This window comes from Hirundo rustica, chromosome 10 (assembly GCF_015227805.2).
Source record: "Hirundo rustica isolate bHirRus1 chromosome 10, bHirRus1.pri.v3, whole genome shotgun sequence".
In the NCBI taxonomy this organism is placed as follows: domain Eukaryota; kingdom Metazoa; phylum Chordata; class Aves; order Passeriformes; family Hirundinidae; genus Hirundo; species Hirundo rustica.
The window spans coordinates 22,321,705-22,597,268 of NC_053459.1; the positions used below are offsets into that span (position 1 = coordinate 22,321,705).

The 275,564-nt window shown below is 44.4% G+C and overlaps 2 protein-coding genes across 4 annotated transcripts; one reads left to right on the plus strand and one right to left on the minus strand.

Moving 5' to 3' along the window:
- Positions 1-19,010: 19,010 nt before the first annotated feature.
- On the minus strand, positions 19,011-206,663 carry LOC120757001 (multiple epidermal growth factor-like domains protein 6). The gene is made up of 37 exons (XM_058421901.1): positions 206,547-206,663; positions 194,486-194,620; positions 193,715-193,824; positions 192,176-192,280; positions 106,410-106,532; positions 88,049-88,171; positions 81,887-82,012; positions 74,845-74,967; positions 72,226-72,363; positions 69,885-70,007; positions 68,916-69,038; positions 67,835-67,978; positions 65,477-65,608; positions 62,834-62,962; positions 62,526-62,654; positions 61,278-61,412; positions 60,171-60,305; positions 59,608-59,733; positions 59,156-59,287; positions 58,185-58,313; positions 55,964-56,074; positions 52,901-53,029; positions 48,501-48,629; positions 42,920-43,048; positions 40,730-40,858; positions 40,128-40,253; positions 39,025-39,153; positions 38,089-38,217; positions 36,873-37,004; positions 31,809-31,937; positions 30,807-30,932; positions 30,251-30,379; positions 27,982-28,110; positions 27,563-27,691; positions 26,739-26,864; positions 24,149-24,277; positions 19,011-23,753 (listed from the first exon to the last, which is right to left on the minus strand). The coding sequence occupies exons 1-37, from the start codon at positions 206,621-206,623 to the stop codon at positions 23,674-23,676; spliced, it is 4,617 nt and encodes a 1,538-aa protein (XP_058277884.1). The 5' UTR covers positions 206,624-206,663; the 3' UTR covers positions 19,011-23,673.
- A 32,219-nt stretch (positions 206,664-238,882) lies between these two features.
- Positions 238,883-266,837, plus strand: GOLIM4 (golgi integral membrane protein 4). 3 transcript variants are annotated; one of them, XM_040074252.2, is made up of 16 exons: positions 238,883-239,395; positions 251,172-251,246; positions 252,438-252,487; positions 253,200-253,253; positions 253,745-253,895; positions 255,070-255,152; positions 255,811-255,894; positions 258,986-259,153; positions 260,002-260,331; positions 261,526-261,752; positions 262,169-262,248; positions 262,840-262,952; positions 264,015-264,107; positions 264,595-264,663; positions 266,103-266,183; positions 266,512-266,837. In XM_040074252.2, exons 1-16 carry the CDS (start codon positions 239,209-239,211, stop codon positions 266,665-266,667), a joined length of 2,001 nt encoding a protein of 666 aa, XP_039930186.1. In that variant the 5' UTR covers positions 238,883-239,208; the 3' UTR covers positions 266,668-266,837. The 3 variants fall into 3 exon arrangements, with proteins under 3 accessions (XP_039930186.1, XP_039930185.1, XP_039930187.1); XM_040074251.2 differs by having other exon boundaries at positions 238,888-239,395; positions 264,015-264,182; XM_040074253.2 differs by lacking the exon at positions 255,811-255,894 and having other exon boundaries at positions 238,889-239,395; positions 264,015-264,182.
- Positions 266,838-275,564: the final 8,727 nt, after the last annotated feature.

The window sequence follows — 275,564 nt, forward strand, 5'->3', positions numbered from 1 at the left end:
GTTTTGCTCCTTTTCCTGGAAGAAAAAGCAGTGCTTCCATAAAACTCCAGTGCTCTCAGTTATGATGTAGAGACTGAACACACACGTGGGACAGAGAGGAGGTGGAAGGTTGCCTTTCTGAAATAAACCCCCCTGACTGGGTGTCATGCTTGATTCCACAGAAGGAGAACACAAATGCTGCTGGATCCAGTGTCCAAATGCATTCCTGGCTGTCCAGCCGCCAGAAGATGGTGGAGAGGGAGGTTATAACAGCTTCAGGATTTGGCTGGTCCCATGGGACGTTTTTAGGACATCTAAAACAAATTTAAAACAAACAGTGAGCACGAAGCACTAACACGGTGAGAGCCTGAAGAGGCTCCTTGGAAACAACAACTCTTTGGAATCGTTTACAAATGCTGCCCCATCTGTAAACACAAGAAACCTCCTTAATGTAAACAGCATCCCTCGCTCTGGAAGTGTGAGGAGAAATGAACAGGAAGCGGGGCAGCAGAAGGAGGAATAAATCAGCGACAGACGTTTATGAAATAAGACATCTTGGTCCTTGTGCTTAAACGCACACACCAAAATCTCTTATTAAGCCCACATGGATCCAGCGAGCTCTTTGGAAAAGACAGCCTGAAGAGACGAGGAACACGAAAGGAGCATCCAGAAACAGGCAGGACACGAGGTTTTCTATAAACCTGAACATAGACGGGGATCTCGCATAGCTGCAGCTAAACTGCCTCGTGCTGCTCTTGTTCTTGTTCTTGTTCTAAGCCTGGGTCTAGATCTCACTTTGAAATAAAAATTTTTAAAGAATCCCCAGTGCCTGGTAGTATCCCATAGTTATTATTTGTGTTATAGGAAGACCAACAGATCCAAAAATAAGACGACAGCCAATATGGTCATCTCTGTACCAATGCAGTGTAATTCTTCCTATCTTGGAGAACTTACAGAAATAAGCAGAAATGGACAGAAATTCGATGGACAGGTAATTAGCACTGCAAGAGAATAAACTCCTGGTTCCTTGATATCTCCCATATTATCCTGTCCATGTACCCATTCATCCTAGGCCTTCTGGCTCCTCCTCACGACCACTTGCAGATTGGTTTTTTTTTTTCATCAAGAGCTGCTGTGGTACTGATGAATAGAAGTATTTCCTGGGACAGAGAAGAATGACTGCAGACAGAAGATGCCCTGGGGTGAGACCAGATTTCCCATTAAAAAGCTTTATGTGTCTTCAGTTCTGACATGACACCAGGAGCCACCAATTTAATGTGACACAGCAGATAACACAAATCTATAGTTATCTCTAATATGTAACAGTGCCTAGAACATAATTACCTGAATCACATTCACCCTCACTCCGAGGCTGGACATTCACAATCCATCACTTCACCGACCTCCACCAAGAGTTTGAAAAAAGGCACCTTTGAAGAAAGGTTGAATTTTATAAGAACACTCTATTAGACTGCGGATTAAGACAGGAAATTAGTACCTAGGGTAAAGTCCTTTTGGTACTATTACATCGGAAAGGGGCTCCCAGATTTATATCTCCATAAATATTATCTGCTGACCAGGTGCCAGCTGTGGGCAGGGCTGCACTGTGCAGGGTGTAAATCAGGACGGGACACGGCGCATCCTCTGCATCTGATGACTCCAGGGGATGGGATGGGATGGGATGGGATGGGATGGGATGGGATGGGATGGGATGGGATGGGCTGACCTCCCTGGGGATATGGATGGAGGTGTGGACTGCAAGACAAGATCCCTCATTCTGGGCTCCAGGGAATTCAGGGCAGAAATACGAGCCCAGAAATGAACATCAGAAGGTGGGGCACATGCATACACACCTAAACAGATTTTGTGTCCCATTTAGATCCACAGTGCACATGAATTAAGGGATATCCCAGTCATCTGCAGGCATTCCTTTAAGCAGAATCAGCAGCCACTTGCCTGGCTTGGGGCAGTATTTATGTAGAGGACTCCAAGCATACCTCAGCAATTATAAATTAATTATAAATTATTAATTATAAATTATAAGTTACAAATTATAAATTATAAATTATAAATTATATAAAGCAGGCTGTCCTCAGGAAGGTGGACTTTCTCCTGACTTTCTCAGACATTATCAGTCCTTACAATGAGCTCCTGACTCACATTGCATTGGTCCTGCTTTTCCATCTCTTTCTGTGCCATGAAGTCATTCCCTTGGGATGAACAAGGGATGCTGGGCATCTCCTCCTTCTCCAAACCCCTTTGAGTCCAGCCTCATCATCCCATGTCTTTTTGGGACACAAAGTGATGTCAGTGGTTCCATCACTGCTTTTTGCTATGATTTTGGGTGGCCCTGACCCATCTGGAAGGGAAGAGCTGACAATAAAACAAATTTCCCCACATACAAACCAGAGCTGAGGTCCTGCCATGAGGAAATCCCGGCACAGCTGGAGCTTTGGTCACCAAGCCACCTTCAAGGATTCTGTTTGTGAAGTGCCAGACTCAGCACTGCCCTGCCAATTGCAGGAGATATTTGGCAGAATGAGCAGAAATTGCTTTACACTTCTGAAAAGGTCTGTGCTGGTTAAGCTCAAGAGTATTTTTAACAAAAGATGGCACAGCAGAAATATTTCAGACAGGAATTCTGTATCACTGATTATGGAGTTATTTTTCAAGTCTGAGTGTGAGCAGGATTTACGGCAAGATTGTGCCTTCAACTATTGCTACCACAACTGCTGGTCCTACCCAGTCATTAAAGACTGGGTTTTTGGAAGCACTAAGAGCCTTTCATAGCAAATAAATGTAAGTATCCTCAATTTACGACTGGAGAAACAAAGACAGAAAGCAAAGACTTTAGATCTTCCTGAGATCCCAGTCTGTGAAATGTCCATGCTGGAAAACCACAGTGCTCAGGAAAAAAGTGATACAGGATCTAAGAAAACTTCAACTGTTTTATAGAAACATTTACACACATCAAAACATTTCATCCCGGGCCACTGCCACTTCAGGTAGCTGCTAATTAAAATCTGCTGTGCTGTGGCTACTGTCTCTAAAACTCTGGCCAGCATATGTTTTATTTCTCTTCTTTTTTATGTTTCCATGTTGTTTGTTTAGTTTCTGAGCTTGTCTGATGATATTTTCAAAATTCATTTTTATATTTGAAGATTACGTTTAATAAGCTTGTACAATATATAAAAAAATTATAATTTATTATTCAAAAAGTTTCCTGACGAGATGTCTACAAGAAACATGACCCAAACCACACTGCCTTGTAATAATACCTCTTAAAAATTCCTGACCTCCCACTAAACGCTCCTGCAGACTTCCCTGCTTCAATCCTTGCTGAATATCTCATATATGTCCCCTGAAACGTTACACAGGAGGAAATGAAACGGGAAAGTCATCAGCTCAGACTGACAAACGAGGGCAATTATCTACCAGCATGCTATTTTCTTCTAGCATTGACAAAAAACTTTTTTTTTTTTTTTTTTTTTTTTTTTTTTTTTTTTTTTTTTGGCAGTAAAGGGCTGGAGGCTCATGAAAACACTTTTGCATCCCCTGTGACACTCGGGGGATCTTCCCTTTCCTTAGAAAGGGGCCACTGAGAATATGGTGCACTGGAAAAGGAGAGAGGGCATGGGCTGTGCTCGGAGAGCAAAGAGAGCACAGGTGAGAGGAACACAGGTGTGAGAGGTGCAGGTGTGAGAAATACAGGTGTGAGAGGTCCAGGTGTGAGAGGTGCAGGTGTGAGAGGTCCAGGTGTGAGAGGTCCAGGTGTGAGAAGTAAAAGCAAAACCAGGGAGAGCACTCTGCGGTGGTTCGGAGCTCACATAACCATGCCCAGGCTCAGCCCAGGGCTGATGTTGCCTCTGCCTGCCCCAGAATCCCTTCTCAGGACCTCCTTCACTCCCCAGCCCTGCTCCTGCATGCCCTGTTCCCTGGAATAAAGGTGTTCCCATCCAGCCTGAGGGCAGTGTGACCTCTCCCAGGGGTTTCCATGTGCCCACTGACCTGGCTCTCTCCTTTCCCTGCATCATTCTGCAGGGCTGGACACCTTTCTGCCATCACCACTGTCCCTGCGTCCCCACAACTGCAGGTGACAACCAGGCTGGGCATGGGGTTGGTGTTTTATTGACACAGCTGTTTGACAATTTGTGATTTGCATTATTACAGGATTTGTATATGCTAAAAATAACTTGCTTTTCTAGCTGGAGAATTTTTTTTTTTCCCCTGATTTTGTCTTTTTGGGTGTTTTTTTTTATTCCTTGTGATAAGGTTTGGGAACACCACTATAAAGAGCTTTGTGTGAGCTTGGTCCACATGCCAACAGCTACTTACCATCACTAATAGGTAAAACTACTTGGGGATTTTAACGAGACCTTGTCTAGACTGGTATTTAGTGACAACACAATTAAATCATATTGCAGAAGGAAAAAAAGAAAAAGAGATTAAATTATTTTAATTACCTTTTGAAGCCACTTCTCCCCTGCAGAGGTCAGACCTCGGTTTAAATTGGTGCATGTCAGCTGTTGGTCCATGGATGTAGCAGCAGTGTTTGTCTATAACACAGGCTAAAGCCTGGCCTCTAGCACAGCTATATTTGCAATAAATCCGTTCTTTTTTTCTTCCCTCGCTACGAACTTTGTCAAAGGAGTGCCCCGGCGTGGGGCTGTAGCTCAGGATTCATGTGAAATGTCCAGCATGCAGATATTGGTTATAAATTCCCCTGGGATGCATGGATGGGTTTTCCATGGCTGTTCCCCATGGGCATCTCCTCACCCTTTTGTGCCACCCTGCCCTGTAGACCCTCAGTGTGGAGTGAAGACCAACCATTTCCAGAGTGGGCAAGGGCTATATTTATTCATTTATCCATATTTATTTCTCCCGCATTATCCCATTTATTGTTTCTCCACCATGCTTGGGTGGATGGCATTGCTTTGCTCCTTGGGCTTTTCCAGCCCTCCCTCCACAACAGATGCATCTCCAGCGCCTGATAATCTTTCCCTAGACAATTAAACCTTCATTTGTTGCTTCCTTGCAACTCCAGATTTTAGAACTATACACTTTTTTTTTTTTTTTTCTGTTAGGTTAGGATTGCTTCCAACTTCCAATCCCCAATTTAGATTACACGCTCAGAAACTAACTCCAAACATTTACTGTGTTTGAAGGTCACAGTGCTATTGATTGATTTCCAGTTATAATGTATGTTGTCCTAACATGAGTTAAAAACATTCTGGGCTAAATCCAAAAATGCTGGGATCAAAGCATCTGGGCTTGTTGCTTTCATGTTTGGCACATAAAGGGGCTGGCAGTCACCAATGTGGTCTTGGCTGGGCTATAGTTGTTTTCATTCTCTGATGTGAAACAGTTGGGAATCACAGACCCTCCAACAGTTATAGTGGACTAAATAAAAATTGGCTTAAAAACCTGCCAAGCATTTGAAAGTGCCAGTCTCCAGAGTTTTTCACAACTTATTGGCTATGGCATGTTTTTCTTTTAATTTCTCTTGGGTTTTTTTTTCTTCCTCTCTCTCTCTCTCTCTTTTTTTTTTTTTTTTTTTTTTTAAGAAAGAATTTTCTGCAAAATTAGACTTTCAGTTGGGTATTTGAAATAGGTAAAGTTTTCATCTCATCAGACTCAATTTATCATCTTTGATCTGACTTCACTCATTCTTTTGGCTGCTCCATCTCATTTTATAATTAAAAAAAAAAACACCAACATTTTTGCTATCGAACTTATCACATAAGAAAATAAACAAGGGCCAATTTCTTGGCTAGCTCATCCTAAAGATATCCCAGCACTGCATCTGCATGTCAGCTTTTCACTTTCAAATTCACTTTAAACAGATTATTCCTAAAGTTTTTTCATTAGTCTCCCTGAAAGTCTTCTATTTATATTTGCTGTTTATAAAATCGCGTCCAGAGGCCGTTGTGCAACGTGCTGCACAGAGTCAAAAGCCATCAAGTCCTTGAGACAAACAATGGAAAACGCTTTATAGATGGGAGCTGTTGTACAGATGGAGGATGGGGGCAGGAGGGACATGGAGGTTGGAGAGAGGAAGAATTATGGATGCTGGCCATGGTTGCGAAAGAAGCCAGTGGCAGAGCCAGCCACTTAACCCACATCCCCATCCAGTCGCTTCCCTACTAATTAATTTTCCTCTCTCCTCCTTTTAGAAGGCACATTATAATTATTGCCCCCTTCTCTCGTGTTTCTAAAAAAAAAAAAAAAAAAAAAAAGCGCTGGCGATCGAAAACTCAAATTCTTCACGAACGTCATGCATTTTTTTCAGTCACTTTGGCTAATTTCTAGGAACTCTGTGCTGGCCTTGGGAGTGAGGCTTTGGATCAGGCACGGGGGCTGCCCCTGGCGAGGGCAGCACCAGGAAGGTCACAGCTGCCAAAGTTAAGGAGCTGCTCCTGTTATTTCCAGCCAGACAACGGCACCTCGCTGCACGCGGGGTTGAGGTTTATGCTCAGACAAGTTTTAGTGCAGTCTATCGGTCAGAGGGAGCAATGCTGCTCCTTCTGCTTCCCACTCTTGACAGGTAATCCACAGGAAAAGGGGATTTATGGTGGCCCCATCAGTGGTTCAGCCCTGCACTGCACCTCGGCGTCCAAGATTGATGCCGTCAATGTTCTCTGCCCATCCCTCCGTGGCTTCGGCAAACTTCTCCCAAGGGACCACGAGCTGCAAATCCCCTTTCTGCTGCCCAAACTGAGCTGAGATTCCTTGGATTCAGGCAAGCGATATCAGAGCAAAAAATGGGAGGAGGAAAAGGAATATGTGATCCTTAACCTCTGCATGAGAAGCAGGGCCCTCTCTGACTGATTTTTAAACAGACCATTTTCAACATCTCCATGAGGCTTCCAATCAGTTTTGGGACAGTAAAACTTGGATTGAAGAGAGGCTAAAACCAGCTAAAACTAATGTTTTAGAGACAGTCAGGACATGAGGGATGAAGTGTTAAAGCAAAGAGATGATTTCAGTTCTGACACCTTTGGCAAGGCTAAATATCTCTTTAGGACTCGTAGTAATGAAAAAATGAATGTTCCACTAAGAAAACCAACACTCAGCATAAAACACACATTCACCATTAATATGTAGTCTAGAGCCATCTAAAAGTAAGATTACCTTATAGTAAAATGAATATAAATTTGGCTTGCTAAAGGATTTTGAGGACATTTTTGTGTTCAGGTGAAACATTATCAATTGCTGCTGTGTGTGGCTGTATTTATACAGTTTGCTTTTCATATTGCCATTAGAAAAACCCGTGCACATTCTTTCCATGTAAAATAATTTTGTAAAATAACTTAGTCCAACAGTTACACCTAGTCTGAGTATCAAAGTTTTTTTTTATTATTTTTAATGTTTTGATTATAAGTGAGTAAATGAGCATATGTGCAATTATATTTTGGGTGCAATAGCTTCAGCCGCCACATTTTGGCATTTTATTTTATTAGCTAAAAGCTCACATATGGTTTCCATGTTTCCAATCTGGCTTTAAGGATGCAATGGCTGAATTAAGCAATGTTTCTCCTCACTCCAATTCCCTTAGATATACTTAAAAAGTCCATTCAGATTATAAAAAAAGTAAATTAAGGTTTATAATATTCAGAAGGTGGCCCGTGGTAGTGAATAATACAGTGCTATCTTGTAAGTCCCCTTGCACCCTGCAGAAACTGTTAAAGGCCAAGTTTCATAGCTTAAAATATTAAATCACCCTCTGATCCTGTGGGGCAGAGTCATGCCTGAATCCCAGCATATTCCTTTTACCAACTATAAAGCCATAATATCAGCGGGAGATCGCCCAGATAATGGGGTCACCCCACGCGGCCACTGGGATCTGCAGGTCCTCCAGCACTTCCCCACGTTGGACCTTGGGGATTTGAGGAGGATTTTGAGAGTTCAACAGAGTCTGACAAAGTCTAGAGAAATGACCTGGAGGAAGGAGCTGGGGGTCACCTGATGTGTAGCTGCGAGAGCGGTGAACAGGAATTGCTGGGTCCCATCCACTGTTGAGCAGTGGAGGGGACAGAGGGCTGGGAGAGGGGCACAGCCCCAGGGGGGCAATGGAAGCACACGAACAGCTCTGTATCCCACAGGGTTTGTGGCAGAGGTGGTGTGGCTCGGACATCAGGCAGCGCATTCCCAACCACAGACGTTGTGAATCCCTAAACGCAAAGAGGGAAGTCAGCGAGTCCCTTGGGAAGAGGTTTGCAATAACTGCAGGCACACACACGCCAGGGATGGTCTTGGCCTCAGCGCAGCAGCTTGACTGAGTGACCTCCCAGGTCCCAGCCAACCCCGCGTCTCTGTGAGCTCATCAAAACACATCCAGCACTTCTGGGAGCATGGGAATGTGGGACTCCCTGCTGAAGTGGTGCAAAAGTAAATCAGATCCAGAATATCCCTCTTTTTATCGCAGAATCCTGGAATGGTTTGAACTGCAGAGGGGCCTTTAAAGCTCATCTCATTCCAACCCCCTGCCATGGGACAGGGACACCTTCCACTATCCCAGATTTCTCCAAGCTCCGTCCAACCTGGCCTTGGACATTCCCAGGGATGGGGCTGCCACAGCTTTTCTGGGCACCCTGTGCCAGTGCCTCACCAGCCATCCTAATACAGACTTACTTCTCCAGATCTTCAAGTTTCCATCTAAATCCATCCAAATCCATCCAAATCCAGCAAAACATGCAAGTTTGAACATAACCCATATCCACAGGTACACTTAAGCATGGGATTAAACAGTTTTCTGAATGAGGTCCCTATGTTACTAAGGATTGGCTGTTAGTCTTGGCTCTTTTTTTCAGCTAAAATTGAGATGGGAAAAGGTTTCCACACTGGGATGAAGCCAAGGGCTTTTTCTGGCCTTTTCTCACTCCTTTTTTTCTACCTTTTTCTCTCCAACAGAACAAGATAGATGCCTGACAACCTTTTCTCTCTTGCTAATATCCTGGAATTTGGGCCTTTGGGAGTGGGAAATCCAAGACTAAATCACTGCTCAGACACGTTCAGCTGAAGATTGTAATCCCAGTTCTCACATACGTGAGCTCTCCTGACCACTGGGATGTTTAAACCAGCAGAGTTCTTATGATTTGGGTAAATCACAGAGTAAGGAGGGGAGACAGGATGGTCTAAATTAATCTGATTTTTCACAGGGTTTTGGTGTCCACAAATAATTTCCTAAAGATTTGTTTTAATTGAAGCGTCCTAAACAACTCTAAACATTTGACTGATATTTTAGAGGGTGATCATTATTTTTTTCAGTTCTTTGGAGACATCAAACTACCTCAACTTTGCCTGAAGTCATGGAGTAGGAGGTGACCTCAGCTTTTCTGAAAATCAGCTGTACGTACACCATGTTTGCGAACAGAATTGCTGTCTGCGACCAATTTTAAAAACGTAGACCTTGGATGTCTTCCCTTTTTAGTACCAGTGAAATGAACTCATCAAAACATCAAGAGCTCAGAGAACAAGTGAATATAGTGTTGGAATTCCCACGTAGTGCCTGGACTGGTCCACATGGACACACCATTTGCAAGATCAAGAGATGCTTCAGCCCTTCTGCCGACACTTGAAAAAAAACATTGTAAGTTTAAGGAGGAAAGCAAATTAATGGAAACATCCGCTTAAGAGGACCGTTTCCAATCACTGGTACTCCATTCATTACAGGCCTGAGTGGTTCCAGAGACAACAGAAAACTATGCATTGTTGCGATGCCAAGAACAAGAGACGCAATATGGATGTTGTGTTGCTTCTCACTCATGGCAATCTGAATGTTTTCATGCCCTTCCAATCTCGCCCGGCGTGCCCATCAGCCAGAAAATTACTGCCTCTGTCTCCAGTGTGACCAAATGGGAGGCAGGGCTGGCATTTCGGGGCCCTTCCAGCCAGACACAGTTGGGTTGGGGCACTGGAGCTGTGTTGCTTGCACAGCCCCAGCAGCAATGTAAGACAGACACTGGGCAGGAGTTCTGCCTGATGTATCGTCAAGCTAAAAAAACCTTTAATGGGAGGCAAAGTTTTTTATGGGAGGTAAAAGCACAGCAGTCATTTAATTAACAATACCTCAAAGTCTTCAGAGAACCACATGGCTGAAGTTTTACCAGGGCCACTGTGATAACTTGTTAAAATTTGGTCAATGCAATTTAATCTTTGCTCCGCCAGCCATTTCCCCAGCGTCTCTGTGGGGTGGCAGTGCCATTGTGGCACGGATTTTCCAGTATGGTGAGGGCTTGAAAATGTCACCCTATGTTACAGATATCTCAAGAGAACATGGAAAAAACTTCATCTCGAGGCCTGGCAAGGCACACACAATAACACTGGGCTTCTTCAGAAAATGAAGCAGCAGCCTTTCAGCAGAGCTTGCTTCCAACCAACATCTAGCAGAGGGAGGATGCACCATTTCTGATTAGCACCTAAAAAATCTGGACTCAAAATACTCGCCAGGGAAGGCAGAAATAGCCCACGATGTCCAATATTATCTGAATGAGATCAACAGGCCATAACCAGGAGCAGGACACAAGGTGCCACAGCCCATGGCAGTCTACTGGAATCACCAGATTCTGTTGAGTTTGATGAAGTCAGAATGGGTTAAGAAATGGGTATGTGTGGTGAAATTGTGCAACTTATATTGTTTTGGCACTACATATATTCTAAACTAACAATCTTGGCCAAGTTAGATTTTTTTTTTTTTTAATCTTTCCTTTTAGACCTCTTGTAATTCAATCTTACTCCAAATTTATGGAACGAATACATACCCACTTTATGCCAATCAGAGAGGATTAGTCTTTGCAATGGCTGCTTCTTCCGTGCTATTTTGCATCTTGGTGCATTTTTCTAGATGTCTTAAATGCGAAAATAAACAAACATCCATACATCTGGGAGCAGACTTCCAAGCGGAGCCCAGCGCCAGCTTTTTTCCCCTGTTCCAAGTGCTCAGCACCCACGATGGGGCCAGCTAAACCAGGGCCAGGTTTCCATAGGAACACGGCGATCTGGAGGCTCCCATCAGTGACAAATATGCGCAGATTCATCGTTTAACTCATCCTCCCACCCAGGAACGATAAAACGACACAGTGCTGCGGCAGCAACTACATCAGCTATCGATAACAACAGCAGCGACCCTGTGACGGACACGTAAACAGCTGGGAGGAATGTTGGCTGTGCAGGGAGATTGCTCAAGTCCCCAGTGCAGACCTGAGTGTTTGCTTATGTTCCTGCTTGGCAAGATACGGCCCCGCGGAGATACTGGTCAGTGCTTGGGTAAGAGAATCATTTCTGACATGCCACTGATTCCTCGGAGCGCGAGGAAACCGCGCGGAAGGGAGATACAGCGTTGGTAACTGCTCTTCCTTGCTGGTTTACTGGGCCTGCCCCTGATTTATGAGGTGCAACCCTGGACAGGATGTTGCCAGTCGAGGCTGTGCATTGCGTGTCAGCTGCAGGATTTAGGGATGACCCGTGTCCCGCAGGGAAACGGCTCCACACTGGACAGGGGATGGTCCGAGCAGGTGTTTTCCATCTCCAGCCTCCGTGGCGAGTTATTCAGTCTGACAACTGCCAAGTGCACATTTAGTTGGATGGGAGAGTTGGGTGAGCAAAGCAGGGAAGCCTTGCCCTTATTCATACAAACAGCCTGATGAATTTCTTTCTGCTATAGTCCCTCCTTATTTTGCGTTTCCTTTCCTCAAGCATTTGAGGGAACCAAATTCACAGGAAAGCAGTTCCACAGTCTCATGCAAAAGAGTCACTGGAAATTGTTTCTGCACACAAAAACACTCGGGCATGTAATCAGGAGACAGTAACCTCATGTGCCGGAGAAGCCACATGATGCTGAGTGTCTGATTTATATCTGACTACGCACAGAATCAGAGAATCATTTAAGCTGGAAAACCCTCTAAGACCATTGAGTCCAACCACTAACCCAGCAATGCCAAGTCCACCACAAGCCACACCCCTAAGCGCCACGTTTACACGTTATTGGAACAATTCCAGGTGTGGTGATTCCACCATGCCCTGCACAGCCTGTTCCACCCTTCCAGAGAAGACATTTTCACTAATATCCAAACAAAACCTCTCCTGGGCACAGCTTGAAGCCATCTCACTTGCTATATCCCACCGGAAGAAAAGACCTGGGTTGAACATCCTGTCAGGGAGTTGTAGAAAGTGATAAAGTCCCCTTGATCCTCCTTTTCTCCATACTAAACAACCCTTGCAGGTCGATTCAGCTTTCAAAAACAGGGGTGGTGAATAGCCACACACACATACAAAAAACACCCCCCAAAAACCAAACCAAACCAAACCAAACCAAAACAACAACAACAAAAACCCACAAAAAAATTGCTGAGAAATTATTCAGAAAAAAAAATTTAGAGAGTAACAATTGCATAGATCATCTTCCTTTCAATAAGTCATATAGCATGTTGGGAACAACTTTCGATGTGTGTGACTGCTTTGCGTTCCATGTCTTTTTCATAAGAGTTTTTTCCCAACATTATTTAAAAAAAAAAAAAGAAAACAAAACCAAACATCCAAACCCCCACAGTTATTTGCTCACTGTTTGTAACACTCTGCAACTTTAAAAATTCTTCCTCCCCAGTGCAAACATACTTCCTCAGAGAGGCAGCAGCAGAGCCCCGCTAAGATGCTTAAGAGGAGGTCAAGAGAAAAGCCATTTACCAGGGGAATCTCTCTGAGCCCTTAACACATTTTTATTGCTACCTATGCACACAGTGTTCTCTCAGAGGCTAGATGAATAAATATGCCTCTTTTGAGCAAACATTTATAATGCTATTTGAACACGGGGGAAAAACAGTTTCGGCTTAAAAATGATACTCACACCATGTTTACATTTTTTTTTCCCAAGCTGCAGTTAAAATGAAACTATCCAGACAGACATTCAGCATGAGGCTCAGGAAAGCATGTTTCTTTTGGCCCCTTTCACTGAAGAATTTCACCTAAAAATGAAATACAAAAGACTGAGGTTTGGGGGGCGGGGGGAGGAGAAATACAAAAGAAAGATTTGTTTGTAGATGAATTACTTGGTGGAAATTCATCCAAGAACATCAGTGTAATTGCTCATTAATAAGAGAGTTGGATGATACTTAAAAATGTTTCTCTTCCTTTGAACTTCCTGCAGCCAAACAGAGTCCCCGAGCTGGTGATGTACTTGTGCATGGACTTCACTTGGAATGAGGGGATGCCTCTGTCCTCCTCCTCCACCCCCCAAAATCCAGCAGAAAAGGCCCTGATTTGCTTTGGGGCACTCTGGGCTCAAGCCCTTGGTGGCAGATCTGCCCCTGGGCAAGGAACTTTCCCATTTTCACCTCTTCGCCAGCAAATTTTAAATTCCTGAGGTCAGGGAGCAGCTCTCATTTCATCAGATGATGGAGGTGGAGCTGGACCTCTGGACACTCTCCCAGCAGCATTCCTGATGCCAGTCTTAAGAGGATTCCTCACACAGTAAAAGTTAAGGAGCTCTGAAGGGCTTTCCTGGCCGGGACTGGAGGAGAGTGATTAGCCCCCGCAAGGATCCCCGTTCTCCGAGCTGTGAGAAACTTCAAATCCCACTGACTTCACTGGCACTTCAGGGCACTCAGCACCTTCCAAGATTAATTCCTCAAGCAGGGAGAGGTCTAGAAACATATATATTAAAGCACTTTACGTCTTCAGCTGCAGTAGGCCTCTTTCTGGTGAGCTTGACAAAGGACAGATTATATATTATGCCATGCCATAAACTTCAGCAATCTAAGAATTCTGAAAATACCCCGTTCTATTACTCTCCTCGCTTTGACATGAAATATTAAACACCGCTTACCAAAGTGATGTTATTGAACACAGATGTCCGCTATCACATTCAAATTGTTCAAGTCAATCTAGGTTTATATATTTTCTTTACTTAAGCGTTTGTATAAACCCAAGTGTGCCCCGACAGTAATGATTTCACAATATACTATATTCAATTAAGGAGACAAATATGCATTTACATTTTTACTGAACTTGTTTCGCACACGCGCGCTCGCAAGCTCCAGCTCCAACGTATTTTTGACATTTGGTGGAAAATAAAGGAATAGAAAGGGTGCCACCTACTGAGTCGCTCAAACATTTTTGGAGGCAAAAAAAAAAAAAAATAATGCAAATTACCAATATGCTCCTTCCAGTTAAAAATAAACAAACCTTCAAGCTATATTTGTAAGCCTGTGGGAAGATAGTCATAGGGAGTGTTCTGGTTATCAAATCACCCAGTGACTGGAGCTCTTACCAGGGTTTAGGAGACTCCAGTCCAGCTCCCCCTTGACTCCCAGCAGGTTTGAATCCACCTCTTCCTCTGGAAAACCCAAGCAAAATGAATCAGTCTGTGTCGTGGTGGTCCATGAATATCTTTTGCAAGAAATGGACGTCACAACCCATGAGAATGCAGCAGGGTTTCCCCCAAGGGGAACTGCTCCGTGAGTCCCCCGTCAGTGATCAGCCCATTGGGAACGGGGAAGGTCTGCTGTCAAGTAGCTCATAAACTCTATCAGGCAGATGAAATTTAGGCAGATATTTAAATTCACAAGCTGAGAATGTGTATCAAGGCTCAAGAATGAAGACAGGCTCTCAGTACCACTTCAAAAGCCAACGTCCCTCTCTGACATCCATCAAGGCACAGCCCTGTCTCTAAGATCCCACAGAGTGAGGCAGAAATATTGAGTGTGTTGTGCCAGCGCTGCAGTTTCCTCACCTGGGGAGGATAAACTACCAATAAAGCTTCAATGTTGTCTTGATATCAGGCAATTTGTGGGGTTTTGTCAGTTGTGAAGCATGGTCAGCTTTGACATTCACAAGGGGAAGCCAAGCAAGAGCTCAGCAAATGCACCTTGAGGCAGGAGGATCACACCTCTTGTAAATCAAGAGGTTTTATCTGGTTAGAAGTCACTGACAAAGCAGCACCTTCGTGGGGATGGGGAATTACAAACAATCCCTCCTGACTGGCCACCAACGCTGCTCTCCTTCATTCCCCAGAGCAGCCCCTGCGCAGAAAAGCCGGGATGTGCCTGCCATGAGTAATTTGTGGCTTAGCTTCCTTCCACAAAAGATGAAAATCATGTTGATTTTCTTTGGAAAAGTTATAGCTATGACTGACAGAGCCCCAGCTTTTTATTCTTCTTGATTGCACACAGAGCCCTCACCAGACCTGCAGATGTGTGGCTCTGTCTTGGTCTTGGCACACGCAGACAGACCAGAGGTTTCCACAGTTATTTTGTAATTTAATATCTGCCAGTTCCCTGTGTTGGGGACTGGTGCAGCAATTAAATACTTGGGAAAATAATTGTGAAACATTAACAGGTCCTTATTGTTAACAGGTATTTCTGGCAGAGATTCCTCCAGGGCAACTTGGACAAGGCACAAGGTGGAGCTGGCAATGGCATTTTTTCCCAGAGAGACCTGCAAACCCTCTTGCGTGGGGCTTTGTTTTGCTGGCAGCAGAGGCAGGATGAAATCCAGTTTTCAACATCCCCCTTCATGCCCACTCAAAGTAAAACATTAATTTATTGGTCATGATGCTTTTCACACCTCCCCTGCCTCGGCACGTGATGCTGCAGCGCAGGGGCTGAAGCACCATTTACGTACTCGAGATAACAGAGGCTGCAGATCCATCCCTTCTCCAGCTCCTGAAGGCTCCAGGGGCCTTCTGCTTGCATGAGCCCTCACTGAGACATGCATTAAAATGGATTTCTGCTGCAGAAATCATTCTGTCCCTTGGATTTTTCTTGAAAGAGGTAGCCCCGGCTCTCTAGAGGACCCTTGTGTGGTGGTTGGGGTTCTTTAGGTATTTTTTTAAAAGGCAAAAAAGCCAAGTTTGCCTTTATATATATATATATATATATATATATATATATATATATATATATATTTAAGCTAGAAATTGAAAAATAAGAAAAAATCCACTGCAAATTCAAGTACTAAAGCACCAAATCACACATCTTGTTATCCCTTGCAGAGAGCACATTAGCAGAGCCAGGACACTGAACAACCAGATCAATCTTCAAAGCTTCCCAAGGGAAGGAAATCCCCAGCTAACACCCCACAGCAAAAGAGTTTGCAACAAGAAACCAAACCCACCCAAGCCCCTACCAAAGCTCTTTTCAAAGACATAAAGATTTCCAGGTGCTTGACATCCACGTTAACTTTTTAAGTAATAAAACTTGAGGCGAGGATTCCCGTTGGATCAGAAGAGAGACTTTGCTACAACAATAGCTGCGCTGGCAAACTGACTCCTTTCAACACATTCTTGAGTTTGTATTTTAAGTGGTTTTGCCACATTGGCAGCCAAAAATAACTATTTTCTGATCAAATTCACTAGTTCTTGTAAAATATTTTAACACGCTAACTATGACCGTGAGCAGCCCTAATAATCCTTCAAGCTGCCTGTTCAAACCTCTTACTTTGGAGAGGGTGAAGGGCTCCACAAAAGGCTCGAGCAGAGTGATGCCATCCGTGGCTGCTGCTCCTGCAGCATTCCCACCCCTCATTACCCAGGGATACAGTCCATATTTAATGCTATGCTATTTGCTGCTTTGTATTTCATATAAACCCTTATTGTAAAGTAATAATTAAGAGCAGCCTCCCCCTGTGCCTGGCAATGCAAGTCCAAGATCCACAACAGCTACCACAGCTGAAATGTCAGGGAAAAGGGAAAAAAAAGCAAATGGACAGGCAGGAATTACCCCACAGTCTCTACTTGCACCGATCTTGCTCTTTGATGATGTACAGCAAGAAATCTTAATGCGGCTCTGAGAAGACAAATAAATCATTTGAAAACCGGATTTCTGGTTGAAAAAAGCCTCCACCAGCTGCAAAAATTGGAGAATTTTCATTAAGTCACTTTTTAAGTAATTTATGGCACTTTAAGACTTACCAAGTAACAAAGAAATGACATTTCTGGCTGGTTTTAACAGGAACAGGGCAGGATCAGTGGGACATGGAGCATTTCCACCCCAAACGTGGCTCCACTTACCCAGCCAGGACAAGCCCAGTTCACAGTGCTGCTCCCACTTGGGAAGCCTCCATGGCCACCTCCAAAGCAGGGGACAGAGCTGAGATGAGCCCTGGACTGCTGGATGAACCAAGGACTTGTAGGCAGAAAGAAAACACAAAGTGCAGAACCTGCCCCAAATGGCAAAGCTCCCACCTTTGTACTGCTTTTGGTGAGAGGTCAGTGAGGTCACCTGGGCAGGTGGATCTCAGTTACTGTGGACCAACATGGTGGTCTTGGACAACAGGCCTTAATTGATGAATTAATTAGCATTAGGCTCTTGGAATCACTAGAGGGAGAAGCGAGCACGTGCCTTAAACCAGGATGCTACATCTGGACGGGAAAAAACACCCAGCAGACGATGGCATGAAGCATTTTAAGCATTAACTATAACATCTACACCACATGCAGCTTCTCAAGATGTTTTGCTGTCATCAGCTTAGTAAGAGATAAAGATTTATTGGGCTATTACTGAAAAGGAAGCTAGATACTGCCAAATGGCACGGACAGTTAGATGACTACTTGCTGACATCTTTATTCATATATAAAACAACACAACCGAGTCGTGTTTTTTTTTTTAACTACCATGCTTGAAGGAATCAACAAAGTAGTGCCTTATCATACAGCACTTTTAAGCCATTTTTAAACCATTCAGGGGGCTTGGATGGTTGTTTTTATTGCCTGCATGCAGAATATTCTATGAGCACCCTGTGAACTTCTAGTGCTGGCTAAAAGAAGAGATAAGCAGCGCTGGCTGCAGATTGGGGTAAGGATTTCTGAAGATTCTGAGGGACCATCCCATGGAACAGTGCTCCCTGGACACAGTCACAAGGTCCCTCTGGTCTCACATATGTCAGATATCAGGAAAAAAATCTCTACTGTGAGGGTGGTGAGGCACTGGCAAGGGGTGCCCAGAGCAGCTGTGGCTGCCCCACATCTAGTTGGAAATAGATGTCTTTAAGGTCCCTTCCAACCCAAACCATTCCATGATTTAAGAACATTTCAAGTGCTGCAGTGGTGTGGCTTTATAAAGGTTTAAAACACAGATCAATGCTAACTCCGCAGAGGCTGAGAATATTCTGGTTTAATATTCCACGTCTAGTTTTTGATCCGCTTTTAACAGCAATCTGAGAGGTTAATAGCAATAACATCAACAGCTTCTCCATACAGTTTAAAAATATGGCTTCTAATAAAGAAATTACTGGATAAGCTGCAAGGATTATAGAATTATTTCTAGAACATATGTCAAAAAGATGACAAACCAAATGAACTTAATTATTCTGTTCCTTGTTGAAAACTGCAGGAAGAGTGAAGTAAATCACGCAAGACAGAACCCTGCAGTATTACACAGCTCGACTCAAAACATTTGCCCTGAAGTTTCCAAAGGAATCCAAGCCTGCTCTCCCAGAAAGCAGCAAGCCAGAGCTGTCCACTTTTCTCTGACAGCTTGATCTACCGCTCCCCCTTTGTTACACATTTTGAATTCAATTTAACCTGCTACTTCCAATTAACCAGCACACCCTCACTGCATTATTTGGCATTAAGCAGGCACACATGTTCCTTCAGCTCCTGCCAATGTGAGAAGACAATACCCTGAAGGTGAGCCAGGCAATTTGTTGGCAGAACTGGACTCTGGGAAGTGCCCAAGCAGGCTGATGGGAGGCTGCAGGTGTGTGGCTTCAAATGCCTTCAAAGTGCCCAAGTCTTCCCAAAATGTTACACTTCATAACCATCCTCTTCCAGCAAGATTTATGCTGTGTTTTGAATATTTCTAATACTCTGGAGTCTGTGGGCCAGAAAGCTCTATTTGTCAGGCTCAGCCACTGGCCAGGTTGCCTGGTCAGGGATCATACACAAACCCACTTGGGTACAGGCCATTATTTATTCTACACAAACTACTAAAAGCAGGTGTGATTTCAACGTATTTACTCTGAATGTGAATCAGTTCAGTAAAATAAAGTCTCATCCACAACGTATCCACAACATAAGCCTGTTGCTTCAAGACTAGCAATAAGAGAAAAACAAGACCAAGTTTTAATGACGTTTATATATAAAAAAAATCAGCATCCTTTCACTACAACACGTCTACAACAGAAGGTACAGTACAAATCTGAGATACATCCCACACATGCCTTGAAGAGGGGTTACAAATTCACAGAGACATAATATTGCTATGCAAGTGCTTATTAAAAGCAATAAAAAGAACAGAAAAAACAATTTATGCTCTACAAGGCAGAGATTTGGTGTTTACTGCTGGAAATTGCTTTACACAGTGTCAGAATTTAAAGCTGTGACCTTGCAAAAGAATTACTGGGCAGTTGCAGCCCATGCATGGAGCTGCTCAGTCAGCCACAGGTCAACCTGAAGGAAAAGTCCAAAAAATGGGGACTAAGAAGGCTTCTAGCCTAAATATTAAAATATTAACACAAGGATGGGAGGATGGAGGCTTCTTGGTGCACCAGCATTTTCAAAGATTGTTCCTGAGCTTTACTTTGCTCTGATAAGAGGATAAATTCTAACAGAGTCATTGTTTGATCTGCACAGTGAAGCCACGATGGCTCCCAAATGTGTCTTTGCCTCTTCTGGGAAGGACATGAAGGTATTATTTCCATGTTTGTCCCGTTGGCAACTCCTGACACTATGCTGGTTATTACTTACACAAACAGAAACCTGCAGCCAATCAAAATAATATGGTTGGCAAGGAATCTGGGCAAACTTTAATAGCTATGGTTCTTCAACATAAAAAGGATAAAAGTAGAATAATAATTTTTGGCAGGGGAAGCGGGGAATTTTTTAAATTCTGATTGTTTTCCTATGAGGATAGTGTTAGTGAGGTCTAACTTAAAACATGTTGTTCTGGTTTCATGAATTCGCAGCGAGCGAGGTTCTGCTGGGCCCACTGAGTTACACTCAGCTCCTTCCCACTCAAACTGAAGTTATCTGGAGCACACAAGGTAAGAGAGGGGGGATTTGGCACAGGGCTGAAATAACTCCAGTGTCCTTCTGAAAGGAGTTATCTGCACGCGCAAGTGTGCTGCAAGGAATACACAGAGCGCTCTCTTCAAGGAAGTGTAATTAACTTCAGCCTCCTGGGAAGTGGGCAGCCAGCAAGGGCCTTCACCAACAGGACGATGGACATCAATTTAACTATTAAACCCATTTTCACTGAATTTTTCACTTTCATTTTCAACAAGCCCCAGTGCTGTGGTCAGGCCTGTATTGGCCTGACTCTTTCACTGGAGCCTGATGAAGCAAATAAGCAGAGTCGTGTTAATTTAGTAGCAACTACACTCACTTGTCACAAAATTAATGTCTGGAAAAGCTGATTTAGTCAGCTTCCCATTAAAAAATTCCATCCTGTCTAATAAAGACTACTCTGTAGGCAAGGAATTAGGTAAATGTGTTAAACACTAGTAAGGAGCAGAAACAAAACATTAATATCACAAACAAGTAAACTTCCTTATTTCATAGTAAATAATGTAAAGTGTGGCTCTTCTAGAAAACAAAACCCTGTAAACATTTTCCCTGTCTTATGAAAAAAAATAAGAACCAAGGTAGGACATTCCAACTACTCTAATCAAAATTCCCCTTATAACATTTTTGAAATCTTTGATTTTTACCTGTATAAATTTGTTTTGGAAAAAAAAGTCACGCAGAACCACAAATCAGAACGGTCTGTTTGATGGCACTGAAGTGAACTTCTTTTCCCAAGGTAATAACATAAAGAAGCCAGGAAGCATTTAGAATAAAAAAGTCTATTGCATATGGAGTGGTTTGTATGAATTGGCATTTTTTGATTAAAAAAAGAAAAAAAAAATTTGCTGAAATATTTCCCAAAGCAGATCTACTTGGGCCTCTTAATTCATTGGCACAGGCTCAGTATCAGTCACTTAAAATATGTGTTTCATCATGTACCTAAAATCGTGACATCCTTTAAAAACACTTAATACAAAAATCTTTTATTTCCTTATACTACATATTTACAATTCTAATATCAAGGTACTGTGGAAAATGTAAACAAGTATACACAGGTGTAAATAATATGGCTTGAGAAAGGTTTCCCCTTTGATTAGCTGCTCAAATCACACGTCAGTCTACAAAAAGAAGAGAAAACCAGTACATTTGATACATTCTGCTGTCTGACAGCAGTGTAAAAGGTTTTATGCTGCTGAGTAACCACACCAGTCTCTGGGTAGCTGGAATGAACTGGAATTCTGATGCACTGGAGCATGGCCAGTGGAGTGTCACTGAGGGAATGGGGCATCTTCAGAAGAGAAGAACAAGGCTGCAGCCAACTCCCCCATGGGGGATGTCCGGGAGAGGAAGCCAAAGGCTCCTCAGAGATCCTCACTGAAAGGGTGAGAAGCAGTGGACCACAGATGAAACTTAAGGAATTCTGATTAGAAACCAGAAAAAAAAAAAAGACCATGAAATTTTCACTAGGACAAGCTCAAAGAGGAGGTGGGATCGCCATCCTTGAAGCTGTTCAAAACTAGGTGGGATGAATCTCTGAAATTTTATTTGAATGATGAATCTCAGACCCATTTGACTCTGAAGCTGACCAGGCTTTAAAGGGAAGCTCAGACCTTCAGAGGTTTTCTACAGCTTTACTCACTTGAAGATTCTACAAAAAATCTTGAGTACAGTGTGACACTTGCACTACTGTTGTAGTATGCTCTGCAGTAAATACAGAGCTAAGATCAAAATATGTTAACTGCTCAAGTTGAATTGTTCTTCTCCTGCAGTTGCTAAGATTATATCTCATTGTCTCACAGGAGTTTGATCTTACAGCTTCCTGTTCAATGAAATTGTCCCAAATTCACAGTATTGTAGGATCGGACCCAGGGCATCACACCTCCAAAAGAACATTTGAAATGTCACTGCCTTGCTGAGTCACACGCTTCTGGGACCATATTTTTGCCACATTTACATTGAATGAACTTTCCAGTGACATTCATTGAGCTCTACAGAAGAAATTGAAAGGGATCAGCATCAGGCCCAGTGATTTTCCGGCTGAAAGCACAGTTAGTTAATTAATTTTGACACATTCACAAATACCTTTACTTTCAGTACCTACGGAGTGATGAACAACAACAATAAGACTTCCATGAAGCTTGGAAAACACCTCCTAAAACTGTATTGCCTCCTACAGATCACAATTTGAAATAAACTCCCAGGGAAGCAAGTGCCACTTGCTTTGGCCTGGACAGTCATTGACTGCAGATGTGTTTAAGACCTGGGGTGAACCATGGGGGAAAATTCTTCCCTCACCTTCCCATCCAACCTCCTGGATCCTGCTTCACCAACTCATCACTTACCCAGCCACAACAACAAACTTCTTCAAAAATCCCACATTACCATCAACTGTTGTCATTTTGTCTCTTGCAAAACAAAAACCTGCTCTTGCAGAGCTACATTTTATTCTGGTGGTGAATGGAGTGTCAGCACAAGACCTGGAAATGTCCGTACTCTGGTCCACTCGGGTCCTGATGCCCCTCCTGAAGTGCACTTTTGATACAATCAGAATCAAGTGGTTACTACCACAAAAATCAAGATTTTGTAACTCCTAACCTAGAGAGAGGTATAAAGAGGCACTCTGAAATATTTTAGCCTGGTTAACTCAAAATATTAAAATACAGAACATAAATTTCTTTATAATGATGTATTTCTGTATCAAAGGAAAACAAGTCTACACAGACAAAATAGCACCAAAATGTCTTTGTTCTATGAAGTGGCCACCAGCAGCTGTTGAATGCGATCAGGAAAGATGATTTAAAAAAATAAAAAAACCCAAACAACAGGCTCAATAAAAGCACAAACCCCAAAAATATTATCTTTAGGCACCTCTCCTTGCCTCTTATCTGCTTTCTCCATTCAAGACAAAATCTTTTTCTGCATTAGCAGATACTGTTTGAAGAGAAGTGCTGCACAGTGCGGCTTGACAAACCACTGAGAGATTCATCTGCTAAGATGTGAGAACACAGAGTGCCAGGACAGTCTGGCAGATGACACCACGCTCTTTGGAAATGATACATTCAGACAGAGACCTTCCAATCAGTCAAACCACACCAGAAATGCACAAGATGCTCTTAAATAAATTAACAATGTATTGAGGACTCTTGTCGGACTGTGGTGGATTCTTCATCAGCTGCAAGTTCAAAATTAAACTGCATGCTTCCCTAGAACACACAATGTTACTCAAAGAGGAATTAACTTGATGAATCCCTCTAGTTTCTGTGCAATGTGATTTTGCAGTGAATCTGTAGAGAAATAATCTGTGGAACACTCTTCAAACTTGGTGCTGGTTGTCAAGTGGGTTTAGAGAGTCCCTGATACGGAGTGTGGCTCATTCCATGGCGATGTGTTACACGCTGCTTATCCTGATACTCTTTGGAGCTGGTCTGATTAAAAACACGTCCGGGCTTTCAAGCAATGAATTATATTAATACCAGAAAGAATGTCCAGAGTAGATTAATGGAGGGGCAAGAGGCTAGGAATGAGCACATGAAACAGATTCAACTTTTAAAAGGATCCAGCTACTAAATGGCCTCTGTAGTCTTCCATAAGAAGTGTGAATACTTCAGTACAATTCAAGCTGAATTGAATAACTGTTTTCATATCCAAATTCAAATACCGTCTGTGCATATAAAACAGTTCATTTATTAGTCCAAATGTTACTGTTGTAGAGCTCTTGGAAAAATACTCCCTGTTTCTTGAGCTTGCTCTTCGTAAAAAGGAAGCTTTGGAGGGCCACCTAGAGAATTAAGTAGAAACATGGTTTCAGGTCCATATAATCTAATACTGAAATATTATATAGATTATACAATTTACACTTAAATAATTCAATACATGGTAGCCTTGAAAAGAAGGTAGAGGAGGGAGTTACAGCAGCCTCCTCACAGAGGTAGAGAGCAGCAAAACTGTAAAACAGCTCCAAATCAGAAGGTTCCCAAAGGTTTCCCTAAACTAGAGGAGGAATTGTGATTAGACTACAACTGAGAGAAAACTTTCCCTCCGTTCTCAATTTCACTAAGCAGAGAAATTATCCAACCAATCCAATGGGTTGAAGCTCCCCTCCAAACCAACCACCAGCACGGGCCACACGTGTTTTATCCCACCAGGAAAGGCTGCACTCCCCAGCCTGGTTACCTTCTCTGCAGGTTGGCCCCATCCAGGAGCTCGGGCAGGCGCAGTTCCCGTTGTGGGGGTTGCAGCGGGATCTGCCGGCGCACTGGCACCGCAGGGAGCAGCCGGGGCCGTACCTGTCTGGTCTGCACCCTGCAAGGACAGGAGGGGTTGGGAGAGGGTGAGCGCTCCTGGGAGTCTCCCCTTTCTGCAGGATCAGGAAGCTGCTCAGACACCTACATCTGCTCACATTAACACATGACATTTGGGAAAGCGCGGCAGTCGTCAAGTTTTGTCTGGCACATGCTCTGCCCGAGCTGCAGCCCAGCTGTCCTGAAGAGGTTCCCAGAATGGAAATCAGTACTGCTGTAAAAACAGGGGTTGACGGCCCAACAGAGAACATCTTGGGATCTGCTCAGGAAAGCTGCTGTCAGCATCCTGGATCCTCCTGCCCCTGCCTCTCCTGCATGGCTGGGCTGTCAGCGCGTGCTGGCCAAGAACCTTCCCTTGCAGAATGTGACACTAAGTATTAATCCATTTTATAGATACTCGTGTCGTGCTCTGATTGCACAATTCTGCTGCCTCCTGGCAAATTAAACTCACAAAAAACCCCCCAAAAAATCTCACTTTCAAATGCAAATACATTTCATACCTAGGCTGGTAAATCCTCATTGCAGTTTTTTATGCATCAGAGGACAGGCAAGAAAGGAAAGTGAGCAGCAGGGTCACAGGGCAGGGTGTGTAACATGCAGCAAACAATGGCCCTCTCTTCCTCACCTTGCTGAAAAACCCTCTAGCCAGGGAATTTGCCTTCTCCCACGAGCTCCCTCGGGTAAATAAAGTCCTGCTGAGCCCTGCATCAGCTGCAGCCCCAGCACGTGGGAGAACTCGCCCCATGCGCTCCGAGCTTGGCCTTTTCAATTAGGAAATGTTATGAGAAAAGGTCTCCCCAAACACCTCTGGACCTGATTTTAATTTATGTAATACCACATTTTCATGTTAATAACAATGTGTATTTAAGACATCTGTTTGAAAGTCTGCAATGTTAATTTACTACAGAAAAAAGAAAGCCCATAAAAGTCTGTTATATTCTCTCTCTCTTTTTTTTTTTTTTAATTAACATTTTGCCTGTTTAATGGGTGCTTTACCAGAGTTCAAATTAAAATCAGGCCTTTTATCTTTATGGCTGCTGCACAGTCACAGCTGCTCACAGTTATATCACAGATGAACTGAGCCTAATTGAAAATAAAAATGCAAATAAAACCTACCCCATAACAGCTTTTCATGGATGGGGGCTACCCTAGCTGATTTAAGAAAAATAAAAATGACTTGCAGAGTTTGCAAGGAGGAGAACCTCGATTCCCATTTGTGGTGCTGAGCTTCCCCCTTGCGTTCCACTTGTGCCTAAAATTTTACTGGAAAAGCCCATGGACACCCAGGGCTGTGGGCAGTGAGGGTGGCTCACGTTCCAGTGGAACACTGCTGCAGACTGGGAGCTTCATTTCCTGACCACAGGACACTGCACAGAGGGAATCAAATGCTTTTCCATTTTAGTTTGCAAGTTGCACTAATGCTTAAGCTCACAGCAATTTGTATTAATAAAACCTGCTTAAATCTATTTCTTCCCCATCCCAGAACAAAAGGAGAAATAATGCTTCCCCTCTGTTCCACGGGCTCAGGAGGATTTCGGTTCCTGGTGAAGCTCCACAGGAGCACATGAATGTTCACTCCTTTTATCTTGTTTGCCACAGCATTGGGATCACAAATGTTTACTGACACTCAGCTAGACCAGTGCAATTCCTTTTACTCCAGTGATCACCCTAAAACTGCTCCATCACAATCACAGAATCCTAGAATAGCCTGGGTTAGAAGGGACCTTTAAAGTCATCTTGTTCCAACCACAGGCATGGGACATTTTTGACCAGACCAGGTTGCTCCAAGCCTGTCCAACCTGGCCCTGAACTATGATCAGTCACAGGAAATCTGCCACTGCTGCCTCTCAACCCTGCACCCAACCCCATCAGGGTAGAGCAGTGGGGCTGGTTCTCCCTACAGGAAAAATATCTCACCTATTTTTATATTCTTGTTACAGAAGAATTCTGCTCCTGTGGGCCAACACAGAAGCCCAGGTGCCTGTGCTGCAAAGGAGGGAATTACATTGGGGTTAAAAGTTCCTGGGCTGCTCCTGCTTTCAGGGGAAGCAAATCCAGAGCTGGACATACTTTTGCATTGGTCTGAAAAGGGTCACAAATGTCAGTGTGACAAAACACACAGTAATGGGAGCCCCTGGTGCCCAACTGCACCCTCTGGAGTCTTCCCCACTGCATTTGCAAAACTCCTTGGTCTATTCTTCCCCAGCCTGTGTTCTCCAAAACTCAAGGCAAATGACATTTTACAGCTGACCCATGAATAGTTTTCCTATCAGTATATCAATTTAAATATTGATTAAATCAAGAGGTACAAGCTGGCTGATAAAGGTGTCGATAACCCCAAAGAGCAATTTTCTGCAAACAATGTGCTCCTGAGCACCAGCAAATGTCCTTTTGCAGTTATTCTGAAACCAATAGAGTGGTTTAACTATACACATTCCAGCCCTCAAAAATATTGCCCTTACCAACGTCACACTTGTCTCCAGTCTTCCCAGGTGGGCAAAGGCACTTCCCAGTCTCTGGATCACAAGGAGCATCTCCACAGTCACACCGATGCTGGCACCTCTCACCAAACCAGCCCCTGTCACAGCCTGACAGCAAGAGAACCTTTCAGATGCACATTTCAGCAGCAAAATGTACATTAAACCCAGAGTTTTCCCAGGATGTCTCAGAGGAAAGCTCATAAACTCTCTGCTGAAGTCAGTGTAAATGCCAAGCTTAATGAGGAATCAAATATAGTGCAATGGGCACAATATTTATATCAGCTCTCCTTCTGTTGGGGTTGTCTAATCTAACTTCTCAAAGGCATCTGCAAATCTGTCCCAGAAAAGTAGCTGGCACTTATTTTTATTTTTAATTAGAACTCTCTAGAAGACCTCTCCATAACACTCAACAGGTCTGACATGCACCTATTTAATAATCTTATTTGGAGTTTTAGAAGCAAATTTAGAATGAGTAAAAGGGATTTATTTTTAATAAATGGCATGTGGAACTCATTGTTGCAAGACACCATGGAGACCAGGACTTTCACTGGATTAATCAGAACCAGATTAGTTAATTTATAAGGGAATGGGAACATCCAGCTGTATAACAAGAAATCTGTCCCAAATTCAGTGTTTTAGGATATTCATTAAGCTCAAAATATGGAAAAAGTGGCTCCCAACAAATATTTCAGTAATGATATGAGGATTTTGAGTTCAGCTTTTTGTTGTTGCTGTTGTTGGGAGGGTTTTGTTTGTTTGTTTTTGGGTTTGTTTGTTTTTCTTTCCCATCAGAGGTATACCAGTACCTTTTTCACAGTGGACACCGTGATAACCCAAAGGACAAAGGCACTCTCCTGTCACTGCATCACAGCTCACTCCGTTTTTACAGGCACAGGTCTGAAGACAGCCCAGCCCATAAAATCCAAGGGGGCACCCTGAAAAATTAAAATGAAGAAGCTTCATGGAGAAAATCATACACACCATTAAAAACCTCTGTATTCTCTGTGACATTCCCTGCCAGCCAACAAAAAAATTATATTTATCCTTAATTTTATTAGTGCCATGGGCTTTTAAACTGGTACCACCCAGCATCAGAAACTTGCAAGATCTGGAGGGAGGTGGGTGATCTGCAACATCCCCAGAATTTTAACTGAACCAGTGAGGTGTTTCTTGACTACTCTGAAGCCCCAAACCCGTGACAGCTGCCCCGAGTGACTGCACTTACTGTGCTCACAGGAATGGCCGTAGAAACCCTCGGGGCACCTGCAGCACCCAGTGAACCTGTCACAGGTGCCATTGTGCTGGCACAGGCAGTCCAAGGAGCAGCCAGCCCCATACTTCCCTGGGAGGCACTCTGCTGGCAGGACACAGACAGAAAAAGAGAGAAACAAACAATCACTGCCCTCACCCAGGTAAGCTCGTACGTGAGAGATTGTACTGCCGAGACACGATGCCCCGAGAATGATTTGCAGACCCAAGAATATTTGTTATGAAGACATGGGATTTCTGCACAACTATGATGCATTTACATACTTTGGAGAGAAATCTTTTATGTTATATAGATGTTTGAACAGCAATTTCCTCATAGTTTTAGCAATCTGCCTTTTTCAATTTGTCTCTTCACAGACTCGATGCTGGACCCGCACCATGAGTTGTAAAGTCTTGCAGTGTAAGGCATAAATTAGATTTTCTTTTTTCTTTCTTTATCCACAGCAATATTTTCTTTTAGGCACTAAAAAAGTGTGAAAGAAAACATGAAGCTTTTCCTCCTCTGTGTTATCACTGGAGTTCACACTATCTGAATTCCTAATAAAACCAGGAGGATCTTTTTCACACATAGCAACAGTCTGTCCATGTATAATGAGCTATCTGCTTTTACAGAACTAAACACGTCTCAAATTACTGAAAGCCAAGTCATGCAGAAGGGACTGTGCCAATATAATTAACCTCAGCATCATCTCTGAATAAGTTAACTTCCCACTGCTGGGATAATTTGAATCTGGGCAGATGAACTTAAACGAGCGTGGCCGTCCAAATAATCAGATGGGGAACTCTGCAAATGCCAGACAGGATCTTCCAGGAACATCATATCTAATCTCTATTAAAAGGATGCCTGATTAGCTGTCTTTGATTTCCAGTCACAACAGACTCAAACCCACACTGCTGTGGAGATCAAGACTCAATTTTCCAATAATTTCACTCCCTCCGTCAAAAGATAAATAGTGAGGCTCTCTCTAGTGATACAACACACAGTCCCTTACACAATGTCTGACCCCCATGCTCCTCTCCAGAGATGTTTTACCTATGAGATACACCCACAACCCTCTACTCCACGTGGGGACACCTGCACCACCCTGCTGAGGCTTGGCAGCCCCAACGCAGCCTGTGGGTGACTCCAGAGATCTCCAGGAACAGACAGATGGAGATGAACACGGGTGGCCTCTGCTGGGTCACCCAGATATTGGTTCGCTGCAAATGTTTTAGAGAACATTCACTGCCCACTGAATCCTCACAGGATTCACACTGTGAGTAGGTGCATCTTTGCACCCTGCTCCTCCTCTGCACACAGCTGCACACAGGCCTCTGGTGGGGCCCAGAGTCTCCTCAGTTGCAGAGTGGAACAACTGAATCTCAGAAGTGTCATTTCTATATGACACTTTTACATGGGGACACAACCCCGTAACAAACAGTTCTTGGTATAGATACAGATAGAGTTTGAGGTGAATATTCCACAGGAGTAAGGGACAGAAGTACTATAAATGAGAACCTGGGAGGGTGTTGGGGAGCTTGAACCACGGTAGTTATGATTTAATGATGACATTTGTCTTGGATGTGTACTCAGAACTATTTACTTATATTTTACACCAGTAAACTTGTGGTTTCCTGAACATTTAAGGCCATAACTATACAGGTGTCTCTTAGTTACAGAGAAAAACAGAGACACAGAAATGCAGAATGGTTTTTGGAAGATGGACAGGACAGTTGTGGGAAGACTGAGCTGACAGGAGAGATTCTGGGGTAGGATATGAGCTTATTCTGTCAGTGTGCTTTGTCTTGCACAAGGGATAGCTGTCAGGGAGAAGTAAGGAGAGAGCAGGACAATCTCAACTGCTTTGGACAGATGTTGTCAGAACATCTGGGCAGTCAATACATGGGAAGTTCAACTCCAGTCCAGAGTCAAATGAAAGAGAAGAACATAACCAGTGAGGAGGAAGACATAGGCTTCTGAGGATCACATGGAAGAAGACAAACATTCCTATGAACAAAAGAACACAAAAGTTGGACAGGAGATGAAATAACAGCGTGAAGAAGAAATAAGGAGTGTGCAAGGGAATTCACGAGCAGGATTCGGGAGGAAACTGTCTTTGAAAAAAGACCTGCATCTCCAGCTAGGGGCAGTTCTGAAACTGTTTGTCCTTGTCTGTGGGTGTCTGAGGACACTGCAAACGCCAGACTGAGTGTACAAACCCACTTCCACTGAAGCAGGAAATCACCTTTCTCACAGGATCTTCCAGTCCAGCCGAGGCCGCAGGTGCAGTTGCCATCCACGTGGTCACAGATGCCACCGTTCTGACAGGTACATGCCAGGAGGCAGTTGGGGCCATATTGTCCCTGGGGACACACTACAGAGAATTAACAAAGTTTGAAAAAAACCCAAAACTTAGCACCCCAAGGAAAGGACAAAGGTGACAGGGAATAAATACAAACACATGCTACCTGCATGTATCCCAAGTGATTAGTGTCTCCCTAGGGTGGTGGGACACTACTCCACGATTATTATCAGTTTCACCCAAACACTCTGTCCTGACACATCCCCTCAGCTTTCTGGAGAGCCCAGTGCCCTGGCAATGAGGGTGGCAGGAAGGTGTGGGCAGGATTAGGCTGGGTGATGGAGCGGGGAGGGACAGAGGCTGAGCACCCCAATCTGCAGCGTCATCAGGAAAAAGCCCCGAGGAACGTGGCTGTGAACAATGTTTGGCACTGAGTTTATTTGCTGGCTATTTTAAGCGTGTCACCCGCTGGCAGGGTGACCTGGTGCTGCTTTGTTACCTTGCAGACAGGCAGGTCCCGTGTGGCCGGGGGCACAGGTGCACTCGCCAGTCCGTGGGTCACACTGGCCTTTGCCACAGGCACAGAACTGGGCACAGTCCTTCCCATACCGGCTCCCAGGGCAAGCTGAAGGGAACACAGGATTTGTTAAACACCCACAGGATCCAATGGCAGTTTTCATTTTTAACGGAGCCACCATCTTAGGGGAAGAGTTGGCTTTGTTTTTATTCCACCTAATGCACTTCAAAGCATCAACTACGAAGCCAAAACCCACCCAAAGACACGACTGCTTTACCTCCTGAGACTACTTGTGATTATAAATATAACCCATGATTTCACATGGAGTATTTACTGTCTTCCCTATCAGAAGAGTGAATGCACAACTGAAATATCAGCTGCTCATCCTTCCAGCTTAAAACATCTTTCCTTCCTTAATACTGATGCTGCCCAACACCGAAGAGCAAAGCTATGGGCAACCAAACATTCAAACTTTGCCTTTCTGTGAGTAAGCTGAAGAGAACTTCACAGAGAGCAGAGCTTTGGAAGCAGCACAGAAATTCAGCCACACCATTCAGCTCTGAAACAGAGAAGTAACAGTAGGGTTGCCATGGAGTCTTCACCAGTTTTGCCATGACAAAACTTGATCTTTTTCCCATTTATTGAAACTAATGGCACCATAGTGTGAAGCAAAATATTGAGATAATTTCTCAACCTTGAAATTTTGGACAGGAAGAAGGAACTTGAGCAATTCATGCTGAGCTGGCTCTAGAAATAAATTTGGACAAGCAGGTTGTAATCCTGGGGTAAGTGTCCTTGCTTCTATGCACGCAGGAGCGAGGGAAAATATTTTGCAAGAGATTTTTTTACAAAGCTGGAATCCTGATTTACAATTCAAGGAAGAGGTAGCTGGGATCTGTCTGTTTTTTTCTTTCTGACGAGCTCTTATGCAAATGCTTCTTTTTGCTGTGTTTTGACAGAAGCAGAACATGAATGTTGGCTTACTTTTGCTGCAGTTGGCTCCGATGAAACCGGGAGCGCAATCACACGTTCCTGACGCAGGGTCACAGTGGCCTCCGTTCATGCACTTACAGGGATTTTGGCAGTTTGAACCGTAAGTACCTTCTGGACATCCTGTTTTAAAAGAAAAAATACCCAGCAACTTGGTTAGGTTGCTACTGGGCCTGTTGCATTTCATGTCTTAAGCACTTTGTTGCTTTCAATCAAAAGTTTGATTTTAATTTTCTAATGTTAATCACTTCCAGAGGGCCAGCAGTGGGCACTGAGGAGCAGATGGCTGCTTTGGACAATGTGCCCTTGGGACAGCACTGACTGTAACGTGAAATCCTGGAGAGCTGGACTGAGTGCTGCTGCTCCTGGCTCTGTACTCTCCCATTCCCCTTATGTGACAGTAGCATGTAAAGCAAGCCCCATCCTACAGAGTTTTTCCTCTTGGGATTTCTGTTCCAAATGAATGTCTTCCCTCTTTCCCTCCTACAGAGATGGGGTCACTCTCCCTCTTCCTTTGGGCAGCAGCCACCTGGTTTGCCCAAGCCAGTGAGAAGCTGTGAGCCATTTCTGCCTCTTTTAGCAGCTGTTTTACGGATATGGGGTAGGTCACTCTTCTAAAAATGTTTAAGTTGGAGAAAGTTTGTTTCCTCTATAATCTACTCCTTCCCTGCAAACTGGAGCTGGCATTGTTGGTGGCTGCTCTGAGAGGCTGTAGATTCCCCAGCCCTGGAATTGTTCAAGGCCAGGCTGGACAGGGCTTGGAGCAACCTGGGACAGTGGAAGGTGTCCCTGCACATGGCAGGGGCTGGAACTGGATAGGATTTAAGTTCCCTTCCAACTCTGTGGATGGAAGACCATGAAAATGTGCACGACAGCAACACAGAATTTGAAAAGACACCTTCTCAGAAGAGAGATACGGGAGAAACGTTATTTAAATGCAAAGCCAGAAAATTCCTTGAGGAAAAAAAGCAGCTATATTTTGTGAGAAACACAAGGATCATTACACCTGGATGGATTGCTGAGCCAGAGTTACATGGCAACCAACTGTCTGTGGAGAGGTTTTCCAGGTGGTAGTGAGGATTTCTAGTTCCTCTTTGGACAGCTAACACTCAAGAAGAATCAAACAAAAGACCAGGAAGATGCAAATGCATTAGCCATGCTTAGTGCCATGCTTCAGGATCATCTTTAGAAGGATGGAGGCTGGAACTGAGGGGAAGAGCTGGGCAGAGCTGCTGGGCACGGGCACCAGTGAATCTCCAGTGTGCCACCTCTGAACTCTGGAGATGCAGGTTATTCTCCTAATTTTCCAGTGTACTGGAAGCAGTAGCTGGTGCTTGAGCAGCATGATCACCATCCAACAGTTCCACTTGCGCTACTGCCTCTAAATGTCATTTCTTTGCTCACCCCTTCCTTCTCTTCCCTGGCAGAAGGAAAGCCTGTGGCTACTTTAGGCACCTGGTTGAAAATATATTTGCTCACGTCTCCAAGCAACAGATCCCTTGCAAACTGTGCATAAATAAGTTCATGTATTTTGTCTTTCCTAAAGGCACGAAAGCATGGCCTGAATGGCTGGAGAGATCTCTGGCTTTTCTGAACTATTCAATAGCGAGGGAGAGCTTACGGGGAAGCTTTGAAGGGGTGCCTTTTAAAATAAAACTGAACGTTGGCTTCTGCTCAAACTAGGATAGCAGATCATCAGGACTAAACAGATACACGCTTTTATAACGTGCAGATACTCTCCCCAGCCCTTCTCAAACACACATTCCTCTCAATAAATGCTCTGTCATCAGTGCTTCCATCTGCCAGGATGCAAAATCTGTTTCAGGTGCAAGCCTTGGCATCAAGGAGTGAGCCCTGCAACACCCCCTTCATTCCCACCAAGACCTGAAGTTAAGGACTCATCCAGATCCAATGATTTAATTACTCTGTGTGAGTTTCTCTTTTCCTCCTTCCTTTCCTTTTGGATTTTCTCCTTCTTTTTTTTTTTTTTTTTTTTTTTTTTTTTTTTTTTAATTCTGTCTCCCAGACTCCATAAGATGCTGCTTCTCCCTGGCAAAGCTTTCAGAGCTATTCCTTAGCTCAAGGCTAGCAGTAGTTGCTCCATTACCGAGCGGGATGCAGTAATTCCCTCCTTACCAAATCCTTTCTCCTTGCAGTATTTCCTGTATTTTGGCTGGAGAAGGAGCAGCACAAGCAGGGCACGTTCAGCTGCTGCAATGTGCACATGGTCAGTAACAAGGCCACCTCATCTGTTAGTACTTTGCAGAAGAATTTTGATGCAGATAACGAGGGCAATTTGCACCACGTCCCACCACTTCAGTAGGCTCTGCCTTTGCAGAGAGGGCTATTCTTGCACCACCAGTTATCTCATGAAGACATTTTCTAATTTAACAGATTCCTGCGCTTCTGACTTATGTTTTTTCTGCGCACAAAAGAGTGGCAGACAGATTTCCACCTCATTTCCTGATTTTTCCCTCTGCTTTGAGTGGGTTTGTCGTGACCAAGAGCTCCTAAATCTTTCCACAGCAATTGCACACGCTGAGGCTTTTCTGACCGACGCTATTAATCGCACTGTCGAATAATCTCTTCTGACACATCCCGTCACCTACAGCTTGAGGGTGAAGCTGCTGAGATCTTTCTGGCTCTGGGTGCTCCCAGCCCAGTCAATGTCACAGAAACATATCATGCTTCTTTTTTTTTTTTTTTTTTTTTTTAAAATCATTTCAGCACCACTTATTGCTTTTTACTCCTTTTAACAAGTAGATCTGCCCATCCACCAAGTTACGGACAAGTGATGGGAACCTTATTGCTAGTTTGTCTGTTTCCTCTGGACCCTGCCAAGAGACTTTTTCAGCTCCTCACTCCAAAATTTGAGAACATGAAAGCCCCATTGCTCTTGGCTCCTGGAAATTTGATTTCCCAGCCAACTACACCTTTTATAGATACTTTCTTGAACCTTTTTTCACTGTACTATAAATACGGCAACAGTTGCCAGAAACTGTTTCCAGCAGCATCCAACCACATGTTGACTGGACCTGAGCCCATTTGGGAGCGGCTCCCTGTGCTGGTTTTAATATTCTAGCAAGAGCTTCTTCACCCTGGAGCAGCCCCAGCTTTCCTTGCAGTGAGGACAGCAGGAACTGGGAGTATTCCCACCAAAGTCACGCGAGCCATCCTGGGTTTTCAGTCAGTCACTTCAGAATCAGGCCCACAATCTCTCCCTCCACCGACCTAAGCTTTAAATAATTCTCAATTAACTGTTCTCCTTCTATTTTTTGTGTCTGTCTACGAGTGGCACAGGGGACAACAGGAACAAATCCAAGACAGAGCAGTATTTTTCTGTGAACTTCCATAATTTCATTATTTCTCCAACAAATATCTAATGAACCTGTGTTTAAGAATTTGCTGTGTGTTTTTGGTATCTCAGAGTACAAAACACCATGAAATCTCAGATCTCATACTCTTTAGGTTTAATCCCAGCTGCACAGAAATCCATGGTAAAAATCCCTCCTGAATGCAGCATAACGCAGATTTTATTTTGCAATTAATCTTTTTATATCTTTTCTATCACAACTTCAGTGTAATTGTTAATGCTTTAAATTTTAAAATTCTGAAATAAAACCTCAAGTATCTAAGTGAGTTTGACGACATTTACTGTAATGAGAGATTTAGTGCTACACACACAGGTAATGACTACTGAGAAATTGCTACATAAAGGTAATAGGCTGACCATGATTAAGTCTTTTAAAATGATCCTGTTAAATAGTTGATCTCCACTACTGCTCTACTATAACATTTATTATAATCTAATGTATAATGGATCCAGATGGCTCCAGTCCCAGAACTGAAGGCCAGATTTCGATCTCACTTACAGCAAAAACTGATGCACAGAGGACAGAATCAATCCTTTGTATTTTATTTATAATTTATATTTTAAAGAATAACTTGTGATGACGTGATGCCAATACAAAGGCCCATCTCTAAAGTGAGTCTCCTATTTCTGCTCAAGGAATAAAACAGTGGTTTAACCCTTACTAGAGCTGTATATGTGACAGCTGGCTTTTGTAATCAAGAAAGCAATTAAGCCAGACAGAGCTGTACTGGATTCCCAAGAAAGGGAAATCAGCACTCGCCAAAGAGAGAAAAACAGAGCAAGAAAGACAACAGCTTTTTTTTTTTTTTCCCCTCCTCTTTTTCTTTTTTCCTCCTCTAAATGAGACTATTACAAGCCATGGAATAAAACCAAAATTAAAGTTGTAAATAAAAAGGTAATTAACTGTCTCCTTTATTGGCTGCTTTGGTCTATGTTTTTTATCAATTGCCACATTCCACCAGAAACAACTTTACAGATGTCCTAAAATACCGGCATGAGCCATGTGGATCTGGGAATATTTTTTTATGATGGAGCATTGGGCCAGTTGGCATTTTGTCCTCTACTCTAGTCACCATTTTTCAATCCAGAGTAACAGTTGGTTTAATTTGATTGTTCCTCAGAAGGCTCTGCAACTGAAAGGACTTTATGAATCACTTGGATTTATTGCCAATTTCAGCTTGTTGTTTTCTCATAACCATTTGTCCTTACTTGAGCACGCAGAGATTTCGGGAAGTATTTTGGACTTGGTATCTGGAAATGACAGAGCTGTGCAATATCCAGGTGTAGCTGAGAGATGCAATGCAGAGAATGATCTTTATGCTCTTAGGCGTGGCATGAGATTGGAAAAAATTTAGCTGGTAAACCTGGTGGTTTTAAAAATTAATTTGAAGGATTGAATTAATTACATTTTTGAACAAGAATTGTCAATGATTTTTTTTTTAGAAAATGTTTTTAAAAATTAATTCCTTACAATAACACAACTACTTTTTTAGTGTAAATTAACCCAGCCTACGCTTACTTCTTGTACTGTAACTTATTTGTAATAGTGTAACTTTTATATTCTAATTAACCTCGACTTCTCTTAGTCACCGCTGTCCTGACACAGATGAACCCAGTGCACCAGCAGATGCTCCTGCAATGTTCAGTTCCCTGTCAGAAAGGCAGCAAGCCCCAAAAATACTCACGGAGGTGGCAGTGGGCCCCGTGGTAGCCCGGGCTGCAGGAGCAGTGGCCGGTGACAGGGTGACATTCCTGATTCTCAGCAGAGCACTGGCACACTCCGTGACAGTCCTGCCCATACGTGCCCGGTGGACAAGCTTTGGGAAGAAGAAATGCAAACCAATAAATTAAATTTGTCTTGGTAAACATAGCACTCCAACAAAGAGAGGGCTGAAATTTATTAAATAAAATCCCTGCCTACGGAATGACGCTCTCCTCCGGGACTTTGGATTTATTACATTTACTTGGGGGTTACTTGACTGCTTGATTTTGTTTTGTTCAGTCAATTTGTGCCCAACTGTCAAGGGCCAGATACAATTTTCTTGTCACTAGAAAAAAAATCATAGGGAAATGTCAGGTAAAATTGACTAAAATAACAGTATAATTCCTAAGGGACCAGGCGTGTGGATAAAGACATTCTACCTTTTGCAGAGAGTTTAAACTTGCAAAGCGGCTGCGACATCAACATCTCCACAGGTTTCACTCTGCCTGCTGACAGCCACATTGCCTACAGGCTTTGGACCTTCCACCTTTAATTCTTACATCTCATTTCCATTAAGCTGCCCGGGATGTGGGTCAGCATTTAGAGTCCTGTGGGGGAGGATATGGGACACTGAAGTCAGTCCTTTCAATTCGAATTTATTGCTGGCTCTCCTTTGGCTAAAACAGGGCTCAGGCAAAGTTTTGCAGGGAAGAACGAAATCAGGGTGTCGCAGCTGCGGTCAGAGCAGGAGCCTGCTTCCAAAGACAGCTCTGGGTGACAAAGAACTAAGGAAAGCCAGAAAATGTCCTTTCCATGAGCTCCGAGAGCAGGAACAGATAGCCTCGCACAGGGACAAGGCCAACAAAAGCTGAGCTGCTGCTTTACTGACAGCACAGCACTGGCCGTGGGCAGGGCTGAGCTTCACTGGCACATCCTCAGCCTGTTTGGGTCCAGTTCAGCCCCTGGCTGCTCCTTGCCAGTCCAACAGCTGCAAACACCGAGAGGGCAAACCCCAGCAGCCCAAACTGCGCTGGCACAGAGCTCAGAGCTGGCCAAACCACTTGGGCGAGGGACAGGCAGCCCTGGGCCATCTTCCCTCCTCCTTCTTCAGGCATCCACATCACCACGTTTTGACTCAAGAAACCAATCTACGAATCAACCCACAAGGGAAGCATTTGCGCCGCGCGTAGCAAACTCACTCTTGTCGCAGCCGTGGCCGGTGAATCCCGGGGGACATCCGCAGGCGCCCGTCAGGTGGTGGCAGGGCCTTCCCGCGGGACAGCGGCACCGCCGGGCACATCCCGCGCCGTAGCGGCCCGGCAGGCAGGCTGCAGGGGGGACACCGACGCTGTCAGGGCCAGCGGGACGGGACAAAGCCGCCCCCGGCACGCACCCATCCCTGCCGGCACCTCGGTGCCACGGCGCGGGCCGCAGCCGGTCCCGGAGAGCGGCCTGCGTCCCTGAGCGCGCTGCTGTGAGATCGCCAGCGACACAGCAAAGGGCCGGGATCTCCTTGGGGTATCCCAAAACTGTATCCGGCTTTATTGCAGGAACAAGAACAGGGTGCAAAGGGGTCTGGGGGTAGGACAGCGTCAAATGGGTGCAGGGACAAGGACTGATCGGAGGGTTCGGGGTTAAATAGGGGGCAAAGGGGTGGAGCTGAGGGTCAAGGGCCAATGGGGATAAAGGACAGTGGTGCAGGGGCGTGGCTAAAGGTTGGGAGAACCAATAGGGCAACAGGGGCGGGGCACCATGGCAAAAGCGAGCCAATGGGGATCAAGGGAAGGGAGAACATTCTGGAGTAAATACATATATGGTGAATGGGGCTGAACAGGGGTGACATAAACGGACAAACCAACGAAATAACAGAATCTACACGCCATTAACATGGGGCTGCCAAGGCCCATGGGAGAAGGGGCCTCTCTCACCCTAGCCTAGAGGCGTGCCTCTCCCCATTTGCCTCTGCCCCTCCAGGGCTGAGGCACGACCACCCTGGTGGCAGGGCCCCGGGCGTCCACACCTCCAGCCCAACCTGAGTGAGGGCATGAAAATATCTGTCAGTGGCTAAACCTCCTCTGGGTTTGGGGAGAAGGTGCACCCCAACCCGAGCTGCCTCCACTGATTCATCCACTCACGTTTGTCACAGTGCCTCCCTCGCCAGCCCCTCTCGCAGTGACAGGCTCCAGTCTGGGGGTGGCAGGACGAGCCGTGGGCGCAGTCACACCGCTCCTCGCAGCGCTTGCCGAAAAATCCCGGGGGGCAGGCTGGGGGCAAGCAGAGAGAGCAAGGTTCCACCTGCTGCCTGGGGAGCAGCTTCCACCAGCCACCAGCCGGCATCCTCCTGGCCTCAGCTCCTGCTCAGGAGCATATTTAACAGACTGCATGGCCAGAAAATATCAGTGAAGATGCTAAAGATATTAGAAGTATTTAATGCTGCTGCTGCCGAGTCTGCACAGGAAAGTTTGCAATGCCGAGTGACAGCCTGGAGGTGCAAATCCAGATGGGATCCACAGAGAGGGTGATGCTGTTTGCTTTGACACAGCTACGCACACAGGGACAGCTGTTTGAGCAGGGGGACCTGTGCCCAGGAACTGCTTCCACCTCCCGGGTCCCTGCAAAGTGACTAAAAAGAAAGGGAGGTGGGCACTGAGAAGGCTTTACAGGTTGTGCTTGTGACTGAGGCTTTGTGAGTCCTCAGCACCTCAGGAGACCTCAGAAAGCTGCTTGCGGCTTGCTGAAAGCACAGCACCTTAGAGGCTGAGCTGAAAGCATGTTTGAAGTCACCTGTGTATGAGATTTAACCCCTGCTTCAGGGATTCAGATGGCTCTAAGCATGCCAAACAGCTGTGTCAGATCTGGGTCATGTGCCACATCTGAACTCTCTGAACCATCACAGTCTGTTGAGCTCCCCTCAGTGACCCACAGAACCTTAGCAGCAGATGGCTGATCTGGAAAATTCTCCTTAAAACTCCCTCCCTCTCATGTGTTCTTCTTTGCGTGTCTAAGGTAGAGAAATACCTTCATTTTCTCAGCAGGCAGGGAACAGAGGTAGGAGGAGATAAAATGATTTGGACAAGGGCACGGTTGGGCAGAGACCTGCCTGTGGGTCTGAGATGGGGTGAGAGGGCACAAATCCTGACTGGCCTGAAGAATACTGGAAATTTAAGACAGAAAATAGAAAGCTGGCAGAAATGGCTGACGGTTAAAAGGAAGGATCTGCAGAAGGAGCTGCCCTTACCAACATCACAGCGGTCCCCGGTCCAGCCAGCATGGCAGAGGCACTTCCCTGAGGGCTGGTCACAAACCCCGTGGTGGCAGCTGCAGTTCTGCTCACAGCCCTCTCCAAACTGCCCGTCCCCACACTCTGAAACGGGATGGGCGAGGCTGATGGGGGGCCAGGCTGGAGCAACCCCAGCAGGAACTCCCTCATGCCTCTGCAACATGATGAGCCACCTAAACTGGGCCTAAAAACCTTCAGTGAAGGAAATTTGGAAGCCTCCTTTGGCAAAATTCTCTAGAAACACACCATTTTTCTCTTTAAGGATTTCTTTCTTCCTCCTTAAAGGGAGCTCATTTTCTATCCTCCCTTTCCCAAAGGACAAAGTCTAGCTTATGCCTCTCCTCTGCCCAGGAAGCTTCCAGCACCATGGATAAGTTCAAGAACCAGTATCATGTCTCCCCTCAGCCTTCTCATTTCTGACTAAACAACCCCATTTTTTTTTTTAACTTCTCCCCACCCGGTGTTTCCCATCCTTCTGTCCCAGTTGTCTCGAACCAGACCCCAGCACAACTGAACTTCCTTTCAGAGAACCAAGGTGCTGGAGGGGTGGTGGGACTCACCCAGCTCGCAGGCTGTCCCCGTCCAGCCCTGGGGACACTGGCACTCGCCGCTCACGGGGTCACAGGTGGCCTGGCCGTGGCAGAGGCAGCGCTGCAGGCAGTTTGCTCCGTACCACCCGGGGGGACAGGCTGTGAAGGGAGGCAGGGGAAAACCTTCCATCAGGAAGTGCAGGAGCAGGACACAGGTTCAGCACCACCTCTCCCACCTCACAGCCTGTCAGATTGTGCCTTTTTCTGACCCAGCCATGGGGCAACTGAGAGGCGTTTTATAGACTTTTATTCCATCTTCAGTCTCATGTGAAGGGTGAGACAGTACAGATGTTACAATTCACACCATCACAATCAGAAGCCAAACTATTTCCTAATTACAACACATTATAAATGTTTTTTTTGGCCTATCAGCTTTTGTCACACAATGCTGCTGATGCCTTAAAGCCAATCATCTAAAATTACCCCTTGTGGGTCATACTACAATGCACCTTTCACAGTTCTATTTCTCCAAAGTATCGAGGCCATCCTTTGAAACCTGTTTCTAGTTCCATTTCTCTCTGAACCATGTCTGTCCCATTCCATGGCCTGTCTAAGTCGGCACTCTTTTATCTCAGAGTTTGCATACAAATGCATACTATGTGAGCCTTCTGTCAGGCTTTGAGAATTCTAACAAATCCATTTCCCACAAGAGCCCCTCTGGCCCTGGAAGATGCTGTGGGAGATACAACCAAGCAGAAATGAGGATACAACTGATAAGGAATTACTCTGACCATTGTAAAACTGGTCATGGAACAAAGTAGGTGATGAAGTGAATTAGTGACCCAACAAATAAACACGAGACTTTCTATTTGTATCTATAAAACTTTTTTCTTTTTTTTTTCTTTTTTTTTTCTTTTTTTTTTTTTTTTCCCTTCCAGCTTTTTCAACACAGGGGAGTGTAGTTCTTTATTTCCTATGTTCTCAGATTTTTTTTTTGTACAGTCCTCTTAAAATCACAGCTCCTTCTCTAACTGATCCCGCTGCCCAGAGCTGGCAGATGACATTTCACCATTTACTTAATTTTAATTAGGCAAGTCTATTAATTCCTATCACAACCAATTTCTATGGATAGAACCGAATTTTTGGGCAAAAAACCCACACACCTTTGCCATGTGCCAGAGGATGGCTCCCCAAGCCTCACACAATTATTCTACCTCCTCACTTCAAAGAGAAAAGAAATCCCCAAACACGTATTTAAAGCGAAAATGTTTGAGACATCTTTTGTACCTTTCATTTTGGTTTTGTATTTGTGGCCCTTGGACAAGAGGAAAACTTAGGTCATGCCTAACATGTCATCAAGAAGAGTTCGGTGCCTTCCCAATTTTTAAATCCTTCATGGAAAGGCCTCTTCATGTCCAGTTTTAAAAGGGGAACGTGCTAAATTTAAATATCACTCTACCGCTGCCAGCTTTCATCCCCTTTCCCCAACAATCCTCTCAGATCCTGAAGGGCAGAGTCTGAGTGGAGGTGCTGACTCCAAATCCCTGCTCACCCAGGAGCACTCACAGCAGCATTCCCAGCTCCATGGTACTGCTGCAACCTCAGGGACCTCGTGGGGAAGGCACAGAACAAGGAGCTTCTGCAACAGGGATGGACTGACTTTTCCTAATCCGTGCCTGGGATGCATGGATTGGGATGTGCAATGCAATCCCCAGCGCAGCCTTTCTTTGCCAGCCTCTTCTTAAGGCTCTGTGGAGCTGGGCTTGTGTTTGAGCCTCGTGTATGGGTCTGATTGCCAAGGCTGGAAGGCTCAATGCCTTTCACATGTTCTGGATTTAGGCTCTGTCTGGAACAGCACAAGGTAATGCTGAGGATCAGTCTGGTGCATGGGGCAGTAAAGCAGCCCTTAGAAAAGAAACAGAGCTTCATTTCAGCATCATAGCTGGGAGTTTTATGGACCTTTTCTCCCTTCATCAGCCTTCAAAATCAGCTCTTTCCAGTTTATGGCTGATTCACCCCTCTGCCCTGTGTACACTAGAATCCTACAACACAGCGTCAGGGATTAATTTAATGGACCAATTCACGTCACTGCAGATCCAAACCCACTGACAACACAGGGCAACGAGCTGAGAGCTAAAATACCAGTGAGCTTTCCCCAAACACAGGTTTTATTCTTCCCTCCTATAATCCATAGGCAGGGGTTTGAATTTCCAACTGTACCTTCTTGGCAGGTGGCTCCTTTCCAGCCCGGGCTACAAAGGCACGTCCCGGTTACGTGGTGACAGAGAGCTCCGTTGTGACAGTGACAAGTGTTCCTGCAGCCCGGCCCGTAGCTGTTCCCCTGGCAGGCTGCAACGACAGAATTCCATAAAACCCCATCAGGAAGCATCCAAGGAAGCACAGAGCAAGCACGAGACACCATGCAGTGCCAGGGGAATCACAGTGGAGCTGTATTCCAAGGACACTTTTCACATCATAAGGGTGCCTCAATCCATACAGAATGTCTTTGGAAAAGGTCTTCAAGACCATCAGTCTAGCCTTTGGCCAAATACCATCATGATCCTTAAACCAAATCACAAAGTGCTGTGTCTACTTGTGTTTTGAACACTTCAAGGAATGGTGGCTTCACCATCCCTAGAAATATATATACACATATATAACTCCATATATTAACCATATCTGACTCTAGAAACAAAAATAGAATCACTGAGGTTTGAAAAGACCTTTAAGATCATCAAGTTCAACTGTTAACTCAGCACTGCTAAGTCTAAAATAGCAGCCAATGCATAAACTGCAAAAGGTATTTGGAAAAAAAATATATTCTGCAAATTAAGATCACATAAACTGAAACTGCTCTGCAACAACTCGCAGTTTAGAGATAATGTGTCTTATGAAAGCCTAACATAATAATGTGGGTTAAAAAATATGTACCACAGCCCGTTCTGAGGAGGTTTCTATGGAGGGCCGGATCACTGGGGTGATGGATCAGCTGTCATCCCCTGCTCTGCAGAACGTCTTTGTGCTAAACTAATGGTCCAGCAGAACCGCCAGCCTGACAGCCCCGGTATTTATTTGCATCCTGGTAAGAGAACTGACAACTTCATTGTTTTCAGTGTTCATTTTTCACAGCTGGGTGCCTCTGCTCACCCAGACTCTCATTCTTTGGCCCGAGAGGGGTGATGTTTTCAATGAGTTTGGTTAAGCAGCCGGCTCCCAGGTGAAAACTTAAGGCAGTCACCTCGCGAGCAAACGCTCCGCTTTCAGTGCCGCTGCCCGTGAAAAATGGCAGTGATAAAATTCCTGCAGTCTCCACTGCACTGGAGATTTGGATAGCTCTGAATGGTGGAAAACAAACAGTTCTGCTACCCTGTTTTCTTCAGATAGCATCCAAAACGATACAAAGTGGGCTGATGGAGCTGGGTCACGTCCTCGAACAGTTTTTGTTCTGCATTGCAGGGATTCCTGTCAGAGCCCCTCATCCCTGCAGCACTTCTGGCATGCACTGGAGAGGCAAAAATAGCCAGGGTCCCTGACCCAGGGGAGCGTCCTGCACTCGCTGAATGTGACATCTTCCACATTTCTCAGCCAAACAGTGCATTTTCACCAAACTTCTCTGCCTTTCAGGGTGTCATGATGAACATGATGCAGCGCTGTGGAGGAGCAGCTCCCTGGGGACAGAAGGGAGGTGTGAAACCACCTTGATCTTAGAGGTGAACTTGGTTGACAGTCTCTGACCCATTCTCAGCCCACTGCTCCTCAACTGAGGCCTTCCAGCTTCCCAGCCTGGTTCTCAGACACCATTCCTCCCAGGACTTCTTTTCCACACTGCTCGTTCTTGTCATCGCTTGGACCCCGTCCACATTGAAACCACAAGAAAGAGCAGGAGCTCAGTCCCATCACAGCTAAAAGTTTGTTCTGCAAATGAAGCTTGGTTGCCAAGTGAAAAGTTCAGCACATCTACAGAGCTCTGGCTCGGTTTTTGGGAGCAGAACTAAATATTTCCACAATACAGACCAGAACTATAGCACAAGCAAGCCAAAGGAAAAACCAGCTCATCACCAGATCCCCTGACCGGTTACCAGTGGTTTGCGTGAGGTTTTTGGGGTATGTGTGCAAAGCTCTTGTTACATGTACCAAAAAGACAATAGAGTGTTTCAGAAGACAACAGTGTCTCAGTGAAAATTCTGGTAAGAAAGCAGAAATTTCTGGAGAAGAAAATTTTAACTATTTTACTGAGTGGACACAAACGGTTTTCTGCTTCATGGTGGAACAATTCTGATTTTCAAAGTACTTTTCTGAAGATGAAGGTAAAAAGTGACATCCTGAAGCTATTTTGTGGAGTTCCACAACAGAATGTACAAATATCCCTGGGCCTTTTCTTTCTTCACGATGAGAGAAAAAGGATAACATAATCCAAAGGTTTAAATTACTGGATTTCTTCCTGGTTCAAAACTTTCCTCTTGGTGTCTTTCCTCTGCAAGAGGAGGATTTATTTGTTTGCAGTCTTTAAAGTCCCTTTTTGCGTGCAGAGTAAGGAACACATGAAACTGGAGACTTTTCTTCCAGACTAGAAGAAAACAGCCATCAAAAGTGCCCAGGAGAACAGGAAAATGATGGGCTCTAATGTTCTATAGGGTGTCCAGTAGCTTTGTTTTCAAGTGACTTCTGTGGATTATTCTCCATAAAATGAAGCTTTAGCTTTAAAAGAACAAGGAATTTGCAAATTCAAGTGCTCGCACACCATGAAATGTCAAACCCCCGTTATCAGTGCCTCTGGCTGAGTAAATTTTTCTGTAGTCATTTATTTTTCAAACCAGTGTAGTCTCTTTTTTACCACAAGGAGCCACTTCAGTGAAGATTCTGCTGAGCTCCAACAGCTCCAGAAAGAGGCACGTTTAGTACTGATAGAATTAAGGCAAAATTCAGATGCCGAACTGTGTACATCTGCTTCAGACCATATGCAACACGAGATTTTTGGAGGGTTTGGTTGTTTTTTTTTTAGGTTTGCAAACTTTGGATCAATTTGCAGTAAATCAGAATGGTTTGGGTTGGAAGGGGCTCTAAAGATCATGAATTTCCAACCCCCACCATGAACAGGGATGTCACTACTACATCAGGTTGTGCCTTCCTGATCCTTCCAACCTGGCCTTGAACAGTTCCAGAGTACCCAGAAAGGAAAGTTAGATCTCTATCACAAAGAAATGCCAAATGTCAGGTCCTCACTCCTGTATCACTGAGGTATCACAGCACTCAGTGAAACAGTCCATTAAGAGGGAAAAAAAAAAAAAATATATATATATATATATATATATATTAAAAAAAAAGAGAGAGAGAAAGAATAGGCAACATACTTTTCCTAAGCCTCTTCCTTGGAAACCTAAAACACCTCAGGTGGACACTCAAAAAAATCCCCAAATAAAATCCCTGAGCACAAACTGAAGCTGAGGCAGAGCTTGCTTGGCAGATTTCACCCCAGATTAGCATAATTCATTTTCAAACAACTGAAACCCACGGTCTGGTAATGGAAAGCATTAGGCAGCTTCAACAAAAGGCATCACTGTCCGTATTGCCTGTAATTAGATAGCAGAGTATAAAACTCACTGCATGGCTGGCTTAGGATCAATTCAAATCCCATGATGCCAAAATTATTCCTCAATATCCTCCAGCACATTGCCTGCAATCTGATTACTTCCACACGAGTGCTGTCCTTCCAGCTGCTGGAGCTGGCGGGTCCCAGGAACAGGCAAGGTGAATATTAAACACCCTGGGAGGATGGGGAGTGCTGAGCTGTCTCCCACCTTGCTCTGAGAGCAGCAACGTGGATGAGGCCCAGTGGTAAAATCAAAATGAAGATCCCTCACATAGCCAAGAGAAAAGGAGGAGACACCCTGCACTGTTAAATGACCTCGCACTCACAGAGGCCTCGGAGGCTTTGGCACCTTCACCAGCAGGAGAAATAAATCAACCCAGCACAAAGCTCTGAGGGCTCTGGCACAAGATAATAAACAGGGTTTCTTCCCTAATGTGAGTAGGGCAGGGCACCAGAGGCCGTGGAGAAGGAGATGCATTTCTTAATTGAATTTTTTAATGAAATATGTAGCAAAGCTTCCCATCCCTAATGCTAAGGATTGGGGAAGGGGCAAAGTGACACACTGCCAGCACTGTGCCTTGACAGGAAAAACAGGCTGTGACCAAGAAGCAAATATTGTACCTGATCAGCAGCACCCCTTCTGATCTGTGGGATAGGTAAAAGTGACTCTGGTCTGCTTTTGTGCTGTGCTCACTCCATTAATCTACACCCAAAAGCTGGGTTATCACCAGCATTTCAGGTGGTGGGAGGTGCAGAGCCAAGTGCTCCTGTGGGAGGGCATGAGGAGTCAAAAAACCTGCCTAAAATTGGGAGGATTCAGCAGAACAGACCCAGCTGTACACAAAAGAGAGGGGATTTTGCAGGAGAAGCCTTCTCAGAAGATGGGCTGTGTTGAGTGGTGGGGGAAAATGAGGGGAAAATATTATGAAGAGCAAGCACTGCCCCCAAACAGGGCTGAAGATAAAACAGCGTATGGCTGGAGAACAACACTGCCTCAATACAAGCCACATTTCTCTCAATTTTCTGAACTAAACCACTTTTCTATTGCAGAAAGCCACGATCTGTGGATTAAAGAAGTGTCCCCTAACAGAGCTGGCTCGTTGTGAAGCTGCCCTGGAGCCCAGCTCTACACCCCACTCCTGCAGACAGCACTCATATTTTCAAAAGGAAGCTTAGACCATGACATCATCCTGAAGGAAAATAAAAAAGTCGAGAAGCAAAAGACCTGAAAATGTTAAAAATACCTCACTTATTTGCTAAACTTTGCAAACAGGCTTGGTGATCTCCATATGTAATTCCAGGCAGCTAAAGCAAATATCTTGATTTCCCACAAAATGCAGTAAAAAAATTCTCAGAATAGCCTATTTTATATATGTATACACAATATGTATTTTGTATATGTATACAAGCACTTTGTTAGCTTAAAAATTGTGGGATAATCCATACTTGTGAACATCTAGGAAGCTAACTTTTATTTTAAAACAAATAAATTTTCTAATTATTACTTTAAAAGCCTATTTTGTCACGCTCAAGAAACAAAATAAAGCTCTGATTTTTCCACTTTATGCATTTGTAATCTGACACTTTATAATTGATAACTAGATGAGAGACACCAGAAACAGATACACAACATTTAATCTCTTAATGTCACACAAAAATAAAAAAGCAGGGTGTTGTCATATGGCAGGAGACAGCTCTGCTATTTAAAACCTGATGCTTATCATGCTTGATGAGCTAAAAAATAATAGAAGATTTGATGATTTTACAGAGCCACCAAAAATTGTTCCCTTTTTCGGCATCTTTGGGAAGGAACGTGACTTATGTGAAGGTGTGGCCTGTCAGGGCATTCTCCCGGTTCCCAGAGAGGTTTGGGAGCAGGGGTCTGGGGGTTTAAGAGCAGGGATTTGGGAGCAGGGGTTTGGGGATTTGGAAGAAGGGGTTTGGGAGCAGGGATTTGGGAGCAGAGGTTTGGGGGTTTGGGAGCAGGGGTTTGGGGGTTTGGGAGCAGGGGTTTGGGAGCAGGGCATTTGGGGATTTGGAAGCAGGGGTTTGGGGGTTTGGGGATTTGGGAGCAGAGGTTTGGGAGTTTGGGAGAAGGGGTTTGGGGGATTGGGAGCAGGGGTCTGGGAGTTTAGGAGCAGGGGTTTGGGAGTTTGGAAGAAGGGGTTTAGGGGTTTAGGAGCAGGGGTTTGGGAGCAGGGCTGTACGTACGCTGCTCGCAGCTCTCCCCCAGCCAGCCCGGGAGGCAGCGACACGAGCCCAGCACATGGTCACAGCCAGCAGCATTCTTGCACTTGCACACCTGGTGGCAGTCAATCCCAAAGAATCCATCTGGACAAGCTGGAAATGCAAAACATTCCTTTTCAGCACAGCATTCCTTCCTGCTTCTTTTTTTAACCTGCATGAACTTCATCTCGTCTTTTCACTGATGCTTAAGGACCAAAGTTGCATCAAGGGTTAAGCCTGCCCAGTTCTGCTATGTGCATCTCGGAAAAATGTGACCCTTTTACACAATCAACAGGTTTCTGCACAGGAAAACAGGGCTGAGAATATTGAAAAGCCACAAAACAAGTGAGAGAATGGAGCTGGGTTCACATAAGCTGTTCCTTGTGCCTCTGTAGTGGACAGAGGAAATAATTCAACATAATACAAGACTCCAGGGGCATCCCTGCTGACCTCCCTCCTTTTGGAAATGCAAAACCTCTGCTCCCATTTATTGTCCTGACACTTTTCTGAAGGTTCTTTAACAGTGAAGCGAAGCCACAGTGGTGCAGTTCAGTGCTGAAATGAAAAACTGGCAAATGAATGGTAGAGAAAACCAAGACAAATTAAACGTAGCAAAACAACCCCAGGGTTCCGAAGGAGCTCTGCACCTACATCTGGAACTGAACCTGGACTAAGGAAGAGCAGCCCTATGGATTCAATTTATATCTGCACCAGTGCTGACAGCAGTGAAAATAAAGATCAGTGCTTGTCAGTGGCCACATCATACCCCAAATGCTGCACTGCAGGAACACTAAGGCTGTTATGCAGAGTTTAGAAATACATTCTCTATGTAGCCTTAATTTAACCTCTGTGTGTGTGTTTAGACTTTATAAGTGCATATATTATGTCACACAGTTCAGTATATTGTGTTACACTGAATAATAACCAATCCATAGATACATAACTGTACAGCATTCTTTTCATAGAACCCCCAAATCAACCTTAGGAGTGATGGTGCTCATGAAATAAGCAGTAGTTCAGTAAAACTTATCTCTTTGTCCTCCTTGTTCAATACCAACTTATATTTAAAATCCAATCCTCACACTTACCATGAAATCAGAATGACTGGATTCCCAAGAGAATCCCTCAATGGTTATCATCATCTACACTGACCAACAACCTCACACACTAATTCACAGCTCTCTGCCAGGTCAGAGTAGCACTGGTGTCATCAAAGAATGGTTTAGGTCCTTGCCTGTTTAGCTGGAATTGCATTATATGCCCAGCCCTGCAGCAGTGGGCGAACACAGAAACATCTTTTCTGGAGAAGATGATACTTAGGTTGTCTGCGCTCAAACGGGTCACAAAGGACTCACAGAACCCCCTTTGCTGGAGCCCTGCCCTTGCAGAGCCCAGGACTGCAGAGGCATTGACTGCTGCTTCAGTTCAGGAACAGCCAGCACTCCCTGTGTCCCTCTGGCACTGCCTGCACAAGCACATAACATTCCCCACTCAGACAGGGAAACCGGCTGGTGGCACTGCTAGCAGCACCCACCAAAAATGATTCATTTTCCTTTGGTAATGCGAGACCTTGGGAAGAAACAGACATTATTTCATCAGTGTTCTGCTTGTATCACTTGCTGCTTTCAACAAAATTCAAAGGAAGCCTTTCCTAGATTGCTCTCTCAGACTGAAATAATTTCTTTGTAGAATATTTTGTTTTCAGCCTGATCTGTAATCGTTACCTACTCTGCAACTGAAACAGTTTTGCTGCTTTTGAAACTCCTTTGAAAGCGTCACAAGATTCACAAGGTTCATTTTCACAAAGCACTGAGCAGGGCTGAAAGATGGAGCAGGCACGTACCACCTTCAGAAATGTCTAATTTTCTTTCAGAGAGTGTCTTGATAGCTTTATTCTTCCCCATCATTATTATATGTGACCACGGCACAACTGCAGAGGCAGCAGTACCACTGAGTGGTACCAGATGAAAAGCAGCTGATCAAAGGTGACTCAGGGCACAGCAGAACTGAGATGCTGATGGACAGACCAAAGTGCTTTGAAGGGTGTGAGGTCTTTTGTCAGCATCCTGTGGCTCGGAGCACAGAAGTTCAGTCAGCTCCTTAATAATTCACAGCAAGGTCTCATGAAACAGCAGCCCTGGAGCAAAAGTGTCTCCTGCTATGGGTGAGCTTGGAAACTGTCCCGTGCTGGGGGTGATGGTGATGATGATGATGATGGTGTGGCTTTGGCTGTTATCTGTAGTACTAACATAATAGACTGAGACTCAGCAAGGACTAAGAATACATTAACAATTCTAATAAATATTAATAAGAGATTATTAAATTTGTGGCAAATAAGCTTGGAAATGGTCACTGAAGTGGTGCCTTGCAACATGGGCTAGTACCCAAAACTATGAAGCCTTCATTCATACTGAGGGCAGCAAATTAATGAAAAGAAACAGCAGCTTCCCACCAAAATGGGAAGAAACTTACCCCAAATGAAAACCACAAATCTGAAGGCAAATTTTGGTATTTCTGCAGTCTCAGCTGGAATCCAGATCCCAGGCTGCCACAATGCAAAATACCAAAAGCAACGACTGCAGGTTCAAACACCCTCACTGTACAGGGGGGTGATATTAATTATTAATCTCATTCAAAATCAGATTTTTCAAGGGTTCGTCTTCTCTTAGGACTCTGAACTCAGAAGGCTGCAAAAGCCTCAGTTTCAACATTTCTGTGATGATGGTGAAATCCTTCCCAGCCACGGGCTGAGGCATCAGCAGCATGTTTGAAGTCCAAGGCGACTCTGCAGCGCCAGGGCCCGATGTGAATTCCTGCCTGCAAGGCACAGAGCCTGGCCAACGTGGGTGGATTGCCAAGAGGACGGCAAAAAGCACATCCCTGCCAGAAGGAAACCCTGCCAGTCTCCCAGCCACTCCAAACAGAAGCGCTACAGCTCCGCCGAGAGAAGGTGCCAAGAAGGTTCTACCAAGGGCAAACCACCCACATGTTTTCCTCCCTCGGCGTCTTTTGGAAACTGCCAAAGCATTCTGGTTAAAATTTCCAAGGTTAAGAGGCAACCCAGGTCAGCTGGGAGCAAACGCTCTGCCCTCCTGAGAGAAAACACGCGGAAAACGATGTTCGACAAAGCGCTAAATTCACTCTCCCCTCCACAGTCTTCTTCCAGGAATCAGAGAAAGATAAAAAATGTCCAACAGACTGATTTGGAAGATGAGGTTTGTCCTTTTTTTCTTCCACCAATAGAATAACCCAGTCTTCTCCTCACACCTGTCCTGATATTTAGCCTCTTTGTTCCCATTGTAATTTCTGCTGGAATGAAGAGATTTACACAACAACATAGATAACTGCCTCGTGTTTTGTTTTTTTTCCCAATAAAAATACAATAATTCAAAAAGATAGTAGATTTAGGAAAACAGATTTCAGCTAAATTATATTAAAAAGAGAAATCGTGGCGATACCATGAATTACGAGGTGCAAGTTGCAGGAGAACCTTGGAAAGAATTTTTATTTTAGGATAGTAGTCCCCGGTGAGGGGAATGAGAGGGAACCAAGAAGAAGGAATATCAACTCCAACTGGTGGGTGCCTTGCCACATTTCTGGTCAGGCTGTGGAGCATCTTCCTTCCCATGAGAGGGCAGCAGCTGCCTGCGAGTGCTGCCACTTCCTTCCACCCTCGCTGCTGAAACTGGCTGATAAAGCTGCTTTCCATGCAAAATAGCTGTGACTTCAAGTAGCACAATTTGCAGAATCTTAAATCACCTACACTAAACTTTCACAGTGCCTGAATGGCCCTATGTTGTTTCCCTTGTATTTTTTATACATAAAATCTGCAAAATGATGCAGCACGACAGCAACCTCCTGTGATAATGCCACAGACTGACTCACCATAATGGAGCTAAAGAATCCAGTCCAACCTTTCCAACACTTTACCAAATGACTAGGTAATAGAAGATTGGATAGAATAGAATTGGATTTAAGTTGGAAATGAATCTGTTCTTAAAGAGTTCCATGGGGATGATGCACACATCCATGTTACTCTCAAAATTGCTTCAGGGAGGCACTAGAAACAAGCAAGCATAGGGCTGAACAAGCATCTCCCTGCTCAGTGCTCAAATAGTGGGGCTCTGAGTCTTCATGAAGACGTGATAGAGCAGAAGCCATAAGCACATATCTAATTTTAACCATGTGAAAACACGTGCCCAACATTTGGCACCCAGCGCGATGCTCCGCTGAGCTGGGAGGGGATTTCACATTTCGGTATCGGCTTCCGATAGAGTTCACTGGTTCATTTAGATCCAGCGCTGTCATTGCAAAACCTGCTCTCTGAATAAAAACCAAACCAAATTCTCCACCAATGCTAAAGGGACATGGGGCAGCAGCAGTACCTCTTTCACAAAAGGTTCCTGTCCAGCCCGCCGTGCAGGTGCAGGCTCCGCTGACGTGGTCGCAGGCGGCTCCGTTCTGGCACTGACAGCTGGACTCACAGCCCGGGCCAAAGCTCCCCTCGGGGCACCCTGCAGCACAGGAATCACAACCAGATGATGGGTTAATGTCAGAGCAGGTCAGGGATCAATGGGGAATTTTTTACATACATGGGAAATCTGATTATTTCCAAAATGATCGAGGGGTAAAGGTAATGGCTTAAAACTAAGATTTGAGTGTTCCCTTTGAGGTTCAGGTAAGTTGAGCTACATTTAGGATCTATTTTAGAAAAATTCCAGAGTGTTGAAAGACTAAATTCTGCACAGAAAACAAACATCTTCTATTGCAAAGCCTGAGACTTCACAGGTTCTGCATGATGACACTTTGCCCACTGGTCTGGAGTCACTTATGTGCACATCTCTGGGACTTCATCAGCTGGGAGGGGAGAAGCTCCTCTGCTTTCCTGCAAGTCCTCTTTCACCCAGAAAGCTGGAGAAAAGATGAAATGTGCTGGTTGCCTTCACAAAGCTCCAAATTGAATGCTGCACACTTTACTTTCATGCTCTGCTTCGAAAAAATCAAGTGAAAACATTACATCTGGGGGACAGATTAACAATTACATTTCCACAGCAGTTAATGTGAGGAGTTTTAAAAGATTTGCACGGTACTCGCCATCAGAAGAAAGAAAACATTTGAGAATGAAAATAATTTCTTCCAGGATTATAGGAAAATCAATTAAGAACAGGGCCAGTTGCCTAATTCATGTTGGATACTTTGGACAGGCTGAAACACAGAGATAGACTTGGCTAAATACAGTATTACAGGGCCTCTCCTTGTGTTTGAAGGTCTTGTGAACATCCCTCTAAATGAGTTATGGAGATTATTGCCAGATCTCTTCTAGAAGCCTATGATTTGAGCATTTACAGCAACAAAGTGATTTTCTGGCAATCTGGAAGGAATGAGATAGAACAGAAAAGGAGAGTCCTCAAAGCCAGCTCCATGTGTGGAATAGGGGGGTGGGTTTGGTGTTGTTTGTCTGTTTGTTGCCACGGGTGGGCAGTGATTGGAGCTGGCATCAATTCAGGTGGCTCCTGCAGCTCGGTGACTGCCAACTGTGTGTCTTACAGAGGAGTAGGGATGGGAGACAGGAGGAGAGCAAGGGACCTTAAGTATTTCTTTGCGTTCAAAGAGTCAAAAAAATGCGACGCAGTTTAAATGTGAGTATTTCAGAATCTATTTTTTCGCACTTAGAGGTGAAATCCCTTCCTCTTCCCAAAGCTGCACATCACTGTTTAACAAATAAATACACAGAAGTGCACTTGTGCCTTAAAAGCTTGATCCTTCTCCATGTTCCCTTTTCATCTGAGATTTCAGTCAGAGAATCTGTGCGAGGGAGAGGTGCAGTGCAGCAAGAGGTGCAGGACTCCCAGCAGAGCTCCCTTCAGGCCCACGGTGTTTAGCCCAGAGCTGAGGATTTTCAAGGTGACAGCAAAGGGTCAGAGCACTTCACAAATGATTTCACAGTCCACAGCACAGAGAACCTGCCCCTGCTCCACCAGGCACAGGCTGCTGTGATGCGTGTCAGGATCCAACCACCCCGACAGAGAACCTGAGCTCCTGCCAGGGGAAGGAGCCCAGCCTGCAGGGAGAGGGTAGGGAGCCCTTGGAAGCAGAGGAAATACCCAGGGATAGTGAAGATTTCACCTCCAAGGCAGCATAAAGTCATGGGAAGAACTGTGGTTTTCATAATCTTGCACACACACAAACACACACACACATATATACGTGCAATTTTAAACATATATATATATATACATCCACACACAAATGAGGGTAAAAAGCAGACTAAACAGAACAGAAAGCCCACAGAAGGAACTTTAGGGACTGCCAGATGTTTTGTCAGTGGCGATGGCTTCACTGATTCCCTTCCCAGCGAGCATTACAAGCAGCTATTTGGCCACTCTCTCTCTGCAGAGATGCTATTTTGAGAGAGATCAAGAGTGGAAGAGAAGCAGAGCTGGCAGCTCCTTCTCTGGGAGCTGGTCCTCCCCACACACTGTCCTTCCATTCCCTCTGTGCCAACAGCAACAAGGGCTGCAAGATCAACTTTCCAGGCTTTCTTGTCTTAGGTCACCGTTCCAGATTAATTGTTTTGACATTTCTGTGTGACACCAGCAGTTAATCCTGCCCACGCTACTGAGACTCTGGTAGCTACATCTGTGCTACTGTAAGATTGTTAAACTAGTAGATAAAATGTTTATTTTATTTAACGACATCAATATAATCAATAATAATAGAAACAGCAGCTTAACTATGCAACTTACAGCCACAAGATGAAGTGGATTCCAAATGCTTGCATGAAATGAGAAAGAAAATAGGCACATTAATTGGAAAAAAAAAAAAAATCAAGTTGTATTAAATACAGAGATATTGCTTCTGTCTCAAGAAGCTCCTGAATGAGAAATTGATGATACCTGGGGAGACATATGAGGAATTGACTATGAGCCTGTTTTCATATGCTTGAAGCATCTCCTACTGACCTCAGCTAGAGGTGAATGTTAAGGGGAGGGTCAGGGGCCTCTGCTAAGACCAGTGCACATTTTTGTTATTAATAAATACAGGACTCCAAAAAATTCCTGGTTTTTCTTCTGTTATGTACACGTGAAGCATTTCTATATGCCTGACCTGAAACAGAGATTTCCGAAGGATAAGTGCTGCCCTAAAACTGAATAAATAAAACCAATATGGAAACTCTTATTCCACAACCCAAATATACATCAATCCTATCCCTCTCAGGAGATCCTAACATTAAAAATAGCTGCTGGGTCTCCAAAACAAGGCTGAAAGTACCTTTTCTGGAAATCAGATTATGGAAAGCATCTAACCGCGGCGAAACGCGAGAGCGCGGCGCCGGGCAGAGCCGGGGCGGAACAGCCTGGGAGCGTTTCCTGCGGGGAACGACCAGGAAAACACAACTTCCCAGAGCTGGGCTTTGGCAGTTCCAGGCAGGGGGTGGGGACACTTACTGAGCTGGCAGCGCTGCCCGGTGAATCCCGGCTGGCAGGAGCAGCCGCCGTCGCCGCCGTCGCAGGCGCAGGAGTTGGCGCAGCCCCGGCCCCAGCGGCCGCTGCTGCAGGCTGCCAAGGGAAACGGGGTCACATCCAGCACCACCCCCGAACCCCGCTGCACTTCTGCGTGAGAAGAATCTTTAGCACTCTCTACAACTCTCTGAAGGGTGGGTGTAGACAGCTGGGGTTGGTCTCTTTCTCCAGGCAGCACTGACAGAAGGAGAGGACGCGGCCTCAGGCCGCGTCAAGGGAAATATAGGTTGGACATCAGGAAAAAGTTTTTCATGGAAAGAGTGATTAAGTACTGGAATGGTCTGCCCAGGGAGATGGTGGAGTCACCATCCTTGGATGTGTTCAGAAAAAGACTGGATGTGGCACTCAATGCCATGATCCAGTTGAGGTGTTATGGCATGGGATGGACTTGATCTTGAAGGTCTCTTCCAACCTACACATTGATTCTGTGATTCTGTGAAAGAAGCACAGAAGCAGATCGTGGAAATAGAGATCTTTTTTGCTGGTCTGTTTCAGCTGGGCACAGGCAGGTATGATCCCAACCACATGGAAGTGATCATTTGTAGTCATGAAACTAATCATTTGTAAGCTGAGCTGAGGGAAATTCAGGTTAGATGTTAGGAAAAAGTTTTTTACTGAGAGAGTGATAAAGTACTGGAATCATCTGCCCAGGGAGGCGGTGGAGTCACCATCCCTGGGCGTGTTTAAAAAAAATACTGGAGGTGACATTAGGTGCCATGGTATTTAGTTGAGGTGTTAGGGCATGGATTGGACTCGATGATCTTAAAGGTCTCTTCCAACCTGGTGATTCCGTGAATCCACACCTATCAGTCACAAATCCATAATTTCAAGGAAATAAAATATCAGCTATGGACTCACTCAACGAAAATCAGCATAACCAGAATAGTTAATGGGTTTAACCAGACAGATTTGGGAGCACGCTCCATGTTTTTCCCAAAATACTGGGAAATGCAGCATGAACACAAAGGAATCTCACAATGTTTGTTAAAGCAATTTCCTGCTTTCATCCTAAAATCACATAGCACTGACACAATTACGGCAATGTACCACAGCATCTTCTTTCTTTCGAGTAAGGATGAAGATGAAAGTGCCAATTAGGGCAACAGAAACCTTATTTTGGAGCTGGGAATCAGTTTAATGCCCAGTCTGCAATGGCTGGAAGAGCTGCCTTACTGAGATACCACTGCAAAACAATTTTTCTCAGATCTTATGTTGAATAGAAAGAAAAGCTTTCCTTTGTTATGGTCTCTCAACTCTCTAGACAGCCCAGGGAGTTGTGAAAAGCCATCTGAGTGGCTCTACACACTACCAACTGGTTTGACTTTTAAAATATGCATATGGGTGGAAACTTCAGATTTTCCCAGCATTTTCTTCAGTACAGAGCCTGACAAGTCAGGTGCAAAACTTGCTGCTGTCAACACTGCCAATTAAATGATTTTATGTGCTCAAGATCAAGTTTAGAAAGAGGTTTGTCTTCTGTTGGCTTTTTGCAAGAGGCATCACAATGATTCAAGCAGAAGAGATGTGTCACAGGAAAAGGGAGGAATCAAGCAGGATGGCTTCACATTTATATGGCGCCATCCAAAAAGGGCAAATCTACTCTCTCACACAGCCACCAACATGGAGAGCGATGCTAAAGTCAACAGAAGGATGCTCTGCTCTTCTAGAGAACAGAATTTTTCACAGCATTTCTATTCCCTAGTTAAAAAGTGACCTTTAGACACACGACTCTACATGCCACTCACTTGTTGAATAAATCTCCCCCAAACAAAATGAGAAATGGAGAATTAATCTCAAAACTAATCTGCACTGAAAATGAAAAACAAAAATGTCTGTCAGTCAAAATGCTGACAGGACAGATGGTATTGGGCAAAGGGATCCATAGTGTTGAAATAAGAGCTTATATCAATACTTTGCACTTCATCAGCCATCTATTTCAATGCTTTGAACCTGGATAATTAAGGATTACAACCACCCAGGCTGTGCAAACCCACAAACACACCATTTCGGAAGCAGTAAGATTAGCAAAACTACATTAAAAAAAATGTAGTTTTGCTACATTTTGCTACATTACAAAACTGTAATAAACGAAGAGCAAACAGAGCTGGCTCCTCCACGTGCAGTCCCCAGGAGACCCCTGACTTACGGTGTTTGCAGTCGTGGCCAGTCCAGCCCGGGGGACAGGAGCACTCTCCAGTGACGTGGTGACACTGAGCACTGCTGCCACAGCTGCACAGCGCCAGGCAGCTCAGCCCGTAGCGCCCGTGGGGGCAGGCTGCAAGCAGAGACACCCTGTGACTTCACCCAGCTCACAGCCCAGCCACAGGCTCCTCTTCCCAAACAGACAGCGACAGCTCACCCCCTAAAACAGGCTTTAGCTGAACCCAGGAATCCAAATGGCGACACAGAAATAGCTGGGACTGGCACCCTGGTTGAGTCCTGGAAGTGGGAATAGCCTGAGTGCCTTTTGGGTACTCCTGTGCATCAGGCTGTTTCCTCAGGGGAGGAAAACCTTGCCCCAAAAGCCATTTTGTGACTAACAAGAATTAAAAATGTGCACCAAGCTGTCCTGAGAGCCTCTGTGCAGCTCAGCAGCCACACTCAAGCAGCCTTCCAACATCCAGAGGCTGAAGAGCAGCAGAGAACAGTTCCTTGAACATATTCCCATGGTCTCTGGCTGCAGGGATAGCACTGATACTGCTCCCTCATCTTCAGCATTATTTAATCTACATTTAAATTACCTACACCAAGGAGTGCTGCTGCAAACATAACTCAAGCATGATGCCATGCAGGCCAGCTGGTCACTCCCCTTGCCAAAGAGCCAGGGTTACACCACCAGTGTTGTGGCTGCTAAACACTGTATTTCCAGGTACAGCTTGCCATAAATTAGGTCTAATGATAACATCCATTTGGGATGCAGTTTAGCTGTTTATGTGCATTTATCTGCAATCTCCCTCCCACAAATAATGTCAAATCCAACCTGGGGAATTCCTGGAGATGAAGGGCACTTCATCTCAGATCAGCGTGTTTTATCTCACCAAAGAATGAGAAGGCAGAAATCAAACCATAACCTGAATTTTCAATCTTCTCGTGGGGGAGGCTGGGGAAAGGACTTACTGGCAGAGCAGGATGGCCCAGTGTAGCCAGGGGGACAGTCACAGGCTCCAGTCTCCCTGTTGCACTGTCCCCCGTTGGCACAGGGCTGGCAGGAGCTCTGGCAGTCTGGTCCCCACTGGCCATCTGGGCAATCTGGAGAAAAAGCACATGAGGTGTAACCAGGGCCATTTTCTGCTTCAGGATAGTTGTAGATTTCTGCTGTTACCCTGAAGAATTAAAAAACAGTTGTGAAACTGAGCTGGACTGTTATATCATCTCTACAGATCTACATCCCTGTCAGCCCTGCCACTGAACTGCAGCACACAAGAACACAGCTAAAGAGAGACCAAAGGCTCTCTCCCAGTTTCCATCACAGCTTGTCTGTTTACTGGTTTGGGAAACAGCAAAATTCTACTTCTTATCACGTCTTCCAAAGCCAGGCACTCCCTACCTTGGTCCAGCACCTCACACACCTTGCTCACACGCAGCACCAGTCTTCCCAGCTGGGCAAACACACTGTCCTGTCTTGGGATCACACGGGGCTCCTCCACAGCTGCACCTCTGCCTGCAGCCCATCCCAAAGCTGCCAGGCTGACAAGCTGGACAAAAAACCACAAAGTCATGGTTAGAAGCATTTTGAAGACATAAGAAGGAACCACGGCCACCAGTTTTAAACTGAGCTGTGCTGGTAGAAGCGATCGACTTAGAGTTAGTTTCTGAGCAACTGGTGGTCTGAGATTAACTGCAGCAGAGCCCTGCAAAATCTGCGCCTGAAGCTTTAAAAGCAACTGTTGTTACCTGGACAAATGTTATTTTAGGTAACTGGCCTCAGCCTTGTGCCCTGACCTTTCCAGGGAGACAGAGACAGCATTTGCCAGGCTCCAAATATCAGTCTGGTTTCAGTGGGGAGCTGCCACCTCGTATCAACAACAAACGTACCCGTTTATCTGCAACTTCTACATCTGAGCCTAAGATTCCTGAATAAGCCTTCCCATCCCGAGTGTATCTCCCAGGGAAACAGGCAGTGAGTACCTACACAAATGGCAGTTTTCTCCATGGAACCCAGCTGGACACGGATGTCTGCAGGCTCCTGTCTCAGGATCACAGGGAACATCAGGAGGACAGCTGCACCTCAGTTTGCAACCAGCCCCGTAAAACCCCGCGGTGCACTCTGGAAACAGAAGCAGACACAGAACACGTGTAAGAAAAAGGAAAAGTTAAGAGAAGTGAACAAAAATCAGAAAACATTTTGGCAGAAGCTTGCAGAGAATATATGATAATGTACATTTTAGAGGTGTTGTTAACAAAGTGACAATACTTAATAAATGCTTACATTTCAGAGGTTACTGCTTAAATACAGCCCAGAAACAGAGTGGCAGAATGCTCAAAGACTTATTCAATTAGAGTACTTGAGGATGTATTCAATTAAATACATGATAGAATTCTCTTGTATGTCCAAGTTCTGCTGCTCTCTGCCTTGGTGCACAGCCAGTGCTGGGCAAGGCATGCTCCCTGTCAGAGCTGAGCCCATTGCCAAGAATGATAAAAATATTAACTATTGTCATTATTGCTCTCCACCAAACTCACCAGAATTACTGCAATAAATGCAACACAGTCCTGCCTGGCCAGAGAAAAATCTGAAGGGAGAATCTTTATTGTGTTATTGCTGTCTGGAAAGGGCTACTGAGACATGCAAACATGAATGTGGGATGCAATTCTTTTTGAACTACCCCCAAAAACTACAAAGAGTAAGTGGAATTCAAAGAGCTGCAAATCTGGAGGAAAAGCAGCATTACTGAACCTGTTTTACAAATCACCCCACTGCCATAAAACGCAGCTTTTGCCACTTATTTACTGACTGTGTCAAAACAGCACAGAAATGAAAACTCACACGATCTTCATTATTTAAGGCTGTATTAGGATTTGGGCTCAGGATTTCTGTTGTCATTTAACCAGGCTAAAACTCCTCCAATTGTCTATTCCCCCTGATGTCCCTGCAACCCTAGCAGTTAAACCCCCCCCAAAATCACTGGTAGGATGTGAATATATGAGTAGCAGCAGCCAAAGGAAGCAGACAGGCAGAAGAAGCTGTTTCTGGGACAAGGGAACCAGCAGATGTGGGGAAGCTGGCTGTGTGGGGTACCTTTCTGACACTTTTTGCCGTGATATCCAGGCTGGCAGGTGCAGGAGCCGTTCCTGGGGCTGCACTCCAGCGTGTGCTCCTTCACACACTGACACTCCTCCGAGCAGCCCGCGCCAAAGGCCCACCTGGGACAGGCTGCAGGCAGAAGAAAAGGAAGCATCAGCTCTGTGATTACGCAGGAGCTGGCTGAAATTGCACGTTGCTGAAGAATGCAACTGCTGCAAGAAGCAAAATCTCTGTTTTGCTTTCAGCCAGTACATCCCTGTTCCCACGGCAGCACCTGTTTGTGTGTGGGTGGGTAAAAGGAGTTTACATGATTCCTGTGTTAGGTCATTTGTTTCATATCAAGCAGTATGTGGTGAATGCAAGAACCAGAAACATTTCAAAGCAAACTCAGCTGATTTTCTGAATAAAAAAAAAAAAAAAAAAGGGTGCACTCCAAGACAAAAGCTTTCATAATAAAACAAAATAAAGCACAAAAGATTTTTGATCTTGTACAGATTTCACAAACAAAACATGTAAGTGCAAAGAAACACGATCATCTGTTTTGCCAAGTTTTTGTTTTAATTCTTTTTATTCCATCTAATGGCTGATCCTCATCCTGTCCCAGCCAGCTCTGCTCTCCAGCTCCCACTCCCTCACCAGCAGTCACTGACCAGCTCCAACCAGACTCCAACCTCAGCAATAACCCTAATGAGAACCTGCCCACCCCACCTATAGTCCTCACCTTTGAGCACCAGTAGATCTCAGTCCTTATGGCAAAAATTAATCACTAGAGGAAAAGATTAATGAAACTTCTGGGGCTTCCTGGCATATCTCAAAAATCCCAGCCCATTGCAGAACCCAAAGTCTTGCTCATTTTATCATGAAATGGTTTGGGTTGGAATGTCCCAGAAAGACCATCTCATTCCAGCCCCGTCATGGGCAGGGACGATTTCCACTGTCCCAGGTCACTCCAAGTCCCATCCAACCTGGCCTTGGACACTTCCAGGGATGGGACAACCACAGCTTCCAGGGGCACCCTGTGCCAGGGCCTGCCCGCCCTCACAGCAAAGAACATTTTTCTATCATCTAAACAAATTCTCTCCCGTTTCAGTAAATCCATTCCTCCTTGTCCTAGCACTGTGTGACTCTGCAAGAAGCCACTCTCCTTCCTTTCTGCCGGCCCCCTTGGAGCGATGTGCATCTTTTACAGACTGTTAATGCTGTGCACACATTAAACAGACCCCAAACACGCCAGGGACTTACTGAGGTGGCAGAAGCGGCCATAGAGCCCGGGGTCACACAGGCAGGCTCCGTACAGCCTGTGGCAGTGGCCCTTGTTGGCACAGTTGCATGGTTTGTTGCAGTTCTTCCCAAAGAAACCTTTTGGGCAACCTTTAGAGGGCACAAACACAAGAAGGCATCAGCAGCTACGGGTGAAAGCCCCAACCCCAAAGCGGTTCGTGGCGAGGCCCTGCGCCACCGGCTTTCCTCACCCTTTGTCCTGCTCATTATTTAAGATAAAGGAAGAAGGGGGGAGGAGGGGAGAGGCTGAGGCAGAGCTGGGGCCGTACCGTCCTCGCAGAGCCGGCCCAGCACGCCGGGTGGGCAGCGGCACTGCCCCGTGCCGGGGTCACACCAGCCTCCGTTGCGGCACTGGCAGGCGCCGGCGCATCCTCTGCCGAACGTCCCGGGGGGACAGGCTGTGGAGAGAGCAGGGAGCGTCAGCACACCGAGAAATCCTTCCCCTCTGCTGTAAAAGGGGCAAAACAAGGCTCTGGTCGTTGAGAAGAGCGGCAAGGCTGATGAGGGGTCAGGGACACGAGTCCTGCGAGGAGCGACTGAGGGAGCTGGGGGTGTTCAGCATGGAAAACTTGTTGGAGACTTCATTGCTCCTCAAAACTCCCTGAGAGGAGGGTGTAGCCAGCAGGGGCTCGACCTCCTCTCCCAGGCAGACAGCACTAGGGCAAGAGGACACAGCCTTCAACCCCCTAAACCAGGGGAGGTTTAGGTCGGACATCAGGTGGAATTTCCTCAGAGAAAGCGTGACTGGGCATTGCAATGAGCTGCCCTAGGAAGTGGAGGTATTTAATCCCTGGAGGTATTTAAGAAAAGACTGGATGTGGCACTCAGTGCCCTGGCCTGGTTGTGCAGGTGGTGTTGGGTCAGAGGTTGGACTCGATCTCAAAGGTCTTTTTCAGCCTAATTGATTCTGTGATTCTGTGAAAACTGAGCAAGGAGAGAGTCCTTTTAGTTGAGCAGGCTCTGAACACAGTTGTATTCTTCCATAAACCAACACATCCACCTGATATTTACTAGGACATCTCAAAGGACACTGAATTAACCAAGCTTTGGGAAGGATTGTCATGTATCCAACCCTCCCCTTGCACATGCTCCCCTCCCCACAAAGCACAGGCTCAAAACCCACTGCCTGTCAAGTCCAAAGCTTAAACATCACAGCACAGCGTTAAACACTTGGAGATAAATATTTTAAACATTATTTTTTCTCTCCCAAACACTAGTATGAAAATAATACCTTGTTTTTCAAATGTAGCTTCTGAAACTCCCCAGGTAATCATGGATCCACAACAGCAAAAGCAAACTGCGAGATGGAGCCTCGCTCTGCTGTTTGCAGCCTGAGCTGGCTGAGCGAATACAGTTGCTGGAGTCATCTGACTTCACTGACATTTTATCAATGTACATTAAGAAAGTTGACATTTCACATCAATTTCCATTCGTCTTCCTTGGTGTATTATTAGAGGAATTTAAGTCCAGATTTCTCCACTGTTTTAGCTTACCCTAAACCTGCTTACCCTAAACCCATGAATTGTGCTGCATGTTAAAAAATGCAAGAGAAAAGAGTGAAAGCAATCACATGTGACTACCTCATACAGATTAGATACTGTATTTATCATTGTCCATGCTGACCTCACCAGACAGCAGGTTTAGCTCAGTAACACAGTCCTGTTAAAGTTCTTTAAATTCCAGAGGTGAATTCCATTAGACTACATGCATGGATATCTAGTACAAATATACATCATAAATGTTGTTACTTATGATATGAACTAAAGAATTTGGATACTGCCTTGAAATTTTTATAATCTATCGCCACCAGCACACCAGGAACAGAAGTAAGAATATCCTCACTTGGTAGCTTGAACTGTCTCACACTGGAAGTTATTGTTTTAATCCTCCCCATTCCTATTCTCTTAGCTGCCCCCAGTGTTTACAAACCGAACCCACCATCAGTCTCCCAAAATAACCACAGGCAGACTGTTGGTTTCAATCACTTGCTTGATTTTTCTACATTCCTGTCTGTGCGATGTTGTCTCCTAAACAATCTTGATGGCAATTAACCTGAAGAGTGCTGTCTACTGATGTCAAGTAATAAATTTTCATCGACTTTTTGTCTCACCAGTGACAGCAAAGACTTTCTGAGAATGATGGGCCATCATGTCACACACACCACGAAATGGAGGGACCCATCTCAAACAGGAAATCTGCTGTATGATGTCTCAGACAAGCAGCAGACAAGTTTTGCCAAACTGCAGATGAAGAACAGCGCATCAAGAAATCACCACTCTCTTTCCAATGGGTTTTGACACATACTTCAGAATCAGAAAGATCTTCTGCCAGGAAACAGGAGCAAGGAGGATGAAAAGCTATCATAAAGGGCACTGACTTGGCAACAGAACTCTGAAAAATGCCATTTCCAATATGAAAAATTAACTGCTCCAAGAAAGTGATGCTAATAATAAAAAGAATGATATGGGAAAAGAAATGGAAAACGTAAGCAAAAAAATTTAAAAGGCAATGTCTTGGGGTGCTACAATGGAAAAACTCAAGTTTAGAGTACGTGTCCACCCGGACTGCCACACCAACTGGTGGGACAGACTTCTGGAAGTCATCAAGGCAGGTTGTGGAACAAAGCATGGCCAGCAAACTTCAGCAGCTTTTAGCAGCACAGCAAATAGGAATGACCAACAACCGAACATTTAGGATTCTGCTCTGACCTTCACTGGAGTGCAGTGACCTCTGTGCACAGCGACATCGCTTACAGCTCCTATTTCACGCGCCCCAGCACAACACATTTGATTATGAGACAGCTGCGCTCCTTTGGGAGCTTCCCAGATGAAAAGCACAAGAGGATACTCCCATTCCGCACCCGCAGAGTCCCTGCAGGAGGATCACTGCCCCTCCCAGCCCGCTGTACTCACTCTCATTGCAGATGACACCGGCCCAGCCGGGCGCGCAGACGCAGCCGCTGCGCTCGCTGTTGCAGCGGCCCCCGTGCAGACAATCCTCACACCTCAGGCTGCAGTCCTGGCCAAACGTGTCACCCAGGCACACTGAGAGCAAAAAGAAACCAACCACACAGGGCTGAGTGAGCAGCCAGACAGAATAAAAAGCTCCCACAAGCTCTTACCTACCGCCGGGTTGCAAATGCCGCCGGTTTGGCGCAGAAGGCACGGCAAAATGGGCACTCCTGAACTTCCCTCTTCACATTTTTGACTCTCAGTAAAAGGAAAGCTGGGTCTTCAGCTGGAATTTCCTCTAAAAGCTCTGATTCTCCAGCAAAGAGCATTCGGAGCTACTTTTTAAAAGCAAGAGTTTTGCCTTCAGAAAAGTGAGTTTGCATCTAATGCTTGATTGTACATAACTAGCAGAGTTTACTGGGACTTTCCTTCTCTCCTTGCTAGGCTATCCCTGCTGTTTTACGGCAGTAAGTGGATGTAGTGCTACTTAAACATAATTCAGTGATATTTTCAACTGCATAGTTTGACCGTTCTAGGAAAACAAAGCAAAATACACATTTATCACGACACTTTTTCTTCAGGGATATGAAGAGTTTTAGATAGGAAACCTGATATGAAAGTGCATTTTTTCCCTGTCCTTGCACACTCTCCTTTTATCCCTCGCACCCTCATGTTCTCTTTGTGGGGTCTATTGAGACAGGCACGCAAAATAAAGTGACTGCCTGATAAAATACTTCAGTGGCATTGAAGATCCCATCCACACAGTTCAGAGCCTTCAAGGCTTTGTGGCTGTGGCTGAAGGCTTTCTGGAAGGGAATTTTTAACAGCACCTGAAAGTGAGCTGGCAGCTTATTTCAGCCTACAGTAAGTCACAGGCTGGTTTCATTTCATCACCAGTTTTCTGTGTGAGTTCAGATTTCCTCTAGGTCTGAGCACCCAGCTGTTCCCTTTCCTGAAGCTGAACAAATGCCCAAGCTTCCAGGGACATTCAGAATCCCAGTGCTGCCACTTGGAACAGGGTGCCAATTCATTCTTCAGGAGAAGAATACAGACCGCCATTAAAAACATCACGCTTCCACCTTAAAAAGCCATTCAAGTCCTGAAAAATAATTACTTGCACCAGCTTACTATTAAAGCAGGCTTTTTTATAATATAGATAGTAGCAAAAACCCATGTCTGAAAATACAAGGAGTCAATTGCTATTTGGGAGGTAAAAGAACTTACTAAACCATTTAAAGTTCCTTTTCTCCATCACCTTTTCATACAAACCACCGCATGCTGCAAAGCCTGAGCCTTAGAAAAAGTGCAGCTGCTCAGCTGTGACTGATAACACCCAAATTTCTGTGGCTAAATATAAATAAAACATGCAAAAAGTGGTCAATAAATATTTGATTGTGGTTTCTAGGCCTGATAATTTTGCCTGTGGTTATCTCATTTATCAGTTTCCCAGTTGGTTATCGGTGTCGCTGAGTCCGGCTGGATGCTGCTTGATTTGGGAGGGTCTTAACAGTTTTGTTCATGAAAATAAGTTAATATTTTATTCAAGTCAAGACCAGCTCCTGATTTTTGCCTGTAGGGCACAGTCCTCAGATGGGTAATTATAGAGTTTATATAAAAATCACAGGACACACACAGGGAAAAACAGGAAATCCTCCCTGGTGATCCACCAGCACTCAGCACAAAGCAAACACAGGGTTTCACCCCATAATACTCTTAAAAATGTAAAGTTGCCACCTTTGGGTGGAAAGAGTGAATCAGTGCAAAGCCCAGGGGGGTGCAAAGCTGCTCTGCACCCACTCCTGTGACAGTGGGTGCGCCTGTGCTGTTTGCCACCACTTGAGCTGAGCAGTACGCGGATGGGTTGGTGTTCTTCCCAGAGAGTCAAGGGAAACCTGAATCTTCAGAGGATTGCTTTTAACACAGACAAAATGCAAATATCTTACACAAAAAGCCTCCAGTTGTTCTAAAAGGGCTGGTAAACAGGGACACGTGCTCCCAGCTCTAGGAGAAGGGGAGTGTTTCCCCAGGGATTTAGTGCACTGAGCCATGCCATCCTCTCACCCCTGGCACGATCAGCTCTCTCTGGCTGCTGCCCCTGGGGCTCTCTGCAGACACCCTGTTTCCCAAGCAGCTTCCCAGCCACTGCTTGCTGTGCTGCTCTCCCCTGCCTCCCTCCCAAAGCATCCTGGCTCCCCAAACCTGTCCCGTTCGGGATTTGGGTAGTGATGCCTTATCCCTACGGCAGGATTAACGCTCATCCCCGCGAGCCCCACCCCAAATCCTCCCCCTGAGACCACCCGGGCCCTGCTGGTCACTCACCGACCCTGTGCACCAGGGTGAGCTCTCCTCGGGGGTCTCCATCCTCGGCCAGGGACCCCAGCGCGTAGCGGAGCAGCTGGGGGGGCCCCCGGAACTGCAGCCCCGGGGCTGCCTCCTCTGCATCCGCCTCCTCCACACCTAGGGCTGCACAAACACAGCCATCAGCACCCCAGCCTTGCCTCCACGGCCCCCCATTTGCATCTCTTTTTATTATTATCATGCCATTAGATGTCCCAGTCAACACCTCTGCCCAGCGGTCCCACCCCAGGCGTTTTCTCGTCTTACTTACAGGGTTTCTGCTATCCAAAAAAAAAAATTGAGGAAAAAAGGGGAGACACCCTCCCCACCCCACCTTTCCCTTTTCTTTCTTCTGAGAAAAAACTCTGCTCCCGGAGAATCAAAATTAAACGAGGAGATTAATTTTCCTCACTTGAAGTTTGAGATTATTTTTAGTTAATGAAGGTCATTACTCTTGCTCGTTTTGGAGATGACAAATAGAAAGTGAGGCCGGCTGGGCAATTTATTTTCAGAAACATTAAAATTTGAGCCTTAAAATGACGGGAAATCAGTTGGCTTTCCTTTTGGTGTGGTTAGAATATCAAACTCTAGCTTAAGGTTTAACAGTTGTTAAACTTCGTTATAAAATTGAGTTGCTCTGCTAAACTTTGGACTGGTTACACTGGCAGAAATCCAGAATAACGTCACTAACTAATGGAAAACTTGCCACGGTTGATCAAAGAAGAATCTGGCTACCTTTTTTTTTTTCCCACAGGATGTTAAACTTCATCAAAGAGTGCAAGAAAAGTGTCAAAATAGTATTTATTTCTAAACCAGGAGTTTTAGGTTTTCAAACATGTCCAGGGGATTTAAGTGTTCATCTGCCATTAATCTTTGGCAAAACCCATTACTGGAGGATGAAACTTGGACCCACGCACTGCACGTAGCCCTACCCTGGCCACGTTCAGAGCCGGCTCAAGCTGGGCTCCCAAAATCCCAGGATCTGTGAGAATCCCCGTTCCAAAATCGCTTTTTAAATCAGTGGCAAGTGCTTAATGGCCCTCAAGTTTTGAGAAGAACTCACCCACGCAGGCCCATCTGCTATCCCCTTGCCTGTAGCCCTCCTTACAGGCACACTCGTACGACCCCAGGGAATTCACGCAGAAATGGTCACAGTTGCCATTATCCAGACGACATTCATCCACATCTAGAAAATCCAGGCATAAACGGTGATTAGGAACAAGCACTTCTGCTCAGAGAGCCCATGCTGTGCTCAGCTGCATCTCAGAAATTATCCTATACATAAGAAAACACGATTTTTCTTATGTGTTTTGGGGCTCGCCATTTCTCTCTGGTACTGGAGGTATGAAAACATTGCAGGGCAACAGGGAGCAGATATTTCACTGATGTTTTTGTCTCGAGTGAAAACAGATGCTTTAAGCTGTTAAGCTCAGTTGATCCTGCAGTTATTTTGAGAGCTCTTCTTTTGTGGAAGGAGCATTTAACACACATCAATATACAGTGGCCATGGAGAGAAGAGGGGAACTTTCTGCTGGCTCATCTCCCACATCCCCACATCCCCACGCCGGATGCTGCGTTATTCCTCTAGTCCAGCCTCACAAAGCAGAAATTACAGGTTTGTAAAACCTTATCAGCAAAGCTGGCATGGGGTCGGTGACTCTCATTTGGGCAGTCCCTGCAAAGGGCTTTGACAGCATTTCTTCTACCCCGTGCTGTGATTAGTTAGATCAAGCCACTGGTACCAAAGGACTTTTGACAAGGGCATGGAATGATGCAGGACAAGAGGGAATGGCTTTAGACTAACAGAGGGGAGGTTTGGAATTGGATATTAGGAGAGAATTCTTCCCTGCCAGGGTGGTGATGCCCTAGTTGCCCAGAGAAGCTGTGGCTGCCAGGATGTGTCCAAGGCCAAGGTGGACAGGGCTTGGAGCGACCTGGGCTAGTGGAAAGTGTCCCTGCTCACGGCAGGGGTGGAATGAGATGGGCTTTAAGGCCCCCTCCAGCCCAGCCCACTCCCTGGCTCCGTGCTCACCGTCGCAGGAGCAGCCGTCGGCGCTGAGCTGGAACCCCGCCTTGCAGGCGCACTCGTAGCCCCCCGCGTAGTTGATGCAGAACTGGGAGCAGCAGGACTCCCCAGTCTCACACTCGTCCACCTCTGCAAGGAAAGGGCAGCACGTTCAGCCCTTGAGACAGCCCGAGCTGCTGCCACAGCTCTGCTCAGAGCTGTTGTGCTGCAGCCCTCACTGCTTTACACCTCCCTTCAACAACATAAACACTGTCTGAATCCTGAAACCTGACAGAAGCTGCCTTCTACCTTCTCCCATAGCAGCCAGGACCCTCCACATCCTGGAGAGGCATCTCCTCTACAAGTCGGAGCTGCCATGAAGGGATTTACAAAATCCCTGGTCTCACTGGTGACCAAGGAGGGAAAGGCTGGAGCTGTGTCAGGAAGTTTTAGGTTGGGTATCAGAAAAGGTTCTTTCCCCTCGAGGGTGCTGGGTACTGCCCAGGGTCCCCAGGGAATGGGCACAGCCCTGAGGCTGCCAGAGCTCCAGGAGGGTTTGGACAATGCTCTCAGGGATGCCCAGGGTGGGGCTGCTGGGGTGTCTGTGCAGAGACAGGAACGGGATTCAGTGATCCTTGTGTGTCCCTTCCAACTCAGAAAATTCTATGGTTCTATGAAAAGAGACAACAGCAAGGACCCACCAGCCCTCAGAAACCTTCTGTTTAACAGTAACCTACATTTGACCATCCAAACTTCTTCACATTCAACCTTATTCAACGCAAACTAACAACGAACTAACTAACTGGACAGCAGCAGCCTGCAAGGTTCAGTTGTAGTTTTTGATAGCTCCGTGCCCACTCAGAAGCTGGTATCACTGACACCGCTGCTGTGGCGATTAGATGGGAGAGCTGAGCTGTTATCTGTGCACTGCAGGCTCCTGGCTGCTGTCAGGCTGCTGAGCAGGTCAGTGGCCATCCAAGGGCCACCTTGTCAAAGCTGAGTCAGCAAAATGCTCCTGACCATGGCCCGGCTGAGCAGCTGCAGATGGGAAAGGTCAGTGTCTCAATTAACCTTGGAAAGAGCACCAACTTTATGAGGAAACAGGGACAGGAGAAAGAAAATGTAATTAATCAATCGAGGTGAGGAGGTCAGTGTGAAAATGATTAATGCAGGTTATTTGAAGGCAGTGTTTTCCAGAAATGTCACAAGCTGAGCTCCTCTGCGGTACATCAGGTGATGCCTCGCTATGGGTTCCAGCAACAGCCCCTTGTTTGTGTAGGAATGCAAAATCTGCATCCAACAAAAAGGAGATTTTTGCTGTTAAGAGCAACTTTTCATGTCCTCAGCCTTCCTCTGTGTTCTCCCCCTTCCCTTGCTGTGTCTGGAGTATCTGCTTCCCCCTGAAATCCCCAGCAGCAGGTCACTGAGCTGGGATGTGGGCAGGAGGCTGCTTTGCCTCCTGTCAGCTGTACAGACATGACTGGGTAACCCACCCACCCCTGTGAGGCTCTGGATCCAAATCTGCCTCCCAAACTTTTTCTGCTTTACTTTTTAAGCTCCATCATCACCCGCCCTTGCAACCCTCAGTGCTTCCCTCCTCCCCTGCTCCTCCTCTCTCCTGCACTTGGCTTTTTTTCCTTGCAAGCCTCCTTTTGTCTGTAATGCCTCTCACACTCATCAATGATCCCACTCTCTACCTGTTCTCATCATATCTCACTACACTGCTTTGTGGTGCCTGTTTCTTTCTCCATCCCCCCTCTCTTCCTGTCTTAAAAATTGTAATGGCATAATGACAGCAAACCCAAAGCAGAATGAGATACAGTTTGCATGGCAAAAGCCACAAACAAAACAAATACATAAACACGCACACAAAAAGTATCACAGTAGAACTGCTTAAAACATGAATGAATTTTTGAAGCTCTCATCTCGAAATAAACCCAAAGCTAACTCTGCTGCTTTCACCTCCCGAGTGAGACTTCTCACAGGCAGAAGTGCAACCTCAGCCTCATCACTGAGCAAACCTGACGGGAACACGGCAGACCCCGGAGCACGAGGTGCGGTTTGTGCGAGAGGCACCCGGGAGCGGCTGTGCTGCCGCTCCCAGCTGAGGAGGGAAGGGGAGCCAAGGCAGGTCAGTGGTGCTTGGGCTGCCAAGGTAACGGGTGATGGACGCCCCGGTGTCATTTCCATCCCTGCCCTCCTTAGAGACTCACCCGGCACGCTCCCAGAGCCAGGCAAGCTGGGGCGGCGCAGAGAAGGGCGCTGTTAATTAACACCTGCAGAAGGAGGGAAGGAAGGCACGGGGAGGCGTTTCCCCAAGCGACAGCTCTCCTGCAGGCTCCCTGGGCCCTTCCCCACCCGGGTTTACCTGTGCAGGTTTTGCCGTCCGTGCCGAGGCGGTGGCCGCGGCGGCAGGAGCAGCGCGGCCCCGCCGCCGTGTGCTCGCAGCGCTGGGAGCAGCCGCCGTTCCCGTCCCGACAGCTGTCCACGATCTCCATCTCGATGCCTTGCGGAGAAATAAATCAAAAGGATGTTACAAAGCAAGCCCTGGAGGATCAGTGGGATGTAAAGCATCAGCCATGAGTGCTGGAGCAGTGAGTGTAATCCTCCCCGGAGGAGCAGGCTTTGGAGCCTCTGAGCTCCAGGTGTTTGTGTCAGAACAGTGGATGCTCTCAAATTCAGCCATGTGGAGCTGGTTCCGCGTGCCAGCGTGCCTCCTGCTACAGGAGCCTTCCCAGGTTTCGTCAGGTTTATGCTTTGTTTGGGCACAGTGCTTGTCCCAAAGGAGGAGCAGAACCATCTGAGGAGCCCAGCAGTGCCCCTCAACCCAGCCTGATACACTCCCCAAAGAGCAGCTTTGAGCTTTGCATGAGAATGGCGAAGAGCTGATTCTGAAACATCCCCAAACACAAAGGCATTGAAACCTCCTCAGCGGAGCCCTGCTGGTGAAATGGAGACCCAACCACCATGCAAAACAATCTCCAGGTTTTGGTATTGGGGTGTCCCTTCAGGGGGGCACAGCAGCTTCTCCTTTGTTCCCTACAGCTAAGACAGGGTGGTACAATGCCACTGCCACCCCCTTTGCCCTGACAGAGTCCCACGCCCTCCTCACATGGCTGCACTCAGAACATCCTGGCCATTTCCAATGGGAACCCTCACATAAAAGAGGGAACACTTGGCCACCTCACTCCCACCCAGCTACTTCATCAGATGATTTCTCCAGGATGAAAAGAAACCATAGGGTCAGTTATAAAGTTTTTCATGAAGCAGCAGCCAGCTTGTCTTGCTACAGAGCTATTTAGAGGGAAAATAATTTCTGCTACTACATAGGGGAACTGAGAAACACCCTTCCTAAAGGAGCCACTGCACTTCCAGAAACACCCCAGCTCCGAGCGATGGCCATCAGAATTTCCCCAGACACATTTGTGTTGGTGGGCTCTGGTCCTACCCCTCTTTGGGCTCCCAGGGAACAACATCCTTGCCAACAAGAAATGTAATTACAGCTGGAAGAGGGTATAAATTAAGGGAATACATATCTCCTTATCTCATGCACAGTGTGATTATATGCACCAGGGAGAAGAAATCGTGTCTCCTGTCCAGCGTGTTAAGCTGGGATTTAGTAAACCCAGCGATTAGATGCAGACTCTGACTTTGTACACGATCTTCATCATTTACTTTGTCTCAGTTCTTCATCAGTAAAACTGAAATACCAGCTCTTTCCCAGCCACTGGGGAAATGAAAGAATAAACAAAGATTGTAAATTGCTCAAACACTGGGATAATCCTGATCATAAATATATGCAGAATGTTTTTATTTTTATTGTTTGCTCTGCAATATTGTACATGAGGCAGAGAGAATCACCATCCCCTGAGATCTGCTGAACAACCACAAAAAATAATATCAGAAATGCACAATGAAATCTAAGTGGTCTAAACCTCTTTTTTTATGCCTATGACAGAAGATTTCATATCTATACATTAATCACATTTCCTCTGCCATTGCACCACTCACAGCTCCCCATCACCTATGAAATAACTCTCCAGGTTGTCTCTCACATAATTGGGTTTTGTTTTTAATGTATGTTAATGCCTTGAGACTGGATTTCATTCTTAATAACTACTTCTTACACACACATTCTTAAATAAAGCACTCATTCTCTGGCATGCAGCATATTTTCCTAAGGAAGCTCTGCTGAAAGCTCTTGCACAGTATTATTAGACTGAGTGATCTTTGCCCACCTCTTTGCTAAAACAGGTCATGCTTTTGTCTGCATTCCAGGGAGCTTATGTTAGGTCCATAATAACCCCGGCTCTTCCACATCACCTCCTTTATTCATCTAAATTTGCCCTCAAGGGCAGGCCAGGGATCACCTATCAGCTAACAGAACTGGGAGTCAGTCCCCCTCTCCAGAAAAGCTGTGCTGATTAAGGAACCCCGCTGGCAAGAGGTAAGCATGTGAGGAAAGACAACAAGGCTCGCTTTAGTTTGGGAAGTTTGAGTTGTTCAACTACCTTTTCATCCCAAACCTATCTTTTTTTTTGTTGCATTTTTTTTAAAGCATCCTCTTAATAGTGTCAATAATCTCGGGGGAAAGATAAACAAACCCGGACAGGTAAAGACAAGAGCAGAACATCGTGTTGGTTTTCTCTTGCATCAGGTCTGTAAGAAAGCTGTGAGGAGGAGGAGGAGGGCAGGAATGAATACATTTCACAGATCAGCAGCTTTCTGGTAGCTCTGCAGCAGAACTCAGCAGACTCTGAAGATAAACCAACAGGGCTATTTGCTCTTTGAAAGGCAGTAATTAAGGTCTGTGAACACAGGCTTAGGATCGTGTCACCCTGCAAACCCGGCAGCGGCAGCAGAGGAAGAAAACAGTGTTAAGCCTGAGCTTTTGCATACACTTATTCTGCTGGGAGTGCTAATCCCAGCGACTGAGGGGCCTGGCAGGGAGCAGGGAGGAGAGGCTGAAGAGCGCGGGGTCACTTACGGTAGCACTGCCGCCCGTCCGCGCCCAGCTCGAAGCCGGGGCTGCAGGCGCAGCTGAAGGAGCCCGGGGTGTTCACACAGCGATGGGCACACCTGCCTCTGCCCCCTGCACACTCATCGACGTCTGCAAGCACAGAGAAAGCCGTTCAGGTGGGTGCTGAAATGGAAAATAATGCTGCCCGGCGCGGACACGGCTGCATTTCCGAGCATCTGCTGGAAGGATGATCCTGGTGTCAGTCTACAAAGGGCGGCACCCGACGAACCCAGCGACATCGTACTCACGTTATTCTCCAGAACAATCCTTTTCCCTGAGCACCATCGACCTGGAACTTCTCAGTGTGAACATTTACAGTGTCAAACACTCTATCTGCAGTATCAGCCAAAGCAACTCATTATTCCTGTAGAAAGAGCAATGGCCAAAGAAGGCCTCGTGTGAAGGATGCAGAAGAAACTTCCCAAAACTCTGAAATTATCATCACTTCCTCCAAGCCATTATAGTTAAATGAATGGAATGGGAAAAAGCTGATTATTTTCTGGATATCAAATTGTCTGGATTGAGTGGTAGTTGGGTTTCAGCAGGGACAGTGGAGACAGATAATCCCTGAATCCTGCAGTGGGGAAGCACCTGCTGCAACCACAGCAGCTTCACCACCCCTGTGAGGAAAGGAAAAGGGTGAATGGGGAGGCTGCTCTTCCCCCAGTCCTCTGTCAAGCAGGCTGCTCCTCAGCTTCACACTTGCTGGTCTGTATTTTGGAGTTAAATGCTCCCAAAAGTGTCCATCCTCCTAAAGTCTCAGTGGAAGATAAAAGTACTTTTAAGGAGTAATTAGTTAAAAAAAACTTAACAAAACAAAAAACAACACAACCGCAAAACATTTACACTGAATACAGCTGCACAGAACAGTGACCTCTGTGCAAAGACTGGTGTCACACATGGCAAACCCCTGACCCATCTCCTGTTCCCTCCCATTCCGACATCTTTCTGCCAAAATACAGATTTATTTATCGCACCGATCCCGGGCCAGTGTCTTGAAAATGGCAGGGGGCAATCTGATGTGCAGCTCTTCTTCTTTTTATCCCAGCAAACCCCTCTGCAGCAGATTTGTCCCTCCACATGTGCCGTGCTCGTGTCCCCGGCACTCGGGCACAAGGGGCTTGACAACTGCAGTCAGGCTCCTTGCAAGGAGAGGCCCCAGGCAGTGCAAACACCACACACCGCCTCATGAAAATTTCAGGACAAATGACAGCTTCTCTGAAGCAGCCATGGGAGCAGCTGCTGCTTAGAACAAAATGGGTTATTTCTCCTTTTTCTCTAATTGTCAGTTGGCGAGTACGCCGTGCCGGCCAACGCTGTAAATATTCTTTTCTCCTCTTCTTTTTAAATAGAAAAAAAAAAAGTTGAACCACAGCCACCATCCTGCAGGTTTCTTGCTGTCCTACAGCTAATAGCTGAAGTATGACACTTCAGCTGCCCTCTGTCTCCTTCCCGCTCGGCTTCCAGAGAGTCAAACAGCAGCCTGAATTTTGCAAAAGACATTGAGTAACTTCTAGGAGCAAAAACCAATAATTGTATATCCATGGTAAGACACGCTGCTTAATGATTCAAAAGATTGTTGCCATGAGGCCGGGGAGAAAATTGGTTCCAATATATAACACTGCGAGTTAACTCAGTGATTCAGTTTATACATAAATCAACGGAAATGTCAACGTGTATCGGAGATAAAACGAACAACGGGCTGACCCTGCTGCTAAACCCACTGTTCCTTCCATCCACTCATTACCAGTGCGTTACTTGAAAATAGTTTTTATTTTCAGTAGTTACTCATGAGTAATTCCGGTGAGAGAGAATCACCAAGATGTGCCATTCTACTCACAGAAGGGCTTGCAGGCAACTGAGTGAAATACTCAGCGTAGGAAGTAAATGTTTAGAAAGGCACCCAGCACCCTTTATATGAGACAATAATTGAAATATTGGAAGGATTTCAGCCAAGTTTTCAAAAAAGGCCTGTAAAATTAGTGTCTGAATAAATATAAATATATATATTCACATACACCGTAATCCTGATTTGGCTGTTAAAAATCCATGCACCATCAAGTCCAGAAATGCTTTTTACTTCATAAAACTGTTAAACTCTTCCAAGAGTTTCACTGCAAGAGAAAAGCAGGTATTTTGACCTCTAATGCCTCTACATTTTGGGTCAGAAACACTACAGACCCTTTTGACAGCCTCAGACTAGATACAGGACTTTAGAATTCAACTTTTCAGGCTGCTCTCTTTGGAAATCTTACGCATCACGATTTCTTCCTTCACAGTAGTTTCTCCATTAATATGGAAACAGTTCTCCAGCTAAAAAGCCCTTTGAATTCTAAGTGGGTTTTCAGTGACCTGGTTCAGTGTTTTACTTGAACCAATTTTCCAGGAGCCGTATCTGGGACATTATTTTAAAGGCACCCTACAAGAACAACGCTACAGCATTCACAAACCCAGCTGCTACAAAGCATGACTTCGGAGATCACAGAGGAATTTTCCATCACTACAAAAGTCCTTCAAGACTACGGGCTGATGTGACAATCACCGAGAGAAACTGTTTCAAAATGCACACACACATTTGTACAACATATTCCTCTCCACTCACAGCTCGGCCAGCCAGAGCGTTGATTAATAACTTTCTTCACAATAAAGAGTCCGGAGTTTCTTACCTAAACAGGACTTTTTGTCTGCAGAAAGAGAATGCCCTGGATGACACTGGCACTTTGCAATTCCTCTCTCATTCTGACAGATTTGTGAGCATCCTCCATTCCCACTTGTGCAGGGGTCTATCACTGAAACCAATTAGAGCACACTGTCAACTGAAAGGTCACTTTTTGCCTGAAAATGGTCTTACTGCCATTGTTACAACTAACAGCGAAGTAGCTGTAAGAGATTAGACTGGGGAAAAAAATGTGACAGCATCTGGTGAGTAAAGCTGCTGTTTTTCTGGATGCTCTTTGTTGCTGGACAACATTTGTCACAGAGCAGCAACGAGGGATTAAACAGCAGGAAACCGAGCTTGTATTACATTGGAAGTAGGACAAAAAAGTACATTTTATTGTTATTTTGCTGTACCTGAACAGATTTCAAGAGTTCTCTAAACAGCAGCAATTAGCACTCCAGTATGTGTGAATCCATAAACACACACAGTGATGGAGTTCACCACAAAACAATGAATATTTAAAAGGCTCTAGAGGAAATAAACGCTGAAGAGCCCCCAAAGACATCTTTCAGTCTATAAACATATGCCATTCATGTTGTACATCAAGGATTTTTCCTCTTCTTGAACAATAACACACCTTTTCAAGGATAAGGTGCTCTAAGTGGCAAGTACTCAAAAAACTTCTGTAAAGTGCCTACAGAAGCCTCCATCTCGAAGATTTCACTGTGTTTTATGGGTTTATTTCTGGAACATGCACCTGCTGGAAGCATACTGCCCGAACAGAGACTTGGCACATCCCAAAATAGACCCACCCTGACTGTTCAGACAGGTCTGACTTGGGTTGAGATCTGACATTCTGCACCAGGATGAGGTTTTGCTCTGGAGCATTCATTACACCAAAATTCTGGTGAACAACGTTGCACAGGTAAGTTTGGAGGACACCTTGAAAATGTGCCCTCTAGAGTTCTGCCTAACTTCAAGTAAAATTTCTTAAAAGCAATACCTGTTTCCTTACAGCTCTAATTCAGCCTCAGCGTTTTACTAATTAGTGCCTGATTTGAGGCAGATGACCAATATTCCTCTCACCTCCAGCATGACATTTTCTATTGCTGCTCTGTATGAGCCAGCTTCTCTCAGAGCCCCAGAGGAAAGTCACCATCAGCTCAACAACACTGGAATCAGGGCTTGAGGAACCCTGGGGAAGGGCTGAACCTGCTCTGGACCTGCCTGCTTTGCTCTTCCACTGGCTACGCAGGAGAAGGAAACAGGAGGGAAAAACCTCTGCTTCATGTGGATTTAAATATGGGGCAGGGCTTTTTTTTTTGTCACTTTTCTGTGCAGGCAAGTAGCATTTTGTGGCACCATTTGGTAAAGGAGGAAGCTGCCACAGAACACCCTCAAACCCCCCTGATGTCACCTCCTGCCATCTCGAGAACGCACAACGCACAAACCGTTCCAGCCCGCGGGGCTGGGTTCGACTTGACAGTACTAAAAAAAAAAAAAAAATTCAAAAAATAAAATAAAACCACAGTTAGGGATGTAGAACTGAAATTGGACTTCTGACACGATAGGTTGCAAATAGGTTTCCAAGGAACAGCAGCACTTCATCGTGCATGACACTTCCAAGGCTGACAACTTGGCTCTGCAGCTCGACAATTTGCGGTCTACAAAGGATTTAGCTCCAAGCAAGAACTCACTCCTTGCTGATATGAAATATTGAGTTATTTGCCGATTCCTTTTCTATTTGGGTAAATTAAACGAAATCACTATCAAACAGCATCTGTTAAACCTGCATATTATGAAGGTTTTCAGAGCAGCTAAAGCTTTAATTTGAGAATGATTACAGCACGGAGTAAAGCTTGTAATGCTCTGTGACATGACAACAGGCAAACAACAAATTACACGGTAGATGTTAGTAAAACACAGTAATTCAAATAAAGGTGGCAGCCTTGGAAATCCTTGGATGAGCTAAGTTTGTGAGGGGGAGATCTTCAGGACATAGGGCAACCCGTGACTGACTCGCTTTCTAGTGGTATGTATGCTCCTGTTGGAAGCAGGTTTCAGGAAAAGCCAAAAATAACTCATTAGTGTTCTTTTTTCACACATTTGCCTCTTGCTGGTTCATTTAATAACTTTAGTAGATAACAGACTCCGTCCTACAAAGCTCTACTCCAAGCTGTTAACCACTATGGTGAAAAATTTACTGGCATGGTTTCATCTCCCAGGTGCCTCAGGACACAGAATCCCAGAATGGTTTGGGTTGGAAGGGGCCTTAAAGCTCATCCAGCTCCACCCCTGCCATAGGCACGGACACCTTCCATTATCCCAGCTTGCTCCAAGCCCCATCCAGCCTGGCCTTGGACACTTCCAGGCATGGGGCAGAACTTCCAGTCCGTCACTGCAAGGCTGTGAACGTCAGGGTCTCCAGTCCTACCTGCCATGACATCTAGAGCACCTAAAGAAAAGAGATTTGGGCCTTATCAAATTAATTTTCTTGTTCACAGCAACCATGACTTCACACTGGAGAAAATATAAAGTGGTAAAGAGCAAAATTGCCAAGGCTGGAGTGTTTCTCTAAGGCTTTCCAGGGCTGTGGGTGCAGTATTAAGTCCCAAGGAGTCTACAGGGATGATTCCACACCTGCACTAACACCTACACCTGCTGTGGCAAACACTCTCATGACACTCTGGTTTCTCCATTCAAACCATGACTCCAGCAGCCAAGCTTTGGTTGAAAAAACCCCAGAAAACCAGCCAGACTCACCTCCTCCCACCTCTTCTACTAAAGTATCTCTGAACTGACAACCCAAATGCATTCATGACCACTTCACCCTCATTTGTTCCTGTAAAAATCTTGTCCATGGGCTCACCTAGCACTTCTCTCTCCCAGGCATTCATTCACTGAGGTATTTATGGGGCAAAAAGCATCCTCCTCAGTCTTCATTTTGCAAGCTGAGCTCTGCTCACAAGACGCATCCTCGTTCCCCCAAGCACAACTGCCCCCGTGGGGAGTGCTGCCCTTCTTTATTCGGACTCCAACACCCCTGAGTCCCCAGGGGTGAGCAGGCACCCAGACAGTGCCCCTCCTGCAGACAAGGCTGACCCTGCCCCTCCCAGGGTTCAGCAATTACAGGCTGGTGACAAACCACTGCCTTTGCTGAGTGCCTAACTCTCCTCAGCCCCACCACGTGATGGGGGTGAACAGTGGTGGCAAAACCTCCCCTGTCAGGGGTCCCAGCTGAGACAGAGCATGGAGTGGTCCAGGGAAGCCTGAACTGTGCCGTGACCACTCCAGGACAACTCCCAGCCCGCCTGGCATGGGCACAGTCAGACCCCTCTGACCCAACCTGTGTCCCACCACTCCATAAACCCACCCAGAACGTCCTGTGCAGGCTCTGCACAGCCAGCTGTGTCCCAAACACTTCTTGAAATGTTTGGAAAAGGGATGGAGAACAGCGCAGGAAGGTCTCTGACACCCCCTTCTCCCCCTTTCTGGCTCTTTCTGACAATCTCAGGGACAAAACGTGGCCACCCCGTGAGGGACAGAGAGGCCACCAGGCTGTGGGTGCTCCCTGAGGTGCAGCCCGCACAGAGGACGGGATTTTGGGGAGGCCCAAAGCGAAGGGATGAGCTCTCTGCACCCAGCAGGAGCCGGGAGCCATGAGAACAGCAGGATTTACTTACACTTATCCACAGCGTATAAAATCCCCGAGCAGAAGAGAAGCCATATGGAAACGGTTTTGTGACAGGAATTTCAGCTCAATAAATCCATAAATTTGGCCCTATCTTTTTCTCTGGCGTGCTCAAGGGTGTGTGTGTGTGTGCTTGTGTTGGGGAGAAGGGGGGCTGCCTTCAAAGCTGATGAATATGTTAAGATATACAAGAAAAGAAAAGCAACAATCAAACCCGAAGGTAGCATTGCTGTGCTGCTTGAGAGAGTGCTTAGAAACCTGAAGGGGAGGATGAATGAATCAGACTGTGATAAGCCAAAAGGAGATAAAGAGAAGCCCTTCTGCAGAATAAAACATGTAATGCAGGCCAGCTCTGTATACAACCTGATGAGCAATAAAATGCTAGAATTAGATCAGGATTAAGTTCCCAACCTATGTCATCACCATCACCGTGCAAGGAACGGCCAGGGACAAGGACAAAATCTTGTTCAAAGTTGTTATTCAAAGTGAACTGCACACCTCAAACATCTTTTATTTTAAAATCCTGTTTATAAACAATTCCTAAAGCTGGTTTTGGCACGCAGGAGGAATAGGAGTGGACACAGTGACCCAAAACACCACCCTGGGGTCTTTTAAATTGCCTTTACCATGTGTTTTCGGGCAGGTAGCACGGGACTCACCTTCACAGGATTTGGCATCTGTCTTCAGCTGGTAGCCCGGCTGGCACTGGCACTTGTAGTGGTCCTCACTGAGCTGAACACAGTCCTGCTCACAGCCCCCGTTGTTAATGCTGCAGGAATTGACAGCTGGAGCCAAGGAAGCAGTGAAGGAATGCACGTCAACAACCTGGGAGAACTTATCTCCTATTTTAAATACACAAATGACAGCAAACCCCGGCAAAACTCGCTGAACAGCTTTCACAAATGCACCTGTCCCCACCCCTGAGTGACTGCCCTCCCTTGTGCTCATGAAGCTGGGCTGACACAGCGTCCCACAGCAGGGAAATCCTGATCCCAGGGAGAGGCAGGTGAGATCTAAGGGCTGTGATGCTGACTGAAGCACAGCACCCTTTGATCTGACAGCACCAAAGCGCTGCCAATCCACCGAGGCAAGGAGGGGAAAAAAGAACAGCCCTGCTGGCACTTGCCCATTGATTACCTTTTTCTCTCCTTGCTTTCACTGATTAAAAATAGTAATTGTCTTTCAGGGTGATTTCCTCAGCCTCATAAATTAAAAAAAAAATCAAATGACAGAAGCCACGAGCTCTGCAGAACAGGCTCACACAGCAAACCACAGGAAGAGAGTCCTCTGAGCATCTTTAAAGAGGCTGCTTCTTTCACCCAAGCAAATTAATATTCTTTTTTGTTCAACACATATCCCTGGCCTCTGGAGAAACATTTCTCCTCCTGACAAAACATGTTAACACACACCCACACCTATTCACACGCTGCATGTAAAAATAAGAGTGATGGTTTGACACTGCTATTGTGCTGTGCAGATGGAAGTGTGTGTGCATGGCTGCATCGAGAGAGATTTCCACAGCAGGGATGTAGAATGGAGAGATTTAAATTAGATATTAGGAAAGAACTCTTGACTCTCAGGGTGGGAGGGTGGTGAGGCCTTGGCACAGGTTGCCCAGAGCAGCTGTGGTTAGCCCTGGATCCCCAGAAGTGCCCAAATCCAGGCTGGATGGGGCTTGGAGCAGCCTGGGACAATGGAAGGTGTCCCTGCCCATGGCAGGAGTGGGACTGGATAGGCTTTAAGGTCCCTTCCAACCCAAACCGTTCTAGGATTCTGTTCTCTGTGAGCAGCTGGAAAGACTGATTGGTCCTCCATGAAATGCACCAAACTCTGAACCCAATGAAGTCAGCAAAGAGCCTTGATATATTTTTTCTAATATTTATTTTAGCAATATTCATATTTCTTCATTTATCTGTAACAGACATTAGTAAATGCTAGCTGCAAAACCTGCTACAGGATTCGTTTCACCCTATGCCACCAATTAGCAAACACTGAGTTTGTGCAGTCAAGTATGTGTTAAAAAGGTGAAAAGAAAAGCAAATTTTTACATTCTCCTGGCTGCACACACAGCAGGAGGCTGGAGGCACCTCACTGCACAGAAAGCTGACCCTGGCTCTCCACCTGTGCCCACCAACCTTCTGCCCTTGGCAGGGACAGAACTTGAAAGCAGCACAGCAGACTCATGCATGCACAGCAGACAGCAGACCCCAGACACTCCGAGCTTCCAGCTCCCTGCACATTTGTATCCAAAGACCTGTTTTTCAGCAAGAATATTCAAATAAGATGAAAATATTTCAGAAGACGAAAAACATCTTAAATCCAAGTGACAGAATATACATGCTGGCTTTCAAAAGTGCCATTTTCTCCCTCCATTCCTGGGCACGAGCCAATTTGGATGCAAGGGGAGATGAGCAGCAACCTGTGGTGACGAGAGTTTTGGAGGGTTTGAAGGTGGGAGGGGACAGGTGTGAAACCCTGAGCTGGAGGCACCGTGCATCCCAATTTGGTGGGTGGCTCTGCCAATGGCCAGGGGTTGCTCTGGAGCAGCCAGGGCAGGTTTGTCACGGCTGCTGCTGAGGCACCACGCTGGATCCACGAGAGGAGGTGCCAGACTGAAGGAGAAGAGCCTCCAGGGGCAGGACAGGATGGATTGTGGTGCCAGACTGAAGGAGGAGAGCCTCCAAGGGCAGGACAGGATGGATTGTGGTGCCAGACTGAAGGAGAAGAGCCTCCAGGGGCAGGACAGGACGGATCGTGGTGCCAGACTGAAGGAGGAGAGCCTCCAGGGGCAGGACAGGACGGATTGCGCTCGTGGCTGCCAGGCGCCAGCAACACGTCCCTGATCAGAGAAAGGGATCTTGGCACCTCATGGGTCTGACTCCATCTGTCACTAAGGGGCTCATGGCTGGAGGTCTGAGCACCTCCACAGGCAGAAATGTAGCCTGACATTCACTTTCAAAGATTTCCTCTCAAAATTTGGCAGAAACCCAGCCCTGGTGTGGATTCCGGACAGGCAGGGGGTGATGCCAGGTGATGCCAAGAGAGGGAGGGGACATCTGGGAAGGGGGAGAGACACCAGGTGAGAAACATAAGGATCACAGAATCACAGAATGGTTTGGGTTCATCTTAAAAATCATCTCATTCCACCCTCTGCCATGGCAGGGACACTGTCCCAGGCTGCTCCAAGCCCCAGTGTCCAACCTGGCCTTGGACAGATCCAGGGGCAGCCACAGCTGCTCTGGGCACCCTGTGCCAGGGCCTGCCCACTCTCACAGGGAACAATTCCTTCCTAATATCCAATCTAACCCTGCTTTCTGTCAATTCAAAGCCTTTCTGCCTTGTCCACTCACAACGTGTTTTTGTAAAAAGCCCCTCTCCAGATCTCTTGTAGGCCCCTGATCTGATAACAGCTAAGAAATACACATTTCTCAACCCATTATTTTTTATAATAAAGGCGATATTTTACAAAGAGCTGGGTCTGAAGCCATGGTTAGATACATGCACAGCAACCATGGGGTTACAACATGCAATCTCTTCCAACCTATGTTTTCCATCACCTTAAATACAACCTTGGCAATGATGAGAAACGTAACTTCAGCTGTACAGGGTTTATATTTATGTTGGGAATCATGGATTGTAAAGCTGTAGAGATATTTTCTTTGTTGCTTTCTCTATTAAGAGCCTTAGTGTGCTAAAATCTCCATTAAAAAAACCCTGCACCTCAACAGCTTCCCCACATAAAGCAGCCATCAAAGGTAACAGCTGGCACCGGAGATGAATCAGAGTCCAGTGGCTGTGCCCTGCTTTCACTTCCAGGAGCTCAAACAGGAATAAATTCCACTGAAGACAATGAATCTACAACAAACCAAGCCCACAGCCCGATGCTACAATAAACGTGTTCTTTCTGAGTTTCAGCTTTTCCCATACCAGCTGGTTCAACTCCAGTGAAGTCAAACTCCTTGCATTAACGTAATCGAGGCATTACAAAAAAAAACAAACAAAAAAATTGGAGAGGGATGCAGTGAATATTTGGTCTGGCACGCGCATTCATAAATTAACGCTGAGCAAAATTTGTGGGACTGAAAAGCTGAAGGAAGAAAAGGAGCGCTGAAAGAGATGGGACTTTATCAGGGCACAAAGTATTGGATAAAACCAAAGGATTCAGGAATTGAGTAGTTAACTTTCACACGCTGCTCATCACTGAACAAGGCAACCCACTGTGGAGTTTCCTTGGGTCTGAGCAGAGTATGAGTGGAGTACTCTGCCTTAGGGTATGGGCAGAAGTTTCCAGAGAGAGCAGGGAGAATGGCAAAAGCAGATTTCCTCTCTCCACGTATTTTAAGGCTCATACTGGAGCGGTTGAGCACCAGCAATTAGTCAGGATCCCAAACACCCTGTAATGAGGTGGCAAGAGGACTGGAAAACTTGGGATAGAAGTTCAGTAATATTCCATGAATAATCACATCCCAGGTTTTTGAGTCCTCAGATGTAGGCTGAATATCTTTTAAGATGATAGATCCACTTCTTTATGTATGGGAGATTTCCAAGCCATCCAGGCTGCAAAATCTGCTTCCCCTCAAATGATTTTGGCACTTTTGTTCCCACAAACACAAGGCTGCCAAAAAAGAAAAGGAAGACGTGGAAAGAATGAACGTAACAGCAATCTGGGCTGGGCTCCTCTGAAAAGCCTGTCCAAAGGGACTCTTGTTTCTTATTTCTGCAGCTGAGATAATCACCTTCCATAAACAGCTCAGTGCCAGAACGTGGTCCCTTCTCATTCTCAGCATGCAGGAGAGATCGTTACGTCCTCTGAAGTACCCATGGAAGAAATACCACTGCTAATCCAAGCCTGTTTGAAATGCTGGATGTTCTGCTCAGCTGCACTAGGTCAAAGGAGAGCTGCATTAGAGGTTTGCTTCTCATCAGATGAGCGATGAAAGCTGAATGTACAACCTGGTGCTGCACAAGGGGCAAACTCTCCATCCCCAACCAGCAGCTACTGCCCAAATCCTGATCCGTGTGAAATGCCTCTCCCCGTCCTCATCAATTAGTAACTGTCTTGTTCTCCAATGCATGAGAGCTTATTATATCCATTTATTTTGGTGTCTTGTCTAAACAGCTGGAACAGGGCTCAATATCCTCCCTCAGTATCGTGTACATCCGTTATCATGATAGCAGGGCTCTCTGAAACTCCTGTCTCTCATTTTAGGATTTTTTTTTTGTTTCTCCTTGATAACTTCTGAGATACTCCAAAACAAAGCTGATCACTTTGAGAACATTTCTTGATAACATTAACATTTACGACATGAAAACTTGTTCTCTGCTATTTTTCACAGCTCAGACAAAGCTAAACTGAGCTTTTTGATTATCTGAGGCAAGAGGAAACCTAACTATTTTACATTCACAGAAAGTTTTACATATAACAAGTAAATTAATTTAATTGCCATTAACACCTACCTTTTGCCTTTATCACACAGCTCTCTTTCTCTTTTTCCTCCACAAAGTCCCTTTAGTCCCCTTTTGGTATAAAACTCCCTCTCCACTAAAAATGAAACTATTCAGAGGGAGTAATGTAGCTCAAACAACACATCTTTCACTTCTGGGTCTTCCCTAGTTAGATCTGATCTGACCAAGACTAATTTCTCTTTTAATTCACAGAAAACCACAGTTGCTTCTAGTTAATTATGAACCACTCTGCTTTCACATTATTTTTTTCCTCTCACTATAATGTTTCCTTGTCCAGTCCTTCACCAGCTAAGATAATCAGGAAAAGACTGAGAATTCATCACATTTTTAACTGCAGTTAATTACCAAAACACTGAAAGCCTCTGTATGTGATAAACCCAAAAAACCCTAAAAGGGTTTTAAAATTTTAAAATATTAAAAAAAAAAAAAAGAATCCATTATTCCCACAGCTTGAACACTGGTACCCCCTGTGTCCTGATTGCATCAGCAAAAGCGTTGCTGTGATAGTACCAGGAATGACTGATGACACCTCTGGCTGAAGTTAAGCACAACCAAGGGACTTTGTGCAGGAACTGAGACAATGCCCAAACTGTGAGTGAACTTATTCTGCAGATGTGGTCTGATTGTACTTGACTGTTCTTCCCATATTACTTCAAATCATGTTTAAAAATTTAAACAAAAGGTGCCCTTTTCCTCTTCCCAGATGAAAGAACATTTTAATCCTTTCTGCAGAACTCAAAAATTCGACTTTTGTACCGATTTAAATGCAATACAAGCACTGTGTATTTCATATTACTGCTTTTAACAACACGCAGAATTAATTCTGGCATGCCTTGTTTCAGGCTTTAGAGTCCAGCCTAAGAAACAGAGGTTTATTTCTAATGGCAGAGCTGCTGATCCTCTCCACACAAACACTGTGGCAATGTCTCATGGCTGAGCTCCATGGTGCTCCCACTGACACGAGCACACGCAGGGTAACTCCACCCTGTAAATCACAACCATTTAGCTTGGAAACAACCTCTAAAATCCCAGGGCACTGCTGGAACATGCAGGGAGATGTGCCACAAAGAAAAAGCACTCAGAACACAAAAAATGTTGTCATTTGAAACAAAGACCCCCCCAAGCTACTTAATGCCTACGGCAAAAGAATTTTGACCGACATGAGACAGCATCAAAAAAAACCAAACAAGCAACAAAACAAAAAAAAGAGCAAGTGTGGCAACACCCAAATCCTCACAGGCTGCTTGAAGCAGAATGGGTAAGGATATTTAGTCAGAACTCAGGCTGGAGCAGTCTAGAAACCCTTTGCACTTAGAGAGAACCCAGAGCTGGAGGGACGCGGAGCGGTTCCTTACCGATGCAGGTGCGCCCGTCGGCGTGGAGCCGAAATCCCGCCCGGCACTGGCACTGGAAGGAGCCGTGGGTGTTGGCACAGCCCTGCTGGCAGCCCCCGTTCAGCACCTCACACTCATCCACGTCTGCAGAAGGAAGGGAGATGGTGAGGGAGGGTTACGAGGGAGCCCAGCACAGACGGAGCCGGGTTTTTCCTGCGAGCCTCATCCGTGATGCAGCCAGGGTGCTTGGGCTGGGTTGCTGTTTACTACATTTTGGCAGCAAAGAAAAGTGGGATTTTATGGTGTTTTTCCAAATTCCTGCAGGCACTGCCTCTGTAGTGTCTCCTTCTGAAGTCCTTGTTAATTAGAGTGATTTGTGATGTGCTCTTTCATTGAGGCCAAGAGAAAAATACAGGGGAAGAATTAGGGTTAGATAACACAGCTGAGCCTGTAGGAACTGCTGGTCAGACCTTTGGCTTTTATAGAAACTTGTTGTATGAAGATTTCCTTTTGCATCAGGCCTTTAACGCTACTTGTTCTTGGGGGTACAGGCAGGCAAAACTGACATAAACAGAAAACAAACACATTCTCCATCACCATTACATTTTCAACCATGGAAAGCACAGAGAGCTTAAAGAGAAAATTTTACAAGAGTGAGGAATTTGTGCTACATTTTTCTGTGTCTCTTGCCAAAGAATCACAGAATGGTTTGGGGGTTGGATGGGACCCCAAAGCTCATCTCATTCCTACCTCCTGGCCATGTGCAGGAGCACCTTCCACTAGTTCAGGTTGCTCCAAGCTTCATCCAGCCTGGCCTGGGACACTTCCAGGGAGGAGGAAAACCATCGTGCCTTGTTCTTCCTTGTGTTCACCTAAACTGCCCATAGCACCCTCTCAGGTGACCTCCCAGAAAAGTGCTGGGAGCTCCTGCTGATACCTTTTCCAAAGCTAACATCATTCCATGTTTCAGGGGACTTTGGAGGATTACATTTGGTCAAATGAAGAGGGGAAACAAGCACTAAACCATTTGGAGAGCACTGCTATAAAGTTTCATCTGAAAATGATGGACAATGATGGACAAAGATCAAGAAGAGTTTAAGTAAACAGGTGAAGGTCTAAGACAGAATCATAAAGCTGAATTTCCAGAAGTACCACATAAGCAGGTTTTGCACCTCTTCAGCAACGCTGGGCTACTGTAAATAGCATTTGACTGACATGTTGACACCACTACCTTAAAAATCAACACAGGGGTCATTGGAAATAAGGGTCAATTAGTCCATTCCCTGAAAAAAATTCCCCTGGCAGATGTTTGCCTAGATTTGGTCTGTCCTTTCCTTAGCAGTCCCCAGGGATAGCAACTCCACCTTCCACCATCTCCCCCAGGGGCGATGCTGGTCCCAAATTATCCCAAATGCCAAAGGTTATTTTCTTCCCCAAGCCAAGCCCCCCTCCTGCAGCAGACATCTCTGAAGAACCCCCCTTTCAACACTGAAGCCTCCTGCTGATTTAATTGCTCTTTAGACCACGTTTTGAAGTCATCTAATGGGAGGCAAGTCCACAACTGCTCCTGTGGGGAAGCGAGTCCACGGTGAAGGAATTTCCCCTCCACACTGCACTTGAGCAACAAGGGGTCTGGCTTTCATATCTTTGCTGCGGTTGTATCTGTTTTGCATTTAACTTCCATGGTTTACATATTTTTTAATGCTTTTATGTTTATTCCATTTTATAAAATCTAATCAGAATTACCCGAAAGAGGAAGTTTTAAAGAAGACTTGGAAATGCACAACATCCCGCTCCTGAGGAAATGCATTTATGAAGTTAGATTTTAATACTTCACATGCGAATTTCCCTCACCTAAAATGAAGTCCTGGTGTTGACTGGTGTTTAAATTCAGACCATTTGCTAACATGCACCGCTTTTTGATCTTCCTGCTGTATTTGCTGTTTTATTAGACTGTATACTACATACATGTCCTACTGCCCAGAGACATCTGGAATATGCTGGTTTTTTTAAACAGAAATTTTGCTTTTTAAAATGTAAACAGTAAACAGAAAATGTTATTCACCTTGTTGGATTCCATACCACTGAGTACCAGACTGCTGAAAAATGCCAGGACGAAATCAAACCCAGGGAACTCTTTGGATGGCGTGTCAGAGAAATAAAATAAGCAAAAAGACTCAGAAAAACAGAACAAGGAAGCAGCTGAACCACACAGCACACCACATTCTAGTATTTACACCTCAATAAACTCAAACACTGGGAGCTTCAACATTTTAATTTTATAGGCTGCGATCAGCTGGAGAATTTCTCTCATATACCAAACACAGTTTTAAGTTCAGATATTGGCACTTAGGAAAGGAGGAAAAATGGCCCAGCTAATAAAAACGAGCCGGGAGTTAGTGATATTTGTTAGTCTCCATTTGGAGATTTAAAGGAGTGACTTGGTTTATGGGGGAGCTCTGCACCCAGCAGCAGCTCTTCCCCCAGTGGCATTCCCCTCATGCTGGCACATCCCAGAGGGCCATAAAGCAGTGACACTGCTGAAAAGCAACACAATTGAACACAAAATAAAGGATCCTGAACCATTTTAGTGTACACGAGCCAGCCCCAGCCTGAGACTCCCCGCAGCAAGCGGAGGCGAGACCCAGGAGCTGAAAACGCAGCTCCACGACGCCACATCAGCAGCAAATCTGATGACAGATGATCCCTCCCAGCCCCAGACTTCCTCTGCAAGATCAATATTTTAAGGATTATATGCTGAAAGATTCCTTCACATCCTACAGATAAAATCAAGAGAAATGCAAGGCGCAGTCGCCTTTCCACGTCTCCTCCATCTCAAGGCCAGGAAGCAGCTTCGCCCCCAGTTACAGCAGAAAAATTCCCTAATTATTTTGTCTGGGGGAGCAGTCTGCAAACCAGACACTGATCTAAATGCCTGAACTGCATCTGAAAGTTTTAAAAGTCTAAACCATTTGGACTTTCACGTTCCAATTGCTGTACCAGTAAAGGACACATAAAGGACACAGAGCAGCAAAGCAGCAATCTCTGCTGTTGTAGATACACAAGCGGTGATAATTTTTTCTACTCGGGAATAGCAACAGAAAGATGAAATTATTCTAGAATAGCAGATGTATAGAAATATTTAAAAGTATTCTTGAAAAATAAAGCCCTTCCCTTGCAATTCTAGAACATCACAGGATTATGGAAGATCGTATCTGTATCTGTGATTAAATTTGGATTAGTTTCCAGCGCAGATCAAACTGAAACACCTTCCTGCTCGACTTTCTATAGTTACAACTTAGGATGCTTATCTGAATAACCTGAATTTCAAGCCACTTACGGCTTGCTTATCACAAGTCAGACTGTGATGAAAGCAACTGCATCCCCACAAGACAGAGAGAGAGCAATCCATGGAGGCAAGAGGGAAAATGAGAGCTGTGTGCTGTCCCTGGGCTGCCTTGCCAAGGAGATTACACTGCTGGGCGAACAAAGCAGAGGTGGTGTGTGGATATTCTCCTTCTCACCTTCAGAAGATTTCAGCGATGCTTCACAAAGGGATTCCCCACTGAAGGTACCTCCCTGTGTCCTTGTTTATTCACCTTTCATCAGGAATGACCTAACAGTCATGCAAACCAAAGTCTGTGTGCTCCCTGTAAAATATTTTAGCCACCGTGTTACGCATCTTTTTTAGCTCCTCACGCTCCTGAGGGCTGACCCTTCCTCCATCCCAGCACCTCAAGTTCCAAACACAATAAAAGAGGATGTGACACACAAATGCCCAGCCCACTGCCAGCACCGTGCCCTTTCCAAGGGCAGATCCTACAGGTGAAATCCCAGACTGTGAGATCCTCCATATCCCAAGGAGCTTGGTCCCTGATGGATTTGATGAACCACACTGACAAAAGTGCATCTGCCCTGCCCAAAACCTGTTTCAGTAGAGAGCTGTGTGACTGCTTGTTTGGAATTCAGGATCGTCACATCAGCAGCTTCTTTCATAGCATTATTAAAATGCTCAGGCACAGCTATGTTCAATCAGTTCCTCAAAAATACACAGAGAGCAGTGATAAACATGGATAATTAGTGAACCTGCAACCATGGTTTTTATAAAGGAAGAAAGAAAGGAAGATCCTGGCAGATCAATTCTCTACTAACAGAAAGCTTTGCTTTTTAGACCACTTGGAAATGCAAACAAGATACAGAACTGAACTCCAAAAAAAAAGAAAAGCAGAAGGATAACAAGCCTCCGGTTTGAAAATCCCGAATGGAAGAGAGATGATGTGCCAAAGGCACCCCAGGGATTTAAAGTCAGAGTGGAATTAAAAATAATTGCAATGATTACTTATTTAAAACAATCCTGACCAGAAAGAACAAACATGGTCTTGTCTTTGCAGCGCTATCTCAAAATTCAGTAAAATCAGGGTGTGACCCCTCTTTACCCAGGGAGCTCTGTGGGTCACTGGTCCCCACAAAATATTGTGAGGATAAATCAGGAGTGATGGCAATAGAAAAAGAGGGAAGACTGGATTTTAAGTTAAGTACCACAGCAAGAAACCTTAAGTGGCTCTGTCTAAAATTATCACAAGTGGATAAACTGTTCAGCTCCAACACAGATTTGGAAATAAGTTCCAACAATCTGGCTCACCCCTCCCTTGCCCCGACCAGCTCCCCCAGACTCTTCAGCTGCAGATCATTTCGTACATCTGATAAGAAAACTCCAATTGTTTGCTATTTAATGTGATATTTTAAATCAACAAAGATGCATGACAGTGCTTTGCCTTCTGTTATTTGTAACTACACTGTTACCACTCTCTTTTCTATATTCCAAAGGGTGTTTAAACCTCACAAAAGTTACCAAGTGAAAATATCATATGGTCTTTCCCCACTAATTACATGGTAGATTTTGCACATTATTTAGTGTGTTTTTCAATTAAATAAGTTATGTACTCATGGGAAAGAAGGGAAACGGGCTTGGTTCCCAGACATTCTTAAGCTGATCAAAAAAGTCAGAAATTATTCTATAGAAGTAAAACCTAAAATAAGCCCCTGTTATTGCTGTAAGGAGGTAAATTTATAACAGATAAAACTCACAGCTTACTTTAAATCACAGAACTGCTCAAGTCTCAAGCTCAGAAATGTCCAAAATTTGACAAACAGTGTGAATCCCCCCACAAATGCACTTGCTACTAAGCATGACATAATTTGCTCTTGCAGCGTAAGTTTTGAAAAGGCTCTTTCCTCTTTTACTAACACCATAATGATTTTAAGGCTTTGAAACTTTGATTGGAGGGGGTTTGAAGCTTGTTTTGCTAGAAAAATATTTGGCCATCTTTTCCACAATGAAAGAAGTCTTACATTGGTATTGACTCTAGCAAGGAAGTTCAAAGTCTGGTCCAAAACAAAGCCTACAAAAAAAACCCCCAAACAGTTCATATTAATAAAAAAATTATTTCTTTTTCATTGAACCAAACTGAGCAGCAAAGATTGAGAAGAGCAGTTTTGGATGGCTGGGAGGTTTTAAACTGCAAAACTCCTGGTCCAGGGCTTTTCTTTTAATGCTTCACAAAACCCCATAAATATGCTACAAGCTCCTTTGAGTGGTTTTCTAGAACCTGGTGTTAAAACACCTCCACGAAACAGCTTTCAGCATAGATAAATGTGCTCCTGCAGATCCAGCTGGGTCATTCTGAACTGTTAGTGCTCCCAGGCTTTTATTTTTGCTCCTCAGCTATTTGTTCTGCCCTTTGCTGGCCCCGGCCACGGATTAGACGAGCATCCATTGTCTGCTCCAGCTCCCAGCCAGCCAGGTCAGCCCGACTGCTGCAGCTTCCTCACGTTCCTCACTCCCAGGTGTCCCAGAAAAGGGTGCTCCAACAGGATTCATTCATGGAATGGCTTCAGCAAACCAAAAGGAGCACGTCATGGCTGGTAGGAGACTGGTGAAAAGGCAAGGTTAATGATTCCTCACCCGATTCAGCCCCTGCAAACTGATTTCACAACAAAGGAGGTCCCTCATTGGAGCAGACAGTTTTCTACTACATTTCAATCAGCCGGGATTAAGGACAAAACAACTTTCAGCAGCACCCATTTTGCAGGCACAGAAGGAGGCTTTACAAGTTATCTGATTATTTACCTGCCCTGAAAATGTGGAAGGTAAATAATGGCATTAAAGCACCACAGCTTTTGTCCCAGGTTCACTGTCTGTCAGTGCTTCCTCCAGACCTCCACGGAGATTTGGTCCATTGTGGACAGACACCTTCTACCCTGTAGCTGGGACCTTGCCCTACATCTCAGATGTTTTCCCAGGTAGTTTTAAGGACTTCCAGCTGTGCCTAGGCCAGGTTTCACTTCTCTCCTTCAGGTTTCTCTCTCTCTACACAGAAAACACCAAAGGATGGAAACGTGGAACAGCAGAGTCATCAATGGGACGGTTTGTCAGGTAATAAATATTTATGTCCGGATCTGAAAGGAGATGCATCTCCTGATGCCTGTTTTCAGGGGAAAAGGACAGAGGCTTTGCCAAGGTATGGCATTTTTGACAAATGCCTTGGTCAGATGCCTTGCCAAATGCCACAGTATGGCATTTTTGACAGATCCATGGAGCAGGAGTGGCAGGAGCTGCCCCACAGCCTGCTCTGGGGGAGAAGACTTCCGTGAGCACTGCAAGAGACAATCACCCCATCGAGTCTAAGAGACCTGGATTTCATTTCCTGGTCCGTCACTGGCCTTACTGGAGAATAAACATGAATAAATTGCCATGAGATACCATGCAACCCTGTTAGTGGGGGCCACAGGTGACTGGAAAGAACGACATTGACCTGACGAAGATCCTGGTAGTTTGAAGTCATTGCATTTGAACTCGGGATGGGGAGGAACGTGTCAAAGATGCTCTAGGACTTCCTTCCTTTTCTTCTTGCTTCCTTTCTTGCTTTCAAGGTAAGACTGGGACAAGGCAACCACTTAAAGTGGCGACTTGTTCCTCACCAATGCCTGGACTCTGCCGCCACAGTTCATTTCTCAGCTGTCCCCCACGAGTTCTCCTGGACAGAGTGATGTGAAAAGAGAAAATTGGCCAATATTTGTACTGCCTATTTCTGCTTACTCTCCCTGCCTGACGTGCCACTCTCTCATGAGATATTTAACAGTGGTTTAGCTCAATAAACATCCAAGAGCCCCTCATCCACAGCTCTAAATGCAAACCATATGTTGCAGATGAAAACCCTGAAGATTATAATTAGAACTGTCCATTCAATTTAAACAAAGTCAAGAATGAAAACTATTTCAAATTCAATAAACAGGCCATTTCAAAGTGTAGGCACTGTGGAGGACAAGCTTAACAACTTAATTGACAGGTAAAGCTTCATTTCTAATCCTCAATTTGATATCATCTGTAGCCTCAGGAGTCAAAACACATCACTGCTCAGTGCTCAAAATATGCAGAGAAAATGAAAATGTCAGCTGAATGAAAAAAAAAAAAAAAGGAGAAGCATCTGTTTGATAGCTGTGTAAGCCTGTGATATGTAAACTGCTTTGGAGTCAAGCAGCCCTAATTAGAGTTTCAAGGAATTCTTCATTAAATACACACACAGAAAGACATATATATATATATATACACACACACATTTTAAGCAATTATTGAAACCAGACAATTTGCAAGAAAACCAGGCTATAGAATTAAAGCAAGGAACACGGTAATTTCACGGACAGACCTCAAACTGTGATGTTTTCACACAGCCGTGAAGGAATCCATTTTTCCATCTTTTCACAAAGCAGTTCTGTATGTTTTTCTCCACTCTAAGTATTTAAAACAAAAAAAAAGAATGATCCCTTTTGGGGTCTTGGTTTCGTACAGAGCATCTCAGCAAAGGAAAGCCAAAAAGGAAGGGTGATAGGGTTACCAGCCTCCACAGTGGGGTTAGACTAATAGATATTTTGGCAACTGCACCCCCTTGACGTCTCCAAGTCCCATCAACATGAAACCCACACAGATGGACACAAACTCTCAGTGGAGAACTGTGCCAGGATAAGTGAATGACCACATGAAATAACAACAGAGTACAAGCTGAAGAACAACAAACCAAATAAAAGGGTAACTTAGGCTCCTAAAAAAGCATTTACACGCCAAAAAAACCCCTCAGCTTCATTAATGCCACTGTTTCCAGTAGAAAAGAGGTAAATGTACTGGCTGTAAACAGGGAAGTTGGATGGGAATGTTAAAGACAACCATCAAAATTTCAGGTGATTTCTGCTTAGGTGTATCAGCGGCTACTGCGATGCTCCTGCAAGATTTTCTGAAGTGGGGCAGAACAGCAGAGAGAATATTTGTTATGGGTCTATCAATTTTTAAACACAGCTCCTCAGCACAAGCCAGCTGGGCCCTGCTGTGAGGTGGGAGGGTGGCAAAGGAGGAGAGGATCTCTACAAGGAGCTGCACTTAATAAGTGACAGCATGACACAGCCCAAACTCCTCGTGTGGACTCAGATCTGAGCTGTATTAAGGAGGTTTAGATGTTGGGCCATCAGCATCTCCTCTCGGCAGGATATGGCAGTTTGCAAGGGTAGTTATGGAATAAAAAGGGAAATGCCTGATGTGATGGGAACACCTGGATTTTGCTAGCAGCAATATTAATGCACACTTGCTGAGCCCCGTGTCTCTACTGCAGCAGAATGCAGAGGAACGTGTTTTCCACACGCAGCAGGAAAAACATGCACAAGAAAATTATAATCGCGCAAACGCCTTCATAATCTGATGTTTCCATCTTACAGCACATGTAAGATGTGATTTGTGACAAGGCTGGAAATGCAGATGTGATTTGTGACGAGGCTGTGCAGGACCAGTAGAACAGGGAGGGCACAGGCACCATTCAGCCACCAAGCTCCACCTCTGCCACTCTGAAACAGAGACCACAACACATCCTCCTCTCCCCCTGTCACAGCTGGCTCCTGGCATTGCTCCACAATTCATGGGGTGACACTTCAGCGCCACCACAAGCACTGATCCCCCACTGGGGCCATCCCAGCTCCGGGACAATCTAAGACAATAAACTGCCAGCCAGCCAAGGACAGCGTTTTACACAGATTTTCTTGCTCTGCTTCCTTTATGACACAAATCACGTGTGACTCTGCAGAGGTTGTACCAGGAGGAGGGAGAAGTGACAGTAACACATCCGAATCCTATCCATGCCCACTTCCAGAGCTGGATCCTAATCAAGAGGCACACAATGGTTTGGGTGGGCAGGGACCTTGAAGATCAACCAGTTGCAATTCCCTTGCCATGGGCAGGGACACCTTCCACTAGCCCAGGTTGCTCCAAGCCCTGTCCAACCTGACACCGTGAACTCCTCCAGGTATAGGCCATGAGTCCTCTCAGAAACCTGTGCCAGTGCTTCACAATCCTCACAGGGAAGAATTTCTTCTCAGTATCTGATCTAAACCCACCCTCTGTCAGTTTGAAGCCATTTCCCTCTCTTATCACTCCACGCTTTTGTTGACAGTCCCTCTCCACCTGCCTTGCTTCTCAAGCCCCTTTAGGCGTTGGAAGGGGCTCTGAGGTCTCCCCAGACACTTCTCATCTCCAGGCTGAACCACCCCAAATCTCTCACCCTTGTCTTTGTATGAATAATGTCACCACGCATGGAAGAATTTATTTTACTTCCTTTTTTCTTCCTCTTCCTGAGATTAAAATTCCCATCAAATTAATCAGTTGATCGCTCCATTTTTATTAGTTGTTTTTGAACTCCTAGGCTGACACTGAATCCCTTTTGGGACAGGAACTGTTCACAGGGTTCTCAGGTGGGCTTTTCACAGAGCTGGCGTGCAACAACAGCAGGTTTACTTCAAGTTGGTCTTCTAATATATCCCAGCTAAAGCCCTCAGGTGCTCCTGTAATTGAAGTTTGAGTAATCCAATATGATGTTGATCAAACTACTGATCTTTTAATAACGCAGTGTAGCTCTCCCAGCAGTTGTATCTCGCTGACAGTCACGTCTGGATCGCTTCCTTTGGGCCAAGGCTTTGAACAGAGAAGCTGACAGGTTTCTGTTTGCCTTAGATTTTATCACAAATTGTTTTAAAGCTTTTTAAGGGCATATCAGATGGCTCATAAAATCCACAGGCATTTCAATAATAATAATTTAAAAAAAAATTAAAAAGAAAGAAAGGAGTTCTATTAGCTGTCCTGGTGAAGAGCAGTTTTAAATGCTCCCAAAGAGGAACATCAACACCACTCAGGAGCTGTGCTCTTTCCCGTCTCCGTAGCTGCCGTTAGTTCTTGTTTACGGAGCCTGTAGGCAAAGCTACAGAAAAAGCTGTAGCCACCCTGCACAACACCCTCCTCTGAAAGGCAAATGTGCACATTTTTCCTCTCACAATTTCCATTTAAAGTACGAATTTAAGGTTTTTCTAAGCCTTGCCTCTCCACACAAGAATAATTCAGCTGCAATTTGCATTTTCGATGTGCTCGAAATGAACACCAAGATGACTCATGCGCTGTTTATAAGATGCCAGTATTTGCTGGTAAATACCTTGCTACAAACAAGCTATAATTTAAGTATTCAAAAGTCTTGCTTCTGCATAAAATTACTACTAAGTGTACTTTTGGAGACCATGACCAGAACTTCAATTTCAGGCTTGCAAAGCTCTTCCTACACAATGATTCTTAAAAGTACGAGTGGATTTTCTTCTCTGATAACAGCAATCATTGTGTCTCTGTAATTGCAGAAAAGATTACCTGGCTTTTAATTCACATTAGTCAGCTCCAACAATACCGTGCTTCTTTCCTTTCCTTCAAAATAAACTAATTATTGTCAATCAGCCCACTGGAATGTTAACATTCTCCATAACCTGCCCTTCAGATGCAGTCATAAATGCAAAAAACTAGCTAATATAAACTAATCAGAGCCCAAGAAATATCTCAAAACATATTTGTACTGCAGTCTATCATTTTTTGTCACATTATTACCAAATATTTTCTTTCATCTGGACAATAACAGCCTTTTCATATAGCTCTATAACGCTTTTCATCTAACTACTCACAGCTCCCGTGTTAATTAAAAGCATTAAGTCCCTGAGTAATGTGGCAGACATCGCAACATTTCTGAACTCTAAACATTTTCACTATCAAAAGCTGATCAACACAGCTTTATGCATCAAGTGGGTTGGACAAAGAAAACTCCCCAGGCCAGTTCTTTCTGCCCGTGCCCAACTTGAGCACAAACTCACAAGCGCAGGACCTGGAGTCGCTCACAGAGGAACCGAGGCGGTGACGGTCACTCGTCCCTGCACGTCCCACCAACACTCCAAACACAAGCTGAGGTTCCTGCTCTGCATTTGCTTCCAGCTGGTGGAGCTGGAGGAAGACAAGGTAGCTGGAAGGCTCGGGAAGCAATCCATGTGCCGAGCCTAAAATCAGCCGTGACGCACGGGGAGCCGCGAGCGCCATATGGCCGGCGCCGGCAGATGCCGTGGGGACGGGGCTCTGTGTCTGCTGCTGTACCTGTGACACCCAGAAACAAGCCTTCCCCTCCAGATCAGCGATCAATAATTCATCTGATAACTGAAAGGCAAAGGGAAAAGGTGCCAGTTCTCCGTGGGGTACGAGCAACGCTGTGCTTTTGAAAAGAGGCTGCCGCCTCGGAACGCGGGACAAGCGGAGCTGCAGGGAACGTTTGACACGGTGACAAGCTGCACTACACCTAACCCTGTGTAATCCTGACATAACCTGAAAATTAAACTGCCAGTGCCACGCTTTGTTTATGCAAAAGGCTCCTATTAAAACGTTGCAGCTGAATTAAGCGTTCGAAAGCAAAAAAATCTAGGCGCCGAAAAACAAGCTCCACGGAGAAAAAGAGATTTACCAAGATTATCTGGAAATAATCAATGAATCCTTGAAATATAAGTGGTCCCAGTCTTCCCCAAAAGTCAAGGGCTTTTGGGTAGGACTCCTTCAACTGTTGCTTAGGAGCCTTGGATGGGGATAATAACACCCTCCACCCAACTGGTGTGCATAAAACTTCCACTTAAAAAGCGACTGCAAACTGACTCAGGCTGCTCTCAGCTCCGATCGATGGGAACACGTACCCAGGATAAACGAGCTCAGCCTCCCGTGGCAGCGCTCACTTCGGAGGGAGCTGTCACAACTGTGAGCCTGTCTACCCCGAGGGATGGCAGATGTGAGAAACTGGGTGGTTCAGCTCACAGCCGCCTTTGTTCGGTGCGTGAGGGAGGAGCGGGGAGACTTCAGCAACAGCCAAGCAGGGAGCAGGAAGAAACTAAACCAGGGCAATTAAAATTCAACAATAAATCAGTTATCAGAGCATCAGACGCTCTTCTCTGCCCGGACCGACAGAGAAGTGCTCTGAACCAGGTGGGAAGTGTCTGTTCTGGCCCGAGCAATGTGTTCCTTCCCTGACTGAAGAGAAACAGACAAAAAAATGCTGGGATTTGCCGAGTTTAGTAGTTGATACATTTTAATAAGATTGAAAGGGTTTGTGTGCCCCCAGCGTGTAGCTGAGTTGTTTTTGCTGGGCCCACAAAAAGCAAGGGCACTGCCCAGACCAAGCCAATGCCAGCCTGGAATAAGCCCCCAAAATTCAGCTCAGGCTCCTGCCTGCTCGGGCTTGCCAGAAATCAGCACTCAAGTAATTCATTTAAAAATTCCCATGGGCTGCAGCCAGTGTTACCTTCACTATGAATACGTTGTCATTTTTGCTACTTATTTGGAGTGCTTTTTTTGCTGTAGAACTATGAGAAACAGACAAATGCAGAGAGACAACGCAATTTTCCTGGGAGAGTGTTAACAGCTCCACGCAGCTATTGATCCCAGCCAGATCCAACACGGCACGGGAGAGCACGAGGGAGGTCAGAGGAACAACCTCCAGCCATCATTTCTTCTCAGGGAAATGTCTGAAATTGAGAATTCCAAAAGAATGGCTCGGGAGTGGAAATAAAATTAGATTCCCCATCAAGTTTGCAAATGGAGAACATCTCCAGCAGTTTCTGCCCGGAGCTTCTCCACAGCCATGCACAAAAACCACACAGTCCTCCTGCCTAAATCCAGCAGTCTCCACTCTGAGTGCACAATGCCAAGCAGTGTTTAGAATGCACAATCAATCCTCAATCTCAGCTAGTACGGTTCCCTCTATAAGAGAAGTATGGTAACGCCTTTTTTTTTATTATTATTACCAACCGTGATCTGAAATCAAAAGCAGTTATTAAGCTTTTTACTCATGACAAAAAAAAAATGATTTGGCAGGTAGGAGCAATCATAATTAATATTTAAATGTAAAAACAGATGTTGCTTCTTGTTGAATTCACTTCAAATATTAAGACATTTACCAGTATTCTGGATGTGCAAACTAATGGAGAAGAAAATGTTTACTTTTCATCCCCCTTGGGTCTGTGGGTCTTTTATACCTTGAAACATAAATACTTGAAATTATCTGACTTAGCTCTAAAAACCCAAGATGCAGTCCCAGGATACTCGAGAGCCACTAATAACAGGTTTGGAAAAATCAGAAATTAGGTTTTACCTTCTCTCCTCTCACAAGTCCTTTTCTTTTGCCTACTCTTTTTCTCTTTTTAGAATTGCTGTTGAATTCCAACGAAATGCCTCAGTTTTCAAGATGGTTCACCCCGGTTCTGCTAAGGTGACAAGGTGGAGTTGTCCATTCACTCTAGGAGGCAGACATTAGGTGGACAGAGTAATTCAGTTACAGACAATTAGATAATTGTGATACAATTCCTGCAACTGGATTTATTTCCTTGTATCGAGACAAGGTCTTGAAATAGACAAAGATGAAGAGAGGTGGGTGGCTTCACCTCATCCAAGGGTGTCTTCACTTGAGTGCTGTAAGATTTGAGTTCACTTGGTGTGCTATTTGTTGCACCTGGAATAAGAACTGGTACTTTTTGGTTTTTGTAAAGCATATTCTCTCTGTTCTCCTTCTGTTGAAGTGTTCCTGGCAATAAGTACCTCAGTGTCATGGTCTGCCAACAGTGGGTGTTGAACAAAATGCAACTTTTAGAGCTATGATAATGCAAAAGCATCCTGAATCCTTCCAGCAGACTCACTTCTCCTGTTCTAATAAAAATGAAATAAATATAATAAAAATGCCTTGGCATTTCTCTCAAAGTGCACGTATTATATCCTTCATTTTTTATTATCAGAGGACATGGCAGACACCTGTACAATGATTTGCTGGGCAGGGCAAACAGCCCAAACGCAGAATTAACCTTTGTTCTCTTCGACAAAACCGGAATCTGACAAGAATAAGTTACATCTCAGACCTTATTAACCTAATAAATGCTGCCACCATACTAATAAACACTTTCTTGCTCTCAGACATGTCCCTCAGTATTCCTTTCAGCCCACAATTAACTCTCCCAAGGCAAGTGTTTGGAGAGTTCCCCCCGCCCAGGGACGGGGCTCCAGCAGTGACCCCTCCATCCCTGAGGTAAGCAGCGGTGGCCCTGCACCGTCACACGCCGGCTCTGGAGGCTGCTGCTCCCAAAGTCCCCCTGGCAAAGGTCAGGAAGACTTCCAGAGCTCCCAGGTTTGGCCAAAAACCCCCAGGGATGGGGTTACAGTGACTGCAACATCGCTCTAATCAACAAAATAGGAGCTCCTTTTTTTCAAGAGTTAATCACAGGACTTCACTTGTCTCTAAGTTGCCTTGATAGATGAGAGCACAATAATATAAATAAGAAATGACAGTTTACCAAAGAAGGTTAACATAAGGTCACGACCTTTTTCTACTTCACTTCTGCAGCTTATTCATGCATGAAAACACGCTTTTGTAGCTGTAGCCTCCGCATCCCTTACAGAACTGGACTTGTGCCAACAACTGAGCTTTAAAATTACCATTTAAAATACCACTTCAAATGGTATTTATGTTCAGAAAATACCGTTTCTGCATTTTGCAATGCTCGAGTAGAACTGTTCCGCATTAGAATAAAATATGAAATGAGGATATCTCTGCATTTCACAGCCTATCTCGCTGACACAGCGGTACCTCTGCTCCACGAACAAGGAGGGATTGGACACACACCCATTCCCTCTCCCTTCCCCAGACCAGGTCACACCTTTCTGAGCAAACCCACCCAGGGCTCCTGCCCAGGCTGCCCCAGGAACACCCCACGGATGCACAGGGCACAGCATCAGCCTGACAGCCCTACACTAGTAAATGTCAAATATTAATTTGTCACATTATTTGTGCAGTGATTTAAAGCCAAATCCCGTCTCATCATTCATTTCCATCAGGCACACGAGGAAGCAGGAGATTTCTGTCACAATCTGTAATGCCTGCACCAGGAGCTGCCAGGAAATATTTCTCTGTCAGAGAAGTAAACTGAAGGCTGGAGAGTGAGAGCTGCAGTACAACATGGAGATAATTAGTTTTGAAAGGCTAATCAGGTCACTGCTCTGGCTGGCATTTCTCTGGAGATGCACAGGTCTTCAGCTCAGCACATCCTGCCTCTTGATCTCTCACCAAAGTGAAGGAAGACTTTACAAACTACGCAACTCTGGATGACATATCCTGCCATAAGAACCCCCAAACAGCCAGGAAAGATCCCTACAATAGCCAGGAAATATCCCTACAGCCCTTGGGTCAGGATAGATCCCTCAGCACAAGGGATCCCTCAGTCCCAGGCTGTGCCGCTCCATTCCCTGCCCCATGTGGGTCCAACCAGCCACAGAATCACTCAAGAACGCAAAGGTTTAATCAAAGCTATAGCAATTAACTGTTTTCAGGTTATCTCAACTATTTTACACTGTTGTCTTATGCATATTCATGGAGCCTTGTGCCTTGCACGCATCTCTGACACCTTGGAAGGTGGAGATGTTGAGCACTGTCAGCTCATTCAAGCTGTGAAATTAGGCCTTTGGGTCTCCAAAAAAAATTGCTCACAAACCCCCAGCAGTGCTTGATCAAAAGAGCAGCGCACTTCAGTATGTTGTCGGTTAGTGAATCTTTATCCCTTTCCCTTCCTTAGCATTAAACAGCCACAAATGGCTAAAAAAAAAATTTTCAAAAACCCAACAGTTCTTTCCTGACATGCTTCCCTTTTGTCAGAAGGATGCTCTATTTTGTTTCAGAAAAACACGATCAATCTTTCCAGTAATAATGACTCTCTGAATAAATTCGGTACTACTTCCATGCTCTTTTCTAACAATGCACCTTATTTGTACCTTGGCTTATAAAAAACACCCCGTACACTGATCGATCATTGCAGGCACCAGTGAAATAAAACCAACCATGAGACAAATAATGGGAGCAGAACAATAGTGCACATCTATTTAACGCCCGAGTTTAGACTAAGGGATAACATAAAGCACAACGATGCAATAAAGGCAGAAAGAACGGAACAACCCAGAACAACAATAAACTTTATTCCTCCAAAACACCACTGGTTAATCTGAATCAGGAGCTGTTTTACTCCCACCTGCAAAAACCACTCCTTTGAGCAATGCAGAGGCATTAATAAAACCCCAGTTCACACCCTGTAAGACCTTCCAGCAGCGCACACAGTTTTTGTTTGAGAGGTCACTTTTCCCCCACACAGTAACCAGCCACTAAGTTACTCATCTTCTAACACCTGATGGCCACAGGTTGGCTGAAACTGGCCTCCTTGCAGGTCAGAACAGCCAAATTCTCACTGTCACCTCTGCAAAAGTTCAGGTGTATTTAGTGACACAACCACGTTCACTCTGTTTTATCACTTGAGCGCCTCTGGTTCATTGTGTATTTCCATTTTTGCCTGAAGATTTAAAAAAACAATGGCTTCAAAACAGCTAATAATATATTCCCTTGCAATTCCCAGTCAGATAAAATATAGTACAAAAATCAAATGCCTTGAGCTTGGTCTGAGTTTTTAAAGACTGTCCAAATGCTAGAATTTAAGGCGTATTCTAAGAATTGAATTGTGCAGAAGGAACACTAATTTGACTAAATTATTAAAATAAGACTAGTCTAAAGGAAGAATGACTCTTGCATGCTAAGGATTATGATGAATAGGAGCCCTGCTTTCAAAAATCTTGGGGTGTGGACAACTTTTATGCACTGAAAGCAGTAAGCAGTCATCAAAACACAGACCTGTGTGCTGGCTCAAGGGCATGCTGCCAGTCAGTCCCCCAAAGAGGCGAGAGAGATGAAGTAGCAGGGATCTGTGAATCATAAATTATATTCCTGGGCTGAGCTCTCCAAAGGCCGAAATGAAAACATGGAGGACCATAATGAAATACTTCAATCAAAATAAAACAACCATCTACAGCTTATTTACACCATCAAGGTGGATCTCAGCTGATAGGTTGCCATAGAAAATAATTCCATCATCTTTTAGCAAAAAAAGGAGTATAGCCAAATAAATTATAAAGTTGGGATAAAGCATATGACCACAGGCAAGAAGGGCTTTGTACAAACCTTAAAAAGGAGTTGGACAACAGTAAAATGAAATCTTGGAAGAAGGGAATTTGTGAGACACTGTGCAACGGGAAAAGCCAGAGAACACAGTTTGCTGTGAAAAGATGATAATGCAGTTCATGAAAAGCTGCCCTGAGATTAAAAAAATACCATCACTGATGCATTTTCTGCAGCACTGAAAGGCAGGGGCAGTGCAATCCAGGCACACAGCAGAGCACACCAGAGCATGTGGCAGCACATCCCCATTACCTGTGTCAGGGGACAGCTCAGCAAGAAGGAGCTGCTCTGGCCTGCGTACAGCACACCTTGGGTACCTAACACCTGACCTTCCACAGCACCTGATGATGCACAAAATGTAGTGACTGTAGGTCAACACATCATCTGGGCTTGTTTACACCCACTCTGTTTGCCAGTGCACCTTTAGGAAGTCTGACCTCGTTTCATTATGTGTTCTACCATAAGTTTCTTCATAAGAACGAATTTTACCCTATAATGAATTAACTAGACTTAAATTTCCCCTGCGAAAAAGACAAATGGGTTTACGTAACATGTGGTTTTAAATCCTTTTTTATTCAGTTAATCTCTAGCGGTGGAATTGTGATTGAAATGTGAAAATGTATGTGTATTTTCTGATAAGAACCTTTTTTTTGCTGTAGAGACAGATGAAATATTATCAAGCGCATACACTGTCTTCAAGTTTTTAAACTGATGACGGAAATCCCATAATCAGAACATGGCACAGCCAATCCAGGTTAAGTGATAACATTTTTTTCAACAAAATAAAACAAAACCCCAACCCTTTGAAGTGTTCTTACAGTTACATCTTCATAATCCAGACACGAGAAGATCTGCGCTCTCGACAACTCCGAGCACACGCTCTTCAGCTGGCTCCACATAAAAGCCAGCGTTTCCTTCCCCTTCCTAAGTCTGCTGATTCCTTAGTAACAATGAGACATGGCACAAACCTGCACAGGATTTTCCATCTTCCCCCAGTTTCTGGCCAGCTGGACACTTGCAGTGGTAGCTGCCGATGGTGTTGCAGCAGCGGTCGTGGCAGCCGCCGTTCTCCGTGGTGCACTCGTTGACATCTGCCAGGAGAAAGCACAAGCAACCACTGAAGAGTGGGCTCTGACCACGGCACCTGGATATCTGAGGACAGTCGTGTCTGACTGATGTGAAAAAATGAGAGTTTCTGAGATAAACAGCTCAGGACCCTGAGGCAACCCCAGGAGCAGCGAGGCCCAGCTATGCTGCTGAGCCCCTCCACCCAACCAGGTTGTGCCATGAGAGGTTTAGATTGGGCATCACAAAACATTTCCTCATTGAAAGGATTGCCAAGCACTGGAACAGGGTGCTCAGGGAAGTGGTGGAGTCACACTCCCTAGAGGGATTTAAAAGACAGATATCACAGAATCATTACAATAGGGGAACACCTCTAAGATCCTCGAGCCCAGCCATTAGTGGACGTGGCACCTGGGGACATGGTTTAGGGGTGGGCTTGGCAGTGCTGGGTTAATGGTTGGACTCAATGGTCTTAAAGATCTTTTCAGCCTAAACGATTCTGTGATTCTAAGAGTTGCAAGGGTGGGATTTTCCTCCTCCCCTTCTGCATAAGGTGAGTGCAGAGCCCACCTGGCCCTGGCTGCAGGCTCCACCCAACTTCCACCTCTGGAACAACCTCTATACAGTAATTTCCAGCAGCCTCACTTGGGTATTAGGGTGCTGCTAGAAGTTGTGGCAGAGATGAGAAACCTCTGAAAGATGGTAGGATTTTAAATCAATTACGGTCCTGCTTCCTGTCAGGTGCTGTTGTCTACACACCTGACCTGTTCACCTTGTAAGCCGGTGCTTTCCTGCATGCAAAATGGAACTTTACACATTACAAATGAAGAACATTAAAGAATTAAATGAAAAGAAAAAATAAATAAGTAAACAGACAGCCAGTGGCAGAGAAAAAATCAATAGCAAAGACATTCACTTACATATCTACTTAAATACCCTACATAAGAAATTCAAAGAAGTATGAGAGAAGCCATCAGGCCAGCAGTGCTGCAGAGACAACAGACGGTATGGAGGTGATTTCCAAAACAGAACATTTGTTCAAAGGGGATGGTAAATGCAACAAGCCCAGCAGGTATTTGCTGCACTGATTCCATGCACACTGAACTTGGGAAATGCCTTCTCATTCACTTTGCTCTCTGAAGTGTTCATGTCCCACAAACAGCAGTGCAAGGGCAAGCAGGGATGGACCCGTGTGAGATTAATGGGCTCTGGGGGGCTTGGCTTCGATTTTTGGGCAAATGCCTTGATCTACCCTGGTGGCAGAGCCAGGGCTGAGGGGACACCGCACCTCCTCAAAGCCCAGGCTGTGGTGACAGATGTGACAGGCCTTTGGCACTGGGGGGAGGCTCACACTGCTTTCAGGTCAGACAGCAGGAAAGACAGGAGGAGGATTAAACAGCAGAAGATAAGCATCATCACCACTGTAAAAACCACAGGCAGTTACTTCATATTAGTGGCACTCCTCATTCCTAAGGGGAAATGAGGCATCTAAAAACACCCATTTAATTAGTTTGTAAAGAAAAATAATAATAATAAAAAAAATTCACATTCGTGCAAGAGAGGTGAGAGCCTTTCAACTGCAACCCTTCGGTGTTAAAGACTAAGATTCACCAAGGTTTGTTAGTTCTTTGATGAGCTCGAGCTTCACTTGACTGGCTCATTTCTGATCCTGGCTAAAAGCCACAGAGTAAAAGAAATTTTTGAGGAGGTTTCAGACTATTAAAAAGCTAAAAGTGCATCGTGAAGCATCAACATTTGCTAAAGCGTAGATGAAGAGGCACAAACCCACTAAAACCACCTCACTTCTCTACAGCGTTAGATTCAACGCGATGACCAACAAAATTATCATTTCTATGTCCTCAGTGATACTGGAAAACACTGGCAGGTTATACTAAAAAAAGAAATAAAGCAAAATTCAGTTATCTCAGAGCCACACAACAAACCAAATCCTAACCCGCGCGAAGCCAGCGGGGCTCTTCTCCATTCCACGCGATTTAAACAGAAACTTTTTCCCCGAGAAGAACACTCCCCCCACCCCCTTCCTCTCCAAAAACAAACGGCACCAAAAATAAGAACGTGCGTCTGCTCGCTTCTCCTCGGCAGGAACATATGACAGCAGACAGATTTTGGACGCGTTCCTCCGAGCACTGGGAGGAGGCACGCGAGCGCTCGGCGCCGCGCGCGGGCCCCTTCCAAGGGATTTAATCCCCCCGGCTCGCAGACATCTTGATGTGCCTCGTGGTAATAAACAGTAATGAGCCACAAAATGACCCGGCTCCACAGCTTCGACTTCTTATTTCTGCTAACAGGATTGAAAACTAACAAAAACTCCTTGTTCTTTTTATTTAAGCTAAGAACTGCTTTATTCTTTAGCGCCCACAATGCTAGGTGACCTCCTGGCGTAAAATATTGACTGGGTGAGGTGGTCTGGGATATACAGCCCGATTTATTAACACCAGTGTGTTTTGTTCCAATATTTTGAACCAAAATATTGGAACAAAACCTTTCTAGCTGAAGATGCCATCATTATCCCCTTGATTTCACCAGGGTATAATCCATTCGGAAGTGCATAGTGCTGGTGCATGCTAATATGCAGGAAGCTTCTCCTTTGATTGCAGAGTGTTCCTGTTAGCAACTAAAAATCTTTTCCTTCCTTGTTCATCATAAAATGCTGTGGCCCAGCATGGTGCTGCATGACTGAAAACCCCACTTCCTCTTTCTTCTAACCCTACCTTCTTAATGCTCTGTCCAGGATTTCCTTGTCTCTGCCTTAATATTTGTTTCCATCTTTCGATGAAACGTTTTCATGCACTTCTTTGCTGCTTTTTACACCAGAAACCCATCACTTCTTCTGTTACACTCACAAACCCTGCCTTTCCATCACCATGTGCCTTTAAAACAAGCACCTTATTTAAAGCTAACCATCATAAAATAAACCATAATTTAACTTCTGAGTTAAGACACCAAAAAAAGCTTTCTTGATACAGCTTTATTACAGAGCAGTCACATTTGAAGGAATACACTGAGTAGGAATGTCTCACCAGTTTTAGCCCTAATGCTATGACAATTTGCTCTCTAAGCTTCTCCATCCTTTGCTGTCCTGTCTCCTGCTTAAGACCTTCTCCACTGCCTGCTCCCTGCCAAGCTGTTTTCTGCAACTCCGTAATAAAGGTCAGATGTTGCCTCAGTCCAAAGAAGCACAAAAAGAAATGATCTGAATGTGAAGTAATAAAGAATGTGTTTTACATTTGTAAAAGGCCGGGTCATAGAGCTTTTACAAGCCACAATCAGCTGTTCCATATTCCTAAAACAGAGTAGTCAGGATTTTAAAATCTGATTACAGCTTTGCCACTAAAAAAAAAAAAAGTAAAAATAAACTCAACAAAAACAATTCTGTCAAATGATAAATTTCTGTCTGCTTTCCATATTCAATGTCACTCAAGGTTGCAAATATATTTTGCCTTTTGAATAGTGAGAAAAATGACAGAAAATTTCTGACACGTAACAAGTCTGCCACGTTAGGTCTGACAAAAGTTCAATGCTATCAAGCCTATCAATCCATCTGTAATGACATGCTGTAGGCACTTAAAAAAAAAAATAAATGTGATGTTTGCTACTGCAATGTTTCACATTTATTTATAGAGCCAATGTTGCAACACAAAAACATTATCCATGGGACCGACTGGATGTGAGCCTTCAATCTTGCCATGGGAAAAATAATTGAAAACACCTTGCATTTAGATTAACTTGATATTAACTTTATATATGATCTGTCTAGCATATGTGTGTGGGGGGGGTAAAAAAATCCACAATATATTTTAAATTCAGTAGTATGTTAAAATATGAGTTACTGACATGTGCCCACGTCCTACACTCCCTGCACTTGTGGTACTGTAGAAGAGAACTATATGGAAAAGGTGTCTTTTCTCCAAATATCTTATAAAATACTTGATATGGAAGGGAACATACCCTTTTTTATTTTCATGAAGTAGACCACCTTTGCCCAGTTAACCCCACCTGGGAGCTACATGCTAAATGGAGAAGGACAATTCCAATCCCTTCACCTCCCTGTCCTTGTTAATGCTATTCCACCTGAAAACGTCCCATGTCCTCAGCGCCAGGGAAAACAACCCTTCACCAAGTTTTTACGAAAATGTAGGCGATTTCAGATTTCCTACAAATAAATGAAGGCTTTATGTGAAAGCAGACACTGGACAGAATGGTTTTCATCGGTAACTCCAGCTTGAAATCTAACAGCAGCGACCTGCTCTATCACCAGTTCGCAAAAGTAGAAAGTAAATGAAGAAGAATCACTGTAATAAGCAGAAGTACACATTGGCACTGGGGCAGAAGTCTCCTCTCCGCCTCTCCACTGAGCTGTTGGTGAGGGCTGCAGCTCTGCAGGGAGCTCAGTTCAGCATCTTTAAAACCCAGTGAGGGATTAAGCCTGCCCTGAGCACAGGACTGGCCAGAGCTGGGGAAGGAGAAAGTACCAAGCAGGGGCTCAGCTCTGCAGCAGAAAAACCTTGCAGCGGAACACCACCTAATTTTGGCAGCAGTTTGTATGTTCAGCTCAGTGGAACACAGCAGTTAACTCACTGCCTAGGCTGAAGTGTTTTTATTTTCCCCATACAACAAGTTTATGCCATATTCATTAATATAAAGACTAATTTTTAAGATAACACAAGGAATCTCGCAACTGCTTGCGGCGCAGCATTTAAAACCCATTTTCCAAGGTTTCTGTACCTATCAGCTGTATAAGAGCAACAACTTTATTTATTTAAGGCAGCCACATGCAAAGTTGCCATTTGGGTGCCCAGCTCTGGGGCTAACCCGTGCTCTGACCCGTGAGCCACCGACTCCAGCGCGTGCCAGAGCTCCCTGGACTTGTAATAAATCACTGAAGTGGAATAAAATCTGTAAAAAAATCATTCCCATTGTTATTGCAATCCTGCCTGAACAAAGCCCACCAGCACGGAGCGAGGAGGTGATTTTGATTAGTTTAAAAGCATTTGGGTAACACACCCTGCTTCAATCAGGGGTCACAGCAACCACAGCATATTTATTTAGAGGGAAGACAACATTTTACTAATAATACTTGGGATCTTCACCCGAAAACAATGATGAAGATGGGCCAATTTCAGGAATCAAAATGTTAAATATCTTTAAGAAGGCAGTTTGATTCCTCTCTCTAATAGGCACTGCCAGTTTATATTGACTTTTATGGCAATTTAGAGATGTAAATTCTTAACTCAGAAAACATAAATGCTGTTGGGTAAAAAAAAATCAAACCCTCATAATGGTTAGGATCAAAGTCTAAATATAGTTATCATGTGCACTTGAAATGCTCCGATATGTGCACTTTGTTATATCTGAGTTCTACACCTGGCTTACCAAGGTGTAGAACTGTAACTCTCTTACAATTTGCTTTTATAAGGAGGTATTACATGCAAGTGTCTGCAAATCACAATGCTTATTTGACAATTTCTCATATATTGATCTGAATAATTTGATTGAATTTTAAAAAAATGCTGAAGATTAAAAAAAAAAAAAAGTACCTTCTAAAGTTTTACACACTGTTTTTTTGTTTTTTTTTTTAATTACAGCTCAGATGGTCTGCAACCAAAATCATACATCTAAAAAAATCCTGAAACTTGAGAAAATCCGCTTGAACTTTAAGGGCCACTCACTGCTACAGTGCAACACAGTTCACACGAGCACACATGCACATGTATCATATCAACATTACACATAAATAGAATGCAATGAACAAATACACTGGACAGGCTGCCAGGCACAACCCTCACGCCCCAAAGACTGCATCTGTCTTTTTCTTGGTTTCCTGCAGAAAGCTTTGCAGCGGCTGTCTTTGAGCAGTAATTGTCTCTAAAACATAAATTACATACATCACTTCCAGCACTAACCATAAATTATCCGCCTGAATAGCAAACAAAGCTGCTCGTTCTGATAGTCAGCGCAGCCCTGCCCAGGTATTGATTAAACACTCTCAATGCTTTATTAGGTTTTCTTCCCCCACAAAGTCAATAGCAGGATGAATATTTCTTCTTGGGCTGTTATGAAGTATCGTAAATCTGAGTCATTATTAACAAGCGCCTGATTAGTGGAGCAAACTTATCGGAGAGTTTGGCACAGGCTCCGGGAGCGTCACCTCCCAGCAAACACCCATCACTGCCACTGTCTCTGCTGCCAGCTGTGCTCCTTGTGCTTCCACAAGTTATCACCCCCTTTTTCCTTTTTTTTTAATTAAGAAAATTACTGCGGCACTCATTCCTCTTTATCCCCGTGTCACAATCCCATATGCATCCATCACGTACCGAGTAAGTGCACGGCCCCTGTTCCCCAGGGATGTGGGGCTCTGCCATGGTTTGCTTTCTTTTCTTAACTGTGGCACTAAAAAATTCCATTTAATTCAACTTAGATGCAAAACCAAAAGCAAACAAAGCTCCTGGTTAAACATACTTAGCCAGCATTCATTTCTCCTTATTAAAATCATCATCTGAAGGAAAAAAACACAAACGCATTCACCAATCATTTGCACTTGCTCGAATTAAGAACAACTCCTTTGAAGTCAGAATAAAATCCTAACAGGGGAAAATACAGGCTCAAAGTTTAAATAGGTGAAACCACGAGCTCTTAAAGCCCAAGATGCTGGCACACACTGCTGTGTTAGACTGGACCAGCAGCTCATCTTGTGCAGAGAACAATCTGTACCTGCTGCAGGTACAGAGATGGCCCCTTCCACCCCAAGCTCTCCTACACCACACACCAGACTCAGTTCTGAAACTGGCACTTAAAAGCCCTTTTAAAAATTTCTGTCCCTGGTCGTGGCATTCCTCCATAACCACATACATCCTGCTCACCTTTTAAAATCTTTCTTCTTTTTTATTCCTAATGTCCGGCACACTGACAATACTTTGCAACGACGACTTCCAAAACTAAACTGTTACATGAAAGAACACCAGCTTCGATTTCTTTTGATCTCTCTTTAAAATTCTCTGTCAAGTAGGAACTATTCCTTAGAAGGGAAATGCAGGACCTAGACCATGCCCGAAGTTTTCCCCTGTTCACTAACCAGAACTAAACCCAGAGGTGGAGTTGGGAGGTCTATCAGAGTACAATGAGATCCTGTAATGGTGCTCATTTTTAAGCTGTGTTTTCCCAGACAAGGTATGAATAATGCAACCAAACACCCCGGAACATCTGAATAAAGCAACACCAGCCTAGCGGATGCTAATTGGCAGCAATTGGCGCTGATTGTGGAGTGCGGCTGGAGCTGTGATTACAAACAGAGCTGACGCAGCCAGCCCAAACCTCAAGTACTGCTGCTGCAATTAAAGATATTTTATCAAATTAGACAAGTGTTTGCCTTTCCCTGCTATGATGGTTATGAGCAAAACATAAAAGAAAGCCCGGCTGGCTGTATGGCACCTTTCCCACATCGGAGCTCTGCCGAGGTGAGTTTCTTTCTGCTTTGACTTTTTATGCCACAAAATGGAACCCTTTCAGAAAGAATTCAGGGCCCTGCAGGGACATCCTTAAAAGCCCTTGCTTTTATCTAGAAGTGCCTTTGCCCTAAAAATGCAGTCTCTTTGCAGCGTACCTGACTTCCAGCACCGACAAGTGCTGGTTATGCACGCACAAACATGGAAAGGCTTTGAACTTTCCAAGTCTGATTTCACAATGTAAGCCCTCAGTGTTTTTGCAGGCAGGTAAACACTCTTCAAACATCATTTCCAAGGCAGTGACTATCAGTGACTTCAGGACTCTTAGCAACTGGATTGATGTTTTGAGTGCTAAATCTCAAGCACAAGCCCCACAGTTGACTCCAGCCAAGTCCTGGTGCCCAAGGAGAGTTCACAAAATGCACCTTGAACTCCAGACATCCTTGCACCCTGCTGCCTTCTGCTTTCCTGGGGAGGAAGTCAGTAAACCACTTGGCCATGAACTAAGGCTGGCTCTTCACTAATATTTTCTGTTATCCCCAACTCTCCTCTCTTTCTCCTGGATCTCAAGAAAATTTACATGAACTTCTGCCTTTTCTCCAGCTTCCTGTAAACATCCATAAATCAGGTCAGCAGAACTGAATTGAAAAGGATATAAAAAAAAACCCCAGCGTGCTGGGTCATTTCTCAAAGCTTAGCAGCAATTTTTACAGATCTCCATGAAAAGAAAAAAAAAAAAAAAATCAGTCACGGCTATGCAAAAATATGGAGGTTTCCAGGCCAAGACAGCTGGAGAGTGGCTGCCAGTGTCATATAAAAGTGTGAATGACCTGAAGATAGCCATGGGTTAGCCCGTGCCAGCATCTTCAGGACCAAACACAAGCTCAGAGAGCACGGCACTGGCATCAAAAAGGAACAGCAAGGGAGCAAAGGCAGCACTTTGTGTACTCTGCTCAACCTGCACTTTTAAGGGATTTACGATGCCAGGTCTTACGAAGAGCACAGCAATGATCCAACACAGCAATAATAAAACCAGAGATAAAGACAGATGTGCACGTTGGGGATGCCTTTGAGGGTCCCCATGATGAAAGGTGGACGAACAATTTCAAACAGAAATAAATGCTCGTTGCAGGTAAAACCTGTCAAGATGGGTTGGATTGTACCAATTTAGTGGTGGCACACCACGCGCAACGTGGGGTGTTCAGAAGCTCTGCTGTAATATTACTGGAAATTCTGTGTACAGCAGCAGTCTGAGTTTGTGACAGCAGGAATGTGAGAGGACGAGCTCGAGCCAGCAGGATGCAGGAGCAGAGAACCGAGCGCTGCAAGAACAGCTTATCTGGAAATCGGCTTCCAAACATTCAGGGAAAGGACACAAATCACACCTTCAGCTTCTAGGTGTAGAAAGGACAACAAAGAGAAGTCCTGTTGGAAGTGTAGAATAAAGTAAGTGCTCATTCCAGCTTTGTCTCTGTCTTTACTCGGTCTTCAGAAGAACCCATCAATCTGAGCAAACCGATGTCTCCCTTTGTCTACACCTGTGGAATAAATGTCTCAGGTCCAGAAGTGTCCTCGTGTCCGGCGCAACACTGTGGGAAAGGGACACCTGAAGCCCTCCACAACCAATTTTGGTACTTCAATCCACCCCAGGGCAGCTCTCCCCTGGTGCAGAGCAGTCCCTGATGCAGCAGTGCCCAGGACTGCAGGTGATGAGTGACCCAGGGAACCCCCAGAACAGAATTTGTCAAACCCCTCTCCTGCCCACAGGCCCCTGTGCAGGACCCAAGCCCCAAGCCCAGAATTTGCTGCTTAACCTACAAACAGGCTGAGTGTTACAATAGTATGGTCTGAGCAAGCTGACAAATTAGGCAACTTAAATTTCAGGGCATTCCTATTCTAATAAGCCAGTTCCTTACAAACTGTGCTTTTTCATAATATAATTAACCCCCGCACTAAGTATGTGAGCAAATGAGTTCATTTTTCACATGAATAATGAAAACCTTTTTTTTCTTTTTTTCTCTTTTCTTTTCCCAAACCATTACGAACAGAAATGAATATAAAAAATTTCTCAGCAGAGAAAGGATGATGATGTGTGCTGGCTTCTGGTTTAGAATAGGAATTCATTATGGAGATTTAAATGGAAGGTCCTATTTTCTTTTCTTATTTTTCTTAATAGTTGTCCTTGCCAGTCTAATCTGAAACTTTGCTCATCATCAGGGTTAGCCTGGGATCAGATCAACCAGCCTCTGCTATGGCCTGAAATGGGTTAAATTTCTCCTTCTTCCCATATCCTCCTGAATATTCTCTCCTATCTTTTGTTTTCCATTTCTAGAAGATCTTTCTAGCAGTTCTATGTGGGCAGAATTACTCACTGCCCTGACAAAAATCCTATGCTAACTTTAAATGTAAACTCACTCCACTTCCTACTACAGAAAAATAACACTTCTGTCATCATTCCCTGCGTGGCTGAAACACAACCACACAAGCACAGGCCACTCGTTTACAAGAGACACAAATGGGAACTGGTTATTTCACTTTACAGAAGTGTAAACTGTAAGAACTGGCAGAAGTGTGGGGCACGGTCACTGTGCCTTCCAGTGACTGATCTGGTGTGTCAAGGGCAAAGAAACCCATGGGAAGTAAAAAACCCAAAAAAACAAGAAAGATTAAATCTTCATCAGTTTAATTTGCAAAGAAACCCAAGGGAGGTCATTATTCCCACAGTTGCTTGATTTATCTTATGAATTCTTCCAGCTTCTCTGACACCAATGGGTGCTCATTAACTTTTGCTTACTGGGATTGCTGAAACACCCCCAAACCTGAGCTTACTGCCCCTGCTGAAAGGGAGTCCCTTGAAAAGGCAGAGATGGCATTTAGCACTGAACAGGAGCTAAATATTGCAGAGAGGTCTGAATCCTGCTCATCAGAAACAGCACCCAGGTCAGCATCCTTTAGCTGAAAGGGAATTCCCACTAAGGAATTCACTTAAACTTGAATATGGAGTTACATCAAGTGTGAAAAAAGAGGGATGTACAAACCATTAACTTGAGGAGATTTCACCGGTGACAAGCTCGAAGCACAGAACTGAGGAGACAGAATCTTCTCCTTCCAGTTAAATTAACAACGAGGGGCAGAGCGCAGCTGTGATTTCTCAGGGCCTTTCCCAGCAGAACAGAACAGCACAGAACCTTCCTCTCAAACACATAAATCAGGCCCAGCGTGGTGGGGTAAGGCGGACACTCTGCAGAAGGAACAATTTGGCAGCCAGTTCCCTCAGCCTGACACCAGCACTGAACCTGGGACCTTCCCTGCTCCTGCTCACACATGTGCCCACCACGCGCAGCTGCTGCCTGAGCGCGGGGAATCCTGCTTGTAAAAATAGGGGATCCCAAGGCTCTTCCAAAGGTGTCAGAGGTGATCACAGGCAGAAATTAGAGGGCTGAAACTGTTAATCCTGCATGGCTGAATTTAATTCATACCAGAGCCAGTTTCATGTAAGCCAAACTTCACATTCTGGTTCCCAACGCAAACGAAATTTGCCTTTTAAATCTCTCTGGATGTCAGGCATCTGGTCTTGATGGAGAGCCATACCCTATCGTTTTCAGGGGGTATAACCAAAGAGAAATTTGTATTTATGTTTTCAGAGAGGCAACAGCGTCTCATCAGTTTAAATAATTTAAAACTTTAAAGTTAGTACATGATTTGGTCTTTTTATATATGATCATTTTACACCTTAAAACATGCGTTCCTCTGCCTCTCTCCCTGCAAACAGCTGACATATATTTTCATGTTCCTCACTATTAACAAAGTGTGTGCCATAGTAAAATATTACATCACACCACACTCCTATAAAATTGTTTGGTTTAGGATAACAAGTTCTGGTTTTTTTGAGAAACAGTAAGGTCAAAGTATTAAAATTAAATCTCTTAAACCAAACATGCATTAGAAATAAACTCGAAGTTTTAAAGGTCTATTGAAAATGTTCAAAAAATTTAAAACAGACAGCCAAAGGCAAACACTACTAGGCAGAGAAAAAAAACCCAAAAAGGGCCAGAAGGCTGCGTAAAAATAAATACATATCCAGCACACACTTGTGTGCAGCACACGTAACGTTGGCAAAGCCAAGTATATTCCACAGACACGTGCATTGTTTGGAGTCTGAGCCCTGTTTTCAGGAGAGTGAGGAAGTAGATCAATAAATATGTTTACCTTGATCTTTAGCCCACTCTTACAGACAACTCAGAGCGTCTCATTTAACCAAAGCTCTTCAAACCCCGCGCTGCCGGCTCTTCAGCCGGCGGAAAAACAGCTGTACAACGCACGTCAGAGGAACCCAAGGCTGAACAGCCCGGCCTGAGCACATCCCAGCCTGGCCTGGGCACTGATGAAAACCGAGATCTTTCCAGCTGTGTGAATGAAACACCCCCAAACCTGAGCAACACGGCAGGACTGCGGTAGTGCCGCGGCCCCAGGGCGATGCCAGCTGACAGCTCAGGTTTCCACGCTCGGAATTTCACCCTTCAGTTCCAATCAAAAAATAAATTCCTCACGTTCAACCCAGGCTAATTACTTTCCTGCATGGAAGAGGCAGCCAAATTCGCTGTGACGCACAAAGGGAAAGTGTGATCTATGAGCAAAGCACATCCACCACAACGTTATGGATGGTTCTGGAAATGCAGCCAGAAGCAGACGTCGCTCCCAACATCGCCGCTGTTGCCAACAGCTACCACCTAATGTTGTCTGAGAGACTGCAGTGATTTCGTGTTCAAAGGGAAAGGCGAAGCCTCTGGTGTGTCAGATCCCACGCTGCCGTTACTGCTGGCAACGGGGAGTTTCAACACCTGGAGGATATTCCTGGAGGAGGCAGCGCTCGCCTTCCCCACGTGGGATGCAGCTGCTGCATGTTACTCAAGAAACAACAAACCACCCCAAAACCCTGAGAGCTGGCCTGAAGGAATGAATGCAGCCAAGAGCATAAACTATTCCTCAGTTACAGGATACTTTAGTTGTTAATTTCATTTTTTCTGCCCACACTGCACCGCCTCTTTGGCCCACCCAGGAGTGTAAAACGATTCATTTTACTCGATGCTTACACCTCCTAATTCTGCTAAATGCTTGTATCTCTTCTCCAGGATACCTGCATTACGACCATGAACAAACAGTGCAAAGTGCAGATAAGGTGTGAGTATTTCTCCATATTCATTTTTTTAAACAGAGGGAGGGTGTGAACGGTGGCCGTCACAGGTAATGATAAAATCTGGTTATTACACCACTAGGGCAAAAACCAGAGGCTCAAAGATGGGAGAGGAGGAAATGAATAGTTTAACTTAACAGGAAAACTTCTACAGAACATAAAGCTAAGAAGGATAATTTGTTAGTAGTAGACAACCCAAAATTATTAATGGAAATTGTGAAGATTCTTGAGCATCCAGCCACGCCACAGACCTCTGAAGTGCACCTCTTAAAACAGCTCCCTTTCCTTCTTTCTCTTTTTAGGGATCGCTTTACGAAATTCCTTCTGTGCATTATCAAAGGAACCAAGAGACAGCTTTTCCAGGAAGAAATCAGTTGGTTTGGGAGAAGACCAAGATTTAGGCTGTGTTCCCTAAGCCTGCGATGCAGTGAGGCAACATTCCCCTGTAAAATAGACCTCAAGCTTTACTTCCAACAGTCGGCCTCATCCTCAGGTCAAAGTTCTTCACAAGGTGCAAAATACTTTTAAACTTTTTTTTTTTTTCCTTATTTCTTCCTTTCCCCTCACCTCAACAGTCCCAGGCTTCCAATTAAATTAAAAACTGGACCAGGATAGTTTTGTGGGGTTTTCCCCTCCAATGGTAAATTATAATTATAAAATTCCACCAAGGTCATTAATGTACAAAATGCAAATTGTCTCCCATTTGTCAAAGACCCTGGGGAAGTCTAGAGATAATTGAAATGATAGATGAACAGAGGAGACTAACTGCTAATGGTCTGTATATCAATGAATCAATGTCACATTTATGAAGGGCTTTGGGAAATTATTCTAAATACTTCATCTGCAACAGCTCAAGTTTAGCCTACTTTTTCTTTTTAATGTGGAAAAATTAATGAAAAAGTTCAGTTTGTAGTTACACAAGTGTAAACCTGAGGTAATTTAAGGTGGATGGCAAGAAATTGAAGTGCTACTAATGTTTGTGCCAGATGGGACCAAAATTCTCAGGTACCAGGGATTATGGGATAAATAAAAGCAACATATATTTCAGAGATAATCAAATATAGGGCCAGCCCTCACCCACAAAGCATTTAAACTCAGCTATTTACCTTTGCAACTCATTTTCTTCAGAATGCGAATGAACTAAAAACTCAAGGAGTACACATACCAATGATTTCTGTGCTTTCCTGTTTTCCTCGTATTTTCAATTACCAACTGAACTGCTCAGATCAGGGGCTGCTTTCAGATGCATTTATGGGGCACTGACCAAGCAGGAAGAAGGAATGGAGAAAATATTTCCTTTTCAAACAAAAGGTGAAGCAAATCCTGCAGGAAACTTTGGTACAGTTGCACAGAAAATAATATTTCCACTCCAAAAGAGGAAAAGCTACAAACAATTAAATCTCTCTGCAGAGCTCTCTCCCAGTTGAGTAGGGGCCAGGCTACATTAGTAAGAGCCAGTGAGGAAGAGAAATAAGAAGAAAATTTCAACCTTAAGATGTCATTTTGGTTGAATCTGTAAATGGTTTGGGAATGTGGATCAGTTTAGAAGGTTCTTCTATTATTATAATTATTATTACATTTATTAATCCTTTTTTTCTACTTTCTTCCCACGCACCAGGAACGTTTGGATGAAGGGAAATCAGGAGGACAAATGCAGGCTCCTCATGTGAAAAAAAATCTTTTCCTAGCAAAAAGAAATAAACCATCACACCCCTTCGAGAGGCAGTTTACACTGCAACAGGTACCATCACTACAAAAACACATGAATTAAACCCTTTTCCACCTTGATTTCACTGTACAGAATCACAGAAAGGGGCTGGGGAGAAGAGGTGAGTTTTCTTGTCTGTGGGAATGAGAAAAATCTGTTTCATCTGGAAATAGCATGATTGCCTGGCTCGTGGAAACATGAACTAATCCAGAAAGACATCTGATTTCCCTAGAACCTGAATGAAATGTCTGGAACACAGAACTGCTCCTCCTGTTACAGGATTTGGCACGGGGAACGAGAAGTGGACAAGGCTCTCAGGAAAACAGCACTGAGAGGAAACTGCTGCTGCCTGAGGAGAGGTAACACACTGCAGGCAGAATGATCACACGGCATTTTCTGTTCAGTACAACCACAAATATTCATAAAAGGAATCAAGAAGTCCCATCAAGCTGCTGAGGAAACAAGGAGGGATACCCACGTGTTGGAACCTGCCTTCTCCATTGTAAAATATCACTGAGGATGATGGAAATCTGGAGCAGCTTCCCTTAGGGTAACAACAAACCTTGAGGCAAAACTGATCAGAAATGCAAAGTCTGTGTGAAAAAGGAGCCCCCAAGACCAATCTGCTGAGTCACTGACATTAATCAGCACTGGCACACATTAATCAGTCATCCTGACTGTCTTTTCTAATAAAGACGTGGGAATAAATACTCAAAAAAATCTCCATAGGAAGGGGGTAGTGTTACGTGGTAAAACAAAATTTGCAGCGCCTATTTTAAGGAAGAGAGGGAGGGAAGGAAAGCTAGCAGCACAAATAAAACAAGGTGTCTTGCAAACTACAGGACACTTTTGTGGAGATAGCCTGTTTTGGGTGTTTCAGTTGGTTGGCAAAACCTGAAAACACAAAACCAGCTTGATGCTGGTTTGTTAATGTTCTCTTTTCTCCTCCATTGTCCTGTCAGTCTTCCTTAGTGCAAGCTCAAACCAACCACTCTAAACCCAGCAATGCAACAGCCTGCCTTAGCTAAATGAACACGAATTTGTCTCCTTTCATCTGTTCGATATTTACCAATTAGAGGGGAGCAGGAGTGCTCCCTCTCCAAGGTCTCAGAGCTGCCCTTCCCTCCCACAGCCTCCCCTGTCCTCCCCAAATCCTGCCCCTGAGAAAGAGGCACAGAGAGGAGAAAGGAAAAGGTCCCCACCAAAGAACAAAAGCTACACCGAAGGAATAAAACTGAGCTTTACAGAAATCCTGAGCTGCCACTGAAGGTGGACATCGAAGGCTTTCTCTGAGCACCTCAGTTTTGCAGCTTTCCATCGGTGCTGTACTCCCACCTGGGGTTTCATGGAGATGTGAAGGAGCAAACCCCTGGCCTTTATGGGTTTCCAGGGGAGTGCTGGCTCTCATCACCGTGGGCTCTGGTGCCAGGTAACCCAAAAAGGGCCGTCAGTAATTTCACCTCGCAGCTGTGCCACGCAGCCCCTCTCTGTTGCTGTCACAGCTTCCTAAGTAGCCAATTAAGAGAACATTCAATTCCTCTATTTGCTGAAACGCATTTGTTCTGCTAGATCTTAATTTTTTTGAATGAGTGAAATATGAGTTAAGACAATTTACATGAGTTAATGATACAGGGCAAGTTAACTGATGGGTTATTCTGGCTTTTTGCAGGGAACAATTTGCACGCAGCCTTTCAGGGCCGTAATTACCTGCAATACCAGAGCCAAAGCAGACTCTTCCCTTTTTTTAAATTTTTTCGCTGTTTTACAGATGTGTCACTCTCAGAGTACTAAGTGAGAACAGATTACCTGCCACTGATCACCCAACACATCCACAGAGGAATGTGGGGGAAGCATCTCCCCAGTGACAAGCTTTGATTTGTGGATTAAATTCCCCTCTTAATTGAGCCATGCTTCTTCTGCCAACAAAGTCTTGTGGAAACCCCAGGATAAATTTGCCTCTTTGCAGAGTAACTTTTCCTCACGTCACATCCTCCCCCTTCTGTCTCCTTGTTCCATTAAGATTTTGAGCTATACGTACAAACCCCTCATCTCGAACACTCATTATGGAAATGCTGCAAACCCAGAAGATGTCACAGCCATTTCTTTTACAGCTTTTCTTTTTGTAGGCGACATTCATATTGCAGAATAATTTAGACAGTAATTTAATCACAGGGTTTAGAGGTCCAGCAAATGTTACATTTACATAATGTCAGTCTTTCAGCAGATAATTTGGTCCTTTGCATGTGTTAAAAGACGACATCGCTTGTTAAGTTCATGTTAGTACGTTTAACCCAGCAGATGAATGGCTGGTTCCTTAATCTGCCATATATTTCTAATTTTCCCGGGGATGATTAGAAAATTTTATTTAGAGTAAATTCATGAGTGCAGTCATTCCACTGGAGTGACAAATCAAAAAGATTATTAAATCTCAGGGTCCAGAAATCTCCATAAAATGGTCATAAAGTCCTTGCGACACAGTAAATGCCAATTTTTTCCTTATATAAGTACTTCACTAGTCAATATATTGCTTCTGCCTCCTTTGAGTACGTGACTGAAGTTATTGAAATGTGCCTCATTAGTTTCATAATATTCTCCTGAGGACATATGGGTATTTTGTAGTACTGTTCTTTGTCTTGTCAAATGCTGTTAAAGAGAATGAAAGGGGTTATAAGAAATGTGATTTCATTTCAGTGTGCCAATGCCACTATCCTGGACATCCAAAATGTAAAATAAAAGGTGGCAAATCATCGTTACCCAAAGAGAAATAGCATGTCTGTACAAGTGATTTTCCAAAAGTACTACTGTGTATTTAAACTTACAAGAATAATAACCTAGGCAAACATCTCAGGAGCCTTAACACTGAATACTTACATTTAATACTGTATTTTTGCCTTTTTATATTGAAGTTACACATTATGTCCTCACTACTTAATGTGTAAATTGAAATCCTCCTTTTAATTTAAAGTTGTACAATGCCAGGATTTACAGTAGAAGAAAAACCTGTTGCATCATCTGGCCAGGCCATGCCACTGTAGGACATTCCCTTATTTTCCACTGCCCCACTTGTCTGGTTTTAAATCTACTGTAGCCAGCCACAGACCAAATCAATGAGCCAAAAACTACACCAAGGGCTGGGAGCACATTTGGATCATTTAGTTGTTACTCGGCACAAATTTCTGCACCCTTTAAAACAGAAATGTGTTTACCTGGAGGACAAATTCACACAGCCTCCTATCAATGAAACAGGTAATCGACATCCCCAGTGAGGGGCTGAGAGCAGCTGGAGAGCAAGGCAGCAGAGCAGAGTGAGGGGGGACACTCATCATTCTCCTTAATTCACTCAGCTGACAATTGTCACCAGCCTGACTGCCACAGCACAGAGAAATCCTCTTTCTCCTGGCTTAAGGTCTTGAAAGGATCGCATTTCATTCCTTATAAAAACCCCCTGATTTCCTCCCAGCATACACTTGATGACAAACCAGTTTTCAGCCTGTATCCTTTATCAGTTATTTTTACTTATTAAGAGAGCTGAATGGGGCTTTCCATTCATTATTTGTTTTTAAAATTAAATCCAAACAGTTTTTCTCTTATGGCAAGTTTGGGCTGAGGACTTCAGGAAGATAAGGAAACTCAACTTCTTCCAGATATAAGACAACTGTGTATCCTCTCAGCAATGAAAAAACTGAATTGGTTAATTTGCATTAATACTGAGATGATAAAGCTTTAAAACAATCAGAATTAAATCAGATAAAGATTTAATTACCACTAAGGTTAAAAAAAAGGATTATTTGCTATTGCCACTCAAACAGAGCGAGTTCCAAATTTAGAGTTGACACGGGCAAGTCAGCATGCGCTGATAATTTTGTCATCAAAGCGATAAAATTCTAAGCTCAAGGCACTTTCTTTGATTATTCTTTAACAGAGTTTGTAGTATGGCACTACGACTGGACGATCCATCACCAAATGCATTTCCTTTCTCAGCGGCCGAGCTCTTAAGACATTTAAGGAAATACCTGACCCACGTGAGGTGGTCAGGAGGTGCCACCTGGTGAGCCCTTTGTCAGTTAGACTGGCACAGACACAACAATTTGTGCATCTTGCACCAGGAATGCTTTGGAGAAAACGTGCATGATCTCAAACTACGCCAAAAATCAATGTGGATATTGATGCACAATGAGATGTTTAACGGCAAAATCCTTACAGTTCTTTACATCAACCAAATAATTAAATTAAAAAGAACTAAATGTTTTCCTAATTAAGCAGCACGAAGTGCCAAATACTGATCTATTTTCATCTTCAACATGTTTCTACCATTTCTTTCCTTGCAGTCCCTGATGTTCCCTGTTAAAAAAAAAAACAAAACCCAAAAAACCAAAAAACCAACAAACTCATAAAAAAAGCTGTCATACAAATCCAAACTAAACCTCCAAGTCTCATACAAGAAAGCAGAGAAAAGTTACAGAACTCCAAAATGTTCTCATTAGCACTTCTTTAGGTAAGAATGAGAATGAAAAAATGAGCTCTGTGAGGGCTGAGTGTCACAGCTATTTGCTGAGGCTATTATAATCATATCAATGGCTTATTGAATTTCATAACCATGGTTCTACATCCCTCACTGACAACTATCAGGGAGCTTAACTCAAAACTCCGAGTCAGAACGAAGGCATAGACACAATATGCTTACACACTGAAGAAAATAAAATCTCACAAGGTCAGATTTATTTTATGGTTAAAATAGGGACCCACATAAAGCTCCAATTCCTATCTTAACCCCAGTGAAGCCATAAAAGAGTAGGATGTAAATCTCACATATTGTGTCTGTACTCCCCGTTGTGTATCAGCACAGCACAATACCACTCGAGAGAGAACGTTTCACCGGTTTTATCCTGCATGAGAACCTCGCTCAGTGCCAGGAATGAGGCACTAATTCCATTTCTGGTACTGAGCTGCTACAAAACTCTCTGGGAATCAACCCTGGAGTGGGCACCATCAACCCACTGGTACGAGGCACAGGAGAGCCTCCCTGAGAACCCACAATTATGAGTAATTTGAAGCTGGCACGAAGCAAACCCTGCCTGATCCTGACACAGCTCAAGCTCCCCTGACTGCACCAGTGAGTCATGCAGTGCAAAGGGAAGCAGTGCCTTTATGATATATAGATTTTCCTTACACGCAGGTTACACATGTAATCTGCTCTTTACTGAAGCCTCCAAACTTGGCAGCAGAGGGAGACTGCACGATTGCCAAAATGATTGGGGAGAATTAGGACTAGACGGTGCAGTAATGACAAAAGCCTTGGGAGACATCCCACAGACGTTTCCTGATGCGGAGCAGAAACTGCATCCAAACCCAACTAGCAAACAATAAACCGGCTAACACAGGTCAACAGCCACGGCAGAAGTGGAATATTCAGTGACTCGGTGTGCAAAACACCTCACCTGCCTGCACTGTCCTGCACGAGGGGCTGGTGCCATGGCAAAGTCTGGGAGGTGTCAGTCTCCAACAGACAAGGAGACAAACAAGAACTGCGACTTAATTAGGCCACAGCTTTATTAACCTACTTCTTCAGGGAGCTCCCAGCGATGGCTCACACGGTGCAGAACCATGATTCATTTTTTAATCATTTCTGTCTGGCAAAAAGCTGTGTCAGTGCTTCCCTCCCTCCTCCTCTTCATAGCCAAACTCCTCTGAGGAACACGGAAGGCTCCAGGTGTGCGTGGGTGCTCTCGCTGTTATCGCCCCCGTGCCGTACCCCGTGTTTGATAAGGACAACTTCAACCCCCCCAGGGGAGTGCCTGCACAGGCAACACGAAGGTATCACAGTCACTCAGCTCCTCCTTGGTACCAGCTGGGTGTGGAGACAATGAACAGCTCCCTGCACAGCATTTCCCACGGGGAAGGGCGACATTGATACCTCGGAGAGAAACCCTCACAAAGAACACGCTGCATTCAGAAGGCAACCGCACATCCAGGTCACCCCTGCTGCCTTCTGGCCTGGCCACCACCTGAAAAGGCAGGTCTGGTAAATCCCAGGAAATCCTCCAGACACAGTCCCCCTGTCAGACCCCAAATGAATCTTGTTTTCATGCACAACAAACACTTCACAGGGCTCTTCCTGGGGGGAATCAGCCCATCTGGTCTTGTGTTGGCCAACCTGGAATGGCTTCACCTTTGAGTTAGAGCTGCTAATTTCCACGGGAATTGCCTGTCCATTTGAATACCCAGTGAAGAGTGGAACCAAACACGAGCTCTCATCATCGTAATTTTTTATAGCCAGGCTACAGCCCCAGGCACGCTCAGATGAAGACGTGACAATGGACTTTTGTGGCACTCGCAGCTTTTGGGCCAAGCTCTCTGCAGGCAGCGCTCCAAAGACTCCAGAGTTACACCACCAGAGAATATGTCAATTGTCTGGCCAAGAGCATAAAAACCCCTCTTGTTATTGTTGTTAGAAACCAAATGACAAGCAATTCATTACTGCACTGCAATTCAGCGCAATTTATTGGTTGATTTGCTGCGAGGGATTTTAGCTACATACTAATACACATACTATAAAAAGAATGCAAATTCAGTAATGCAAGTCTAAATGAATGAGACATAACATTTTCTCACAGTTTGCAAGAAATTAACCTTTAACGTCTTTTCTATGCTTTGGGAACAGCACTTGGCCAAAAGCTCTTACAGTAATAAAGCAGTGACCCATAGCAAAGAATAAATGTCAGAGTGAAATGATAACAGCAAGCCTATTTGCCAGAAAGTGGTAATTTATAAGATTTTAATTTGAGATCATCATGGGGGGTCAGCCTTATCAAATAATTCAAAATGTAGGTCACAATTATAGCCCTCGAAGTGTAGTTCTGCTCTGAAATGTGACTGCAGAAATGGCATGTTTATTATTTCTAAATGATTTTTTTATCAGATGCATTGAGTTTACAAGTAAAATGCTAATGGGACAGACTTGCTTTTTGCTTTCTCCATTTTTTACATTTGTGTAGCTCACTGATTTCAGCGCTTATTTCTGATTTACATTCCCCTAGAAGGAAAATCAAACCTCTCAGTTTCCCACTTTCCTGCTTCAAAGTTCCACAGAGCCAAATTACGCCCTTGTTGTTCCCTGTGTCACCAAAAGCTTCCAACAAATTTACACATTTCTGGGCTAACTAGAACGTAAAGCCCTCCCAATTCTCTGAGTAATAAGGAAAGAAATAAATAAATCCAATCCATCTCTCACTTCAGGCAGATTCCTTGGGTGGTGTCACTCGGTGTGGCTCCATCACAATCGATGGAGCTCTCCATCCAAATCAATGGAGTTGACTCACCCAAAGCTTTCCCTACAGCACTGTCCTTGGGTTTGCTGGCTCCTCGAGTCTAAGGGCAGAAGGAGAAAAGGCTTTTAACAGGTTTTTAAATCACTCTGCCCAAATCAGTAACTGTAAAATGCTAACACCTGTCTGGAGCAGAGCATCAGGGGTGGCTGGAATCCAGCCTTTCTTTCAAAGGGAGCCAGACTAGGAGACGGTCCAGGAAAAGGAAAAGAACCATCAAACACATTTCCTACCTTTTCTCACAGCATTTTCCACCGCTGTGATCTCCAGTTCCAGGTGGATCCTTGATGCAGTGCAGTGTAATTGTTCCTTACTCCCAGCCCTTCCTCAGAGATGCACTTGGGGCATTCCTTAGCCCATTTCCAGAGAAACTGAATTCTTTCTAATGAACCAACAGAAGGAATCAAGAAAAACTCAGTGAGGCCTGGCTGAAGAGAAGCGTGTTTGCTCCACCAGTGCCTGGATGGAGACAGGAATGTTTTTTATGTGCAGGAGGGACCCTGCTGTCAATAGCACACACAGGGAGTCAATATTGCTGCTGCTAAGCAAGATCTGTTCACCCTCTTGAGAATTTGAGCCTTTGCTTCTTCCTCCTTTAAACTACAATGAAACTTAGGAAGGCTGAAAAAGCCCTTACTCCTCTCTTTGGCAAAACAAGCTGTAAGCATGGAGAACAAAACCCACCAAGAACAAGCTTAGAGTCAATTAGAGTTTGATTTAATAGGATTTAACGCAATGCAAGTGAGAAGATGACATGAAACATCTCCATAGTCTTCATTCAAAACAGGGCCATACTCTAGTTTTATCACATCTCTAGTTTTATTCAATAATTTTATTCCATAATTAAATTTCTCCAGTAATCCTGTCTTTTGACACCCCTCTCCTGTCACAACTTTCTGTAAGCCAGCATGTACATTCATTAAACTCAATACTGACCTGCCAATGGATGATCAGAAGCCTGCCTTTGCCTGTCATGGGCTAAAAACCAAACACAACCACAAGAACAGAGATTTCACGAGACTGCTGGACTCAGAATTTCAACAAGAAAGCTCTGCCATTGTTCCAAAACACTTAAAAATCCACGTCACCTTCTCCAAGCTATATTCCCAAGAGAGGGAATAACTGGCCCGTTACACAGACTGAAGAGCTGGTGGCATTGTCTGGGGGTGACAACTGAACCCAGGCAAGCATAACATTCAATGTAATACCTTTCCTTATAAAACAAGGTAGGAGAAACGCAACAAATTATTTCTTACAGACAATTTGTTGCTTAATGGCCTGAAGCAGCTCCAAGGGCTGTTAAAGCTGATAAGACAGTCCTTAACCACAGTAACAATCTATACACTGGGATTAATGCCATCATAAAGTTTAAGCAATGGTTTATAACTCCAAATATTGGCAGAAGCAACCAATTTTCTGTCTCTTGGAAAGCAGGGTATCTTACATTAAGTAAACCATAATTCAAAAGCAAGGAGGGAGAGAAAAGAAAAACCCCCTGCCAAATGAATAGGTTTCACTTATTACAGTCTGTGTGTTGAAAAATACCTAATTATGAGTCAGGAAACGGGACATGAAGTAATGCACTGAGAGCACCTTTCTGCTGCTTTCCCCAGGCTCTTCAGGCAGCATTTTAAGGCTGATGCACAAGGTTTAGCAGACACAGAAGGATAAGCTGCTTTCAGGAGGCAAATGCCTGGCAGTGCATGCTTGGTCACAAATGCACGCGAAATGACTGGAGATCTTCCAGAAGCAGCTGATAATTTGTCTGATAGTGTGCCAACAAAAATAGCCTGAAAATCACATCCTCTTTAATGGCACCTAGCTCTTCAAAGCTTCAATGGACAGTCCAAAGCTCTTGAAAAGAAAGGATGAAAACATGAAGGGTGGCAGGGAGAGTCGAAACATACCCAAAATCAGTCCTAAGAAATGCTGTGCCCCGGTCAGAGCTTTTAGGGAACTCCACTGGGGTTCACAACCCCACCACAGCAAAACTACCTCGTTGCATTTCCAACATTCAACTTCCGATCCAGACTGGGAAAAAAAAAAACCTCAGTGATCATTTCTCTCCTGGAGTCATCCACTGCATTCGAGTTTCCAGATGGGTCTAGAGCAGATGTGAGTTCCAGGCTGGATTCCCATCACAACAGCTTGCCTTTTGTCACCAAGGATCAAAAGCAGGTTAATTGACATTAGAGGTATCTATTAAGACTCGTGTGCAGTAAGAGCTCTCAGATGAAAGCACAATATGTTTCAGTGGGCACATCTGAGTGGTTTGTATCTTTGCTTGCACTGGAGGACAGCACTGAGGGACTTGGCAGAGAGGAACCATTTGATTTATCCCTGCTGCCTCCTTGGACAGTGCCAGCACTGGGGTCTGCCTAGTACTGGGGCTTCTCTGTACTGCTGGGATTAAAAAAACAAACAAACACCAAAATCCCAAGCCAGAAAAACCAAACAGCTTTTTTTTTCTCTTTGCTACTGCAAGGTAAAAAAAAAAAATTCGAAACGACCAACCCCACATTATAAGTTTTAAGCTTTCAGAAAGCACACTGATGTTTTAGCACTTCAACACCTTGTGTATTATCTTGCCACTTTCTTCTAAGTGGCTACATTACTCTTGCAAAGTAGCAAAGGGTGCGGAAATATTTATTATCATCTACATTTTCTGCAGAGATCATCAAAGGACAGTGAAAAGTATCTGTGTGCAGAGGGGGGAAAGAGAAACGCAATTACTCCTGCTTGATCTGTTTATTCCACAAGTTGGACACAAGTCATTGCCGTGACATTTTCATTTTCCTGGATACACGACTGGGTTCTAATCTCATTTGTGCTGGTGTAAGCACAGGAGGATAAGCAAGCTTTCCCCCCATTTATGTTTTGGGAAGTAACAGCAGGAATCAGGCCCCCCTAACCCTTGATCATTAATTCTGGTTCACCTCTTGCATGGAACAGTAGCTGTCAAAAAGATTTTGGAAAACTGTCAATCTCTGCTAAGAGATAAAATCTTGATTAATAAAAATAATTTAAGGCTGAGTTTGTTCATTGGAAAGAGAGGTCATTGGCACTATGGTGTCAAGAAGCCAATATTTTACAAACACATGGTATTCTTAGGGGAAATCAAAGCAAAGTCTGTACAGAGCCTCCTGCCAAGTGAGCTAACAACTCCATTTAACAAAACAAAATCATCCCGATGCTTAGAAGAACTCTTTCCTTAACAAATAAAAATCAAAGCAAAATGCAGACCAAAGTGAAATTACTTCCAAGATCAAATCAGAAGCTAAGGGCCAAGCTGTGCTGTTGGGGGAAGGGGAGGGGGATGGAGTTCTGCTTTTAACAAGCAAGAAGACTAATGGAAATGATCAGCAGTGAAAATTCACTTATCTGGGCTCCTGTTCCGCTGGCCCATTATTTACCGTGAAGCCAACGAACAGATTTGAGTTTCCAGCTCTGCTACTCTGAGAAAGCCCAGAGATGGACTCCAGAGGAGCTGGGATCATCTCAGCCTGGCTGCCCTTGGATCTGCACCCATGACCAGGTGTGCACCTCCTCCCACCCCAGCTCTTTGGGCATCTCTGCCCCAGCTCGCTCAGCTCCCCCTGAGAGCAGCAATACCCAGCTTATTTCACCTACGCCATTCCACCTGCTGCAAACCAGCACTGGGCTTGGGATCTGCCATTCCTGACCCCTCTGAGAAACCAAACCACCCCACTGAGGCTACTCCTTTACTGGGTTACGGAAGTTTTGGGGATAAAAATCCTCTTTCCACCTCTGAGCAGTCATGCTTTTATAGCAGCACAATGCGCTGACAAAGTGGGGAATCATCCCACCAGTTAGCAGATATATGGAAGTACACCACTTTTTAGTGTTTAGCTGGTGATAAATTTCCAGGGCACACAGCGATTTTTTTGCTCCAGTTTTTAATCTGGATGAACCACCCCCAGGTGCAGCACAGATCAGTGAGGGGCACCTCCAGCTAAGCTCAGAGCGCGGCTCCAGCACTCAGAATTCTCAGATCAAAACCTAAAACGCCTTTGCATCGGGTTTCCCTTGTTGCAGCTACAAGAGGCTACGCCTAAGAAGGGAAAAATAAAAGTCAAGCTTCATCCTGTGCCTCTCTGAACGGCGCTCCTGCGGGTAGGAGTGTGTGTCTATGTTGCAGATAACTAACTAGCTACATGACAATATGCATTGGAGATGAAACCAAAGCAAATGCCAGCATGATATATTGTGTCAGTAACATCAAAGGAGAAGGGGAGGGGAAGTGAGTGTGAAAATCAAACAGAGTACTCGGGAAAGAAAGCTAATTTTGAGTTTGATGTGCACGAGTGACACTCATTAAAAATTGACGAGCGCATGTGAAAGGATGCCACCTGGGATTATGCAACTGCTAATTAACATTTAACACCATTTTCTAACCTTATAAAATATTCTTAGCCTGCTGAAGGCTTCTTCATAACAAGCACAATGGGAAAAAAAAAAAAAAAAAAAAAATCCAGCACCTAGCAACAGCAAATGGAATGGGAAAACTTTATGAACTTTATAAAGCAAGACAGAAGGCACAAAGGGTTTAAAGGGAGAGTGGCAAGGCAGCAGCACCCTTGACAGGTGAAACACCTGTAGCTGTGCCCTGCTCCCTATCCCCTGCCCCAAAGGGACAAAGGAGCAAAGGGATGTGGCACTGGGTACAGGCACTGGCGGCTGAATGTGTGTCCTGGGGCACTGATGCTCCTGCCCGTAGGAGTCAGTGGATTTCCACAGAATCATCACTTTTTGGGGTCGGGAAAGACCTTTCAGTTCATCAAGTCCAACCTTTAACCCGGCACTGCCAAGCCCACCACTAAACCATGTCCCTACGCGCCAGGTCCATACATCTTTTAAACACCCTCAGCACATATTAATATTAAATTAATATAAAATCCAGCATGTTTTAAGTATTTTCCAGCACAGCACCAGATTTCACCCCATAACTGAGAGTATGACGTGAGGTCTCCCACCCTTTAGCATGAGCCTTGCAGTAGCTGCTAATTTTCCCCCCAAAAATCCTTCTCCTGGATTCCTGCCACTAGCCAGCAGGGAAATCCTGACTTTTACTCTTTTTTTGTCTTTTTCATGACAGTGGTCAGGGGAAATATGGACTCCAAAGCACGAGCATCTGTTCTAGCTGCAAGTTCACATGGATTTGGAGTCCCAAAATAGCAATTTTTTAGAAGCTGAGTAGAAAGTTCTCTAGAGAAAAAAGGGAGGATAATTAAAAAGAGCAGGAGAAAGTAAAAGAAAGGGGAGGGGAAGCAGATAAGGTGACGACAAGACCTGAGCCTGGTGGAACAGAGCATTGCAGGGAGGGAGGAGAAAGGGGCAGGTTTGCTGATTCAGAACAAAGTCCAAGGAGCCTGGGAACATGCACTCTAAAAAACCTAAGCCCAAAGCAACAAGATTAATAGATTACATTTGGGTTTGGCTATCCCAGCTGTGTGTTTACATTGCGTTGCTTCCTAGTTTAAACAAAGAAAGGAGAGCAGAGGGACAAACCCAAACAGACCTTGCCTTTCCAGGGCCCAGCGTGGGGCATCCCAGCACATCTCCCTGCTGGAATGACAATATGGTTCTTTGCAGAAACGAGACATTTTTATAAACCCAGGAGCCTTCCAGAATTTTACACACATACCCCAGAAATAAAGTGCTTTTTAAAAGGTAAACGCCTAACGCCGTCTGTGTACAGTGGAGCTTAATGATAAAAGATGGCCCCGTGATATGGCTCTAAGTGCACAACACTGACATATTTAGGTAGATTTTAATTAATACATTGGTATTCATACAGCATGCCCAGGAGGATTCTTGTGTCTTTTTTCACATGCTTCCAGATGAACTTGCTAATTGAATAGTTAAATGCTTTCCAAAGAGGCAAGACAGAGACTCTCCCTCTTTTCACTAGGAAAAGGGAATGGGATTAATTCTTACAAATAATTCTCCAGCACAGTCAAAATTTTTTAAGAGAGAGTGATACCTCTGCCACTTGGAGATGTGTCCCAGATTAACCACGGTCCTTAGGTTCCCCAGATACCGACAGCTGTTGATGCAATGTCATTTATCCACACCCGAAGATGTGAGATGTTGCCTTGCCACCATGAACAACTACTCTGGTCCTTCCATCCTGGGGAGGGATAACAGCAACAGAACACATTCAGGGAGGGCTGAGCACACAGGAAACAGAAAAGGAGATGTGTAAAAGAAGAGGAAAAAGGGCTCAAAAGATAAGCAAAGAAATGTTCTGGTTACAACAGAACACAACAGGAAAACCCAAGACAGTCAGGGGACAAAGTGAAGCGTGGAACTGGAAGAAAATTGATTTTTAAAGAGAAAAAAAGTAATTTTTCCTTGCTGAATTTTCTTAAGTCCCCATGAGAGCAGCATTGGAAAGCTCTGGAGCCACTGAAGCTGCAACCAGAGCAGGACACTGCTGCAATCTAAAATGAGACCTCTGTAAACTGCAGAGCAGGTGTGTGCTCTAAATAGAAAGCAGAGGGATGCCAACAGACAAAAGAAGAATAAAACCTCCAAATAAGAACATTTTCCCTTCTTATGAGCTCTCTCCATGACCAACATCCACTTCCACCTCTGAGCATGCCTGACCTCCTGCTTTGATTTACAAATCCCTGATATTACACTGGCTCTCTCCTACAAATTGTAAAATCTGCACTGAGAAAAAGGAGAGAATGAAGTTTAGAGTATTTTTTTTAAGGACTGTCTTTCATCATTACCATTGTTCAAAAAAATTTTAGGTATGGCCTTTTCCAAAATGGCCCCTGTTTAAAATGTGAAACTATATTTTCACATAAAGAGATACTTATTTTGCAGAAAACCCAGAAAGATAAAGCTCACTAATTGCCATGAACTGTCATCTTCACAGGAAAGGAAAAAAAAAAAAAAAGAAAAAAAAAAAAGATCAAACACTTTAAAATCTGTCCAAAGCTTCTAACCCTTAAGCTAATAAAAGAAAAACAGTAAATCAGCTTTAAGAACATACTACCCAAACTCTTATATTTCTAGAAAAGCATGTCCCTGAAAACTACTGCACCTCAAGTATGAGGCAAAGATAGAGTCAATACCCTGTGTTACCTGCCAGAAGGAAATAGGGCAACTAAGGAGGGAAAAAAAAAAAGGAAATAGTCTGGAAAAGCCTATTCAGAGGATTGGGGAGCAGGTTATTTTGATTGCCAGTATGCAAACGAGGAAGGATGTGGATAAATGGCATGCAGGGATGTGATTTTATTTCTTTATTTTTTTATAGCTCTTGCCAGAGTCTTCAATTTTTTTGAGCTTTCTGTTTCTATAGTGAAGCATCAATTTAAGGCTTTCCTTATTTCTTTATTTTCTAGGTGTTTGAGCTTGGAAAGCCACTGATAGTGAATTTTGGAGCATATTTAGAGCAGGTGGCTTGTTTTGTTCGAGATTATTGTCAACAACTGATCACATGATAGATGCTTTTGTTTGTCCATCCTTCCTTGATTTATATTTTTCTGTCTGTACCCAGAGGCAAAACCAAAACCCAAAGACATGGAGTGGATTTTCTCCAGGAAAGTACAAACTCCTTGGTCCGCCACATTCATCACCTGTCTCAAGAGACTCAAAATCCAAGATATAGTGGAATAATTAGTGCAGAGAGCTACACCGGGCAAATATGACCAGATCCACAACCAGGAGAAATTTTAACAAGGATAAGAACCACATTCACTGGGAAAAATAACCCCTCTAAATACCAAGAATCAGAGACTGCTCCTGCTTCCTGCCAGCTTTTCCTTTGGTTTATTTGCAGTTGATAACACCACAATAGTTTGTTGGAAATTTCCATTCTAATTTGGCAAATAGGAATGCTAGTGAATCTTTAACTGTGCTGAATGAGAACTCAAATGGTTTGTACAACAAACTTAAAAATGATGTCTGAGTACTGGAAGGTTAAGACAACCAGTCATTACTAAAGGATGTTTCTGATGAGTTTATTCTATAAAACCAACATTATCCAAAGGAGAACTAATTGAATTTTCTCTTCTTCGAGAAGAAAATTTAGAGAAAAATAGGTACAGCACAAAAAAACCTGGGATCCCCTTCCACATCCTAAGATTACAGTAATACAAACTCATCACATTTTCATTTTAATAAGTATTGGGTTATGTAAAATGGAGACGAAAACAAAGCAGCTGCAGCCAATGACACCAAAGTGCTTTCCACAAAAAAAAGTACCCTATATCGAACACCAGGATAGGATAAATTTCATTTGGTTTCCAGTCGCTTGGTGCCTTAAAATCTCCCTCAAATTAACGACTCATATGACAAAAAGGACAGCGAGATTTCAAACCCTGCCCGCTTTCCCTCTCCACCAGCGAAAGGAAACCTCGGTATCTCCCAGTGCAGAAGGCTCCTTACCACTCTCCACTCAACTTTTCCTTGTCCCAGACTTTGCTGGGAGCAGAGGAGGGGCAGAATTCCCATCCTGGATTTTGCGTGAGCATCGGAACCGGGCGGAGACGAGCGCCCACAGCCCCTGAAACCAAGTATGGGTCGCCTTAGAGTTTGCTTACGAGGTCTTACCCACCCTTGATTTCTGGAGCCATGGGGCTGTGCGGGCAGCGCCTGCAGCCCGTGGAACTCAGCGTGGGGTGAGGATGATGAGGGCCACGTCTGTCTGCGCAGACCCGTGATAAAACAAAGGGGTTTCGGCCAAGAAACACACATGACTGGTATTTCCTGCACAACACTCTTCTTGCACCATCTGCGCTGTCTCCGTTGCACTTTGGTGGGACTAATAAACATTCCACACTTACTTTGCAATGTATTTTCTCCCTGCAAGACAACCAGCTTGCTATTAGCATGTAAACTGCACACTTGCCAGTCAGGCTAACCTCATCAATCTTGTCCAAGGCAGAAGAGCTTCTACCCTCTTACAAGATTTTTGGGACTGCACTTTTAAGTTATTCATCCATTTATTTGAAAGGAAAAGAAAGAAAAGGAAAAAATCTTACAAGATTTCATCTCTAGACTTCAAAAATAGGACATACTAATGGAAAGAAAAAGGATCACTTGAGTTATTTTTATATTCAAATTTGAATTTTTTTCCCCCCGAGGAATCCGTTTTTGTGTTTCCCAGAAGAACATAGCACAATTCCATCCCTGCTTTGAATTAGGAAAGCAGAATGAAGGAATTAAGATTTCTAAAATAACTATCAAAACCATGCCTTGGATTTCTGTGTTTGTGCTCTTGCTCGGTAATGACTCGCCACTCACCCCCTGAGGAGCAGAATAAATTAAGCATCTACCATATTAACAAGCTTCTTATTCTGGGGCTGACTCCAACATCCCTGCACGGCCCTGCACTGTGTGTAGGAGATGAGCTCCTCCAGGCCTTGGAGAACAGGAATTTAACCTCACACTGCTGCCCTGCCCTCCGGGAAAGGCAGTCCCTGCTGGGAAGGGCTCACAGGGACAACCAGGTGGGCACAGAGAGTCCTCAGAGTGCCCCTGGTGATCACAGCCTGACCTGGCTCAGCATCCTGGCTGCCTCACGACTGGGAAATGTCCTGGCTGCCTCAGGAGTGGGACATCAGTGCACCAGGAGGGAAAGGAAGAATTACAAAATCCCAAGATAGCCTGAGTTGGAAGGGACCTTAAAGCCCACCCAGTTCTACCCCTGAGAAGGGCAGAGACACCTTCCACTATCCCAGGTTATCCAAGCCCTGTCCAGCCTGGCCTTGGACATTTCCAGGAGCAGCCACAGCTTCTCTGGGCACCCTGTGCCAGGGCCTTACTCCCCCTCACAGGCAAAAATTTCTTCCCAATATCTCATCTAACCCTGCCCTCCTTCATTTTGAAGCCGTTCCCCCTTGTCCTGTCATTCCAGGTCCATGTAAATTGTCTCTCTCCATTTTTCCTGTATTCCCTTCAGGTACTGGAAGGCCACAATTGGGTCACTCCAAAGCTTTTCTTTTCCAGACACCCCAATTCTCCCAACTTTTCCTTGTAGGAGGGTTGCTCCATCCTTCTAAACTCTGTTTGTATTCTTCTGAGATTTGCCGAGACGAAACTTGCATCTGGGCCACAGAATCCAAGTGTTGCAGGTGGGAACAGAATTAATCTGATTCTTCAAAACTCGTTTGTACTTTTTTGGGGCTCCACACACTGTAAAACTGAGTTCCCTCATTTTGTGCTGCTTGAAAAAGTAATTTTTCACTTTCTCTTAGAAAAGGACACATGGGCAATTTTGTTTTGCAGTAAGAAGAGAAAGGCAGAGAAAGATTATGAGCTCCGTTCAAGTCGGTACAGGAGAACCACCAAAATAATAAAAAGACCTTTTTAAATTTCACCCCTGATATTTCAGAACCGAGTCCTGAATTCCTCAGGAGGATTTGTGAAGGAAGAATTTCAACATGTTCCCTCTGCCGGAATTAACACGAGAACATGAGACTTCATTATACAGAAGTGAAGCCGAAACCTGGAGGATCAGACCTGTGTGTGCAAAAACACTGGGCATTTCAGGAACTCCTTTCTCCAGCAGAGCTGCTCCCTCGCAAAGCTTTTCCAGATGATACTTCACAAACGGGGCATTGCTCAGGGCGTGAACAAAAGCTTTCACCAGCAGGAGAGGGGGGGAAAAGCAGCCACATTATTTCATTCTGAGGAGTGGTGTTGTTCAGCAATTACTTTGCATGAAATCTCCCCTAATGAATTAAGAACCCCGAGTTAGTGCAGCAGCCAGGCTGACAGAGCAGGCAATCCATCACAGAAATGATTCATAAATTAAACCATCCCCAACTAAGGCCCTCACATATCACCGTGTAATAGCTCCTAAGGAGTCATTACGGGCATTCTGTCAATAATGCATAAACTTAATGACCCTTTTAACTCCCACCTCCCCTCAGATCCAAACAGGAATGGCCCATCACTCCTTCCCCCACCCCTGATTCCTGGGCGCTGTTTTCTCACACCGTGGAAGCCAATGAAAAGTGCTGCCATTGATCTTCAGCAACACAAACTCGCCTTCCCCTCCCCTTACCTCTAACAGACAAACAAATTCCAACGTAGCAGTGCTGCCAGGGCTGGAAGTGCATGCAGAGAACAGGGAAAAACCAAGCAGATCAAGGATTAAACATCCATTTTTTCTCATATTGCCAAAGCTCTGTGCAAACCGTTGTTGGTGTGTTCCACAACATGCAGAGAGATGAGCTCGTCTGTTACCAATTTCACCAATCCCCCTCAATTTTCTGCTTTCACATCATACTCTCACAATCACTTTCACGGGTAAGAATTGAAAAAGCCACGATAAAACAACTCATTTAATGTGGCAGAGGAGACTTGGTGGTTTTTCTGACATATCCCACCATAGCTCCACATTCACCAGACTGAAAAAACCCTGAACTCTCAGCTAAACACCAGCACTGCCCAGGTGAGCCCTGCTGGAAGGCACCTCCTGGAGCATCAGGGTCCTCAGACGCACCTCAGCAATGCCTGCCAAGGAGAGGGGATTTCAGATGAAGTGCTTTACATCAAGAAGCAAGCAAAAGCATCATTTGAAATCTGAAATATATTGGCTAGGGAATAAAATAAGAGAATGTGAGTCTGACATTTTGCAGCCCTTGTTTGAAGCCAGCTATTTGCAGAGAGTTCTTTCAGTAGAATAAATACTACGGCCAAATTCAGAAATAAGTCTGTTAACACTGAACCCTACATAACAGGTTATACTTTATTAGTTTAAGGACTATTTACCAGAAGGAAACTCTTCTTTCTTTTAAACACCAGACTAAGTTAAGCAACGTGCTTTGCTACATACCAGAAAACATCCTGTAACTTAGTATAAAACAACACAAAAGCAACGCTCCAAATACCACAGGGATTTTGCTCAGAAGTTAGATTTATGAAAAGAAAAAAACCAAAAGAATCCCTTTTTAGCACAATCTATACACAAGAGCATTTATACCACCCATAAAATCTCTCTGAGTTTACAGATCTATTTGAAATGAATGAAAACTAAAATTCTGGGGGGGTTAGATGAGGATGCCCTTGACTGTGCAGCACAGGGTTGGTCCGTGCAGCTGCACACACCCAGAAAAGCAGAGTAAAACACAGCCTGGCTCATTACTGCAGCTCCTGCAAGTCATTGCTATTCTTCTTCCACCTTGCAGGGTTCACTGGCAGATCAGTCCCATCAATTACTGCTCTGTGCTACCAGGCTCTGATATCACCTCAAGGAAAGCTATGCACATCCAAATTCAAAGGCTGCCAAGGTGCAGTCGTGACTTAAACATCATCATTTCGTTCTCACACGCAACAAGGAAGCCTATCCTTGTGGAAATGGATAATCAGCCAAATAATCCTGCCTTCACTTCATTTACAGTCTGCAGCTCGTAGTTTTATAAACACAGTGAAAGTGTTGGGGTGTTTAAGCAGTAAATATTATTCATGGTGTACTGGAATTTTCCAGGTAACAAGAAGAAAACAATGAGAGTGAGACAATGAATACAAACTGCAAGGAACCACGTGTCCTGGGTTTCTTGCCAGTATTACTCTTCAGGATGGTTCAGGTGCTTCTCTTTCAGGGATTTTCTGCATGGTAAGCAGTAAAAGCAACCAGAAATACTTTCATTGCCCCAGCCTTCTGGACCCACCAGGATAAATCACCTCTAAGAATAGTAGCACCAAATACTTCATGTCAGTTCAAACCTCTGGATGCCTAAACCCATCCTTTACTTCACTAGTAATTACTTTTTTAGAAAAAAAAGAAATATTACGTGCTTGACAACTTAAGCCAGCACTGACACATTAATCTTTCTCTTCAGGTAGTGTCTCAGACTGAGCATTGCTCCCAACAGCAAAGCCCTGACTTGGGGAGACACAGGCAGGCGAGACATCCCCACACTGGGGGAGGTCACACTCGCACTCACCCTGTTTCTGTCTAGGGGTTGTTAGATTTGGAAGAGCTAGTAATTTTTTTTCCCCCTAAAAAAATAATCCAGATGGAGCTTTATTTTCATTTTTTTCCTGTGTTGTTTCCATACCTGAACAGCAGGAGCCTTGAACTCTCCCACAGCTCCCAGCTGTGTTTTTGTGCCAAGGCTGACCCTGATGCTCGCCCTCTTTAGCACAAACACAAACATATTTTTCTCAGGGTACCCAATGACCTGAAAACCATCATTTCCACTAGTAAGAATCCTGAATTTGTCAACTCCTCACGTTCCCATTAAAATCAAACCTGTGCAGGTGCCAAGCAGGAGCTGCCACTGAACCACAGGAGGCACGAACGGGACAGTGACACCGACACAGTGCCAGCAGTGGGTGCAACATGGAGTGAACCCTTGCAGCCAGGAGGGTTTTCAGGAGCTCAGGCTCTTCCCCAGGTCAGGCAGGAATGTGAAGGGCAAGGACACAGCACTGGCTTCTGCCATCCCACAGGATATTCACACCAGCACCTCGGTTCAGGGGAGTTTGTGCCCTCCCTGGGATGCTGATTTTCCACCTGACACAGCCGCACAGGCACTGCAGGCTCGTACCTGCTGCTCTGAGAGCACCACGGGGGTGTCAGGGCACACCTGTAATTTTTTTTAGGATAGTAAGTGGTGGGAGAAGCAGCCAAGAAGATGCTCGTGCTGCAGGGGGAGAGGTCCTGAGGGGGGAGTTTCTGTTGTTATTGTTCTCCTTGGGCTATTTAATATACAAATATATGGACATGGAATCTGGTTTGTATTCTGTGCCCCCCAGGTCTATAATCCTGGCTGCTCTGCCCCTGTCACTCAGCTGTAACTGTTCAGGTTTAATGGTGGCACTGGCACCACAAGGTGATGTTGAACATGAAAAGTGTCCCTGTGCATGGGTTTGTATGAGGAAAATCAGCTTCACACAGCCAGGAGATGTAGAATTTCAAGTGTTATTTGGTGAAAAATGACATCCACAATTCAGCTGCAAACTCAAATCTGAGGGGTTGCTCTGGATCTGAAACCCAAGAAAACCAAAGTGAATTGGGACACAACCACCTGACACACACCCCCTTCGTGGGCTCCCTGGAAGAAAGAAACAACTCACCCAGAATAAGAATTCTCCTTTCACTGTTTTTCATGCACCCACATGCACAACAAACCTTACTTGAACCCTCTGTAGCATTTCCACTGCTTCTTATTCAGATGAGAACACAAATCCAATCCAGTGGTTTCACGTCTTTGCTTCTTGCAGATTGACTTTTTTATACCCTTACCCGGCCTAGTTCCATTTATTAGGAACATATAAAAAATTATTGCCTTCTATAACTCTTCTTCAACAATGCCTCCAGCCTGAAGGCTTCATGAAGTTATAAGCAAAGATTTATATGCAATAAATTATTGAAAATGAAAAATATCTGTCTCCAACAAAAGTAATATATTTCGGGTAACAATGACTTTTCTAGTGAAGGGGAAGATAAAAGTGTATTTAGCAGGTATTCTGATACCATAAACTAGAATACAGTATTTGCATGCTGAAATATATTACAGAAAAATATGCTAATTCAAATCTGACATTAAGAAATTACTTTCTATTGCAAATTGGAATTCCAAATGAAACAAAAAGCTGTACTAGACTTAGACAGCTACACAGTCCACTTGGCAAAGAGAAACCAACAGAATTATTAAAAAAACAAAGAAAATACCCACAAAACCCCTCTGAAAATGCATATTACTGTTAAAACCACAAAGAAATACTAGAATGAGATTTCCTGCCTTGGCAGCACACACCTTCTCCCAAATATCCACTCAAATTTCCCAAAGGAGTCCTACATCCACACCCCATCACTCAGTTCATAAAATGGTTCACAGCTCTTGTACAGAGAACCTGCTAAGTGGATTAAAGCTTATTTTTCATGTGTGACTTCATGATTTACTGTGTTTGGGCAAGGTTCTTCCTTGACTGAACTTGACCTAATCCCTACATGATTTAAAGGGGATTTTATATACACAAACACATGAATAGATAGTAAAATACTTAGATTCATTATACTAGAAAACAACTCTGAGATACAAACTTCAAAGAGGGTTCTAAAACCTACTATCCCATGAGCTTTTTATATTTTCATTTTTATAAATGAGAATAAAACCATTTTTACTGTTGACTTTGACTCCACCGTTCAGGATCAGATTCCACTAGTTTGGATATTTGAACTATTTCTATATCTTAAGTCACAGAACCTACAATGTACATAAAACTGTCCAAACAGAATTTATGCCTCCATTACAGATAACAGATCAAGCATGGAAGCCAAAATGGGAATGGCACATTCCCAACAACAGGAATGAAATAATATTGAAATAATCCAATATAAGAACCTCATAAGAAGTTTTCTTCTAAACTGCAGCATTAAAAAACTGTGCTATGGTTTAACTATAAAATGTTCCAGTCTACTGTAAGGACAGAAAAACTTTCTAGAAAGTTGTTTTCATCCTCAGTACACAGAAGGGGCTGGTTACCCAGACTGATCCAGCTGCCCTGAATCATCCCCAAATGGGCACTTCCAGCTGGGCACCATGGCCCTGAAAAGTGCCATCGCATCCTACCTCAGCATGGTTCTAGGAATACATCAGAAGAATCAGTTATAGACTCGGTTTCCCTTTCTAGCCTTGTGTCCTGCTGACCAGGCTCTGCACAGAATTCAGATTTGCAGTTTGTGTTTGAAAAAGAAGGAAAACACAAAACCTGCCACATTTTTTCCCTAACAATGGTACATTTTTGCAGCATTTTTCCTCCTACCAGCACTTTTTTGAACAGTCCAGGAGATTGTCCCAATTCCCAGGAGATCTTTAAGTTTATCTCGATTAGTTTATTGGCTTCCTCACACTGGTTTTCAACAGCACAGCAATTTCATTTTGAATCTAAAAACATTATCAATTTTCTTTTTTTTTATGCTGAATATATTACTGGCCTTGAAAGATCCTGCTATCAGAGCTTTCCCAAGAAGGATCGGGGAATTTGCTCAGCCCTGAGAAAAGCTCCATTTCCAGGAGCTAGTCAGCAAACAGAACTATTTCAGCCCCTTCCATCAGCAGGGTGGACTGTAAGTACCTGCAGGAAGTAGATCTGCAAGTCAGATGGAGTCATCACTACCTACTTACTCTGAGGAGAGTGCCTGGCTTTAATACCTTCATAATCACAGCTTACCATTTAGAAGCTGCCCCAAGCTATTGCCAATTTATACTGGACACCCATGATGAGTATTAATGGCTTGCACTGTGATAAGATAGATTTATTGTCAATAAAAACATACTTACTGCAGCAGCTTTTCTTAACTCTTTATTTATAAGGCACACCAGATAGCCCAATGAGCAAAAGGAAGCATTTCTGTATACCAGGCTTTTCCCTTCATTTCCTAGAAAGATTACAGAACATCATGGACACAAGGATCACACCAAAGGTTACATATTCTAATTTCAGAGAAAATGAAACACTGTGAAGAAAAGTAACTCTACAGAAATCCACGCAAATATTAGTCTGTATACCCAGGTTTTACTCTAAAATGAACCCTGGACTTCAAAAGGAATGGAGCTGAGTTGATGGACCCTCTGGAGATATTTATCTGATAAAAGACTTTCAAATTATCCTCCCACTCCCATAAGATATTATCTTCATAATGTACTGAAAAAAAAAAAAAAAAATTCCTGGCCTTTGGTATTCACCTAGCAGCCCTGGATGGTGCTGAAATTAATAAATAATAGAGCCACTAGCAACACCCTATTGATTTTCTGCCGGATTTGTCTGTCTCCTCAGAATTTTAAGAAGTGTTTAAACAGATATATCCATTATGTGTTGGAAGGAATTTTAAAACTCCCCAGTAGGGCTGTAGTTGATGACATATTGACAGTATCTCAGCCTGAAATAATTTTGGACATTCCGCTTGTGCTGTCTGCAGACGCAGAGCCAAAAACACCCAGATGAAGGGCAAAGTGAAGGTCAAATGCCTGAAGCACTCAGAGAAAGCAGCTAGACTTGAACACTATTGCTTCAACCCTCGGACATCAGCTTGTGGAGACAGAAGCAATTCCTGTTATCAGCTGTACAAATAAAATTATTAAAGCATCAGACTGTTTTTCCATCTAAAAGAGTGCCCTAAGGACTGAGATTTTAACTCTGCTGCGAAAGAACTGAGGAGTTCTTATCTTCATTTGCTAATACAAACAGAATACCTTCACTAATTCCCCAAAGCAGCTCCCAGCTCCTTTGCAGAGCTTTCCTCAAAGTTCCTTCCCCATGCTCTGCTTCTACCGCGGCCCAATTTAAGAGAGCATTTAATACATTAAAACTGGAAAGATTCAGATTTTCCATTCAAAATGTGGGGCACCGGAACACTGTCACCTTGCTAAGAAAATGGGATCATGTGGTTTCAGAGCCATCTACCAACCCCCTGGAAACTTTTTTACATTTTAATGCACCAGTTAAACGCGAGAGCATACAAGAATTTTGGTCCTGCTTTTGACAGGAGACTAAAACAAGAACATGTTAATCAGCCGTGTAAATGCTCCTTTTTGCTCTGATCCTATTTGTTGCTCCTCTGCTCGAGCAGGAATGTTCTCCTCATTACGGTCCTGATTAAGAAGTTTGATGTGCTGACCTTGAATATCAAATTAAGCTCCACGCTGCAAGCAAAGCATCCTATCTTCTCTAGTGGCTTATAAATTCATTAGACACTTTAGACAGAGTTTTAAAATCTGCTGACACTAAATTCACTCAATACTGCACAGAACTGTTAAGATTTATGAGGCAAATCCGCAGTTAAGTGAAACATGCAATCTCCAGGTGATTTCCACCAGGAACCCTTCCCATCTAGGCCCTTGCCTTGTTTTTCAAACAATGCCCTATTAAATTCCAGACTCTTTAATTATCTTCTCATTTTCCAGTCAAGCGATCAATAGCAGAGGACAGACAGCAGTCTGGCAGCTGCTGGGACGAGCCCCAGGCAGGAAGGCGACGGCGCTGGAGTCGGCGTTTGCTCGGTGAGACACTTGTGTTGCACACCCCTCACCAGCTGAAAAGGAACAACCCCAGCGTAAAAGTTCTCCTGCTGCTGTGGAGTGAAAATAATTTATCTCGGATGGCATGTTTCTGAAGCAGCCGGATCAGAATTTTAAATCTTTTTGCCATCTATATTCCCCAAGGGCACGAGAAGTGAATCAAGGCTCTTTTTTACTTTCATGGATTCTAGGCTTTGACAGGAGTTCACAGCGGAAAAAAAAAAAACAAAACAAAAAAACCAAAAACCCACAACTTCTGAACATCAGGCAAGACCTGTGTGCCTGGTCTTTGCTTAACAAGCTTTGTTTTCATTTTGGCAGAATATGTTTTGTTTGCATTTAAAAAGGGGCATTTGATATCAAATATGAGCGCGTAACTAGAAAGCGGCTCCACCAACAACACCAGCCTTGTCTAGCACACAGGAAAAGACTCACGAAAGAAAGTTAATTCAGTCATTTGTGAAGACACTTTAAAGGGCATGTCAGGATGTAAACCTGCTCACAACAGGAAGGAGAGATGGTGAGAGGGAGACATGGGGTAAAATCAATCACTGGAGTAATATTCTCACAAGACTAATTTATCCGATATAAGGAAGGGTTTGTGCCACAAACCTTCACGCTGACAAGATTTAACTAAGCAGACACGCTGCAGAGAAAGGGTCAAGACGAGGACACAGAGGCACCTCAAACACCCAGCAGCCTTCCCTAAATCCTCAGCTGAAATTATCCTCTCTCATCTGGCACATGGTGTGCGACACAGCAGTCTCAAGCCGTATGGCACCAAGGATGCTGATGTGCTCTTCTGCTGCCATCCTGGCCAGGAACCCAGAACAGCAGCAGCTGCCACAGGGATGGCTCTTCTTTCACACTGATCATTTTGTAAATACAGAGGATCAGCACAGCTGTACAACTCACAGCTCCAGGGGGGAGGCAGCACGGCTCACACCAAGACTTTCTCGGAAACCTGGTGGCGGTCTGCAAGTTAGTCTGGATGAGAGGGTCCAAAGTCCAAGTGGCAGACAGGATGCTTAACAAACTGATGCAGCCTGAAGCACAAAAATACTCTTTTTTTTTTTTTTTTTTGGTGTAGAATTACACTTACAGCCAATTCTGCCTCAAATAAATGCATCAAAATGGAATACAAATACAAGCAAAAATTTGCTACGCTGACAGAAACCACGTACAAATAATTGGGATGGAAATGTTCATCTGGAGAGTGACTCAAAGAGGCCTGAAGAAAGAGTGCCATCAACAGAACTTGATATCAGTGTTCAGCTGACTTCTCTGCTCTCAGAGCTGTTGGAGGGGAAGCAGATATATCTAATATCAGCCTTAACTGCTGGAGCTGCAATTCCAAAGAATGGCAAGGTGGGAACAGGGGTCGTGCCTTGACCTTGTAAACAAAGGAAATAGAGAGCGTAATTACAGTCCCCACAAAACAACCATGCAAACACGGAAGGACAGCAAAAGGGCTTTATCCCACACTCCAGCTGGCATTTCTGAGATTTATTACAGAAATGAAGGCCGATAAGAAGTGTCACACAGTTAATGACATCAGAGAGGAGCGTGACCTTCACCAACCCAAGGAAAAACGAACTTACACAAAATAGCCAGTTAAGAGATGAGGTGAGAAATGAGATGAGACCAGCAGCCATTTCTGCTTCCTCTCGAACCAGAAAGAGAAAAGGAGGGGAAAGAACTGCAGTCAAGCCTGTATGGGGGGAAAAATGTGACCTAAGGTCTTCCACCATGGCTAATCTCTCCTCTTTCCATAGACAAATGTAATTGGGTTTAGGATAAAACAAAGTGAGATAGTAACTAGAGTGTTTCATTAACGCCACAAATCTGCTTTCTCATGTACTGTGGGTTTAGTTACAGGTAAATAGACAGCAAAACACACCATGGAAAGTTGTACCTCGTGTCCATAAACGTTGTGTAAAAGAATCCAGAGTTTTGCCTGCATTTTTAAAAATATTTTGCATTTCACCTACAGCAGAATGTCCTTTAAATGAAATGTCATAGCAACTAAAATATCATCTTCAAACATAATTTCATCCTTGTTCTCCATCACTTTTTCTTCTTTCCTGTTTAATGTAGTTGCTCACACTTGATATTCCTGCTAGTCATCATCACAGAATTTTGCTTGCTTTTGCCATGAAAGGTTGGAAAAAGGTTCTTGAGGTCTCCTTCCAACCTGATATCCTGTGATTCACCTCTCCTATTTCTGTCCTTCCCAAATTTATCTGACTTTATTTCCTGAGGGGGGAAAAAAAAAAAAGAAAATAAACCAGGGACTTGACAAAACAAGTCCAAGATCTGTAAATATTTTGTGCTCTGAACTGTGTGCTTTACTAAACACATATGAAAATGCAAAATTTCCATCTCGACAGTCAAAGTTCAGCCTGTGGTTCAAATGAGTGCTGCCTGCACGTGAGTCGTAAAATAAAAGCATTAATATTGGTTTAGTCCCTCGGTTCTTCATTTCTTTGCAGTTACATCTGGTACTAAACCAGGAACCCCAAACCCAACAGGAGAAATTGAAGAAAACCTTAGAAAAACTAGAAATCTGCGTCCACTGCCAGATGGTGTACCAGCAACAGCAATGAAAAAAATATTTAATGGCAATAAGATCTGAAATAAAGACAAAAATACTAGAACATAGGGTTTTTTAAGCAATTCCTTAACACGTTTATAGAGGGATTAATGAGACACATCTGCTCGCTCTAGCTGGAAATTCTGTTGGTGGCCCAGGAGTTTCTTCCAGTCCCAGGTTTATGTTATTCCATGACAATCTCTTAATTTACTACCAGTGTTCTCCTGTGAGGTAAGGAAACACAAATCTCTCCGTTTCAGCAGGAAAGGGGGAGTTTGAGAGCCCTCTCCGTGCTCCCAGGGGAGGAGAACTCAGCTGCCCCAGCGAGCAGAGCCTCGGCACCACGGCACATTCCCTCATTTCAGTCTTGCCTGTGCTGCTGGAAGTCTGCTTGTCGAAACACTCCCTTCATTGTTTTACCCACAGTGAAGTCTCAAATTCCACACCTTCCCTGGCTGCTGCCAGACACCTGCACACTGTGATCATTCAGAGCTCTCCCTGCTCTCCCCAGGTGTCAGAAACCCCAGTAACACTTGGTGCTTTCCATTCCTCCCAGACCCTACAACCTCATCTCTATTACTATTTACTTTAGCAAATACCAGCTGCTTGTTCTTCCCTTCTCCCACTTAGCACATTTTCAACGCCCTCCACCCTCCAGGAGGGATGCTGAGCTCCCCTAGAACGTGAGCTGCTCTCTCCACACCAACCATTTTCCCCTAAGTGGTTTCATCTTCTCTCTGATGAAATAATTACCAATTCTACCTTTCCCAAGAACAGTGAATCTCAGCCAGCCCTCATTAGTGTAACTCCCTTATCACAGCACACAATATGACTATCAAAATTGCTTCCTGAATCCCTCCTACTCTTACTAACAAGTTAGAAACAGCTTCTGGATGGAAGAGTTTTAAACACTGATATGTAATTTACAGTTTACTGCACAAGCCTGACAACAACTTACATGAACTTAAGCACATCGGGCTCTGTGCTCAAATTCAGATGCTCCTCTTCCACCCCAAAGGAAGACAATGTGTTAAAGGAACCAGCAGAGTGGCTTAAAGTAAACTTTAATTCTAAGTTCTTTCTAAGGCAATCAATCAGGCACTAAAAAAACCTCAGAAAAATTAGCTGGAAAATTATCTTAGTCCTCCAGCTGCTCCAGATTCATAACCACCTTCCTGTTTTGCAGCCTGATTCCAGAGGGGAGCTTCACAGGCAGGAAATTCATCACCCCAGTCCTGGAGCTCCCACCTCCAGTGCCCTGAGGCTGTGACAGTGCACAGAACGGGGCATTGCTAAGATTTGGCTCAATTTCACTGCCAGGTAAACCCAAACTCGATGGGAAGGCTAAATCCCCTCTTTAGTCCAGTACAAATTATATTTTTATATATAAGTTTATATTATAAAAATATCAAATATATATTTTTTTTCTTTTTTCTTTTTTTTTTTTTTTCTAATTAAACAGGTCCTGCAAGGCAATGCCGTATTTCCATGGTCTCCTGACTGCCCGTGTCAGAGATCCTGTGCAGGTTAATCAGAACCAGGAATCCAACATTCCTACACAGCACATCCCCAGATGTCCTCAACAGACCTGTCCAGCACAGCCAGAGCACACCCCTAAAAAGCCACCAAAATTTCAGCTGGCAAATTCAGTTTTGACCAGAAATAAACCTGTGTCCATCCCTAGTTAATTTTTAATCCAAGGACTAGATTTCAAGGTGCCTAGGCACACTTTAAATGCAACAAGTATGACAATGGCTTTTTTTCCTCCAGTAGGAAAGATAAGGAGGGGAAAAAAAAAATCAATTTTTGTCATGAGGGAACTTTAAGTTAATTTAACAATATTTCAGGATGACTGCACACGGATTCTCAGACTGTCAACTACACAAGTTACAATCCCTTTACAGTCTCATGCTGCACCTTGGGATCTGCTCATTGTTTTAGTCTCCTAAAATCAGTTTGGAAGCCTTGCTTGCACGTGGCTTCTTTCCCCTGTTTGTCGTAATTTTACTTGAAAAATGATCCCATAAATGCTTCTAAGTACGATCAGTGCTTCTGATAAAATTAGAAGGTGCTTTGTGGTACGATGCTTATGGTTTTAATTTGCTTTTATGATCTGAACTTCCCTTTCCTAGCAATTAATTAATTCAGCAACAGGACTTTAAAGTTCTCCTGGAAGAAGGAGGATTCCTGGAAGTTTTTCTGCAGAAGACAGAGATGTCTACATGCACCCTTTGTGCTGCCTCAGTGCAGCTCCAGCTCAGGCCTGTGTTCTATTCAGAATGATGCGTAATGCAAACCTCAGTCACCATTTCTGCCTTTCTATTTTTTTAGGCTCGTGTACAATGCCTTTGGGAGCTGAGGTACCACAAAGAAAATGAACTTGAAAGAATACGGTCCCATCCATGCAATAAAAAGAGTTTATGTCTGAGGATATTAATTTCTTCTTACATTAGTGACTAAAGGATAGAAGGAAAAAAATCTGCCAGCAATCAGCAACGGGGAGCTGGGAGAATAGTCTAATTTGAATCCTCAAGGGAAATTTAGCCAGGCAAATTAAACATCCCAGTCTTAGCTGGTTAACCCATCAGTGAAGGGCAATGAGAACCAAGTTTTGGATTTAAAACCTACCACTATCCTTTTACATCCAGGCTTTGGCCTTTGCTCAATACAAAGGACACAATCTCTGTTCATACTACCTCAAAAAGCAATTTCTGCCTGATCCTGGGTTTAAGGAAAGACTTGAAGGCCTGGCAACAACAGGACATGTAACAGGACAGGGGGAAAGCCACTAAGATCAGCAGAAACACCAGAAGATACTCTGGTTAGCAAAGATTTTTTTTCCAGTCATCTTTGACTTCCTACTCCACAGTCCGGAGAACTTCCAAGCACTTGAGAGTCTCTCAGAAGGGAGATTTCAGGACTGCAGGAATTGTACTTTATCAGGATGATCCTTTCAGACCTGTCAACAGCCCCCTCACACGCTACTTAAAGTATTCCAAATTCCAAAGTTTCTTTGGAATTTGCTCCTGGATTGGTGGGAGAGGTGGCATTCACTTGGGAGGTTTGTGACCCTTCCCTAGGAAATGTTACTACATTTACTTCAGAACAAACAGGTCTGAAACCTAAGAGAAAGCATGCCCAAAAATGAGTGGGTTTAATTTTGGGACAGCAAAAAAAAAAAAAAAAAATTAAGCTGGCTTTTAAAGTTTAACTCCTGAAAGAACTCAGATTTTAAAATCTTTACAGTCTTGTTGAGATCTTTCCATCTAAATAGCTCCATAGCAAGGTGTGAGTGTTTTTACACATCCATACCATTTTAGAGCCTATTTATCACAAAATCCTCCATTTTCAGGGGGCAGAGGTATTGCTCCCAAACTTTCACCATTCTTTTCTGTCCTGCAGCCTGGGCTCAGTTCACTGGTGTGACACCACCAAGTTCCTGAGGAGACTGTCAGGGGCCACTGCAGAGCTGTACCTGGGAACCTGAGGCAGGGCAGAAGGATCAGCCACAGCCTACTGAGCTAACTGAGCGTGTTCCACTTACCCTGGCACTCGAGAGCCAGAGATTCCGAGTGTGCTGGTGAATAAAGGAACATCTGCCTGATAACACCCATTTCACGTGAGTTACAAGTTTCAGAGAGCAATTACACAGCGGTTTTGTTTCTAATCCAAATCAGATGTTTAAACCATTTTGCGATTGCACAATTATCTTGTTTTATGAGGCAACCCAAACATCATTTAACAAGATTCGAGTGCCACTGTGTATTTTCAATCTATTAACCAAAATACAGAAGCCAAGCCCCAAAACATGTCAGGGAGAAGCAATGGGAAAAGGATAACAAGGTGAAAACAACTTTGCCGGGAAAACACCACCGCCCACCTCAACAGGGATGCTCTCAGCTCTACTGCTTTGTTTTTGCAGGATTATTAAGCAGGCAGGAGCTGCTGGGGAAGCAGAGGCAGCTCATTGCTGCCAGCTTTCCCACAGCTCTCACCTGGGCACTGGGAGGGCACAGTGAGGGGCAGAAGAGCCTGTGCCCACAGCCGAACACAAACCCAAACACCAAGAGAAGCTGCTGCACTTAAAAACTCTCCTGGATTTTTGGTCTGCACATCTGGTCAAGCTACGCAGCAAATTATAAACACATAAGGTTGGGATCAGTGATTTTTGGATGTCTTTTCCAACCTTAACGATTCTGTGCATCTGCGAATCCTTTCTCACCGAAAGTCAGAAGATTAGAGAGACAAACACATCATCCCTCTAATTTGTGTACTCAGAGACTTCCCATGACCTGTTCCAGCAGAAGGAAGGACTGCAGCAGGACTGGGTTCCCTGAGTTACTTGGGGATCTGCAGAGCAGCCCAGAGTTTCCTCATTCGGACTTTATCCAAACGTAAAATTGGGAAGGAGAATAAGCCAGATGCTGCCTTGGAGAGAAGAGGCTGAGTAGACAAACATAATTCTGTTACTCAGGAATTAATTCCCACCAAAACATATTTCTGCCACATTGAAATTGTAATATTCAGCTTCCAAATCCACAAAACTCATTCCAAGATTGTTCAGTACAAATTACACCCTTAAAAAAAAAAAAAAGAGAGAAAAAAGAGAACTTTGATTTATCACGTCTCATTTATATAACCTCCTTTTACAGTCAAAAGCTAATTTAGTGTTTTCTAACAGAAGATTCCCAATGTTACTGTACTGAATTAAGCAGCAACACCGAAAAGTCAAGGCCAACTCTCAATCCTGAGCAGGGCCCACAACCAAGACTTTAAAAGCTCATGTGCACCTCCCAGTTTTCCCTCCAGGAGCACAGGCTCCACGCAGGAATCACCAGTCATGACCTTCGCTTGCAGAACGACAGGGACTCCAAACTCCACTTTCTAAGGTGAAGCTCATCACACCCCTCTAGGCTTTGGCAAGCTACTTTTAAGACTGGGCTTTTTCTTAAGAGGTCACAAATACATCACCCCTGCTGTACAACTTGCACCCTCAGCACCCAACTGCTCGGCACAGCTTCTATTCTTCCATCCCTGCTTGGACTTGTCTTTCCTTCTCTTGATTCCCAAAGGCTGGCAGGACAAAACTCTGAAAAACTCCACCAAAGCAGACTCTCTCGCAGTGAAGGAGAAGGCAGGCCAGGCTGAGCAGAGCCCGGCAGAAGCCTTGGCAATGAAGAAGGATCACCACAAAATCTGGCTACGTTCTGCCTAACTGCTTGATGGCACAAGGTGGGAGCCAAGCACGGCTGCAGCCTGAAAGCTGTGGCAGAAATTGAGGGCTGCAGATATAAGGCATTTAGAGGGCAATGAAAACCACCAACCCCACAGATAATTGTAACCAAAAATAGGAGCTTACTAATTTTTCTACCATTAACGCAGTTAGTAAAGAGCCATTACTGTGTTCAGTCTTATGGGGGAAAAAGAAAATGTTTATGGAAGCAAAATAACGTGATCACTCCTGTACATTTAAGGGATCTGAGGTCCAAGGAACACAGAAAGCAGTGAAATATGTACTCCTCTTATTTTCGTTTCACCACTGAATAATTTTCATGAGCAGAGTACTCAGACATCATTTCCCTTCTGTAATGTTTAAAAGATGTACAGCACAGAAAATAATACAGCATCAGTACAGGCACGGACCGGAGGACTGAAAGGTCTCCCAGAGCTCTAACTTTTTAACACTCTGGTTTTCTGGACTTTCAGTAGAGCTTAAATAAGTCTATATAATTTGCAAACACATTTCCTCCTGAGTCATCTTTTATTTACCTTTTTTCTCCTCGCCGACTTACAGAACCAGCTTTGTGACTAAACAATTTTGGTAAGCCTTGCAAGCGACAGGATTAAACAGTGTGTGCTGGGTGAGCTACAGACAGAATTCATTTGTCAGATCCCCAGTGCCCTGACTTTAATCAGGGGTAATAAAGCCAGCAGTATTGCTAATCCAATCAGCAAGACCAATGAAAAAATAAATTTGTTGCTGCAGCTCAAAAACTGCCCTTTCACTGTGCAGAGCAAAAGTGGAATGAAAATCTCTCCCTTCTCCTCTCTCACTCCAAAGGTCCCTAACGAACAGAAGAGGGAGGAGGCAGAGGAGTTGCATATCAAAGCCCAGTTGTCCCTTGAAATCCAACTTTAATTATTAATACGTGTGATGTGCTGAGCAAAGACAACACGCTTGAGGTCTTGCAAGCTCACACTGCAGAATGCAGCTGTTGCAAAGCTGCATCACTCAAAGCCAAGGAGACTGCCTTTTCAAGAAATTTCTCCCAATGAATTGTTGACCTGAATATTTTTCTACTGTGTGCTGGGGAAAAAAAAAAAAAAAATTATTTTGACACTTGAGATACTTCTTCTCCCAGGGAATTGCTCTCTGTGAGCAGCTGCTTCTTTAGTTCTGTTTGCAGAGGGACAAGGAGCAGCTCAGAGCACTGGAAGCCACAGAAGAGCTGCAAGGACAGAGCGGGTCAGGATGATTAATGAGCACTTGCTGACTCTGCTGGCTCGGACTGATGCCAGGAGCTTCTCCAGCTCACCTTCAGCACATCCCTGTGGCAGAAGCTTGCTTGGAAGCAAAGCAAAAACTAAGGAGTGGGTATATTACAGCTCTACCTACCCTACACTGCTCCAGGAATCACCATGGCATCACAGGACGGCTGGGGTTGGGAGGAATTTAAGGATCATCTCACCCCAACCCCCTGCCATCGGCAGGAACACATTGCACTGGCTCAGGCTGGTAGCTGTCACTATTTTAGGGTGGGATATGATGAATATTGCAGTTACTCATGATGTGTTTGTTCCAATCATTTATTACACACAAATCCACAGGTTGAGGACAGAAGCATTTCCCTCCTGGAGGGAACAGAATTTTACAAGATTCTGTGCTTTTCACACTGAATGATCCCTTACCCCCTCAATGGCAAGGTATCAGCTTCCCAGAGAGACCTTAATGAGGGCAAGGACCACAATAATAAACCTTTTATGTGTCGTAACTTTATAGCAGGTATCTTCAGAGATAACCACAGCAGTGAAAGAGCACCACAGAGCTCACCCCCCTTATGTCCTGTGCTCCTCACCCGGAGCTGCCTACACCTGCCACCCCTCGAAACCTAAACCAAAACATCACTGGGGCTTTTGTATGACCAGAGAAAGAAAATGCAGTTCACGTCAGTCTCTGTCAAAGGGGGAACTCCCCTCAGAGCTGCTCCTGGTTTTATGGCCACAACAGCCTTAACGTTCTTTGGCTGATTCACTTGAATGGAAAACAGCCTTTCCTAAGTGACATAGTTCTGGTCAAAACTGAGACGCTGGAATATATTTGTAGGGGCATTTATCATGGTATTATTGAGCTTGGTTTTCTTCCCCATCAGGCCTCATAACTCTAAGCTTTTCAAGCAGTGAAGTGCATGTCTGTCTCAGCATCACCTTCATTTGTTGTTTGTGAGGGTTCCATAGATATGGGAACTCGCCTGGTCTCTCCATCATTTTTTAAAATTATAGACTCCAAGAACGTGGCTGAGAATGGACAATTCTTAAAATAATTATTTAAACCTTAATAAAATTTCTCTCCAAAGAATGAATACTTTTTTTAAATAGATTTTCAAAAATACATGCCAAAAATAAGATGGGTGAGAAGCAAATCCCCATCTCACTACAACATTAAATGCTCTGCAACTGCGATAAGATCCATCTTCTGGATCAGATTTTGAAGAGGTCATAAATCAGTAATGAGTACACAGAAACGGTAGGATGACTTGGCATTCATGACAAGATGGCAATGCCTTTTGGAGGTTTTTTATTAGAAGCTACATTCTCACCTATATCATTGTTAGTTTAGCTGGAGAGGTTGTTCCAGACAACAAAACAGCTGCTGTAAAATAACCACTGCTAATACTTTAATTATAGCCACATCATCATTAACTTGTGCTCTCTCAATCTGCTGCCTCCACCTGTTACTGTTAAGTTTATATTTATCTTATTATTGTATCTGGGAAATAAATTATCTTCCTGTTACGTGGCTTTACACTGCTCAGCAAAACAGAAGCCTGAGCATGATCAGGACCTTCATATACTACCAAAACAGGGAATTTTTTTAAGCTCTCTTTCAGTTTTTTCTAAGGCTACTGGCATATGATGTAAGGACTGAGGAACTCCAGCCTGCAGGTTAATGTACTTTCACAAGGAGAGAAGCAAGGAAGTTCATAAACACTTCCTAAAGCCCACAGGCACTGATGAAAAGCAGAATATACATCAAATATAAAACAGTGTTCAGGATGCCAACCTCTTAGCAGGTAGGCACTGCCTACTTGAACAGATTTTTTTTTTTTTTTTTTTTTTTGCACTGATGATGGTTTAATGAAGCAACTTTAGCTAGGTGTTCAAAGAAAAATCACTGTCTCTTCATTCTGCCTTATTATCAGAGCCAGTTGATCACTGAAGTGGAAGCTCTTTTGGTCCTCTGAGTCACAGCAGGAAGCCAACACACAGCCATGAGTTGATTGAAAGTCTGAGATACAGACTTTGGAGCAGCTCCTCAACAAAGGTATAGTTTTAGAAACAGTGACAGACTGTCTAGAGCTGGAGAAAAAATTGTCACACATGACAACCCCAACACAAGTCCCTGACACCTGTGAGCTCGCTCATAAAACCAGGGAAAAATCGAGAAAACTTTCTGAAACTCTCTCCAGACAACAAAAAGATTTCAATTAATCTCTGTTCTGATAGACTGTTTCTGGGCATATTTGTAAATGGCCTAGGGAACTATAATTAAGCACTTAACTTGATGAACAGCTGCACTTTTTTGAAAGCAGTCATTAAAAGTAAGGACAGAGTTACCTGCCTCATTGTTTAACAAGATCTATTAGAATAAAAACATGAAATAGTAACCCTGGAGGAAAAATAATTCTTCATAAAATATTAGATGGTTGCATTTGGTTTCCCCCACAGAGTTTCTTTCTAGGCTCCATATTTCTTTGGAAAGAAGGCAGCATCTCATTACTGCTCCTGTTCTTTTCAAAGAACAATGCTCACGATTCAGCTGAAGAGGAGACATTCCAAGGAAGTGGGTGACCTCTAAATCCTCCTTGGACATAAAAAAAATTCAGAAAAGACATGTATGGGTCCCAGCTTCCTGGAAGTCAATATTATCTAAAGTATTCAGATGTCACACAGTCACAATAAGGTCTGTTATTCATAAAACATTCCATCTTCAGTGGTTTTCTAATGCTGACTTATAATTACTCAAAGTTTTATTCATTTATAAAAACTATACACTCATTAGCACAAGAGTTTTTCATTCTGTTAGGGTTCAACAAAAAAACCCCAACAATCTAGGAGGCTTCAGTTTTGGAAAAAATTTGGCTGGAATAGACAAAAATATTTTAGTTTCTTTGTAGCCAATAGTTCTATCAAGCTGCTATAGAACAGAGAGAAATATCTGAAGATATAGCTCATCCTTATTAAGCTTCACAAAAAATTCCTATTTATTTCTAACACATTCTATTGTATTTATTTTTTTGTATGACCTTGGTTAGGGGTTAATGGGAAGACTCTACCGATTTCCACTCAGAATGTTCCTACAGGGGACATCAAAACCCAGCACAAGAGAAGCATCAGCACTGTTATTTTAACATATCAGCTCGCCTTATTTAACACAGTCAACTTTAGTGGCACGAAAAGTCTCCTCTCTGTTCAAACACAAAGAGAAATTAATTCAGTAAAAGAAAAATAATCAGTCAAGAGGTCAACTTTTCATTACAGGGACAATTAGAGCCTGATCCATTCCCAGAGTAGCAATGGAAAAGACTTAAAGAGAATTTGGCTCACGCTGAAGACAGAAGGAGTAAAGAAGCCCTGACCTGGGTGCACTTTGCAGGTTTGTTTCAATTCATGGTGTCATTAATCTGGAGGGGGAGGAACTGTAATTCAGCTTTTAGCTTTGGACAGGTTTGGTTTAAGGTCTCATTTCTGCCCCGCTGCACTTGACTCCAACCAAAGCACAGACCACTTGATTCCTTACCTCCGCCACAGCAACAGTAAACGAAAAAAAACGCTTTTCTGGAACTGAGAAAAACAGTTTGCCCAGAGAGGGCGTGGGGTGTCCCTCCCTGCAGACCTTCCAGAGCCATCTGGACACAACCCTGTGCCGTGTGCTCTGGGACAGCCCTGCCTGCCCATGGAGCTGGCACCAGTGACCCACTGTGGCCCCTTCCAGCCCAACCCATTCCAACTTTGAAGGCTGTGAACAACATTTTACAACCCAAAAGTCTCCTTTTCAAAGCTGTCAAGCTCACGTGCCCTAGATGAGTTCCCAGATGATTTCTGAAGAGCCAAGCTCCAGGACCTGTAATTCAGAAGAGGGAACAAGGTACCACCAAAATAGATACCCCTCAATGGCAAGGGTTAAACCCTGCACAGACCGGCACCTAGCAGTTTCAAAAATAACTTAAGATAGGCAAATTTGGCTTAATTATTGCACTTTTCACCAATTCATAGAATCCACAAACACTGAACAACAATGTGCCTCAGTTTCTCTCATTTATGACCCGGTTTATGCAACGGAGCTGCCACGTGCTTACAGATGGGGTGGTCAGGGTCTGTCATTTAAAAACCATGAGTGCACTGATGCCTGCAGCTCAGCCCTGAGAGAGGAGAGGAAAACAAAACCAATTTGGCAGCCAGCCCTGCAGTTCCAGCGCCTCTGCAGCAGTTTGGGTTGACAGCGGAGCTGCAGCAGATGAGGCTGCATTCTGCACCTCCCTCACGCCACAGCTTTCGTGGGAACAGCAAAAAAACATCCTCGAAGCTCTAACCTTGTGAGAGCATGAAAGGTTAAGCAGGTAAAAATCAGGCCACATAATGAGAGGCTGAACGAAGGGAAAAGAAAGCTTCCGGGCAGAAGTATTCTCTGCTTCTGGAGCAGATAACCAGTCAAAGATCACCCAACCTGCCCCCAGAAGATAAAGTTTCTGGTGCCTGTTCAATGCAAAGGCTTCTGCTTGTTCAGCACAGTATTTTTCCCTGTATTTGTTTCCCTCAGACCTTGGTGATCTTTCCTGCATTCAACTGCTCAGCTCCATTTCTCATCATGCTGCGTGCTACAAAAGCAACTATTCAGGACTTGGAGGCGCTGAAACTCCTTATCTTGAATTTTAAGGACAGATTACACTAACCTCACTCACAGTGAGCAGTATTTTGTACAAAGTGTATGTACCACCAAAATCCCTGAGAACAGCAATGCTACAGAATACGGCACGACAGGAACAGAGATACCACAAAGGATGGAAATGTTTCCTTGGAACCTCATGCTGCCTGATAAATATACCAATGAAGTACAAAATTTAATGCATACTGGAAGTCTCTGACATTTATTACCTTCCCCCCCCAAAAAAACCCCTCTGCATAATAAAATCCATACTTGCACCAGAAGAACAGGGCAAGCTGCATTTGTAAAAATCTGCTCGAATTAACTGTTCTTACAATTTTTCTCTCTGCCTGGATTGAAAGATCTTGTAACATTCTGACCAAACCCAACGGGGAGGGTAGACCTTTCTTGCTTTGGAATAGATTCAGATGCCAAACCACAGGGATTGCTTTGGCTCTAGAAAACCAACGTCTTCTGAATCTCCATTCCTGGCAAGAAATACAAGAGGTAAATCAGGAGCAAAAAGGAAACACGATGTCACTCCCGAGAAAACAAAAACTGCAGGACCTCATCTGTGAAATATCAGAAAAGTGGGGATGAGCAGAGCAAGCATTTGTGGGCACAGAGAGACTTCCCAGAGCTTCCTCTCACAGATGGAGCCGGGCTGGAGACTGCCAGTCCTGCCAAGGTCGGGCTGGCAGCAGCGCTGGATGGCAGGGCCACAGCCCAGCCAAGCACTCCAGGAACGAGCTGCCAAGCAAAACTCCCACCCCGACCTACAAATTGTGCCCATCAGTGGCCTGCAGGTGAAAAACAAGCACGGAAATTCTGCAGTGAAGCTCACTCCTTCAAGGCTTTGCTCAGGTCCATCTACATATCGTTTCCCCGTGGCTCTGCACTGAATCACTGGCAGAGCAGTTTATGATGCTGAAGGGGAATTTTGAAGTCTGTGCAGGTGCAGTGCACCGTACCTGCCCCAGAAATCCCATCAGCTCCCCCACAGATGGTTCTCTGGGCCTTTATCAGCCCCACACTGCAAACAAAGCAAAGGGTTCAGCTGAGCAGAGCGAGCCAGGAGAGACCCAGGATTCCTGGCACCCACAGCAGCGACAGAAAAGCTCTGGAGGCACCTTTTAACTAAAACCATCTGTGAAGGTATATACTTCGTCACAGCATTTTCTCCCCTGCACTGTTTTGGCTTCACAAATTATCTTAAGCAAAATTAGTGTGCGTACGTGGCCCAACCAAGAGGTTGCTTTATTCCCCTCATTACTTAATCTCATGGATCAGCTACCAGAGCTTATCTGCTCCAGAGATGAACCTTTTTTTATGAAATCCTTGAGGAGGTTGACATCAGTATTCCTTAACATAATTAAAAAAACAAAACAAGTTACTTCCTTCAAACCCTGGGCTGGGATTAGCTTCACCATTTGTGCTTTTCAGTATACTGAGTATGACTGCACACAACTTCACAATAACAAATTTTCTATTTTCCCTGAAGTATCATTAGTTTAATACCACATTCTCATGGCTTTACACATGCCACAATCACTTTTTATTTCTCTGTATGAAGTAACTAATGACGAGAAGTCAAATTAGAGACCAAAGGAAAGTACAAAAAGACACAACCTGACTTGATCTTAATCAGCCTGAATCACACCAGCAAAAGTATGGTATCATTTAGAGGTCTCAGCTGTAAGAACCTGTACAAAAGCAAGCAAGGTGCCTGCATGGTACAGCAAATTGCCATTTCCAGCACTTCCCACACGCTTTGTGCTATGTTAGCTCAGGTTCCAGGAGCAGAGTGGCTAAATTAGCTAAAAAAAATGGCAACAGAGCTGGGGGAAATTTCAAGTTAAGAGAGAACACAGCAGTGAGAAACTGTCCCCACCCTGAATCAGTTCAAACAAACCAGAAAGGAGTGGTAGGAGGGGAAGAACACCACCACAGCAAAGCCGAAGGAACTCCGCAGCGCCGAGCACACGAAGCAATCCCACAGCCACGCCAGGCGATCCTGATCCCCGGGCTCGCCCCAGAGCTCTGTCCCTACGCCCCACAGCGGAACTCCGCCAGATAACCAGCCAATTACCAAAATCACCACGCCTCAAGTCCACGTATTGCTGCGCTTTGCACAGGGGGGCTTTGTGCAGGCGCCTTCCGTGGAGCAGCACGAGAGCCCCCAACGCCCTCCCCAGCCCCCGAGCGGCACCGAAGTCACTCCGCAGACGTCGGGTGAAAATCCCGCTCCCTCCAACGCCTGCTCTCCCCCCTCCCCTCAACACCAGAGCTTCTGGCTTGCCAGAGTAGCGAGGGCTCTTCCAAGTGCTTGGATCCACCAGCCAGGAAAGCCCTTCTGGAGCTGCCCCTCTCTGCCTCTGCTCCCTGGCAGCGCCTGGGAGCTCTCCAGTGGGCACAGCCCTTTTTTCCTTTAGGACAGGAGGTTGTTCTGGTCCCCCTGGAAATGTTACCCATGATCTGTCACCAAAGGACAACGATACCTGGCGCTGTGTGAACACAGAGATGTTCTCCTGAACAGACAATATATATCCACTGGCTCTTTGTGGATAAATAGATTTACAGAATATGGATGCTGCCCTGAAGTAACCAAGCATTAATACAGTGAAATACAGTAAAACAATACTGAGCAATGGGCTATATAGTTTTTACCTACCATAAGCAAGAAATTAAGGCCTTTGATATACAAGAAAAACTCTTCTAAGAAGACTTAAATCCATTTTAAAATGGATTTTGTTTAGAGTAACTTTCAACTCCCACTGCTTTCTTACAAGCCTCAGGACCTCACTTTTAAACAAAGAACCCTTTGTTTTCTGTCACACATCCACAGTAGTAAAAGCCAGATGTGAACTGCAGAGTCTCATTAAAAGCATCGTTGCAAAGAGGTGATGGAAGCTTAGAGGACTTATGACCAAGCAGGGAGGTCTGAGATTCCAGTAATGCTCCAAGAATACATTTTCAGAGAATAAAGCTGTTTAATGTGAAGCAGCCTTTGAACTTTCGAACACGTGTAGTGCTGAGAGCACCACTGTTTGTAACAGAGTGGCAAGAAATAAGAATAACCAGTATTTGTCAGGTTTATTTTACTCTGCAAACCCCGAACACGAGGATAGCTCCCAGTCACATAAATCCTGTACTCCCAACACTGGCTCCAAAGTTAAATGGCTTTTACCCAGATTACAGCTAATACCTCACCAGGCTGAATATAACCCCAATTTGCACAAACTGGAAGCCTGAAGTGGGAGCAAAGGCAGCTCCCTGCTTGGAAACATTTCCACCAGGAGCAGCACGACTGAGGCACGTTTGGTGGTCCAACAACTTGGAAGGCAGCATCCCTACTCCCATTCTGGGACAGATGGAGGGATCCAGAGCTGATGCTCCACATGGTTCTGTTTCTATTCTCACAACAATCACGCTTACAAGGGATATAAAATAAAATGTGGAACCTGCAGAGTCAGGGCTTTAAATATCCCTGGGATTTGTGCTGTGGCCATTCTGAATGTTGCTGCTGGGGCTGTCTTGGTGGTAATTAGGAGGATTCACTCACTCTGAAGGATGATGGTGAGGTCCTTTCTTGATTCAAATGCTTAAAATAAACTCAATAAAAACACTTAGGACAAAAACATGCACGGGTTAAATTAACTTTGTAAATTCAGCATTCAACTGGTGAAGTCTTCAAACTTTGTGCCCTGTGACAGTCAAGTCATTTCAGTAAAACAGTCTGCTCCTCTCCACATGAAAACTCCAAGCATCCCTGTTTTCCTAGACAGGCATTTTAGTTCAAATAAAGCCACATCTCCCCCTTTCCCTCTCTCTGAGGCATAAAGAAGACATTGCACCAGAGAGAAGCTGGGCAGATTTAGCAGTTCAAACTTATCTCCTCTTTTCGGAACGATGTAAGTGAATTTAATCCAGAAAAACTGTATCATTAATATGTGCTTACAGGCATTTCCTTGAGCTTTCAAGTTTGTAGAACAGCGTGAGTTATCATATCAAAACCTTAAGCACCAGACAGGGAAAATAGGAGCTGCAACGCCTATGATTGAACATTAAGATAAGGTGAGAAAAAAGTTTCATTTTCACATAAGTTAAGTGCATTTTTCCTCAAAAACTAAGTGCTAACTTTACCAGCCTCCTCAGTCTCCTTGCATTAGTTCTACGAACCATCATTAAAAGGAAATGAAGCCCAATTCTCCTCTGTGACTAACAGGAAAAAAAGATATCGGTGATGAAATATTTCCATCCGGTAAACAAAGTGCCAGAGAAATATCAGAGCCACCGTCAGCGCTGGCAGCAGCAGCAAGGCAGAGATTTCCATCCAACCTTTGCCTTTGCTCCAGCTATCTGAAGCACTTAACATTTTCTTCTATTTCAGAGGAGGCTGCTTGAAAGGAAATATAATTCAGCACTGTCTACGCAGAGAAAGAACGAAACTGTACCTTATTATAGCAAAGCACTACTTTTTTTTTCCATTAAAATGACTCTTTCCTAAGTTTCAGATATAAAAACTGTCCTGCAAGCACCACTATCAGGAGTGACACAGCAAAAAAAAAAAAAAAAATTACAAGTATTTAACTAGTGGCTCAAATCTAGGATGATAGGACCTACATAAATTATAAACTGAAAATCCTTGCGGCTTTTTTTTGTGAGGAGTTATCTAGATCATCTTTTTTAAACAACAACAACAAAAATAGTTTACTGGCAGCTCTGTATCAGACACAGCATTGTTATTGTTGTTTGTTATCTACAGCTTGCACAGGCAAAGTATATACATCCCCCTTGTCTCCAGCACGCTCCAGCTTCCAGTTTGCAAGCATCTGCATTAATGTTGTGATAGCTGGCTTGAAAATCCTGCCCAGGGAAGAGATTCCTGACCCAAATGGCTGGACAAAATTCCTCCTCTGAGACCTCCCCCACTGCACAGGCTAATTCTGGAGCACCTGATAAAACAGACACATCCTTGGGTATGCAGAGCAAGGGGATGCTGCTGACAGAGACAAATTTCCTTCTGATAGCACGTGGAAGGGAAAGCTCCTGGTGCAGGGGGCACGATCACAGGGCAGAATAACAAAACACTGAGCTACTCATTTCACCTGAGCCAGAGAAAAGGTGCATTTCTTCTGGATAAACGGGGTGTTGGACACGCAATCAAAGGTTGTAATTAGCTACTAATTACAGCAGCCAGGATCTAGTCATGGCATAGTCACTCGACAACCCAGATCTCCATTTCAAACAAAAGTTCCCGTAGAAAAAATATTTCTGGGGGAAAAAAAAATAGCGAATTGGCACTTTCCAGTGTCAAGCATCAGCAATTAAAAGCAATTATAGCCAGAGGATTTGCTTGCCTGCATAATCATATTCACTCCAATCTGTCTGCTGGCTGCACCAGGGGAGGGTCAGGCAGGAGACAAACACAGAGCTGCACAGGTCAACTCAATTTATTTGGAAGTCTCAGCGGACTTCCAAAATAAAGAATCCTTATGGAGAGGGAATGTGTCAGCCACATGGGCCTGAAGCTAGAAATGTTTTATCTCCAGAAAAGAAGATACAAAAAAAGTCCACGATGAAGCACAGAAGATTAATAGTTCTGCTCACTGTCAGGCATTTGATTAATTTTCTCAAACTGACATGGTGGGAAAAAGATGGAGATCAAAATAATTGTTAGCAACTAAATAATTAAACATTAAAAGGAGAAAAAATAATGTGAGGACAGACCCGACTGCAGGTAACAAGAGGGAGCACGCACTTGACAGGAAAACTAAGACCCATCCAGTCCCTGGGCTAATTTTCCACTTAAATGAACTGCTTGAGAATTGGTTTATCAACTCCAGTCTGTATTTTCCTAGTTCTCCCATGGTTCTGCCCAAAACAGCAGCTACTTTACTGCTTGCTCTTACTCAGACACAAAATTCTAAATCTGCTTTTCCACAGAAGCTCAAATTCTAGGTATTCCAGTTATTTCCTTGCATTCACTTTTGACTGCACAAGCTAATTAACAAATTGTTTTGATGTTTTAATGAGACTCCCAACTCCTTTGAGGATTTACCTGCAGTGGGGAGAACAGGGCTGCCATGTTTTCTGTCTAGGTATTATTTGGAGAGAACAAAAGCTACTGCTACATCTTCTTTTTGCCTACCAGGCATCTCCTTGCTATCCTGGGAGGTGACCTCCAACTCTGCATATCACATTTTTCGGGGTTTTTTGAGTCCAAGTGCTGCAATTTCCCTTCCTCATATCCACACAGACTTGGGAAAGCCCCAGCCTGGGTAAGAGGCATTTGCAGCCAGATCTCAGCACTCTTCCTTCTGCTGCTCCTTCATCTCTGAGACATCAAGTATTTATTTTCTCACCTCTCCTTCCTTCCAAGGTCCCCAACTGCTCTGTCCCATCAATCAAGGTGTCAGGCTACATTACCCATATGATAAAAATAAAAGCAAACAACTCTCCTTGCATATTGTCTTACACTGTCTCTCACCTTGCAGGACCAGGGACTCAACTCTCCCTGAACAAAGCTAAATCAAAAACCTTTGTAACAACTTTGTTGCTAAGAAGCTCTGCTAAGATTAGTTTGTGGATATGACTAAAAGCACAACCTAGCCCAATATATATCTTAAATTCCCATTGGCTTTGTACCTGGCTACTGTCTTTTACATTTAAGGTGCAATTCTGAGCAGTGATAAACAAAATCCTTTTGTGTTTTCATCAGTCCCAAGACCTCACCCATAACTGAACTCCATGGTAATGATGTTTCAGTGAAACACCATTAAAAAAATATAAAAAGAACAACTTTCTATCCCTACAAGTTAAACAAGAAATAAATCTACAAAATCACATCTTTCAGTACAGTTTGATGACTCCTGTATTTTGTCACTTTTTTTTTTCCCCAAATCACAAGGAACATCCTTCTCTTTCTCCTTCTGGCCCCCATCCAACCTTTGTGATTTAGCAGTTCTTTGCATGTTTATACACAAGTACTGTATTTTCTCCAGCCTTTTCAATATCACAATGAAGGAAAGTGCACTTACTTATGCTAAAACGGTTTTATGACCAATATTTTCTATTCTTGTAATGTTGTTAACTGTGGAGTACACAGAGAGTGCTGGGCAGGCACAGTGCATTAATCCTACTGCCAGAAAAAGAAAGAATTTCTCATTGGAAGCATCTGGTAAAAGCACACTAGAGGCCTTGAAATCATGACTGGTGCTCTTACTATTTGCAAAAAAATGAGTACAAATACACACTAATTTGATTTCCCTGACCCTGTCTGCCCAATAGGAACCATCTGCTTCTGCTCATCGACTCCTATCCATCCTGATCTAAGATCACAAATCCAGCAGCAATCATCCCTTCTTTGTCTGCAATGTCTTTGCATTAACCCAAAGCAGAACATGAAATAAGGAATGTTAAAATGAGCTTTAACAATCTATAAAATTCCTCCATTACGCAGTTTATGGCGAGTGATTATCGCTACACTTTGGATTCCCATAATGAGTTACTTTCTTAATAACCTCCTGAGGGCATCATAGAACAGAGTCAATGGCTGAAAATTATAGGGCAAACAAGAGACAGCTCCAAGTCAGTGTTTTATATTCAACAGAGATGCAACTGGACTGAGCTGGGCTCTGCATCCTGAGCTGATTTCAGTAATGAGCCTGAATGAACTAAGAGAAGAATTAGCAGAGTTCCTCTCAACTCCACTCAGCAACGCCTACAGCTGTATTTTTGTCCTCTGAAAGCAGAGATTTGAGACATCCAAAGAACAGCAGACAGAGCTGGTGTGGAACACCAGATTTTCACGAAGAGGAGGAGCTGTGAGAATCCCAGGTTGCGGCCAGCACACCATTACTCATCCCGGACAGCTGGAATGGAAACAAGGACCACATGAATCATCCAGGCTGCTCTCTAGGAACACACTGGGCTGCTCTGCACAGGCCATAATAATAACATTTGTTATTCCACAATGGACTTTTAGATTAACTGTCTTATCTGCTTTTACGATGCTGCGTGCGGCGCATTTCAACGGGAGGTAAATCACTTCACCAGCCCTCCACCAAGAAAGCCACAGTAGATCTTCCAGGAAATAAATATTGATCAAGCCTCTGTCATAATTACGGGCCCTCGAGTACATTCCATTTGCACCAAGGAAGTTTTGCCATTTACTGGGGAGCCCTACGCACCTGCAATGAGATCTACTATCTCAAAAATTAAATTGGAGGAATAACTTTAAACTGGAAGTCAGGCTCGTATGAGCATTGGCCAATATTTATTAGAGCCGTACATCAGGTCCTTCTGTAAACGATAACCAGTGAACAGACACAGCATTATGAAGTCAAACCACAAACAAGGAGATGCTGCAATATGCATAAATTCTTTGAGCGCTTAGCTTAGTGTAATATTTCTGGGGAGATTACAGGTAGCAATTCAGCAAATAAAACCTAGAAAACAGTCTTCTGCATGCTGGCTTTTTTTTTTTTTTTTTAACTCCCAAGGATGGCAGTCACTGAGATACAACCTTTGAAAAAAAGTAATATATTTATATTATGCACAAGGTTAGTAGAGTTCCTAAAGCGCTTTCTGTGACTACACTTTCTCATTCTCGTTAGCTATGTAACAGTTGTCAAACACCTCATTACAAGATAAGCTCAGTTTTATTTCAGAAACCGAGGAACAGACAAATTAACTGACAGCCCCAAGAACAAATTGGTTGTAAGAAATGGGCTCAGAAGCTGCTTTTTATAATCCCATGAAATACGTATCTCAAAAAAGCATCATTAATGAATTTTCTCAGATGCAATCTTCGAAAAATCCTAAGAGGTGAGCAATACAAAAATCTAAAAATAAAAATAAGTGGGCATAAACCTGCAAGATCTTCAGTTATTTTTGAATCTCCAGATACAAGAGAAGTGGAAAAATATCATAGGAAGGGAAAACATTACAAGAACAGTTCAACTGATAAATGCGTTCATATCTTAAAGGAGTTAATAATTTACAGAATGTTAGAAATAATTACTTGTTTAAGCAAGCTACCCACTGGACAAATTTTAGAGCCATCAGGGATTTTTTAATTCAGTGTATCAGCTCAATCCTGATTCAAAAAGAAATATATTTTACTCTGAAAATAAATTGTAGACTTGATGCTCTCTTTGAAGTCCAGCACGAGCCCCCATTCTGCTGCAAGAAATGCTTTGGGGGAGAAGCTGTGTTTCAAATTTATTAATGATTCCTCAAGTTGTTATAGAAACACAACTGCAGCAAGGCAATGTCTAGAGACACGAGTCCCTTTCATGTTCACTGTCAGAGGAGCTGGTTGCTGAGGTTACCTAACAATGGAGGAACTTGTACATCCAATTCCCTCTTTACAAAGGCCCCACAAAACCCAGGGCTTGCCACACAACAATGCTGGCTAAAGCAACCACTGGGCTTATTTACAGTGCACAGATTTAGAAAACACAGCTCTCGGGTTTCTGCAAATACCTAGTGGCCATTACAGCCAGAATCAGCTCTTCAGAGAAGGCATCAAAAGGCTTTTGCTGGGGAAGGCAGAACAGGATATTTCTAAAACAGGCTTCAACTCCACCAGCTGCTTCAGAACTTCCAGCATGTGCTAAATGCATTTTTAATTTCAGCAGGACAGCTGAGTGCTCGGTGAGACGTTTAGGGTGAGACCTCAAAGGCTTCCATGCACTCTAATGCCTTCAGTCAGGGCTTGCAGCTCCTCTCAGGAGCAACTCCAGGGATGAACGGGCAACCTGTGTCCATTCAACAGACATTTAGTGTGTTCTGTTTGCTGCCAGCAACAAAAACTGGTTTTGAGGGGCTATTTCTCCTCTTCAAAAGGGACAAGAACTAGTGAGGAAAGCTGAACATGCAGGGCTATGAAAACAGAGAAGGGTCTGGAGGGGAAGCCAAAGGAGGAGCAACCGGGGTCACTTGGGCTCTTTTGTAGGGGAGACCTCACAGGAACCTACAACTTCCTCAGGAGGGGAAGGGAAAGGCACCAACCCCTTTGAGGGCCAGGGACTGGACCCAAGGGAACGTCTGGAGCTGTGTCAGGGCAGCTTTGGGTGGGGGATCAGAGAAGGTTCTTCCCCTCGAGGGTGCTGGGCACTTCCCAGGCTCCCCAGGGAACGGGCACAGCCCTGAGGCGGACAGAGCTCCAGAAGGTTTGGACAATGCTCTCAGGAACAGTGGGATTGTTGGGGTGCGGGGCCAGGAGTTGGACTGGATGATGATCCTTGTGCCTCCCATGAGTTGGTCATTCAAAAGAAATAAAGTTCCTTATTGTTACTACAAATTGTAACTAAGAGCATTTGAACACCCTGCAAGTGAGCAGGGATGAAACATCCAGTAGAAAGGAGAAGGCAAAGGAAAGAAGAAAAGGGAAAGGTTTGTTTTCATAATTAAAAACAGATTTCAAAAGGAAATCTCAGTTTAATTACAGTCAATGAGTGCTCGTCTACCAATTTTAAGGGAGCCACGACTTCACCCCCAGACAATTATTACGTGCAACCAACTGCTACATCTTCTTTTTCCTTTAAACGAGGAGAGAAAGAGTAAAATGAAAAACCTTTGAGTCTGGCAAATCCCGGAACAGTGGCTGAATATAAATGAGGAGATAAACGATGAAAAGTGTGTTAAAGCAATTCGTCAATGGGCTGGAATAAAACAAAAGTTCGCGTTCTCACTCCACGTCCTGAGAATGGTTTTTGCATAACTGGAATTCGAAGACCGTGGCTGGGTGTGGGGAGATGTCTCAAGGGTGACTGAACAGCCTCCATGGGTTTGATACAAAGCTCCTACAGCGTGTCTGTGAGGTGAACACACACAGGTGTGCGTGCTACGCACAACCACATTTACGAGAAAAAGACAAGACTTAAACAAACAGTGTCAAACAAAGCACCTCATTGAGAATTTACTGTTTTTTAAGTTCTTGCAGTGAGATCTCTAGATAGCAATCTTTGGGGAAAAAAAATAAAAGCTGCAACTGCACTCGGTGGTTTTTTCCCCTACGGCCTCTCTGCAATTTAAGTCACGACCACGGGAGTTCTGCATGGGACGGTTTCAGAGATGGGATTTGTGCCAACAAATTTGAGACTACAAAGAGCTTCTGCACCCACCTGGCCTTTCTGTGAGGCAGGAACAGGCTGTGGGACCATGCTGCCATAGTCAGGGTGCATCCAGCCGCCATCCAGACACATCCAGAAACACCTCCCTGCTGGCAGGGCTGGCACTGGGTCCCAGCCCAACACACATAAACCTGTGCTGGTCCCAGCGTAAAGGCACTGGAAGAACACTGCGCAGTCAAAGAAACTGGCCTTTTCTACAATTCATTTATTCCAAGGGTTCAATTCTATCCAGAATGAAAGAGGTGAGTGAATTTTAAAATTAGGAAAAATATGCTCAGTAGAAGATGCTCTTGTTAGATTTGGTTCCACAAAGAAAATTACTTTCCTTTGTCAGCCTCCACTCTACAGACTTTCTACTCATCACGTGCCCAGTCCTCAACACAACCCTCCTGCTACAAGTCACAGTGCCTAAAAACCCCAGTTCAACGCTAAGGAATGCAATTCTCTCTTCAGAGCTCTGAAAGATTAAAAATAACAAGGCTGTTTTTCACAGAAGTGGCATAAAGAACACTCAGTAATTCCAAGTGTGTGAGTTGTGTATCATTTCTGTGTATGTATCATTTATATGATTAAAACAGTAATGGCACATATGGCTAGAACTGGCAGGCTTCACTCAATGAAAACACTGAAAAATTAAATGTCTTATTTTCATTTTGCTGTTCAGAGTGGGTTGTTGCCTCTTCTCCTGGCCAAACACAGTCAGAAATCTGGATTCACACACAAATCATTCCTTGCAAACACCTGAAGCATGGACTAGAAGGGAAATTCATCCCAAGCCCTTCCTACCCATTCTCCAGTTCTCTAACAGAAAGATCTTGGGCTCTGAGAACAGCCTTTTATTTTCTTTAATGGTTATAGCTCAATAAAGCTGACATAATCCAGAATGGCTTGAAATGAATAAATCTGCTGGGTAAGATCCACAGATCTTTCAGTCTGGTCCAATAAGAAAAAAATTGGTTTCACTCAAATAAAAAAATTGATTATGAACCTGTCTTGAGAATGATTCCTTAGCAGAGTATTCCAGGGCCTGGAGAGCATGCCTGTAGCAACTGCAGTCCCATCCACACAGATGACTGATGATCTGAGCCTTACTGAACTTTATTTAAACTCATCACAGCTACAGAAATGCTCTGGAGTTCTCAGGGAACTACTCTGGCTCCGTGTCCAAATGCTTATCAATAGGTTTTCACCAGGCTGAGGGTCTCTGTGCCTTTTGCTGCTTTGTGCTGCAGACAGGCAGGGATTTGGGGAATGCAGGTGTGCCAGAGCATCCTTTAAAATGCATTTAAAATGGTACTGGACCTGCTCTACCTGAGCAGGATGAGGTGCCTCAGCCCCAGGAGACTCTGAGGTGTAAATTAACCGGGTACCATCCTCATTCCACAACACACAAGCAACTGCTTGACATAACATCAGCACAGGAGGACTAAAAGCTCCTTCTCTTAAGAGAATTTCTGCCACAAAACCTTTTGCACACTGCTTTTCAGACTCTCCACTTTCAATTACGTAAAGAGACTTCAGACTGGGGCCAGTAAAGCTGCTCCTGATTTACAGTGATGGAAATAGAGGGAGATTTACCAGGAGAGTTCACAGAAAGTTAATTGGCTGAACTTACAGGCACAGAGACTTTCTGCATTAGACCATTATAGAAAATATAGAATTAAGAACAAAATGATCCCCTGAACTTTTTGAGCACAGCTTAGTCCACAAGACAACAGGAGGGGAGACAACAGCAAAGTGTTCAGCTCCAGCACTGGCTGAGTCAAGTCCCAGCGTTCATCTCCAAAGCTAAAAGCAAAACTGACTGCCAGAGGGAAAAGAATGATGTATGTTTTATAGATTCTCTCCCCTGCTGCATTCTCCCTCCATCCTTCCAGTGTTTTGTCCTCATTTACAGCCACCACTGCCAGGTCCTGCAGGTTTGCATGCCTGAGATGGAGCCTGGGGGAGAGAGAAGGGTCTGCAGGGCAGAGTGGGACGTGGCTCGAGGAACAGACCTGACAAGGAGTTACAGTGCAATATTCACAATAAAGTGGCAGCAGCAGGCCAGAAGGACAAATTTAGGCATTCACTTTTCCTGTACCTCTTCCCGGACAGCCTAAAACCCACTGCTGCCATTCCCAGTGTTAGGCCCTCGGAAACTGGATAAAATCACTCTCAGATCTTCACACAGCACATGGAGGGCGAGGGTTTGAAATTCCCACTAAAGGGAAACAGATGTTGGAACTAGGAGTTGCATCACGGAGCAGGGAGGATTTTTAAGAATTATTTAGAAGCATTTGGAAGACACGATATTTCTAGAATTAGGCCAACTTATTCTAAGATGAACATTTTTAACATTAATACAGAACAGAGCTGAAGGCTCAGCTCTCATTTCTATCGACTGTAACACATTTCTCCTGAAAAGGGGTGATGAGAGAAGATGTGTTTTCTTTCAGTGCCAGACATGCACACGGACCTGACTCTGAAGAAAGTGTTTCACGGTATTCCCCAGTGGCTGCAGCTACGATACAGAAACTGATCCTTTAAGAGCATTTAGTCATAACACTGGTCCTTTTTGAATAAATCAAATCAAAGTGGCAGCAGCATTAGCTAAGACATTGAATAATTTTGCTTAGGACTGTATTTACTATGGCTGGGAAGAGCCTACTCCACTCTTACTACAATTTCTTTGACTTTTAATAGGACTGGAGTTTAGAGGGAAGGTGGCTTTTTCCATCTTGGTTTTTTTTTTATTTTTTCTTTTTAAAAAGTGATGCTGTAATTCAAATCCTGGTAACCTTGGAAACAGCCTCTCTCCTCAAATATGTCTGTGTCAATTAAAGTAATTGGGACACTCCAGCTAATGGTGCTGAGATTTCAATATCCAGGCTAGTGCCGAAGCATTAGTCCTAAAGGACTTTCAGCTGAGACACAGATCCTCAGAAAAAAGCCTGTCTTGGAAAGGTTCTGCTCTTCCTGTGAGCATTTGCAAGGAGAATACCTGGGAAGAAGCTACCCTTAAATAATGTCTTTGTGTGGCTTCACAATGCCCAGACTATTCAGTGACAGCGAACTTGGGAGTTTATTTGTACGTGTATGTCAACAAAATTTCTAAGCAAAGCAGGGAAACAGCATTGTCACCTTTAAGATTGAGTAAAATACACTACAGATTTGCAGAATTAACCTTTTTTCCTTACCCTTTGATAACGTGTTGCACGTAGACACGCACACACCTCCCTCAAAATTCCATATTCATTAAGAGACGACCTCTGTCCCCACCAGATTTATGAACAAACAATGCTGAGTTTACTAAAGTGCCTTAGGCTATCCTGAAAACTGGAATAAACCAGGATTCCCACCTTGTAACACTGATGGCTAGGAAAAAGAAAATCAGGAAGCTGTTTGGAATTTCTCACAGCATCCAAAAGCAGTTTGTTCCTTCTTTACTGAAACCAGAAAGACTTATTTAAGGAAACGAATATCCTCTAATGTATTTTGAAAACCATAGACATCAATCAATCACTCAGTTCAATGATAGGAATCACACCATTTCTGCAGATATACTTTGGTAAAACCCTTTTTTTGAGAGCACACAAATATATCTAAAGGCCCACCCCTCCCATCCACAAAAAAAGGCATTAAAAGAAATGTTTCTTCTACAGAGGATACTCACTGTGAAAATACTGGCATGCACTAGTGATAATTAAAATTAAGTTTTAAAGTCTTCTAGTGATAAATTTTTCAAGGTATTTTAAAAATACTTCTTTTTGTATATTAAATTATTGTATAGAAGAGAGTGATTAGTAGTAAATGTTTCTTGTTATGCAAATGGTAAAGTGACTAAGCCACATTTAAAATCTGTCCTTTCCATCCCTATCAACAGCAGAGAAACAGAAAGAATTATATAGCCTTTGGGAAAAATAATCTAAATAATGATGGTTTGAAATGATTATGACTGGGTACTTTAGCTGTCACACACAATACATGCAAAGGGAATAAACTAAGAAAGTCCAAGCTCCAAGAAATCTTTTCCCATATGAAAGATTAACTGTAATTCTTTTTCTAAAGCATAGATGATCCAGGCCTTCCAGGGTGGAAGACCAAAACTGGCCAGCAAATGGGGTGTTCAGACCTAGGCTAAGGTGCCTAACTGATCCTCTGATACTAATAATGGAAAAGGAGGAGAAAAAAAAAAAAGAAAAAGCAGGCAGAAGAGTGCAGTAGCTGAGTCAGGACCCACACACACATCACTGCCAGCAAAGGCATAAAAGATCAGAAGTGTCACAGCCCCGAACTGTTGCTTCAGTCCCTCTGAGATGTGGAGTTATTTATATAAGAAATCTGCAATACAATGTGGAATAACTCCGCCGACAAGATGTGAAGTGGGACGGGTCCAAGTCTGCAGCAGAGCAGCTGCCAAACTGGACTTGGACAGCTCAGCTCTACAAGGGCATTTTTCAGTTTAAAGACTACAACAAGCAAAATCCTGAAATGTTATGCCTGTAAAACGCTTTGGAAATATGCTGTAATAGTCACTAAAACCAGCACAGATAATAATGCAAGTTTCAGCTTGTTACAGTTTGAATATGGAAAAGACATTCTGGTCGCTGAAAACCCAGACAGGAAGGGGTTTTGCAAGAATTCCCTTTTATAAAGTAAAAACTTACAGTATCACTCTTCAGAGGGGTCCAAATGTCCTCCCACTGAGGGGAGCTGAGTTTGACATTCACATCAGCAGCAGCAGCATTAGGCTATAAAGCTACAACTGCACATAAACAGCTGTCAGACAATCACATTGCAGAATAAACATAAACCCAGAATTAATTCAGAGTAATTATTTATACAGGCTTAAGTGAGATCAGCGTTGTGGATTTTTTTCATTTGGTGGAGATAAAGATTATCTTTGTTTTATTACCTCCTTTTACGTGAGTAGATGCTGAATACTGTATCTTGCTGTAAAACATTTCATATTTTAGCCTAAATATTTACACTGAGTTTCATTCTGAGGCAAAGCAGTTTAAACTTGGTGTTTTATTTTACTGGTTTTATTTTAGAATAGAAGTAGTCCTGTTCTCAGCAGAGGAGATTTTAATGCTGCACTAAACCCATCCTGCTGACCATCCCTGAGAAGAGGCCCAATACAGCGGATTGTGCCAATCAGATCTTCCAGAAACACCAGCAGAATTAAATTTACAATAAAGGCTATTGAGACCCTTCCAAGAAAAACAAGCTTGTTTAGTTTTTAGCTCATTCAATGAAGTAAGCATCTCACAGAAAACACGAGTTGGAATCCAGCTCTGGTGAGATGTGGAGGAGGCATATGCTCGTGCAGAGCAAAGCTGCTCAGGGAGCAGCTGGAGATCCCTGGTCTGCAACAACCCTGAGAGCCCATCTGGAGGGGTTATGGACCCCAAAGCCCCAGGGGATTCCTTCAGTCACAGAACTGGGATGCTTTTGGGACGCTGTGCTGGCACCAGCCAAGCTGCAAGGCTTGCACAGAGCCAGGGACACGTCAGGCTGTGTGCTGAAGGCTCCTCATTTCAGTGAGGGCTCTAAAAGGAGTCACAGGGATCACTGCAGATTTCTCCAGAGCAGGGCTCTGCTAAAGTTAGAGGTGTTCTCCACCTGAAGCAGAATAAGGTCCGGAAACACTTGAATTTTGTTGGCCTGCTCCAAATCGGGGCGAGATGAAGACAAAACATCTCTCTGATCTCGACAACAAGCTCAGAGCAGAACCCTTGATGCGCAGCCAGGCCTACACCACAGCACATCTTCTCCCACACTATTTGCAAAGGCATCTGCAACCCCAGCCTTCGCTGCCTCTAATATTCAGTGTTTTGTTCACTTCAAACTGAGCGCAGGATGATGAAAACTCACGAAGCGCGATGGTGCCAAAAGAAAAGCTGCACCGCCATTAATTGCTACACGAGAACATCAGACCTGTCACGAGCAGTGACATGCCAGGCATAACAAGCATCTCTGAAGTCAAACTCCCCGTTTCTCTCTGCCACAGAACAGAGGATGCTGATGACAGATGGGCAGAGTTAAGCAAGCCGACCGGCCAAAATCCTCTGGCTGCGTTTCACTGCCAAGACCAGAACCTCAGTTTACAGCAGAAACCACTAACTTTCAGGCATCAGACAGGGGGAAAAAATATCTATAAAAGATTAATAGTATAAATAGTAAGAATTAAAAATGAAACAATCATCCATTCTTCTGGCACCTATTTCTAAATTACCCCTCTGGCTCCAGGACTATTCCCTCTGCCTGCATAGTCCCAGACCCACGTAATTGCAGAACTGCCACTCCACACCACTTAGCACTGCTAACCACTGAAGTCAGAACTCCTCTTCTCTCTTCTGACTGCTCTTTATCCTCTCCACCTGAGCTAGGATGTGCTTTTTTATTCTGCCATGCTGACTGGCACCAGTTTGGAGTCCCTGAACAGAGAGATTCAGTCACGCCTCGTGCGTGTGAGGTCTCCCACCACTTCTAGCAGGAGGTGATCATTTCTCATTTACTCCATGGTGACAGCACATCTTTTACCAATTATGAAGCTCCCAAACATGCTTAGGGTGTGTGCAGTCAGGAGGGACCCTGCCAGACAAAGCCACTCTATATAAAGTGGTATTTTAACACTTTGCCCCTGCTCTCTCCCAGATTCTGCTGGAACATTTTGTTTCAGGTTCACCCAACTTAACCCGAACTTGCGTTGTTTCACATTTAAACTCCTCAGAGATCTCAGTCTGAGCTGCAAGTACCTGAGTTGAGAAGGTCCTCTATTTCAGGGTGGTTAATGGTGCATCCAGTCTTCGGCTGCCTCATATCCCTCCCTCAAGGTCGGCAGGGCTGAAAAGAGTCTAAGTCAGGGTAATTCCAGCCAAAGTCCCTTCAAGTATCTGCAACATTCACATCTTCCTGCCTATGAATTGTAACAGCAAGTCACAAAGCACTGCCATTTACATAAACTTGGATTTTAGGCTTGAATCTATTCTCAAGAAAATGAAGACAATGATTTACTTAAGTATGAGAAAGAACGAGATCATTACAAGCACACTACATCAGAAAAGGCAAGAAACTTCTCAAACCTTTTTTTATATTGGCAACTTGCGTAGACTTACTTCACTATTCATTACTATCTGGTCAAAGTGAAAACAATCAATAGCAAATTTCTACCAAAAGAGAAAAACCTAACAGCACAATATCATATTGTGTGCATTAAATCAATAGCCCTCCTCAGTTTTAATGCAGTTGCTGCAATACTTTAAAGAGAATTTTGAAATGAGTATTTTTTTAAACCACAGAATCTCACTTCCTTCATTTTGTGAACTGAACAAGCTTTTAATGAATGTTTCTCCACACAGATGACATTCTCTGTAAGGGCTTCAAAAGGCTTTGCAATTATTAACATAAATAAACCATCCACATTTCTAACATGTACTTCACAGATGGGTAAGATGAGAAAGCCTGAGAGCTGCTTGCCCCAGACACGGAACAAGCCAAGGACAGACCCATGGTAGTGGGGTTAAGAGTTCATTTTCTCTAGAGAAGTAAAATGAGCCTGATGCAGAGGTTAAACCTGGCAGAACACCTGCCACACCAAACCTTCAGAGAGGGGGTGTGAGAGGCCAAAGCCAACACAAGCAGGGCTGGGCAAGAGCAGGGATGTTCCTGAGAACACACACATCTGTGCTTGTGTTGCAGGGTACAACCTAACGCCATCACTCCCATCCCAAGGGCTGGCGATAATCCTTAAAACCTGGAGACCTACAGCAAGGCAACAGGGCCTTCCTGGCTTGGGAAGCAGAAGGGCTTCCACTGCTTCTTTACAACGCTCTGCAGGAGCTCTGCACCAGCTCCACTCACACTCCAGTGCAGTAAAACATGAGAAACGTTTCCCAGGAGCTTCCAGCATCCTTGGCCGAGGGACTATCACACCCAGCACCCACCCTGAGCCTCGCAGCTCACAATGACTTCCTGCAGCATTAAACACAGAAGGAAAGTGAGAAAAAACACCGCAGTGGGTGAAATATGAGCCTGAACTGCATTGGCAGGAAGGGACTTGAGGAAAGTGCTGGATAAAGCAGGACCTCTCTGTTCCTCAAGTGAGGTGGCAGCATGGGAGGAGTCTCCAGCCACTCTGCCCTCACAGAGATTTATTTATTTTCTTTTCCCCAGGCCTCTGACATGGACACTGATGTGGTTTCTGGACAAGTACAACCCCCCATCCTTTGCTTCACTGCAGCAAAGCCTTGTAAGTCACCAATTAATTTAGTCCACGGACATCAGTGCATCATTAGGAAGAGACTGGCACATCTGTCCAGCCAGTGTGTTATGTAGGCAAGAGATCTTCACCCTCACTAGTTAAAAACCTCAGAGGTTTGCTGTTAGCACTGAACAAGGTTAATAATGACCACACAGAAAACCTTTGAAACGGTGACAGAAATACTGGCCTCCCAACAGAGCAAAAAATACGGGCTGCTTAAAACTCCTAAGTCAGGAAATTTGATATTGGACAGGAACAAGCCCAATAAAATAAATCAGGTGATAGTTACTAAGTAGCTGTGTCAGGGTAAAGGGCAAACAAAACTCCCAGCATTATACCCAGAGCACTGTACAGACAGAATGAGCTGCAGGGCAGGGCAGCCAGGGGTGTAGGTGCAAGGTGACACACACAGACACATTCTGCTCCTCAATCCCAAGGCTCAGCGCTGCCCAGAGAGCGTATCTGAAATCTATTTTGATATTTATAAGAGAGGATGTGCTGCTGCTATACACACTTTCATCTTGATGCATTGGAAATGTTATTCTATTAAAAATAAAAGAAAGAGGAACTGGCATTGAATTTGCATTTTTGAAAGCTTATGTAAATGAACATTTATGAAGAGGCCATGAGAGCAATACATCAATTAATAAGGAGAACTTGCACGAAGAGAATAGTCCTGGTTCAAAACATGCTGGTTAACCAAGACCACATCAGAGAAGATTTAACCTCACTCAATTCTCCTCCCCCACTCCAACCTGTGCACCTCCCTTTTCTAAATGTTTAGGTACGCCTGAAGCTTCACAAACATGAGTGTCTGGATATTTTGGGGCAGTTCAATTGTTTTTCTTTAGACAGTCTTCCTTATTTTGAAGACTCGAGGAAGTGAAAAGAACCATTTCAGGGATGCAGTAACAATTCTGAAGTGCTGCGCTCGCAAATTACCTGACCAGGCTTTTACAATATGCTTGTACCACACCATCTTTTTGGTTTTTTTGGGGTTCATTTTTTTTTGTTTATGTTTTTTAATAAACACAGCACCCTTACATTACAAACACTTATCTAAGAATAAACAGGATTTTTGAGAAAAATGAGACAAGGTACGATCCAAACCTCAGTTTGATCCGCTCTGAATGGGTATCTGTAACTTCCTGTGATATTTTCATGAATTATGCTACTCTTCATACACTTGTCTAAATTGCTGGTTTGCTTTATCCTTCACCTCCAGCAAGCTGCCCATAGTCTATGAGAGGAATGATGGCATTTCAGGTTTTGGTGAACCTATTTGCCATCCCATTTCCATGCAGAATGAGACAAAACCAAGAGAATGCTTTCAGCAAAACTGAAATTAGTTGCCCAACCCAAAAGTCCTGAAGTATTTATTCACAGATACAGTTGTTCATCAGCTCTGAAACTCCTGGCTTTATTATGTGCTTGTCAGGATGAATGATAATGCCAAGTGGCTGGCAGGATAATGAACAACTGCCAGGATAAATGGGATCCTCACACAAAGCTCCCAGCAACACAAAGATGATGACGAGAGCAACACTCAGAGCTACACCTACAGTTTCTCCCTTTCCATTTTTCCCCTTGTATTGTTCAATTTTCTTCTGTCTCGAGTTTACTTGGCTGGAACAAAGGTGGAACGTGAAAGAAATTGTGGCAAAATCCTCTGGAGATGTGAAGCATAACTCTGCTGCAATCAATGTATAATTGCACAGTCATGCCACAGATGAATTTGCTCTCCATGCAAAGAATTTAGCAAGCATTGTAATATATTCACTTATTTCACAGTTATTAAGTCTGCCCTCTGATGAACATCTCTCTCTTATCTACTCTGTTAGCACATTCTCCCTCCTGTTGCTTCCCACACCACATAAAACTGAAGAAAGATTATTACTAGTGGAGGTTGCGTGCGAAAATAACTCCAAATTCAGTTCCTGGATCTATTCATTCAGTACCACCCTCCAGTGCATGAAAGAAGATTTTAACCACAAAACACAGGAATCTGGGAAGAGAGGATTTAACTGAATTCTCGACTTCTTTGCCTGTACAAGGATCCAGGAAGGATGCACTGCAGATCCAGCTCGGAAAACATCACTTACACAAACAGCTCCTATTTATAGCAGCAGCAAAACAAGCAAACAAGGATATTCAGTCAAACAACATCTACACACAATTTCCAGGCTATGTTCCACACGATACCAAGATCCAAAATGAGAAAACATCCAGGAAGTTTAACATCATGTTGAGTTGGGTTTTTCCCCCCCACAGCCTCAAGTCACATTTAGAGCTTCTGGATTATTTACAACAGAAATGCAGCACACAGTTCTGGAGGTCTCAGCAGGAACTGCAGAGGGTCAGTGGGGAAGGATAAAGGTCACGCTGCTGGTACACCTCAGATTGGAGCAGGTGCAGGAAGAAGAGATGGATGGACCAGTGAAATTCAATCCATCAAAATTTCCGTGGAATGGGCTATTTCTCCCCTCATGTTCCATTATGTATAATACTAGCAGGATTTCCAGTACTCGCACGTGAAGGAAACGATGCCAGACATCCAGCAGATCAGCACTGCCTCCCCTAACTCCTGTCAGCCCTCTCAGCTCACAAACAGTGAGATTACAGAGAGAAAAAACCAGATTCAGGTCAGCAACCCTGCACACAAAAGCTACCCTAGCAGTATGGATAACAGCGAGAAAAGCAATTGCCTGTGAATTCTTGGTGAAGCAAAAGCAATCAGATTTTACAAAAAAAGGAAACAGTAAGAAATAAGTTTTCTTTAAAGGATAGCACAGAATCCAGTTCCCCCACTTCAGTACCACCAAGAGAATCTCTCAAAACGTCTGAAAAACAGGAGCAGCCACTTTTATTCCAGGTGGTCACAAAATAGATTTGGCCTTTTCAACTTCTGGCGTGCTTAGATTATTAGAAAGTACCTGAAGAAGCAGAAAACAATTTTGAAATAACTGGATCTAAAGTTTAAGTCACAACTTGAGGTTTGGAAAGTAGCAAGGATGGAAAAAAAATGGAGGGGGAAAGGAAAAAAGAACGATAAAGACACTCAAAAATAAAAGAAATTATAAGAACCACAGGGCCACTGCCTCCAGGGACCACTTCATCCATTGCTGCCTCTTCTTCTACACGAGATGTGACAAAGCAGAAATTAAATATCTGCCTAGACAAATAAAAGCTGCACTTCCTTTAAGCAGAGTCAGTGCTTCCCTTATTATTGGGGAAAAAAGGGAACACCCAAGAGGAGACCTAAGAAAGACTCAACTTTCAGTCAAATCTGAAATTTATCCAACCTTCATAGCTTTTTATGTGAACAACAAAACCTATCTTAAATAGGGCCTGTTTTCAGAGGATACCAAATCCTACAGCAGAGAAAACAGAAAAGTCTTTCCAATACTCCAAATCATTACTCACCTCAAAATTTAAGAGAGCATGGGAAGTCATTTTAGGAAGCAACTGACCAATGATGCTGGAAAAATCATTTAGACCAAGTTCTTGTTCCAGCTTGACTTGGAGAATATTTTGATTTGCCTGTGGAGGTTTCTAGCTATTAGTTTTAGTTTTACAAAGCTCAAATTCACTTTAGAATTCTCAATTTTCCATTTATAAGAGAGACAGATCAAGAACAAAACCACAAAAATATAACTGCAGTAGTCACATACTTTTCCATTTCAGCTGTGGTAGTCTATTGTTGACATATCATTGAATAAAATTACAAATAAAATGAATTTTTAAGGTATCTTTGACACACGTTTAGCCTTCTTCCATCCCTCTCTGTTCCAGGCAGGGACAGTGCTTTCTTAAGATTGCTACAGAAATACAAAAAAGCCCAGTAAGTAACATTCCCTTCCTAACTTGCTGAGGTCAATCACACAACCAGTGCTTAGATTAGATAATCTAAGACTTTTATTCATGAGTAATCTCACATTTTGGGGTGGAAGCAGAGTAAAACCCTGCACGCCTGACACATCCGAGCAACAGCCAGCGAGACAAAAAAACCACAAACCTCATCCTGCAACCTCCCTGGGGAAATCTTTATTCATTTTAATACTTGTTCAGTCAGCTGTCTCGGTGAATGACAAGGTTTTATCTCTAATGTGAATGGCTTCGAAGGCTACTTGCATTATCCATTCTTCAGCAGCTGCTGCTGAAACCACAGGGTTGCAAACTTATAATTAAATCCAGCTGCCACTACTGCGAGTTCAGTTCTATCGAAGTGAGCAGCAATGCCTCGTGGTTGCTGGCAAGATCCTGCCTCCCTTTCTAGACAATGTAATTAACTCCTCTGCCCCTTTTAGATGAAATAAACATCAGCACCGAAAATGCTGTTAAATGACTGTAAAATAGTATTTATGCCGAGGAATTGTGCTGCAAGCCATTACACCTGAGAAAACAAATTTCTAGGCGGATGACGGCTGACAACAAATACCTATTTCCTTAAAAGCACTGAGAGGACACCCAAGGAGACACAAGGCACAGGATGGAAGGAGTCTGCTGTAGAAAAAGTGACAGAACACACATTAACACATCTACCCTTAAGCCTTAAAACACAGCCCCTGGCATAAAGCACATACCCAGACCCAGCTTGAGAGAACTGCAGACAAGGGCTGGAAAAGAACCAGGACAGGCACCACAGGCTTTCCTTTGATGTTGAAATATTTTTTAAAGGCCATTGTTCCTGGCTTAAAATAGATTTAGAGATACCAGACCAGAGAAGTTGTAGATCCCCCTTGCCAGGAGTGTTCAAGGACAGGGCTTGGAGCTACCTGTTCCAGTGGGGAAAGTGTATCTGCCCATGGAAGGGTTGAAAAAAGATGTTCTCTAAGGTCCCTTCCAAACCTATGATATAGTGCTGACTGACCAGCCAAACCCACACATTTCTTGAGATATCCCCTTTTTTTCCTTCCACAGTGCAAATCCGTTCATCTCCACGTGTCAAAGCCTTTAGGTCAGCGAAAAGAATTAGCTACCCAAATTTGACTTTGGCAGTCACGGTCCTTGCAGCGCTGCTCAAGGCAGCTCCGCTCCCCTCCCTTTCACAAGAAACATCGCAGTGACAATGCCTCAAGAACATCTCACGGCAGGGGCAGCAATCGGCAGTGACACCCTGCACCAACACCGCTGAAGTAGGAAACAACAGCCAGCCAAGCTTTGTTTGTGAAGGGTTCTCCTGCTATTTGTACCTCTTTGGAAACACACATCACTCCAGAGATTTTTGAGGATGGGAGGGGAAGTGCAGCAGAAGTGTTTGACCTCTGGCTCAGTGCATAGGAAGGCTGGAAAAGGGGAGAGCTCTCTGCAGACAGGACAATGAAATGCGCAGCAACCACCTCCAGCTTCGCTCTGAAAAGCTACCAAAACGCAACAAAAAATACTCTTAAAGACACAATAACCTGCTGGATATCCTGCCAAATCAGTTAAAATTCCACTCTGTCTGGATGCTTTCATACAGGGGTTGCATCCAGAGCTACGTAAGCACCGCAGGAACCGGGTGTTGGCAGAGCTTAGCCGTGGTACCTCGGGTTAATTAAATTCATCAGCAATACCTGATCAAATTCAGTGTGATCCAGCTCAGATCCCCAAAGCAAGCTGGAGACCCAAATAAACCTGCCCACAGCCACACAGAGGCCGTGCAGGTGTCATGAAACAGAATCCAGATGTTTCTAGAGCCTCCAAGGCCACTCATTCACCTTTTGTTAGTGCGTGGGGGGATGGATGGATGGACCTGCACAGCGCCTCCGCACAACACTCATCTCTGCTGCGACTCGCAACCACCTTCCCTCACCCAACAGCAAATAAATGCCAGCAGCCAGACAGCAGCTCTTCCCCCGTGATTTTTTTACTTTTCCCTTTTGCAGCAAGCACAGAGCAAACAGCCTTTTGTGGCAGAGACAACAGGGGTGAATTCTCTCTCGAGTGGTTATTCTGAGGTTCATTTACTTCTGACATATTTGTTTGCAGCTCCAGCTCTGCTGTCTGTCTACCTGTCTCTTCCCCGTGACGGCTGTGGAGCTCAGGCTCTGCAGAGCCTTTCAGCAAGATGGGCTGGTGATTATATCCTGTCATACCTAGGAGAGAGCCAGGCATGATTTTTCAATCAGCGTTTTTACCATTCCCCGTTTCAGGACGGCAAAGCTTTTATTCCTCACAGCTTTTTAGCGGCTGCTTTAAATGGGCTTTTCATCTGGAGAGGTTCGTGCCTCAGCGGTGATGAAAGGTGCTGCTACGGACAGTACTGGCAAAGAGCAGCAGGGTGTGAGGAGGGAAGCCAGGAAGAAAGAATGGAAAGTTTGGAGGAAGCCATGCTTTCAGGTTTTTTGAATCCTGCCTAGGGTCTTGCTCACAACTGGAATTAATCTCTGAATCAGCTGTGATCTATCACCAGAACAGATAACGTCATTTTATCTCGACCTTAACTTTTTTCCTTGAGAGATTACAGATAGCTTGGACCTCCTGCAGTGATCTGTGCTCTGCATTTGTCTTCTGCAAATCTCTGCCCAAAAGAACACCCAACTCATCTTTCTCATGGGTTTCTAATCAGCTCCAGACTTGTGACACTTCATACTGAGGTCCAGTGTTACCTTCCCATTAACTCCTAGCCATATACGTCTATAATTTAAATATACAAATCCCGTTATGTTCCAAGTGTCAGGATACCTGTCAGTTGTCATCAGAGTACAGGAGACAGATTACAGAGAGGTGTGACACCACGAGACCAAACCCCATCAGGAGATGAGTGTTTTGACAGACCTACACAATGGGGATGGCATTGCAGATTAGAAACAGATTTTTTTTTCTTAATACTCAAAACTTTTTTTCCTCTTTAAATGACTTAAAAATCTAATGTGTAATTTACAGGTTTCATTAAGGTTTAGGGGTTAAAAAAAAATAATCAAGCAGTGCCATTTTGTTTGTCAGATTTTCAGTTAGGTCACTGGAGTGCTGAAGGACTAACTCTCCAGTGAGATCAGAATCAGCTAAAAGGCTGCAACTGAAGACTCTACTGCATCTAAATTTGATAAAGTGCTTATGATCTGAAATACATCAGGCTTTGCCCCTTCTCCCTGTGCTTCTGGAATGGCCCAAACTGGCATTGTAGATGCTGTGAGGCTTTGCTGTCCCACCCGAGGCAAAAAGAGGCCACAGCAGCAGCTCCAAGGTCAGCAGGAGGAGAACTGCAGGAGAAGCAGCCAAGTGAAGGCAGCAGTGACAGCAGGACACCAGTGCAGCCCTGCCAAGCCCGAGCTGCCAGAGGCTGCTGACACCCTGAGGATTACACAGGGACACAAAGCTGCATCTGCTGTGAACTCACCTGATGGCAGCGAGCTCCAGACTAAGGGGACTAAGAGTGAAAACAGCAATGTTTCCATGTGAAATGAGGTACTGAGAGGGGAAATCTGAAAAGGTCATTCTTATTTTAGACTCGTTTCAGAAGAGTTGTCCAGACAACTAAAGTCGGGCTTTAAATCCAAAACCACCTGAAGTTATATAAGGGGCACTTTTCAAACACACGCTGGGCAGTGGAACGCTCTTAACATCGAATAAAAATCACCTGAAACAGTTTTAAATGTCTGAAATCTTCAGTGTAGAAAAGAATTATAGCAAAGAGAGAAATATTTACTGGGCTCTCAGATCACTTCATCAAAATCAAGGGCTTCTGCATTTGCAATAGATCCAATTATATTAAGGCTTAAAACCTACACTGCCTGTTCTTACACTGAATTAAACCAATTTGCTTCAGAGCTGGCTGAGTTTAGAGCAGTGGCTACACCTTTAACACAAGATCAAGCATTGCTTGCTGGCCACAACCAACCTGCCAGGCACAAAGTGAAGACATTTGAGCAGCAGCATCTGAAAGTGCCTCACACTGCTCGTGTTTCCTGTGTGCTTCACACAGGACAGACAGAAAGCAAGCTGCCATTCTACCCTTAACTTCTGATGAGATGAAACACGTCAAACACACCTTGTTAGCTCTGCTTGCTGCTCAAAACACGCTCATGTTTTCAAATTTTACTCCTTGGAAGGGGTTCTGGAGCCTCTAAGCGCCCAGCACTGTTATTAGCTTGACAAGTGCTAAGAAAGGGCTCATTACCACGGTCCCTAATGCAGGAACAAGTGATTGCAGCACATTCCCAGCCCACAGGATGCTCTCAAGCTGTCAAGAGCTCACTGGGGCTCTTTCAGGGCTGCAGGAAGGCCCAGAAGCATCTCCACACCTTCGTGTGTGCTGCCTGCCAGCGCTTCTCCATCACAGGAAGAGCGTGGTAGCCAAAAAAAAAAAAAAAAACAGGCACAGGATTGATGGGCCACTGCTGCTGGGAGGCAAAAAGGAGCAGAGGAGGAACAGAACCAAGGGTCCCACTAGGAGAGAGGGTGATCACAAGGTTCCTTTCTGCCAGAGGACAGGTGCTTTCCTACCCTGAGCAGCCTCATCAGTCATCCCCTCTTCCCTTGCTGTGACAGGCTGGCATTTTACTAATGAGACTGAGTCATCTGGAGCAGGAGAGTGACTGTGCTAAAACAGAAAAAAACCCCCAAACCTGGTATCTTTAAGATACTATATGCACTAAACTAGAGCAATCTGAGCATAAATTATCTTTTGTGTCACCCTCTTCCACTCTCCCTGTGGGCTAATGGCAAATTTTCAAGTTAGAAAGGTTGTCTCGGGTCAGACTTCAGGGGACTCGTAGCCAAAGTAAGAAAACAGAATGTGCCAAAACCCCATGTAAAATGAGAGCCCAGCTATCAGAGCTCATTTACCCCCACAAATATTTAAACATTTTATAGTTTCAGTGGGAAACAAAGAGCCATGAAAACTGAAGACATCCCTGTGGGCAACAGATCCATGGGAGCTTTCAGCTTGCCATTTGCTATTTTAAAGAAGGAAAATTTGTAGCACTGGTTCATGGATTTACAGTGCCCTGTAAGGCTTGTGGAGATCTTCAGTCTCAAAGAAGAAAAACTTCATCTCTACAAAAGACCAGGATGGCAGACAGGACATTAATCAGAAGTTGTATCAAACAGCTCTTTGCAGGAAGAAACATTTCCTAGAGGAAAATGGAAGAAAATTCTCTTTCACAGTGAAAGAAAAGAGTATTTTTATTTGCAAGAAGATGTATCAGACTTCCTGATACCATTTTAATCGATGGCTTAAAAAAAAACCAAAACCACCTTTTGTTTTAAGCAGTTTTACAGTGTAAACTCTGATCTACCTGCTCTAGGAGGTGCTGACATTTTTGTTTACCAGAATCTTTATATAGTTCAATATCTTAATAGCGTGTGACCAGAGTGAAGGCAGAGATTGACAGCTAGTCAATGAACTGATGAATATCTCCCTCATAAGCATTTCATTTAGCTACCCATGCAGCGTGCATTTTGCCTTTATATACACATTCCAATGCTATTATCTTACACTTAATTACTTGGGTCTCAAAGCACCTGACGGAGGAATGAGCCACCACTATCAACATTTCATGTGCAACAAAGGCCAGGCAGAGTGGGGTAATTTGCTGAAAGTTACTGCACTAAATATCCAAGGTCAGTGGCAGGTGGAAAAGAAAGCTCCGACCAGGTGAGCACTGCACTCAGCAGAGCACACTGCCCCTCAAGACATGTGCTTGGGAAGCACTTACTGCAGTCCTTAATAATCTGCATCAGGCACTGCAAAGAACGTAAAATTCCACCTGTGTGACAGCAAATAGAGTGGAATTCAAACCTATTGGCACTTTATCTGTCAAACCCTGGGATATTGTATTCAGCTTTCTTTAAAGGGGACAAGCATCTTCTAAGAGGACAAACGCGGTGAAACCATGAGATGACTTTCCTGACAAGACTTCCCCGGTCATTCCTCACCTATCTTTACACATCTCCCAATGACACCCATTGCCTCAGACTCAATGGTACTTCCTCCTTAATTATGGGAGCCTCTTGCAAAACTTTAACCATGCTCGGATTTTGTATCAGTCAAGAAACCATAAAGCCTGTTCAGTTCTCACTCTGGTTTTTTACTTTATGCTTTAAACCCACCACGAGGCACTCAGTAAAACCAGCAACAACTTGGGATTTGATGATAAAACACTTAAGAGTCAAAACTAACCCCTCATTTTTCATTGAGCAATTCTATGTACACGAGGAGTAAATAAATATACCCTTGTTTGTAGAATTTGGAATGTTTTCACTGGCTGCATGTCCAAGTAAAAGTCCCAGGGCTGAATTAAGCAAGCTAAATGAAATTAATTTACTTCCATGTCCAGCTCAGGTGGCTACCAGGCCTTGAACAAGATTAACAGGACAACTAGTGAATATCAATGACACCAGCATTGCAGCAGAATTTATTCCTGGCACCGGGTTTTGCCTTCTGTCTTTTTCGTTACAGGTTCTCCCTCCCTCTCACTGGGACAAATGGGGATCACAACTTCCAAACAAGTTAAAAAAAAATGGAAAGAAATCCAGCTTGCAAGTTTACATTGTAATTGATATAAGTCTATTATTACAAGACAAATTGCAGCAGACAATGCACGAGACAGCTCAATCTGTTACCGAGTCCCTGCAATGGCTGCATGAAGAACTCAACCATTTCACTCATAAATCTTTCTCCTAAGTTTTCATTGCTGCTTGTGTGGGTAAAATAATAAAACTACGGAGTGACGTGTACAAGGGATGCAGCAACACATTTCTAAACACAATTACATGAAGTTTGTTACAGGAGCCCTGACCCTTTCAGCATCTAATCAGGAGTACGTCGTGTCCCAGGCTGCAGAAACACCCCATGACTGCTTTAAAAAGTCATCAGCTGCTATCATGCCAATTGTGAATAGTCATCTCTGCTGAGATCGCTGTGAGGCTGCCATCAGTCATCCTGGAGGATCCATCACAAACTTTCCTCAAGACAAAACTTCACTTCCAGGACACTGACCTGCTCCCTAACTCAATGGCAAATAGAAACGCCACAAAAAGAAGAACAATTGGAAGATTCTTGAGATGTACCTTCCCATTTACTTCTGAGAGTAACTGAATTCAGTGATATTTTTATGCTAATTTCTTAAGAGCAATATTCCGACATCAGCCAGGAAAACTAGAGAACACGGCTGTTAGCCCCACAGTACATTTCTTCTTCCTTTTGCTGGCACAAATATGACACAAACCTCCGAAGAATCTGACTGGAGGCACCTGCAACAGTTAAGAGGCCTTACAGTCTAAATTACCATGCTTTTGTTAGGCAGGTGAATGGTCCCTAACATCCTCCCTGAAAGAAGGTTTTTCCCTTCAGAATTCAATTTATGAACTTACTCCTGCCAGGCTGCGATAGCAGCCGCTGTATAAACCTGAAAATGATGACTACTGGAATTCCATTCAAACCTCAGGAATCAATAGCGAGCAGACAAACGACCCAAGATAAAAGTTCCACCCAAGTGCAAAGAGCAAGGACTGCAGGATACCTCTCCTTGTTCTTACAGGGGCTGCAGTCACCAAGCTGTGAAATAGAGACTGCACAACCTCATTTCAGCTGGGAAATCTGACCTGTGCACCCACACAATCTGCCTGTTGGGAATGCCTCAGTTCCACAGGGATTTCCAGACAAAAGGAGTCCCAAAAGACAATTTATAATTTGCTGAGACTTATTCCATTTGGTAAAAGCTTGTAATAAAGCCTTCTCGGAGATTGTGATCCTGCTTACCTTGGAACAGCAGCTCCTGTGTAAGTTAATCACAACCAAGCTGCCTTGGTGCCCCCCTGGTTCATCTCAACTCACCCACATAAACTTGTTTATGTGGGCAGTAAAGAAACAGCCCATCACAGCTTAACTGAGCTAATACTGTCTGCAGGCAGCACCAGCTCCATTGTAAACAGCTCTGCATTTTATTTATTGTTATAGTTCTCCTGACTGATACCGCCTGACAGACAAGCCAGGTGAGGACACGAACATATCCGAATTTAAAAGGGAAAAAGCGAAACACTTAAAAATCTGCCTCCCTTTGAACAAAGCACAATATGCTTCCGTTGAAAAGGAAATTATCATTTGCCTAATACAAAAGGAATCCTTTGTCCCAATCACAGCTTACTCTGAAGGAATGACTTTCCTTCCTCCCTTAAGAAGCCAAATGGATGCAATTCTGTAATTTTGGAGAGCTTTACACAGTGTGTTAAATTACAAGACAACCCATTGTGGGTTTATCAAATTGTGAGCCAGCGTGTGAGACAAAAAATGATTCTCATTGAGAGTGGGTGATAGAGTCTAAGTCACACAGAATTCAGTCTATAGCGTGCTAGAACACAGTGAAATGAAAGATTGGTGCATATATTATCCCAGGAACACTATGAAATATTTGGTAGTGAGCTATAAAACCTTCCCACTCTGAGATGCACTAAAAAAAAAAAAATCCCATGAACAAATACAAAGGTTCACCTGCTGCATTCTTCACCTACTGCTCACCTGCTTTGACTCAGAATTTCCTCTCACAAAGGTAAAAGCAAGGCTGAGAAATTTAAGGGCACCACAGGAACATTCAAGTTGAGAAGCAATAAACAGATACTCCATTGGACACCACTGCTGATATTCAGCGATATTATCCACCACAGACACTCACTCATCTGATATCAATCAAATTAGGTTTTCATCTTGCTTTTCTAAATTCAGTACAAAAATAATAATAATTAAAAAAGATAAAATTCTGGAAAAACGCAAAATTATCGAATAACCACTCAAAAGTGCAGCAAAGACATCTTTAATTTCAAGTCAACATCAATAAAATACTCTTGCTCTAACGATTACTGTTGAAGAATGCCTTTTATCCGAACACCAGATGCACTTGAGACAATTCCCACTGGACTCACCGTACTGGCAGCGAGGACCCTGGAATCCTGCAGGACACTGGCACACCTGGGATCCTTCCTCCGAGCATCTCCCTCCATTGAAGCAGGTGCCAGCAGTGCAGAGCACTAGAGCACACAAACAGAATGGGACAGGGGGTTTCAGCTGATTTTGTGCCAAGGATCCTCTGAAACTGCCTTTCTCACATAGCCCTGTTGCAACAGGACCTTCCAAACAAGAAGAAACCCATTAAATTTTTATTTAAGTGCAAGGGTTGGACTGCAGCAGGACTTGGTATCATAGGTTTAACTACCTTGTAGATAAGAAGAGATTTAATAAAAATAAGACTTAGATACTGCAGTTTAACTTGAAGGTGCTTCAGAGGCAGAAGACAGGACTCAAAGCACTGCCTGAATCCAAAATAAAATAAAAACTGCCAGACAATAATGCAGGAATGGTTAAAAACCACTGATGCACTGGGAGATATTATATACATGGAGGGGAATTACAATTCTCCCCTTCCTCTAACAGAACAGTTTTATTTACAATAACTTAAATTCCACATGCTTGAGCCAAACTTGCAAAGAGCATCAAATATAAAAGAGTAATTTGACCACTTTGGTGCCTCAAAGAATTCAAAGCAAGTCTGCACTGCTCTTTCAGGAAGAAAATTTCATTTTGCCACTGGTGCTCATATGCCTTAAACTCCTCTACACCAGAGACTGAAACACAGATTGTAAACATATTTTTGACTTTTAACAACTAAACAGGTGCACACTAAATATGTAGATTCAGGCTGAAACTAACAGGAATACCTCTCAGGCTTGTTTCTGTTTTTTAACTACAGAGAGACAACCATAAAAGCAAGCTCTCTGAATGCAGCCCTGAAGTTGGTATGAAGATTAAAAAATACATAAGAACAGATGCTAACTTTCATACAGAAAACACAATTACTGCCTAAAGAGTAACAAAACTAAACACTGAGTAGGTTGCCATCTTCTACTGAAGTCTTGTTAACAGCAGCTGAAGTGCTGCCTTATCGTTTCAATTAAATTCCATCTTTCAGGAAAACAGCCAACCACGATTAGAAACTAGTGACAGAAACGGGTTCTCATCAGGTGGAGAACCACAGGGTAGAAATACAACTGCTTCAATGGCAACAGCAGAAGTGAAAGTGCCAAAACCAGTCAGGCTCCACAGCGAGTGCTACACCCAAGAAACGAGCGCCTCACAGCAGATTTCTCTGCATAATTTGGGTAACAGCAATAAATTTGGTTGGCCTGTCAAAGCCAGTCTGGCACAAAAATGCTGCAGCAACCCCAATTAGAGTTTAAACTGTTAATCTCAACTGTTTCACTGCGTGGATCAAAATTAGAGCTATTTGCTACTCTTACACGAGTGTTTTTGTATTTTGAAGGACCTTTATACCCCCATCACTGGGGAAATCCCAGTTATTAAAATCACAAGATACAAAATCCTTGTGTCTAGAAGCGGGGATTCAGCAGGAAGGCCATGCCTGAAGGTGTCCCCTCTTGGTTTGTGACAGTTTTGTCCCAACTCACAGTGCAGGCAGCCGGGTTCCTTGTCCCTCTGTGCCCAGCCAGGGCAGCACTTATAGACAGTCTGCTGCTCCATCCTGTACACCTGCTTGTAAACCGTGTAGTAGCCAGACCTGTGGGGAAAGGGAGTTTAAGAGAGCAATGCCAACTCCTCTTCCACTCGCTCCCACCTCACCAGCAGCACACTGCACTCATATTTCATATTTACGAGACATTTTTGTTCAGCCTCCATCAGAAGTTCTTGTTAAAAACGAAGCAAATACAGCAAACTGCATCCTGATAACATCCAATAGCTCTGATATGCTATGCCCACATATTATTTTCAAGAATTTGTATTCAGGCTAGTCAAAGGTGAGTAATTTATGTTTTTTTTTTCTTCCAATCAATTGTGGGTTTAGCTGTTGGGGGAGTCAGATCTCCCATCAGTTCTGAGCATGTGACAGAAACTGAAAGAAGTTCAATTTTTCAAAATCAATGACCTGACAGCTGGGCTTCACCTGAACAAGACAGGAACACTTTCTGATAGTGTAAAATTCTGAATCTAAATCCAGCCACAAAGCTCATGAGCAACCCAAAACACATTAAAAAGTCACATTTTCTACTCAGTAATAGCAGATTTCAAGTCAAATCTCAGGAGGACACTATGCCCATAACCACACATTTCAGATGAAACAGTTCACAACTTCTCCCACAAAAAAAAAAAAAAAAACACAACTCTTGAAGAACTCGCACAAAGATTACCAACAAAACCCATTTATACCAAGAGATAATTACCTTCTCTCATAGCTGACACACCACCTCCTCTTTGTGCAGCCTTGTTTCCACATCCTGACCATCCGACTGAAGGACTGGATGCAGGGCTCCTGGTGTCCCACCAGGGCCAGCTCCAACACTGGGCACACATTCGGCCTGCGGGGAAGGAAAAAGATCATTTTTCTTACTTCTAACAGCAAATCTAGACAAAAGTACATAAAACTATGCTGTGTGTAACAGTCTGAAACAGAGTTTTTGCTGGTGTTTGAACACACTGCAGCCCAAGCCTTGGAAGGCAGCACGTGAACAATGTACTGAAATTCAAGTCAATGAAAGATTCACCGCAGATTCAAGGGCAGATAAGATTTATCTAAACTCTTCCTAGGGAAATTGTGCATTCTGTAAGAGCCCCCCTTCGCTATCAGTCCCCTCAGGGAAACAAAATTCGTAAGAGGAAGTATCCTTGTCCTCTGCTGATTATTCCTAAAATAACGGGACCAAAATAAAAGCGCTGCTTTGGAGGATGATATGTAATCTTCATCCTGCTACCTAGCCAGAGTTACAAAAATAGCAGGACTGCAGGAGGTGAGGAGGGTCAGAACGAAGTTACATGCTGACGGTTTTGCAGAGATTTTTGTCTGCCTTATCCCGATTTCTTTGCCCTGGTATAAATCAAGAAATTCCGCACGACAGAAAACAACAGCATCAAACATTCGGGGTCTAACTAAAACTATAAAGCACAAGGGGTTTTGTCATCTTTGACAGCACGAACCTGTTGCGACACGAATAAAGTTAATTCACTGTGTTTTTTTAGTGAGTAGTTTATAGCTCGTTAGCACAATAATTTAATCACCAATTCCCCAAGACATCCCGGTGAGGCTTTGCAAGCACAAACCTCAATAACTCAAACACAGCGGGGGGAACAGGGACCTTCTACACCCACCCTGGCAACAACACCATTCAGCAGACAAGTCCTTCCCCAAATTTCACCCTCTCCAAGACAGAGGGTGATCAAACAACACCCTGTCACACTTGTTTCCTCTGTCACTCCTCACAGGTAGGAACACGACCCCGTGCTAGAAAACCTGGGGCTGGCACTAATACATGAGCAGTTGTAGCCTGGCAGTTGGTCATCATCGCTTACACTGGGTACTGTTAATACCTCGCTCAGGATTTATGGTGCTTTTCATCTCTGAGCCTCCCTATTAAGCCTGGGCACACACAAGGCAGCCTTGCTAACGAGAGAACATCTTTCATCCGCAGGTCTTCAAGTAGTTTACAAATATCATTAAATTAAGCCTGTGCAGAACAAGAAAATACTATAACGGTGATCAATTTTGCCGCTGAGCTGAGCACCTGGAAGAAGCCCTGCCTGGATCAAATCCACAACAGTCCCAGCACTGTGCAGAACTCTATCATTACCCCATGGAGGATGGGACATCCAGCCAGGGCTCCCAAAGGAACACCTGGGACATCATCTCAGGGTAAAGAGGACCTTTGTCCAACAAGGAGGAGCAACAGAGCAGATTTAAACACAGCCCCAACAGCCCTCAGGAACTCAGGTAGCCCAAGTAAAAAGGAAGTCAGGAGAAGAACTCCCACAACTGCAAGCTCTGGTTGCCTGTATCACCATGGAAAAAGAAGTAAAGAACTCCTTTGTACTGGAATCTTGACAGAAGTCACTTTCCTGAACTAGAATATCTGTTTCTCCCAGGTTTTAGAACAATTAGAGCAATCACCTCCATCATCCTAAACCACGCTGCCAGTGGACATCCCTCATGTTCTTCCTCCTCTATTGCACAATCCATACCCAGCATTGCTCCGTATTCCCCATTCCTCAGGTCTGCCCTGGATGCCAACACCTCAAAGCAGAACAGGAGATGGTCACAGCCCAGTCTCAGATTACCTTAAATTGCTCCAGAAACCAACCTTCCCCCACATTCCCAATGCCATCTCCATTACTTAGCGATTCCTCCCATGTGTCCCAGCTACCCCTTCCCTCCAGAATTACCTCCCCATTTAACACATTTAGCTGAAGCTCAGAGCCATTGTTCCCAAGCCATTCTTAGCACAAAGTCTGCCATTTGTTTCCCATCCAAAGAAGATATTTGTGTGCCCAAAATCTTGTCTTTTTTCCTTTCCATTACGTCAGTTGGTCTAATAAAACCCTTGCCTTACTTAGCAACCATGTCTCACTTAGCAGGCTTTCTAAAATGACTCTCCCTCCGGTGAATAGAACATCGTGTTCTGATAATTCATGCATACCTCCTTTTATTAGAATAGCCTAAAACTTTCCAGATAAAGGTACATTCATATGCATCGCTCTTCCATAAATAAAAGAGAGGAGCTGACAATTGTTGTAATGACACACTGAGCCCGTCCCACCAGCTCCTCCTCATGTGATATTGCCGTGCTTCCAGGAATAGTAGTACTGACTTCTAGGATCCACTTAATGGGAACAAATGACGCTCACAGAACAAATCAAGCCAGCAGCAGAATCATATGTTTATGAAGATTTATTCAAAGTAAGCCAGTCCTCCTTGATGCCCATGGGATAATTTAAAGGCAGGTACCAAAACGGCTGAAACGCTATAATTAAATGGCAGCAATTGCATAACGTGTAATCCTGTGCTGGCAAGGCTGGGACTCAAACATGCCCTCTCCAATAACTCAGTATCTTCACAGGTCCCCACACACACACACAGTCAACACAGCCGTTTTAAAGCCATCTGACTCACTTGACACCTTGGCCCTAGACTCCAGAGCAGGTTCTGAAGGTAGCCAGTGAAGGTACAATTTAGCACTCTGCTAATTAGAGGCCATCCAGGACTAAGCTGAAGCCTCAAGCGGACGTAGCGGTGTATTAGAGACCAGCTCCTATTTTACTGCCCTGCCCATTGCATTCAGAAGGTATTTCTTAACTGGAGTTTAAGTGTTAAAACAAGCAAGAGGCCCAAAGGCATATTATGGGCCACGCTTTGACTGATACACGGGTCCCTTAAAGCATTTTTGCACCGGTGCTCTGCGCTAGCCAAGGCTAACACCAAGGCTATTATTAGCTTGTCAGTCTGACTCAGGCAAGGCAGAAAGCTCTCTTAATATTTGCATTAGGAGACTGCCCTTTAAACAAAGACACCCTACACACTTCCAGCTCGAGACTTGAGATTCTAATGAACAGATAATTAGACCAACACGGAGCGAGAGCAGCCCGGGCTAATCATATGGCTGTGGCGCCTGTGAACCGCCGCTCAACGGGAAAAGTTCAGAGAAAATTAAAAGCGTCTCCAGGAGGGATGTAATTCATTCCTGTGTTTGGAATTTTAAAAGGAAAAGGAATAGTATCTACCACAAAAAATCTCAGAATGGTTTGAGTTGGGAAGGACCTTAAAGATCACTCAGTTCCAGCCCCCTGCCATGGGCAGGGGCACCTTCCACTGTCCCAGGTTGCTCCAAGTCCTGTCCAACCTGCCCTTGAACACTTCCACTTGGAAAGGTCCATCACATCACTGTGATAGGGATATTTTCTTTTTCTGCCCAGCACCTGGAATGCCAAAGTAAATCTCTCCTTCTACACATCTACTTTTTCCCAGCTCAATACAAGAAGCTAAAGGTAGGTGGATTTAACAGCAGCAAGAGAGCAAACACACATCAAGATACCCCTAAAGATTTCTTTCAACAGCACAAACTTTAAATCAAAACATTAACGAATACGAATTTGGCTGTCTGATTTCAGGTCTTTCCACAGAGACTCCGTGAGTGACACCACCATCTACACTAAGTCAGAGAGCTGTTAACATCTCCCTAAAAATGAGATGTTGCAGCCTGCGTTGCCTCAGCTGACGAATTTCCAGCCTGAACACTATTGATCTTCCCATAAATCAGTCAATAGATGAAACCTGTCATAAGGAGCGACTTGCTGGAATTCTGTGTTTTCAGAGCACTAATTGGTTGCTGCTCCTTCCCCTTATGCTGCTACAAAAAGTTTAGAAAAGCCACAGCCTGCTCACTCAGTTTTAGTTCGAAAAGATCAAATAAAAGTTTTCTTAAGGGAACCAAGATTACAGTCAGGGCTAAATTCTCCACTGCTGTGATGATATGACTGTTTCTGCACTGGAGATACACTGATGTTGATCTGAAAAGAGTTGTACACAGCTACAAAGGATTTGGTTAGAAACTTTTCAGGTTAACTGTCTGAATCCCCCTACACCTCCAGCATCCCAGCAAAACATCACCATTGTCTTACAAAAAAAGACCTCTAGAAAGACAAGGTGGTACCCTACAGAAACCTGTGGCACTGCAGAGGAGAAACAGACAGCAGCATAATGTTGCGTGCAACAGAGATGCTGATTAAGAGTTTTTAATCTATATGATCGCAATTGGAAAGGAGAAAAAAACCTAATTTTATTTGAACACAGAAAAGTCAAATCAGGAAACAGGCCACAGAAACAAGAGGTCCAAAGAACAAGCTACATATATTTGCTTGTATACATAAATTTTGTCTCTAGATACCCACTGCTTAATAATTCACAAAGGCCAGAACGACAGAAAAGGCTTTTATTTTTTAAACTGCCAAGCTCCCCTTTCTACCCTTAATCTATTTTAAGGCTCATTTCCCTGATAAAATTAATCAGGGCTACCAGAGACAATTAGGACATCCTGCTCCCTCGACCACTAATCAATCCCTGCTCTCTCCTGATCCTGTATCAATATTTGTGATGTTTATAGCCCCCCTGGGACATGGATTGTAAGCACCAAGCTCATTTAGATTAGGTCTCATTATCACTGCTGCTCTCTGGCTCTGTGGATGAAGGTCCACCACACAAGGCTCCCCTCGTCCCACAGGTTACTAATGCACCGCTGTGTCTCACTCACATCCTCCCTTTGATTAGATGGAGCAGCTGAACAACATGAGAGTTCCCTCAGCCGTTGTGCCCTGCATCCAGATGAAGAGCAAATCAATAGGAGATGATTAATTACACACTCAGCTATTATAACAACAATAAGATTTTTAGTTCTTGCCGCTATCAAAGTGCAGCGCCTGTCGTTTACCTTCTACTTAACCATCCTCCTCCCTCCCCCAGGACAGAATAATCTATTTTGGTTGGCAAGAAAAGCAGAAGATAAACATGCACGTCCAGATCATTTAACCTTGATTGGCCAAGCCACCTCTGTTTTTGGTTTTTTTGCATTATAAAATCAGGGAGTGATTTTTTAATTTCTTTTAGTGTCACGTACAGTCAATCCCCAGCAACATCCAGTTTTGTAGTTTTGTCTCCCACATCCAGGAGAGCACCAACACCACAGCCAACGACCAGGGCTTGCAAAGCCCCGAGCAGCACAAACCCTCAGCTTCACAAACTCAAGGACCAGTGTCCCAAGAATCACTCTCTTAATTAGAAAACCATGTGGGATATCACATAAAGGAGGTTAAGAAATAGCTGGCATGCACTCATTGTTGAGACAAAGCAGAGAAGGGTCCAAAATCCAGATTAAACTGAGGATGTCAAAGTGTGAAATGAGAGAGCAAAGCCCTGAGCAGCAGCAGTCAGCTGTAGGTGTAATTCCACATTAACTACACCCATTGCCATCCTCACTGCCCTGCAGGGCAGCGTGTAACACAGGACCCCCAGGAAACCTGCCAGGTGCACACACCTGAGCCTCTTTTGGCAGGCAGGCACAGAGGGACCTGATGTTGAAATATAAAAATCACTCTAAGCATCACACCGCTTTGTCATTCACTCTGGTTTACAGCAAGTGCCACACTGTTTGACAATTAAATGAGTTACAAGGTACTGAACTCTTCAGCTCTATTTCAGCAACCACGTCGAGGGAACTGTGAACTGCTTTTTTGGTGGTTGCCAGATTTTAGCAGTTTCAAGGCAAAACTTCTTTTTCAAAGCTTACTTTTAAAATAACATGCAATATATAGCTTCCTGTCAAACTGAAACAAACATGATTACATCTAATGTATGCAATATATGTAAGAAAAATCCCTACATGCCAACATTGTCGGTGTTCAAATATTCCAAGTCTTTCACTCCCCTATAAATCATTATCTTGATACTAGTGGTGCCAGAGTCCATTTTTCGAGGGGTTTTGTGTGGTCTGGGCTTTTTGTTTGTTTGCTTTAACACTAAGAAAACTTGGTTAAGCTAAATATTTACTTGATTTTAACCACAGGAAAACTAACATGCATGCATTAGTGGATTAGGGTTCAGCAGTGGCAAACCAGAAGAGGAGAAAAAAAAAAAAATCTCAATTTATTTCTTTTGGATTAGAAACTTCTGCTGAGGTTCTAAATAACCCACAGTTCCTGGTGTTACTCTGCAGAGAGAGATGGACAGGCTTGGACTCACAATTATAAGATATAAGCAATATAATGATGAGGGACGTTTATACAGGTGTATTTTTTCACCATTGATGGTGCACTGGTCAGGCAGGGAGAGCACCAGCAATTACAAACAGAAGGGCAACCACTGGAAGAGTCTGCTGAGGGTTGAGGTGGATAAAAACTCATCTCCTATAGAGGAATATTCCAACCTGAGAAGACCAGGCCCAAAATCCCCAATTGTTCCATAATTCATGGGGATTTCCTCCTTAAAAAAGCAGTACAGAGCAGCCTATAAAGCCTCCTCTCAGGCACATCCTTTAATATTATGCTAAATGTTCAATACTGAATTAGGTTGTGCGCATAAAACCATGGTCTGGGCATGGCATTCTCTTCTAAACAAGATTTTGTGCCAAGTTCCGCTCTGACTTACAAAGGGAAGACAGCAAGGCGTTTCTACTGAAGAACACAAAAAACAAGCGTCAGCACTCTGACTTAAACAACCTTCCCCTTTCCACACACCAATATTCATCCACAGGTCAAAGGCACAGGAACGGAGCTCAGAGCACACTTTACAGCCCACATCATCTCACACCAAAGGCAGAAATACCAAGTTCCCCTCCAGAACAACTAATGATTGGTTTTAAAGCAAGGCTAGCCTGGAATCCAAAGCACAAACTACATATGTTCAGTACATCATTTTCGAATGCTTTGATTTCGCAGTAATGAAAGGAAATTTCTTTCTCCTCAGAAATAAATTAAAAGCAATAGATTTGAGAGGGAACATAAGCAATAACAGGCTTGAATTTCAGAGGAAGGAAATCTATTAACTGTGTTCAAAGAGAGAAGGTATTTAATTGGTGAATAACACAAGTCTGCAATATGGGCTGTTAACCCTCTGGGAGCCAAAGTGCCACTTCCATCAAAGTTCTGCTAAAAAAAGTCACCTCGAGACCAGGTCTGCCACCACAGACCATCTCATCCCTCCTCACCAAGGGGTTTCTTCAAATTTATTAAAAATATTCCACAGTCTGTCTTGCCTAGATCATGGCATGCCTAAAACGAGGAAGGACAGGCAATGCTGGATATAAACAATGTAGAAGGGAAGTTGAAGCAAAAACCAGGCAATTTTCCCAAGAAATCCTGCAAAAACACATTTCGAGCACATTAAACTAACTGCATAAATAACTAAACCATAGCAACATTCCATAACTATTACACCTGGAGAAACCTGACAAGTTTTTTCCTCTTGCAGTGCATTTTTGGAGAGAAATATAAGACATCAAACCCCATTAAAAGTGAAGAGGCGTTCCCCTTCACTTTCTTACCTTCAATGTGCAGATTTAAGAATCATACAGTATCTGTAAGCTACTGTGATTATGAGTAGGAAATTTCTAAACCTCTGGTGAGATTTACAACCATTTTATGATGACTCTGGACATCAAACCCAGGAATTTCTAAAACCTGAAAATGTTTACAGTTCGAGTTCAGCTCTGGTAAATATAACAACTTCAGGCTATAAGGTTTTATTGTCCTGTCTTACAGCTATTTCAGAGTTCAGGAGAAAGTCCTGATCTCATTTTTATCCTGAAGAGCAGGAAAACATCATAAATCAGGAGAAGTACAGTACCACCATGACACTCATTCATTATCTTTAAGTCTCCTGACAGTGAATATACTGGGGCAGAAAAAGAGGAAAAGAGCACTTTGCCATCTGTTAAAAGACTAAACTCAAAATTAATATTCCTCTAGGAACTGTGAAACAGAAGGCTTTGAGTGCAAAGTCTTGAGAAATGGGATTCTGTGCTGTAATGCTGACCAGCATGAGCTCTATCTGGTGGCAGCATCCTGTAGTGCACAGGCTAAAAAAGACGATTTTCGTTCAGTGTGCTGCTCACATTGGCAAAGATAAGAAACATTGCAGCCTTCCACTGCAAATTAAAGGACTGGGGGGGCAGGGATGGGGAAACGAGGGGATGAAACCACCATAAATTTTTATGCCAAGGCATTTAAACCATGCTTGCTAAAATCACATTATCCAAGCCTCAAAGGCTGGAGTAGCTGCTGTTCAGGAGTGGTGAGGGTTTACTGCAACCCTGTGGGTTCTGAGCAGACAGGAATGGGAAGAAAGGCTTGAGGTTTCAGCTGAAAGCAAGTTAGGTAAAATTCACTAGCCTCAATCAAAATTTCTCAATGACTTGTCTCAGTTGCCAGCACCACATCAACCAAGGTTTAAAGAGAAATACTAAATCTCACTCGACGTACAAGTTTAATACAAAATTAAACTGTGGTACAAATTTAAATGCACCGCTAGCAAACCAGGTCCTTATTTTCACCAGAAAAAAACCTGATTATTTTTTTTTTAAACTACAAAACCTCCAAGTCTAAGATAACCCACCCAAAGAAAAAGGAGATTCCACTACATTATTCAGTTCAGCTCAAAAAAAGTAACTGTACTTTAAGCCCTTATTTAATGCTAGGAAGACAAGCCTTCCTCACACCTGCAAATTGACATCACTGAAGGTGAAAATAAAGCATATTGGCTAAACAGCCAATACACTGAGACAATTTCTCACCAAGAAATGATTACACAATCTACTTTTCACATCATTTGGACAGTATTAATAACAAAATTCCAAGCTTAAGCTGTACCTCCATATACTTTATAGGAGCATTTCTCGTTTTGTTTTCTGCATTGAGTTCCAAATACTCAAGTTGACATGCAATTTGTTCCGCTGTAACAATCACAACTCAGAGGCATCTCCTCATATGGAAATGCTTTGCACAACAGCAGTTAATTCTTGAAATGCATTCCATCAAAAACAAACAAAAAAAAGTGGACTTTGCCTATTTAATTACACCTTTAAAGGAATTTTGATTGATGTCACTTGAAAATAGCGTCCACATCTATTGGCAGTGGTGCAAAACCAGTCCCGTGTCATCGCACCCAACAGCTGGCACAGCTGAAGGGCCAAGCTGAGGTTTGCACGTACAGGAAACACGTGGATGCTGGATTTGGCTTTTGGGAATGTGATTTATCAGGAGGAGCTCAGGAAAGCCGACAGTGCCCCAAAGAATTGAAGAAGCTGGAAAACTCGGCCAGGAATCCAGCTCGACATCCAGGTGTTCCTTGGAATGCGACCAGATTGCTCATGGATAAAGTGAAAATACGCAGATACAACATGTGAGCAGCAAAGAAAAACCCTAAGCAAAACAGTTTCATTGCAAGACTGAGACTGGATCCTCTAGAAGCAAACCAGCCCCTTTAGATGTCATCCTGGACCTGCAAATCCACAGAGCAAGTCAAGAGGCTTGATGCTGACAGGAACAAAACTTATCTCCTGACTCTCTCAAAGAAGTCCTCACCCATCTCCCCTGGGAACAGAAGAATCCATTCTTGATCCCTGTCCCAGTCCTAACTCTGAAAGGTGATATTTATTGCACCAAGGGGGTTCCCAGCACATACCTCATAGCCACTCCTGCCTCTGCTCTGTCCTACATCCCTAACGAGGAGCAGGCATCTGTACTGCTCAAACTCCCAGGGGGACGTTTCTCTAAGACAGGATTTACCACTTCTGACAGCAAATCGAGTCCTGTTCTCTTAGTTCCCATTTCTGCAGTGTCCACGACTGCCCCCTGATTTCTGTGCAGCCCAGCGCTGAATGTGAACCCAACGCCAGATACCCACACATCACACCTACACTGTCTTACACACCCCAGTTTTGGGCTGGAGAGCTCACTGCAAGGTACTAAAAATGTGCTTTTTATCATGAGATGTGGTTAATTCCTCATTTAAAGGCCCAAATATGCTTTACAATGAAAATGGTATAGCTGTTCTCTGGTCATCACAGAGTTCTGTGAAGTTCTATTAGAGCATCATCAAGGGCTAATTGTATGGAAAAGCAGTTGATAGAAATATCTCATCATCCTGTAATCTGTTCTACATTAAATCTCCTCAGGGGGCTCCAACATCCACACAGATCCCTCGCATTTCTAGCTAGGAGCAAATGCTCAAGTTAGCAACAGAACAGAAACAATTCTGAAGAATATCCTGTATAGCCAAAGCCACGTAAGATCCCAATTAAACAACAGCAGAGAACACGCTCAGCATGGTGTGTTCCAAGGGATACATTTGCTCTCCTGATTTCATCGACTGTAGATGACCAATGTCAAAAGAACAAACCAGAATTGTTAGAAAATAGGGGACTGATAAGAAGAATCCTCCAGGACATTCCACTGTTTCTTGGTGGAAGCTGGCAGACTCATGCCTGCAGGGTGGTGACACCTTGCATTTCTGCTTACACCAAAGGTTCAGTTCCCTAAACAGCAGGGAAAGTCTGGAGGAATACTCATGCTTGCCCCAGCTCGGGAAAAGCAGGAAGAATGGCCGTAATTTCAGGAATATGACTCTTGGGAAAAGCACTCAAGGCTCTGACAAAGGTTTGGGTGGCTGTTCCTGACTGCTGCTGGCTGACAGTGCACTGCTGCTCCCAGCGACTCCAGCCCAGCAGCAACATCCTCACACAGCATCGCTCCCAGGAGGAAATCTTTCCTCTGTTCCTTCAGTGACACACTCTTTAAGAAAGGTGAAAGCAAACAAAAATTGCTCGGAGGCAGCTCACAGTTAACAGCACCTCCAGCTTCAAAAGTGCAGAATCATAGTTATTACTGATGTCAAATGCAAACAGATTAATGTAGGCCAACGCTATTCGTCCTCCTGATAGAGTAATTGCTCAGAAAGAGAGCACGAAGCATGCCTGAAAGAAACACGGAGCACTTTTAACAAAGGAAAAATGTTCTACCACAGAACGAGCTTAACTTCTCTAAGCACCGTGATGGATCCTTCGTGCTCCGGCAAAACGGAGTAATGTAAACCACCTTAAAAGCACTTCTGGTAAATACCGTGTAAATATGTATTGCATAGAGAGCCAGCGAGCAATAGGCTTGGAAATCTCAATTTTCAGACAGAATAAAGAACTGAAAGCAAATACAAGACATTAATTATGAAAGAGTGGGATGAAGTTGATGGGAGATAAAATCCAAGGAAGATAAGAGAGGTTAGAAATTAGGGCATCCACAGACATTACAAAAAGCTCTTGTCAGGTTGCTTTGAGAGGGGGGAGGACACAACATTCCTTAGAACACGAGGCGAGAAAGGTACGCAAGGCAGGAAACAGTTTCCAGCAACATTCAATTTCAAACGCAAAAAAAAAAACCCAAACAAACAAACTTTAACCGCGGATTCCGTGCGTGCGCCCAGCTACTCTCTTTTAGAATCCGAGCCGAAAACTACCTCGGGACACAAACCGCGCTCACAACAAAAGGCATTTGTTGCTCATGCCGCGCAGAGAGCCCCCCGGAGAAAGTTCCCCGGCGCCGCAGCAGCCGCACGCGTGCGGCCCCGAGTTCTTTGTGCGCTCTCCCGGCCACGCCAGGAGGGATGCTCCGGCTCCCTGCAGGCATCCCCAGCGGTACCCCCATCTCCGCGCTGCTGCCCTCCCCGGCCTCCGCCGCGTGAAGGCGAAGGCAGCGGCAGCATCCCCGGGGGATGCCTTCGTCTCCCCGGCAAAGCCAAGCGCTCCCTCCTCCCCGGGAGCCCCGCAAGCTCCATCCAGGACAACGCCGCGGCTCCGGGACCCGCGCCGAGTTACCCACCCAAAGTTTCCCCGCCGCCCCGGGGGAAGCCGAGAGGGGCAGGAGCGTCCCCGCACGGTGTCCCGGCCGCGCCGTCCCCGCCGAGCCCCGCACACTCACATGCCCCGCTGCAGCAGCGGCTCGGCGGCCAGAGCGCAGCCCAGCAGCACGGAGAGCAGCGCCGGCACGGCTCCCATGGCGCTGCCGGGGCACGGAGCGCCGGCCGCGGCAGCAGCAGCAGCAACACCCGCGGTTCCGGCAGCGGCTGCGGCCCCCAAATCATTTAAAGCGGCGGCAGAGCCGCGCCACGGGCGGGGCGGGCCCGGCCCGGCCCCATCCCCGGCCCCATCCCCGGCCCGGCCCGGCCCCATCCCCGCCCCGCGGGCAGGGCCGCGCCCACAGCGGGGCCGAGCCGTCAGCCCGCCCGGGCCCGCTCCCGGCGGCTCCCCTCGGGAGTGCCGCTGCATTGCCGCCTCCGAAGGGAGCCGGTGCCGCCCCGCAGCCCCGCTGGGAGCAGCTGGCAGGCGGAGATCAGCGCAGGAGATGGGCAGGGGGTGTTTTCAGCGTCCCTAGGCGGGGATGGGCAGGCTCCGGGATGCCAAGCGCGTTCTGCTGGCAGAGACGCGGCTTGGCTGCTCTTTATTTCCTCTGCTCCGTCTTTGTTCCGTACGGGATGCCCACTGCTATCGTGTCTGAGCACTTCCGAGAGGTAACCGTGAAAATAAACGCATTTAACATCCTCAGGGAGGGATAACACGGCCGCTGCTGTGAGTTAGTGACAGCAAGAAGGTGAAACTGGGAAGTGAGGAGTGGTTTCTAAATCCCAGAGCTGCCGGCCGTCCTCTAGACCATCCTCTCATCTTTATGATCTCTCTAGACCTTTACTGCTGCCCAAACACAACTCTTTCCCCTTTACTGCTGAGGGAGACCAAGTGACCTGCAAAGGGAACTTGTGCATAGTAGCAAATTAAAAAAAAAAAAAAAAATAGAGAAACACACCTTAAGCGTTTTATGATCTAATGCAGCTCTCTGGGTCCATTACACCACGGTTTCCCTGTCTCCAGAGAGCTGTGACTAACCAGGCACTGGGCTGTGAACAGCAGACGGGCCCTGAGCCAACCAGGCTAAAAACTGCGGTTCCTTCCCACTCCGATGGAATGGGTTTGGTCTCCTCTCTCTCTGAAGTCTTCCCCTGCACAGATTTGTGACAGACACCGCTGGACGGGCACAGCATCCTCACCAGCCTGGAGCCAGCCTCTTTTACACAGCGTTAGTTTATCTCCCTCTCAGCCCTGTAACATGATACACGCACTTCTCATTTTACACACTCTTTACAAGTGGTTTCCTGTGTGGTTTTATTTTCCAAGGCCTTTGCTGAAGTAGGTAAACATTGACCGTCCGTAACAAGAAAACTGGTTTTATATTGTTCGTTGCTTTGAAGCTTTCGTGGACATGATCCCTTTGAGATTTTTATCAACTGATTTCTTTTTCACGGGGAAGAAAACACACAGCCCTTATCTGGCCTTAGAGCAGAATAATTGTACCCTGAAATTTCCAATGAATGGCTGGGTCTTTCTTGTGTCTGGAGTAGTTTTAACTCCACAGGACCTTGTGTTGAGCTAATCTCATTACCTCCCACAGAGCACATAGTTTTTAATCATTTCTTAAACCCCAGAAAATCTTTCTTCATAAAATAATCGATGTTCATTATGTCAAGGCTGAGTGTTCATTATGTCCTGTGATGTCATACCAATCTGGATTATTTTCAGGATCACATCATGGCAAAATAGCAAAGGATCTCATTCCTCAGTTGTTGGGGTTTTTTTCCAGGAGAGGTAAATTAGTCTTAAGAAAACACTTTAATTTTTTCCATCTTAAGGATCTTAAAAACAAACTATTCAACGTTGTTCTTCAAAGCTGCGTGTGATCATTACAAATTATACACAACATTTATTACACCCAGTTGTTAAGAATAATGGATCAGCAACATGCAGATTGGGAGGTACAGAAACACAGAGTGAAGGCCACTTAATAGACGAGACCTTTGCCTGGGGGCCACGCAGCAAACTGCAGCTGCAGCCAAACCCTGGAGTAAAAAATCCCTGCTTTCTGGGCAGGAGGCTTTAGCTGCCGTGACCTTGACGTTGTCCTGGACTCCAAAGCCAACCCAGTCAGTGCAATGTGTTCTCCTGACAAATATTATCTAATGTTTTCTCCTCTGCTGTGTTTTTGTTGAGAATATCCTGCAGAGCTGTTGACTTTAATGGGACGATTCCCATGGGTAGAGTTTGCAGCATTGGTGGAAGGAGTTTCAAAGCCTCCTGAGATAATTGATCTGCTGGGATCATAAGTCAGTTAAACCTTCAGACACAGAGGTAGAAGCTGACTCATTTATTCCAGTTCTTACACTGGGCTCTGGTAAATAAAGGGCACTGGACACAGCATTAGTGACTTCTTCATATTCCACATCCTTGCTATGACCAAGCAGGCACCTTCCTGCTGTCCTGGAATTTATTTGATGTGAGTTCTGCACCTTTGACCTTGGCATCTACAAACAACACCCCGGCCACCACCAAAGCAGTCGCTGGACACGCTGACCAGAGCTCCTTTCCTGACTGGGAAAAGGAGTAAATTAAATTGCATCTTGCTCAGCTAAACCAGCTTTTGAATGGAGCAGGTAAAGTGCCAATTCCCCTTGGTGGCTTTGTGCAGTTATAATGGGATGCAATTGCCTGGAGTACAAGTGGTTAGGGAAAAGAAAACAGCTCGTGCCCTCCATATAGCACTGAAGGACTTTCTAAGGGATGGAAATTGCATTATTCTCCTCTCTTGTTGATCAGAAAATTGTTCTGTCAGATTCCAGTGCAATCCAAATTCAGCACATTATTTACAACTCTGTCCAGATCGGGAATTCTGTAAAAGATTTGGTATCTCTCGCAATGTTCCATCCCCTCCGCTTTAAAGCATATTTCCCCCCCTCATTAGCATTTAAATTTTGATGTATAATTTCCTACAAACAGGCTGTGACAGTTGTTGTGTATCCCCAAGCATGAGCGAGTGTTGCCCAAAACTTTGAGTCAGTGTCACACCATCCTGTTCTATTTTCATTTTTCTAATTCTCGGTATCTCCATTGCCAGTCTTTTTAAATTGTAGCTAGTTACAGGATTTAACAGTCCCTTCTGACATAAAGAAATTTTCGTGCAGAGATTGTAATTAGGAAGGCTGAGCTCTGTTCTGTTATTAGCAGAATTGTGATTTTTGGAGTGGTGGGTTAATTGCTAATAACCATATGCAATGCTTCTGTCAAGATGTTTCCCATTACAGTAATTAACTTAGCAGCTGGGGTAACAGACATTTACCATTTGTCTTCACGGTATCCCTGATTTAGGATTGCTCCAAAACCCCTTTTTGGACTCTGTTTGTTCAATTCCCAGATGAAAAAGAGGGGAGGCTGAGGAGGGGAGATCTGGGAAGAGGAAGTTGCAGGGATAGTACCTGCTTCAGATGTAAAGTGTCTATCCTCAGGAATTCTGGATTTTTCTTAGCCTTGGACCATCATTTTCATCAGCATCGACTGAATGGAGAGCATGGCAGAGCAGCCTAAAACAGAGACTGTTTTCAGGAATGATTACTCAGATGCTCAAATTAATCTGATCGCTATTGAGGATTTATTAAATGAAAAGTGCAAAATTTTTCATTGCCTATTCATATCCTTAAACCTCAAAATCCCTATGGTAGGGGATTTTTTCCTTCATGTTTTGTAGTCAACTATATAGATATAAACATCTTTTGTTAATTACTTCCTTTCTATGCTGTCTCACTGGAGCTCCTTTCTTCACAAAGCTGTGCCAGAATTACAGTAATATTATTAAGTATATGGCCAACCTGAAAATTAAGAAGAAAATAAAGTTGTTCTCCGAAGCCAGATCACATGACAGAGCAATAGCAGTTTCGCTGATTTAATTAATCCACAGAACATACTGAAAGGATTCATTTTGTTTACGAGATAATTTTAAAGACTTTTAGGACCACGATGCCAGATTTACCCTCTTTTTTTTTTTTAAATAATTTTTAAATTTCTTCTGGCCAGAGCAAATTCCGTACAATGCTACATTAAAGAAGGTTTGTTAATACCCTTAAAGATGTAAAGCGGCGTGCCAAGGGCACGGGAAGCTTTCTCTGTTGCAAGGAATTGGCTCTGCTCCACTGCAAGGAATGGGGGAATGCTAATTCACAGCAACTGAGGCTCCAGCCCGCGTTGTTAATCATAATTATGGACTTATTTTGGGAGGTACATTTTCCAAAGTAGTTGGGGGAGACAAGAAAATTAAGTTAAAATTATTTTCTTCCACGGGAGGTAAAAGTAGTACATAAATAAACACTCGGCGTTGCAGTAGATCTTTAAAACCTACAATAGTTTTCTGGCACTGCAGCGTCCTGTGATATTTTTTTTCCTCCAGCACATAATAGTAAGTTTCTGATAATAGTGCTCACAGACAGCTTTGATTATAACCACTTGTCAGGGAATGGATAACTAGGAAAATAACACCATATTCAACTGTAAAAAATGCTGCCTGGAGTACATTAACACAGTGATAATTTCTGCTAATAGCAGCCTCCGAGAGCCATCCATTAGCTTTGCATTGAAATTCCTGCTTCATTTCTGTCTTTCCGAGCATTTCTGCCCTCTGACCCTCTCTCCCGTTTCTTTGGAGCAGCAGAGCCATCCCCAGACACCAAGAGGAAGGACAAACTCAGTGTCAGAGCAAACTGCTGGCGACTGGGATGCTGCTCATGGCCCTGGCTTGGGCAGTGCCAGCACAGGGGATGGTGAGGGGCAGGGGATGTTTCCATTCTGGGGGAATTTTCTGTCAGCATCCTGCTCCTTCCGCGGCCACCTCCTCCCTGCCAGCCCGGGTCACCAGCTACACTCTCCCAGCGTCACAGGAATTTAGGTTTTCCTTGGTGTTTCTTGGGAGGAGAGGGCAAGAGAAGGGAGGGGAAATAAAAAAAGGTCTGAACAATTTGACTTCAAGGCAGTTGAACCATAGGATCACAGAGTTGTTAGGGTTGGAAAAGACCTTGAAGATCATCAGAATCAGCTGCCAACCAGCACTCCATTCACCACTAAACCATGTCCTCAAGTGCCACATCCTCACCCTTTTTGAATGCTTCCAGGGACAATGACCCCACCGCTGCCCTGGGGAGTTTGGCTTACAGCCCTTTCCATGAAAAATTTTCCCTAATGTCAACTCTCAACCTCCCCTGGCAAAACTTAAGACTTTCCTCTTGTCGTGTCACTGGGACACGTCTTTCCCCCACCTCGGTGCACCCTCTCTTCAGGTGGGCTTAGAGGGCAATAAAGTGTCCCCTCACTCCACTCAGTCTCTCCAAAGAGCAAAAATGTTCAAACAAAAGTATTTCTTTTTGACATAATTAGGAGGAGCCCATTGATATTCAAGTCAGGAGGATATTTCTGTAGGGACCTATTACATCTGATTGGGAAAATAAAATGTTACCCACATCCACAATTACTTCTATAAAGACCACTGATCTCATTGCTGAGCTTTTCTCTTTAGCATTAGTTAACCAAAACTCTGGTAAGAACAGGCTCTTGACAATATAATCCTAAAATAAGTTTTATGTTGGCAGGCAATAGCAACTGGGAGTACTTTCATCTATTTCTGGATTCGGGGATAACGACACTCCAATGAGCGGCTAATCTGGTGTGCTTGTGTACATTCAAATTAAAATCACACATTAGGGGGCAAGTCACATCTTCTCTGACCTACACAGGTGAGAGCCAGATGTAGCTCTAAATTTAATGCAGCTATTCCAGCCTCGTCATGACACAAAGGAAAGAATTAGGGTTTAGAAACTTTAGAGCAATCCATTTTTTGGCAGAGCAGTTCTAGATCACTGTGAAGAAAAAAATGCTAAAAACCAAATAAAATAGTTCCTCCTGGAACTATTTTATTTGGTTTTTAGCTTCCCCCCCCCCCGTTACCTTCTTTTGGCCTTGCTGATACCCACATGAAAAACCTGCAGGCAGCTGAACAAGTAACTCATTCAAAAATTTAGCAGAACATCTTCATGCTTGTGCATTCAGAGAAATCAAATTTGGGGTATCCGTGCTAGGAGTGTTTAAAGGCTCATCAAGTCAAGGAGACACCAAGAGCCCTTGGAGACTTGGTCAATCAGAGGTAGGCAGCACAATCTGATTATCAACTACTCCTGATCCATCCAGAGGACAGGGAATTTCAAAGAGTTATCCTCTAAGAAAATGGAAACAGATAAATGAAAAAAAAAAAAAAAAACCACAAAAAACAACCAAACAAAAATACCCCCATAAAATAGGTGATAAAAGAGAGTTGCTGCCCCTGATGAATTTTTCATCTGGTTCATAGCACAGTTCAGTGGGTGCCAGGGCAACACCAAAGGGATGAAGTCAATCACACAAACCAGGCAGTAACAACACTCCAGCAACCTCAGCCTGGAAAACTCCAGCCTCAACCAGAACTGATGCTTCAACCATTCTTATTTATCCTCCGGGGCAGGCAGCCCCCTCAAAATTTGAGTTTTAGATGTTCAAGATGGTGACTCTCATCTACATCACTGAAAATGCAGTTGCAAAATAAATCAAAGGAAAAAAGTGCTCAGAAGTCGGATTCTCCTCAGGGTTTCCCCGTCCCTTTGGAATTCAGATGTGAGCTGCCTGAGCCTCCTCCTTTGTCTAATGCAGTGCTGAGCACATCACTGGCACTTAAAATACCAAAATTCAAAGGAATAAATGCTTTGTTTGTTTGCTTGCAATTAGAGGCTAATGAAACCCCAGGAATACACTTCCAGGTGATTTGTCACAGAACTGAAACTCAGCAGTGTGTTCCTGTGTCTAACTTCCCTCTCTGTCTGCTCTGCTGACACAACTAGACCACACTTCATTCTCCCAAAGACATTAGAGAAAACCTTTCTGGTTTTCCCCCCGAATTACCTGCCTGGCTACTGTCACCCTTGATCTTTTAAGTCCTTGACTGAGCAATCAGTCAGAGAGCTAATGAATGTAGTGGCTTGGAGGGAAGGATGAAACGAAAAAGGAGATTTTTTATCCCCCCTTGTTCTTGATGTTTTTATTGCCTTTGAAAGGTGCTTTATCCATAGCATAAAGGAGCATTTGTCTGCGCTTTTTCCTCCTGTCAGTTCACCTAAAAATCTGTTTCTCAACTATTAACAGAAACCAGGAGAATTTCATGGGAATGGTGATACTGAAATCTAAGAAGAAAAGAAATCTAAGATTTTGTATTTGTTTTCCCCCTATTGACACTCACAGACTGCAGTGTGTACTTGGAGTGTACCAAGACCTTCCTCAGATTTTCAGATGGTTTTAGAACTAATCAGATGTTTTAATATTCAGATAACTTTGTTATATTTGATAGAAAAAGAAGGGGTTTTTCCTTTCCTTCCTTCCTGCTGGGTCTGCTCCCCATAGACAAGAATGCCCTGTGTGATCTGCAGCCCCCAAAATTTATCCAGGTGCATTTCTAACCAAAATGGGTCAAGCCTGAACATAGGGTTTAAGCACCACCACTGAGCTTGACTTCAGTCTGAGACCAAGGACGTGAGAAAAGGGAATCACAGAATAGTTTGGGTTGGAAGGGGACTTAAAGATCATCCAGTTCCACACCTTCCACTCTCCCAGGTTCCTCCAAGCCCCATCCAAGCTGGCCTTGAGCACTTCCAGGGATGGGGCAGCCACAGCTTCTCTGGAACGCCCCGTGCTAAAACATAAATTCCAAAATACTCATCAGGCTCCGTGATTTGAAAGAAAAATAAACATTCAAATGTTAATGGCCAAGTTCTCCTAAAAGAATAAATGAACTATTTAAAAGTTAGCAGTACACGGATCCTGTTTTCCTCATCCTGGATACCTAAGAAGCACAGAGCATTCTTGTCACTGTAATAACTCTGATATGTGAAAAGCTATTTAATTTCCTTTATTCTCAAGGAATTCTACATGCCCTGGAACAGCCCTTTTAATCCACAGAGTTAACCCCATCCTGCCATGCACACAGATGATGGATATTTGCATATTCTGCAGCAGGATTTAAACACCGCTGTCCACAGGGAGCTGATGAACCGAAAATGGTTTAATAAGCTTTCTCTTAAAACTCTTCAGGGAGGCAGATATTAGCATCAGCAGTATTTGTTGCTAAATGCAAATAAAATCATGGTGCATGTGGGAATTGTGCTGCCCATGCTCCAGGAAACAGCGAGCACAGGGCTGCAGCAAGCGAGTGGCAATTAAATATTTCACACATGCCTGCGTGGCTCTTTATCTGCAGCACCATGGCCACATCCAGCAACAATTAATGGGGTTGGGATGGAATCCCCAACTCATAATTCTGTGATTAACTCGTGGAGAAACCCATTTCCCACAAAGGCTTACACAGGAAGCGTCTGAGGAACCCACGTTGCTATAAAGAATTACACAAAATGAAATGCAGCAGTCCAAAAGGCAGCCCGCCCTCCAAGAAAATCTGCATTTCTTGGGCTGAGTACTGCAAGCTGAGCATGTTTTATTAATTCAAGTATCAAGACAACAATAAATTAAGCACCTAGATATACAGGGGGAAAAGGCAATGTCAGCAGTTAAAGGCTTTTTAACTTGACCTCCTAATTTGCGCAAAAATCAAAAATATTTCTGAAGTTTACTGTAATTAAAGATTAATGGAAGTGCTGTAAAGTTCTGAAAAGTTTATGAAGCTAAGCCTTGCCAAACTAACTCAACATTTTTCTTCTGTTATTGACTTTTTAGATGCAAACTCTGATCTCTACAGACTTCAGCAAAGCACTTCTTAGATGTGGAAAATTACTTGTTTAACCTGGAGCAGTTCTCTGTGCAGGTAAAGCTAAGGAGGATATAATGGTGAGTTGTGTCAAAAGGGGAATTGCTCAGTTATGAGAAGCTCATTAATGAACTTCCAGTGATGAGTCTCAAGGAAAAAATAGCAATATCTCCGCCCCTGGCACAAGAGATAGACCCAGCCTCATGGAGTTTGCTGTGGACAAGGCTGATGAGGATGAGAATCCCCCGCTGGAAAAACAAGATTACTTTGAGGCTGGAGTCTATGGACAACGTGGATGGAATCTAAAGCCATGAGAAGCTGGGTGACACACTTGGGAACTAAGAATTTCTGCTACTGAGGGGTCTTCTGAGCTACCTCATCCAATTTTGACCATTCAAGAGCTGGAGAGAATTCAACACGATGCAGACATGGAACAGGACAAACAGCCAGGAAAAGGGAAGGAATTTGATCTGTTTAAAGCAAAACTAGGGCTTGTTTAAACTAGCAGGAGGAAGGTGAGGGAGGAAAGAGGGATTGCTGTGTGAGTGCTCTCTTACAGCACACTGTGCAAAGGGGGCTGGGATGGGATAAATTTCAGGGACACCCAGGAATGTTGGCACAGTGAAGACAAGTCTGGCATGAGAACAAGCCAGCCCAGAGCAGGCACACAGATGTCTGAGCAGCGAGTGTCTGGGATAGCCCCATGCAAGCAACAGCAGCAAATTAAAGAACGAGCGTGGAGGAAGGTTGTAAATTCATTAAAAGAATTCTAAAATATGTTTTTACGTGATAACAGGGAACTGGGTTTGGTCACCAGGCAGTGCCTTTCAAGCCCTCGCTCCTTGCTGGGTTTCAGCTGTTTAATTTTGAATGCTATCACCGTAACCAGAGTGTGCTGCAGCCTCAGGTACAAGAACAACGCCGATCTTCTTCTGGCAACCCCTGTGCTCAGAACGGGGCAATGCCTCAAGTAACTGCTGGAAACAGCTTTGGAGGAGGCCAATTTTAATAACTTTCAGTGACTACCAACAATTAAGCCTTTTGCTCCTTGAAGTGGGAATAATCCTTTTGGTTTGTGTCTGTGTGCAAGAGAATCCTGCACCTTGCTTGGGGCTGTTCAGCCTTGTGCTAACCTAAATAATAACCAAAAAATAGACACCTGACCCTAACATTCGAGCATGCCGTGATGTTTTCTCTAAGCAGAGAAATATGCTTCTCTTTTAGATCACAAGAGGGTGAATAAATGCAAAGACCAGCTGCAATTTGCAAAGGCGAATTTGCATGCATCCATATTGTGATAGCACGGGTGAGTACAGCAGTGGTGCCAAGGCAGTCCAAACCTGCTGCCTGAGCTTGTTTGCAGTGTTCCTGACACTGGGAAATTAGCAGATTTTATAATTCAGTTAGAATTAGAAAATTACACCTGCCAACTTTCTTATCAGTGTAGCAGCACCTTCTTTTTTTCAACCTTACATTTGCTGCTCAAGGTTATCACTGCAGGGCTCTCAGAGGCTTCTATCACATCTTTATCACATCAGAAAGTTGCCTCCTAAAGTTTCATTATCCCCTGCAATGGTGCATGCAGGAAAAAAAAAAAAAAAAAAAAGAAAAGCTTTGGATTGATCAGCAATTACAAAGTTGATTTGTGGCTCTGAACACCTGCAGAACGTTTTGTGCAACAGCATTTCCCCCACTTCAGTACTGAACTCGCGAGAGGAAAATTGGACGGAGTAATTTAATTTCATAAAGCTGGCGTGGCAAACAACGTTCACTTAACACCAATTAGTGTTATAGCTGATAATTTGGGCCAGGGCAACGTGAGTTGACATAAAATTGACAGGCAGAGCTTGGCGTGGGCACGATAGGGATAAAGGGGATGCCCTGAGGATGAAGGGGGATGGCTCTGCAGCTGAGGTGCTCCTCCCCTGTCACTTCACTCCGTGTGTGTTGAACTCAGCAGCTGCCCCACAGGACACTGCTCCTGGTAGTAGGAATTGCACCAATGTACCAAACCCCAGTTCGCAATCAGTTTCTCTTTGTGTACCTTATATCCAGTGAAAATGGGATTTGCTTCCCCACTGCTGGGGTGTATTTTGGCTGCTGCAGCCAAAATCTTTAAACTTAAAGTGTTTTGGTTTTCTTGTATTTTGTCTGTTTAGGTGTTGAGCACAGCAGTGATATCGTTCAGATGTACATTATTTACAGGTAAACCATTCTGTCCCTCTTAAGGCTTGGTTTTACTCACTGAAAGGTCAGCAAATGCAGCATGAGAACCAGAATCTGATAGCTTAGGAATTAAAAGTTTATGGGAATTGGGTTTGTTTTCTTGCTCCCAAAGCTCATAGGTGACCTGAAATGAGAAATGAGGAGAGCTGTAAAGTTGTAAAAAAAATGATGACTTCAGGCTGTTTAGCCCCTAAAGCAGAGCTGCAGTATCTAAACTTGGAGCAGAGGAGAAATGGATCCACAGCATCACCACAAGGAAGCCACGTAAATTATCCTGTAGGAAAACATGAGGGACAAAGATGTGTCCTAAATCTCACTTTCCCCTAGCCTTAAATACTGCACAGCGAACAAATTCCTGTCAGTTTGGGCTCTGCAGTCTGGGATTACCCTGGTCTTTATGTTGAGTGATCACTGATAATTTAGCAATCTTTAGATGAGGGGTCCAGGTCAAGTCACCTCTTTTTCAGCTCAGTGCCTTCCTCTCCTCCTGCTCCGAGCACCTCCACCCATCTCCATCCCTATCTTGGCTCCCTCCACCTCTCAGCATTTTTCCAGAAACAGGCAATTTCTCATCCCAATTTCTCCTTTGTCAGGTGCCTCTGAAGGTGAAGGCTGGCAGAAGTACAGGAAACACTGAAAAAAGATATAGATATATAGATATAGATATAGATATAGATATAGATATAGATATAGATATAGATATAGATATAGATATAGATATATATAGATATAGATTTTTTTTATTTTTTTTTTTTAACTGCTTGGCAAGAATAGAGACCTGTGACCTCCAGCCTGATTCCTGTTGAGGATAAATCCTGGCTCCATGACTTCTGGAGAGGTTATCTCAGGCAGCACAGAGGGGTGTCAGCAAGGGGCAGGCAGAGCCCTGCTCTGACAGAGGCAGTGCTGGAACAGATTGTTGAAAGCATCAGGGAAACATCACGATCAAAAATCATGGCCATTGTGAGCTTTGGGCCGGCAATTCTCACCGCACTGCCAGGATTAAAGCACTTGTATTTCACCTCCATGTCTTAAGGCACTGGGGGGTTGTGCTTTAATTTCAAATTTCCCTTTAAGTTCTCCCTGCCTTGCCAAGGTGGCCTAAGGACAAATCCATTAATCCGTGTGATGTGCAGGTCTGTTTACATTTGGGGAGTTATGTAAGCAGGTAGAGCTCATCAATAATTAAAGGCTCTGTGGGTAAAGTAGAGCCCTGACCATTTTCTTCCACCCTCTCAAGGTTTCTGTGCAAGCCTCACAGTCCTTGTGCTTTTCTTTTTCTGTGTTTTAAGGGATGGCAGCTCCAAGCCTTCCAGCTGCAGGGGCTGTGTGAGCCTCTCTCATTTCTCCCAGAAATGAGCCGGAGGAATTACCAATGTAAAACAGGGATTAGGAAGGGAAGGATCAAGCTCCCTGGTTCTGTTTTGATGGCAGTCTGCACAAGGTGTAATAAAATCAATAGTTTCTCTCACTGAAAGGGTTCTTTCTATCTCCAGCAATGACAAGAGCATAGTGGGCAAAGAGCTCTATTAGCTGTTCTTTAAGAATCAATCACACTTAAAAGCAATAGTCAAAATGACAGCAACTGCACAATAGATGAATAATTTTTTCACACAAATAGCCCGAATTTCAGAGAAGTGACACACTTTTAAAGAGATAGTAGGTAAAATATCGGCCTCTCTGAAAACCAAGGAAATACTAAGCATTTATTACTTAAGACACTGAAACAAAAATGCTCAGATCCTTAGGGGGTAAAAGCCAAAATATCAATTCAGACCACCTGAGCAAGAGCACGAGATAATGAACAAGATTCGCTTGATTCCATTTTAAATGTCACATCAGGAAGTACAAAATCCCCGAAGCTGGACTCAGGAAGAAAATCCTCATGGCTGTGTCACTTCTGCTGTCAAACAAGGGCTTTCCCTGAGCCTCAGGATCTGGCATCAGGCTGCTTTAGGCTGGGCATTAAGAACAGTTTCTTCCCCAGAGGGTGCTGGGCACTGCCCAGGCTCCCCTGGGAATGGGCACAGCCCCTGGGAGCTCCAGGAGTTTTCGGACAATGCTGCCAGGGATGCTCAGGGTGGGATTGTTGGGCTGTCTGTGCAGGGCCAGGAGTCGGACTGGATGATCCTCGTGAGTCCCTTCCAACTCAGGATATTCTGTGATTTTATGATCTGGTGAGGATGGGAGCTGATCCAGCACAGAGCCTTTGTCTCACACCAGATGAGAACCAGCTGTGCTAAATCTCTGTATTATATCTACATCCAGCATCGAGATGTAATTGGCAATTACAAAGTCACATTAAACATTATGTAATGAGCTATTTAAATACATCAGAACTGCATAAAACACGAGGGAAAAAAATTTATATCCGGTAAAAGCCATGTTCATGCATAAATAATGAGGGGGAAATACGGCAGTCAGCTTGTCCTGTTGTATCACACTGAAATTTCCATGTGGCCCCAGCAGTGTGGAAGAGCAAAGAAAGGAGCTGTGCCTGGAGAATTATTCCCTGTTGACTCTGGGTCAGCTTCTTGTGGCTCCACAGCAAGCATGAAAGCACCATCAAGGCCCAAAGAATGCTGGTTAACATCTCCCCCTCCAGTCTGGGGGTTTGGGATGCTGGAGTGGAGGAACACTGTCACTTAGTTTGAGGCAAAACCAGGCAAAAGCTGCAGGCAGGATGACTTTGTAAACGTGGACAGCAGACTCTGCTCTGTCTTTTCATGCTGTCATGTTTCTTTGTTGATGTCTCTGTTTTAAGATCTTTTTTTTGCTCCATGCATCACCAATTGCCTTTTGTTTTCTCCCAGCAGGAAAGGCTCAGTTAATCCATATGTCAGGACAAAAAAATCCAGCCTTCTCTTTGATAGGAACCAAGCATGACAGCAATCTATTGAAAAGGTGTTTTGGACTATCATTTCTTCCAAGCTAATTTATTGACTGGATGGCTTTCAAAAATAATAGGTCTATTTCCCACGATAATGAGCTGAGATGTGACTCTCAAAGTCCATGTGAGCACACAGACAGCCTAATTATGAGAAATAAACGAATAATAAACCATCAGTCTCTAGAAATCACTAGCTGTTGTGATATACAAGCCTAAACGTCAGAGAACGTGAATGTTTCCACCTGTTCCCTTCCGCAGTGATTTTTGTTCCATTAGCCCTGGATATGTAAAAGAAATTTCTTGCCATTAAGCTCTAGACAGATCAGGATGCTGAGAAAGATCTGATCTTTGGAGCCGGGGTGACAGTTCTGCTGAGCAAACTCCAGCTCTAGTGTGTGGCTGTGAGGGGAAAATCCTATTCAGATGAATATTTAGTCAGAATCCACAGATTTATAAATCAGAGCTGGAGAAGTGAATCATGCAAATAAAAGCCCTTTAACACACCCCATTGACCACGTTTTTTTCCCCCCAGTATATTTCACTTTAAGTCCAGATCACAGCGTAACTACATAAAGGACGTTTCTTTCCCGTAGCATTCATGGAACAATTTAAAGCATTTTTAACAAATAGTTTCTGTCACTCGCTTTCCCATTTCTCGGACAGATGATGGACAGGACACAGCCACATTTTGCCTGTAGAAAAGGCATATTAAAGGAATGTGGCATGCTTAGGAAACATGAATTATTCTCACTCCGCGAATCTCCTGCTTCTTACAAACAAAATGCCCACAATGTTATCTTCCAGAATAAGGGACTGTGTCCAACTCATGCTGAAGCTCAGGGAAGACTGTCACTACCTGGTCCAGTCAGTTTTCAACTCGTGGAGCCCAGAGGGAAAATCTCACCCTGCAAAGAGCTTTTCTGACATGTTTACAACATGCCAAAAAAAAAAAAAAAAAAAGGTATTCAAAGAAACTTTCACCGTGTTCTCCTCCCCTCAGGTGTAAAAGCAGCAGGGTTTTTTATGATTTCTGGCTACCTGTGCTCACTGTGGAGCAATCAGCTGTAAAACCAGTTGAGCAGCGGAAAATTCCGCGTTTATCACTCTTTCAAGGCTGGCGCTTTTAAGTCTGACCCTGAATCATCCCGACCTCCACTTTGCTGGTGAAACATCTCTGCCTTGTGCTAGCAAGGAAAGAAATTGCTGCCTCAAACTGCTTTGACCTTGCCCAGCGCATTCCTCCTGCCTCGTTTTCATTGCCAGCCAAGCAGAGCCCACGTGCTCGGAGGTGACAAACCAAAGCTGCACAAGTGTCGGAGTCCAGGGCATTCCTTTGGCTGCCCTGGAGGGTCAGAGACCTGGACAGGGGGGTCTGGGACCCTGGCTTTGATCCCAGTCCATGGGAAAGGCTTCCTGCACTGCGGGATGGATTGCAAGCCACAAGAGTGTGAAAGATTGGAGTTTAGCTCATCACAGGGTGAAAAACAGTAGCTTTGGGTTTTTAGTGTGGAAGTGGATGGGAGCAAGATGGAGGATTTGGGGCGTTGTCTCCTGCTTCTTCTTTCTTCTTCCCTCACTCCATTTCAGCAGTGACGTGGCACAAAGTAGTTTAAAGAGATTGGGTCAGAGTAGGGATGATCTGTTTAATATAAGTGATAGGTATTGGCAAATAATGATAAATAAAGAACACGTAACAATTAGTATAAAAGATAATGCCGCAGCCCAGTGGGGAGGAGTCACCAGATGCCCGAGCAGCTGCACAGACCTTTGTTGGGCACTGAGAAAATTGTAAGATAAGAAACAATAAACAAAGCGCACCACCTTGAAAAATCAGAACCTGAAGACTCCGTCTCTTTGTTGCATCTGGCTCAGGGCTTTGCAGAAGGCAAAAAGACGCTAAACCCACCTGAATCTCAGAAAGGAAACCGAGACACAAGTTGCATTCCAGGAGCATTTATACTTTCTCCTAAGAGTCTGGAGCTCCCCTCTAGCAGGGTGAACTCGGGGCTGTTGGGGATGCGCTGCCTTTGGCTCACGTTTCCCTGAGTCGCGATGGGATTTCTCCAAGCGCGCTTCGGAGCGTTGCACTTACACCAACACTTCACTAATGCTCAGCAAGGCTTCTGACAGATCTGGTTCGGTCTGGGAATGGACAAACAGTGAAGATAATCTGGAGCCATGGAGTCATTGTTATTTTCTAGCCCCGTTTTGGTTTTAGCACAACAGATGTCCATTGAAAAGAAAAACATGTTTCCGATGTTTTTAAGAGTGCCAGGTTTTTCCCTCCACAAACATCTCCTATGAAAGCTGTTTCTGAGAATAGTGAGTGACCCAAAGCCCCATTTGGAGCTGTCCTGGAGAATCCCATTTACACAGATTTCCATTTTCCTCTCCTTTCAGGGCCCCGACTGAGGCCTCCAGTTCGAGCAGCTCCCAGTGACCGTGGGGCTGTGCATTGGCAAAAACCCCTTTTAGCAGAGATGAACAGATGCATTTTTAGCTCAGAAATAAAACCTGGACCTTAAGGGGCGAAATTCTGAGACATAAACAATCCCATGATGGCACAGCAGCCCTGTAATAATAAGTTTGAAACCAATTTGCCATCAATATTTTCGTACAAGCCCAAGTACACAAACTCAGTACCAGGTTGGCTTTTCTAACGAGTGCAGGTGAGACAGGTACCTGTTGGTTTCAATTAAGCTTTGCAAAACCCCCCCTGTGCCAGGAGAAAAATAATGAGGCTACTTGAGCCAAAGAGCTTCACTTCCAGTGCAGACTTTGGGCTGTGTGAACGAAATTTGCACTGAAAATAAGCAACTCACCGGCACCCCGAGAACAGTGGGTCAAGGAAAAGCAGGGCAGGAGCTGCAGAGGGGCGAAGAAGGGAATTAAAATGTTTTGCAAGCCCCCAGTTTCCATCAGCTGGCTACAAACACTTGATTCTTGTTTCCAATGAAACTCTGTGGATTGTTTCAAGGTAATAAACGTCCACTGTTAATCATCTCACTTGGCACATTTGAGTGTTCATCCTGCAGGTCTCAAAATGCTTTACAAACCTCCGGCAAAGGCTGCCTGAAAGTTCTGGAAAAGTTTTCCTGGATGGTATCAGCAATTCATAGACAGGAAAAAAAAAATTACAAAAAATCACATCAAGTGTTTTTTTTCCCATCATATTTATGTCGAGGGATGTCCACTGAAACAAAATCAGTTGTAAAAAAATACACAGTGGGAGATTCCATTTTTATAGTTGAAATAAACCCCACATTGGAAGAAGAAAATTACCATCCCTCATTCCCAGGGGAGGGAAAGGCAGCCTGTGACATGTCCAAAGTGAAGCAGGGATGCTCAGAGCAGTTATCTTGAGGGCTACACCAGTGCATCATATCATGGGAAGCTTAGGTGAACATTATCAAACACAATTTTATGTTTTGTGACACAGTGAACATCTCTGAACTCAGTGAAGAAATTGCCACAAACTGGGCAAGGATTTTTTTTCTCCTATTTTCTATTTTCCTTTCCTTTTTTTTTTTGGCTCTGAGATAAAACTGGTGCATAAAAAGACCCCTTTGGAATAGAACATGACAGATGTTCCCAACTAACTCTTCCTTGAACAGATTCTACCTTCAGTGAAGAGAGCAGAAGAGTGGAAGAAGAGTGTCAATGCTATTTACTACTTTGTGCAGGAGGAAACATTGCTTCTTTCAGCAGCCAGGTTCTCTAGGACTGTGAAATTCCAGATGTTCCTCAAACACCTGGAATGGCACAGGAGCAGGAGGTGTGTGGAGAGAGCAACCAGTAGCTCAGGGCAGATGCACACACCTGAGGAGCAGAATCCATCCAGCTGCAGATCTGAAGGAATTCTGTGGCACAAAAAACCCGAGGAAGGCAGGGATAGGAGGATGAGGGCAAAAGGCTTTCCACAAAGGTGTCCTGGAATGTGAAGGGCAGATGGGCTGATAGAACCTCTCACAAAGATCCTGCACAAAGATCCTTGAGAGCAGGAGCTAGCACTTCCAGGGATCCCCACAAAATAGAAGTGCTGGCTTAAGGAACTCTGTAACCACGATTTGAGTTGTTTTTATTTTCATCAAGTTTAATATTTGGACTTCAGCTCAATCCCCGTAGTCACCTTCTGGGGAATTTTCATTTTATTAAGTCTGAAATCGAAACCGAAGTGGTTTTACCTTGCCGGGGCTCAGTTTGGCCGGACAAAAAGGAGACAAAGGTGGAGCCAGAGCTCTCCGTGCTCAGCCCAGCATTCCATCTCCGGGCCAGAGCCAGCTCTCCCGGTCTGCCTTGCCCGGGAGCTGCGGGAATGGTCGGGAGATGCGGGAATATCGGGAGCTGCGGGGATATCGGGAGATGCGGGGATATCGGGAGCTGCGGGGATATCGGGAGCTGCGGGAATGGCCGGGAGATGCGGAGATAACGGGAGATGCGGGGATATCGGGAGATGCGGGGATATCGGGAGATGCGGGGATATCGGGAGCTGCGGGGATAACGGGAGATGCGGGGATATCGGGAGCTGCGGGGATATCGGGAGCTGCGGGAATGGCCGGGAGATGCGGAGATAACGGGAGATGCGGGGATATCGGGAGCTGCGGGGATATCGGGAGATGCAGGAATGGCCGGCACATGCGGGAGTGCTCGGAAAATTGGGAATGCCCGGGAGATGCGGGTATGTTGGGAGCTGCGGGAATGGCCGCGAGATGCGGGAGTGCTCGGAAAATTGGGAATGCCCAGGAGATGCGGGAATGGCAGGAAAAGTGCGACCGCCCGGGCGAAGCGGGAATTGCCGGGATGTCCCCCAGCATCAGGGATCTGGTGTCACCTGGCGGTCGCATCCCGAAAAGGCACCGGCAGTGGGGATCCCAGGGAAGAGCCTGGTCCCGCCGTCCCACCTCCTCTGGAAGTAGAATTTGTGGCTGAAGGGCGTCCGGGAGGCTCCTGTTCCCCCCAGGAACAACATCCGAGGTCCTGGCCCTGCACTGAGTCCGAAATCATGGACTGAGCAGCCACGTAAACCAAAGCTCTCAGCGTTACCCAGCACGGCTGAGGAATATCGGAGTGTAAATAGAAGAGAAATTTAAATAATTCAGGGTTAAAGATCATGGAACAAGGAGGGGAGAAAGGAGAGGAAGAAAACAAATCTCAAACTGACTCTGCCTGGGCGGCAGAGAAGAGAATAACTGTGCAAAAATCTCCCTCAGAGAGAAAGAGAGTGTCAGAGAGAAGCACCAGATGGACTGGAGAAAGCTTCTTGCCGTCGGGGATCATAAAGCCATGGACTCTCTGGGGCTGGAAAAGACCTCTGAGGTCATTAAATCCAGGGATCATAAAGCCATGGAATCTTTAGGGTTGGAAAAGACCTCTGAGGTCATTAAATCCAGCACCAACCCAGCACCTCCACCGTGCTCACCTTTAAACCCTGTCCTCAGTGCCACATCCACACAGGCACAGAACATTTCCAGGGATGGTGACTCCGCCACTGCTTGGGGCAGCCTGCTCCACTGCTTGACAACCCTTTCCATGAAGACTTTTTTTCCCTAATCCCGGGTTTAAACCTCCCCTTGTGCGGCTTGAGGATTTTTCCTCTCAGCCTGTCACTTGTTGGGAAGGAGACCAACTCCCACTTGGCTCCAGCCTCTGTGTTTGCTGAGAACTTCAGGTGCCAGTGACTCTAATGGATAAAAATAACGTAAAACCAACATTGGGACAACACCTGAATAGTTTTAGGAGCAACCACCCCATCCTGACAGTGCCCATACCCGCAGAAAGTAGGATTGTGCTGTGCAAATTGAGAGCCAGAACACCTCAGCGTTTTCCCACCAGGCTGCACTCGCAAGAAATATTTCTGTCAGTGGATGTTCTTGTTACAAGGTGTTAAATTTGGCTAACAAATATACGGCTCCTTTTTTAATGTAGAACGCGGCTGCGCTTCAAGTCAGCGTTTCTCCCCTCATTAAAAAGTAAAACAAAACCTCGTCAGCGCAAGGTGATTTGCATACAGAGGCTTCCCTGCCAGGTCTAAAACATGAAATCATATTTCATTGAAAAAAACCCCAAAAGGATTATGTACTCACTTCAAAGGGCTTGTTTATTATTCAGCATTTGAGAGGTTACTAAGAACCCCAGAAGGATTTGCTGGATTTGTTTCTGTCACAAATGTACTCCGGTCGTTTACTTTTGCGGCGCTTATTGTCGTGGAAAGATGAAGTTAAAGGTCGCACAGCCCTCAATCCACATGGAGCTTCCTAAAAAAGCCTGGATAACCTTGCTGATGAATAGGAGTCAGAAACCTAAAATGTGGCAAAACATAGGTGGCCTTTGTCCAGAAGGCAGCTTCATCCTAGGAGGAACTTAAAAAATAGGACACGCCAGGGAGCTTGGCGTGAGGAATTTTTGGTGCGTTTCTCTCCTGTTAAAAAGGTTGCTAATGAGCTGGGGATCGTCAATCAGCCTCTTTGCCTCTTCCTTTTGTTTCTCTCTTTGTTTCTCTTATCATCCTCTTCAAGTGGCATTGTTGGCCACTTCTGGAGGGGCTACAGGGATAGAGAGACACCAGTTAAAAGCTCTTTACTGCGCATTTTACATGTATTTTCTAATACCTTTTCCAAATTCCATTCAGCTACAGAGTCCTGATCTCAGGGGTGAATATGGTCTCCGAGTAAAGTCCACGCAAACTTCAAGGCAAAAGGAATTTATACGATATTGGACAGAGAAGCAGTATGATCACAGTAAAACATAAAAAAATCCCCCATTTTTTCCTGACTCAATCTTTAGGTGCAAAGGAAAACAACTTAAATTGGCAGGAGCACATTCCTGGTTGGTTGTTACAGTAAAAGCAGCTCATTATTTGAAGGAAGGAACTCTTCCCCCAACCTAAAAGAAATGGAGATTTACAGTTCAGTCCCCACCGGGCCTGGGATGACAACAAGGACCCCCGTCAATGTTTCTTGTAGTCAAGGAGAATTTGAATTTAAAGGAATGTAAATTGTGTCCCGACAAAGGACTATGGCATGGAAGCAGGATAGAAAGCTTGGATGCACGTTCTGGATCTGGTTTATAATGGGAGGGTTTGGGACCCAGGCAATACTAAAAAAGATTTCCAGGGATTTCAAGACCTGTGGCCAGATCTCTTGGCCAGAGTTTCCTGTCATATGGCACTGCTCTACCCAGGCTGAACTGCACAGTTTGGTGAGTGACAAGAAGAACCAAGGATGATCATTAGTCTGTGGCTTTGCACTCTGCAGTTTTTTATGTCTTCCTGCAGGAGTTGTGACCAGTGGTAACAGCTTTGGCACCTCGAAGAGTGTTTGTTATTGCCAGAGGAATTCCTGCACCAACTGGAAGTGTTGGACATCTGCCACGGTTTATCACATCTTACAGGTTTATCACAGGATCCCAGAATGGTTTGGGTTGGAAGAGACCTTAAAGCCCATCCAGTCCCACCCCTGCCATGTGCAGGGACTCCTTTCACTACCCCAGGTTGGCCCAGTCGCTGTCCAGCCTGGATTTGGACACTGCCAGGGACCCAGGGGAGCCCTCAACCCAAGTGAGGCTGATGTAGAGCATCCTCTGAGGTTAATATGCCAAACATCAAGCGTAAACCGACTCTTGCTTTTCTAGAACAACTCTTTTCCCAAGAAGGGACATCAGGAGTGTCACCCAGCCTCTGAGAACGCTGAAGTTTTCAGCTGTGTTTTGCATTCACACGAATATATCAAATATCATGTTATATGTGGCTTTGGAGTGAGCTCTAAAAAGCACATTTCTAAGTGTGAGGATTGTTAAAGTCAAGGGTTCAACTCTCCCCTTCAAATAAAGGAAGGAACTTGTTTCAAGAAAAATGTCCTAAATACTGTAATTCCTATGGGAAAAGCATGAAATTTTATCTTCCATTTAAAAAAGATTTGTTTCAGATGAGGCCCTGTGCCTTTGGTATTTACAGAGAAATACTGGCAAATTTGGTTATAAGTGACAAAGAGGATGGGAAATCCTGACTGATCCTGAGGCTTCATGTCTTGAGAAAACCATATAAAACCTGCTTCTTGAAAGTTCAAAAATTTGCATTGAAACACGAAGAGAGCTCTAAAAAGACAGTGGACACTGAGCTGAGGAGGAAGAAAAAGACAGCAAGCTCACACTTAGACCCGATACATCACCAAATACCATTGTGATAAATGCTGTAAAAATTCAGGCCCTTAGGATGGACACATCAAAGGGAAATAAGAAGTTTACAAGCTCATCTACCCTATGCTTACTCTCATCTGTTAACCAAGCTCCATTTAAGTGTCCCAAAGCAGAGAAAACCTTCTTTTCTCAAAATACCCCGCAAAAGTGGAAAAGGGAGAATCCGACTTCAAAAGCTCTCCAACACTGTAACAGTAGATCAAGTGTATTTTAATTAGAAAAAGGTTCAGGCTGCAGAATACAGGTCTGGTACTGGACCTAAACGGCGCTAAAATGAAGCCTGGCTGTCATCTTTCAGCTGGGGCCTCTTACTTTTACTATGGAAATAAAAATGAAAAAAAAAAAAACCCTCCTCCACCGTAGCATTGGTAGGAGTCCAAATTGACAATAAAGTTGCTCGAGTTTCTTGGGATTTACCCTAACAGGAAGTTTTATCGCTGCACATCAGCGTTAGTCATGCCTCAGGTTAGGAGTCGAGTCAAAACAAAGCAATCGCCTCTTAAACTGTGAAGCGGAAAGAAAGCAAAAGTGAGATTTGGAGCATGCTGTAGTCAATGACCTGATGTTGGCTTTAACAGGAGGAGGGTGGCACCCAGAAAAGTGTCTGCAGGAATTCCAGTCTTTGTTTTATACACATTAAATAGCAATTCGGAGAAATGCAGCCCTTAGGTACACATAATTCTTATTAGCTGTGATTCGGAATTGCACTTTTATTCAATCATTCTTAAGGGTAAGATGTCAGCAATTATTTTATGTTTAGATTTTGGAGATTTCTGCCATCCGAAACTGGAGAAAAATCATCAGCTCTCCCTAAGAGTAGGTTCCTTCTACATGTGCTACAGGAACTCAGAAGCTCTGCTGCTTCGCTGCAGCAGCTTTCTCCATTATTTCAGTCTCTTTAGAGATAAAACAAGTTCATTTTAAGCAACCAGGAAGTTTACCTGAGGCACTGCACAAAGCTCACCATAATAAAATACAATTTTACTGAAATTTGGCAAATTCCCTCTCCTCGTTGCTGGCATTTGAATGTTAAAATATCCATAATGCATTTTGATTTCCAATTGTTTTGGTTATTTCACCCCTTGGAATACCACAGCTCTAGTCCAGATGTATTTTAATCTTCCTTACTGCCCCTGCCAAATTTCTGTTTCCCATTTGCTGAGTGCTCTCATCGTGAGCAATATGTCTATGTCACTTCCTCCCTGTATGTTCAGGCTTTTCCTTGACTCATGCAATCTGGAAGAAGCTAAGCCCAAAGGAAAATGCAAGCCCTTAAGGGTTGCTATTTTTAAATACAGGAACTTCCGTGGGGCTGTTTGAGAAGGAGATTCCTTTTGAAGATAATAAACATGCAAGAAATAACATTTACAGCTTCTCTCCAAAGTCTCGTGTGCCAGCCCCGGAGCAGGTCAGAAAAAGTGACGCTCCAAAAAACATAAAATATCCAAAGAGAAGCCACAGAGAATCAGGTTTCCACAGCCTGATGCTGGGGGTTTTGAATTATTTGTTGGAATACGTGGACTGTCCCCATTGATGACGGATGCCCCATCCCTGGAAGTGTTCCAGGCCACGTTGGAGGGGCTCGGAGCAGCCTGGGACAGTGGGAGGTGTCCCTGCACAGGGCAGGGGGTGGCACTGGATGGGCTTTAAGGTCCTTTCCAACCCAAACCATTCTGGGATTCTGGGATCTGCATCACCAGGCTGCTGGGATCTCCTCCTCTCTCCCTCTGCTCCTCAGGGATTGGCCTGACCTCCTGCAAACACATCCTTGATCCCTTTCATCCAAGGCCAACTGCCCATGAAACAAATCCTCCTCTTTCCACATTAAATGGGGAGGAAGGGAGGGACCCACTGAGCCCAGAGACACGAGGGGCAAAGGTGTCCCAGGGGCAGCACAGAGATCAGGAGCTCATTGTTACCCTGGTTTTTCTGAGTTTCTTTGTTAGCCATCAAAAGATTTTCATAAATGGAGTCAGATCTTTTAGTTACTGTACAATATTAAGAGCAGTTTTCTATCTTTCCCACAGATGTAACATAAACAAATCCTTTGTTTTTCATTCTCTGTCCTTTGTTTGCATATTTCTAACCTGAAAACAACTGTAACTGACAATTGGTCTGGCCACTGAGGCTGAGGGGTGGAAACCCCAAAAAGCCAATCTTCTGCTAGACCCACAAATGTATAAAAAGTAAAAATAAACAAAGAGGTTTCTTCTTCTTCTCTCGGCTCTCAGCTGGGAGCTGGATCGGAAGGACCTCTGCCTTGCGAAGTCTCTTGTCTGCGTGTGACTGCTTCGTGTGTCTCGGTGACAGCTCATCCCATTCCTTTTTGGTTTTCCTGGCACTCTGTGAATTGCCATCCCCTTTTAAACCAAAGGGCCACCAGCCCCTTCTCTGGCAGTCACACGTCCTGCAGACAAGGTGAGCTCACGTTTAAAGCAGAACGAGTGGCAAACAGCCAGGATGTGTTCTCTGTTATGGAACAGCAAGAGCCACCCAGGTAGGGCAAACACTTCGGGTTTCTGCCAGGATCTAAAAGCATTCCAGCTGAGAATCCTTGTGGCATTCAGTGGTGCCAGGCAGGGTGCTGGGATCCCACTGCAGAGTGGCATCAGGAGTAAAACCCCTGGTGCTGCTCAATGCCCCGACTCCACTCACATTCCTGGTTTGCTAACACTTTTCTGTTGCTTTTGCCTGAACAAATACTTCCAGCAGAAGCTTGTCTTTGAAAATTTCGTGGTTTGTAGTTTACTATGAAAAGCAATGGTAGTTTTTTTTCTGTGCTAGCAGTCTGTATTAAGTATTTTTCCATGTTATTAGGCACACTTTTCCCCCTGGCTGACTCCCTTCTACCGGGACACTTATTTTCATGAAGCTCTCAGGAATGTCATATGTGAGATTGCTGCCCTCTGGCAAATGTGCTTTAGTTAGACAATGAATTGCAAGGTTTGAAAGTGAACAACGCACCAACACAACACCCCTGTCTGATTGCAACATCATTTCCTAAGAAAATGGTTATTTTTTTTCAATCAAACAAGAAAAGGCATGCACTGAGCTCGACTTCGTGGCTCTCAGGGACTGTTCATCATCATGGCCAGAGCACAAGAATGTCTGATACTGTAGGTGAGTGGATTTTTGCTCTCAAGGCTCGTTATTTACAAGGCAGTAACTCCGTGCAGAGGTTCTTACCAGCAGCCGTAGCACTTCTTTATTCACAATGTAAATGTGCTGTGTAAATGCTTGTAAAAGTTTATGAGCTCCATTGCCTCCGAGCCCTTCCAGCCCAGGTATGGTTAATAAATCCTGCATGTGCACTGTCTCCAGCCCAGCCTTCCAGGACAATATTCCACGGGCAAAGAGCTCCCCTGCACCCACTGAGCAGTGTTAGGGGGTTTTTTGTTACCTCACTCTGAAAGACACTGTCCCCTTGTAAGGGAGCTGTACCAGAGGTTTAATTAACTTGACTTTTTCCATCCACCACCTGTAGCCTCCATCTCACACACTCCCAGCCTTACTTACTTACTGAGCGCCCACACCATCATCAATGATTTCTTTATTTCTCGAAGAGATTTTTTTTTTCTTTTTCTTTTTTTTTTTTTTTTTTCCCCGCGTGAAAAGCAGCCAGCCCGGCTCGCCCTCGATCTTCTGGAAAATTCCCACTAGGTGGCACCGATATCCAACATTCCCTCTCCACCCTGCGTGTGAATTCCCCTTGCTTCGCTCCAGGTCTTCTCTCCCAATTTTTTCTTTCCTTTTTTTTTTTTTTTTTTTTTTTCTTCCCCAGCATTTCCAAACTCTGAGCTCATCGGTTTTAATAACTACAAAAACAAACAGCTCCCTGGATCTTTTTTTCCTGTCCTTACAGTGCTGGATGGATCCAAGCCAAAAGCCAAGTTACGGTTTTTTTCACAGACAAAAAAAGATCGATTTCCAGTGTGATTTCTACAGCTGGTTCAGGAGCCTGACTGGCACAGCCATTAATTATTTCTTTTAGAGCCTTCATCATCGGAGTCCTTAGAGGTTCTTTACTTTGTCATCCTCACTTATGTGCATAATAAAGCTGACCTCTGCCGGAACACCCCGATCCCAGACAGAGCAGGGAGCTGGGAAACGGGGAAAAGCTGCGAGGAAAACTGATGTAGCAGTGACTGGGAGCTGCCAGCAGCCATTCATCTTCCAGGAAATAAGGAAATGCTTCAAATGAGGCTTTGGTAGCAAATAAAACACAATGGTTCTTTCAACAGGAAGTAGTCAAGAGTAATTCTCACTGATGGGACTGAAGTAATTTTGGATATCTTTCAGAAGAGATTAGGATTTTTCAGCAGGTCTTTCTCAAATTTAGCCCTTTTCTCCACTCCTCCATACTCTCAAAAATTCCCAAACAAATACGTAGAATTCCTTTGGAGTGGAACTAATTTTAGTTTGTAACATAACAGCAAAGCCCTTCCAAGACTAACAATTAGGAAAGATAGTTATGTTTTAGGAAAAAAAAACCTGTACACATTTTCCTGGTGAATAGGAAGAAGCTAGAAGTCAATAACTCCAATTAAATTGAAACTACTGTTTGGGGATAACCCTGTTACTGACTGGAAAAACAGCTTCTGTTTCTGAGTCTGCCAGGCCATAATATCATTAACAGAGACAACAGCACCATGAAAATGAATGTGGATATGGCTGTTGAAGTCCTGAGTTCATTTTAAGCTCATTTAAAATTCCTTATCTACATATCTTCAGATTTTAGACCTAAATTCCTGAGCAGTTGTTTTTCTTTCCTCAAATTAACTTTACGAAGTAAGAGTTTCCAAACTCCATTTGAAAGTCTCCATTTCAGATCCCTTAAAAATCACAAGGATATCTCAGACATAAACCTCAAGGAATGTACATTAGTTCATCACTCATTATCTCACAGTGCAATGATAATGTAAACAATTACAAAGATGGGATTTCTGGGAAGGTCAGGCAGCTTTACAGCTGTGAGTTATCAGACTCTGGCTTTTATTCAGGTGCTGGAAAAACAAAGACTGTGGGAAAAAAAAAAAAAAAAAAAGTGGATAAATGTGACAAGACTGGAAAAGCAGGGGATGGAATAATTCAAAATTCACTGACTTATTTACTCCTGCATCTGCCATGGCCTCCAGTCCGGACAGCCCAACGGGAAATGCACCAGGAAAAAGGAATCACTGGAGATTATCCTATGTATGAGAGAAAAACAACGTCTGCAGCCGGCCTTCCCAAGCTCAACAATTTCCTCTAACTCATAAAAAGCGGAATGCAACTGCTGTCTTTTCAAACAGCAACGTGGGGAAGCCCCCTTCCCTTGCAGACAGGACAGAGGATTCCCCAACACTCCAGGCACAGAGAACCCACCAGGCTCCCGTGTCCTTACACCTGCGTGGTGCTCCCCCAGGAGTCAGGGATTTTTCCCCCCATTTCGGATTTTTCCCCCCATTTAGGATTTTTCCCCCCATTTCGGATTTTTCCCTCCCATTCCCACCAGGCTGCAGGCGCAGCCCCAGGGCTTTGATGTGCAGTTGTTCATCCTCGGGGTTGGTTTGGATTTCACCCACTGGTTCTGAGGGACCTGCAACATCAAAAAGCCACAGAGGAGCAAAATACAAACAGATCCCTGTGAAAATGCACCAAATGTGCTGTTAGATCAGTGCTCAAAGGCTCAAAGATCCTGCCCCTTAATTGCACGAGTATCCAGATTATCATTAGCACTCAATCATTATTATTTTTCTTTTTTGTTCCTGGGGTTTCCAGTTGCGAATTTCTCATCAGGTGGATCGCCTGAGCACTGTTTAAAGCCAATTCACTCTTTAAAAGATATGGGATCCTACTCTTCACTTTAGGTGTTTACTACTGTTTTTATGGAAGCTGTCATGTTAAGAACAATGGAGCATGTAATGGCATGAGGAGGGTTTTTTTTTTCCTCTGGGGATTGCAGCAAAAGGCTGATCAAATTTCAGTGTTTCTTAGGAGTTGTTCTGCCTTGACAGGCAACAAATGGCACAGCATACACTGGAGTTTGGCTGTGGTGACTGCATGGACACGACACAAAGTCACACAGGGCCGTTCCAAGTGCATCCTGCACGTGTCACGTGTAAAGTGGATTTGTATCCCCGTGGCAAATACAGCTCCACTGCTTCCAAGTCCTGCTACAGCAGCTGTACATTCAAATGCATCTGTTTACCTGCATGAATTATTCACAAAGGATAATGGGTTTGAGCCAGTAAAATGACAAGAGTGTTCTAAGTCAGGAAGCGTCAGAAACAAGATAAAGTCACCGTGTAGCCTCCTCAGTCATCTCTGCCAGGAACCACATTTCTCACCTCAGTGGGGAACTGTTTAAATTACTCTTTGTACCCCCACAGAATTTTCTCACCAGTGTTTCATTCCATTCCTACTATGAACGCTGAAGGATTTACAAAAAGGTGTCTTTATGTGCATCCATGCAGTAAAAGTCAGTCATCATCTCCTATTCCACATCCAGAACTGGGGGCAGCAGAACATAAATGTCAAAGCTCCGATAGCTTGGAGTGTTCAGTTTGGGATGCCTTATGTTTGATTATTTTTTTTTCCCCCAGAATATTAAATAGCATAAAACTTTCTCTATTAAAACACAATAACTCCTGTTCTCACTTCCAATCTGGGCATCAGCAAAGAGTTCAACTGATTTCTCAAGCTAGACACTCAGACACAGCTCAGCCATAAAAGTCCTGACTTCCCCCAATGTCACAAACTGTGCCCTCAATTTTCCCAGGAGGCTTCACCTCTTCACGTCCAATCTTATTTTCCTGCAGGTCCTGATCACTCATAGATGACACGGCACGTTAAAACAACCTTTGTATGTCTTAGTAAGCTTTAGCCACTGGACAAAAAGGTTAAACATCTGCAGCTGGAATGTACTTTGTAGCTGGAGAGGTAATAACAGATGCCTTGCCAGGACATTCCTTAACTTCTGCCAACCAAAGGAATGGGCTGTGACTTGTGTGGGACAACCTTCACCGTGCATTTCCATCTCTTGGGATCCCTGATCCATTGATCTGGAAGATTTAAATAAAATAAAAATAAAAATAAAGAAAAGACCTGCTGCCTGATTTGTTTAGCTGCTGTGCTCATTACACCATTCTGGAAAAAACTCGAAACTGTTCAATGATCATTTTTATTAGAGACGTAATAATTTTGGCATCGAGTTTAGTAAAACTGACAGTGGAAAAAAAAAGAAAATAGAACAGAAAATACAAGAAAATTATCCTATGAGGAGGAAAATAAACAAAGGAAACAAGCAAACCAAAAAATGTAGTTCTGTGGTGTCCAAATTACAGAGGGGTGCACTTTCCACATCTTTGGTTGATGATGAGAACCTGTGTCCGAAGGAAATGGGATTTTTCTGACATCTCCCTCCCGATCAGGTTCTCAGTTATCCAGGTCTGAGTACATGGAGAGGAACTTACAGGGCTATAATTTATACATTTCTCAAAACTTCGAGGAACTTCATTGTGCTCAACATTTCTTGGTAAATTCTGATGGAATTGGCCAGTGCCTCTGCCAAGGGCTGGTGCTGAGCAGCACAAACTCCCGGGCAGGTGGGTTGCACAAGCCTCCTCTGCCCGGGAAATGAAACCAGAGCTGATAAATGGCTCTGTGTAAATTCCTGCCACCAATTCCCTCTGCAGCCTCCCAGCTCCCTGTGGCTCGGAAACCACTCATCCCTCACCTCTCCTGATTAGATCAGGAACGTATCCAGAGATTGGGCTAAGTAACATTTCTCTCCCAGCGACTAATTTAATGCTTTTTAATATATTACGGCCTCTTTTAGGTCCAAACCTTTCTATTTTGAGACTTCCAATTCAAATTTGCCTAATAGCTTTGCATAATAGTCCCTTGCTCCCAATAAATTCCTCATTTCAACTTTAATTGGTTTGTTCATGGAGAATCACAATTTACACGAGCTGCAGAGGTCTGTCACTGGCAGCTACTGAATAGAAGTAATATTTGATTAAACAAAATGAGATAGTCATTTGCTTTTCTTTTTCCCCTAGTATTTGTTAATGATATTGCCAATTTCTACAAGCAGTTAAAATAGACTTACACCATAATCAATTAAATGTATTTGGAATAGATATTAAATAACACTGTGGGTTCAGTGTCCTTTTAAATTTATGTTTTATCATTTTAAACATTTTAAAATGTCAGCCAATTGTTCTCCAGTGCAAAGTAATCAAAACTAAAGACAAGAATGGTTTTATGAGAAGTGATGTAAGCAACAAGTGGAAACACAAAAAAATTAAATAATCTGAAGATCTGTAACACTGAAGTATTAATCAACCCTAGTGATTTGAAAGTCTCAGTCAGAAAATAAAGAATTATCTCATTTTACTCAGCAGAGCTCAGCCTGAAGAGCCTGGAAATAGAAAAGGCACAGGACAGCTCTGAAGGAGTTTGATAGAGGGAGGGGAGATGGAGCTTGGGTGATACCAAGAAACTTCTCAGAAACATTTTTGTGAAAGGAATGGATACTATAAACCAGCATGAAAATACCTCAGCTTGAAACACTCATGGTTGGAACAAAAGATTTTAAATGTAACTTCAAGTACCCCAGGAAGCTTCCTAAAGACGAGGGGGAAAGTTATGATTTTTATTTTCTTTTTAATCACTGTTTCAAAGCAATTACAGTTCCTTCCTGGATGTCTAACTCATAATTTCAAACACTTCGGTTCTCAAGCTGAGAGCAAGGGATTCCATTAAAAAAAATATATCAAACAGATATTTGAAACACACATAGAAATCATATTAGCTTGTGGTACTGACTGCTATTAATTACTGGAATATGCAGAATATTTGAATAAGAATTTCTTAAGCTTCTTTGATGTTGTTCTTCTATTAAGGCCAGAATAATGCCTATGCAAAACATAGATTTATGAGTTAAGTGTATTTAGGAAAAAAACCCCAACTTTGGCATATTAATTTGAATTTTTTGCTTATTCTTCTAGTTCAGCTTGAGAGTTGGTTGGCTTTTGTTTGTCCTGTAATAAAATCCACTAGGAGAGGGAGCTGTATTTAGGCTAAGCCTGAATCTATGCCGATGAGGTATACGTGACCTGTCTCACGTTTTTCGGCACCACAGAGGCATTTGGGAGCGCTGAATGAGGACGGCACATTTTCGGGAGCCTGAACTGAGGTGCGCCAGTGGCCTGGGCTGGGCTCTGGGGGAGGAAAAGGCCAAGGACAGCGAAGGCTGTGACAATCAACACCCAAAACAAAGTGTAGCCAACAAGCTACGAAAAAATAGATTAATGTGATGAGTAGGTTTAGATGGGATATTGGGGAAGGAATTCTTCCTTGAGAGGGTGGGGAGGGGCTGGGCTGGAATTCCCAGAGCAGCCGTGGCTGCCCCTGGATCCCTGGCAGTGCCCAAGGCTGGGTTGGACAGGGCTTGGAGCAGCCTGGGACGGAGGAAGGTGTCACCAGGCAGGGGTGGCACTGGGTGATCTTCTTTAAGGTCCTTCCAACCCAAACGATCCTGCGATTCCATGAACACCTCAGGGGCTTGGCTACAGGAGGCTGCTCAGGGCTTTGCCTTCCCGGTGCCCCTGAGCCCCAGACGGTCCCGGCGGTGGCACAGGGGTACGCGCTGTGTGTCACCCCTGGTGTCACAGCCCCGGTGTCACAGCCCCACTGTCACAGCCCCGGTGTCACAGCCACACTGTCACAACTACACTGTCACAGTCCCGGTGTCACAGCCACACTGTCACAGCCCCGCTGTCACAGCCCCCGGTGTCACAGCCACACTGTCACAACCCCACTGTCACAGCCCCACTGTCACAGCTCCACTGTCACAGCCCCGCTGTCACAGCCCCGGTGTCACAGCTTCCCTTCATCACCACACGAGCCCCGGACCCGAGGCGGCCCCGCAGCGGGGGATGCGGGGATGAGGGGATGCGAGGCTTGAGGGGATGCGGGGATGAGGGGACGAGGGGATGCGGAGATGAGAGGATGAGGGGCTGCGGGGCTGAGGGGATGCGGAGCTACGGGGATGAGTGTTGCAGAACCGAGGGGCTGCGGGGCTGCGGAGATGAGAGTTGCGGGGCTCAGGGGACACGGCGCTGAGGCGCTGCGGGGCTGAAGCCGGAGCCGGAGGGGCGGGCGGGGAAGCGCGGCCCGCTGCGGACGGACGCGGCGGGCACCCAATGCGCTCCGGAGGGAGGGCAGAGCCCCGCGGCCCGACCCAATGAGGCCGCGCCCGGAGCGGGACTTCCTTCGGGGATCCCGCGGCGGGGGAGCCGCGGCCGAGCGGGGACACGTCAGTGCGGGGCCGGGACCTGCCTTTGTTCCCCGCAGCGCCGGCCCGCAGCCCTCCCCGGCCGCAGGGACCGGCACACGGCCGCACGGACACGGAGCATCCCCGGAATGAGCCCCGCTGCTGCCCGCACCGGAGAGACCGCCCCGGGCGCCGCCGCCGTGCCCAGGGGCTGAAACGCTGGGCCGGCCCCGCCTCCGCCGTCCCTCTTTCCCTTCCTCCTTCTCCTCCTCCTCCTCCTCCTGCTCCTCCCGGGGCCTCCGATGCCGCCGCCTCCCGCCCGCTGCTGAGCCGTGACGGGCGGGGGCCCCCGGGACCCCGCCGGGGACATGGGCAACGGGATGTGCTCCCGGAAACAGAAGCGGATTTTCCAGACGCTGCTGCTGCTGACCGTGGTGTTCGGGTTCCTGTACGGGGCGATGCTCTACTACGAGCTGCAGGGCCAGCTGAGGAAGGCTGAGGCCACGGCGCTCAAGTACCAGCAGCATCAGGAGTCGCTCTCGGCTCAGTTACAAGGTACTCCCTCGGCAGGAGCCTCTGCTGCCCTTCCCCAAGGCTTGCAGAACACCCTCCTCTTCCTCCTCCGGCTGTCCAACCTCTCTCAAAGTTTTGCTCCTTGTCCCCCTTCTTCTCCTCCAGCCTGTGGGGTTGTAGGGTCTCCCCGCGCTGGGATCCCAGCCCCGCCGGGGTCAGGGTGAGGTTTTGTCGTGGGTTCCTAGAGAGCTCTCCTGCCCTCTCGCTCCCACGCGTCCTTTGGTGACTCTTATTCCCAAAGGTTTGCACATCACTTGGCAATTCCTGGCGTAAACGGGAAAGGCAGGCGTGCAGTGCAGACCGTGTCCAGTCTGGGATTTTTGTCGGTTTCTCTGGTTGTCTTGCAGGGTTTTATGTTGAGCACCCATCTGCAGCTCCTGGGCAGCATAAACCTTAAATAGCTCCCGGATGGAGGAGAGAAGTATTCTAATAAAGTGGTTTTAAAGGGTGACTGAAAAGTGAAGTTAAAGTAAGTTATTACTCTTGAGTGCCTTGGCTTAAAGGTGCCACATAAATACGGATCCTTGTGTGTCTTGGTTTAAGGATGCAGCAAATGTGGGTGTCCTGTAGTTGAAGATGAAAAGTTGGCCATGTCTGACATCTGCATGCCAAGAAATCAGAAGCAAAGCAGCAGGGTTGTACCTGAAACATCAATAGTCTGGGAAGTGAAAGACCTCAGCACCTCTCTAATTGTCAAGTGCAAGGTTATCAGGTCAGCACAGACAAAGCCCAGAGCCAGCTTTCAACTTTTCTCTCTCAAAATAGCATGAAAGAAGAATCAGAGGGATCTGCTGTAGCAGCACTAAACTTCAGGGTGATCCTCAGCCATCCTTTTCCCTGTGGAAGCATCCATCAAAGCATGCCTGGCAGCACACAGTTTATGTGCAGAGAGCACAGAGTTGGGTTTATGCTGTTAGATTTTTACAGTGGTTTGTTCCTTCGATGTGTTTAGACACCATCCTTACTTAGTATTTCAATTTCAGGCCATTTCCAGGTGATAGGAGAGAGCTCTTTGCCAGAAACCTTCATTTTAGTCAGGGAAAAGGTGTAAATGTTTGGCTGGGAAGGGGGTGTGTGGCAGATGGCTAAAGGGCTGCTCTTGCTGGGCTGTGCATTTGCCAACAGAGGACACAGGAACATCTTGTTCTGCAGCTAAAATTTGACGAGTTGGCTTTTTCTGTTGCTCCGGCTTTGCCAAAGGCGAGCAGGCAACAAACTTTTATCCTGACACAGAGGAGAGATTCTCTGCATCAGATATGCCAGGTCTGGACTGTTGGTTTGAACTTTCCACGCTTGAAACATGATTTTGAGTAGCCATCATCCGTCCAGGCGTGTTCATGGAAGCAGCAGGCAATTGTGGGAGCTGCATTTTCTGTGGTTTTCTTGCTTGTTTCAGTGTATCAATGGGAAATGTGAAATATGGACCAGGATCTGATAACATTAATAGATTTGATGATCCATGCAATAAACTCACATGGTTCTGGGATCCATGCCAGCATGTCAAGCCCATTAAGCAGGAGAATTTATCTGTGCCAAGTACGGTAGCAGTAAACCCTGTTTAAAAAAATAATCACTGGCAATTAAGTCACAGAATAGGAAGGAAAGATAAAATGTAACAATAAAAAATGGTTCTCTAAATTCTCCTGTGTTTCTGGAAGTAGCTGTTACACCTAAGAGAGGGTGAGAGCCCAGGGAAATACTAAATGCAGCAGCAGCCCCTAGCTGCCTAGTGTCCCACTAAAGTACAGGGAAGTTGTATTCCTAAGGACTCCAGGGGGTCTGGGAAATAAACTTTTCTTCCTTGTCTTTCTGCAGTGGCCTCCCCTGCACAATCACCCGGATTTTTGCAGTAGGAGTTGGGTAGTAAGGAGAACACAGGGAATTCAGGGCCTGTGCCTACGCCCAGCTCACCTGGAGCGACACAAGCTCGCTGGTGATATCCACCACCAAACCCACTCCTGAACCTGTCCTATTTAACTCTGTGTGGAACAACAGGAAGGCATTTTCTTTAAGAAGAGACTTGGAATCAACATAAAATGCTGGCAGCAAATCCAGTTTGCAGGTGCAGGATCTGACTGCACTTTGAACTTTAGATTTTAAATCAACAATGTTCCTGTTGCCAAGTTAAAACAAACAAACAAACCAACAACAATAAAAAAACCCCCCTATGAATATCTGAGCTACATCTCTTGGCTGTCCAAAGATTATTCTTTGACTTTATTGCTTTATGAGAACAATAAAATTAAAGTAATGCAGCTGATCTTTCCCATGCAGCATAACCAGTTTCTCTGAAGATCATGGACTAGAGATAACTTTGAGGCCTGAAATATGATGGAATTCTTTTCTCCGAAATCTTTTAAAAAGAAACCAGTTAAAGGGCAAAGTTAAAGGAAAGGAGGGTGCTGCAGCAGCAGGTTGGTGCTCACAGCTCTCCTGGGTGATTGAATAAGAATTTAAAGCTGGGCAGAAAAAGACAGCTTCTATTTCCTGAACAACCATTTCATCAGGAGGTTTTTATATGTTTAAATGTAAACTACAAAAATAAAGAGCAACTTCTGAAAGTGGTATTTTTGAGAATGCTGAGGCTGTATTGTGGCAGGCTGGCTGTGCCCCTGGAAGTTTGACTGGAGTGAATCTCTTGGAGGAGATTGAAGTATCACCTGTTGCCTGACTTTTTGTAGGGTTTTGTTGTGACTGCTGGAGCCTACAAAGGCAGTTGCTTTCCTGATTGCACACGGAGGAGTTTGGGAGTGCCCCTGTCAGGGCTTGTGAGTGAAACTTGAGTCCATTTGTGAAATGCCTGAGGTTCATGGACACTCCTGAGTTTATGGACTCAGTGGCACTTTAGGACCTGAATGCCTTTGGTCTGCCCAAAATCTGAATCAAGAACCTCAGTAGTAGCTCAGGGTACAGCTCCCTTTACTTCCTGCTGTCCCCTCTACTATTTTTCATGTTTTGATGGGTTTTTTTTTAATCTATGTAGGCAATAACAGCCTTATTTTTGGTACTTGCCAGTTCTTTATGCCCGAATGAGCTGTTCTTTCTGTTTTTCCATGAAAAGCCAGCTGTCTGAGATTTTTATCTTTTTCATTGCCTTGTTTTGCTCAAATGCAGCAACACATGAAGGAGGCTCAAGCTCCTGGGAATATGTGGGAAATACCAAGGCAGAAGGCACAGATTATTGGAAAATGGTGCAGGAAGAGTCTCAGAATCATTTAACACACACACCTGATCTGCAGAGAGCTGCACATGGCCGTGGTTTTGGGGGGGTTCTGCTCTCCGTGGTGTTTACAGCTTCAGCCACTCTGCTGAGAAGTGCTTGTGTCCCTTGGAATAAGCCCAGGGTATAAAGGGAAGGATGGCAGACCTGGGAAACACAATAACTGGGTTAGAAAGGCTGGGATCTTAAACTCACCTCCTTTAGAGGATCAGATTGCAGAAGGTTTTGTAGAAGAATATCAAAATTTGGCATTTTTCTCTAACAAAGTTCTGCTGGGCATGAAGAAAGTAGAGCCACTTTTGTAATCCACAAAGGGAATACCAGGGGCAGAATTTAGAGATGACACAAAATTTTTTCACCGCTGAGAAAAACCTAAAGTTATCTATAAGGTCTTTCATAGAGAAGCTGATCTTCCCAGTAAGCTGATTATTTTAAAGTCTCATTCTCTGAGCACTATATGCATTTGAAACATGGAGATAATCTTACTTAGTATTTCCTAAAGTGACAAAAGCAAAACTTGATGCTCTTTGCCTCCTTTAAGACTGTGTCAAACTAAGTCTTGAACTATTTGCCATACAGAAACAGGCTTCAGCTGCTAGAGGAGAACCACACTGAGAGCTGCAGGTGAGCCTGATATTGTACCTGTGACTGCTGCAGGATTCAAAGTATCTGCAGATGTCTTTTTAGCCCTTGCAGCTTCTGTCTTCTCTGGGTGTTAAGTAACCCCTCGTGTACTATTTTAATCTGTTTAATCTGTTTTAATCCCTAATTCTAATAACAGCCTACAGTTAGTTCCTCTTACTACCTTAATTTTTTTTCTGCTCTTCCTATGAGAGTCTTAACGTGTCTGATGGCTTTGTGCAATCTCTGTGGAGCCTGAGACTGTCCTGTGATCTTGGCAGCCAGCCTGGCAGGCACTCTGGATTTGAGAGTTTTCCCTGCTGTGGACAAGGTGTGGATTTCCTCAAAGGTTTCTGATCCAGTGCTAGAAAGGAGCGGCTGTAAAGTAAATGTCGATTCTGTTGTGCCAATTGTCCTAAATCAAGGCTCCTTGAGGGGGTGACCTGCTGGGAGTTGGTCAGGTCTGTGGTAGCTTTATGTGTGTGGAATTGCACAATGCACTGCAGTACCAGATCACAGCTCTGTGTCACTTCAGTGGTTAATATTTATCATCTCTGCATGCAGACTGCACAGGGGCCAGAGCTGCTCTGACATCGCACAGTTCTGGGTGTACTTGGCTGTTACATTCCCTCAGCTGGGAAGAACCAGCCCTGCTTTTAATGGCTTATTTTTTCATGTGACAAGTAGAGCTGCATCTACCGCACCTCCTGTGTGTTTGGTTGTTCTTCCTAATAGCAGAGTCCTGAATTCCTGTTATTCCTGTGGCTTTCAGGTTGCACATGAAGCTTTGATAGTCTTTTGTTGCTGCCTGAGAGATCCATGGTAGCACTGTAAGAGGAGAGTTTGGTTCTGTGTGTATTTCCCCTGAAATGGCAAGTGCAGCATCCCAAATTCTGCTGCCTGGCTTCCTGAGCTGGAAAGCTTTGGTTTGTAACCTCCTCTGAGCACCTGGTTGTTGTATCTCCATTCACATTTTCAATGGATATTTAATGTTCTAAATACTTAAAACACACGAAAAGCTTGAAATAGTGCAGAATTTTAGTATGGAAGAAGTATATGGTGTAACGTATATTTTTGTATATATTCATTTGCATGTACATGTAAGTATGTATAAACTAGATAGATATGTGTCTGTTTTGTAGCTCAACCTCAAGATTTTGGGTTATTTGGAATTACCCAGCTTTTACTCATAACCCAAGTACAGAAAAGGTGCTGGAGCTCTGTTCAGATCAGTTAACTCAGGGAAGTTTGTTTCCAGGTCCATAGCAGAATTTCCATATCCAGCAGCTGAGTTCTGACTTGAAAGATAAATTGATCACGTGCCCACATTGATCTTTTTTCATTGCTGCAATCCATGCCCAAGTGCCCTTCCCTTGTGGATGTAACAGTTGCAGGACAGACTTCTCCCAGTGCTGCAGCATTCCCTCTGCTGGAGCCTGGCTGAGGATCACAGGGCAGTCTGAAGGAACATTGGGCAGAATGAGGTGATGGGGTGGGTTTGTTCCCTGGGTTTTGGTGTTCCCCCTCCCCAGTTTGACACAAGACCTGGTAGCCAGCATGATGCAAAAAATAGATCCAAATCTTTGATACTGTTGTTGATTTAAGCCTCCTAAAGCTTGTCAGTGGTGGAGCTGAGTGGACACTTCAGAGCTGGGACAGCAGGAGGGAGGCAGGGTGGGTTGTTGGTGGTGAGTTTGCATTCTGGCTTCTTGAGCAGTCATCTCCTGCCACATATTCTGACATCATGCCTGACTGAATTCCTGAGCCTTAAAAATGATGTTCCAGGCACATTGTCTCACTGGGCTGGCTGGCTGCTTGTCAGCCTGCGAGTTTGGGTGGGGCAACTTATGAGTAAGGTTTCCACCCTCCTGGAGATTTGAGTGCCCATTATAGCTTCTCTGATGTGCTGCTGAGGATATTGCCAGCAATTTGTGGCTAACAGAGTTCACTTTGCTCCTTTTGGAATGGGATCCTTGCAGGGAAAAAGTCATTTAATCTGCCCTGCTGAAAGTCAGGTGCTGCTTTGAGGTTTGATGGTAATGAAAGCTAAATAAATCAGATTACTGGAAAATATGAGCTCTACAGAACAAGTCATTAAAGCTGAATCCTTCGTTGGGTGATTTTTCCTGGGATTTTTGGGATTCAGGGGCATGAATTTCTTGTCATGTCAGAGCCTGAGGTGAGCACTTGAGGAATTCAACCTGTTTGGATGCTGTCCTTGTTTAAGGAAGGGTGTTGTGAGCTTAATGCACTTCTGATCATTTTGTGATCACGTAGCACAACCCAAACCTGTTGAGATTTTGTACTGTGTATTTTTAATTAGGCAGTAAAAGAAACTGCAATTGCTCCACCTTGTCCTCTGCATTTTCCCCCTCTCCTAAGGTACCTGAATTTCGCCTATCTTATTTTCCTGAGGTGACTCAGATCCCAGAGTTTGACAGTCATTTCCAGGGCTTAATTACAGAGATAATGAGAGAAGTATGGCCTGCCTGAGCCCTCAGAGGGCAGAGTAAGGAGCCTGCCTGCTCCTGTCCACATCACCACACTCAACTCAGCCATTTTCAGTCAAAAAATTAATCACTAACTCGAACTCTTGATTTCTGGATGCAGTTTGTGCATCTATGGATTGAGCTTTTTTTTCAAGCTGTATTTTTTACTAATTTCTGGCTGTAGATATTTATGTACATCCTGACACCATGTAGATACAGTCACTGTAGGCCTTCATAAAATTGAAAAGAGTGTAAAACACTTTCTGAGGGACAAAAACAGGCCCTTGTTTCCTGGAGCTGAGGGCTGAGCAGACCCAGAGGTTCAGAGGTGATGTGAGAAGAAAACTGTTGTCTCTGCCGCTGTTATCAATGTTTATGGGTTTTTCTGCTAATTTGAGTCTAAAATCATTACACAGGTTTTGTTTGAACTATTTATCTTCACTATAAAAAAAGTAAATCTTTATCATCTATTGGTGTATAGAAAACAGCAGTGGAAGGTGGGATGCTGATCCCACCCATGGTACCAAGGGTTGGAAGAAACCTTTTGTGAAGTGGACTGGAAATCATTTCTGGAAAACATGATCTCCTTCCTGATAAAAGTCAGGTCTGAAGCCTATCTGTGAGGGATTAAATATTTAATCACATTTAATACCCCTTCTCCAACTTATTTTTAGCAGCAGCTATTACAGTTTACTCTTTGAACATGATAAATCCTTCCCTCTGTCCCAATTTATCTTAAATCTGTTGTTTCCTAGAGGTGTTATTGACTTCTAAGAAAGGCAGTATGTGAGGCAGGGGGCAGTAAAAGGATTCTATTAAATGTAGATGTTTGCTCCAGTTTAGAAATTAATGTTCCTGTCATCCTTACAATTGAATAGAGGCCACAAGGATCTCTTAGAAATACAAGTGTGTGTTTCTGGGGTGAAGTGCATTAATGTGCCAAATTTGCCAGCATTTCCCATTTTTCAGAACTGCAGTGAAGGCAAGACTAGAACTGGAACTTTTTAGTTCAAACTTCTTCCTGGAATTCTGAGGAAGTCAGAGGAAAGGAGGTTTATTTTAATTGATAGCTCATTTTGGTGCAGGATCTCTGAAAGCACATGTTGTGCTTTCTCTTAAAGAAAAAAATCCCCTGAATGTAAAGATCCAGCTATTAAATGCAAATTTTTCAGATAAATGATGAAGGACTTCAGTCAAAGCAGGGGTCAGTTTTAAGCACAACTGCCAATGCATGGTGTGGTTTTCCAGGAGGAATTTGGCATGACTGGCTGTAATTAGACAAAACCATTACTTGATCATGTGAGTAAATTGCAAAGTGTAGGAGTTTGTTTGGAAGTAAAGGTGATTCTCATAGTCCACACAGTGCCAGCTGTGGTTTGCAGAGAGCAAAATGAGAGCAGTCCATCCCTGCCTGGATGTTCCACAATGAAGCCTCACACACTGTCAGGTTCACGTTACCTTGGTTTCTATTTCTGTCCTTTTTATGGAAATTCAAACCAGAAAACTTCAAGGACGTAAATTATTAAACGGCTTCAATATTTTGTTCAATATATTGTAAATATTGTGGCTTGGAGCAACCTGGTCTGGTGGAAGTGAAGGTGTCCCTGACCATGGCAGGGGATGGAACAAGCTGAGCTTTAAGGTCCCTTCCAAGCCAAACCATTCTACGATAAATGGATGTTTTTTGTATTGTTGTTTTCTTGCTCCATACTTAAAACAGAGATTTCCTACTCTTTATTGTGGGAATACTTCCATTTCCCCCAAGATATTTGCAGTGTCACTGGAATATCCATTTATTGCTGAACCCTCAGATAAAGAGATGGAGCTCACACTGTGATACTGAGCACTCGTGCCATGATGGGGAATCCTGCTGCTGCACTTTGATAATCTGTTTCTGATAAGATTATCGGTAGTGAAATCAGTGGATCTTGTTTGAAAGCAGATTCACTGATTTAAATACAGGTCTTGCTATATATAATATCTCCTCCCAGCGTGAAATGTGCCAGAGGAGTCATGAAGTGTCATCTGAAGTCAAACTTCTAATTATTGTTATTGGATTAGAGAATTTATCCTACACCCCATATTGAAGGGATTCCTCTTTGACTCGTGGAGATGCTTTACTCTCAGCGGAAGAGCTTTTTCCATGGGTTCACATGTTAAATGGTTCTATTTGCAGGGACAAGAAGGGAGAATTAACTATTTTTACAGCACGTCTCTGTTCTGCAGACCTTCGCAGTGTCACTAGAGAGGTGCCGGTGTGGTTTACCCCACGCTGCTGGTTCACTTCAACTGTGCCACAGTGTGAGGGAAAACAGCACTGAGTGTTGCCAGGACTACTGAAATCTGCTGGTTTTAAGTGAAAGGTAATGCTGTAAGCTCAGAGAAAAATTTCAGAATTGTGTAACAAGCAGTCATGTTGAAATTAGTAAAATTGCTTGTATCGTGTATATTTAAATCCCAACGTAATCTTAATTTTCGAGGGAGCTGGGGCATTTTAGACTCTGGGTCATCCTTCTGACAGACCAAATGATTAAAGTAACAAGGTCACAAAATTGCTGATAATGTCAACCAGGAAATGCTTTCTTTTAAATGTACAATAATGGCTTATTTTGCTTATTAATAGCTTTATTGCTTAGAGGTGCTGAGCAAAGATAAGGGAAGGAACCTTGACTGTTGAGTAATCTCAATTTCATCACCTCCCTGACTCCTGTGTTGTAATTAACGTTCAGCACTGGTGGAAATGGTGTAATCTGGAAACGTGCAGGGCATTCCACACCTCCCTTCTCCCTCACTTCCTTTCCTTTGTGGGGAAAATCTTGAGGACTTGATTTTATTGGGACGAGTTCCTGGAGTGTTCAGTGCTTCTGTGTTGAAGGTGAAAGGCTTTTTACTGATCTCTGAGGTTACCACTTGAGTTTCCGGGTTCTGTGAGTTTGTGGGTCTGTGTTCATTTGTGTAGGTTACATTCTGTAGATAATTTCAAGAATTAAGCTGACACCTGCAGTAATCCCAGTTTTGGAGTAGTGCCTATTAGCCATTCAATGACAACATTCCCCCCCGCCCCCCTCCTCCTTTTTTACCATTCTGTTAAATATAATGTAGAAATAAAGTTCAATTATTTGTGCAAAGATCAGTGCAAAATTAAAAGCTTAACTAGGAAAAATGATTTGTGCGTCCCTGCAGTGGGATTTTGTCAGATTCCTTGTATTGGTTCCACCTCCTACTGGGGTGGACTTTGCTATAAAACCTGTTTTTCAGTGTATTTATTTCTTTCAGATTCTTTCTCAGACATCTTATATCCAGGCTGGCAGTGAAGAAGGAGAAATTCCTGCTCTAGTAACAAGCCCTTTGTTTGGGCTCTTCCTAAAGTTCCTAACTGGTGGGAATAGTTCAAATTTATGGGAGATTAACTCCAGTGTGTACTTACAAAATCTGACCTGCAACCTCCTCCCCAAAGGAGCGAGTGAGAAAACATGGGAGCTGTGCTTTGTTAATAATTATTTTTATCAACACCCTTTAGTACATTGCACTTTTATCAGAGAGAAACGTGCTAGACCAACCAGTGAGTGAACTCAGAGGGCAGAGGTGAGGGAGGAGGCTTTTCCTTGCCCTTTTTCGTCACCTGAGGAGCTGTTTTAGGATCTCTCCGGCTTTGTCCCCATGTTTCAAGGATTAGCACTCAGCAGGTAGAGGAGAGGATGCACTGCCTGTGTTCAGACCCTGCAAGGTGAAACCCTGAGCTGGGCAGGGATTCTCTGAGCTCTGTTGTCTCTGAGCTCTCTCTGAGTCCCTAACCCCAAACCCTGCCCTGTCTTGCTCCTTTCCTCGTTCCCCTTGCTCTGCAGGGTTCCCTGCGCCCCCCCCCACTTGTTAAAGCACCGGGAGGAGCTGTGGAAGGTGCACTGGCAGACGGAGAAGTGGAGTGGAAAACGTTCCCTCCAAATCCATTTGTGGTTTGGTGTGTTTGCCAAAACCCCTATTCCACCCTGATTGCATGGGAGGGGAAGCCCATTATGGATTTTTGTTGCTCTCCTGTGCTGCCACTGTTCTTTTTGCACAATAATTCAGCGTTCACCACCTTCAGGGCCTAAATAAAACCATCACTGCAGCGCTGTGTAGTGCCGCTTTTTATTTTTTTTTTTTTTGCTCCCTTCTCCAAGCCTGCTGGTGACTTTTTGAATATTCATTGCCTGCTTGTTTCCTTCCAGAGGGTATTGGTACATTGGCTCATCTTGACTGATGCCCTTGACTTTAGAAGATAAATAGCAAAGTGGAGATAGGTGCTGGGGATTGATTAGCAATCCAGCTTTGGAGCTAAAACATAAACACTTGTAGATAAGGCTGCAGAATGCACCTTGGTGGAATTAAGAACACGTTTTAAGGTGCAAGAGGAGTCTTCTGTGGCTGCCAAGATACAAATCTTTATTTGATGCTACTTGTTGAAGGCTTGTGTTCACCAGTTTATTCTCAGAAAATGAGTTTCCTGGTTTGGATGGAAAAATCACTCATGGTTTTAATACAAATTAATCACTCATTAAAAGAATGCAAACTGTAATTTGGGCAGTGAACGATACTTGAACGATTGTACAATTTCCGTGAGTTTTAATTGATATCTTTGCTGCAAACTTGGCTGTTTCAGACCATGAGAGGTGAGGAAAGGGTAAATGGGGACTCCGTGTCCAAACTCCATGTCCAAAGTGCAGGCTGAATGAAATCTGCTTTACTGGCAGCCAGATGGGGGAACTTTGTGTCAGAGGATGTTGGATGTCCTAAACACACCTGGATACAGCGAAGTCAAAAATGTAAACCCCGTTTTGGGATGGTGCCTGCAAAGGAATCATGGGCAGCTTGGGCAGTCTTTGGGAGTCGTTTTTGCTGGGAGACCGTGCAGAGGAGTGCTGTATTCCCAGTTTTTGGAAGAATTTGGGGTGGCTCCCAGGTTCCCCATGCCTCAGCCTAGGCAGCAGTGCCCTGCAGCACCTCCCAGAGCTGTCCTGCCCTTGGGCATCCCTTCCCTCCTTGTGACACTTCATGTGCTGCCAGGAATTCCTCTGGCAGCGCAGCTGTCCTGCCTCATTTCCTTGTCTCTGTGCAAACAAGGCAGGGGAGGATGGAAACATGGAAAATGTCCCTGCATTCCTGGGAAGCAGAGAGGGTTTGGCTGCCTCCACAAACAAATCACTCACCTGGTTATCACATTCTGTGTTTAGCAATGCAAATAACCCAGGGTTTGGGGTCGATAAAGGGTGCAAAAAGGGAAGAAGTTACTGACACGAGGGTTACAAGCAGCCCTTTATCCCATGACCTCATTCCACTTGTATTTTCCTGGTGCATCCTGTGCCAACACTCCCTGAGTGTGTTGGGGTGGATGGTGAGGTTTGTGTGTGTTACTTTTTAAACGAGTTGTGTACAAAATTTCTCTTTCCAGTTGTGTACGAGCACCGGTCAAGATTAGAAAAGTCATTGCAAAAGGAAAGGCTGGAACATAAGAAAGCAAAAGAAGGTAAAAATGTACTTTTCACTTTGACATTTAACTTGGTTACAGTAGAAAGTAATTTCCAATGGTTTTCCTTCAATTTTAAATCAGTTGGGTAATATATAAGCGATATATTAGGATCCACTTGGCAGAGCTGTACTGTGTGCTGCTCCTTCTAGTAGTTCTTTTTGATTTAATCTTTTTTAACTGGATCTTTTCAAAAGCAATCATCTTTTCAATGCTATTTACAGATGACTGCCTTATGAAGTAATGTGCACAGAGAATATGTTTGTATCCATAAAAAACCAGACACGTACGTGGGGCATGGGCACGTGTAAATCCTGTCCTGGCATGCCAGAAATTCAAAACTTGTACCAAAACCGTGGGATCTTTGTCTGCATTCTATCAGCTGGAAATTAAGCTTGGAATCAGTACTTTTACATTTACTTTAGGGCGAGCACCTTTTCCTGATTAAAACTAAGTTCTAGGTGCCTGTGAGGCAAACACAAATTGTATTTCTTACACCTCTGTGTGCTCTCTGTGGAAGTTCAGCAGGACTCAATCCTCTGAGTTTCCTCAGCCTCTAAATTCACTGCTATTTAGAGTGTAGAGCCTCTGTTCTTCCTAGAACTGAGAACTCAGCTGTTGAATTAAAAATATGACTTCAGCAAAGCTGACCAGGAGTAAGAAATGATTCTCACTGTGCAGATCTCGGTGGGTTTCTGGTGCCATCTAGTGTAGAATGGTCCTGCTGCTACCCGAGGGGGAGACGCCTTTCCAAACCCTGGAAAAAGAGAGAGAGGTCGAGAAATAAATGAGGAAATGTTTTATTATTTCCAAGAATGCACCTTTTATAAATGCCCTTTTCCTTTTGAACGATGCTCTTGGGCCTCTGCTGAGAGGGTTCATGTATCAGATTTAATTACCCGTCAGTAGATTTGAGCCTGAACTCTCCATCTCTCAGTGTGCTATGAAACTTTTAAGTGAAAATATTTTATGAAACTTTTTAAAGTTTGTGCGCTTTAAAATTTGCGGATTTTGTCAAATTCCCCATAGGTTTTTCTTTTTCTTTTTTTTTAAGATCCTTTGAAAATCATTTCTGCATGAATATTCAGCTCTTAAAGAGAATTTATGTACTCAACAGTCAAGTTATTCAAGCACAGATTCTTATCTTCCTGGTGTTTTTTTTTCATCAGTCCTTTCCCTTTCATGTTGCAGATTTTCTTGTTTATAAACTAGAAGCACAGGAAACACTAAATAAAGGAAGGGTAAGTCATCATTCCTAGTACAAGTTTTTAATAGCTGATGCTATTTGAGTTGCAAGGAAGAGGAAATACTTTGCAATTATGAGTGTTCAAAGGAAGAGATCTTGCAAAATATTAATTGAAAGAGCTCTCACTTATCCCAGTTCTACTCTGCATTCATGAGTGCTCTCCAATTCCTAATTATTTGAGCTATAGTGGGAGATACTAATACCTCTCCAGAAAATTAATTTAGAAAATAATCCCCTGTTTATATTACGGTAGTTCAAACGTAATGTTGTTTTATTTAAGGGGAAAGGGGAATAAGAAGGTGATAGAAATATTTTTGTAGCTTAGCCCCCAGAGAAAAGAACAGTGACAGCTTTCTAACACATGGGCTTTGAACTGGAAAGTATAAAAACATCAAGAAACTTTGTTTTATATACCAAGAGCCAGAAGGAAAGCTCTATCTGGCAGAGAACCCAGAGACCTGTAGAGAGCTCTTTATAAAGCAAGTAAATGAGGATTTTATGGCTGTTTCATGTTGAAACTGGGGAGCAGTTTGGGAGCTGAGGAGCAGGAGTTAAAACAGGCTGCAGAGAGTGGGAGCTCCAAGGCCAGGGGAGAGGTGGATTTGTGTCCTGGGGAGCTGCCTCCCTGGGCTGGTGACTCCCAGCAGCCGCCTGTGCAGAGCTCAGGGCAGTGTCAGGGCTCTCACACGAGTGCTTTTGTTTTGCAGCAAGACTCCAACAGCAGATACAGCGCTCTGAGCGTGCAGCACCAGATGCTGAAGGTGGGTGACAGCAGAGCACCTCTGGAGCTGGTTATGCTGGGGACACCGGGCCTGCCAGGCTGCTGGCATCACTGCAGAGCGTCGGGGTGTGGGCACTGCCTTCCTCTGACTTTTAAAAGATGGTTTCCTGCAGATTTTCCTAGTCAGGCTTTCCAGTGGGTAATTTAATCTTACCAGATGCAATTGGCTGTAGGGAATGCTGGCTTACCAGCCCTCATGTAGTTGGTAGGGATTTTCTGAGACACATTCAGCAGCTCCCAGGGGGACAGTGCAGCTCTGGGGTGAGGTGACACAGCCCTGGAACGGGAGGCTGCTCATCACAGAGATCATTTTGTGTTCGCAAGGAGCCGCAATGTGCATGCTTTGAATAATAACCTTGCTGTTCTGAATGCTTCCCATTCATCTGCACTTACTAAACAAATTGCCAAAGACAATATCAGCCAGCTCTGCAGATAGAGAGCTGCTCCAGTGTCCCAACTTGGTGTTTGCAGAGTCAACACGAAGAGCTAAAGAAACAGCACGCTGACCTTGAGGAAGATCACCGGAAACAAGGAGAGGAGTTCAGCAGGACATTCAGTGATCACAAGGAGCGATACCTACAGCTGCAGCAGGAAAAGGAGCAGGAGATCTCCAAGCTGAAGGGTAAATTGAACCTGTGTCTGGCTGCCCACATTCACCTGGGTGTTTGGCATTGTGTTTTGCGTGGTGTGAGAGAGGCATTTTCTCTGTGCTCACTCACAGGTCGTTCATACATCCTCTGCCTCCTGACAGGTGACATTTTACTGATGATTTCCTGAGGCCTCTCTCTGAGTTCTGTTCGTGCTCTGTGTTTCTGTCTGGGTTACAGAAATAGCAAAAACCCAGCACTTAAAAGCCCGTCGAGTGTCAGAGGTTGTTGAGTCAATTTTTAATTTTTAATTCTAAGGCCGGTATAAACCTGGGAAAAAAAAAGGTTTGCCTCTTCTTTTTTGTACCTGAAAGGCAATCTAAGAATATTTACCACTGCTAGCAGAGATGTAATTGTGCCTCTTTGTGAAGTGACTTTATTTACATTTTATACCTCCTTTTTCCCTGCTCCTCTGGAGCACCTGTACACTTGGGTGATGAATTCAGTTTTTACTCTTGGCATCCAGTTTCCTGTTGGAGATTCTGGGCAGTTTTCAGGCCTCTTCCATCCTCATTACACAGTTCCATAGAACAAAAGGATGGGGCTGTGTCCGTCAGAGCTTTCTCTACCACCTTTCCCAAACACAGGGCTTGGTTCTGGAGCTGTTTGCAGCTTTGTCAGCACTGCAGGCAGAGGTGGTTTGTTGGCTCCACATCAACATCATGTAAAAAATGGGGATAGAAGCCTCTGTCCCTGGTCCCAGAAGCTTTTGGAGCCATCTGGGCATCCCTTCCAAAGGAATAGCTGGGTCCTGTGCCAGAAAATTCTCGCTTGCCAGGTGTGATGTGGGGAAGGAGAGGAGGGTGCCTTCCTGTCGGCCTTTCCAGGGTTCAGATTTCCACAGGGAATTTTGCCATCTGCAGCACCCAGCGGGAGCAGTGATGCAGAATTCCAGGTGCAGGCTGGGTGCACTGATAGAAGACTTCACCAAATGTTACGATTTTCTGCTTGAAAACAGAAAGCTTTTAATAGGGCTGGGGAGAGAGGTAAGAAAAACGAACCACACAATTAATTCTGCCTAATTTTTATTACAGCACTCATGTGGGATTTTATGTCGATTGTGTTATAGCCTTAGTTTTGGTGCTTAGCCTGATGTTACAAACCAGCCAAGTTCAAACTCTGTATTTCTTCTCATTTCTTTTTCGACAGAATCCCTGTATAACTTGCGGGAGGAGAACAGGCAGCTGAGAAAAGCTCACCAAGACATTCACACCCAGCTGCAGGATGTCAAGGTAGGCTTTGCTCTCAGGAGAACTTTCAAGATCATTCGGAAAAAAATTATCCCAAGTTTTCCCAAGCCCAAAGCAGGCTGTACTGTAGACTTGTAGTTTTTGTTATGTGGAAAAAAGGAGAGGAATAGGCTAAACTGGATTTGTCTTTGGCCACCTGCACTTCAGGTAAAAACAAAACAAAACAAAAAACAAAAAAAACCCCAAAAAACAAAAACAAAAAAAAAAAAAAAGGAAGAGTATTTAGTATAGAAATCAGAATTTGGTTTTTGCAAGTTAAAAACTGGGTTTTGGTAAAACTCAATGCCTAATGTTTTCCACCTCTGTTTTTTGTGGTTTTTTTTTGTTTGTTTGTTTGGGTTTTTTTTTTTTTTATTTTTTTTTTTTTAATGTTCATCAACATCTACCCCTACTTTTAATTTTATTTTAGTTACACAAATCTTGGCCTCTAGATTGCCTTCCCTGGTGTGCTTACTTCCTCAGCCTATTTAATATGCATTCCATGTGAAATAAATAAGTGCTTCGTTCCAGCTAAGGGTTTTCTTTCCAAATTAAATCGAATTATCTTCCTAGTTCACCTAGTTAAACCCCCCCCAGCCTCCCTGACTGATCTTTAGCATGAACTTGATGTGAAACGTGTGATGTTCTTCTTTTTGTGTAGCAACAGCATAAGAACTTGCTGTCCCAGCACAACGAGCTTGTGGTGACATTGGAAGACCACAAGAGTGCACTAGCTGCTGCTCAGGTCAGAAGGAAAGCAGCTCCTGCCGGCTCTCAGCTTCCCAAACCTCTGTCTCCCCAGTCTCTCCCGGCCGCGCTGGCTGCATGTGCCTTTGGCATGGGGATCCCAGCAGGTGCATGGCACGGAGGGGCTGCTCCCGAGGGGCTGCGGCAGCTCCCGGGGGCTCAGGGAGCAGAGCAGGCTGTGGGCCAGCCCAGCAGTGCATGTGTGTCCTGAGGAACGAGTCTCTGCTTCCCCGAGAGCTGTCAGCGCCCCTCTGTCTCTGTCCTCTCTGGCAGAGGTGCTGCGAGCATCCCGCGCTCTGCCCTTCGCCTTTATCTCTGACACCCGGATGCTGGTGGAAAATCTCTTCTTGTGTGTGACTGCAAAGGTTGTGGGGCTTTCACGGAATTCCGGAGTGGTCTGGGGAAAGCTCATCCAGTGCCACCCCCTGCCGTGGCAGGAACACTTCCCGCTTTTCTCCAAGCCCCACCCAGCCTGGCCTTGGACGCTTGCAGAGATCCAGCTGCTGTGGGCAGCCCAGATCAGTGCAGCAGCAGCAGAACAGAGATGGAGATGTGTGTGGAGGTGTGTAAACTCCAGGTGGAACTCAGATTAGTTTTTAGAGGAGCCAGCAGCATTAAGTTTCTTAAATGGCATTTTCAAGTGAACTATCCATGAGGCACAAACTGTTGCAGGCTCAGTCAGCTGTGCCAGTGCAAGCTGTGGAGGCCACAGGGCATCTGAAAGTGGGAGTGATGTTGCAGCAGAGGAAGAGTTTTGGTGAAAGATCAGAGGGAAAGGCAACGAGGCAGTGTGAAGTTATTTTTATTCCTGACTGATTTTCTTCATTTAGGCGTTTTCACAGTCCACAAAATCGTTAGCAGCATTAAAAGCATTGAATCTTTTTATTTTTTTTTTTTCCCAGTTCTGCTTGTTGTGCCTGTCAATATCTGTAGATGCTCAAAAACAGGGAAAGATCAAGAAGGTTCCTCATAGACTGAATATCTGAAGAGTCATAACCTGCAGTACTAAACCACACTGGCAGCTAATTTTGAGCCCTTCTCCCACTGGCCACGTTTGCTGTGTGCTGATAACATCTGAAATTCCACAAGGCCACGTGGAGGGGCTGATTTAAGGTTCACCAAGCCCAAAGGGAAGCTCCCCACGCTCCTGGCTTTCACTCAGTTCTTTAATTAGAAAGCCTGTGTGACACAAAGCCTCTCTGTCTGCAGTCAGGGTGTGACATTTGTCCTGTGGGGACCCTCCAGACAAGGGTCTTGCACATGCCTTGAAAACAGGGGGTATTTCACACTGCTGTGTAGTTTCTCCTGCAAACCAGCTGCAGAAAGTCCCCAAGGGATTTTTTGCCAGCTCCATGAATGATCCCTCTGTTTCTAGGTGTATTCTAGACATTGAACACCAATAGTCAATACTGCACTAACCTGAATCTTTAAAGCCTTTTCGTCTTTGTGCTTTTTCCCAGCCAGGCAGATTAATTATATGTTTTAATAAACCCTGTTTTCTGCCAGTATCAGCACCTTTTAAGCTGTGGCCTTGAATCAGAATGTTCAGTTTAGTGAACAGAGCACTTGAATTCTGATCTTGATGGGCATTGTTTAAATATCATGGAAGGGTTTGGCTTGGAAGGGACCTTAAAGCTCATCTAATTCTTGCCCCTGCCATGGGCAGGGACACCTTCCACTATCCCAGATTGCTCCCAGCCCTGTCCAGCCTGGCCTTGGGCACTTCCAGGGATGAGGAATCCACAGCCTCTCTGGGCAGCCTGTGCCAGGACCTCACCACCCTTATAGTAAAGAATTTATTCTTAATATCAAATCTAAACCCTCCCTCCTTCAGCTTAAGGCCATTCCCCCTTGTCCTGTGCCTCCATCCCTTATTCCCCCACTTCTCCTGGAGCCCCTTCAGGCCCTGCCAGGGGCTCTGAGCTCTCCCTGGAGCTTCTCATCTCCAGGTGAGCATCCCCAGCTCTCCCAGCCTGGCTCCAAAGGGGCTCCAGCCCTTGGAGCTTCTCCACAGCCTCCTCTGGCCTCTTTCCAACATATCCCGGTGTGTTCATCTCTCTGCATGGTCACCAGGTGGTGACCAAAAAAAACTAAAAACTCAGAGCCCCGAGTGTTAGACTGTGTTCAGTAAATACTCCTTTCTCCTCTGGAGTTCATCGTCTCCAGCAGTTAATCAGGGAGCAGAAGCTTCCCCCTGGACTGACAGGAGTAACCACTGTGCACTCTGCTTTCCCTTTAGGCCATTCTGGTTTAGGGTCCATAGGCTTGTGGAGGTTTTTAAACACACCCACACCTCCCCTGGAGCAGCAGGGAAACTCTCTGCTGTGGCACCTGTTGTGTTTGCAGCTGGTCAGCTTTTGTACACCCTGCCCACCCCAAAAAATCCACTTTAATTGGAAATCTTCCTGCTGCAGAGCCAGGGATTGGGCTACCAACCCTGCTGGATTTTCTTTAAAGCTTCCTGATCCTCTCCAAAGTTAAACAGCAAATCAAATTCCAACATTTTTCTGTTGCATTTCAGGGGGCCTTTAGAAATTTACATTTTCCTTCTACTTCTTTCCTTTTTTTTCCCCTTCTGTTTTCCCCCGTGCTTTTCACCACTTTCTTTGCCTCAGTTCCGTATGTTGGCTGTTGTCTTGTCTAACACCTGTCTAAATGTTGAGGACGTGGCATTTTCATGACACGTAGATGTACTTTAAAACTTCTGTTTCTGAAAGAGCTGCACTTCTTTCTACCAGCAAAGGAGAAGTTGTGGTGCTCTCCACTTCCCTCGCTTTGGTCTGCCAGGAAAGCTGCATCATCCCCTTCTGACACTTCTCCTGCTTGGCATGAATAAAACAACTCCACTTCTTTGTCCCACAGAGATGTTTCTGGTACACTTTATATGCATGTGCGCTTTGAAAAGATCCTGATGGATCAGCGTCATCTAATGTTTGGAGGAAAAATTCTATTTTAAAAGCTCCCATCCCTTCTCCTCCCTGGAATATCAGGTTTTCTACCACGTGTCCTGCCAGCCACTTCACTCCAAGGCGACTACGTTTGATTAAGGAATTAATTTGGGCACACTGTAATTAACGTGTTGGCTTTAGACTCAGGTGGAGGAATACAAACAGCTGAAGGACACGCTCAAAAAAATCCCAAGTTTCCAAGACCCGGAGAAGGTGGAAGGAGGGAATGAGCAGCCCGAGGCGCGGGGTCCGTCCCCCCACAGCCTCCCCTCGGAGCAGCACGCAGCTGGGGCTGAGCAGCAGCAGGAGGTAAAAGTGATCAGAAACTTCACACACCCCAGGAATGGCTCTGATTCAGCAAAAAGTGCTGGGTGTCTCTGGTTGTGCACCTTGGTCAGTTCTGGAGGAATGCTGTGAGGAATGGTTTAATTGTTGAGTAGTAAGAAAATCTATTCACGATGATCTTTTCTTCTCACGTGACCAGTCCTGTTTTAAGTGTATTTAAGCCAGCTGTTTTAAGAACTTGCTCAAAATCTAAATTTTTTTTTTTAAATAAGAAAGCTAAAATTTTAGCTATCTCCAGTGTTCCAGAAAGCTTTTAAAAGTTCTGAAGACATTTTTATTTTATAAGGTTCCAGTGGCACATTGAAGTCAGGCGTATTTAAAATTGGCACACCAAGGCTCAAGCCGAAAACTTGTAATCTAGAAGTTAAGAAAAAAAAACAGTTCTGATTTTGTTTTACAAGAATTTTTGGCCAGCAGAACCTACAAGAAATAAAAATGATAGAATCACTTAGGTTGGAAAAGAACTTTAAGATCTTCGAGTCCAGCCGTGATCCCAGTTCTGCCAAAGCCAGCGCTAAACTGTCTCTCTAAAACACAGAGCTGGCTTTTCGGAAGCGTAGGAGTTTTTATTCCACTTCAGCTAAAACGAGGCTTAACTTACTCTGTGGTGGAACTGTACAACGCCTTGTGTAGCTGTGCAGCCACAAAGCAGGGAGTGACCCCACTTGGCAGGAGGAGCTCATTCCAAAGCAGGCATTTGGCCCTCCTGACAACCCTGGGCTGGGATAAGGGATCCAAGTCTGTCCTTGGCTCTCTTCAAACTGAAATCCATAAATGTGCTGCACACACATCATCCTGTGTCTGTTTTGCAGAACGAGAAGCCAAGGGAGAGAGAAGAAATAAATAGCCAGGAGCAGGACAGGGCTGAGCCTTTCCACGTGCAGGGAAGGGCTCACGAGGGCCAGAACGCCAAGGAGCTGAACGTCCAGGAGCAGCGAGAAGCTGGGGAGGATGAGGAGCAACGGGCAGAGCAGATGGAGGAAGAACGCAAAAAGGAGCTTGAGGAGGAAGAAATGGAGCAGGCAGGGCAGCCTGAGCGCCTGGAGGAGGAACAGGACCAGGTCCCAGAAGAGCACGAATGGAAGAAGCAGGAGCAAAAGGAGGAGGAAACCAACATGTTGGGTGATCACCTGCAGCCAGAGGTAGGGAGCTCTTTTCTAAATTCTTAAATCTGCTCTTTAAATGGAGGCTTCTCTTATCACTGCTGGCCCGGTGTTGCAGTCACTTATTTCTAGACAAAGTAAAGCTTTTATAGAGAGTTTGGGATTCAGAGCACTCACTGTTCTTTAGATAAAATTACTGTCGTATTTATAGGAAATTAGGGATTCAAAGCACTTGGATGCAATAGGATTCAGGCTTAACTTGAGCACACTTGTACTGCAGCGCTGGCCAGATCTTGATGAACATTAATTCTGCTGATAAAAAGCAGCAGATGGAAAAACAGCAAAAGAAAAAAAAGAGCAGCAGACTGAATCCTGTCTCCCACTTTAAACCTGAGGCCCGTGGTGGCTGATGAAGAACTCAGCAGGTGAGAGGGAGGCTGGGATGGAGAACTGCTCTGCTTTGGTAACTTGCTGCATCTCAGCAAATTGCAGTGTGTTTCCTTGTCAGAGGTACCTGCCTTCTGCAAACACACTGCCAGCTCAGTGCTCGCTGTTGTTTGACAGGGAATTTCAACTGCCAGACAAACACGACTAAAATAGCCAGGGGAAGTCAGTGTGCAGCTCTAAATAAAACAGCAAATCCTGGATTTACATCCTAGATTGGATCTGCCGTGGAAAATGTATTTCACTGGTCTCACTTTAGGCTTTGTAAACGCTTTCTGTCCTGGCAGATGAATTTTGTCACTCTGGTGTGATGAGAAGCTGTTGCTGAAGAGCTGCAGAGGGTCAGAACAGCAGCAATGGGTTAAGCTGTGAAACTGGAGTTAGACTAAGTTATTGCTGAGTATAAAAAGATATGCTGAGTCTCACTTAGGCTAAAAGCAACTTCCCCTGAGATTTCCACTTAAATCAATGGAAATTTTTGCTGTCTCATCAGCCATCAAACCCTCCTTTTGCTGTGTTATATGTTGGGAAGTTTATTATTATTTATTGGAAAGGTATGGCTTTTCTTAGCCCACAATCTCCTTTCTTGCCTGTGTACTCCACCAACACCCCAACACTTCCAGTCTGTGTTCCAAAAAACGTTTTAACTTCAAGCAGGGACACAAAAACGTCAAAATAACTTTGCTGTGGTTGCACAGAGCTTGTTTTACCCTCTGGACAGGTTTCTCCCTGCTTGTTTTCGATCCCTGAGAGGATGATTAATCTGTGACTGACACATTTCTGTGACAGGTAATGCCAACCAAGAGAGAGAAAGCAGCTTATGAGCAGCAGCTGGAGCAGCAGCAGCTTGGAGCCCAGAGAGCAGAGGAGGCCAAGCAGCTCCGGCAGCAGCAGGAGTCCCTGCACCAGCAGAGGCTGCGAGGACAGCTCCTGAGGCAGCAGCAGCTCCAGGAGAGAGAGCTCCAGCTGCAGAGACAGGCAGAGCAAGGGGAGAAACTCCACAAGAACAGCCTCAGGTTCCACTCTCCCTCGTGTTTGTTGTGCTGTGGGTTTTATGTTGTCGGCTTTGTTCTGCTCCCTTGTCCCTGAGGGCGGATTTTCCTGTTGGCTAATTCCTTGAAGAGCTGGAGGTTTGTTCTGTAAAATTCAGAGCCCTGACTTCACTCTGTGTCTGACCCATATCCTCCAGGACTGCAGACTCCACATACAGAGACACACAACACAAAGTCAGTGTAGCAGCACAGGAAAGTCTCTGTTCTGTCAAGCATTTTTCAGGAAAAGTGATGTGAGAAAATATCAGATAATAGAGCACGAAACTGGGGCCAGCTCTGGCAGCTGCTGAGAGAGGCAGAGCTGCGGGTGGGGGGTTGTTTATTAAAGCAGAAAACACGTTTTTGAAACTGAAATGATGCTCGGCTTTTAATGTTCTCAGCCAACAGGCTCATTATGATAACATGGACCAGGACATTGTACAAGGGGAGGAAGAGCAAGGTGTTCAGGAGGAGGAAGGAGGTAAGAGAGAATTTCTGTCCCTGCCATGCTCACAGGCTCCCTGTGTACTGCCTTGCCTGGGAGACTTTAATATTCATTTCATATCCAGATTGGATTCAAGTGAAACATAAACTCGCAATTTAAAACCAGAAGCTCAAATAACCATGGCTGAGCTGGCTGAGTAGTGAAATAGAGGAATTACCAAAGATCATACCCACATTCCTGAAGGGAAGAGTGTCCTTTTCACTGAGCTGTTATTACCAGGCTCTGTGGATCTTGGTTGTGTTCCTGGCTCTGCCTGTGGGTTTGTTTGATCTCTTTAAGTTACAGAATCATGGAATTATTTGGGTTGGAAGGAACTCATCTCACTCCACACCCCTGCCATGGACAGGGACACCTTCCACTAGCCCAGGTTGTTCAATGCCCCATCCAGCCTGGCCTGATCTTTTAATTTCTATTTCCTATTAGGAGTAAATCAATTCTGTGAGCATTATCTGTTTATGCAGAGGCTGCCCACTGCTAAAAGCGCGGGTGGAACCTTGTCTGCAGGAGACTCTTAAAAGGATAACTAAAAACTGCTGCAAACCAATAATCACCTAAAAACTTCCTCAGCTTATGAACACGACAACCAGCACCAGGATGAAGGTGAAGATGATGATCAGAATAATGCAAATGAGCAGCAAGAAGCAGAACGTCAGGCAGAAAATCAGCAGGCTGATGAATCAGTAAGTATGAATTAAGGTGCTGGGGGTTGCAGTGCTACTGAAGTGAGAACCCACAGGTCTCGTCTGACATAATTGCACCATTTAGAAATGAGATAAGCAGAGGTCTGCCAGAAAAGACAGGCTTGACAGTTGAAAACAACATCTAAAATCTATTTAAAGGTGTCCTTACTCATTTGGGAAGAAATAAAAGGAAAAAGCTTCCTTGTTGGAAGCAAGTTGTTTATTTCCACATCCCTTTGATCTGTGCTTTCAGTGAAATAAAAGATTTGGTCTTAGCTGGGACTTGGAACAGGTACATTTGGCTTCAAAAAATACCAGCAGTGCCCAGTCAAAATGAGAGGGGATGGTATTTTTCGTGCTGTCATCAATTAAAGGCCAGCTCAAGAGCACTGCAGCCATCTGGAGTCAGTACAGAGGTGTGAGGTCCTGAAAGAGGATGTAGGTCAGCACTGAGCTGAGCCCTGCCATAGACTGCACAGAGATCTGGGGCAGGAGAAACACCCCCTGCCTTCCCCCAAACTCCAGCTTACCTGGTGCTGTCAGCAGCAAGTGCATCTTCCTCCACTCCCTTCCCATTCAGCAAATTAGGATGTACAGTGAATATTTCTAAGGGGTCTCTAACTGCTTTTATTGAGTGATAAGCAGAAAGTGCTCCTTTTCTGCATGGCAGAGGTGAAAAGTGTTTTGTTTTCTTGTAGCCATAGCCAAGGTCAGCAGAGCAGGACAGGCTGATACTGAGTGATGCCATCAGCTCTGTGGAGCTGTGGGCATTAAACTCTTATCTTTGTTCCTGTGGCCTTATCAGCCAGTCAGTCAGCACAAGTTGTTCAGCAGCCTCTGGGACAGAAGAGCTCACATCCTGTGGGTTTCAGCAGACTGCTACCTGCACCTCTGTCCCTGCTCACTGCTCAGGTGCCTCAGTGACCCCTGACCCTGCAGGGATTCCAGCTGGTGCCAGTGGGGATGGAGCTGGCTCTGCCAGCCCATGCTGCTGTTCTTTCAAGGGAAATGCAGCTGGACCACGAGCTAAAAGTATTTAACTCTCGCTCCTGTAAATTACAGAAGGCGGCCATGGAAGATGTGAATCCTGCTGATGACCCCAATAATCAGGGAGAAGATGAATTTGAAGAAGCTGAGCAAGAGAGAGAAGAAAAGGTGCCGGATGAAAACGAAAAGCACAAGGAGATGGGTCAGAAACAAGGACATCCAGGAATGGAGGAGCACTTGGTGGTGGGTAAAGGCAAAAGAGGCACCTCTGGGGCTCCTTCAGGAGGTTAAAGCTGCACATTTCAGCTGTTTTGGAGCTATAAACTCCTCCAGGCAGAGAGAGCCTGAATTTTTATGGCATTGGTCTTCAATGGGGTGAATATTCCATTCCCTTCCTGCTTAGTGTGGAAAGTCTTGCTTTATTCTGTGAAGTGATTTTTCTTACATTCATCCTGCTATTTTTTAATTGAGGACAATTTTAAATCACAGAGCTGGGCTCTCACTGCTGCTAATGAATGCACTAAAACTTCTCTTGCCATTATTGTTACTTTAGCTTTACAGAGAGCTCCAGTTCCAGAACAAGAAGCTTTAATCTTCAGCCCTCTGGTTATTAGGCAAGCTCACAGAACTGAATTTTTATGTGATCTTTGTGCAGATGGCAGGAAATCCTGACCAGCAGGAGGATAATGTGGATGAACAGTACCAGGAAGAGGGAGAAGAGGAGGTAAGAACACTGACCCAAGGCAGGTGTAGGCTCAGGCAGCAGAGCAGAATTCCATTAGCACAACCTCGGTGTCCTTTAGAACTGCAGGATGAACCCAAATCACTTTATCTGACTTCAGCAAACCTGGGAAGTCTTTGCCATTACTCTACTGTCCCCTTCTGGATACACTCTGGGTTACTCATGCTCCTGTGCTGCAATCCATTAGTCTTCCATGCCACACAGCATTAATTGTGCAATAATTGAAAAGATTAAGCCTTTCACAACACAAGGAAAAATTCCTTGAAACCTCAAGGTCGCAGAAAACCTCATTAATCTCTAATCACACACTGCAGATCTGAGCAAACTGCTTCCTTGGCCATTTACTTACTCTTTTAGCTCTGACTTTGATTTATCTGTGCTCCTCCTGAGCAATCCAAGCTGCAGTTCATGGAGTTGCTCAGGAAGCTGACAGCACACAGAGCTGGAGGAGAGAGGGAGAGAAGGGAATTTTCCCTTCATGTCAAACTCATTGTGCAGGCACCACCCTGGGCCACCCCACAGCCCCTCAGCAGTACCTGATTAACTCCTATTTCTGCTTCCCACTAAATCCCTTTCAAAAAAAAAAAAAAGGAATTGGCTGCTGTCACTCCCTCATGGGGAGCACTTTGGATTAGCTGGGATGCACTTAGCATTCACCAGTGCAAAATGCTGCTGCTCACATCCAAGCAGGCCGCTGGGAGCTGGGCAGAGCTGGCCTTTGGCAGCTGCTCTTTGGCTTCCAGGAAGCAATTTACACACATCTCATGAAGGATGTGCCCACTGTGCTGAAGTAGGGAGAAGGGAGCAGGGATTGAGTGAGCAATTAAGAGAGAAAAGAGATGCTGCAATGGGGATCGGTTTCTTTAGTAGGTGGACTCAAATATTATCCATTGCTGTTCAGATCTTTCCCAGAGTGATCCTGGTGTGATGGATGCCTCTGACCCAGCTCACAGGACACTGCTTGGAGCAAGCACAGCAGCACTTCCCAAAAGGAAATCGAGTTTCAAAACATTCCTCTCTCAGATTTGCACCTAACGTGGGAAGTGGGGCACGGAGTGGAGGGAGAGTGCTGACAGATCAGAAAGGACTGAGAGATCCAAAAGCTGAACATCAGGGACAGACATTGAGCGTGACCTGCTCTCTCCAAGGAGAGCATTGGAAGATTGTCTGTGAGAATTGTGTTTAAAAGTTAGATGCTCTCAGAGGGAGAGCAAAAAAAATATTCCAAAATTCCGACAAGTTTCCTGAGTGTTGGGTGGTTGTGGTTCTTTTTATCCTCCTTTAACCTCTCCCTGCTCTCTTCTCCCTTCTTTAGAATCTCTGTTCTGTAAAAATATCGCTGTGAAAAGGTGCCCAGTTGTGCCACAGGCCACTCTCTGAAAGGCAGTTAAACCACCCAGAACATCTCCTGTGCTTTGCAGGTGCAGGAGGATCTGACTGAAGAGAAGAAGCGAGAGCTGGAGCGCAATGCTGAGGAGCCCTATGGGGAAAACGAGGAAAATGTGAGTTCTGTGCAAGGCCAGGGCTCAGGGACAGCATCAGACCCTGACCACAGCCACTCGTGGCACAGGGATGTGACATAATAATTGTTCTAGCTTGCTTTGGATCGTACAGCTTAACATTTCACACTGTCTCAGTTTCCTCTAGCTCACCCTTCCATCTCTGACAATTCTTGCTCCCTTGAGGCTTTGAAAAACCTTTTTTTTCCTGTTTCTGCCCATCAGCCCTCACAACTGCAGCTGAAAATCATTTCCTTGCCCTAAAATAAGCTGTGAGGAGGCTGGCACTGAATCTGTTGTCAGTTTGTTTTGTTTTGCTTTCCCCAATCAGGCAGATGAAAAGAATAACAGAGGGACAGACCAAGAGCAAGAAATGCAAGACAACAACCAGAAAGAAATTCATGAAGAAAATTATGAGGAGGAAGAGGAGGAGGAGGAGGAAGGCAGAGCTGTTGCAGCAAAAACTCGCAGAAGAGGGGAGATGTAGTTCTTCCCTTCATTTATCTTTTTCCAGTACACAAATTCCTGTTGTGTTTTTATGTTTTAAAAACCAACTTTTCTTAGGTTATTTAATTTCAAAAAAAAAAAAAAAGAAAAAGAAAAAAAAGCTTGTGTTTTTTCCACTTTTTACTTTTCTATTAGGTGCTGTCCTGTGTTTATAGGAATACAGTATTTTGATACTCTAAATTAGGATTTCTTTTTTATCCAGGCATCCTCTAGGTTGAATTTTTTTGTAATTCTGGGCACAGTTTATTATAGAGGCCGTTTTGGATACACTTTCACCTAGTCCAGGCCTGCCAGAATGTTTGGTGTCACATCAGGTGCACTCAACGCTGAAGGAATTTTCCTAGTGCCTAAATCCAGGTGACTTCAGTCACTCCAGCTCGTCGTCTTCCATGGATATTTCTGACCAAGGGCTGCTTATTCCTTGTAACCTCACAAAGGCCGAGCCCTTTGCAGGACCAGGCCTTTCCTAGGTGCAGGACAGTTATGAAATATGCAAATTTTACAAGCCTTCAGAACGCAGCCAAGTTCCCAGCTGTTAATTTTGGCAGCTGTTTTAGCTACGGTTCAATTATGCATTTATTTTAATGAGCATTCCCAGGTACTTCAATTACAAGCGGTACCTGGCTGCTCATGCAAATGGGGCTGCGCTGAGAGGAGCTGGGAGCTAAAAAACCAATTTAGTCTTGCAGCTCCATTATGCCAAATCAAAACACTACAGCTGTCACAGGGATGAAGATTTACAGCAGCAGCCATTTCCTTGTCCAAGTTAATGGATAAAATGTTTGACCAGGACCACAATGACGTTGCCTCAGTGCCATGTTTTCTGGAGGGTGTGGGTAGCTGAGCTCACACAGTTGGTGCAAGATGTTGAACTCAAGGCCTTTACCTTCTTTTCCTTATTTATTTACAAAAATCTGCTGGAAGGATTTCTGCGTGCCCCAGGGTGAGACTCGGACTCGAGCCAAAGGCCACAGGAGTTGTTTAGCCCAGCAAACGTTTCCAGCACTGCATGCTGAAACCTGAGCGGGGGGAGGGAGGGGAAATGACACAAAAATTGTGCCTTGGTGTGGGCTACCCTGAACATAATCCCAGTGCATGAATGATACAATATTTGTATTGGTACAGACAGTAGTTATTTAATATATGTTAAAGCAGAATGGGAATCTGGATTTCCCAGGCTATGCCCCATTGCTGGAAATGAGGCACAGGGGAGCTCCCCATCAAAGGCTGTGTTAATATATAAAGGGAGGCAGAGTGGGGGGTTTTCCCTTTTTTTTTTTTTTTTTAAATAATGATGCATAACAATTTTTTTAGTTTAATTTTTTTATATGAATGTAATTTAATTCATTTTTTCTACTAACTTGATTATATTATGTTTTATAGTTGGTTTCCATTCGTTGCAATTTTCCTAATTGTCCCAGATCCAGTGCTTATGTTTCATAGGAAGATTTTTGTCAGTGAGTATTTTGGGTTTTCTAGTTTCCATAAATCAGATTTACCTTATGTATAAAAAAAAAAAAAAAAAGTTTACATGAGACTGTAAAATGTATAATATGTACATAATCTTCAGAATACAATTATTTTGGTAAATTGGCCTGTATTTTTAATGTCATGGTTGCAGTATTTAATTATTTGAGGCATAATAAAACTTGACTGCAGTCAGTAAACTAGAATGTAGTTACTGATCTTTCACGAGCGTCAGGGTTTGTGTCAGTTTTCCCGATGATGTGTTTGGGTTTCATTTTAATACAGGAAGCAGGGACAGGGGAAGGGATGGAGCCCTGGCAGTATTTTCCGGGAAGGGGAATATTTTTATTAATGATATTCCCACCTCTGTGCCTGGCAAGGGTCAGAGTGCCAGACCCAGGGGAGCCATGGGGTGGCTGAGCTGGTCCTCATTGCCGTAGGATCCCTGGAATTCAGGGAATGCCAAATGCTTGGCTAAATCAAGAATTTAATGAGTTTCTGTGACCTAAAACCAAGCGGAGCCGCGCCGCAGCCCCAGCCTTGGAGCAGAGGATGAGCAGCACAGGGGAGCGCTCGGGTTTGCAGCTCCCAGAGTGCGATCCCAGCGGGATGCTCTGGGTGAGGACTAACGAGAGGGGACGTCACAATTCAAAGGGAAAAGTTCTGTCACTTTGGGATTTGGCGGCAGCAGAGCTGCTGGGCATCCCATGAGCGGGGCTGGCAGGGACTCCTGAAATGCCGCAGGCAGTTCGGGGAGCAGGGGGAGAACCGGGAAACCTGCGGGTGGAAGGGAAATCCCTGCTACAGGGAGAGGAGAGTCCTGGTGACTTGGCTGAGAACACACGCAGGGAAACACCCGGTGAGGCAGGAGCCCTCAGCTCCCGCTGAAACAAAAAACCCCACAACGAAATTCTGACCAGAAATGGCGTGTTTGGTCGTTGAGTTAATTAGTCACTGCGGCAATTAATTTAAAGGCCGTGATGAATTGTTGATCACGAGAGAACTTTGAAAAGCCGCTCTGGCTCAGCCCCAGCTTGGGCATCACCAGAGAATCCTGCCTACCACAAGCTGAAAAGTCAGACAAGAGCATGGTGAGAGGTTCTCTAGCCGTGAACACACGGAAAAATGACACAGTGCAAAAAACCCATTCCGTGGGTCAGGGAGCGCTGCAGAGCTCGCCTGGGCGAGGCTGCTCCGGCTGGCACCGAAAAGCCAACAAGGAAAGCTGGGGTTGGGAACGCAGCCCGCAAATCCCTTTGTCACCCAAGCACAAATTCGGGGCTCTGCCGTGCTGTATCCACCTCTGCTCGGGTTTCCAAGGGATTTCAGGGCGCTCCCTGCTAAACGCGGCCTTCCCTGGGCCCGGCGAGCCCGAGCACGTAAAATCCATGTTTGCAGAGCTCCCTGAACTCTGCTGAATCGAGATAAAATGCACATACAGCATCTGCAGGATGGGGAGAGGGAGAAACCAAAGCTCAGCATCCAGAGCAAGATCAAAAGTTGCCTTTTTTGGTACATCTGACACAGCAGCGGCCCGCAGGCAGAGTTCCCTTCTTGCTGGATCAAATGCAGAACTGTTCATCATCATCATCACAACCAAAGAGCATTAAAACCCCCAAATAATGTTGCTATATCTGCCAGTAAAGTTTGGGGGTTTTTTTCCTTAGAAGTTCAGCATGTTCCAGGTATCCATCAGCTCTGTTACAGTCGGGGACTCAGCTGATGAGAAGAATAACAGCTTTACTCATTCTGTGAGCTGAAACACACCACAGAAAATCCACAGCATTCTGGGATCAATAATTTACCATTCCTCAAAACACAGTCACTGGACTTTAACGCATGTTTTGTTCTCAAACCACTTCAAAGAAGTGCTAAACTCTACTGCAGAGAGAAGCCAGCACAAGGATTTGGACAAGGATTTTGAGAGGAAGCCTCCAGGCTGGGCCCGAGTTTAGCCCCAGAGTCCTGCTGAACCACCTGATCATGATCACCGGTATAAGACTGGATCTCCTGCATGTTGTCAACCACACAGCAAATGGTTTTTGTCAGTTTAAAAAACAATTTTGCCAAAACAGAGTTTTGGCCTGGGGTGATCTCTCACTGTTTTAGTCCCCAGCCCTCATACGTACAAGCTGCTGGCCTTTCCTCACCTCCCTTCTGCTGCCAGCTGTTTCCTCAGCTCCACATCTGCATTTCCACTGCACAAACGAACGGTCCACCAAAGTTTCAGCTGTGGCAAAACTATCAGGACAATTTTTCCATCAAAAGTGCTCCATTTGTCAGCCACGTACGTGACCACAGCACCCAAAAAAGATCTGGAATGCACTCCCGGTGCCCTGGGAGCTGCAGGAGCAGCCCCTCCAGGGAATGCCCATCCCAGAGCCTGGAAAAGCTGCCACAGGATCAGAGATCACTGCCTTTGGTGCAGTTTTGACGGTAACAGTGAGTTGAAATAGATACAAAGGTGAGCTTTAATGAAAGATTAAATCTCCCAAGGAGTTTTATCCACGGTCTTGTACCAGGAGAACAGAAAATAGACCTAGATGGCACTTTGGAAAAGGCAGCAGCCTTAATTAATGAACAAATGCTACTGCTGGGTGCTCAGCAGAACGAAGCTGTCAGCCCAGTGAAAATGAGATTATGGAATTAATTCCCAGACTGTGTGGGATCCATTACCCCACGGGTGTCAGAGAGAAGGGCGAGACGTGCAGGGTCTCCCTGACCTGTGGAAAATCCAAGCTCAATCTTTCCCAGCAGGGGATGCAAAGTCCCCCTGGAAAGCTGCAGCTGTGGTGAGGACACTCCTGGTGCACAACCCATGAGCTCTCTGTGTGCAGCAGGCATTCCAATGGAATTCCTGCATTTCCAGGCAGCCAGGTTTGCAGTCATTTGTTGTGACAGGTGAGGAATGTGACAGTTCCCGTGCATTAAGCTGAGATGGTTTTATATACATATATATGCACACTCACATAAATATATATAATGGGTAGAAATTGGAAGAGAGGAAATTTAGGCTGGTTATTAAAAGAAATTCTTCGCTGTGAGGGCAATTAGAAACAGGAGGAGGTGTCCCAGGGAGGTTGTGGACTCTCCCTCTCTGGAAATGTCCAAATCCATGTTGGATAAGACCTTGAGCACCCTGGGACAGTGGAAGGTGTCCCTGCCCATGGCAGGGCATGGAACTGGATGAGCTTTAGGGTCTCTTCCAACCCAAACCATCCTGGAACTCCAAACCTCTGAATATACAGATATACAGAAATATCTGTTACATGAAGTAACTTGTGCAGAATTCTATTCACCTGAGCCTTGGGCAAAAAGCTCTTGTGGATGAGCTCAGTTCTGAGTTTCCAGGCTCTCCTGCAACCCAGGACAGACCTTTATGAATCTCTGTATCCCACTGACCTCTTTCCCTGAGGAACATGAGTATGATGTGGCACAGGAGAGCCAACTGCACTCCTCGGGCTGCCAAGTGCTCTAGGAAACAAAGGCAAATTGGAACTGGAAATGGTTCCCCTCCTGTGGTATGCCATGCCAAATGGCCGTGTTAATGGATGGATTTGGTTGTAAAATGAAGGGATGTGGCGCAATAATGAAAAACGTTGAGAAGTTTCCAACCTCAAAAATCAATATTTTGATGAGTTTTAAAATAAATCTGTCGAAAATGATGCTGTGATTTGAAGGAAGTCTTTGTGGAAGTGTCATCATTCACAATGACAGATCTGCAAAGCCTCCATCCACATTGTTCCAGAAGAGACATTGAGAATTATTCTGGAGGAAGTTTAAAATCAGAATATTTGGAAAATTCTTCTGCAGTTTCAAAATGGAGAAATTGTTCAGAATGGAGTTTCTCACCGGTGTTTTTGTATAGAGCTTCGGGAACCCAACCAGGAGGTCTCCAAATCCCCAAAACCTGAGTTCCTGTGGGTTATTTGAGGGCTCTGTTGCAAAGCAAGGGGATCAGTGCAAGGATGAGGAAGGAACAAGCCATAACTTTCAGCCTGCCTCACTTCCCACATGGATTTGGGCTGCACTGTAGTTAGCAGCTCTCCAGGTTACTCTGCATGGTGGCTCCACACTGTCACACATCCCCCTCAGGGCTTGTCCTCACAGCAAACATCATTAAATTTGCAATTTTCCTCAGTGCCTGCTGCATTCCCTCAAAGAAACCTCTGGTCTAGTACTGCCTGAATGCAGCACAAAGCCCAGTTCTAGCCTTTCCCACCCTGCTTTGTTCCTCCTGTTCGGCTTTCCTGCCTTCAGCAGCTCTTCTGGCTTTCCAGTGCTCCACCTGGACCCCCACTGATGGCACTGACACCTCAGGTCTTCCCCCCAGCACTAAAAACTGCTTTATTGAGCCTCTTGGATGGGCGCCTTTGCGGGTAACAGCGAATTAACCTCAGTCCACACCTGAGCTGCCCCCAGTGAGGGGATCATCTGCATGGCAGGAACTGCAATCAGTGTCCTGAGGAGACAAGGGAAGGGGAATTTCCATCTCACTGGTGAGCAAAGGTTTCACAGCTCAAGCTATTAAATGTTGCAGTGTGGAAAAAGAAGAGGGGATTATTTGACATTTCTCTGTATCTTAGGAAACTGCTGAAGATTCATGAATATTTCAAAGAGCCCTGGCTTTCCAGGGAGGTGCCTTAAATCTCCTTGGTGTGCAACACGTGTGGCGTTTCTCACACCAGCCACAGCATCACAGATTAAGCTCTAGCTTGGGTTGCTGGCAATTTAAGCAGCAGAGGACAAAAAAAAAAATTAAATAAAAATCAGTATTTTCTCCCTCACAGGGCAATCCCACAACTGCCAATTCTGTTGGTGAATAACCCGATCTGTGATTTGCTTATCTCCCCCATCACCTCTTCCTGCTCCCAGCAGCTGGACTTTGATAAGGTGCCTGCTGTGGGAAGCAGCATCCAACTTGGGTAAAAGCACAGAGTCAGCTTCTAGCTTCCTTTCCTTGCCTCCACAAAGCTGCATTTTTCCTTCTGACCGTGTTTTCTCGGGATAATTGTGCTCAGACCCAAAGGAGCTGGTCCAGGTCGGTTTCCAGGGGAGCTGCAGAAGTCCCCTGTCTGTTTGTGCTGACTGACACTGACGCCCTCTGGGGTGGGTTTGGAGCCTCCTCCCGACCTCCAGAGCCCACAGATCTCATCCCAGAGAACACAGGCCTGGAAAACACAGAACAAAGCCAGGAACCAAGGCGTCAGGCCTCGCAGGAAGAGCTTGGTTCCCTGTGGATAGGGAGGGAAAGGCCATCCTCACTTTGTGAGGCTCACGCTCAATAACCGAGCCACCAGTGAGCAAAGCACATCCATCCTCCGCAGGGCAGGACACCCATCCTGCTGGCAGGGAAAACCTTCCCCGAATTTTCCCCACTCCTCACAAGATTTGGGCCCATTGGGGTGGCTGGAGCACCCCTTTGTGCCCAAACCCTTTAAACGTGCTCAGGAGGTGACAGCTCGCTGCCTGCCTCGCCCTCCCTTGCAGGCAGCCAGCGCTGACAGCCCAGGTAACGCAATACCTAATAAGAGGATTAAGTAGAGAGGAATTCTGTTTAATATTGTATTAGCAGTGGCAGATCCCTTCCCTGCCCGTCCCAGCTCCCTCACAGGACACAATGTCCACGCTTGTAAGGGAAGCTTATTGACATCTGATCAGTCAATAAATCTGTTCTTGTTTTTTAATGACCCCAAGAGCTGTTTCCACACGCTCACATCATCTTACCAACAATTTACCCTCGTAAATTAATTATCTCCTTTAGGGCCTTTTAAACCCTATGACCTGTTTTAGCTCCTTTGCAGCAGTTCTCATCTATTTGTGGACCAAGGCTCAGGGCAGAGCAGGGTTAAAACCTCACCAGCCCAAACAGAGCTGTGCAAAACCAGTAACAGAGGGGCAGAGACACGAGGCTTCTCCTGGGCACAAAAACTCCAACAAAAACCTTCTCAAAGGATCCAGGAGTCAGATCAGAGGGATGGAGCTCGGCTGCTATGAGGAAGGGCTGGGAGAACTGGGATTGTTCAGCCCAGAAAAGCGTTTTGGGGTGACCCAGTTGTGACCTTCAGTATCTGAAGGGAGCCTCAAGAAAGAAGGACAGGAACTGTTTAGGAGGGACTGGAGTGACAGGACAGTGGGAATGGCTTTAAACTGGCCAAGGGCAGGGTTAGAGGGGATATTGGGAGGGAATTCCTCCCTCTGAGGGTGGGCAGGCCCTGGCACAGGTTGCCCAGAGAGTCTGGGACTGCCCCTGGATCCCTGCAAGTGTCCAAGGCCAGGCTGGATGGAGCTTGGAGCAACCTGGTCTAATGGAAGGTGTTGGAGCTGGATGATCTTAGAGGTCCCTTCCACCCCAAACCATTCTGGGATTCTACAGCTTAGGATAAGTGGGTTTGAGTCCTTTGGTGCTAAATCCTGCCCACGACATTTGAATAATTTTCCCTTCTGTGCCTGAGTTTTCTGTCTGTGTAAACAGGGAGGACAGTCCTCTATTATCATATAAGGACTTGATCAATAAGAATGCATTAAAGATTTATAGATAGGTGTATTAAAGCATCCATGCTATGCTAATGTCTCCCATTTAAATACTATAAAAAGCTCAGTGGGCTCTTGACTGAGCCATTAAGTGAGCGATGGGCAAATTGGAAATGTCCAAGAAAAAAAAGGAGCAGAATTACACTCTGCTATGAAACACCAGGCTGCTCCCATAAAAATCAATGGCACTGCATAGCAGTAAATTGCAGGGGAGATGAGCTTTATTTCATGGCTCATAAGTGAGCATGAATCTCCACCAACCTGTCAGCCCTGACAGCTGAGCCTCTGCAAGGACTGGGGTTTTTGGGAGCTGCCTCCAGCCCCTGGACTGGCTCCTGTGGGCAGCAGCTCCTCTCCAGCAGGGAGAAGCATCCAGGGGAAGGGATATCCCCACAAGGTGATGCCCTCAGTTTTATCTTTCATGTTTTCCACATTCTGTGCTGCCCAGGTGCAGCTCTGAGCTCACACTCAGCTCTCTGCACACAGCAGGGACACAAAACAAATCCTTTTCCTGCTGCACACCAAGGACAAAGGTTACAAGTTTTCAGCCCAAAAGCACAAACAACGGTGGCTGGAGGAAGGAACAAGAAGGATGGGAGCTCACAGCCTGGAGCTGTACTTGGACAATTCAACCCCAAAATGCAAATGGACAAAAACTCATAGAAGTGTGAGACCTCGTGACTGTTTGTACATTTTGTGTCCATTTTGGTTCCACCTTGGGTGCAGCCCTGGCCAGGCTCTTGTCCTGCCCAAGGTACACCCTCAAGGCCTTTCAATAAATCTCTGCTTTAGTCTCAGCTCTGTCCAGTCTCTGTTCCAGCTCAGCCTTCCCAAGGCATCCAAGGTTTTGGTGCACTCTGAGGTGGCAGAAAGCCT

Bases quoted from the DNA above. Each gene is read 5' to 3' on its own strand.
- LOC120757001 (XM_058421901.1), bottom strand. From the start codon at position 206,623: ATGGGAGCCGTGCCGGCGCTGCTCTCCGTGCTGCTGGGCTGCGCTCTG. The intron at 30,933-31,808 runs GTAAGCCAACAT...TGTTCCCTTCAG, and splicing joins CGGAGCCAACTGCAGCAAAA to CTTGCCCTGGGAGCCGGTAT. The intron at 24,278-26,738 runs GTAAGGGCAATA...CTGTCCTTGCAG, and splicing joins TGGAGACAAGTGTGACGTTG to GGTGCAGACCAGACAGGTAC.
- GOLIM4 (XM_040074251.2), top strand. From the start codon at position 239,209: ATGGGCAACGGGATGTGCTCCCGGAAACAGAAGCGGATTTTCCAGACG. The intron at 239,396-251,171 runs GTACTCCCTCGG...TTCTCTTTCCAG, and splicing joins GCTCTCGGCTCAGTTACAAG to TTGTGTACGAGCACCGGTCA. The intron at 261,753-262,168 runs GTTCCACTCTCC...TAATGTTCTCAG, and splicing joins CTCCACAAGAACAGCCTCAG to CCAACAGGCTCATTATGATA.